The sequence below is a fragment of the Cryptomeria japonica genome, chromosome 2 (assembly GCF_030272615.1).
Source record: "Cryptomeria japonica chromosome 2, Sugi_1.0, whole genome shotgun sequence".
NCBI classification, from domain to species: domain Eukaryota; kingdom Viridiplantae; phylum Streptophyta; class Pinopsida; order Cupressales; family Cupressaceae; genus Cryptomeria; species Cryptomeria japonica.
Genome location: NC_081406.1, coordinates 568,952,013 through 569,240,370, shown reverse-complemented (window position 1 = coordinate 569,240,370; position 288,358 = coordinate 568,952,013). Strand labels below are relative to the sequence as shown.

The 288,358-nt window shown below is 38.0% G+C and overlaps 1 protein-coding gene across 1 annotated transcript; it reads left to right on the top strand.

Moving 5' to 3' along the window:
• The first annotated feature begins 53,178 nt into the window (after positions 1–53,178).
• Positions 53,179–270,098, top strand: LOC131043549 (uncharacterized). Its single transcript, XM_057976765.2, has 10 exons — positions 53,179–53,657; positions 60,620–61,117; positions 84,647–84,712; positions 106,776–106,915; positions 144,866–144,992; positions 195,696–195,847; positions 226,731–226,866; positions 255,590–255,674; positions 255,841–256,136; positions 269,568–270,098. Exons 1-10 carry the CDS (start codon positions 53,583–53,585, stop codon positions 269,727–269,729), a joined length of 1,737 nt encoding a protein of 578 aa, XP_057832748.2. The 5' UTR covers positions 53,179–53,582; the 3' UTR covers positions 269,730–270,098.
• The last annotated feature ends 18,260 nt before the right edge of the window (positions 270,099–288,358 follow it).

The following is a 288,358-nucleotide window of genomic DNA, read 5'->3' as shown; positions in this document are numbered from 1 at the left end:
GGTAAAATCCAGTTCCTCAATAGTGAGCAAATGGTTCAAGTAAAGTTGGTTCTCTAGATCAATCTTAGTAGGCATGCAAGTGCCAACCGAGTGTTCAATCATCTCTTGAAGTTCATATCTTTTAGTTGTTTCAATAAATAATTATTGATAACGTTGAAAGATAATAGATTTAATATGATCAAGATTATCATATTTGTTCCCCTCTTGATCATGAATGGAAAAAATTATTTCCTTGGAGTGTTTTGTCTTGAGATAATTGAAAAAAAATTTGGTTCCTTTGTTTCCTTCTTTTATCCAATGTAGTCTAGCCCTTAGTTGAGCTTCCCAACTTCGATAAAATTTGAATCTTCTAATTTTAGATTCAACAACAACAACAACATGATGTAGAGAGAAATTGGTTGGTGTTGAAATTAGAAGAGTTCTACTCCTTTCCAACTGATGTCTTAATATCTTTTCCATTATAGATCTCTTTTTGGCCATTTTTTTCTCATAAGATCTTAAGTAAGAAGTGCAGCGGGTAATAGCCTCATTCCACCAATGAATCCAACTATCATTTTATGCAGGTCTAGGGGTATCATTCCATATGGAGATTAACGAGGCAACACAATCAGGTTGCTTAAGGTGAGAAATGTTAAGCTTATAGGGAATACTAGAGGGATGGGAAAGGTAAGGAGAAAGACAAAAAGTTAATAAAATGGGGAGATGATTTGAGAGTGAGGCAACAATATATACTTTAATAATAGTGTTTTGAATGTGATTATGGAAAGAGAATCAACTATATAAAATTGATCTAAATGATTGAGCTTTCTTAAGTCACCATCTCTTGAGTTGGATCATGTAAACCAACGGTGAGAGTGAGTATCTCTCTTGCCAACAATGGTGTTAGAAACTCCCATGGTATTTCTAGTTAAGATCCAAGCATCAAATTCCTTTTATGAGAGTTTAAGGGGATTGAACCAGTTGCAATCTTGGTGATTTTCCACCATATTAAAATCACCCACCCAAACCCATTCTTCCCTTGGGAGGTTGTTAGCCATTCAATCCCATAATTTGAATCAAGATGATGAGTTATTAGGGGCATAAATGGAGCAAAAACCAATAGATCTTTCTTGGAAGAGCAATAGACACCAAACACAATTATTAATAGGGTCAATTCTTGAAGCAATAATGAATTTAGTTAGCCAAGTTGCAGTTCCAAGCACAACACCTCCACTTCCTTCACTATGAAGGGTATTTTTGAACCAACCATCTTTCCATAAATATTGAAGGGTAAGTTGGAGGTGTATTTCTCCAATTTTGACTTCCTAGAGGAAAATCACATTTGACTTGTGAATTTGCAAAGCCTTCTTAACATGAACCTTTCTTGAGGGGACAAATAAACCCCTAACATTCCATGACATTATAGAAAACTTCATTATATTTTGGGAAGTGAATCCATGTTATTTGAATCCAACACTTCAAACTGATTCTACCCTAAGGAATCTTGCCACTGAAGTGGGATAATTTCTCTAGAGAGGTCCTCAATAAGGGATCTAGATCTTTGTCTGAGAGGGCCCGGAGAGGGAGATTGAGTTGTAGTAGCAACAAGAATATTTTCAAGGCTTTGTAGATTTGAGCTTTCATTCTTTTTTTTAATCCTCCTCCATCCTTCCTCGAGGATGGCATCCTTATATGAAGCAGGTTTGTTAGAAGGAGAACTAGGTGTAGGGGAGTGCAAAGGGGACTTAGGTGAACTCTCTATAGGAGAGGAACGACCAATTGGGTGAGAGGGGGAGGGCTTAGAAAGAGAATGAGAAGGGGAACAAGAGGGTTGAGTGGGGGGTGAAGAAGGGGAGGTGGGATTAAGAGGGGATTTATCAAGGGAGTGAGATATAGGTTCAATAGATGGAGCAGAAGGTGGAGAGGAGGTGGAGGTTTTTGGTTTGTGAACATGGTGCTCTCTAATTAAATGCCCTTATTTGCAACAATAAAAATAGGCATTGGGTTTGTTTAGGTAAGAAATGAGTTGAGAAAAACTGAAACCCTGTCCAACAAACTAGAGGGAATTTGGAAGGCTTTGATTCAAATCAACTTCAACACAAGCTTTAGGATGAACACAAAGACTTGAGTATCTATTTGTACTGTATTTGCACCATAAAACTCTACCTAGTTGGGCTGCTATATCTTTGAGAAACGGTCTGAAAGCTAAGTTCAAAAAAGGGAATTCTACCCACATAGGGTAACAAGACTTGGAGGTTCTCTCGGGATGGAAGTCAATTTTCCATGCCTGTAAATAACAAATTTGGCCACATATTGTCCAAGAGCCATAATGGAGGGTTACCTAAGCATGCTCAACTAAACAAAATGCGCATGAAATTTAACCTTTTCCAAGACCTTAGATAGATTGTTGGTATTTTGGTATGGTTTTGTAGCGTCCTAAAATTGTGACACTTGCAATTTTGACTGCATTTGGGTCTTCACGATGGTGATGCAACACGGAACCTGAATGGAGACCCCGAAACTTGCTCACGACATCAAAAACTGCATTTTTCCAGCACCCTGGCCTGATCCTCCTTGCACCCTGCTGTCCCGGGAGGTGGGACCAGAGCGCCCAGCACCCTGGTCCTTTAGGACGAGGGCGCCCAGCGCCTTGGTCCCTGGCCCTATTTTGGGCCCGGTCTCCTATGGGACTTCGGGCCTTTTTGTTTGCAAATTGGAAAATAACATTTCCTGGTCGGCCTAAGGTCGGGAAAATCAGTCTTTTAACCCTAATTGACAAGTATATAAACTACATTTCCTCTCCCATTTGAGGAGGTCGAAAAGAGGAAGGACATAGGTGTACAAGACGTGGAAACTCTATTCAAACATTCAAGCATTCAAGCATTCAAGCATTCCTTCAAGCAATTGATCATTCTAAGTCTCCATTCAAAGCTAAGTGTTGCATTCAAGACAAGGATTCAACCATTGAAGAGGAGATCACATACTACAACATACAAACATACAACATACAACAACATCTATACCTTCGCATATAAGGATACAAACATCCTTACAACAAGGTATTAGTACTTGTTTTACATTACATTTACAGCAATTTCTCATTTCTTGGTTAATTCCAAAACTAGGGTTTGACCTAAGGGCAAACCCCTAATCCCTAACCCCCCAATCGTCTTCGCTTTTCTGTGTGTAGGTTGCAGGTACGCGGCTGAAATTGAAGATCTGGAATCCTTGTGCAGAGACGAACATATCCCCCTTCGTTTCGCGGATTTTTCGGAGGACCGTGTGCACGCCGGGCACCATCGTCCCGTCAACTTTTGCTCAAATTTGCAGGACAATGCCATTTCGACATTTTACTGCTAATTCCAGGTCCGCAGCTTCATATCATATCCCTATCTCTATTTATAAGCGAATCTTTCTCACTTTCTATGCATTCATAGTTCAATCTTTCTATCTACATTTCTTTACAAAAGAGGGTATCCTTGATGTCTTAACCCTTGAAACTCATATAGAATCCGATCTTGCATTGCGTGGGATTGGATCTTGTGGGTTTCAACCCCTCTTTTGAATGTAAAGTCCCTCACAAGTGAAAACCATCAACCCTAGTGACTCTCCCTTCTCTCTCCTTGGAGTTGGGGAGGGGAGAACGACTAGGGTTCGATTTTTCCGCTTTACATTTTGGTGAACCCGACGTGAACATCCTTTCTGATTATTCATAGTTAGATCTGAAAATTGGATTCCTTGATTACATTTCCATGTTTGATCTTTTGCAAAATTTTAGAGGTTAATTGCATAAAAACCCTAAATTTTCTTTTTAAGTAATTAAACTTGTGAAATGTTTAATTGTTAATGCTTGTTTCAGATCTACCCTTCTATTGCAAATTGTTAATTCATATTTGTGCTTTAATTCTGAAAATTAAGTGGTTAAGTGTCAAAACCCTAATTTTTGAAACCCTCTTGATTCAACCTTTGTCCGACAATTTCACTGATCAAAACATCTCCAAATCAGCTGTAACTTTGGATTCTGCAATAAAATCATAATATCTTTCATCCCTGAAAATTTGGAAAAAAGTTGCGAGGACCGTGTGCACCCTGAGCGCCATCGTCCCCAAAATTTTTTCCGAAATTTCGGGAGCTAGATCTTACTGTATTTTTCTGCTAAAATCCAGAATTTTCGCTGATTTTATCAACTTTAACACTTTCAAAATTACAGTCAAAGTTGGTCTAGCGATTGCTTGGATTGAGGCTTCTAATCATTCAAAAATTGTTGAAATTGAAATTTGTGTCAAATTTGTGTTTCTTACAGTCCTAAATCTGAAAAGTGTGTTAACATTCATTCGAAATTTCAGTGATTTATTCAAATTTTTGCAATTTGTGACTTTTGAAATTAAGTGTTTAATTGTAACAACTTTGATTTCCACTTTCAAATTCGAATTTTGCATGAAATCGGGTCAACTTTCAAATTTCAAAACTTACATTGCTTTTGGTATTCCCTCTAAAATCATAAAATTCAAAATTTCAGTTTCCCTCTCTTTTTCAAAATTCAAATTTTGCATTTTTTGACAATCTTGGTAGGGTTCAATTTTGAGATTGCAACTTTAATTTGGCCTATCTACAGATCGTAAAATCACTCAATTTTTTCAGGTTAGCTGTAAAATCATCATAACTTTCATCCCTGCAAATTTCGAAAAAAGTTGCGAGGACCGTGTGCACCCCGAGCGCCACGGTCCCGGACATTTTTTCCAAAATTTCGGGAGATTGTCCTGATTGTATTTAACAGCTTAAATCTAGAAGATTGGCTGGTTTTACTGAAATTTGCTACCTCTAAAATTCAAAATCTTCTCTCTCTTTAGTGCATGAGTTTTACAACAATAAGCCCTACTTACACTATTCCCGTTAGACGAAGCCTTAGAATTAAGTCCTTCCAAGGTTTAATTACTGAGGAGATGGAACCTAATTTGAATGGTCTTTTTAACGAGGACATGGGTAATTCCTCTAATCCTCTTAATGATGAAAAATCTCTCCATGAGGTTTCTGTAGAACAACTTTCAAAATTGGATAACCAATTTGATGATTTTCGACAATGGATGTCTCAAGAATACCCCGATAGTCAAGCTCTTTCATTAATTGAGGGTCTAAAACGTATGGTTCAAAGTGATAAGAATGGAATTGATATTTTGCGTGGTATTGCACACATTGTGGATTCGAATGTGATGCCTATGAAGAGTTGTGCCGAAACTTTGGGTTATACACAACCTCCTACTCAAGTCAATCATTCTATTCCTTCGACAACTCCTATTGCTAGTATATCTACTTTTACATCAAACATAATGACTACTTCAATACAAGACATTCCTCCTATGATCACCAGTCATGGGGGAAATCTCTCTTCTTCAATCAACCCTCTTCCTTCATTCAATCCAACTTCTTCATTCATTCCTTCAGTGAGTGTTCCTCTTATATCTCCACAAATGAACATGACGCAAGGGGGCAATTCATTTAACCATTCCATTCCTCCTTGTAGTGTTCCTCTTGTCCAATCATCTCCTATGACTAACTATCATAGTGTCCCACCACCTTACTCTCTACCTTCTTTCAATAACATAACACCTCCATCACAATCTAACACGTCTAATATGAACTCTTCGACTGAAGGGACTATTAACAATCTTGCACAAACTGTCTCTTCTTTACAGCAACAAATTGCCTCTATGAATCAATCTAAGTTTAGTGTGCCCACATTTGACGTTGCGAGCCCACTTTCTCTGGATATTGTTCGAGCTATCCCCCCTAAACATGTTGAAATTCCGCATTTGGAGCTTTATAATGGTAAGGGTGATCCTCTAACACATGTTAAGACCTTTCAAACAATATGTACTGATTTTGCTTATGACCAAAGGTTGCTTGCAAAACTGTTTACTAGAACATTAAGAGACAAAGCCCTACAATGGTATTGCTCATTGCCTTCTTATTCTATTACTTCTTTCGAACAACTTGCAAATGCTTTCATTCAACAATTTCAAAACAATATAAGTCCTAAAGTTACTTTGATTGATTTAATGCATTGTAAACAAGGTGTTAAAGAAAAAGTGACTGATTTCATTGGTAGATATAAGCATTTGTATGCTCAAATTTCCTTTCCAGTGCCTGACAATGATATTCAAAGAATCTTTATTTCTAATTTGCAAAAAGACATTAGAGAAAAACTCCTGTTTTCTGAGTTTACTTCTTTCCAACAGTTGTGCGCAACTCTTCACAATTATCAACTGACTGTGAGTCAAATGGAACAATCACATCCTATGGCTCCGAGTGATAAGGGTGATAGTAGTCAACAACCATTTGGGAAGTTTAAACCGAACAGAGAGTCCATTAAATTCAATGAAAACATCATCAACAACCATGTGAATGCAGCATCAGGTGTGTCTCCTATTTCTAAGTTTTTCAAGAAAGAAAGAAAGTTTACTCCTTTGAATGAATCATTGCATAGTATTATGAATAAGTTATTGGAACAAAATGTGCTTACTCTTCCTCCTATAAGGCAAATTGATCCTGCAAAGATTACTTCACCCTATTTTGATAACAAATCTTTTTGTCAATTTCATCGTCAACCTGGGCATGATACTGAAAAATGTTTTGCTTTAAAATGTAAAATTCAAGATTTGATTGATAATAATACTATCTCTGTTTCTGGAGTGAATGATAAAGGCAACACATCTGTAGCTCCTCCTAACCAAAATCTTCAGATTTTCACTGATCCATTGCCTTCTCATACCTCTAATGTGATTGATACTATTGATTCCTCTGTCTCACCTGATGATCTCATGTCTATGACTCCGAATGTGATTAATTTTGTGGAGCAACAGAAAATCCCTAAAGAACCTTCCATCACATTTGATTCCAGTGAAACTATTAGGGCACCTGATGGTCCTTTATATATAGTTGCAAAAGTCAAGAACACACCTTGCCGTGGGGTGCTTATTGATCCTTCTTGTATGGTTAATGTCATTACTGAAGAATTTCTTTTTACTTTGCAATTGAATCAAGTGATCTATGACAAAACAGATGTGGTTGTGAAACTATTTGATGCATTTTCTTCTCCTGCAATTGGTTCTATTACATTACCTATTGAGGTCCATAACAAATCCCTTGATGTGGACTTTGCTATTATTCCATCATCCGAACAATTTCGTGTGAAGCTAGGCTATCCTTGGCTATCTTCCATGAAAGCTATTGCTTCTCCTATTCACAAGTGCTTGAAATTTCCCCATAATGGTGAAGTTGTTACTGTCAATCATAGTCTCTTTAAACCAGCTCAAAGAACTTCTAGCGTTCCTATTGATTACTTTTGGCCTAAACAATTCCAATCTCTTCCTCCGCGAAGTGATCATCTTTTCAAATCTTATCAAAAGTGGAAAAAAGACATGATCCTATCTCTAAGTGAACCTAGAACACCCAAACTTGACATTCCTATCATTCTTGAGAAGGAAGTTCTTCCTTTGAAAGATAAAACTAATGCCTTTCCTCAAGAAGATTCCCAACCTATTCCTATGGATGTGACTATGCCTATATCTAATAAACCTTCTAAAGGTAGACCTATACCTCCTCGTCATGATGGACTTGGTCTCCTTACTAAACCGAATATTCCTCCCTTATATGGAGCAGTTCCTCCTCCTTCCTCTTATGGAGAGAAGAGACCTTCCTCTTCTCCTATTATTCAACCTAAGAGACCACAACCTAAACACCCAAGTGATAAGGATGAGAACATTCCTCCTCCTCAATCTTCGCAACTTCCTACTAAGACTAGACGAAATCGTTCTGCACGTGAACGCCGATGAAAGCGTCGTCTTAGAGCTTAGGTAGCTGCCTCTCAAACTTTGCAATCCCCCAAAACACCTTCAACAAGCATTATTCCATTTTCTCCTCAGCCGACGATTGAGCCGAAATCTCCTAAACATAAGATGCATGATGATCTTGATCCTGTGCGAGTTAAAGATCCTATTTTTATAAATCTTGATGATGATATAGATGAAAATGTTATTCATGATGAAAATGCTACTTCTCCTGTTCATTCTGATAGTGAATATGAACTTGTTGATATTGATAACCATTTATCTAATGAATTTTCTAAAGCACTTATCCTAGCTCCTAGACAAGAACAACGTGGCTCGGAACATGAACATAGCCCTTGTTTGGATCTTGTGATAGCTCCATCTGCTGTGTTGGATGTTCCTCCTCTAGCGTGTTCCCTACCTTCCCGAAACATTGATCAGCAAGATCGGGGGGTAGATGACGTGCTAGACTAGTTTCATTAGCATAGCAGATTCTCTCCTCCTCTATTTCTTTTGTTACTTCTTCTATATGTTATTCTCATTCTTCTATTTGTTGTCCTTAGTGTTGTCTACTTGAGGACGATGCAAAGCATTGAGATCTCTCGATCTCTCTCATGTTGACTCAAAAGACACATGTGTTCCCTTCTTCTAGGTGACCTTCCTTGATTGGGGAATGAAGAACAATTATGCATACATACATATGATATACATGAATTATCATACAGCATACTGACCCCGAGGAAAGTGAAGTCACCTTGTGCTTTGTGTTTTGTGTCTATTATCCTTGGGCTTATCTCACACTTGGGGGCTAAATCCTTGTGATAACGTGCTCCTTTCTCATTTCTTATATGTATCACTACCTTAAAGCAATCACCCCCGGTGAGGTGTGTGCGATCGCTTTAACGTAGGGGGGCATACATCCCGTTCATATCTTTTCAAGATACTTGAAAATTTCTTGGCAAATTTAGCCTTGCCTTGAAATTTTTTGATATCTTTCTTGCATGACCCATAGTGAGGGAACCTTACTACTGACAGTCATGGTTCTCCCTCGTGATCTTCCCTTTTACTTTGTCAATCGAAGTCGTAAGATCCTTAGTCCACTGGGGGCTTGGTGTATCTTGCCTCCTTGACGTGGTGAAAGTTTTTCAATGTTGTTTCCTTGTACTTTATCGGAAGTATGAGCATACGCTTATACTTCCGCTAAAGTGGGGGCTAAATGTAGCGTCCTAAAATTGTGACACTTGCAATTTTGACTGCATTTGGGTCTTCACGATGGCGATGCAACATGGAACCTGAATGCAGACCCCGAAACTTGCTAACGACATCAAAAACTGCATTTTTCCAGCACCCTGGCCTGATCCTCCTTGCACCCTGCTGTCCCGGGGGGTGGGACCAGAGCGCCCAGCGCCCTGGTCCCTGGCCCTATTTTGGGCCCGATCTCCTATGGGACTTCGGGCCTTTTTGTTTGCAAATTGGAAAATAGCATTTCCTGGTCGGCCTAAGGTCGAGAAAATCAGTCTTTTAACCCTAATTGACAAGTATATAAACTACATTTCCTCTCCCATTTGAGGAGGTCGAAAAGAGGAAGGACATAGGTGTACAAGACGTGGAAACTCTATTCAAACATTCAAGCATTCAAGCATTCAAGCATTCCTTCAAGCAATTGATCATTCTAAGTCTCCATTCAAAGCTAAGTGTTGCATTCAAGACAAGGATTCAACCATTGAAGAGGAGATCACATACTACAACATACAAACATACAACATACAACAACATCTATACCTTCGCATATAAGGATACAAACATCCTTACAACAAGGTATTAGTACTTGTTTTACATTACATTTACAGCAATTTCTCATTTCTTGGTTAATTCCAAAACCGGGGTTTGACCTAAGGGCAAACCCCTAATCCCTAACCCCCCAATCGTCTTTGCTTTTCTATGTGTAGGTTGCAGGTACACGGCTAAAATTGAAGATCTGGAATACTTGTGCAGAGACGAACAGATCCCCCTTCGTTTCGCGGATTTTTCGGAGGATCGTGTGCACGCCGGGCGCCGTCGTCTTGTCAACTTTTGCTCAAATTTGCAGGACAGCGTCGTTTCGACATTTTACTGCTAATTCCAGGTCCGCAGCTTCATATCATATCCCTATCTCTATTTATAAGCGAATCTTTCTCACTTTCTATGCATTCATAGTTCAATCTTTCTATCTACATTTCTTTACAAAAGAGGGCATCCTTGATGTCTTAACCCTTGAAACTCATATAGAATCCTATCTTGCATTGCGTGGGATTGGATCTTGTGGGTTTCAACCCCTCTTTTGAATGTAAAGTCCCTCCCAAGTGAAAACCATCAACCCTAGTGACTCTCCCTTCTCTCTCCTTGGAGTTGGGGAGGGGAGAACGACTAGGGTTCGATTTTTCCGCTTTACAGGTTTTGTCATTGATGTCAACACCTACTTAAAACAAGCACTTTGGAGATTCAGCAACATTCACCGACAAGCAAGTAACTATTGCACAGTTACTGGCATATGGTTCACCGGTAGGATATAATGTTCACCGGTATCTGGAATGATATAGAAGACACTTGGTAATGTCGAAGACATCGTGTGGACACTTTGTTTTGAAGAATTAATCATTAGTATATTCATATTTGCATATTTGCTTTTACCGGCAAATAGGTCCAGGTTATCTAGGGTTACACTGACAGGTTTATCTTTTCCAGATCAGCATGGCACGCTATGGAGATGATTTATTATTGATGTAAATGCATTAAGCCGACATGTTTAATCGATTATTGCATCGGATATTATATTGTTTGTAAAATGATTTTATTGTAATATCTTATAGAACCGACCTACTAAAATTGGTCTTAGGGTATAGCATAAATGTAAGATCTTATTTGTAAGATCAAGTGTGGAATGCGAAAAAGAATTGAGTGAAGGTATATGTGAGATCAAGCAGAGGTATACACGAAGACATCATTTGAAGGTGAAGCTAGGTTTTTGTATAAGCATATCATCATTACACTGGTACTGAATCCAACATATGAAGATGCTATTTTGTAGTACATTCTTATTGGATTTAATCATCCAACTATAGTCAGTGTGACTCCCATTTTGTGATTGAGCAGTGAGCTCTAGGTTGTTGGCCTTTCTGCATGTGCAGACCCCATTTATGTACACTTACTATCTACAGTAGTACCATCTGATTGTGGGTAAGGTTTCCCACCGTGGTTTTTCCCCTTACAGGGTTTCCACGTACAAATATTTGTGTTATGTGTTGTGGATGACTTTATGTTTGTGTTTCATGCATTAATCTTTACCGGTATAGCAATTTATTGTTAACACTATGTACCGGCACACTTAACTGGTTTACCGATATTAAGGATTAAGTTGGTTAATTGGTTTTTGGTTTGAATTTATTAGACAACTGATTCACCCCTCCCCCTCTCAGTTGTCTCCGGGACCTAACAATTGGTATCAGAGCCTAGTTCTCTTTTGCAAAAGTTTAACAACTTGAGGAGATCCAATGTCTACTAATTATTTTAGGAAGGACAGTCCTAAACTTGATGGAACCAACTATGGGATACGGAAGATCAGAATGGAGACACATCTGAATTGTTTGGTAAAGACATCTGGGAAGTTACAAAGAATGGTTATACTGCTGTTGTAGCTGGTCAAACTACTCCAACTACCTTAGCTAAAGATAAAGAAAATGATTGCAAAGCAAGAGAAGCACTTTTGAGAGCATTATCAGATCAACAAATCATGGGATTATCAGATAGGTCTACTACTAAAGCTATTTGGGATCATTTGGAAACACTAAATGAAGGAGATTCCACAGTCAAGATTGCAAAACTTGAAACCTTCCGAGTCAGGTATGAACATCTGAAAATGGAAGAAGATGAAAGGATTTCTGCTTTTATGGAAAGAGTAAATGAAATTGTTTTGGGTATTAAATGTTGTGGAGGAACTCTGAGTGAGGATGAAATTGTTTCAAAAATCTTAAGAGGTTTGCCACCGGAATATAAAATGAAGGTTACTGCTATAAATGAGTTGAGAACAATGCCTAATACATCAGTAACTAGGGATACATTGATTGGAAAACTTTCAGCCTTTGAAATTGAGGAATTTGGTCCTGTTGCTACTATAAAAACTGATTTGGCCTTTAAAGCATCAACATCATCTGCTCCATCATTTGACAAATCAGACTGGAGAGCCTTTTATGCAAGAGAACTTGAAGAATCCAGAAACGAGAATGAAGAGCTTGAAGAACTTGAAGCAATATTTGCAAGAAAAATGACAAAAGGTCCAATTGGAAGTAAGTATGAAGGTAAAGCACCCTTTAAATGTTTTAATTGCAATAAGATTGGTCATATGGCTTCAAGATGCCCTGATAGACATGCTAGACTAAGAGAAGAAGCTAGAAGAACATACAAGCCTAATCCTGAATATCAGAGATACAGATTTAAGAAGAACAAAGAAAAATCTTGTTACATTGTTGATGAAGGTGTGACTAATGATTCTGATGAGGATCCAACAGACAATGGATGGGTTTTTGTTGCTATAACAGAAGATCAACTGGCACCTACTGCTCAACTGGTAGAACAAGCCCTAGCAGCTAAAGTTGAAGCAAAGGATGAATGGATCATTGATTCAGGATGCTCACATCATATGACTCGAGACAAAGGTAAATTCTTAAACTTTCAAGAATTCAATGGAGGTTTAGTAAGATTTGGAGATGACAAAGCCTGTTCAATCAAAGGTAAGGGTTCAATATCTCTTGATGGTAAGCATAACACTGACAATGTCTACTATGTTGAAGGATTAAAGCATAATCTTTTAAGTGTTGGTCAATTAGTTGAGAAGGGATTTCAGTTACAATTTAAAAATGGAAAATGCAAAATCATGAATAGAACTGGTTTGGAAATTGCAACTGGTAATCAGACTAGAGGCAATATCTTTCATTTGAATAATAGTGAAAAGGCATGCTTAATTGCACATATAGATGAAAGTTGGTTATGGCATAAGAGACTATGTCATGTAAACTTTGATTGCATGGTAAAAATCAGTACTTCTAAGGCAGTTAGAGATCTACCTAAAATTGTGAAACCTCAGAATACAATTTGTAAGGAATGTCAATTTGGAAAACAAGTTAGAGCTAGTTTCAAAAGTATTCCAGAAAAATCTAATAATGCTCTTGATTTAATTCACACTGATTTATGTGGTCCAACTAGAACTAGAAGCTTACAAGGTGATAGATATTTCATGCTAATTATTGATGATTATTCTAGAATGTGTTGGGTTACTTTTCTCATAGAGAAATCATAAGCAATTGGGAAGTTCAAATTGTTCAAAGCAATGGTTGAAAATGAAACCGGTAAGAAAATCAAATGTTTAAGATCAGATCAAGGAGGAGAATTTAGATCTAAGGACTTTAATACATTCTGTGAAGTGAATGGAATCAGAAGACAATTATCAGCACCTCGGACACCACGGCAGAATGGAGTTGTTGAAAGGAAAAACATAACTATCTTGGATGCAGCAAGAAGTATGTTATCAGAAGCAAATCTACCACATGTGTATTGGAGAGAGGCAGTTAGCACTACTGTCTATACATTCAACAAAGTTCACATCAAACGTGAAAACGGTAAGACCCCTCATGAACTATGGTTTGGTAATACTCCTACTCTGAAGTATTTCAGAAACTTTGGAAGTAAATGTTATATTAGAAGAGATGAGTATATTGGCAAATTTGATCCTAGAAGTGATGAAGGAATATTTCTTGGTTATTCATCCAAGAGCAAGGCATATAGATGTTTTAATAAGAGATTGCAGAAAATTGTTGAGAGTACAAATGTAAAGATTGATGAACAATTCAGAGGAACTTCAAGATATATAGACTTTGAACCGGCAACAGAAATGAAGATCCAGTTACTCTGGTATCATCAGAGGATTCCACAGTAATTGAAGAACAACAACAAACTAAGACACCCCGGTATGTAAGATTGAATCATTCTGAAGATCAGATAATTGGAAACAAATTTAAAGGAGTTATGACAAGAGGAAGATTGGAAAATGAAGAGGTATGTCTTATTTCTCAAATTGAACCATCATCTATCAATGAGGCATGTGAAGATAAATTTTGGATTAAAGCTATGGAAGAAGAATTAGGACAAATTGAGAAAAATAATACTTGGACATTAGTTCCCCGACCTAAAGATAAAAATGTAATTGGAACCAAATGGGTATTTAGAAACAAACTTAATGAAGATGGTAAGGTTGTCAGAAATAAAACAAGACTAGTGTGTAAGGGATATTCTCAGAAAGAAGGAGTTGATTACAATGAAACCTTTGCACTGGTAGCCAGAATTGAGGCAGTTAGATTATTCCTTGCTTTTGCAGCTCACAAGGACTACAAAGTTTATCAAATGGATATTAAATGTGCATTTTTGAATGGAGATCTTGAAGAAAAAGTATATATTGAACAACTTGATGGATTTTCTTTGACAGATGACAATGATATGGTTTGCAGGCTAAGAAAAGCTCTGTATGGATTAAAACAAGCCCCAAGAGCTTGGTATGCAAGGTTGGATAAGTATCTTTTAAAGATTGGTTTTGCTAAAGGAAATGCAGATAGCAATTTATATTACAAAATGACTAATGATGACATCTTGATTATTGAAGTATTTGTTGATGATATAATCTTTGGAGGAGGAGATGGATTATGTAAGGAATTTTCTATTAAAATGCAGCAAGAATTTGAAATGTCTATGATTGGAGAAATAAAATTCTTTTTAGGTTTGCAGATTTCACACACTGATAAAGGTATATTTTTGAGTCAATCCAAGTACTTGAGAGAATTGCTAAAGAAATTTGGGATGGAGAACTCTAAACCGGTAAGCACACCTATGACTACAAATGACAAATTATCTCAAAGGGATGAATCTACACCTATTAATCCAACTAGATACAAATCTATGATAGGAGGTTTACTGTATTTGACACAAACCAGGCCTGATATTATGAATGCAGTATGTATTGTTTGTAGATTTCAGAGTAATCCTAGGGAAAATCATGAATCAACAGTGAAAAGGATTTTCCGGTACTTACAAGGCACAACAAATCTTGGATTATGGTATCCTAAAGATGAAAATTTTGACCTATGTGCATACACAGATGCAAATTGGGCAGGAGATGTGGATGATAGAAAGAGCACCACTGGAGGAGCATTCTTTCTTGGAAAGAGATTAGTTTCTTGGTTGAGTAAGAAACATAGTTGTACATCTTTATCAACAGCAGAATCAAAATATGTTGCAGCAGCAACTAACTGTACACAGGTATTATGGCTTAAACAAATGTTGAAAGACATAAAGGTAAAATGCAAGGAACTCATTACTATATATTGTGATAACACTACAACAATTGATTTATCTAAGAATCCAGTATTACATTCTAAAACAAAACATGTTTCTATCAAACTGAATTTTTTAGGGAAAAAGTTGAAGAAAAGAAGATAAAACTGGTTTAGGTGAATACTAAAGAACAGCTTGCAGATATTTTTACAAAACCTTTGCCTAAGGAGACTTTTGAATATCTCAGAGATCAGCTTGGAGTCATACCACCAATGGCAAAGACTTAGATAGTTGATGATTGTCATCAACCGACAGAATTAAAAAGACAAATCTTTATTCTGATATTTGATGAGGAAGCTACTTCTCAGGGGGAGTAGTTGGTATTTTGTATGGACTTGAATTTTGTAGCTTTGGCATTTAATGTCAAAGGGGGAGAGATATCTATGGAAAAACACATTATCTTTTGAGGAGAGTTTGGTATTGAAAATAAATCTTTGGATAAACACATGTTGCTCCCAGGGGGAGAAATGGAGATTGTTGGTTTTTGGTATTTGGCATTTCTGTTTTGGCACTTTGATGGTTTTTCCATCTTGTGTTGCCATCAATGCCAAAGGGGGAGATTGTTGGTATTTTGGTATGGTTTTGTCATTGATGTCAACACCTACTGAAAACAAGCACTTTGGAGATCCAGCAACATTCACCGGCAAGCAAGTAACTATTGCACAGTTACTGGTATATGGTTCACCGACAGGATATAATGTTCACCGGTATCTAGAATGATATGGAAGACACTTGGTAATGTCGAAGACATCGTGTGGATACTTTGTTTTGAATAATTAATCATTGGTATATTCATATTTGCATATTTGCTTTTACCGACAAATAGGTCCAGGTTATCTAGGGTTACACCGGCAGGTTTATCTTTTCCAGATCAGCATGGCACGCTATGGAGATGATTTATTATTGATGTAAATGCATTAAGCCGACATGTTTAATCGGTTATTGCATCGGATATTATATTGTTTGTAAAATGATTTTATTGTAATATCTTGTAGAGCTGACCTACTAAAATTGGTCTTAGGGTATGGTATAAATGTAAGATCTTATTTGTAAGATCAAGTGTGGAATGTGAAAAAGAATTGAGTGAAGGTATATGCGAGATCAAGCAGAGGTATACACGAAGACATCATTTGAAGGTGAAGCTAGGTTTTTGTATAAGCATATCAGCATTACACCGGTACTGAATCTAGCATATGAAGATGCTATTTTGTAGTACATTCTTATTGGATTTAACCATCCAACTGTAGTCAGTGTGACTCCCATTTTGTGATTGAGTAGTGAGCTCTAGGTTGTTGGCCTTTCTGCATGTGCAGATCCCATTTATGTACGCTTACTATCTGCAGTAGTACCATCTGATTGTGGGTAAGGTTTCCCACCGTGGTTTTTCCCCTTACAGGGTTTCCACGTACAAATATTTGTGTTATGTGTTGTGGATGACTTTATGTTTGTGTTTCATGCATTAATCTTTACCGGTATAGCAATTTACTATTAACACTGTGTACCGGCACACTTAACTGGTTAACCGATATTAAGGATTAAGTTGGTTAATTGGTTTTTGGTTTGAATTTATTAGAAAACTGATTCACCCCCCCTCTCAGTTTTCTTCGGGACCTAACTTAGATTCTATTGCCCAACCTTTGTTTTCCCAATGTGTTTTTGCCTATTTATAAAATTCTTGTTTTGATGGGACTCCTCAAAGGAAAAACAAAATATTTGATCTTTGTCTACAATCATCACTAATATCAAGAACTTCATCAGGGAAAAAGTACTCCAGAATCTTGCCTCCTTTGTTAGCTTCTTGAGGATGCAGAGGATTGATAGTCATATCTTTATCTTTCAGTTGAATCTCCTCTTCAACAGGTAATTTCTAAGAGTTTGTTGCAGTGATTCTTGTTGGCCATTTAGAGGAAATAATTATGTGTTGCATTGATGTTCTGTCATTGACGTCAACACTAGTTGTTTTGGTTGCTTTACCGGTATGCTTCTGGTCTTAGTAAGTTGTTTGGTTTCCAGTTGGATTATATCATGATGATCCGGTATGCTCCGATATGTTTGGGTTATGGAATTGGCTTATTCATGCTACTCAGATTCATGTTCAGTCAGTTGGTTTTGATATGGTGATCGGATGCTATCATGTATGCTGGCAAGCTTCGTTTGTTGTTCCAGTGAGGGTTTCATTGACAGAGCATTGTTGAATATATTTGATGATACGCATAAGTGGTGTTGGTGCAACTTTTAGTAGAGATTCAAGATGCTAATGGTGATCATTTTCAAGACTTGGCTAATTGGGATCATTGCTTTAGCGTGTGTGGACCTTAATTGGGTCCCGATTTATCTAGTTTATGGACCGACTTAATGTAACATGTGGATTGGACTTCTCAATGTGTTTTTGGGATGTCTTTGTTGGAAATGTGTCTCTAATTCACTTGACCCTTGTTCATATTTATCGGGTTAACTCTAGCTGATGAAACAGTGTGAAGGAAATCTGTGAACTCTATCAGTATAACTTTTGCCGATGAACTTGACATATCAGAGCTCAGAGTAGCAGGTTTGAAGTCATCTCGATGACCCAATGAAGTCATTTTCAGTCATCAGGAGTGCTCTCAGCTATCAGATAGACTTGTTCCATGTTATGTCGATACTCAACGAAGTCATTTTTCAGTCATCAGGGTAGTATTGGTTTATCAGATGGATGAAAGGTTAAAAGGCGTGCAGTTTAGATCCAGATCCAATGGTCATTGCTTTACCTCTATGGAAATATGCACGTATGTTATTTCCTGCAACTTGGCGACCATGGTGGGACTCGACATAAAGAGAAACTCAGACAGTTTAACAGGTGAGCAAGTCAGGGATGATCGGATGATTATCGCTATACCGCTATGGCAAGATGCACGAGGTTTATCCTATGCAACTTGGCGACCAAGGTGGGGCCCAACAAGGAGAGCTTCATTCTGGGTGGTTAGTAAGGTCATGCTGAGGTGGTAGGGAAGGGACCTCGGAGCAAATCAGAGGGTTCCACGTGGTAGAACACAGAAAGAGAGATTGAGTAGATCAGACGATCAGGATAGGTGATAGTTCGTCTTGCCCATGACTCGATGGAATCGCCTTCGGCGATCGGGTTTGTCATCAGCCATTGGAGATGTAGTTTTGAAGTTACGCCAATACCCGATGGAATTTACTCATCTAGACTGGTGTTTTTGAATAAGAACTGGTTCGACTCCTAAATGCATGTGGGATAGTTGTTTTCTCACGAATGCAAACTGACGCAGACAGTTAGATGTCTAACCGATTGGTGCAAACTGATAGTTGAACGGTCGACATGAAATTGTATATGAATCTAAGAGGAAACTAGAACAAGGTTGTTATTCTAATGATAAGTTGTATACTGTGGTGTGTAGCCGAAGTGATCAGAGTGAACATCTGTGCTGTGATAATAGACCTTATTGTAAAGTTTCTTTGCTAAGAATAAAGTGCTCTTGTTGTCGGTGGTGGGTTTTTTCCCGAAAGGGTTTCCCACGTAAATTCATGGTGTTTATCTTTGTGTGTGTTTGAATTCTAACATTGTCTATGTTTCGTATATGCTAATCTTAGTATTCTGTAAAGTTTTAAAACACACTAGTCTTGTTTCCCCTGCAAATTGACATTAGGGAAGCGTTTTGCCGCAATGTGCTTTCCTTACAAGTGGTATCAGAGCCTGGCCAGTTGTGTTATCCTTGTGGGTAGGGTTGGTTTTTTGTGTTAATTTGTTTCAGTGGGAGTCTGTTAGTGTGTCTACTTGTTTACAAATTAAGATGGCAAGCACTTATGGAAGAATGGATATTGAGAAGTTCAATGGCTCCAATTTTGAGTTATGGAAACTTAAAATTGAGGACCTGCTAGTTGACCGAGATTTTTGGATTGCAGTGAGTGGACATAAACCTTCAAGCATGAGGCAAGAATATTGGGACTTAGCAAATTGAAAAGCCAAAGGACTCATAAGACTAAGCCTTGGAGACTCAGTACTATTAAATGTACATGAGGAGAAGACTGCAAATGATTTGTGGAAGAAGTTAGGAGACATCTATCAGGGCAAAACCTTGGTGAATAAACTCTTCCTTAGGAAGAAGTTATATTCTCTGAAAATGGATGCAGGAACACCCTTGGCAGATCATTTGAATGTGTTTAACATAGTTCTCGCTCAGTTGACATCAGTTGGTGTAGCTATTCAAGGAGAAGAACGTTGCATGTTGCTGCTATGCTCATTGCCAGATTCTTGGGAACATTTGGTGATGGCCATTAGGAGTACTACGACCCAGTTCAAGATAGATACTATGGTTAATATGCTTTTGTCAGAAGAAATGAGAAAGAAGTCTTCTAAGATGACAAAAGATGCACTCTCTGTTTGAGACAAACCAAAGGATAAAGACAAAAAGAAAGGGAAGAATTCCAAGTCCAAGTCTCAAGAGAGGTCCAAGTCTCCTGGAAAGAAGTCTAAGGTGAAATACTAGAACTGTGGACAAAAGGGTCATATTCGAAAGGACTGCAAAGAGAAGAAGAAGAGAAAGAACTCTTCTGATAATGAATCTTCTCACGGTGATGCAGACACCTTTGTAGCAGCTCTGACAATGCCTGCTTCTGACAATGTGTGGTTGATTGACTCAGGGGCATCTTTCCATATGACATCTCACAAGGAGTGGTTCTCAAAGTATGAACCGTATGCTGGTGGGAAGGTGTACTTAGAAAGTGATTCAACACTGGAGATTGTTGGGAGAGGAAGAATTAAAATCCAATTTCCTGATGGGAGAATAAAGGGAATCAATGGAGTTCTGCACATACTAGGTTTGGCAAGAAACCTACTTTCCGTAAGCAAGTTGAATGATGTTGGAGTCCAGGTAACATTTGTGTCTGGTGGTTGTAAGATGACTAGAGGGTCTATTAGTTTGGCTAAGGGTGAACGCGTTGGTACATTGTACAAGGTAAATGTTGAACCTGTGTGCTATAATATAGTCGCTAAGCAATCTGATAGAACTATCGAGTTGACATATGGTGTAAATTCTATGGAAGTGAAACTTCCTGCAGAAAAGACAATGCTCTAGAATTATAGACTTGGTCACATTGGTGAAAAAAGTTTGAAAACTTTAAAGAGTAAAAATCTGGTAGAAGGACTTATTGATTGTAACCTTGAGTTTGATTTCTGTGAACATTGCATATATGGAAAACAAAACCGTGTTCAATTTTATTCAAGTCCACATAAATCTTTTGACATTCTAGACTATGTGCATTCTGATGTGTTTGGTCCAGTGGATGTACCTTCTTTGTCTAAATCAAAGTACTATGTATCTTTTGTTGATGATTATTTGAGAAGGACATTTGTTTATTTTATAAACAGTAAGTCAGAAGTGTTCAATCGGTTTAAGGAATTTAAAAACTTGGTTGAAAACCAAACTGGAAGAAGAATAAAATGTTTAAGAACTAATAATGGTGGTGAGTATTGCAATACAAATGTTGACAAGTACTGTGTAGACCATGGAATCAAAAGACATAGAACTACGCCTTATACTCCACAACAAAATGGAGTTGTTGAAAGGTTGAATCGGTCTTTGATGGAGAAAGAAAGAAGCATGTTGAGTAGTGTTGGGCTGGAACATAAGTTTTGGGCAGAAGCAGTTGCTACAGCATGTTACCTGTTGAACCGGTCACCTATAGTAGCGTTAGTAGACAAGACACCTACGGAAGCATGGTCTGGTAAGAAACCTTCTCTAAGACACATTTGTGTGTTTGGTTCAGAGGCTAATGCACATGTGCCTGATGTTAAAAGATCTAAATTGGATAACAAAGTAGTCAAATGTATTTTCATTGGATATGGAGTTGGAGTTAAAGGATACAAGCTTTGGAATCCTGAGACTGGTAAGGTTGTGTACAGCATAAGTGTCATCTTCTGAGAGCTGAAACCTATGTCTATAGATAAACCAATAAAGAAGGAAAAGGAGAAGGGTATGGTTGAATTTCCACTAGGAGAAGAAGTGAAAACTTCAGATGTACTTGAAGATGACAACGAAGAGAGTTCAAGTAGCTATGAAAGTTCAGAAGAAGAACAAAATGAAGCCTCACCACAAGTGTTAAGAAGATCCATATGAGAGAGGTGACAACCTGATAGGTTCACCCCAGATAGGTATAACTTTTCAATGTTGAATGTAAATTGTGCGTATGCTTTACTTGTTGATACTAATGAGCCTAGGACTATAAAAGAAGCCATGGATATGTCAGATTTAGATTCTTGGTTGGAAGCCATGAATGATGAAATGAAATCATTGGACAAGAATGGAACATGGAATCTGGTATCCTTGCCTAAAGGCAGAAAGTCGATGGGCTAAAAATGGGTTTTCAAAAGGAAGTATGGTCTAGATGGCAGCATTGACAAGTACAAGGCCAGATTGCTTGCGAAGGGGTATTCTCAAAAGGAAGGTATTGACTATGGAGAAATCTTCTCTCCTGTAGATAAGATGGCATCTATTAGATTTCTTTTGTCACTTGCAGTTGCATATGATTGGGAAGTCGAGCAAATGGATGTGAAAACAACATTTCTTCATGGGGACCTTGAAGAAGAAATCTATATGTCCCAGCCTGAGCATTTTGTGAAAAAGAGTAAAGAACATCTGGTATGTAAACTAAAGAAGTCTCTTTATGGTTTGAAACAGTCTCCCAAAATGTGGTATCAAAAATATGATACGTTTGTGTTGTCTTTGGGATTTGTGAAATTGAAAGCCAATCATTGTGTGTACTACAAGGTTGAAGATGATAAGATACTTATTATTGCTTTGTATGTTGATGACATGTTGTTCTTTGGAAATAACAAATGTATGATCTCAGACTTGAAGTCCCAATTGTCCTTGAAGTTTGAAATGAAAGATTTGGGGTCAACAAACTACATTCTGGGAATGGAAATCAAGAGGGACAGGTCTAAGAGAAAACTCTGGCTCAACCAGAGAAAGTACATCACTAGTGTTCTTGATAAGTTTAAGATGTCTGACTGTAAGCAACGGGTTGTTCCTATTTTGCAGGGAACCAAATTGTCTGTGCATGATAGTCCAAAATCTCCAGAAGAGATAGATGACATGAAGAGTATACCTTATGCAAGTTCTATTGGTAGCTTGATGTATGCAATGGTTTGTACAAGGCCAGACATTGCCCAACCAGTGGGAGTATTAAGCAGATTTATGTCAAACCCAAGAAGACCGCATTGGGATGTTGTAAAGAGTTTTCAAACATCTGAAGGGTACTTCAGATTTTGCATTATGCTATCATGGTAATCTAAATGATTCAAAGAGAACTCTTAGCATTTGTGGTTATGTAGATTTTGATTGGGCAGGAGACATTGACAGCAGAAGATCCACCAATGGATACATTTTTGTTCTGAATGGTGGAGCAATAAGTTGGATGAGCAAGCGACAGTCTGTAGTCACTTTGTCCACTACAGAGGCAGAATACATGGCAGCCACACATGCTTGTAAAGAAGTTGTTTGGCTCAGGCGTTTGAGTACAAATGTTAGTTTTGATGCAGGACGAGTAGAAGTGCAAAGTGACAGTCAGAGTGCTACATGTTTAGCAAACAATCCTACATACCATGCCATGTCTAAACACATATATGTGCAATTCCATTTTGTGTGTGACATGGTAGAAGATGGTAAGGTTAATCTAAACAAGGTAGACACTCACAAAAATGTTGCGGATGCATTAACAAAACTGGTGAGCACTCACAAGTTTAGGTGGTGTTCTAACTCGATGGGTCTCAATACCCATCCCTCTCTATAATATTTGGAAAAGTGCTCAAGCAGTCCAGTGAATTCCTCGTCAAGTGGGAGTTTGTTGGAAATATGTCCCTAATTCACTTGACCCTTGTTCATACTGATCGGGTTAACTCTGGCCGATGAAACAGTGTGAAGGAAATCTGTGAACTCTATCGGTATAACTTTTGCCGATAAACTAGACATATAGGAGCTCGGAGTAGCAGGTTTGAAGTCATCCTGATGACCCGATGAAGTCATTTTCGATCATCGAGAGTGCTATTGGTTATCAGATAGACTTGTTCTGTGTTATGTCGATACCCGACAAAGTCATTTTTGGTCATCGGGGTAGCATTGGTTATCGGATGGATGAAAGGATAAAAGGCGTGCAGTTTAGATCCAGATCCAACGGTCATCGTTTTACCGCTATGGAAAGATGCACGTATGTTATTTCCTGTGACTTGGTGACCATGGTGGGACCCGACATAAAGAGAAACTCAGACAGTTTAACGGGTGAGCAAGTCCGGGATGATCAGACGATTGTCGCGATACTGCTATGGCAAGATGCACGAGGTTTATCCTATGCGACTTGGTGACCAAGGTGGGGCTCGACAAGGAGAGATTCATTCCGGGCAGTTAGTAGAGTCGCGCTGAGGTGGAAGGGCAAGGACCCCGAAGAAAATCAAAGGGTGCCATGTGGTGGAGCACAGAAAGACAGATCGAGTAGATCGGACGATCGGGATAGGTGATAGGTCGTCTTGTCGATGACCCGATGGAATCGCCTTCGACAATCGGGTTTGTCATCGGCCATCGGAGATGTAGTTTTGAAGTTATGCTGATACCCAATGGAGTTGAATCATCTGGACCGGTGTTTTTGAATACGAACTGGTTTGACTCCTGAATGCATGTGGGATAGTTGTTTTCTCTCGAATGCAGACCGACGCAGACAGTTAGATGTCTAACCGATTGGTGCAAACTGATAGTTGAACGATCGACATGAAATTGTATATGAAGCCAAGAGATAACTCAAACAAGGTTGTTGTTTTGATGATAAGCTATATATTGTGGTGTGTAGCCGAAGTGATTAGAGTGAACATCTGTGTTGTGATAACATACCTTATTGTAAAGTTTCTTTGCTGAGAATAAAGTGCTCTTGTTGTCGGTGGTGGGTTTTTTCCTGAAAGGGTTTCCCACGTAAATTCATGGTGTTTATCTCTATGTGTGTTTGAATTCTGACATTGTCTCTGTTTCATATATGCTAATCTTAGTATTCTGTAAAGTTTTAAAACACACTAGTCTTGTTTCCCCTGCAAATTGACATTAGGGAAGCATTTTTCCGCATTGTGCTTTCCTTACAATCTTGTGGGTTGGATATTATTTGTTTGGTCTCAGGCCGACATGTTTTGTAATTATGTAATTGATTTATTGTCTGGTGGTTGACCTTATTGTTTGTGGTCGAGGGTTTGTATATATATGATGTAAGATCTCATTGTAGATTATATAGGAGTGTGGTATAGGAGCGAACAATGTAATAATCATTCAGGAAGAGGATTTGGTCGATCATTGGTGATCAAGTTGGGTTTATGTAAGAGGATTTAGACCTCTGGTATTGAGCTTAACCGGAATTGTACTCAGGCATAGGAGATGCTATCATTGCAGTTCATTTTTTCCTCCGGATTGTAGTCTGGATTTTTATGTAGTCAGTGTGACTCCTTTTGTGATGAGAAGTGTTTTCTAGGTTGTTGGCCTTCCTACAAGTGCAGGCCCCTCAATTGTATTCACATACTTACTACAGAAGTATTATCTGACTATGGGTAGGCTTCCCACTATGGTTTTTCCCTTTACCGGGTTTTCCACATACAAATCTTGGTGTCATGTGGATGGTATTTGTTCTCTAATTGTTGCTTATGCTTAAATGGTTTATCTGCTATTTCGGTAATTAGTTTATGAATTCCAGTATTGATCTTTTGGGTTTCGGTATTAAAGTTTTAATTGCTCAAGGTTCTGGTAATCTGGTGACAACTGATTCACCCCCCCCCTCTCAGTTGTCTTCCGGTTATTTGAACTGTCTAACAATTGGTATAAGAGCTCTGGTTCTCTCTGCAGAAGCTTAACCGCTTGAGGAAGATCTTATGGCGACTAATAGTTCAAGTTCATCTAGTTCATCAGCTGCTATCTTTCAGAGAGATATTCCTAGGTTGGATGGAACAAATTACAGAGTATGGAAGATTCAGATGGAGACTCATCTGAGATGTCTCGATAAGGAAATTTGGGAAATCACAGAGAATGGTGTTACACCTTATAATCCGGCATCTGGAAATCCTCCTCCGAAAAACTTGGATAAGGAGCTTGAGAATGATTGTAGAGAAAGAGAATCCCTCTTGTGTGCACTTTATGATCATAAATAATGGGATTAACTAACAAATCATCAGCAAAGGCTATATGGGACAATTTGGAGACTCTTAATGAAGGTGACCCAACTATTAAGATTGCTAAACTTGATGGTTATCAGGTGAGATATGAAAACTTGAAGATGGAATAAGATGAAAGGATTACTGCATTCATGGAAAGGGTAAATGAAATTGTTATGGGAATTCAATGTTGTGGTGGAACTCTGAGTGAAGATGAAATAGTTTCTAAAGTACTAAGAGCTTTGTCACCAGCTTATAAGATGAAGGCTATTGCAATTAATTAATTGAGAACAATGGCTAATACTTTTGTCAATAGAGATACCTTGGTTGGGAAATTATCTGCTTTTGAGCTTGAAGAATCTGGACCTTTTGGAGCTGTGAAGTCTGAACCTGCTTTTCATGCATATACATTATCAACCAGCAAGCAAGATTGGAAAGCTTTGTATGCAAAGGAATTGGATGATATGAAGAGATAAGATGAATAATTTGAGCAACTTGAAGCCCTATTTGCTAGAAGAGAACCCAAAGGACCGGTAGGAAGTAAGTATGAAGGGAAAATACCTTTTAAATGTTTTGCATGTAATGAGATAGGTCATTTTCTATCTAGATGTCCTAAACGGAATTCAAGATTTGATGAAAGAGATAGAAGATATTTTAAGCCTAACCATGGATATCAGAACAAGTATAAGTACAGGAAAAACAAAGATAAATCATGCTACATTGTGGATGAGGAAGGTGTGACTGATTCTGATCATGAACCGACACAAGACTCTGCTAGTGGTTTCGACAATGGAAAGGAATGGGTGTTCCTGGCTATCAAGGAAGATGTTCCGGCACTGGAAGAGAATGTACCCAAAGAGAAGGCACTTGATACTAAAATTGAAGATAAGGATGAATGGGTAATTGATAGTGGATGTTCACATCATATGACTGGAGATAAAAGGAAGTTTCTATCTTTGCAAGAATTTGATGGCGGTCCGGTTAGATTTGGAGATGACAAAGCATGTATGATCAAGGGAAAATGAACTATATCATTGGATGGTAAGCACAATACTGATAATTTTTATTATGTTGAAGGTTTAAAGCATAACCTTTTGAGTGTAGGAGAATTGGTGGATAAGGGATTTCAAATATAATTCAAGGATGGAAAATGCAAAATCATTAATAGATTTGGATTGGAGATTGCAACCGGTACTCAGACAAAAGGTAATATATTTCATTTAAATTCTGGTGAGAAGACATGTTTGATTGCACAAATTGATGAGAGTCAACTATGGCATAAAAGGCTATGTCATGTGAATTTTGATTGCATGGTAAAGATCAGTTCAACTAAGGCAGTTAGAGATATACCTAAGATTGTGAAGCCCTATAATCTGGTATGTAAGGAATGTCAAATGGGAAAACAAGTCAGAAACTCTTTTAAGAGTATACAAGACAAATCTAATGATGTTCTTGATCTTATTCACATTGATTTGTGTGGCACTGCTAGAATTAAAAGTTTTCAAGGTGATAGACATTTTATGCTAATCATTGATGATTATTCTAGAATGATGTGGGTTACTTTTCTAACGGAGAAATCTGAGGCTTTTGAAAAGTTTAAAATCTTTAAAGATAAAGTTGAGACAGAAACAGGATTGAAGATTAAGTTTTAAGGTCAAATCATGGTGTAGATTTCACATCCGATGAGTTTAACAACTTTTGTGAGAAGCATGGCATAAGGAGACAAATTTCTGCTTCTCGGACACCTCAACAAAATGGAGTTGTGGAAAGGAAGAACATAACTATCTTGGATGCTGCTAGAACCATGATGATGGAAGATAATCTACCTCATATCTACTGGAGAGAAGCAGTGAGCACATCAGTTTATACATTCAACAGAGTACATATCAAAGGAGAAACCAGTAAGACACCTTATGAATTATGGTTTGGAAATACACCTATAGTTAAGTATTTCAGAATATTTGGTAGAAAATGTTATATCATGAGAGATGATTTCATTGGAAAGTTTGATCCTAGATGTGATGAAGGAATATTTCTTGGTTATTCTAATGAAAGCAAAGCATATAGATGTTATAACAAGAGATTGCAAAGAATTGTGGAGAGCGCTAATGTTAAGGTGGATGAGCTTAATAGAAGTCAAATAAAAGTTTATGAGCAAGAACCGGTAGTGGAAATGATCATAACTAAACCGGTAACACCTTTACCGGAACTGAATGTTGAACTAGTTACTCCGGCAGTATCAAAAAATTCAACAGTAACTAAAGAATCAGAAAGAGGAACAGAGAATCAGAAGACTCCTAGGTATGTAAGGAAGAATCATTCAGAGGATAAGATCATTGGGGATAAGAACAATAGAGTGACAACAAGAAGAAGATTGGCAACTAATGAGGTATATTTAATTTTTCAAGTTGAATCGGTATCAGTAATTAAAGCATGTAAAGATGAATTTTGGATGAAAGCTATGGAAGAAGAATTAGATCAGATAGAGAAGAATAACACATGGACTTTAGCTCCCCGACCTAAAAAACAAGAATGTTATTGGAACTAAATGGGTTTTTAGGAATAAACTAAATGAAGATGGACAAGTTGTAAGGAATAAAGCTAGATTGGTTTGTAAAGGACATTCTTAGAAGGAAGGAATTTCAATTGATTATGGTGAAACTTTTTCACTTGTAGGTAGGATTGAAGCTGTAAGATTATTTCTTGCCTATGTTGCACATAAAAACTACAAGGTTTATCAGATGGATGTTAAGTGTGCCTTTTTGAATGGGGATTTTGATGAGGAAGTATATAATGAGCAACCTGATGGTTTTTCACTTTCAAATGATAAAAACATGGTTTTCAGGTTAAGGAAAGCTTTATATGGATTGAAACAGGCACCTAGAGCTTGGTGTGCAAGGTTAGAAAATTATCTTTTGAAGTTTGGTTTCACTAAAGGTAATGCTGACACTAATTTATATTATAAAGTAACTAATGATGATATATTGATTATTGAAGTTTTTGTTGATGACATTATTTTTGGAGGTGAAGATAAGTTGTGCATGGAATTCTCTAAAAATATGGAGAAAGAATTTGAAATGTCTATGATTGGGGAAATGAAATTTTTCTTAGGTTTGTAGATTACTCATACTGGTAAAGGTATTTTCATCTGTCAAACTAAGTATGCTAGGGAATTGTTGAAGAAATTTGGTATGGTAGACTCTAAACTGGTAAGTACTCCTATGGTTACAAGTGAGAAATTGACAAGGAAAGATGAATCTGCACCAGTAAATCTTACAAGATACAAGTCTATGATTGGAGGTCTATTATATTTAACTCAGACAAGGCTTGACATAATGAATGTTATTTGCATTGAATCAAGATATCAAAGTGATCCTTGAGAAAATCATGAGAGTGCGGTGAAAATAATTTTTAGATACTTGCAAGGTACATTTGAATATGGTTTTTGGTACCCTAAGGATGATGACTTTACTTTATGTGCATATATAGATGCAAATTGGGTAGGTGATGTTGATGATCGGAAAAGTACTACCGGTGGAGCTTTCTTTCTTGGAAAGAAACTTATTTCATGGATCAACATGAAACAATCATATACTTATTTATCTATTGTTGAAGCTGAGTATGTTGTTGTTGCTATTAACTGTACACAAATTCTATGGATGAAGACAATGTTGAAGGACATTAAAATGCATTGCATTAGATCGGTAGTTATTCACTATGATAACTTGGCTGCTATAGACATATCAAAGAATCTGATATTTCACTCTAAGACAAAACACATATCTATCAAGTATAACTTTTTGAAGGAGGTGGAAGAAAATAAGGTTAGACTAGTTTATGTGAACACTAAAGAGTAGATTGCAAACATTTTCACTAAACCTGTGCCTAAAGAATCATTTGAGTACCTCAGAGACAGATTAGGGGTTTCTACCCCTCCGACAGAGAATTGATTGATGCTATTTGGCATCAGTCTAGTATGCATTCTCAAAGATACTATTCATTTCGGATTCATGTGGGGATGCTACTGCTCAGGGGGAGTTGTTAGCCTTGTGATTCAGTGGTTTATGATTTTTGCTTTGATATTTTTGTCAGATATCTGGCATTGATGTCAAGGGGGAGAGATATTTATGTGAAAAACTTAAGGGATATATACATTAGGGGGAGAAATTTGCAGAACTTAATTGTGATATCATTTAGAGGGAGAGTATGGATCAGAACTTCATTGCTATATTCTTTTTGGGAGATTTGTTTGACATTTCTTGACACTTGGATGTTTTTCACATCTAGTGTTGCCATCAATGCCAATGGGGGATATTGTTGGACATTTGGAGGAATTGATTATGTGTTGCATTAATGTGTTTGTCATTGATGTCAACACTAGCTATTTTGGCCACTTTACTGGTATCCTTCTGGTCTCGGTAAATTGTTTGGTTTATGGTTGGATTAGATCATGATGATCTGATATGCTCCAGTATGTTTGTGTTATGGAATTTCCTTATTCGTGCTACTTAGATTCATGTTCAGTTAGTTGGTTTTGATCTGGTGATCGGATGCTATCATGTATGCTGGCAAGATTGGTTTGTTGTTCTAGTGAAGGTTTCACCAACAGAGCATTATTGAAGATCTTTGATGATATGCATAAGTGGTGTTGGTGTGGATTATAGTAGAGATCCAAGATGTTGATGGTGATCATGTTCAAGACTTGGTTGATTGGGATCATTGCTTTAGCCTGTGTGGACCTTAATTGGGTCCTGGTTTATCTAGGTTATGGACCGACTTAATGTAACATGTGGATTGGACTTCTCGATGTGTTTTTGGGATGTCTTATGGGTTGGATATTATTTGTTTGGTCTCATGCCAACATATTTTGTAATTATGTAATTGATTTATTTTCTGGTGGCCAACCTTATTGTTTGTGGTCGAGGGTTTGTATATATATGATGTAAGATCTCATTGTAGATTATATAAGAATGTGGTATAGGAGCGAACAATGTAATAATCATTCAGGCAGATGATTTGGTCTATCATTGGTGATCGAGTTGGGTTTATGTAAGAGGATTTAGTCCTCTGGTATTGAGCTTAACCAAAACTGTACTCAAGCATAGGAGATGCTATCATTGTAGTTCATTCTTTCCTCCAGATTGTAGTCTAGATTTTTATGTAGTCAGTGACTCCTTTTGTGATGAGTAGTGTGCTCTAGGTTGTTGGTCTTCTTGCAAGTGCAGGCCCCTCAATTGTATTCACATACTTACTGCAGAAGTATTATCTAACTGTGGGTAGGCTTCCCACCGTGGTTTTTCCCTTTACCGGGTTTTCCACGTACTAATCTTGGTGTCATGTGGATTGTATTTATTCTCTAATTGTTGCTTATGCTTAATTGGTTAATCTGCTATTTCAGTTATTGGTTTCTGCATTTCAGTATTGATCTTTTGGGTTTCAGTATTAAAGTTTTAATTGCTTAAGTTTCCAGTAATTTGGTGACAACTGATTCACCCCCCCGCTCTTAGTTGTCTTCCGGTTATTTGAATTGTCTAACAATTCCATCGGTAATTTTGCTCTCCTTTGGCCTAGGAAGCACCAAAATAGGGGATGAGAGAGGGCTCATTTCACTTCCCATGGATTTGGAGATATTAGAGTGTTAGAAATCATTTGGGCGTGAATAGAGTTTCTCGCATGCTTTTTTCTTCATTGACATGCTTGAATCTCTGTTATGTAGCACCAATAGTTTCCTTGAAGATTGTTCGCAAGTTGGGAGACACATAAACACTCTTTCTATTTCCTGTTACCAACTCCCATGTTCAATCCGTTAGAATGATTCACAATTCCTTCGCTTTTTTGTCAATTGCAAGTAAAAATATTCAACCATGGAAGAATCCAGTTGTTCTGAGCATTTTACCGTGAATGCAGAGCGTAAAACAATTTATGGTAGAGGTTAAGGTTTCAATCATTGAATTTATGGGTTTGGCTTTAAGTACTTTAACTTATTTATGTATTAAGGTTTATATGTGAAGGTTCGCATTTATAAGTAAGGTTCAAGGTTTACAATTTACCATTTCTCCTTGACCCTCCAATTTGATATATTTTCTTAGCAATACAACAGATGCTAGAAGGAAAAATCACATGTTAAGAAACTATTTAATCAGTCAAACGTTGAAATGGAAATGTTTTATGGATGTTTATTTGTACAACTGTATGATTGCCAAAAAAAATCATTTGTCTTTTCGTATTTTTTTTCGTTATTTATCTTCCATCATTATTATTTTTGGTTGAATTGTGAGGAATGCACCAAGCTACTTTGTACCCTCCAATATGTTATTCAAAATATATTTACTATTGGTGTAACCCTTGCACCTCGTTTTGGTGCAAGTGCTAGTATTTTTTTTTAAACAAATTAATAAATAATATATAATAAAGACATCATTTTTTCTTGATTAAGTGAGGAGTGAATAATATCTGGTGTTACACATCTTTCTAGGCTACTTTGATTGCATATGTTTTCTTTTAATCAAATCTATTATATGGATTTTCCAGTATCGAGGTAAGTAGTACTTTCTACATAGTACTAACTCACTTGTCAAGTTGAGTTGTGCATAGAAAATTGAGCTAAAAATTTGCAATTTTCAACTAGCATCCTTAAATTGATATGGCAAGGGGATGGATTTGACTATAGAGCTTGTTACCTTAAACAATAATTTAACTATTAGATTTTTTATATGTTGATTTGACTAGTATTGTATAAAAACATATTAGTTATTAATTATAATAAATTTTGTCACAAAATATAATATATAATAATAATACTATTATTTAATTTGTAATATATAAAATATATAGTAATTATTAATTATTTATATGACTATTTAATATGTAAGTATATTAAATATTAATTATAATAATTTAGATTCGTATTCAATAATTTTTATTATAGACTATATTATTTAATAATAATATAGCTCATAAAATAATTTGTTATATATATATATATTGATAAGTATAATATATTATATATAAGGTAATTTATATTATATAATAATAATCATATATACTATTGAATTTATATATAATAATTTTAAATATAAAAAAATACAATAAAAATGTATAATAATAACATTCTAATGTGAATGAGAACTTAGGACAAGATTATATAGCCAATATAACTAGGTAACATGTTTAGGAATGAAAACCCATCAAAATCTAGGTCATACACCTGATCAAAATCTATCTTACTCATATCTTACAAATGACATCCAAAGAGATGATACATGATACTTTGCCTATTATTTTGTATATTTCACTTGAGTTGCTACTATATCGTCTCTACAATATTGCTACGTAGACTTTAAATGTGAAGAATGTCATTTTGCTTCCTACAAGTGATGTGTATTAACATCATTTGATTAGATGCATCTAATTCTTGTTAGAATTTAATGTTGATGAAAATTAGTTCTTGCAAGTGTTACCTCTCTCTCTCTCTCTCTCTCTCTCTCTCTCTCTCTCTCTCTCTCTCTCTCTCTCTCTCTCTCTCTCTCTCTCTCTCTCTCTCTCTCTCTCTCTCTCTCTCTCTCTCTCTCTCTCTCTCTCTCTCTCTCTCTCTCTCTCTCTCTCGTATTTCTATCTCTCTATCTATTTGTCTCCCTCTTCCTCTCTTGCTCTATCTTCATCTCTACCTCTATTTCCCTCTTTCCCTCTCTATCTCTAGATATGTCTCCCTCCCTCTACCCATACATATCTTTTTATATCCCTCTTCCTATATCTCTATTTCTACATCTCTTTGCCTCTATATCTCACTCTCTTCATATTTGTTATTCAACCTTTACTTCTATCTAGCTATCTTTTTTATCTCTCTACCCCAATATCTCTCTCTTTACCTTTGTTTATATATCACTTCCTATCTCCATCTTTATCTTTCAGCCAATGAATGTGACTAATATCTCTATGGCATGTTTTCCTCTTTAAATTGAATAAAAAAATAAAGTTAATATTCACTCATTTCAGCATGTCATAAACACAAAATTCATTAGAAGGGTACAACGATGCATGGATGCATATAATATTGAAGAACACGTATAATAATAAATATATTATCTACACAATTATAGGCTTGTATGTGAAAATAAAAAAGTAAAATAGGTACAAGGGTAAAAATAAAACAATGACATAGTGTAACTGAATACCTCCATTGACAAGAAACAAGTGCACCTTCTATCTGTTATCTCTCTCCCCATCTTTCTATTCCTCTCCATATATATATTGTCCTCTATCTATATATCCCTCTCTCGATTTCCCTCTCTATATATTGAGATATCTTACCCTCTCTCTTTCTCCACCTCTCTCTCCCTCTCTCCCTCTCTATATATTGAGATATCTCACCCTCTCTCTCTCTCCACCTCTCTCTCTCCCCCTTTCTCTCTCTCTATCTATCTATCTATCTATCTATCTATCTATTTATCTATCTATATATATATTTCTATATCTCTATCCTCAGACCTCTATATGTATATCTCCTTGCCTCTCTATCTCTACTACCCCATATTTCTTCTTCCATCTATTCCACTATCTCTTTCCTGTATATCTCCATATCTTTACCCACATATATATCTCCCTTTCTCCACATCTCTCAATATAACACTTCCCATCTCTACCTTTATCTTTCTATATCTTCCTCTCACATATATTTATCTCTTCTATATTTATTTATCCCTTTCTTATCTCTCCCTCTCCTTTTCTCCATACCATTCTCCTCCATCTCCATCTCTATTTTTATCACCTTATCTATCTCTATCCCCTTTCTACATCTCCTTGCCACCCTCTCTATTTCTTTCTATCCATATTTTCCTCTACCTCTATCTCCCAGTCTTTGTATCTATTTTCTTATCCTTGTCCATCTCTTTGTAATACCTAAGTCATCTATATCTCTCCCTCTCTCCATCTCTCACTCTACATATTGAGCTACCTCCCCCTCTCCCTGTTCCATGCTTATCTCTTTCTCTCCTTCTCTCCATATTGGTCTATATTTCCATCTCTATCTTTGTCTCTATCTTCCTCTATATCTCTATCTCCTTAAGCCTATCTCTATTTATCTTCCCCCTCTATTTCTCCCTCTTTTTATCCCTATCTTTCCCTCACTGTAATTGTCCCCCTGTTTCTCTACATCTCCATTTCTATCTTTGTCTCTATCTTCCTCTATATCTCCATATCCTTAGGCCTATCTCTATTTATCTTCCCCCTCTATTTCTCCCATATTTTTATCCCTATAGTTTATTTGATGTTATTGCTTCTTGATCAAGACCTTTGTTGTACAAACAACATCATTTTCTACATCGCCTACCAATTGTGTTAGCAACAATCAAGAAGGAAGAATGAAAGGGGGGGGTGAATAAGTCTTCACCGGAATAACAAACTTAACCACCAGAAATAGATCTAATAAATTGTAGCAATAAGACATATAGAAAAATTGAAAGCACAACACACAACACCAAGATTTTGACATGGAAAACCCGGTTAAGGGAAAAACCATGGTGGGAACCTACCCACAGTAAGATGATACTTTGCAATAGTATGTGAAAATATTACAATGGGAAATGCACATGCATTCAAGCACATTTCCTAGAACTAATTGCTCAAATATAATGACCTAGAAGTCGACAACCCTCAGGGAAGTCTCATTGACTTACAATAAGATTCAGACTACAATCCAGAAGAAATGAACTGAAGGAATAGCATCTCCAAATGCTTGATTACAGTTCCAATTAAGCACAGTTGTATGCCCTAGAACACCAATCTCTCCTCAAACTCAACATTGAAGGATAAATCATTTGTTTGCACATAATACTCTCTCTGGTAATGTAGACACAACATCGACACCTAAATTATATGAATATATCTCCTATATATACATTTCATCAACCTTGATAACAAGGTTGGCTAAACCCTCAACCCTCAATTACAATTTTATATCACACGATACAAATATCAACCACCAGACCAATATAATGGTTTACATAGCATAGCATGGTCCTAAATCAAATTCCCAAACGCACAAATCCATCAGAAATCATGCCAAAATCAACTACAACACGCTACACCACCAAAAATACCGCATAACACACACATCAATACCGATTGATGAAAACCATCAAAAACTCACACAACGATCAATGTAGATTGCCAAAATAAATAGGACACGACTAGGAAACACCAACAAGCACGTTAGAGTCATTAGGAATAGCTGCACCAACACCATTTATCAAATCTTCATCGATCAACATTTGAAAGCTCAAGAACACAACCAATCAACAACTCTCACGAAGAATAAATTGCGGAGCACCAAATCATGAACCATCTGAAATGAAGATACACAAGACCATCTCAAATAATATCCCAAAATATCAGCACCATATTTGATCACATTGGAATATACCGGAGGATATACTGAACTCTGCAAAACAGTGATCAACAAAGCAACACTACAAACCGGATCAGAAAATCTTCCCAATCTGCAATCACTGGAACAAATCACATGAATATGTTGACATCAATGACAACAATATATCCTAGCAGCAATAGTGCATGACAATATCCAACAATCTCCCCATTTGAAATTGATGGCAACATATGAATGTGAAAAACAATCAATGCAAAGAAAGAAGATATCTCCAACAAACTCCCCCTAAGATCAATATATATAAAACATTTTTTCACATGATCTCTCTCCCCCTTTGACAATAATGCCAAAGATATCGAAACAGAAAACCAAACTCTCTCTCCCAAATAGAAACATAAATCTCTCCCAAAACACAGACCGTTGGCAATTGACACTTATCCAGTGGTCTCTTGTGATTTTTGGTGGTTTTCGGTGGATGATTATTAGCTTAGGATTGTCATTGATCACAAATATTCATGGAGATCAAATCCGGCAGTCGTAATTTCTCTTATTCGAAAGTAGGTGTTAACCGGTAGCGTGTTGATCAGTATTTCAGATAGAACAAAGCATTTTTGGGTCTGGATGTTTTTGGTGATTGCGGTGCATTGAATCATGTTCATGTTGATCAGGCCAACTTAGATACGTTATTTTGATGATCTACATTTATCTTTTGGATCCGGTCAAGTTGACCTATAACTACACGTTACACCTTCAGGCCGACATGATGTATGATCTATTTTATGGGTATCGGTATATAAGTTTGGCATGGGTGATCTTTTTAGTGTGTGATGTGATTGTATGCGAATGAAAGTGATCAAGAATATGTTTTGGTGCAATTTCACGTGTGCATTCTTGATCCGGTAGCTGACTGAGATAGTTTATAGGGCAAAACAGAGCATAACAGAGAAGGTGATCCAATCAGTATTTTTGCACTTAACTGAAACTCATCCAAGCACAGTAGATGTTATTTCAAAGTTCATACATTGTAATTCATCATTGTAACAACTTTGTAAGTCAGTGAGACTTCCCTGAGGGTTGTAGCCTTTCGGGTTATTGTAATTGAGTGGTGGGCTCTAGGCAGTGTGCTTGAATGCTTGTGCATTCCCATTTTGTAATATTGTTTTGCTACTGGCCATAATGGAATAATATTTTGGGTTCAAATCCCACTGTGGTTTTTCCCATTTGGGTTTCCACGTAAAAATCTGGTGTTATGATCTTGTGGTTGTTCGCTTTGTGTTTTTGCATTTCAGTTTTAAGTGTTTGCTTCCAGTGGTTAAAAGTTAAGTCTAAAAATCTATTAACCGGTAGATCACTGATTCAACCCCCCTCTCAGTGATCCTTGAATCCAATAATTGGTATCAGATCCTAGTTCCTTTGAGGAAGCTTAACCACTTGAGGAAGATCCGGGAGATTGATTCAATGGATTCCGGTTTTCTGAGACAACTCAGTGTGGCACTTGAGGATCCTGATGCAGCTAGAAATGAGATTTGTACCTTGAAGAAGAACCTGAATGTTGATCATGATTTCATTAATGACCTAAAGGATCAAGCTAACATCTCTAGAGAGAAGAGGAAGGAATTAATGGACAAGCTGAAGGATAAAGAAGATCAGATCGTGGAATATCATAATAAAGTTGATGAAGTTAACAAGCTTGAAAGAGTGAATGCTACCCTAAAGAATGAGATGCAATCCATTGAGATAAGGCTGACTAAGGAGATTGAGGACCGAAAGAAAAATAAAGAAAATCTAGCATAATCATTGAAAGAGAGAGCAGATGAATGCTTCGGGCTTACCTATGAGAATGATCAATTAAAGCTTGAGCTGACACAGTCAAGGAATAATGGTTAAGAACTTGAAAGACAGATTGCTACCTTAAGGGATGAACTTGCTACTGCTAATGAATACAAAGACAAACTCAAAGCTAGCTCAGTAAGGCTTGATGAGATGGTGGAAAGTCAGAAGCATGGAAAGTACATGCAAGGACTTGGATTTGAGAAAGGTGAATCCTTTGGATCTGAACAAGGCAATGCAAAACTTGATCAAAAGAAGAGCAAGAATCCTCCGGTAAGACAACCTAATGCTCATAAATTCAGTGGTAGATTATTTACTTGCAACAAGTTTGGTCATATGGCGAATCAATGCATAAGTAGGATGAATAATGGAATGAACAACATGAATAATGTTCCTACCTTTATCAGTTAGTGTTTCATATGCAATAATTTTGGTCACAAGTCAAATGTGTGTAAAGGAGTAATGAATAATGTTTAGAACAAAAGATGTTATGCACGTGGAATGTTTGAACATATCTCTAATCAATGCAAGATAAGACCAAATCAAATGAACTTCAAACCTATGCAGAATAATGTTGTTTGCCAAGCATGCAACAAAACTGATCACATTGCAAAATACTGCAGAATTAAGAACAATGTTTTGATAAACAAGAGTAACTCATATGAGAAAGGAAAAGCGAAAGTAGAAGAGATCAAGGAGAAGCATGAGAAGATGTGGGTAAGAAAGGATGAATCCAGAGCTGACAATGGGTCTGCACCTGAATCTGGTGCAGGATCTTCATTGGACAACTAGGGCTTTATGCCTTAGGGGGAGCATTTTCATGCAGATTCTAAGAACCCCCTCTTTGGTGGTTTGCAATCATTTTTGGAAGGTTGCAGAAGGATTGAATCACATATACATATGATATCCAAAAGTTTCAGAAGGATCTAGTGCTTCGGTATGCAATTTCATGAAAATCATGGTAACCGATTGGTGCATTTATTACAATGGAAAATTAGGTTTTTGAAGGATAAAGGTGCATTTTGAAACTCCATTTGTCACAATGCAATCAAGAAAGTAGATCAGAGAAGAGAGTAAAGAAATTTGGCAATTTCTACAACGATTTCAGCGACTCCAAAGTGAATTTCAACGCTCGGTTGTGTAGCAAGGTATTTATATGTTCAAGCTTTCTATTCCTGGAAAAACTAGCCCATTCGGGAAAGGTGTTCTAAAGTAGAAGGGGAAGCCAAAAAGAACCTATGTTGCAGTATCTTTGGCAGCCTCAGAAACTGAGTCTGAGGAGGAGGCAGGAGAGGCCAAGAAGAAGGGACAATTTGTCAGAATGGTGAGGAAGTCACAATCCGGTGGAGCCCAACAAAGCAAAAAGGCAAAGTAAGATCCTGCTCCTGCCACAAGGCCCAAAAGAGAAAGGAAAGTCAAGACTCAACCTGAGTCTGGTGCTCAAAAAGGTAAATCTAAATTTGTACCCTTGTTGATAGCATATCAGTTAATTGATGAGATAATTGTAGATGGTAATTTGAAGAATATTGGAGTTTGTTATGAAAATTTTGATGAAGGAGATAAGAGAAAAGTTGAGGAAGCAGTTGTACTATACTTGCACAATTTTAGTAAAACGTTAATTGAATTAGAAAATACCATTCCAAAGGATTTGTACAGTTGGATAGATGCTAGAAGAATGACAACAAGCAAGATTGATAGGGAGACGAAGGAGAGAGAATTAATAAATGTTTGCACCTGTGTTTCGCAAAGTGAAGCTAAAATATTGATTGAAGAGGCGAACAAGAAGGAATTTAGAAGTAAAAACGGGATCAATAGATTGATGATTGGAAATGTAGAGGAGGTGAGGAAAGAAATAGAGGAGATATGGAGGAAGGTAATTGAAAATGACCCTCTGTACAAGGATGCATTCAATCCATCTCAACCGGTAGATAAGCAAGGTGTTTTTGGAAGTCATAAGGTTGAGACTTAGACTAAGGATCAACTAAAAGACCAAGATAATACACCACTTAATGCTAAGACCGATGATGCTCCTCCGGTGGTAGATAGCTCTGTAACCCCTAAGATCCAACAGGTTGATACTGCACTAAGTGGCGACATCAATGCAACAAATAAAAGGGACAACAGAGAGAAGAAGATGTTGAGACAATAGAGGCTAAGGTTGATGAGGTTGACAAAGGCAAAAGTATAGCTGATATGACAATTTTCGCTCCTCCGGTTACAGGGACCCCGCCTCAAATTCCCATTAATCTTGATGGTTCAATTGATCTTGGGAAGATGTCTCCTGCTGAAAATCTTATGCTCGCAGTTGCTGTGCAAGCCCAGGCCAGCCAAGATCTGGTGAAATCAGAGACAAGATAAAAAGCTAATTTTGATGTCTATAGATGTTTTGCGGAAGGTGGCCCCTATTGTACATATAGATTCAAATGATAGCCCCTCCGGTAAATTGTTACAATTAATTAAAAATGTAAATACTAGTTTTGATTCTTTGGAGAAGATGACTTCACATAAAGTCTTGGATAAGTTCAAGGATGTTAGGAAACAAACATTCTTGAAAATGATTGAAGATGATAGAGTGAGATTAAATAAGAGATTACAGATAATTTCTGACACATTGTCAGAAGCCAGTAAATTGTATAAATCATGTCTCATTTTGCCTAAGTTCACTGTTGATATTGATAAGCTAATAAGTGTTTGCCAGGGTAAGCTTGCTGGCATTTCTTAGTCCTTTGATCCCAATGCAACTTTAACTAGAAGTATTGAAGGACAAATTATAGCCTTAAATGATCAAATCTCAAGCCTTCAAGCAGATAAGGAGAAAATTTTGAGAAAAGTAGGTGAACTCCAGAACCTGATTGCCACCCAGTTGGACACTATAATAAGTAATAAGGAGGATTGTATGAAGGAGATGGCCCGACCAATATCATTAGATTTAAGAGAGTTAGAAATTCATGCCACTGTATTCAGTGCATTTATCACAGTTTTGAACAACTTGAAGAGTGGGTGGGATACTCACCTAGGATTTTTGAAGATTATTTATGCTGACCTCTTCGAGTATTTATAAAGTGTTTGCCATCTATATATAAATTTTGGACAACATCCCATCTTTGGCATTGTTGTCAAAGGGGGAGAGGAATGGTGAAAAATGTACAGTGTGAATGGAGTGTACAGATTAGATTTCTACAATTTTTTGGGTTTTTGATCTAAGGGGGAGCCTTAAAATTCTTTCATTCTTGATCCGGTGTATAGGTTTCATAGTGCTCAACTCTTACTCATTTTTTCATGAGTTTTACCATCAATGCCAAAGGGGGAGATTGTTGGCAATTGACACTCAATGGGTGGTCTCCAACAATTTCTGGTGGTTTTCGATGGATGATTATTGGCTTAGGGTTGTCATTGATGGCAACTCTTCATGGAGATCCGATTCGACGGTTGTAATTCCTCTTATCTAGAAGTACATGTTAACTGGTAGCATGTTGACTGGTATTTTAGATAGAACGTAGCATTTTTGGGTCCGGATACTTTTCGATGATTACAGTGCATGGAATCATGTTCCTGTTGATTGGGCTGACTTAGATACATTATTTTGATGATTCACATTTATCTTTTTGGATCCGGTCAAGCCGACCTATAACTACACGTTACACCTTCAAGCTGACATGATGTATGATCTATTTTGTGGGTACCGGTATATAAGTTTGGTATGGGCGATCTTTTTGGTGTGTGATGTGATTGTATGCAAGTGAGAGGTGATCAAGAATCCGTTTTGGCGCAGTTTCACATGTGCATTCTTGATCCAGTAGTTGAATGAGACAGTGTACAAGGCAGAATAGAGAAGGTGATCTAGTCAGTGTTTTTGTACTTAACCGGAACTCATCAAAGCATAGTAGATGCTATTTCAGAGTTCATACATTGTAATTCATCACTGTAACAACTTTGTAAGTCAGTGAGACTTCCCTGAGGGTTGTAGCCTTCCGGGTTATTGTAATTGAGTAGTGAGCTCTAGGCAGTGTGCTTGAATGCTTGTGCATTCCCATTTTGTAATATTGTTTTGCTACTGGCCATAGTGGAATAATATTGTGGGTTCAAATCCCAGCGTGGTTTTTCTCATTTGGGTTTCCATGTAAAATTTTGGTGTTACGATCTTGTGGTTGTTTGCTTCATGTTTTTACATTTCAGTTTTAAGTGTTTGATTTTAGTGGTTAAAAGTTAAGTCTGAAAATCTATTAACTGGTAGATCACCGATTCACCCCCCCTCTCAATGATCCCTGAATCCAACACAGACTACTCCAGCAAAGGAGTAGCACCAACACACCAATCCAGATAGAAAGATAAAGATCTGAAATTCACCGGATTGATGCAACTCAACACATCTAGTTCTCATCAGGAGGGGTGTATACCCCTAACTTGTCTCTCAAATAGACAAATATATCTGCAGGCAAAGGCTTAGTAAAAATATCAGCAATTTGATAACTCAATGATGAGCAAATAGTACCAAACCGAGACTGAGAGGGGGGGGTGAATCAGTACATACAAAAAAATTTCTCCTAAACTGGTTTGACAACAAACACTTCAGAAGACTAGCAGACAGTGACACCGGTTTGAAACAGAGAGCAACCATTAAAGCTAAGAATGTCTGAGGCAAGCATTAACCGGTTACTCACTTAGCCTTTCACTCAACTTGAGACTACACTACCAGTTCACTCTTATGCATAAACAGGTAATCTATCATCAGATCATAATAGTAGCTAGTTCAACATGTTTTATTGACAGGCATAAAACACATAACCACCATATGCTTGACAAATAATAGCAAAGCATCACAAGATAAAAACATCACACATGACACACATATTTTTCACGTGGAAACCCAACTGGGAAAAACCAAGGTGGGGATGAATACCCACAAGCTATTTTCAAACTCTTTGGAAGTCCGCTCTGTTAGGAGCCTTGTCCAGTTAAAGACATTACAATAGGTTCTGCTAAGAACCGATCCTGTTAGAGATCACCCGGTTAAGGGATGGCTACAATACCCGATTAAGGGTTAAACCCCGTTAAAGGTTACCTTGTTAGAGGATTTCAAGAACTCAATAGCTAAAGGACTTCAAACTTAGTAGCTTAGAGTTACCCTGTTAAAGGATTTACAACAAGCCGGTTAAGGCTACCCTGTTAAGGGATTTTCCAACTGTTGAGGTGGTTAGAGATCAATAGGTATTACTATGATCTGGTAACAACACTCAGTGCCAATGCAGATCCGCTTAAGCTCCTCTTCTCCTTCTGCACTTATACTTTGCAGGTATCACTCCTCTCCTTTTGGTCTGGCAAGAAACACGTATCCTTTCTCTTGGATACTCACACACAACTTTTGCCAACAATCCCAGAAAAAGTCACAACATCGACCTTATAGAAAACAGTTAAGTCGGAAGCATAAACCCTAAACCCTAAACCTAATAGGTTAAGGAATTCAATCCTGACCGTTGAGCATACTGCATTAATCTCCATCGTTCATTTTTCATCGTTTCCATGGCGGCTGATAACCCATCACACGTTATCGTTGTTTTACAGTCTTCTCATATTCCTGAGGTAGATAGGCAAGATCTTCTTCATGCACGATCCTTCATGTACACAAGGCTTACGAGGCAACACAATCTTGTTCTTTGTTATCATGCTAACTCATCACACAAAGTCACCAGTTGGGCCACACAGGCTTGAAGCACTTCAATCGGAAACCCTAAAGTTGAGACTACGAACCCATGTGTCAGTTCCCATAACCATATGTCCGTTCACCTTTGAACAAGCACACTCACTTTGGCACAAATTTCGGTTCATACCTCTGCAACATATTGACATCAATGACAACATACAATGTCATTATGTCCTCATATCGGTTCACATAATGCCAACACAATTCGTTCCTTTGTAGATACATACTCCAGCTTCACCTTCTCTTCGCTGACTTTCTCTCTCAAGTAATGATATTTGATTGACACATGTTTAGTCTTTGAATGTTGCATCTGATTCTTTGACATGTTAATGGCACTGGAATTATCACAGTAAATAACAATAGGCTCATCATGAATAATTGATATATTTCAACATTTGCTTCATCTAAACTACTTGAGTGCAATTACTAGCAACAACAATGTACTCAGCTTCAACGGTAGATAAGGACACTGAATCTTGTTTCTTGCTAGCCCATGAAACCAACTTCTTACCCAAAAAGAATGCTCCACTGTTAGTTCTCTTCCAGTCATCAACATCACCAACCCAATCAGCATCAGTGTAAGCACAAAACATGAAATCATCATTCCTCGGATATCATAAACCATAATCCACAGTTCCCTTCGAGTACCTGAATATCCTCTTAACAACACTGACATGATTCTCTTTCGGATTAGCTTGATATCTAGCAGCCATGCACACAACATGCATGATGTGTGGTCTAGTCTAAGTAAGATACAACAGTCCACCAACCATAGATCTGTACAAACTTTGATTAGCTTTAGGAGATTCATCATTCTTAGACAATTTACAACCAGTCACCATAGGAGTTCCAACCGGTTTGGAGTCATCTAATCCAAACTTCTTTAGCAATTCCTTCACATATTTAGTTTGAGATATGAATATACCTTTTCCTCTCCATGCAATTTGCAAACCTAAGAAAAATTTCATCTCACCAATCATGGACATCTAAAATTCCTTTTGCATATCACCAACAAACTTCATGCTTAAGTTATCATCACCACCAAAGATAATATCATCAACAAAGACTTCAACAATCAGGATGTTATCATTTTTAATCTTGAAATACAGATTACTATCAGCAACACCTTTAGTAAATCCCAATTTCAACAAGTATTTATCTAGTCTAGCATACCAGGCTCTAGGGGCTTGTTTCAATCCATAAAGATATTTCTTCAACTTACAAATCATGTCTCCATCATCCACCAATGAAAATCCATCGAGCTATTCAATGTAGACTTCTTCTTCAAGATCACCATTCAAAAAGGCAGATTTGACATCCATCTGATACACCTTGAAGTCTTTATAAGCATCATAAGCAAGCAACAATCTAAAAAATTCAAGTATGGCAATTGGGGCAAAAGTCTCCTCATAATCAATTCCTTCTTGTTGTGAATATCCTTTGCAAACCAGTCTTGTTTTATTTTTGACAACTTCACTGGCTTCATTCAGTTTATTTATGAATACCCATTTAGTACTAATGACATTCTTATCCTTAGGTCTAGGCACAAGTTCCCAAGTATTATTCTTTTCAATCTGATCTAGTTCTTCTTCCATAGCTCTCATCCAACTTTCATCTTTACAAGCTTCAACGACATCTTTAAGTTCAACTTTGGAAATCAAGCATACTTCTTCAAAATCTAATCTTCTTCTAGTCATCACACCCTTGTTCTTATCACCAATAATTTGATTTTCAGAATGATTCAGTCTTACATACCTCAGAGTCTTCTGATTGTTCTGATTATCAGGTTCCTACACTCCTTCACCAATAGCAACAACATCCAGGTTAACAGTCTCTACTGAATCATTTTGCTTAGTCTCTTTAGGTTGAATAGGTGTTAAAACAATATGCTGACCCTTATCATAACTACATGCTCTGATCTCTTTCCCAAGGTTCTCATCCACCTTCACATTTTCACTCTTCACTATCTTTCTCAGTCTCTTATTGTAGCACCAGTAGGCTTTTCTCTTTGTAGAGTATCCCAAGAAGATACCTTCTGTTGGCATTTTTGATGATTATGTTGTGATTGTCATTGATGGACACACACTTGCATTGAAACTACTTTTATGTATGAGTTATGCTCAACCGGCAATTGTTCCAACCGGTATGATGCATTATAGTCCTTAGACTATTGGTGTTTTGCAGAAAGTAATTACCGATCTGAAGCGGTATGTTGATCCCAAGTGGTTCGAGGATCTCAAGCGGCACGAAGGATCAAAGTGGCATAACACATATTTCCCAGTCTTCATTTTGTCAAACCGACAACCGACATTTTGCTTGAACTGGTACTTTGTATGAACCGGTAATACTCTGTGATGAGTTACCAACCGACATTTTGTGATGAGTTACCATCCACCGATTGTTTGACGGTGCCGACACTTTAACAGTGCTTTTTGTGTTGTGTTACCAGATACGTCTAGATGCATTGAACCTAGGAAATTGTATTGTAATCCTATTGAACCAACATGAAATCAGATTCCTTTATAAGGACATCATGTCTAGGGTTTTAGGTTGTTGTTGCGGTTAATGTTATTGCTAGGGTTTAAGGTGGTTGAGGAGTCAGAGAGAGTATGAATGTGTAGAAGACTGAAGTAATGCTGGAATGCATTAGGAACGAGCTATCAAGGATCTAACCAAACAATCTGTGCCATTTGCTAGATCACTCACTTGTTGATTACTCACATCTTTGACAAGTCTGTAGCCCTTAACCGGGTAGGCCCAAAAGCCTTTTGTAAATCCTCTAACAAAGTGGTTCACATCTGTGGATCTAAAATCCTCTAGCAAGGTAGTCTTTAATCGGACTTATCTCCTAACAGAGATTGAGATTCCTAACAGGATCTGTTCTGGTAAAGAACATTGTATGACCTTAACCAGTCCGACCTTAATCGGTCTGGTTCCGATTTTGCAGATAGTTACTTGTGAGTTCCATCTCACCGTGGTTTTTCCCATTTGGGTTTCCACATCAAAATCTCTTGTGTTATGGTGTTTGTGCTTCTGTGGGTGAATGCATTATTTGCTATTTGGTTTGCATGTGTGCTAACTGGTTTGTCTACTAAATTGTTTTACCGGTTTACTGTTAGTCTTGCAAAGTGTTTAAGTGCAAAGATTTTTGGTATACTAATTCACCCCCCCCCTCTTAGTATTCATCACCTTCATCACTTCTAGCATCAAACTTTCCTATATCTTCATCTCTCTTGATATAACATTTGCTACCAAATACTTTGAAATATCTCACAGTAGGAACATGACCAAACCATAACTCATAAGGGGTCTTACCGGTATCACCTTTGATGTGAACTTTGTTGAATGTATAAACAACAATGCTAATGGATTCTCTCTAGTAAATATTCAGAACATTTCCTTCAATCAACATAGTCCTTGCAACATCCAAAAAAAATATGTTCTTCCTCTCAACAACTCTGTTCTGCTGAGGGGTTCTAGGAGCAGATATCTGTCTTCTAATTCCATGCTTCTCACATAATGAATTGAACTCACCGAAACAAAATTCTCCACCTCTATCAGATCTCAAGCACTTCGCCTTCAATCTAGACATAGTCTCTACCTTAGCTTTGAATATCTTGAATTTATCAAATGCTTCTGATTTCTCCTTCAAAAGGACAACCCACATCATCCTAGAATAATCATCAATTAGCACCATAAAATATCCATCTCCCCGCACACTTGTAACATTTGTAGGTCCACATAGGTCAGTATGCACAAGATCTAGTAGTCCTTCTGAAGTATACAAGACATCATCAATGTTATGCTTACCATCAAAAGAAATAGAACCTCTCCCACAGATTACACATCCTTTGTCATCTCCAAATCTAACTATTCCACCATCATACCTCTCCAAGCTCACAAATTTTATTTTATCACCGGTCATATGATGTGAACAACCGCTATCAATTACCCATTCATCTTTCTCTTCAACCTTAGCAGTTAAAGCCTTCTCCTCAATGGCACAACATGTGGAATCAACAGGCAAGGGTCCATCTTCATTAATAGCAACAAACACAACTTCATCTCCTTCTAATTCTTCATTTGTAACACCTTCATCAACAACATAATAACAATTCTTATGATTTCTAAACTTCCAGTGAGACTTGTATGGCTTATCATACTTCTCATGCTTGTCATATCTATCATTTCTATCATGCTTATCAAACTTATCATGCCTTTCATACTTAGCCATTCTCTTTGGGCATCTAGAAGCAAAATGTCCTATCTTATTACAAGAGAAACATTTCAAAGGAAACTTTCCATCATACTTACTGATGCCTTTAGGCAATCTCCGGGTAATCAATGCTTCAAGCTCATCTAGCTCTTTTTCTATCTCTTCCATCTCTTCTCTCTCTCTCTCTCTCTCATATCTAGATATTATGCACTCATTAGGATCATATTTCTACTTACTAGATACAAATGTAGATGCTCTAAATGCTGTCTCAAATTTTCCATGTGATTCTCCAAATTCACTCAGTTCAAATGCAACAAGCTTTTCAATCAACACATCTCTTGTCACTGTAGTCACACTCTAGATCTCATCAATAGCAGCAGCCTTATGTTTATAAGCAAGAGGAAAAGATCTCAACACCTTAGCAACAATTTCATCTTCCTCAATGGTTTCACCGGCACATCTGATACCTAAGACAAGGTCATTCACCTTAGCCATGAAAGAGTGTATGTTCTCATCATCTCCCATCTTCAATGTTTCATATTTTCCTTTCGAACTCTGCAATTTAGCAACCTTCACTTGTTTATCACCTTCATACAGGATCTCAAGCTTCTCTGAGATCTCATGTGCGGTCTGAAGTCCCATTACATTTGTCATCTCAGAATCAGTCAAGGCATTAAGCATTGTTTCCTTCGCTCTAATATTGTGTTCAACTTCCTTGATCTCATCAGGACTAGACGGTCCATTATGAGGAATAATATAAGTATTCTTTGTAATCTTCCAATAATCTTCACCAAGACATTCCAAGTGCACTTCCATCCGGTTCTTCCATATAGTATAATTGCTTCCATCAAACCTTAAACTGTCCTTCTTAAAGATAACACCTTGAGCTGCCATCCCAAATCTCCTCAAGCGATTAAGCTTCTACCAGAGGATCCAACTCTGATACCAATTGTTAGCAGCAATCAATAAGGAAGACTGAGAGAGGGGGGGAGGGGTGAATTAGTCTTCACCGAAATAACAAACTTAACCACCAAAAACAGATCTAATAAATTGTAGCAATAAGACAGATAGGCAAATTGAAAGCACAACACACAACACCAAGACTTTGACGTGGAAAACTCGGTTAAGGGAAAAACCACGGTGGGGACCTACCTACAATAAGATGATACTCTGCAGTAGTATGTGAAAATATTACAACGGGGAATGCACATGCATTCAAGCACATTGCCTAGAGCTCACAACTCAAATATAATGACCCAGAAGGCTACAAACCTCAAGGAAGTCTCATTGACTTACAATAAGAACCGAACTACAATCCGAAAGAAATTAACCGAAGGAATAGCATCTCCAAATGCCTAATTACAGTTCTAGTTAAGCACAGTTGTCTACCCTGCAACACCAATCTCTCCTCAAACTCAACGCCGAAGGATAAATCACTTGTTTGCACATTATTCTCTCTCTAATAATGCAGACACAACATTGACACCTAAATTATATAATATATCTCCCATATATACAATTCATCAACCTTGATAACAAGGTCAACTAAACCCTCAATCCTTAATTACAAAATTACACCACATGATACAAAGGTCGACCATCGGACCAATGTAATGGTTTACATAGCATAACATGGTCCTAAATCAAATTCTCAAACACACAAATCCACCAAAAATCACGCCAAGATCAACCACAACACATTACACCATCAAAAATACCGCATAACATGCAAATCAATACTGGTTGATTAAAACCACCAAAAACTCGCACAACGATCAATGCAGATCGTCAAAGTAAATAGGACATGACTACGAAACACCAACAAACATGTTAGAATCATCAGGAATAGTTGCACCAACACCACTTATCAAATCTTCATCGATCAACATTTGAAAGCTCAAGAACACAACCAATCAGCAACTGTCACGAAGAAGAATAACTTGCGGAGCACCAAATCATGAACCATCTGAAATGAAGATACACAAGACCATCTCAAACAATATCCCAAAATCTCAGCACCGGATCTGATCACATCGGAATATACCGGAGGATATACCGAACTCTGCAAAAATAGTGATCAACAAAGCAACACTACAAACCGGATCATAAAATCTTCCCAATCTGCAATCATCGGAACTAATCAAAGGAATATGTTGACATCAATGACAACAATATATCCTAGTAGCAACAATGCATGACAATATCCAACAAATTGATCTCGTGTACTACACAAATGTATGCAAAAAATAGACTAAAATGTTTCCTACTTGACCTTTCACACCTTTTCGACGTACCCATTGCACACCAAAGTGCAATTGTAGTAATTAATTTTATTGTAAACATTATTACGTCGAAGGCGTCTCCTACTATGAAATGCACTGAGCTAAATTTGGGCATCAACGATCCAAACTATTTGAGAGAAGGTGCAACACGATGCAATCCATCTTGACCGTCGATACATCCAAATAGTTGTTGCTTGCAACTTGCCTGCCGAGTCTTTGACAGTACTAGTATCGGCGTCAGATTAAAAGGTTTTCTCATCATCATTTATTTCAATCAACAACTTGTCATGTACGATTTGTAGAAGGCCTATGCTTCCCTACAGATTTGATGATTCCTTCCCATGAAGCACACACAATTTGGAGCCTTTTCTCTTGCCCGTCAGATTGCCAACTCTCACAAACAGGTTTCCAACACCAACATTTTCATTTGCAGTGACCTGTACTGAAATGGTAGCTTTCGAATAAGGTATAGATGTCCATCGTTTCAGTTGGAAGTGCGTTGGTAGACATATATACAAAATGTGGAGCATGGACAAGGCACGTGAAATGTTTGACAAGGTGCCTCACCTCAAAGAAATGTGATCTCGTTTGTTGCTACGATTGCAGGATATGCCCAAAATGTGTTTGTTGATAAGGATTTAGAAACCTTCAATCTAACGTAACTAGGACGTGTTAATCCAGAGGCCGCAATCTCTGCCAGTGTCAAATTGGGAGCTTTAGAATGGGATATGGACTTCCACCACACGATAAAAGAGAGGATTTTGCTAGATGCTATAGACATGTAAGCATAGACAATACACCTGAGCTGTTTGATAGAAAGCCTCTAGGAATTGTTTACAAAATGCCATGATTATAGGATATGCAAAATGCGGGCAACTGAACTGTTTGGCAGAATACCTCAAAACACATTGTTCTAGTGGAATGCGCTGGTTGCAAGATATTAGCAAATTTGGTTTGTCGAAAAGGGTTAAAATACATCCTAAGCCCAGCCACATTGGAATGCGGAGACACTTTTGGAGGGTGATCTCCTTTAACATTTTTGGAAAACCTTTAAGATAAAGCCAACAAACTATTAAGGCATTTAAAATTAAAAAAATAAAATTACAAATTATTTACAAAGTAGAAGGCATCCATATCAAATCACCACCATGAATCACTTGCTTCATCATTGGAAGATATTATTGATGAGTCAAATTCATTGATGAAATATTCATACAAATTCATGTCACCTATTTTATTAGACAAATATATCCTACAATGCAACATAGCTAACAAAAGGTCAGATATGTGTTCCTTTTACCAATCCCAAAACCAATACATCTATTGAACATTATGATTTCAATATTATTCTTCCTTGTGATTTTCTTTGATATCATTAATTTCTAATGAATGCAAATCTTGCATAGCCTAAATAGATAGAATTAATCCTAATAGTTGGAATGCCTTCAACGTGTTTAACAATTGGTACCATACTCATCCAATGCATAGTAGAACATATCCCAAATATAATTTTCACCAAATGAGTTTGATATCGTGCAGGTTATTCACACATGCAATATGACCATACATATTCAATACATTTTGAAGCACAATAGTGATTCTCAAATGTTGGCCAAACATGATTTAAATTATACCATCTAAAAAGGAGAAATCTTAAATATATTGTGCCTTCCAAAGGTTGTTTTTAGAAAAATTCCTTTGTTGAATGAGCAAACATAATTTAAATTGGATTTATATGTTTGACCAAAGTAATTTATTTCTTCTTCCAACAACTATGTTGGTACAACGCATACTTTACCTTATACTACACTACTTTGCATCCAAAACTATGATGTACAATAATGAATATAAATACAACTATAATACAATAATGCATAAACTAAAACCCCATAGACCAAATTGTAGAGTAAAAATATAGTCAAATTCCAATGGGATTCACTTTGTCCACTGAAATCATTGCTTGTTACAAAATTTCATTCGTCAAGTACGAGTGCTTTTGGTGTCTAAGACTTAAACCTTTTCTTATAGTTTTTTATATAAATTTTAATATTATTTAATACAATATTACTTCCATTTTAAAGAAAAAGCACAACCATATTGAAAAGAAAAAATATTATCATATTTTGACTTTAAATTCAACATGATAGTTGTATGAAAGAAGGGTCAATCATGTAATTAATTTTATTCTTTTGCACTATTAGTGATGAATGTTTGTTAATAAATAAATTTATATGATTATTTTTATTTAATTTATTATATCTAAGGTTTTAGGATCTATAATTGATAAGCATTTCTAATCATACAAGAATCTTGAAGATATCTTAATCATCTATGGCTACAAAGTGCATTTAGTTGTCATTGGTCAATGCATAGTGTGATTTTAATATTCATGTTCCATGAGACATTCTCACCAACCAAGATTAAACCACAATTGCACCTTACTATTAAAAACAATTTGATGCAAACTATTGTCACCTAAATACATTTCTCCTCCATCATAAATATATATTCATCTATATCCTTTCCCCTATCCTTTTCTACTCTCTCTATTTATCTCTTCTTCTCCCTCTCTCCCTCTCTCCCCCTCTACCTCTCCCTCTCCCTCTCCATCTATATCTCTATCTTAATATATTCCTCTCTATCTCTCTCCCCTATCTCTATCTCGTTACCTCTCCATATCACTCCATCTTTCTATATCTCTTAAATTATCCTTTATCATCTCTCTACTTTTGTCCTTCTCTCTCACTATATATATTGGCCCTTTCAATCTTTATCTATCCCCTCCCCTCTCTCTCTTTCTCTCTTTCTCTCTCTATCATCTACTTCTCCATCTCCATCTCTATCCCCTATCTCTCGTGCTCGTCCCCTCTCTATATCTATCCCATTATTTCCCCCTTTGTCTGTCCCTTTTTATACATCTATCTCTCCCATTCCCTCTCTCTTTATTGCAAACATTACATGATCTTGTTGCTAATGGAGCTTGATTATCATCCTAATTCAAAGGTTTTGTTTCGGTTATGTTTGGATCCTATTTCCAAACCTTTGTTGCATAGACAACATCATTTGCTAAATTATGTACCATCTGCCCTCATGTACACCACATAATTATATGCAAAAATAGACCATTTTTTTTTTCTAAAATTAATCACCCAAACCTTTTCGGTGTACCCATTGCACACTAAGGTGCAATTGCTAGTTATATATTCTAAAATATTAATAAATAACGTCCCACCCCTGCCCCTTTCTGTCGACAATTTAATACCGTTGTATAAATGTGTTCAATTTCTTTTGGAGAAGAAGATAAGGTCCTCATTTAAAATTCATGAATTAACCCAAGAGAGCTTCAATCAGAAAAGGGATAAAACCAAACCAAAGCAAATCAATGATTGCCCCGATTACCCAAAAGAAAAACTGATATTTTTTTAACGTCACGAGACCAGAGGGAGAAAGCAGCCACTTTCTAGTTAACAAGGGATTGGAGCAAAATAATGGTGGGCTAATGCCGCCCTTGTTCACTGTGGCCATTTATTTTATATTTATGTCGCTGTCATTAAAAATCTCCACATACGGTAAAATCTTGGTGCTGCAGTTGAACGTGGTTCAAAATGGTTGGATTATTAAAGTTGATGATGATAATATCTCTAGAGCTGTGCAGCGAATGTAGTAGTAGAAGAAGATTGGGGGAGGGGAGGTGAGGAAGAGGAAAATCTCATTCTGTATACACAAAGTCCCAAAAATATCCTCACCTCGCCCCTCTTCTTAGAAATCTTCAGTATGGAAAATCACTCTGGCGAACACAAAGATGCAGATACAGCCTTCAATTCTTGCTCTCCGAATCCTAATTCCCAGGTAAATTTTCCTCTATATTTATTTTGGAAATCCGCTTTTTTCTTTGCCTTTAACTTTTTGTAGAAATATTTGGTTAATCCGAGTCGCATAGCATTTGGTGGTGTCAGCTTTATTATATACTCTTTACAGACAAAGGCGTTGTTTCGCAAACCCATATTGCTTCTGAGTTACAGTGTTAACAAACATTCTTGTCTAACCAAAAAGACCCCCTGAGGAATTAGCCTCCGTGCATATGACTTTGTATGGGCATGATGGTGTGAGTAGCATATAAAGGAGCCACAGGTTTGAATATGGAGTGGCGTAGGGGAGGTACGATCCATTGGACAATATACGAGGTAAATGTTAAAAGACTTCTTTGTGAGTTTCCACAAAAAGGAGTCTTATACACCAAGTTGGTGCCTTGCTTGACAATAACCTGAAATATTATCTTTACTTTTTATCTATGAAGGTGGGCTGATTGATGGGATCACTTGGCATTCCAATAATAATCCAGCAAAGTTTAGCCGATTCGATATAAAGACTAGCACTAAGGAAAGTATTTGGAATTATTGAAGACATACAAGGATTGCGGATTGCATTAAAAAATGCTAATAACAAGTAACAATGATTGCATGATGGCAACACGAATCTATGCAAAGAGGGGCACCATCACACTGATTTGTACCCATTTGACTGCGAACTGGACGTCTTAAGTGGGTGCTTACCGTCTCCAATACTTGTAGCCGGCTAAAAGAAGTATTCTATGGAGTCTTTTGTAAGGATCTGTGTTTGAGAATTACAGCTCATGGATGAAAAAGGGCCAGTCATCTCTGATATGAGTATTAAAAGAGAATGGATAGAGATCTGCCTTGGATCCCATAGCAGAGATCTCTATTTTCTAGAAGGGTAGGGATGGAAGATCCTATTGCCTTGTGGAATATGGTGCTCATTCATAACCTATAACTGGTGAGAGCATACCCCCAGCTGGCCAATGGGAATCCTTAAGCCACACAATCAATAATCATGAAGATAGTTAGCGTGAACGATTATGCTACCAATCCATAAGAAATGTATGACATAAAAAGCCAACTTCATTGTAGAGGCTTTTGGACATCCAAGTGTTCGAATGCATTTTCAGTGTATATTCCCTTTGACAACCTTATCGAAAATCTACATCAAGAGAATAGACTAAGATCTGGAAAGTACTTGAATGGAGAAAGAGGAACAATATAGATGACAGTAGTTTGGAGGAGCATACTGTTCTCGGGATACCATAAGTGTTGATGTCTAGTGTCATGCAAAGGGCTATTGTCTCAGAAGAACAAAGTGCCAAACATGGGTACCACTTCGGTTGCCTAAGAATCTGTCTTTGTGAATGTAGAAAGTTAGTTTGAAGATACTCCTAAGACAAAGGAGCTAGGTGGAAAATTGACTTGAACATGGCATTAAGGAGTTGTCCATTTGCAATTAATCACATGCCGAAGCGTGAGGATCCTCTCAATATAAGCATGTGGCGGGTCCCAAACCATGGCCTCAAAATTTCGAATCTATAAAACTGCATGTCTATTGATTGCATAAGAGAGGTGCATTTCCAAAGTGATATCTTGAAAATGTACTTGAAAACACTTACCTTGCTTAGATTGGCTTTTGAGGCAAGCTTCGAACTTAAAGACGGTTTCAAAAACCGAACTTCCAAACAGATATAGGCTGTTTTAATTTCTGCAGGTTCTTTTGTATAGAGATTGTAATCTAGGTAGAGCTTCTCTATAATTGTTGGAGACCATGACTTAACATTTTAGTGTTGCAACCGTTTGGTGAAGCTTGCAAAAATGATCAAGGTATTCCAAATTTTATTGTAAAATATTGGTCATGAGGACAGTATCATTAATAATTTTAAAAGTTAAGTTTGATGAAATGGAAATCATACTTTAAAAGTACATCTCAAGAACTTAAAAATGAAATTTCAAGGAAATGCATGTCATACCCTTACAAAATAGATGTCAATAACTCATTGGTTGTAGACTAGAAAGGTTGAATTCTAGATAGAGTATCTCTGGAGTTGTTGAAGACCATGACATTAATTTCATTAAGTGTTGCAGCAGGTTGGTGAAGCTTCCAAAAATGAGCAAGAGATTCCAAATTTTATTGTATAATATTGTTAGAGTGAGTAAGGAGCAAGAGTTAAGTTTAATGAAATGGAAGTCATACCCTTAAATAGTACATCCCAAGAACTTACAAGCAAAGTTTGGGAAATAGATCTTATACCCCTTTGAAAGTAGATCTCAAGAAACTTGGATTACCAAAAAAAAAAAAAAAAGAGATGAAATGCACAAGAAGAATACTCACATATAGGATTAAGAACTTGGCATTCATATAGTGTTCCCAAGGACGTGTCTTTGGGGATGGAGATGAATGTCGCCCTCTCGTCCCTTGTATTAAAAAACATGTTGGCGTGTTTGAGAGGTGCTAGGGGATGTTTGGACTTCCCTTGACTTTTCTAGGGACGTTAGGGTGTACCCCACATCATACTATTATAAATAATAGGAAAAAAGGGGAGTCTTTGGGGCATAGCAACCTGCTCTGAATGTTTGGGATGGTCTGTGGATGGGGACAGATGCCCCTCTCTTGTACCCCTTCTTAAAAAATGTTGGGGTGTCTTGGAAATGGCTGGGGATGTCTGGATATCTCTTGACTGTCTTGGGGATGTTAGGGTGTTCCCCAAGTCATACTACTATAGAAAATAGGAAAATACCAATTCAAAACCAAAATGGGTGTGAATTAACAACCACCTTAACAAGGGGTCTACCTAGGCTCCTCAACCTTAAAAACTCTTAAAACCCTAGTCTAGCCTACTGCACTTTTGGAACCAGCAAAATAGAAAATAGGAAAAGAGAAGAAGAGGAAGAGGAAAAGAGAGGTAGAGGAAGAGGATAGTCGTCTCTTTTTGCAATTTGTGTTACCAATAAAGCTAAAACAAGGATTGTACATTAACATGAAACCTGATTTTAAATATATTTATCTTTGCAAATGCCAAACTTAAAGGCTGTTAGGTTTTTTTTTTAATTGTATTTCATAGTTGGTTTCGATTCATTCTGATTTTCAACACATTGGAGTTTGAACAATTGGACAATGATTTTTTTCATTGTAAATTGGTTTGATGTGTTAAAATTCATTTTTTTTTCTTATGTGGGTGTTTGTATTTTAAGTGATAGAATTAAAGAAATTGCTGTATTTATGTTTTTATTTTAATTTTGTATTTGTGCTTCAAAAATGCAGATAGAAAGGGCTAAAATATGTTGCTGTTTTGTTTTTGGCAATTGTTGTTTAAGTGTTGTTTTTTATTATATTTTTTGCAATTTGACTTTAAATGGGCTGAACTAGAACACGTTGCTGTTTTTTAGTACATCTTGCTATTTTAAAAAATAAAATCATATTGCTATTTTGTTTTTTTTAACTGCCAACACGAGTCTTGATGATGAGGATTACCAGGTAATGGAGGAGAAGGGGGACAGACAATGCAAACTGAAACTTAAGCTGCAAGTGCCATTGCTGGGAAAGTTGATTTCCTTTCTAAGTTCGTTGGAGGAATGGGCCAAGGGGCCATTTAACAAAAAAATCCCTTAGCAACAGTTTGCTACCATTGTTAATTCAATCAAAGCAATGAATTCAGGGGGACTGGGCTTTGGAAGTGCAATATTTGCTTTCTTAGTTGGCAAGGCAGTTGGTCAATGCACATTTTGTTCATATCACTAGCAAAGGGCTTGGTGTTTGTGAGGATATTCACACTTGATGAGAGGGCTGAATTTATCAAATTGTCTCAGTGAGATTTCTTCACTCCATTTGTAGTTGTACTAACTCCTTCCTTTAGGACTTCCAGGCAGGTTTCTAGTTCTGCACTTTCTACATTTCCATCTTTTGAGGTGAGGGGATGGAGCCTAAGGGGAAAGAATAACTATTTGGAAGCTGAGTGGCATCTGGTTTGTCTTGTTTAAATGGGAAAAAATACCTTCTACTTGTCAATTGTTTGATTGGGCTTGACTGGAATCTATTTTCACACTGAAAAAATCTGTTTTTTAGCCTTGAAAGATTGAGATTTAACTTTTTCCAGAGCAGTAAGTTCATTTTTGAACTGCTACATTTGTTGACCAAATTGACTGAAACCAACAGTATTAATGCTGAGGATCTACGAATAAATGCTGTTTTGAATTTAAGCTTACTGAACCTGGTACTAGTTAATTATCATACATGCTAATTGCAATGCTAGAAATGCTGCTTAAGTTCATTGAATCAATTTCACTCAAGGTGCTTATCTTGTTATTGGGTTTCAGGAAGTTATTGTTGGGAAATATTAGTTATGCAACAGAACCTGAAATTCTCTTTGTTACTTTGTGTTTTAACTCATCATTTGTTGATATTGTGATTATTTAAAGATGTCTGCAAAGTTGCTCTATTAATGGGTGCATGTAAGTCACATTGTGGAGGAGCATTGATTTGGTGATACCTGTGGACAGTCGTGACACTTGTAAATTGTGATACCAGGGTTTGTAAAGATATCGTGTATTTGAAGATGTGTGTAAGCTGTTGTACTGGTTAGTGTTTGTTAATTGCTGTAGGATTGACTATTGATTATGGAATTGGTGATGCCAACTAATGTCTTGCTATCAGGCATGTGGAAGTTATCACATGAAGGATTTGTTCCTAGAAAGTTCCTATAAGTTGCCTCTCAGCCAAGGAGCCTTTAAATGACATCTGAAGGACAAGATGTGCTTTCAATGTGATTATAGATTTTGATATGTGATTGTTTTGGGTTAGACAACAAAAATGGGCTGGTTGGAGTCCCAAATTAGTGATGTTGTATATGTGATGATCAGCTCGAGGTGTCCAGTTTTTAATGTGGCGTAATGATGGTTACCATCCATCCTGCACCTATTGGGTTATGATTATCAATGTTGTGTGGGTTATGTGCAAGCACTCGTGTAGCCAATGTTGTCTTTTTGCCCATAGGCATTCTATAGTGGTAGCAAGGGGTGGAGTGTATTATATTAACAAAAACTCTTACCTTTTATTTTTAATTTGAAAATCATTTACACATCAAAGTATTAACTATGCTCTATAGTAACATCATGTTTAATAAACTTAGAAAACTACAGACATGTATTTTAAAAGAAAAACATAAAACTATATAAAAACTCTTAAAATTAATTTTTTTTTTAATTAGTTATAAAGTAAAATAAAATAACTAAAGTAAATAAAAATAGTTTCTTGTTAAAAATAAAATAAACAATGTAAACAAAATAGGTTTATATTGATATTTCTCTGCATTGTTATTAACTCTTAAATAAATAAAAATAGCTTTTATATGAAAATAAAATAAACAATGCAAATAAAATAATTCTATACTTAGTTGTCTTGGTGTTTTATAATAGATTATTTGAGATATGTATACTAGTTTATTTTGCTTATGTGTGGCTATTCAGGTGGGACAACCTGCAACATATAATTGTATTGGCTAAGTGTTAGGCATTTGCATCACATCCGTTAAAGTCATTAGTTTCATAGTTTGCAAACTCAAACTCAGCTTGGACTCGACTGACCCCAAATTTAAAAACTTGGCAAAACTCAGCAACTTAAAAAATAATTAGGGCAAAAAAATGGAAGGTTTTCACTCTCCAGTTGTGTTTTAGGGTTTGTTTTTTGGTATACGGTCAGTTTTAGGGCACATTTTCAGTCTACAGTCAAATTTTAGGACATATTTGGCTAAAAAGGCATTGTAAGGGCATGTGATAGGGACAGCAGAAATACCAGTTTTTGCAATGTTTTTGGCCATTTTTTACCAAAATTTTCCTGCATTTTAGCAACTTAACCTTGGAAAAACTTGGCAATAGAAATTTTCTATGAGAACTCGGTGACTTGCCAAGTACTCTGCAATTTTGCAAGCTATGGTTTGTATTATATATTTCCCATGGTGAGGAGGGTGTTTGATAATATAAACATAGGTTTGAGTTGAAAATCAGGTTGTATATAATCTTTATTGGTACCTACATGAAAACCATTGTGAATTATGTCACCCACTGCCCCATCACATTCAGAAATTGTCAAGTCCACTGCCCCATCACATTCAGAAATTGTCAAGTTGATCTTTATGGGCAATTTTAATCGAGTCCTGCGATGGGGACTGAGATTGCAATTAAATACTACTTCATGTAGATTCTAGGAGGATGCTTTCTAATGAGAAGAGTTACCATGTTGGGCAGATTCTGAGTTGGTTTTCAGGCATGTTAAGCTTGCTGATTTGCCATCCTTATCTTGTGTTGGTGTGTGTTTTGTTAACTGTCTGTTGGTTGTGATTGTGCTTGTATTTTCCTTTGCATTTATCCATCGTAATAAATCCCAAGCTGTCTTTTGCTAATGCTGTTTCCCTTATTTTAGGTTAGTTGCTGAGTTCCATTGTTATTCACTATACCTTTATCACCCTTTTGAGAATGACAACTCTTTATAAGATGATTACATGAGAAACATAGAGAACATGCATTTAAGATGTTGAGGTGAATGGTCTTTTGGTTATGGATGTGTGCAATCAAGTGCAGGTGAATCTTGAATGGAATACAAATCCGAGAATTAGGCCTCATGAATCACATGCATATCTTATCATCCTTCTTTGCAGCAACTTTTGCTTTTTAGTCATAAAATTCATAATTGGACCAGGGATATCTGTATATTGATCTTTAGTATCCCAAGTTTTAGAATCTCATCTATGCACAATAGATGAGCTTTTAAAGTTGAAGGAAGACAAATTCTCAGCTTTGTTGGAATTTATCATTAATTTGCACACTTGGTGTCTTTTTGTTGAAGGGAAAAGTATGAGCAATCTGTTATAGTATGGGATGCATGAAATTTATTTTGTTTTATTTCAGATACATGATTATGTCTCAACATTTGTTATGACCATTTGGTGTAGAGAATAATTCCTGTCTTTCTTGCAGAATTTTGAGACTTCTAGCTTAGTTGATCCAAGTTATATAATATATCTGATTCGTCAACTTCTGCCAAATGGTGCTGGCATGAAACATGAAGCACAGCAAGATAGAAATGACATTAACTCAGAAAAGGACAGCAATTCTCTGGAGAGGGTACACGATAAGTACTATTTAGATGCAAATGGAAATACAGAAATTACTGACACTGATTCTGCGGTTCCCAGTTCTTGTAATCATCAGGATAATGTTTCTAAAGAAAATTCAACTGGCAGAGAAATTAATCAAAGGAAAACACAAGTTGTGGATGTGTTTGATGCTATGCAAGCAGTAGATAACCACCTTGTAAGTGATGAAAGAAAAAATATTGATTGTAAACTTGAAGTGGCAGAGGCATTAGAAGATGAAAGAGAGGATATAGAACCAAAGGTTCAGGAAGACCCACAAGAAGAGGCTGGATGCGTTTTGTGGGACCTTGCTGCAAATCCTTCTCATGCAGAATTCATGGTAAGTGTTTGTAATCAACTTTTTCTACTTTTGACAATTGACACATAACATCTCATTCCATGTGCATGACATTGACCTTGCCCACTGTAATTCACATTTCAGATTATTGAATCTTTTGTTTGATAATCAATATTTTCTCCCAGAGGAATATGCTATTTCTAGGTTTTCTGTTAACATTTAGTCTTTAGCAATTTGTGATATATTATTGAGAATTCTGATTGACATTCAAATGGCTGTAATAATATAGAAAGAGGCTATTGAACAAGACCTATGAGAAATTATTAAACCATCAATGTTTGGGATTGCATTATGATTATGTGATCCATCATCAGTTTGTTATATTTCTACTACTGTTTTCCATTTGTGTGATTTCTAAATAATGTGGTTGAATATGGCTGTTTGCACTTGGGAAAACAAGTCTTGTTAAGGAATTAGAAAGTGTAAACTATACTATAGAAGTCTGAAGATATTGATATGGGTTACAGGTTAGATATTTCAAGCAAGAGTGGTGCAGGTACATGGTGAACTCTGTACCTTACCTCACTTGAATTGAAATTGCTGTTTCAGATTGAAAGACATCACTTACTGCGTTTATGAGACCAGAGAGATTCTAAGACAGCTAGCTTTATATTTGACTTTGTAACAGAAATGAGTGTTTTATCTATTCCACCTCATGTAGGTTGATGAGAGATCATGTTTGGATTGGCTTCCAAGCAAGGAATGAATTAAAGGCAGGACAAGGACAATAAACCTATGTTATGGTCCACTTCAACAAGCACCAAACTTCATTTGATAAAAATAACAAAGAAAAACGCAAGGACATGGTTGAACAGAACTTTTTAATTTTCAATTCCTACACTAGCAAGTGTGCACTTATGAATAACTGGTAAACTTGTTAGGTTCTGTGATTATCTGCTTTTTTGATGCTTGAGGTAATTGGGTTTTGTATTAATTGAAAATAAAGAGTTACACCATATCAAGTTTCTCATCCAGACAAATTTTGGACTGAACCATACATTATAAACTCCGCTCCTCCCCAGAGACACCAAGACCTTAAAAAAACTACCATCCTATAACATTAAAAAGGGATAATGAAAGAACCTATTTTAACAATATCACCATAAAACTGAAATAGAATCAGCAAGCTCAAGATAGCACATAAAAAACCCTATAAACTACTGGGATCAAAGCTCAGAGATAGAATGGTTTTCAACTTTTCACTATCTCCAAACCCCCAGCTCGTCAAATATGGCAATCCTTATAAGTGCTCTGACTGATTTTCCTGCCCATACTGCACATTTTGGATATTGGAAAGGGGAAGGAATAAAGCCAACCAGGGAAATCAAACTCCCTCAAAGCCACTTCCACTTCGAGAACAAGGGTCTGTAATATTTCCATCTGCCTGGCAAGAGCTAAAAACTTGAGTTCCAATTCTCTGAAAGAGGCAAAGCATACCATAACTTGTACCTGCAATTGGCAACGGCGGCATAGGATATTTGACAGAATAATCCAGTGCTGTTTCCGAGCGTTGTCAAAAATCTTCCCTGATGAAACACTGCCATTTTCTCCACAACTGCTTTATCTCCAACCATGATGAGCAAATTTAAGATGAACATTGAAGCAATTTCTGAATTTACTTGGCTTCTGACATTGGTTTTCAAATAATCCACTCCCATAATCTTCCTGACTGCTTGATTCACAATGCCATCCTGAATAATGGAAACATTTGTTAACCTGCTATCTGAAATAGGACTCTTGAGTGCCATTTCTCTCGTCTCTGCATACAAGTAAAATGTAGGCTCCATTACAAGCAGGCTCACTCCTTTTGAGAGACAAACACCTCAACAAAGAAGATTTCACTGTAATGGCAAATGGAAAATGCCCCCAAAAAATTGTTATAAAACAAAAGCTCCACTATGATGCCCCTGGCTGAACCTTGGTCGATGTTCCTTTTCTGTGCTAGTGGGTATGTACTTGAAAAAGATGGTGGGGCCAGCAGCTATTTGTCTATGAGGGGGTACACTTGTGGTGGCACTCTAGTGCGATGAAAACCTGACCCATAACATTGGTGGATGCCATTCACTAACAATTCAGGCTTTTGGTATGGTGGTCATTTAGCTTGCTGTAATGCCCCCTTAATATTTCTTTTATGGTTTTATACTTTTTGTAGTTTTTAATTTTTTGAAACAAGAAACAAACTGAAAATTGAAAATAATGATGGAAATACTTTTGGTTAAACCCTCAAACATTTCATAAGCCAAATCCAAATCAAATTTTGTCATTTTGATAAATTTGATGGCTGGTACAAACCATAGGTCTCTTCAAATGCTCAGATCAGACTCAAATGTAAATCTAGAAGCCCTCAAAGTTTGATTTTATTGATTTTTGCAATGATTACAAGCTGGAAATTGCTCTAAAACCAAAATCAGATCTGAAGATACAATATTCAACTCACATTGACCTTATTAGAGTGGTATGATGCTCTGATCCAACTAGGTTAAGGCTGATCCAACTAGTTTAAGGCTGTACGAACTGGTACAGCAGCTGTATGGCTGTGGTATGAGATTACAATGATGAAACAAACTATTTTTAACCCTCCTTGCTGCTGATGTAATGCAGATCAGACCTTGGAAACAAATATCAGACCTTAAAGTGTGAAATAAGCATGTATGGATGTCCTCACAGCTGACATCTTCCAAATCAGCAATAAATATCTCAAAATATGGCTCACCACCCTTTAAAAGTAATTTCTGAATTTTTATGCAGCTAGGCTACCTTCAAAAATAGTGCCAATACCCTCCAATGATGCCAACCATAAGCTGGTATGACTGTAACAACTTAGATCCAGCCCTTTAGGATGCCCAAAAATTTGCCAAAAAATATGAAATTCAATACATAATTTCTCAAATATGTGTTGATAAGATGAATTTTGTTTGCCAAAAGTACTGTAGTGGTACTGCAGTGACACTGTAGCAAAATCTAAATCCACCACAAATTAGCACTATTGTGATTCTTGCATGGAATCACTCAAGATTGAAATCAAGGTTTATTGTCCTTGATCCAAAATATAGAATTTAAGAGGGTTTTGTTCTCTCAAACGGCAAACCTTGAACAAACCAACGGTTTTCAGTTTTGGATGCCCTAGATTGAACAAACTGTCGAAATCTGGAAATGGGATGCAAAGGATAACTTAAATGATGATGAAATGAGGAAAAGTTCTCCTTTTATAGTTGACTTTTTTAGGCCCTCCATTTATTTTAATTTTAGTTGTATTTTCCCATCAAGTATAAAAAAATACTTTTATATTTAAGTGTTTTAAAAAGGAACTTTTTTAATTTATTAAAATAAAATTATTTAAGTTGCCCCCAAAATAAAAATTATCTGGCCCAACTTTAAAATATTATTAATTATTTTAATCCGAAAAAAGGGACATGGCAGTCTGCCCTTCCCAAAATTGCTTGCATATAAGCAATTGCAAACCTAGATGATGGATCATACTATAATGCTGAGAGAGTTTAGATTCTATTCTTGTCAGATGACACATCTCTTGCCAAAGAACACTATGGGGTCTATGCAAACTTGGATACTTGAGTATTATTGTGTCAATGTCATGGATCAAATTGCAATGTATTCGAGACAATTCTTGCCAAAGAGTACCGCAAGCTCTACTATCTCCAAAATTCACCTCATCCTTGGACAGCTCATGTAATTTGATCACCTCTTTGTAAAACAACTTGACTTAATGAGGAAAAATAACAAAGAAATGTGCATGACTCACAACAACATAAATGCAAACCTTAAAATTTTTTGTGATGAGATCCAGAAGAATATCTTTCCTATCCCAATTAGTATTAGACAAGGAATGCAAACTCACTTTTAATATGATCCTCTTTGATTTGATGATGCATGAAAGTATCCCTAAATTCCCACAAGGCCAAAGGCTGCCATATGTACTAACCATCGTGTTTTTGCTGTACCTCTTGGTTCTTCCCATGCAATAGAGAATTTGGAACTCTTATTTGCTATGTTAGTGTTTTGTTAGCCATAAACCCAAAATTTGGGTTCCATCTGAACCTGGTTTGGTGCTGCTGGAAGTCGTTCAGGGTGTGAAAAATAGCTATGGGTTTGTCCCGGACAAACCTAGAATGAATTACGATGCATTTTTCTAACATTGCAACAAATTTGGGGGATTTTCTTTATGTTTTGTTTTGCTGACAAAAGGATGTTGCTTCATCCAAGTCTTAGTAGTTATGGCTGACAATTTTAGTGGAAGTAGAGTTGAATCAAAGAATAGACTTGTGTATTGGGCCAATTCGATCGACGTACCCATCAATCTGTGACTTGGCTCCCTCCTTCTCTTGCAAATAAATCTTTATATTCATTTAAGTTATTAATAATTAATGTTAGAAATTGTTATCTAATTTCTATCTAATTAATAATTGTATCTATTTAATATAATTAATTTAAATATGACCAAACTATAAGTTCTAACTATAATGTAACAATTCGTAACATTTCCTCCTTGTATTCATTTTATTATTTTCGATTCGTAAAGGTGGTGCTGTGGGGCCATACCCATATCTATAGATTAATTTCAGAAAAAAATACACTTTTGCTCAACAGGGCTTCAAGACCTTCATAACAGGTTTGCATAGTGAGATTGTTAGAAAATTTGGGCTTGAGGCAGCAAAGCCCATACTACACGACAGACCTATTTAACCAACTATTTGACTAGATATCCGTCGGGTGATAATACAACAAAATGCCCACTAGCCATTAACAAACATAATACCAGTTCTAAATAAGTCTCAGTCAGCCATCACCTCATCGTCTTCATCCTAGTCTGTACCACACGAAGTACCGATAAACTTCTCCAGAGTGGGTGATCCCTACAATTGTCTTTAAGAAATTGATGCCCATCTTTGCCTCAAGCGCTAGGAATTATTATCAAACCCTGTTGCATGAATTATAAATAGGATCCGTAGTCCCTGGCGAACATTGGTGAGAGGAGGCCAAGTTAGTCCGCTCAGATGCAAGCCAATACCAATTACCGCTCTGTCCAAGCAACACTTCATATCTCCACAGCATTTACTAGCTTCCCCATTAGCTTTTTCACACACCCCATTTCTTCCCCACATTCGAGCAATGTATCACAAAACATGGAATCCACATCGGAATTAACATGATATTTGTGAGAAGTACTTACATATCAGTCACCCAGCACCATCTTGATGGTGTGTAACTAATCGAGTATTTAGTCTTGAAAACCTTCTTTTGTCTTGTCTTTGTAATTTCTCTCTTGAGCGCCATTTGTTGAGTCTTTACAAAGAAATAGGTAGATGTGTCCATGCCCGGGTTGCATGACACAATGAATCAAGTGAGACAATTGTATGAGGATTTGTAGGGCGTGGAAATAATTGCTCAACACGTATGCAAAGTTCACATTTTCAATTCCCACGCTTGAAACAAATGTTAATGGATTCACATTAAACATTTATGATGTCATTGTCCTCTTGGCAGTTGGGACAGGTAATCTGCACCAACGCATGTCATGTCCAAAAAGGCATCATTGCTTTGCATGTCAAAAGCCCAATTTGTGAGCTGATCAGCCACTTCATTGGCCTTATGATGCACACAAATGATTTTATAATCTTTTAAGTGGTTTAAGGTTTCATTGATTGTTGATAGCAGCTTATTCAATTTCCAATTTGGAGTGTTTTTTCTGCCAATAGCATTGATGGTGATCATGGAGTCTCCTTCCAATGTAATAAGCTGTTTCTTTAGTCTTAAACGTGTTTGTAAACCTAATAAAGGCTCGTGGACTTCTGCTTTGTTATTTGTCCCTTCTTTGAGCTTTTTTGCTGCAATGGCAAGCACATTGCCTTTCTTATCCTTGATTACACAGCCAACCCTTGATTTTCCTGGATTTCAATGAGAGGTGCCATCAAAGTTTACTTTAATCCATTTTCCATCTAGTGGAACCCATCGTGCATCATCCTTCACTTTGGCTTTTGGATTGGCTTGATAAACCCAAAGAACCCCATGAATGGGGGTTCATATTTATATTTATTAGTTATTAATAATTAATTTTAATTAACTTTTAAATATGTAAATGTTGGTTGAAAATTTTGTACACCTGGGAAGATGTGCAAAATTGTGGTTTCAGCCACAATATGTGAGTATAAAACTCTCCTAATTTAGGGAAGGCTCCCCCTCTACTACTACTAACACTAATCTAATTTGGGTGGGATAACATCTTATTCTCTTTCTTCATAACAGGCGATATTCTTTCTCTTATCTCAAAAAAGAAGTTACAACAACGGCGGTAAATACAGAAATGAAACTTTTTATAGGATTTTTAGAACATAAAGGGAAGCAAAGTTTCCATGAAAGCACAAAGACTTCCATCACTTCCCTGGGACGAGAAAATAGAGATGAAAGCACAAAGTCTTCAACACTCCTACTGCCCTATCAACCTTCTCAAATGATAACAATGTACAACACACAATAACTCAAAGTCTATCTATATGATGCACTTCACCTTACATGCACAAGTCTTAAAAAATAAAAGCAGCACAAAGTCTACAAGTTATCTCCTTACTTGAGCTTTCTACACTAGCTTCAAACGCGATAAGCAGCTCAAAGTCTGCAAGACCAAGTCTGAAAACCAAACCTATAACTCTAAATACAATTAGCAGCTCAAAATCTGTAGGATTGGATTTAAATCCCTCTTGAACAATAGAATAAATATCACAATCAATTCCAAAAAATGTCGTCACATAACAACTTGAATTGGCACAAAGTCTCAACACAATTGCCTCTTTTATTGAAAGCAATTTGATTTACATCTAAGCTCAAAGTCTTAGAGTGCACATACAAACTGGTAGAATTTTGTTGCATTGCCAAAAGATAAAAATTACATAGTGCACCGTCGTCTATATATAGGAGGGTCTGAGAGCAAAATGTGGGAGAAGTCTAACCAACTGAGATTTATTCCACAACAAACTAACTAACTATGACTTATTCAACATTGTAAGTCCTATTGCATTTCGACTTGCAATGTGATTACATGTAATTACAATTTACAACTATGCAAGTGATATGATCTCCTACAATTACAATTTCTGACATTACATGTAATTTGTCAAAATGAAATTACAAATGCATAATTGAAACTAAGTGTCCATGACACGACTCTATTTACATCATCCTTTGTTTGATCTTCATGCTATTATAAGACGCTCTGTGATTGAAGTACTCGGGTTTGGGAATGGCATCTTGAAACGGAATAAGAACTTGTACCCTTGATAGTCTTTGTGTCCTTGGCCAGCGAACTTCAACCTTATCACATGCTTGGGGTAGTACCATTTCTTTTGGAGGGAAATTCTTCTCTTCGTTTTGTTCTTTTTCCATGCTTGATTCACTTTGTCACTGGATGACTTCATGAGGATTATTGACCCTTGGGCTGCCCCATGAATTACTGTTGCATCTATTCTTCTTTTGTTCACTGATGAAGAACCCATAACACCTTATTCAAGATGAAATTGTTATGAAACAATGCCCATGCCTTGATTTGTTGGTTTGATAGATCGTGTGTGCAAACAAGACTGACAAGGGAAGGGATAAATTGATGCAAAAATGAGCTTACAAGTGAATTTCGGGTTTTGAGGATTGCATTACATGTGTGGAAAAACAAGAGCGTTGACTTGCAATTGTGGAGAACAAACATGCAACTTCTTATTTGTAATGGGAAAATACAAGTTTGCACTTGTAATTGGATCCCAGAGACTCATTTTCAAGTGTTTTTGAGTGCATTTTGGACCAATTTCGGGTTTTGGGAGGTGGAATGCGAGTGAAAAGCAGTGAGCTTGAAAAGGTGGAAATGACCAATGCAAATGTAGGGAAAAACTTTTACACTTGCACTTGTAATCGGGTTGATTGCAAGTAAGCATTTTGATTGGGTATAAGCTTGCAAACTTGTGGGAAAGCCTTCATAATCTGTCTTTAGAACATGGGAATTTTGTGGAGGCAAGAAATGTTTTACAACTTTGAAATCACTTGCAATCGGGTCTCAGAGACCTGACTGCAAGTAATGAAAGCCATGGATAATGAATTGCAATCGCCCTTTCGAAACCCGAAATGAAACATGAGGGCATAATAAGGAGAAACATAACAATAGGCATTTGCAGTCTGGTTTTGTAGCAGGCACAATAGATAACAACAACAAGAGACAAAAATTGGGTTTTGTGTTACATGTTGCATAAAACATACACATAAGCCAAATCGGGTTTTAAGAAAGGCATAACATGAAACACTTTTTTGAAAATCGGGATTTGGGAGCTTGTATACAAGTGATGTTTGAATGTTGAAAACCACTTGCAATCGGGTTCTAGAGACCCGACTGCAAGTAGAGATAATTTGCAAGGAAGAAGGCATAAAGAGACTTGCAATCGGGTTCTAGAGACCCGACTGCAAATAATGAAACTTGCAATGAAAACATATACCTTTACACACTTGCAATGATGGCCATAAAACCCGACTTGACATTGACAAAAATACACCAACAAAGAGACTTTAGTTGCAGTCGGGTCTTAAAGACCCGATTGCAAGTGTTATAATACAACTTGTAATGATGCTATAGAAACCCGGCTTGACAAGTAACTTGACAATTAAAACAATAAACCAACTTGTAATCGGGTCTTAGAGGCCCGACTGCAAGTAAGTGGATTTACTTGAAATGTAATCCAAAAGTTCCTACTACTTGCAGTGAGGTCAAAAGTTTCCTACTTGTAGTGTCTTTACTTGCAATGACAGCAAAAGGTTCCTACTTGCAGTGACTGATCTGAAACCCGAAATTGCATAGAAAGCTAGGAAAATGAAGGCAAAAATCAACCAAAACTTGGACAACAATGGCAAATACACCCCCTAATGATTTGGCATTAACAAATATGAGTTTTGCACCTCGTAAAATGTGCCTTAGAGACAAAAACGACACATTTTGAGTAAACATTTGTAGGGGTTGCCTAATTTTTGAAAGTTCAAAATGAGGACAGCAATAAATATAAATCTGAATATAAATATAAATATTTTGAATACTAATATAAGTTGTAATTAAATTAATATTTTGAAAGAGTTGTGTAGGTGCAAGTGTAGTTGGTGTTAAGGTAGGTAAGGTTGGGTAGGTAAGATGAGTATTGGTGGTTGTGCTTCCTTCCCTGCTTGTTTCCATCCCGTTCTTCATTTCCTTCGTTCCCTGCTTCCCTCCCCTTCAAGCCCCAAATTAGTGTCGGGAATGAATGGTGAGATTTTGCAATGACTAGAAAATGAATCTGTAACTCACACGTCTTTCAAATATTTCCAATTATTTACCAGAAAGGGTTATCAACAGCTGCTGTTCCATCTCCAGTTGTAGTCTCAGTTTAATCTCCAGCCCTAGTTCCAACAGCTACTCTACTGCAGTTGAAGGTTAAAGTCTATATGCTATATAAGATCCATTTTGAGATCGATCTAGGTGTATTGTGAAGATCCAGTCATTGTCTACCCAGATCGAGATCTGTTGGAGATACTTTTTTTGAAGATCCAATCGGTTCCCATTTTCTTTAAAAATTATGTTGTCTCGGTCGTTTGAAATAATCTTCGTATCACCATTTTCTAACAAAAATTATGTTGTCCCGGTTGTCCCGGTCGTTTGAAATAATCTTCATATCACCATTTTCTAACAAAAATTATGTTGTCCTGGTTGTCCCGGTCGTTTGAATTAATCTTCATATCACCATTTTCTAACAAAAATTATGTTGTCCCCTTAGGCAGTGTGTTTCGAATAACTGTATATTGTCGATTAGTGAAGGTTAAATCCAGGGGAGGTTACATCTATGGCCGGATATTATATTTATATATTATTTTCATATATAATATATATACAATTATTTTAATATATTTAATTTTTTATTTATATTTATATAAATGGATATTATATATATTTCTTTATGTTACTATATTGGTTTATTATTTATTAAAGAAAACCCTTATATATTTAATTTTTATATATTTTTGTATGGATGAACCCAAAATGAACCCAACCCAATTTTGTTGTTTTGAGTGAACCGGCGAACTGAACTAGCAAACCCGAACCCAAACTGTTACCATAACCGGTGACTTAGCTTATTTGAGCTTCATGATCAAACTTGTAAGCTCCTATGATCTCTTCAAAGAAATTGCAATGTATACCTTCCAAAATAGAGTTCAAATCGAATTGTGTGAGGGTTGGAAATAAATTAGAAGAATCACTCTTCACCTGGAATTTTACCCAATTTGGTACTATGGTTGTTGCAATGATGATTCTTTTCAGCTGAAACCTTTCTTCAACTTATTCCATCAAGGAGATTTCTTTAATTTGTGCCAATTTGCAGCTGTTCATGACTGGGAACAGCTGTACCAGCAACTTACCAATCATATAACAGCAACAAAAATGATATTCATCTCCAGAAACTAAAGGTGTGAACAATGTGGGAGCTGGAAACAACAATATAAATATAATAGCTGAAAATATTCTACTAACAGCCACAACTTCAAAATCAATATTTTCCATGCTTAGAACAGCCATAAAAGAGAGTGCTATGATTCTTCCTTCATCACTTAGTTGTAGTGTACTATGACTCTTCCTTATTGAGTTTGTTTGAAACCCGAATCTGATTTTAAAAGTAATATCCCAAGCCAGGTTCCCTGTTGCATACCTTTGTGAATTCTTGTCATGGTGGCAATTCTTGCATCCTTAAGTAGAGTGATATGTATCTTGTTCAAATCTTGATGAAACCCTTTGCTTGGTAGCAATTTTGAAGGTGCAAGCGCCTGTCCAACTTAGAATTATCATCAACAAGATAAAAGTGTCTTACCCATGGATGGTGTCTTGAATGTCATCAATTGACATTCTATCCATGCAGCCATTACCTCTTTCCCCTTGGGTTTCAACTCCCTAGTAAACTCCCCAATAGGATGTATCCTTGACGTGGCCAATATTATAGCAAACTCTCCTATGACATAGGAGCTGTTGCGTGTTGTGTATCCATCCATTGTGTTGTTAATTCGTTGTGCTTACTTGTTCTTCTCATGTGATGAAGGATCTTGTAATGGACATCCCGGAATGCCCAAAAACCATACCAACTGCTGCTAGGAATTTTATCAAACAGTTTGCATCCAACTCCTTATTTCTCCGTTTAATGTTTTAAATTCCCTTATGGCTCCAGAAATGAAATGTTGGTTTGTTTTACATGGAATTGAAATCACAGAATATGAACAAGAATGAAACTACAATAATATGCAACTGGAAATTGAACTACTACTGATATGATATTATTTTCAGAATTAATCAAATACATAGCAGATTTTTTCAACTCACTAAATACTCCAACAATAATGCTCCATCAAATGTTTTCCAATCTTGCTGCTACAATGACATGAATAGTGCTGCGTGACTAGTGCCGCGTGAATAGTGCCACATGAATAGTGCCCACGTGAATAGTACCACGTGAATAGTGCCCCGTGAATAGTGTTGCGGCCCGTAGCTGGAAATACACCCAAATAGTGTTGCTGCCTGTAGCTGGAAATGCACCCAATCTGCCTGTTAATGAAGCTGAAAGCAATGGATTCCAAAGGCCAAACCCCAAGGGAATGATGTCTAGAATGTCACACGAGAGGATAGACGTCCTCTAATGCCAAGAAAGGATCTGCAACTCACACATCAATTTCTTCTCCAATTCAACATGCTGAATGAAGCCACAAAAGCTTCCTTTTATTCTTTCTCCAAGGGTCGACCCAACTCACTTAAGCAATGTGGGATAAAACATGTGCAATATAAAACATATTAAAATATTCACTTATGTCTCCCTTGGATGCCCCTTTGATTTGCACACATCCCCATAAAATAAATATTAAAGTAACACTTTAATATTTTACAATTAAATTATATGTTACTTTAATAACACTTCAGGTATTAAAATATACTAGCAATCGGACTCCGAATAGCGCGACTGATAACTCGTCGGAAAGCTCTCGCCAAGGAGTATCGAATCCAATCACCAAAACTAGCCTCCGTTGTGTCCTGTTGACTTACTAAAAATAGTAAGTATGCCTGAAACTAAGTAAATCAACTCCGTTTTGGCCTAAACTGGAAATGACTAGGCCAAAACACTCCAGGATCCCTTTAAACCCTTCGTTAGCCTTCGGGACCATGTAGAGCTAGGCTAACGCATATATGCTTGGTCAACTGCTAAAGTGGGGACATTACAGATCCCAAACATCTATTTGAGCTAATGCTACTATGGGTCAATCCCTCCAAAGTATAACATAAATGATAAATCAGTTGGAAATAAATCATAACAACCAAAAATCATTTGGGATCTCTTCCAAATCAAATACTAGGATGGTGTTGATGTGTGTTTTATGCACATAACATTATAGAATAAATTACCAAGATAATTTACCCTCTCTTGAACAAAATCACCTCAGATGCTAAGAATGAGATCAACTAAAATGATTCCAAGGTTTCTACATGTCAGGTCTTGACGAGTGGGTAACTCAATGGTTGATGTGAATTGCTGTGTTTCACTTGGGGACTTACGCAAATGTTTGGATTATCATGAATGATGTGGAATAGGTGTGCTGACAGCTTAAGATTTATCAATATGGCTCTGGATTTACTTCTTACTAAAAAAAGGATAAAAAGAATAGGGTTCAGGAAATCTATTCTAAACCTAAGAATGTAGGAAATGATGAATGGATTCAATGGAATCAAACCAGGCAAGGTCTCACAATCAGGTATTGACACAAGCTTAGTGCAATCGTCTAAGGTATACTTAAAGATTTTCAGGCTATCACCATCAAACGTTGACACCATCCAAGTTGATGCTTGTCAAAGGACGAGTAATAGTTGAAGTTATGCTTACTCAAATTCCAGTTGACCACACAAGGGGCATTTACCAGCGGCAAGAGGCTAGTGGTATGGATTAAGGAGTCCACACAAATAAATTCAACAAATCTTCCACTCAATCTAACATACATGAAAATAAATTCTAATCTAAATTCTAATCTAACTTGGAGGAATTGAGAACCATGAATGCAAATACAACATTTGAAGAGCAAAATCACCAACAATTGAACAATGATTAGGATTCAAATAGCTGTAGCATATACCAACAATTCTACAAAAACTCTCTTACAAATGAGAGACAAGGAGGCATATATAGAGTCTCTTACAAAATGGATGGCCTAGATTGATCCAAGATCAACGACCGAGATCATGCCAACAATACCCTAGAATTGCCCAATTAGGGCTACATAAAAATATACCTAGTCATCAAATAGGGAATCTTCTAGAAGATTCCTCCTTGCATCTCTCTCTCTCCTAGCATACTCCAAGAATCTAGCCAATATTGAATCTAACTCCTCCATGGAAACGCTAGGCAAGGTATTCTGTTGTAAATCAATCATGTCCAGTGAATCCAAGCAAGCATTTAAAGTGTTCTCCCATTCTGGCATGAGCTTCTGCGAACTATGAATATGAATCAACAAAGAGACCAAGTCGTCTATCTGACTCTTCTTCAAAGAGTCCAACTGACAAAAATACATAAATTTTATCTTGTCTCTTAATTCGGCTAAGTGTAAACCACTAGCATCACTAACATCAACACCCAATAATTCCTCAATCGAGGCAAGGATCTTCATCTGAGTGTCCTAAATCAATCCCCCCATCTCCATACAACTCGACTGGGCGTTCTCATAAGTTGATTTCTTCATGGCTAGTGAACAATACCAGCCATGGAAATCGTATCTGTCTCCACTGTGCACAATGTTCTCGCTGACCAAGGTGGAATTAGGAATCTTCTTCAAAGCCTGGAGGCGTGGAATAGTCATCTCTTGGATAGGCCGAAATTCTTCCCAAACTGCCTCCAAATAATGGATTCTGAATATAAGTCCTGTTGTCCTATCATATGCATGGACAAACCGAGTAAGGAAATCATCTGCATGCTTTCTTGTGCTCTCAATCCACTTTTCCACCTCTGAGTGTGTACCTCTCGCTACCTCACAGTGTGAATGTATTCCATGGTCAATTGCAATAGGGGAAATAAGGGTGGGATTTCCACGCCTTGTCCCCGCAATATACTCTCTGAGTCTAATATTCTCTTCTCTATACCTTTCTTTCTCCGCAACCTCTTTGCCTAACCTCGCATCGATTGCCTGGAGGTTTTCACCAATCTCCTGGAATTCTTGCTTTCTGGATGTACGACCAAGGGCAACTGAAGTGATCTGGAAATCGATAGGAGTAGCAATGTTCGCTGTCACGTCTGCAATAGGAACAACAATATGTGCAATCCGCATTCCTGTCTCATCTCTAGCTATGTGCGACAAAATCTCCGCTCTCTTGGGCTCCTTCCCCTTAGCACTCCTAGCTAGGTAGTCATCAATATCATCAATAGGCTGCACCTCTATCATTTGTTTACTTTTCTCCATACTTCTCATCAGCCATTCAGGAATAGCGGCCATCTCCATACCATCATCGAGACATATTTCTCGATCAAGCTCTTTCAATGCCGAGATAACATCATCATCATCATCATCAGGATTATTCTTGGTCCAATCATATACCTCATCTCCCAAGCTAACTTCCAAAAGGATAGTAGGGGATTCCGACTGATCATTATTCTCATCAGGAGGTGCAGATGTTGTTGTGTCATGGAACTCCTGAATATTCTCTGGTAGTATCACTGTGTTGGAACACTGCTGAGTCTCCTTATTCTGTTCTGTTACTTCAATCACTTCGATTGATGAGACATTGGGAGGGGGTGAAGGAATGATAAGTGGAGGAATGATAGTCTTCTGTTTCTTCTTCACCTCCTCAATCTTCTTCCCTCTGGCCTTGACTTCTCTTGGCGTGTTCTTCCTTCTCTTGGGAGCTTGACTCTCTTCATCTGCATGAATCCTGACATCAGTGACAGTCCTCTGATCATCCTCGGAAGTAGACTCTTTCGACTTCATCCTTTCATAAGTGAAGGGAACACCCATGTCAACTAACTTATTCATCTGCATATCCACCCATAGGCGGGAGAAATTCAAGACCTCTCTCATCAATATATTCAGGTCAATCTCTTCTGACTCTGACCAATTAGGCAATAGGATTGGCTTCTTCATTTCACTCTCATACTGTGGATGTGTATGATCTCTATCATCCAATACTTGATCAGGAATGAGGAAAAGTCCACACTTCCTCATGAAATCCACTGACATTCTGGACCACATTCTTCTCTTCACTGCTTGCTCGTTCATCAGGTTAGCCCAATAATCCTCTATGTCAATTTTGTGAGTGAACTTCTCTCCCTTGATCCTTCAGACCTTCTTGTTTGGATCGAATCTTTCTCTCTTCTTATATGTAGCAAATCGATAGAATGCAAGTTCTTCACTCGCAGTGCTGGCGGATTGGCAAACCTCTGATGTCTTCCCAACTGAAATAGGGAATGTCATGCCTGTTCTGTGCTTCTCTCTCTGGATAACATCGAACTCTAGAAGCTGTCTTACCACTTCCAACAATATCATTCTGTCAGTAGGATACCTAGGAAGTCTATAGGGTTCAGATTGAAACCCATGAATCCTCAGGTATGTGAAAGTGGGAAACTGTATATACCACGATCCATATTTTTCTATTAACTCTGTTGCCTCCTTGGACAATCTTCTGTGGATTCCGCCTTGCATCATCCGTGTGGTGTACATAGTGAATGCATCATTCACTCTCTTATAGTCTTCAATTCTATACATGCTCAGTTGGGGGTAGCACTCATGACTCTTGAATTGTCCTTGCCCATTCCCGACTTCACCTTTGCATATTAATCCTCTGTATGAAACAAACTGTGCAAGCAGGTACACCAGGTAAGAAGTCATGGCGAATGACTTGGACCGCTCTACATTCCTCAGCCGAAAATCTAGGTTGTCACTTATAATCTTTGACCAATTTATTAGTGTTCCTCTAAGACAATCCTGGATGAAGTAGAACATCCATCCATCAAATATTGCTCCCTGCGGCATCCCCATCACTCTGTTGAGTAGGAATATCAAATCACTATACTCCTCCTTGAAATCTATGCACATGAGTGTCTTGGGAGCCTTGGAATGATGAGACCTAGGCTCAATCATCCACTCTTTGTTAATTAAATTCTTGCATGCACCCATCTTCTTCGTGTATCTTTTTGCATAATCCTCCTTGGTCACATCCTTCATGTCTGTTCCGCGTGGAATTTCGAACACCTCTGCAATAGCATCCTCAGCAAGGTAGGCGATGACAACGCCCTTGGGAGTCTTAATCATTCTTGTGAGCGGATCGTAACATCGTGCACATTCCAGGATAAGCTCACTGCATTGTATGGACTGTGGAAATCCAACGGCATGGAAAATGCCACTCTTCATAATGTTTGCATAGGCTGGGGAAGGAACTTGATCTTCGACTCCGAACATCGGACGCTGCATTTGGTCGAAGTCTAGGAAATGCATGTTTGTATCAACGATCTCCTTCCATCTGGACAAAATCCTAAGCTTTGGATAAAATCCAGTCTCTAGCATCTTCAATAGTTCTTTTCTTTCCTTATATCCAGACTTTGACATCGCACCTGTTCGAAGCTCGAAGTTAGACTTAGGAAAATGAATAATGCTCGTAATAAAATTTCTGACTTTCTAAGGATTTAGCTAATTTAGAGCATGGAGTCAAGAAAATAATCCATACACTTGGTAAATTTTAACAATTAAGTTCAAAGTGTGACAATACTAAGGCATGGAAGCCTTCCATAAAATTCATTAATATCTCCTTATGCTTAGAAAATATGCAAGCTAAAATGCAAAGGAGTATACCGGATAAATGATGACTAAGGAAAAGTGTGAAAGGTTGTGTTTTCACACAATGAATGTCTGAAGACACCTTTCGCAGTCAACAATGGAGGTCAACAATTCTGAAGACAACCTGAAAATCAGACTTTTAAAACATGTTGTAATCTTCAAAAATGTGCATAAACTCGATAAAAATCAGTTTAAATGATGAAAACAATCATTTTCAGGAATGTAAGTGTGGCTGGTAAACAATTAATTTCTGAGGACAAGTCTGAAAATTGAATACTTCAGACTTACCAGCACCTTGCAAAGTAGTTAAAAATCCCTGAAAATGATGAAAAATGGCTAAGAAATCAGCTCCTAGCAAAATCGCCAAAATGTTTAGGTGGCTAGAAATGAAAATTTCTGAAGACAACCGCCTAACAATGGAGTTTTCAGACCTGCAACAGTGATAAGATGGTTCTGAAAATGCACAGAAAACTCCACAAAACACCTCCAAATGCAAATCGCTTAAGTTGGAATTGGCTGGGCAATAAAAACTTAAGTCTGAAAATTAATGGCAGCCATTAATGGGGGCAAAATCTGAAGCAAACCTCAGATCTGAAGCGATTCGGCAGGCTGGAAATGATGGCAGCCACCAAGCATGAATGAAAATCACCAAAATGTGGCACCAGATCACTCCCAAACTAAAATCGAATTAATGAAGGGCAAAATCTGAAGCAAACCTCAGATTTGAAGCGATTCAGCAGGATGGAAATGATGGCAGCCACCAAGCATGAATGAAAATCACCAAAATGTGGCACCAAATCACTCCCAAACTAAAATCGAATTTTTCCAGCTATGGTGCCAAGATGAAATTTTGAAAAATGTTGTTAATGGCAGCCTTGATTTGCAACAATGGAGGTCTAGACAACAAGCAAATAATGGAGGAAAATATCGCCCAAGTCTCCAAACACAAAATCGCCAACTTTCACCAAAAAAATGCCAAATTTGGAAAAATCGCCAAACTTAGCAAAAATCGAAATTTTGGGACTGGTCTTTAATGGCAGCAAAGGGGAATAGATCAGCAAGCTGGAAAAAATAGAGGAGGAAAGAATCCTCAACCCAACACTTTACTCCAATCACTTGCTAAAATTCACCCAACTTGGAGAAAAAAATCGCTTTCATGGAAACACTTGGCAGATTTAATAATAAAATAATGCTAAGGCTCCTCTCTTATACTTGCTTTCACCTCTTACTTTCACCACACAAGCAATGTGGGATAAAACACTTGCTTAAATACTTGCTTGGTGAAAACCTAACTTGCTTCTAGAAGGTTCAAAATATTAAATGATTATTGCAAGTTATTGAATTTTTTGCTTTTAAAATATTAAATAATCGTTAATCATTATTTAAAAGCAATTAAATGGGGCCTATTTATTAAAATATTGCAATTTAAATCAAAATTAAGCCTCCAGGGGAAAATCGACTTGGGTTGGGATTGAAAAATCCCTTCAAAAATCATTAAAATTGTCAAAAATTCCCCATAAGGGAAAATCGATCCTAGCTTGGATAAAAATCCATGCATAAACTCATAAAAAATGCACACAAAACTCCCCAGGGGAAAATCGATGGCAGTCTGGATTGAAAAAATCCACACTCCAAACTCACTTAATTTGGAAAAAACCTCCCTGGTGGAATTTCGACCTCAGTCTGGATGAAAATCCGGACTCAAAACTCTTCAAAATATTCCCAGTGGAAAATTGATCTCTGTCTGGATGAAAATCCGGACAAAAACCCTTACTTAGTTGTCACAAAAATCTTGGTGGAAAATTGACCCAAGCATGGAATCATCCTTAACATTGTCTGCACTTCAATCCGTACTCCAGTCCGCACTCCTAGTGGAAAATCGATGGCAGTCTGGATAAATCCTGATACTTAGCCAAATTTTAGCACTCCCAGGGGAAAATCGATTTGGGTATGGATAAACAGTGGGGGAAAATAGTAGCCAGTATGGATTTCAGGGGAAACCCATGTGTAGTGTGGATTTTGAGTGGGGGAATGGGTTGGGTAGTCTGGAATGTGAGGGGAAAAGCACCTCTAGCATGGAATTTGACCCTTTAACCCTTAGAATAAGGATTTCCCTTAGGATTTTATCATTTTAACCACTCAAAATCACTTATAAACTTCAAATTTAAATTGGACTTAGGCAAATTTCCCCAAAAAATGAGCGAAACGCTAAGAAAATATTGGAATAAAGTGCGAAATCAATTTAAATAATACCTTAGGAGTGAGAAAACAACTCCAAAAGGTCTTGAAATACCTTGGCACTTTAAAAACACGTATGCGCGTGTTTAAAAACACGTTAACGCTCAATAGGTCTACACTTAGACAAAACTTAGGATCATTAAAATATCAACGTTTGCAACTTTATCCTATAACTTCAAAAACCCTAGATGGCACTAGGCATGATCAAAACTCCGAGACTCGGGCACGGGAAACGCAAAATTGCCCACTAAGCAGCCAAAACCCTAACCTAACAACGCAGAAAGCCGGCAAAGAGGGGGTCCCTGTTAGCAATGGAGCGATGTGTGAAAAGGTCACAACAGACGGCTGGAATGAGTATCCTCCATAACAAAAAGCTTCCACTAACATTATTATGCAAGAAAATCATCTCAAAATGCATCAATCTACTGCTGTCTATGACTGGAAATGTCAAAGCCAACACTATGAGAATGATGTAACAGCTGCAAATATAACAAACTATTGCAAAAATCAGCCATGTGATGAATGTTGAAGCGATGGAAGTCCATACATGGACTTAAAACTCTCCATTAGAAGTTACCCTTTGAAAAATACTCAATCCCATGATTGTGAATCCTTGCAGAACCACTTGTGTGAATGCTACTGAAGTTATGTTGTGGCTGATAGCAATGATGGCAATGGTATTAGGGTGGGAAATTAGGTCCGTAGCTGTCTTGGGAATGCTTCTGTTGTCATATGAGGATAGTGTTGACGTGTCTTTTGGTTTCAATCAACTTAAATGAAGTTAACAATAAATTTTACCTCTCTTGAAAGAAAATTACATTCAGGAATAGAATATCATAATCCCAAGGATTTGAATGTTAGATCTTGATGTGTGTAATTCAGAGGTTTGTTGTGTATGCTATTACACAAGGGGGCTTTATGGTCTTTGAATTTTAAGGTAGGATTCGAGTTATGTAAGATTTGAATATGATTCAACAAAATTGTATCCTCTAAAACATTGATCAAGCAGAACTTAAAAACTGTAAATGATTGCAATGCGATCAACCTTTCAAACATAAACAAAAAAGGAAAATCGAAAAGGGAGAGAAAAGGGAATTAAGAACTTAATTCAGGAAGATTGCACAAATATATACATTAATTGCAAATTGAACATCATAACCAGTCTATACTTCATCAGAATTAATCACAACTACATATATATTGTGCTAACTTCAAAAAAAGTTCCAAATTACGAAAGAGATTCTGTCATGCCTAGAAAATGGCACAATGCTATAATATTTTATAAAAGTGAAATGATTTTACAAGTCACTTGGGATATACAAAATAGATGACTCTATTGATATTACAACTACATCCTCACAGGCATACAAGAACAAAATTCACTGGTCCACATGAAAGAAAAAATGAAAAAAGCAAGATAATAACAATTCTTTATTATTTGCTTCACAAGTATCAACAATTACCAATGTTTCAAATGAAGGATTGATGGACCTTTTATAAACACAAGGCACCAAAATTTGTTACAATTCAACGGTTTGATTAAATCACAAAATGAATGGCTCAAATTCAAAATATAAGAATATTGTCCTTTGACAGCATATTTGGTTTGACTTGTTGGCCGAAAATCTAGCTGGACACAAATGTTCTGCAAAAGAACACCAAAATGCTTACCCAATGGCTTATGCATTCTACTTCTCTTTGCTATCGGTCTCTATTGTTATTTTCCCTTCCCTTACCACTTCTCATCTTCTATAATCCCCGCATGCTTTTGGGGCCTTGTACATTTTGGTTTGATTTTGCTCCTACATAAATTTCCATCTATATGCATAGGTCCTGTAAGTGGCCAAAATCTTTGCATAGATTGCATTTCTTATCCTCACCTGTCTTGTATATTTATCAATTAGAGTCATGCTTTCCATAGCTTTAGTCATGACGACTTCATCCAAATTTTCAGCTTTATTGTCCAGTATGTTGCTGATGATATTAAATTCTGTCTTTATCAGCTCTTCTTCCATAACATCATCCAAGTTAAGGTTTAATCCTGTTAATTTCTCAATTACTATCATCTCCTGGAATTTTAAGTCAATGGTTGACTCTCTTATCTTTTTCATCTTGTCAACGGTTTCTTTCATTAGCTGTTCTTTTCACTTCAGATGTACAATCCATTTTCTTATGTGTGGGATTGTCTTGTTTATCAAGATGTTTTCCTTTAACAGCGCTTGATCATGAAGGCTTCCATGGCTAATAGCCTAGGGAATTCTATCTCATTTTGCTCTTGCCTTTACAAACAGTTTCCTTTTGCCCTTTTACTACTCTAGCAACATGATTCTGTAGCACTCTTGAGGATTTCTTCTCCTTTCAATATTAATTTCCCCATCCATCCCTTTGTTGTGCTGCAAATATTTTTAATCTTATCCACTTGTAACTTGCTTTTTTCTGTTTCATTGAATTTCTTTAGGACACCTGGTTACAAGTGGAGGTTCCCCAATCTGGTTCTGCATTGTAGCAGCAGTAATGTGGAGTAAAGAGCCTAATTAACACCCCTTGAAAGATAGATCTCTGGGACTAGATAGAAAAAGACATGTGGACCATTCAATAGAACTGTTACTCTTACCTTGGCAAAGAGGGGTTTCATAGAAAATATGGTAGTTTTAGCCAAATACAATTAAAACAATATATAAACAAACTCCATATGATTATCTTAAAAAGTGCTTTCAGCAATGTTTTGCACAGCTATTGTGGAGCCCTTCAAGCAGAAATTAGGTTGTCCAGACTCCAGAATGCATCGATCTACCTTTAGAGCAAAGCGCAAAGAATCAATAGGTTTTCAGACTAAGGACTGCTGTATTTCCAGAAAATTTGGCTAAGATGTTCATGGTTAAGGGTGAAAATCAAGCTTCTAACTAGGCCATCCAAAGGCAAAATTCAAAGGATACCCACATTAGTTGAGTCTGTTTTCTATGCATAGTTACATTTATTTCTCTCCACTTTTTATTATCATAATGGGGATTCAATGTTTTTTAAAGTCATAATGGGGATTCAATGTTTTTTAAAGTCCTAATAGGGCTGAAGAACCCCAACGACTGTTCAATAATAAATATTAATCATATATTTCACCAATGTAAAAACTCCTTATTGATATATTCTGTAGGACATTGTTTTTGATTATCTTGGCCACAATTTGTGTCCATACTCCATGCTCCATAGAGTCTGAATAATTTGTGTAAACTCATAATCATCTTCAGGTATGGAATAAAAACAGGGTGGTTTTTCTCCACTTATAGATAAGGAAATCATGTGATTTTTGCAAATTACAAACCTTCTCTTTTGAATAGGATTATTATTCCTAGGTACATGGGAATATTTTTTGCACAACAACCAGTTTGATAAGTTGCTTTTCAAGCAAAGATCAGGGTGCCCATAAGTAATCAAAAGCATCTTCTTTAGGAGTTCAGATTCAAAGAAATGCTTTTTGAAAATCCATGTATAATTTTTTCTTTGGATTCTGAAGTACCAGCTGTGAGAGTTTTTGCTATTGTTTTAGTAATTTTTTATTAAAAGACATTTCAAAAAGCTTCAGGTGTGCTTTGTTTTGACAATCAGAATGCTGTTTAAGTCATTGAAGCTGAAAAGATTTTCCTATCAGCTAAGCATTCATGGCATAGGTTTGAAGTAAGTGTTAAACATTGTTTCTTGATGACATAGCCTGAGTTTGACTTATGTTTAGCAGGAAGTTCGAACATTTTTAGTTGGACTAGGGACCCTGCTGTTGATTTCATGCTACAAAGGGAATTTGGAGTAAATATAACTTAAAGGAGTTGTGTTCTAGTGAAGCTGATTTCCTTATATCATTATTTGGTGGGATTCCAGTTAAGAATTGTATATTGTGGTTTCTTCAGTCAATATTGTTTGTGGGGCATATACAATAGGTTTAACAACTTATAGGTGCTCTCATGATTCATCCACGTTGAGTAACAATTATTGCAAATTTAAGGGTGCTTGAGCCCAAATTTTTCATTGCAGCAATAAAAGGCAAAAGGCTGAAGTTCAAGGAAGAATTTGATCATTAACTGAGTATGGATATTTTTTTTTTTCTAAATTACACTTTGCTGGAATAGTTTTGACTTCCAAATTTCTGTTTATTCTGCCTTAATTAGTTATTGTGTGATAATATTGGTACGAAACCATAATGAAAGGAGAAAATAATTGAAAATTGTGTGATTACATTGTTATAGATAATTAATTGTGGAGTCTTCTTCAGACTCAGATTTAACTGTAAGAATGAATCCAATCTCTAATTACTGTTTGTGATATTTGTATAAATTAAAAAAAATTAACTGTCAACTATACTGAAGTTGCTTATTTAGACGAGCCTTTTGGAAAATCATTTACGAAATTGTCTTTGTTTTTTTGGAACAGGTGGAAAATCACGTGTTGGATGTTCTGGTAGCTATGTTAAGAATTTCGGTACCAGATAGAATGAGGGTAAACATCCAAGTATCTGGTACTTGAATAGTTTTTAGATTGTACATAAAGATTAGGATGATGTGAAAATTACGTGTTTGAGCTTTGAATATATTTCACTATCACCTTGTCTCTTCCTGTCTATCATCTCATAGCATCTGCTGTTGATTCACAATAAGAATAATTTTCTTTTACACATTTTTATGGAAGTTAGATTCATGGAATATATGCAATATAAAAAGTAGGAGCATGCTGTGAATGAAAGAGGTCTGATAATATTTCTTTATCAATAATGTAGTTGCGAGTTCTAGAATGGTCCACTTATGAATAAAAATAATCACAATATGGCAAAAAGCTGAAAAGCTACAAGGAGTGACACTAATTAAGTAATTATAACTAGCATAGTCAAAATCTTGGCAAAAAGGATGATTACAGTTGTAGGATTAAATGAGGATCCAAACACAAGTCTAGATCTAGGTGACTAGAAAAGATTACAAAAGTTAGATGCAAATATGTACATGGTGTAAAATGCACATATCAAGAATATGGAGAGATTAACAGGAATGCGATTATTCAATGGAAGGAAAGAGCTATAATATATAGCTCCATAGTTTCTAAATTGATGAGGATGAGGAAAAGACAGAAAACCAAATATATAGCTCCATAGTTTCTAAATTTGAGAGGATAAGAAAAACAAAATCCCATGAAAGAAGGCAATCTCTTGTAATTATTAATCTTATCCTACTTAAGCAATTAAAAAAACCTACGTAAGTAAACTTAATATGATATGGTGCAATTAAATAATTACACCAACAACCCCCATAAGTGCAGCTTAGGGGAAATGTGAAATATGAAATGGGTCCCATTAAAACAAGCCATGCTTGATACCCATGTACAGTGATAAACTCCTAAAGAGAGAGAATGAAGAAGCATCCCAAAGAGAGAATGAAGAGAGAGACTAGATGGAAGGATGATATAGGAAGCTGAAAAGATACATGTGCATGGAACTGCATTCCTTCCCTTTGGAAGAAGTAAATTGTGCATGTCAAAGTTCTTCCCAATTCAAAAAAGGGAAGAGATGAAAATCTTTGGTAACAGTACTACAATCTCCAAATCGGTGATGAGGTGTGAAGATGGGATCGAGTTTCTCGGGCCTAACTAAGAATGGTGGCAAGTCAAAGCATGTTGGAAACTGAAGTAGCATTGGAGTTAAAGAAGATGTGACAATGACTATAATGGAGTTGTCATCAAGAAGATGTGACAATGACTATAATGGAATTGTCATCAAAGAGGAAAACTCAAGTTCTCAAAGTGTCCTCCAAATCTACAATGTAGGACTCATAAAACAAATACTCAAGATCTGCTAAGTACTTGTCCCAATGAATTACCTTTGGAAAACATATATGTGCTTGCTGAATTGAATTACTAGAAACTCCATTGGAGGCAACACTGCACTTTGAAGAAATACAATATGATGGAGATGAGATCTTTGTGACTACATTGCTCATCCCTAGATGATGTGTCCACACAAGATGTTTGAGTATGAACACATGATGTGTCGACCAATGTTTGAATGCAAGTTTTCTTAGCCTCAAGATGTTTACTTGAGATAAAGAAGAAGACGAGCCCTCTAATTTTGTGGCGAGAGTCATAGAAGTTGAAGTCTCAATTTTTGTAGGTGGAGTATTAGGAGTAGTCTCTATGTCATATCAATGTTCAAACTCTTCCCATTTATCAACACTATAACTCTTTTATTGTCATATGGCCAAAAAACATTAAGAGGTACAAGACAATTTGCAACAAAATCTTTTGGGAATGGGATTTCATTTGAGTCTCCAAACATCTCCCATATTCTCGTCCAAAGGTCACGTGGGCACTCAATGTGAGTGGTTGCCATCATGGTGTCAACATTGACGTCAGATAGAATGAATCACAAGATATACTTAATCTTGCATCCTCATACAAAGTTGTGGCAATAAGATGTGGGTTTGGGAACTATTCCACAGATATAGGGCAAAAGGTGAAGCCACTTGAGATGTGTTAGGATTCCATCTTGCCAAAGTTTATTGTTTTGTCCATCCAATTCAATTACAACAAGATGCCTTTTGAGGTCCATTATTAACTCTTCAAATTCAGCCACACAATAAATCTATCACCCCCTTGCCACACCCACACCCTCCACTTCCCCCGCCACCCTAGCAAATTATTGTGATGGTACTTTATAAGATTACAGTTGCCACTTGCCAAAATAGTGAAGTGGTTTTGATTTCAGTGTGTTACAGATGCTAAATCAAGGTACAGAGTTGAAAGTACAATTTTATGATAGATTATCATTAAAACAATTGGATTGCTTCATTGAGTACACATAAAACTATGTGCTTTCAAAAAAGAATTGCACCCAAAAATGTTACTGTATGAGCTTGAATGAAGCCACAAATGTTCCCAAAATGAAAACTGCTCAACATCACTTGTGAGAATTTGCAATTTCTGGAAAAACTAGAGACCAAATTTAGGAGTTTTTTGTACCACTGTAAGGCTTAGGTAGCAAAACAAAACTGGCAATGGAGAGGGAACGAGATTGAGGGAGAAAGATGCTGATGTTAGTATGATGTCTCCTAACAAAAAATGCCAAAATGATAGAATATGGTTTGTAGATTTCAAACTGCTATTTTCAAGACTCAAACCCACCTCCATATGCATAAACCAACAAATTCAAATTTGAAATAACTGCTATTTGAGACAACACCAGTGGCAAATCATAGGAGGGTAGGAGGTAGATGCTTCACTACTTGAGGGAGTTGTTGGAGGTGGCAGGAAATGAACATTGCCTAAGACTAGTTGCTTGTGGGTGGTGATCGGTAGATATTGGTGGGTTGTTGGGTTTGGTGGCTTTTGGGCTGACAATGGGTAGTAAATATTGCTAGTCAACTTGTGAAGAGCCAGTCCGTGGCTTTACAGGGTTTCTGTAGGAAGGACCTGTTGGTGTCTGTTTTATCATCTACCAAACATTAGGATAGGATACCCGAAGGTATTCTATCCTCTCTTGAAAAATCACTACTGATTCCAAGGTCTATATGTGCGAACAAGCGACTTTAGTGGAATAGCTTCTTGGGTAGTGTATGCTGAAAATCTCAAAGGGGACTTACGTTTAACAACTGTCTTGAACTGCTGGACTTAGATGGATTTAGCAGTTTTAGGCTCTTCTTTTTTTGGGGGTTTTCTGGGATTTAGACTTTCAAAAGAAAAGGAAAAAGGGATAGGGTTTGAGAAGGCTAATCTAATCCTACGAATTCTGGAGACGGTATCAACTGGGTGCTCTCAAGAAACCAAACCTTGCTTCGCCACACTAGGGACAACTACACAAGGCCAGTGCAATCTTCAATGGGTTGTGCTTATGATTGAGATGTTGGGATGCATAGGGGATGGGCTCAAAATAACTTTGCACAGTAAAATGGAAATCATCCATTTACCAAAAGTATGAGCAGAGATGCACCATCAATTGACACTTGTCAAATCTTTCATTCAAATTAACAAGAAGGAAAGCAAATCTAAATTAATTCTAAGTGTCGAGGAAATTGAAACCATGCAAATCATTCAAACAATAGGGATTACAAAGCAATGCACATGCAATATATTATCTGGAAATGACATTAAGCAACAATACATCAAAAACCTCACCCTCTCCAAATGAGAGGAGGCAACCTTATATAGTTTTTCAAAATAAATGAATGGCCGAGATCAAACAGCAATCAAGGGCCAAGATTGAAAGTCCTAAACCCTAATTAGGGTTTCCCAAAATACTATCAGCTCAAATGAATAGGAGAGTGACACGTGGCGCAACTGCTAATTTCACTGAGGCGAGTGTCCACTTTCTTCTTTCAGAGATTCAACGTATCTAGACATAATGAGCTTGACCTCCTCCATGGTGACACTTGGCAAACTGCCAATCTGGAAGTCAATGATGTCCACATCATCGGTACAGGTGGCGAGGATGCCTTCCCACTCAACTGCTTGGGTAAGAAAGTTCTCATCAATGAAGAGGAATTTTGCAATCTTTGAAAGATCGCCTTTGTTAATCGTCCCTGAATCCTTGAAGAAGCTTGCCTGAATCCTGGCTCTCAGGTTCTCCGCTTGTAAATGTTTCTCCCTTATGCTTTCCTTCTTCCAGATCTCTGATGCCACACGGAATACCTTGCCCAGGATCTCTCTAACACTTTCCTTTGTCTCAAAGCACTTGGTCTCGGATTTCCTCAGAACTTCAATCCGAGTGACCAAGGCATAACATGTGCTGAAGTCGTACCTGTCTCCTCTCTGTATGATATCTGCATCCACTAAGCTTCTCTTCGACGTGCCTCGGATAACCTTCAGATGTGGGAGTATTTCATTCTGAATTTCATCCACCTCTTCTCACTTGGTGGCTAGATCCTGGATACGATCGATCAGTAAAGAAGCTGACTCATGTGCCGATACTAAATTCTCTACCAGTGTGTCAGCACGCACCGAAGCGTCTGATCCACTCCTTTGCTTGAGTGTACAAGCCCTTCATATCATCATAGTCTTTCATTGATCCCTGCTGAAGAGGCTGTGGCGGAGTAACCGGGACCTCACGGTTGAGTGGGCTGGTAAGATGGAGAACGTACTTTCTCCACTACTGGTTCTCTTCTTCAACCTTCTTCCTCTTTTCTCTTTCATAAGCTAGACTCGTCTTTAGAACATTGCAAGAGTCGTCAAAATATTGGACCTTTTGGTCCTGGGTGGGTTTACCCAGCTCTATGGTGGTAACCTTGTAATCATCTGCGGTGACATTGTCTCTAGTCTTCCCTTCTTTGGGCACTGCTATCTGGACTGTCCTGAATCCTACACTGTCTCTCTGAATTAGGGAAAACTTCTTGGCGGGTTTGGGTGGTTTAGTTATAGTGGGCTCATTCACCTTCTCCAGAAATGCTGCAGTGACCTCTTCGGAGCGGGCCTCCTTGGGAACCTTGGCCTTTATTCTTTCTCTCAGCCAATCCGGAATGGTTGATTGCTCTACAGTGTTCCAGTCAAACACATCATCTGCCTCTCCTGGGTTTGCTGGTATGCCATCCAAGAAGACTGTAGGTGCTTCAGTTTACTCTCTGTCTGGACTTTGGACGACCTCTTCCACTACTTCCCTAACTGGTTGAGAAAGCACTCTTACTTCATCATCAATCATGCAGATGTTCATCTCTTGCTCCCCAATTGCATTCTGATTGGGCACAATGGAAGCAGCACTTAGGATGGAATGGCCTTCGCTGGAATCTCTTCTCTCACCAACAACCCTTTTCCCTATGACCTTTGTGGAGCTTCTAACCAATCCTTCCTTTTTCGAGACCCAAAACTTTCTGGATTTCGAACATCATTGGCGGAGTTACAAGGATTGATGGACAGAGTATCATCTACTCCCATCAATTCGTAAGTCAAGGTCACACCTTTGGCCTTCAACTTCCTTGTCTTTTCAGACGTCCACCACCTCGAATACTCAACCACCGACCTCATGAGGTCTGCTAGATCTGATTTCTCTCCCTCTGTCCAATCTATTAAAACTAGGGGTTCATTTTTCATCTTTTCAAAGCTCGGTTGCTGAAGTTCCAGGCTTTCTTCTACCTGATCGGCAACTCTGAATACTTCTGTTGCTCTCACCATGCTCAAAGGGATTCTTGACCAGAATCTCTTCCTGATCTCGAAGCTATCGGCTGCATTAGCCCAGTAGTCTTCTAGATCTAGTCTGTGCTCAAACGTTGTTCCTTCAACCTTCTTTATCCTATGGAATGGATTGAAAATCCAACATGCTTTGTATTGATAGAAGGGATACCAGGCTAGCTCTTTGTCAGTGGTCGCAGCAGCTTGTGATGATGGACATGTTTCTAGCCCATTGCCAATTGTAAGTGAGGACGTTCCTACCTTCTTTTGCTTATCCCTTTGAATCACTATATACTCCTCCAATTGTCTCACAACCTCGAGCAACACCACTCGGTTGGTAGGGTAAGCTGGAAGCTTGTATGGAGGCCCGAAGAATCCCTGAATTCAGAGGTAAGTGAACTTTGGATATTGGATGTACCAATACCCGAACCGACCGATGAAGTCCATAGACTCTTGAGAGAGTCTCTGGTGTAGCCCACCTTGAAGTGTCCGAGTAATGTGCATAAGGAAAGTATCATTCACCCTTTTGAAATGGAATTTCTCTTCCATGTGGAGCTGGGGATAGCAATCATACACTGGAAACTGGTTCTCCTTGTTCCCAACTTCTCCTCTACAAGTGAGACCTTTGTACCTGTAGGTCCTGGCCAAGGAATAAAACAGGTAAGAACTCATGAAGAAAGTCCTATTCGTCTCTAGGTTCCTCAATTGGCTGTCTAGGTTGTCGCTGATCATCTTGGCCCAGTCTATCAGTTTTACTCCATTGATTATTTCATTAATGAAATAATACATCTAGGGTTCGAATGGAGCTCCCTGAGGATTTCCCATTATTCTATTGAGCAGGACGATCATGTCTCCGATGTCTTCCTTGAAGTATGCTCGCACTAGGCTCTTCCTCTAAAGTTTGGAGGCACCCTTCCTCGGCTTGTCTAGCTAGGAATGGTTGACTATGGCATCATATTCCTCCAGGTGGTCTTGATACATACTGTCAGCTTCGTCCTTTGTCATATACACTGTGTTGTGATACTCTAGGATCTTGAAGGCCTCTCTGATAGCCTCATCACGATGTTCGCCAACACTCTTCCATCAGGTGCAACAATGTCTTTGCTGATGGGGTTGTAGTGTTTGGCACATTCGACTACTAGTTCATTGCACTGCATGGTGGGGAGGAAGCCAACAACATGCACGATGCCACTCTTCATCATCTTTCGCGCAATGGTGCTAGGCACAAGGTTGTCCAGACCAAACATTTGCTTCTTAAATTCCGTCAAATTGATGTGTCTGAGGTTGGTGTTGCTGACGTTCTTCCATTTTGAAGTCATCCTTGACTCCGGGGGAGCATCTTTATCCACTTGAAATTTCATAATGTCCAGGACCTGCAGATAAACAATGAAATTTTAAGTTCAGAAGATAAATTGCAAAATTTCGAAAATAACGGGGCTGCGAAATGGCTAAGTGTTGGAAAATTTTCATTTTTTTATTCTCATACTTAGCCATAAAAATTGAACTTTCACCTCAAAAACCTTCAATCTTAAGGCTAGTTGTGGTTACCACCAAGTGTCAAAACTTTCGAAAATTTTCATACTTAGCCAAAAAAAAATGATTTCTTTCTCCAAAATTTTCGAAAACAAATCATATATTAAATTCTGAAAATATTCAGAAAATTCATAATAGAATTTTCTCCAAAACACTCAGAAAATTCAGAAAAGTTTAGATAATTCTTCCTCGTACTAGTTGCCTTTCTCCAAAATCCGTGAAACTTTTGTCAAAAAGTTATCCAACTTCCAACAATATCTAAAATTTTCTCTAGATGATCTTCAAACTGAAATACTTTACTAAGCTCTCCTTAGTAACTTCGAACTTCTTGGTGTAATAATGAAGTTGATAGTGAAGTATTTGTAGACAAGGTTAAATCCTCAAGTAGAAACCCTTAAAATCTTCCAACTCATACTTCATAATTTTAACTTCATGTTTCCAAGTTTTTTTTCTCTTTCAAAAAAAACTTTCAATTTTGATTTAAGTTTGAAAATATCTAATAATCTTCCAATATTCTTTTCCAAAAAAACCTTTCCATTTTGGATTTAAGTTTGAAAGTATTCAATAATCCTTAAATATTTTCTTCCAAAAAAAACTTTCTATTTTGGTTTCCAAGTTCGAAATCCTTATGGATTTTGATGGCATCACTGGCATCTTGTTGATTTTGTTTGACTTTCATGTGTAGGCGGACTTTTGGAGGCTTACCTTCTTCATCTTCAAATTTTGGCGAACTTTCCTTACCTCTCCAAGGCATGACGGATTTTAGAGGGTCTTCAACATTAACTTTGCACCTTGGGCGGACTTTGATGACTTCACATGGCCTAGGGCGGAGTTTGGTGGCACCTCCACCATTTGAAGATCTTGGGCGGACTTTGAACACATCCCCCAGGCGGACTTCTAAGACATCTCCAACATTGGCAGACTTTGATGAGATCACCCTCATCTTGCTAGGGTACGACAGAGTTTTGAGAAGGCCTCTACATGGCCTAGGCGAACTTTGGAGTTACCTTTTCCTAGAGCGGACCTTGGTGAACCCTCTAGCCTGGGCGGACTTTTAAGGACTCTCCTCATGTGCGGGGACTTCTAGACCTCTCCATCATTTTGCTAGGGTAGGGCGGACTTTAGAGGTCGCACAAGGATATGGCGGAGTTTAAACTTCCCTCCCCGTAGTCTTCCTAACTTATGGCGGACTTTGGAGGGTGCTCCCACATGGGCGGCCTTTGACGCTTCCTCAACACATGGCGGAGTGTGATGTATGTCTAGGATGGCAGACTTTTGATTGCACCCCTTGGGCGGACTTTTGAGGGTTCTCCTTCTGGCATCCTGCATCATGGCATCATTTGAACCTGCAAGCATACTTTAAAACCTTTGTTAGCCGGACTTAGAAGAATTCTTAGAAAAATTTCAAAATTTCACAGCTTAATCAAATTTAACCGGATTAACTTGAAATTTGAAATCCATGCGTAGGTGGATCATCTGAGGCATCACGCCTCCTAAAATGTAGGGATTTGGCTTTTTAGGTCAAAACTTGGGATTTTTGGATCCCGGTCAAAGCTGGTCAGTGGTGCAAGTGTAAACCCTAGGTTCTCATCCTGAAAAAGCAAAAAGCCTAAAATCTAGGGATTTAGCTTTTTTAGGTCAAAACTTGGAATTTTCGAGTTCCGATCGAAGCTGGTCAGTGGTGCAAGTGTAAACCCTAGGTTCGCATCCCGAAAAAGCAAAAAGCAGGCATCCCTAAAAAATAGGAAAAACTTTCTAAAAATAGCCACACTGGGGATCGGGTTGAAAATGCCAAAAACCAAACTTCCTAAAAAATAGGAAAAAGCAAAAAAGCAAACTTTCTAAAAATGGAAAGTTGTCCAAATTCGTCCAAATCAATTGCGATCTACATCCTTTGGCCTTTCTAAACACTCTGGTGGTGTTCATATTTCAGAATCACATAATTTGCAAAAAACTAACTTTCAATCGTCAGGGCCTGAAATGCTCAAAACTGGACAAGGCTTGGTGAAAGTGTAGCGGAAGGTCATAGGACACTAACAAAACCCTAGAAAGCAGGAAAAGAGAGGATCCCCATTTGCAATGGGGCGATGTGTGAAAAAAGGTCACAACAGGACCTTGCTGGTAACTCAATTTTTTTTAATTTTTTGTTTAAAGCTTTGATTTTGATTTTGATTTTTACTACTACATTTTTTTAAATAAAATATTTTAAAAAGCAAACAATTTAGAAAAAAAATATTTCTATAGATTTGTACCTCCTTGCACAGGTGATTGTGTGATTTGTACAATATGTAGAGGTGTTAGACATTGTTTTACAGGTTTGTCATTGATGCCAAGTAGAAGATTTGCAGATTCGTTATTGTTGTCTAAACTGAAGATATTAATGATATGAACTTTTTATCTGTGAGCAAACTTCTGGAATTGATTGTGTGCGAGTTTTTGAATCAACGTTTCGGATCACACTCCGTTATCCATCATCAGGATGAAAGAGAGCACTAGAAGCAAAAGATTGAGTGTATGCAGACTAGGAGGAGACAAAAAGAAGAGGGAGATAGAGAGAAAAAACCAACAGTACAAAGAGACCAACTAAAAAAACAAAAAACTAAAAATCAATAAGATAAACCAAAATAAGGAAATGAAAGACAAAAAGGAACACCAAAAATTAAAAATAACTACCACTAAAAAAAGCAAACTTTTATATATATATATATAAGCGCAACTACAAAGGCATGCATAAAATCAGGCAAACAAATAAAACATAAAAATAAAATAAAATATGAAAATACAAAAGTAAACACACACACACACATAATGAACAACTACGAAATTTTTGTGTACCTATAAAAGCGTGTGTGCGAGAGATACACATAGATATATACATATATGTATATATATGTATGTATATATATGTATGTATATATCTATGTATATAAATAAGGCAAAATATATATATATATATATATATATATATATATATATATATATATATATATATATATATATATATATATATATATATATATATATATATATATATATATATATATATAAACAAAAAAGCAATCAAATAAATAAAAAATAACAGCGAATTTATTGTGTAGCTATATAGGCGCGTGTGTGAGATACACATAGATAGATACATATATATATGTATGTATATATATGTATGAATATATATATATGTATATAAATAAGGAAATAAATAAATAAATAAATTAATAAAAATATATATATATATATATAAATAAGGAAATAAATAAATTAATAAAAATATATATATATATAAAAGATCGAAAGCAAGCATAAATAAACATAAAAGCAAGCAAATAAATAAAAATAAACTACGAATATATTGTAGCTATATATGCGCGTGTGTGTGAGATACACATACATATATATACATACATTATATATATGTATGTATATATACAAGGCAAATATATATATATATATATATATATATATATATATATATCACACAAAAGATTGATATATATACTTATATATCAATCCAATGAAATAAATATAAAAACTTATATTTAAACGAATATATGTAAATACATGCATGCATATATAAACCCACATATGCATAAACATGTGTGTTAAAAGTACATACCCATACATATGTACAAACATGTATGCATAAATGTACAATATATATATATATATATATAGGAAAAAAGAGTGCAAAACAAAGAAAAGAAAAAGGACAAAAAGGAGAGGAACAAACAAAGGACGACAAACAAACCAAGGAGCCAAGAGAAAGCACCAAGAGAAGCCAAGAAATGCAAGGCCAAGAGTTGAAGGCAAGAACAAGGAGAACGAAGACGGAAAAAGGAAAATGGAGGAGGATAGCGGGGGAAGGGGGGGCGGGCCACAGGAAAGGTCGCTTACTAAGGTTGGAAAGCAAGGGGTGCCAAGCATGACTCAAACTCCAACCATCATCTCTGTTCAAGTTATTAGGATGCTTATGGATCTCAATGGCCTCCAAAAGTTTCCTTTTGAAGTAATTGTCCTCCCTAAACAGGATTTGTGTGTTCTCCAAACAAATATGGTGTTTGGTAGCGGTGGAGTGATTGGCAAGAGCAGATTGGGACACATGGTCATGCCTAATATCCGTGCAATTCTCTTTGATACGAGTTGAGAACGAGCGACCTGTTTCACCAATATAGGGGGTGCCACAGGAGCAAACCACCTTGTAAACACCGGAGTCACAAAGAACATCTCTGGAGTCCTTGAGAGGAGGAAGGCGCCTTTTAATAGCGGTGCCCGGTTTGAAAGCACGGCAAATGCCTTTCCTAAGAAGGATCTTGCTAATTTTGTGGGAGATGCCTTCAATGTAGGGAAGGGATCCATTCAGCTGGAAAGAAGGACGCGAGGGCTTGTGATCCGAATTAAGCCAAAGCCTGACATTGCTGAAGACTCTAAATGAAATAGCAATCAACTCCACCGCTTATTCAGCGGGAGGATTGAAAATGAGATTACAATCACCTCAACCGCTTATTCAGTGGGAGGATAGTGTTACAATAGGTAAGAAGGTGGCAAGCCAGCCTCTTCCACTTATGCAGCGGGCCAAAGAACAACAATCCAAGTATATAGCTATTAGTACTACTAATCAGCTTTACAATGCAAACATGGATTACAAAATTACTAGAATCACTGTCCAAACTAGGCGGCAAGGCCAACCTCTTCCACTTATGCAGTGGGACTAGGAGAGATCAAAGAAATTGCTGTTAGTACTACTACCAGCATTACAATATGAATCATAGAAGATAAGAATGAAGAACCAACAGCTGCAAACAATTACCAAGATCACTTTCGCTCCACACCAAAGAACCCACACACCCAATAACCAACTCCACACAAGAAGACACTCCAAATCAGAAAATCTCTAAATCTGATATACTACTAGCACGCTGAAAACACACAGACCAGCAACACCAAATCCCACTAAACACTCACAAATCGCCCAATTCTTAACCAAATGACATGAAACTGAAAACAAATGATCACTAGGAGGTAGGCGATCAATCCTAGGACAGCAAAACATGGCAAACTGACCAAAACAAATTATGCACGTACTCCAAAGCAATCAGCCACATGGTACAGCCAGCTAAGAGGGGCGATTTGCAAAATAAGATCCAAGACTCCATTTTAGACTCTACAAACTCACAAAATGAAGCGCCCAAACCACAAAAAAAGATAGAAGAAATACCCAGATTGAGAAGAGTGACACATTGAGACTTGCAACCAAGAATCTACTTCAGCACACTCCGCGACCAGCAACAAGAACACTCAGAAATCCACACAAATCTTCACCACATTGAGTCCAATCTGCTCCTCTGGATGAGAAACAGTTATACATTCAGCTAGGCGCTATCTTTCAAGCATGAAACTGAGGCTTTAGGAGGTATGCATTCCTCGAAGTAGGAGTCTGACAATGTTTTGGCAGCACTTTGTTATCAAAGCAATAATGGATACCAAAATGAGAGCCCAAAGCCTGTATTTATAACTTTTTGCCAGCCAAATTCAATTTCAAATGCTCTCCAAATGCGCCCAAACCAAATGCCATTACATTTCACCTTAATTAGGTGTTGCATTTCATTTTATTTCCTTTGCACAAGTTCGCCCAACTCACATTCACCATAAATCGCCATTTTTGATAAATATAAGACTCATAAAATAATAGTGATGAAATTGTACTTTGGCGTCTCAATATGAAGGTGGAATATTTCGCCAAATAGACTTAGGATAAAAATAATATTTCCCTTCTCTAAGTCATCCAAGATCATAGCAGAGTCACCTTATTAAAACTGCCAATAATGTACAAAGTGAGTGCTCAACAATGACTTATAAATAATAATATAACTTAGGCAATCTTACTTAGAAAATCGCAACTTGCCTTAAGCTATAATTTAATTAAAAACACCATGGCGACCCCTTGAAGTCACAACACAAATTACGCTTAGACAATGGAGAATTATAAAGTATTAAAAAATACTTTTGCTTCCAAAAAATTGAATACTGCCAAAATGAGCTTGAGGCCAAGGTATTGAACTGCATTGCAAAAAATAGTCATTCGAGTTCGAACACAAGATCTTGCCAAAAATAACACTGCCAGACATAGCCACTAAGCTGAGCTGCAGAACCCCTGCCAAAAATAGCATTGGTAAAAATAGTACTTACTATAAATAGCATACTGCTAAAAATAGTAAGTGTGTCAAAAGTCATTTTCATCACATTCTGAGCATTAGTCATGACTTACTAAAAATAGTAAATCTGGAAATCATCTCCGAAGAATTTGCATGTCAAACCACGCTGGAGCTCTCAAAAAAGCCAGAAAAATCCTATAAAGCAAACGGCCGTCAACCTGTCACAATTTACTAAAAATAGTAAATTCAGAAATCTTCTCTGATTGGAATGCATGTTATACCATCTTGAAGCTCACGAAAAACCCATAAAGAATTTAGAGAGCAAACTTTAGAACTCCTGCAAACATCTCTCTGAAAACCTTCTTGAAGACAAAAACCCTAATTTAGTCTCTGGTTAGCCTACGGGTATCCAAAATAGGCTAAGACTCCATCCATTAGTCTAGATCTGAGATGGGGACATTACAAATATGTCCCCATGTACCCTTGATAATCATCAATCTATGTCATGGTAGATTGAGCATTAGCAAGAATAGTTTACATGTGTGCAAGGAGCCACCTCACCTAACTGGTTTCACTCTTCAAACTATCCAAAATCCCTGTACTGCTAGTAATGAAGAAGCCTTACTAGAACTGTTGAGAGCCTGCTTTTGTGACCTTTTGTTTCAACAGTTCTCTTATTATTCGTCAAGGATTAGAAGGAAATGTGAACTAATGGACAAACTGAGTAAACAAAGGGAGATTGTAATGTCCCCACTTTGAAATATAATTTAATAATAAAATTAAAATCCAAAAGCATAAAATATAAATATAAAAGAATATAATTAAAGTTAATGAACGGTCAAAAGGCATGAAATGATAATTTGCGACTCCCTCAAACGTGAGATATAAAAGGGAGAAGAGAACCTCATTTGAGGGGGAGAGAATTTGGGAAAAATGAAGTGCAGATCTGATTGTGAAAGGTTGTGTCCCTTTCAAATGGCAGAAATAATGAAGAGTTGCACTCTTTCAAAGGGTGCTAATGGTGAAAGGATGTGTCTCTTGCCAAAGGGCATACATGATGAAGAGGTGTGACCTCTCCCTCACATTGAGAGATATAAAGGAAAGGAATCAAAAGTATTCAGTGACATCATGATGGATCAGAACTATTATTAAGTTACAGGCAGTAACATCCTTGTCCTTGGTAGTATGTATGGGGATGCGTTTAATAAGTATGCTTAATATATGAAGCCCAATAATGTTCGTTAAGTGGCAGATATCGATGATACATATTAATCATCAAGCATCGATGGGGAAGTTAGCGTTAGATTAAGTAATGTCCAAGAAGATGATTGATCGAAGTCATTAAGATAAGAATGATCAGCATTGACAGTGAATGATATTAGATGCCAAATATATTATGAAGATCGAAATATGCTCATAAGCATATCGGCTAAGGCATATATTAATTACATATAAATGGATGACAGTGACTAATATAAACACTGAATAATATCGACGATAGTTAGGCCAATATGCAAATCCGGTTAATTAAGAGTATTGGCTATCAACATCGATTAAGGGAAGGACTTATCAAACAACCAATCGATATCTGAAGAAGCACAATTTCAAGACAGCGATTCATTTTGTTAATGACAGCAATCAATGGTCATGAGGACATCGATTAGTAATAAGACTAATCAGCGGTTATGAGATAACTAATCACGTTTGGAATGGTGCGATTAGTCTAAGGAAAGAAAGCGATCATGTACAAACATGAGTGATGTCCTTTACAACATAACTTATCATTTCGATTGGAAGATATATGGAAGCATTCTTTTCCACTTCAGCAAGAGGGGATGGCATTTTTAATATACGCAGAACTGAATATGATATAAGAAGAGAATTATATGAAGACAATGGAATAAATCAGGCTAAATTAGGTAAATCCCAAAAGGGGACATTACAAAGATCCCCTTGTTTTTATTGCATGGCCACATCTCCTTCAAAGAAGAAACAGCGAGCGCCTCCCCCCCTCTCACCAAGAGATGTGTTGACGTGTTTTTTATGACAGCGTCGAACACAGAATAAAGTTGCTTAACGGTCACTTCACTCTCTCTTGATCAAAGGTAGCGATTGCATGCTAAGATTGCAGAAAGTTCAAACAATCGACTCCAAGGTTCCTTTATGCTACGAACGTGACTCAGCTGGCTGATGTGATTGCTGGTAATCCAAGGGGCCTTGCGTTTGCATCGTTCTTTCACTTCTTTGTTGTGGTTGGAACTCCATCATCCGATATGGCAATTCTGCGATGCTTCTGCTTCGAACGGACTAAAATGAATTGAAAGAAAAGGGAAAGGGTTCAGAAGGATCTAAATCTACTCCTAAGGGCAGTGATAATAATGAATAGTGCTTTGGTGGACAAATTCCAAATAAACCAAGCTCTGCTTCGCCAAAATCAACTACAACTCCGCAAGAACCGGTGCAATCTTCTGGGGATGCTAGAGGATTTTCAAATCGAGAAAGTACATTTGAATACCCAATAACGGCGCAATCCAAACAACCATCCACAATTGAATTTAGCACTAATTTAGGGGGTTCAGGCTAACTTTACACTACAACTTACAATCAGCAAGATGCAAAAAGTATGAACCATGGAAACTCATCAAACACCATTACATTCTCCATTGAAATCAAATGCAAGCTTTAAAAAAAATAACTTAAGTGGACACCATCAGAGAACAATGTTTCACTGTTATTATCTCAAAACTTATTGCAACAATTTCATACAAATCTCCCTCTTACAAATGAAGGGGGTCACCCCTTTATATAGGCCTCAGGCCATGATTACATGCAAAACCCTAATTAGGGTTTTCCCTAAAAGATTCTCCACTCAAGATGCAACAAGGTGGGAATCTCCAATTAATAACCCATCATGGCCATGTACAATTAATTCAAAGTACCCAAAATAGCATCCATTGCGCATTAAATGCACCACCTCCTTCAAATTATTCATCCATGCGTTGATTATTCATCCATGCAAAAATCACCCCATTATGTCATAAATGCTCCATCATTTCCACATGCGACGGCCGCATACAAAATGAATTTGCCATAAATTCAACATGCAATGACCGGGACGCCATTTGGTCAAATAAATGCGCCAGTCTACTGCCACGTGTTCAATAGATCCTCGCCATGCAAGTGGACCCCACCGTCGTATATCCACTCCTGCATATCTGGAATTGTTAGAGAGGGAAAATTCGATTCAGGAAGAATTTTCTTGAAGTCTCCTCAACTTTCCTTTGCTTGAAGAAGGTTTTCCATCAATTTTCACCATCTCCTATTTTTTAGGAAAATTTCCACAATTTTAGGGGTTTTGGTCCAGGAGAGAGAGAATTCTCTTACGTATCCATATCTTCAAAAATTTCTAAATTTGGAGGTCATTTGAGCCCTGAAAATGGATTTTTCAAATTTTTCCTTGGGGGGGAAATTTCTTGTTCAGTTCATCCTTGATTCCTTCCTTGCCTTAGAAATTTTATCTTCAATTCATCCTTGGGTGTGATTTCTTGTTGTGGAGGGATTCTCCTTTGAAATGGAATTTGTTCCTGACCCTGAGGAAGGAAATTCTTCATGCTTTGGCCAATTTTCATGATTTCCAAGAACTATGTCCTGAAGGAAGAAATTTCAAACACTTAGTCAATTTTTTCACTTTCTTGGAATTTCTTCTTCTTGGGCGCAATTTTGACTTGGTGGAGGATTCAGTGAATTTTGTGAATCCTCCATGCCTCCTTGGTTTTGGTGCCTATCCTTCATCTTGGGCGGAATTTTGACTTGGTGGAGGATTCGGTGAATTTTGTGAATCCTTGAGACCCTCATTTTGGCGCCCAAGTCCATAGTTGGGCGGATTTTCACCCCTGTGGAGGATTCATGAAAATTTTTCATTTATCCGTGCCTCCTCCATTCTGACGCCCAATCACTTCCTGGGGCGGAATTTTCACTATGTGAAGGATTCATGGAATTTTTTGTGAATCCTTGAGACCCTCATTTTGGCGCCCAAGTCCACAGTTGGGCGGAATTCTTCATGCATGGAGGATTTTGATGCTTTTCACAAGTTCTAGGCTCTTCGTCAGGATATATATATGAAATATAACATTTAAGTATAAGTTTTTTTCTTATACTTTAAGTTATATTTGATGTATATTGTCAGGATGTTTGAGAGTGGTTTCAGGTCCATAGGAATTATAATGCAAATTCTGGATTTTGGAAGATCTTTAAAGTTTTTAGACTTAGTCAAATTTCAGGCCATTTTCGGATCAAGATGACATTGGTGGATTGATGTGAATTTTTGGACTTGGATGATTTTGCATGCTTTCCTCTTCTGGAATAGGAGTTCCAAACTTGACCATTTTATTTGATCCAACTTGTTTGCTTTCTAACTCTTCCGGATTTAGAAATGGTCTTTAGGAATGTTTAGTCTTCAGCGTCTTTAGAGATATTCAGCTTTCAGTGTTTTCTTGTGAAGATCTTGCCAAAAATAGATTTTCCCAAATAATAAGTGTTTCGAAGTGTTTTTTATGACAGCATCGAACATAGAATAAAGTTGCCTAACAGTCACTTCACTCTCTCTTGATCAAAGTGCGATTGCATGCTAAGATTGCAGAAAGTTCAAACAATCGACTCCAAGGTTCCTTTATGCTACGGACGTGACTCAGTTGGCTGATGTGATTGCTGGTAATCCAAGGGGCCTTGCATGTGCTTCGTTCTTTCACTTCTTTGCTGTGGCTGGAACTCCATCATCCAATATGGCAATTCTGCGATGCTTCTGCTTCGAACGGACTAAAATGAACTGAAAGAAAAGGGAAAGGGTTCAGAAGGATCTAAATCTACTCCTAAGGGCAGTGATAATAATGAATAGTGCTCTGGTGGACAAATTCCAAATAAACCAAGCTCTGCTTCGCCAAGATCAACTACAACTCCGCAAGAACCGGTGCAATCTTCTGGGGATGCTAGAGGATTTTCAAATCGAGAAAGTACATTTGAATACCCAAAAACGATGCAATCCAAACGACCATCCACAATCGAACTTAGCACAAATTTAGGGGGTTCAGGCTAACTTTACACTGCAACTTACAATCAGCAAGATGCAAAAAGTATGAACCACATAAATTCATCAAACACCATTGCATTCTCCATTGGAATCAAAGCACTATACTATTTCTACTCTAAGTGAGGAAGGTGAAACCATGCAAGTCTTGAAAAATAAATTAAGTGGACACCATTATAGAACAATGTTTCACTGTTATTATCTCAAAGCTTATTGCAACAATTTCATACAAAGCTCCCTCCTTTACAAATGAGGAGGGTCACTCCTTTATATAGGCCTCAAGCGTTTGGCTACATGCAAAACCCTAATTAGGGTTTCCCCAAAAGATTCTCCACTCAAGATGCAACAAGGTGGGAATCAACAATAAATGCCCATTATGCTCATATACAATTAATTCCATCCCATTACAATTAATTACATTCCAGAAGTGCCCACTATGCAATGAATGTACCTTAATGCAAAAATCGCCCATGATGCAATAAATGCACCATCATCTTCTGAATGTGACGGTTGCATGCAGAAGGAATTTGTCATAATGCCATAAATGTGACGGCTGCATCTAGAGAGATGCTTCATTAATTCAACGTTCGTTGACTTGGCTGCCACTTGGCGAGAAAACCTTGGAGAGAGAAAACTTCAGGAGAGAAGGGTTTGATCCATGAAGAATTTTTTCTTGAAGTTTCTCGAACTCTCCTTGCTCTGGAGGAGATTTTCAACAATTCTCCACCATCTCCTATTTTTTAGGAATTTCCACAATTTTAGGGTTTTGGTCCAGGAGAGATTGAATTCTCTCACGTATTCATATCTTCAAAAATTTCTAAATTTGGAGGTCATTTGAGCCCTGAAAATGGATTTTTCAAAATTTTCCCTGGGGGAAATTTCTTGTTCAGTTCATCCCTGATTCCTTCCTTGCCTTAGAAATTTTATCTTCAATTCATCCTTGGGTGTGATTTCTTGTTGTGGAGGAATTCTCCTTTGGAAAGGAATTTGTTCCTTACCCTGAGGAAGGAAATTCTTCATGCCTTAGCCAATTTTCATGATTCCCAAGAACTATGTCCTGAAGGAAGAAATTTCAAACACTTAGTCAATTTTTTACCTTTCCTGGAATTCTGTCCTGAAGGAAGGAATTTCCGACACTTAGCCAATTTTTTCACTATCTTGGAATTTCTTCATCTTGGGCGCAATTTTGACTTGGTGGAGGATTCAGTGAATTTTGTGAATCCTTGAGACCCTCATTTTGGCGCCCAAGTCCACAGTTGGGCGGATTTTCACCCCTGTGGAGGATTCATGAAATTTTTTCATTTATCCTTGCCTCCTCCATTCTGGCGCCCAATCACATCCTGGGGCGGAATTTTCACTATGTGAAGGATTCATGGAATTTTTTGTGAATCCTTGAGACCCTCATTTTGGCGCCCAAGTCCACAGTTGGGCGGATTTTCACCCCTGTGGAGGATTCATGAAATTTCAAACATTTCCTGACCCATTTTGGCGCCCAATTGCGTCCTTGGGCGGAATTTTCACTCTGTGGAGGAGTCATGAAATTTGTCCATCCATTCTTGCCTAACCCATTTTGGCGCCCAACTGCATCCTTGGGTGGAATTTTCACTTGTGGAGGCTTCATGAAATTTTTCCATCCATCCTTGCTTGACCCATTTTGGCGCCCAACTGCATCCTTGGGCAGAATTTTCACTTTGTGGAGGATTCATGAAATTTGTCCATCCATCCTTGCCTTCTCCATTTTGGTACCCAAGTCTACATCTGGGCGGATTTTCTCATAGGCCAAGGATTCATGAAATTTGTCCACTTATCCTTTCCTTCTCCATTTTGGCGCCCAAGTGCACATTTGGGCGGATTTTCCCATGGGCCAAGGATTCATGAAATTTGTCCGCTTATCCTTGCCTTCTCCATTTTGGCGCCCAAGTGCACATTTCGGCGGATTTTCCCATGGGCCAAGGATTCATGAAATTTGTCCGCTTATCCTTGCCTTCTCCATTTTGGCGCCCAACTGTATACCTGGGCGCTGTTTTCACTCTGCCATGGATTCATGGAATTTTTCTAGTTCAACTTTCCAGACTTAGGATAATTTGACCCTTTTGCAATTTTGGAATGACTTCCTGAATGCTGGTGAATTCCTGAGCTTTCCATTTTAGGCATAAGCTTCCAGCACTTGATCAATTTCTGGCTTTCCTTGTTTGTTGTCTGACTTTCCGGAATTAGAAATGTCTGTGAACGTCTGGTCCTTGGCGCTTTGTCTTACTGACCTTGCCAGTACTGACTTTCCAAAAATAGAAACCTTCAAAGTGTCAGCGTTAGACCCCTAGACAGGGTGTAGGAATGACTTACTATAAATAGAAACCTACTAAAAATAGTAAGTTTGATTTTTGGCAAAATGATGACATTCCGGGACTCGGAAAAATCCCTAAAAAATAGGGACTTTCTAAAAATAGAAAGTTGCTCCATTTTGGCTCAAATTTTACTGGGAGGTTCCTTGAAGGGTCCTAATTCCAGCCGCATGTTTAGTTTCTTCAAAACCCTAGTAGAAACCCCTCAAATCTAGGACAAAAGGCAGAACCCTTTGAAAAGACAAAACAGGCCCTAGACTTCATCAAATTCGCTCAAACGAAAAAGAAAATTTAATCAATATGACCCCCAAACACTTGCAAAGCAGAGAGACTGACGAGACTGCTGCGAAAAGACCCCAAAAAACAAAGCCAAAAGACCGGAAGGACCTAAAAAGTAGGGGGTCCCTGTTTGCAATGGGGTGATGTGTGAAAACATCACAACAAGATGGCATGCAGGACTGTGTAACATAATAATAATGAGAACGAAAGTAATTGTTCCTAACTGTAAATTGAGGTTCTTCACCCTCCTTGAACTGGAAATACCTTTTATAAGAGCCATAAAGTTACTTTTCAATTCATATTCCACTACTGACTATAGTTGATATTAATAGATTCAAATGCAAGATCAAAGGTGTCTTTCAAACACCTCTCAGCACTAGAGCTTAAGAGGAACTACCATAAATAATGAAGAAATCAAATATCCCTTTTTTCTCATTTCCATGCCATTTTATTTCAACTGATCAACAAAACAAACAAACATGTAATTACAGTTTCAGTCATTTACATAACAAAATGATTATACAACCTGACCAATACCTTGACAACAACTGTGCAGCCTGGGGAGGTCATTATGATAATATCATTAATTTACAATGGATGGTTGTATTTTATGTATTTGTGCATAGAGATAATTGGTGGTAATGTAAATGTAGAAGAAATTGTGTTAATTATTGGTGTTTACTTCTTGATGTACATCCTAAAATATATTACAGAGTTTGCAAGTCAAAAGAGATTAAGATATCATTGTCATAAATAATTAAAATGGTAGATGTTTGTTTGCTCAATTGCTCTCAAAAGTTTGGAACCTGCTATGGTTAAGGGCAAACTGGAGGATGGATATTCTAGTATTAACAAAAAAATATGGAAATTCTCTCTCAAAATTTTTCTACATGCTTAGATTCATATTAACCTAAAAAATGTGTCATAACAGTCAGTCAAGGGATATATTGTAAAGTATCGAATTCATTGAATTTATGGTTCAACTTTAATTGATGTGTGCAAGTAACGGTGTGCTAAAAAACCATGTCTGACCGCAGGAGATATGCTTGGGCATAATGGGGAATTTGGCTTGTCATGCTGTTCCAGAAAGAGCTATGGTCACCACAAATGGGTTGGTGCAGATAGTTGTGCAACAACTGTTTCTTAATGATTCTCCAAGTCTTTCTGAAATTTGCAGGTAATTTACTTAAATAAATTAAAGTTTATACCAGAATATATGCAATTTGGATATTAAGACTGTACTATAGAAGCAATTTGCATAAGATCATACGCTCAAGCTTGCATGTCTCTGAAACTCTTCTATGTTCTTTTCCACTTCACCATGTTATGTTATAAAAAAATTATCCAATAGTTTAGTGTGTAGTGTGTCATTTTTTGAGTATTAGACGTCATATGCTTAATATGTTGTGTAATAATTACTAAGCGGATAAGGGAGTTCTTATGGTGTTTTGCTGAAGCTCAACTTTAGGGTTGTTTGATGATAGGCTTCTGTGAATGTTACCTTTTAGGGTAGAAATGCATTTTTCATCTCTTTATAGTCATCTTGATTCTTGTATTCAGAAATTTTCTCTTTTAAAATATGAAAGCTGCTTGAGTTGGCCATCTCTAAGAGGGCCACATTTCTTTTGTCAAGTTGTTGATTTGAGACCATTTGTATGATAGATGTCCATAAATCCTCACCTTCTTTTTTCTTAACATTTCATTTTTTTTTGTAATTAGCTGTCCTTTGAGAGCCGTAGCATTTATCATACCTACGTTTTTTAATTGTGATGGTGGATTTTATCACACTCTTTGGAGTTATCTTTTCTCAGTACTGGTCTTATAGTCGATATTCTTTGTAAGCATATACCTTCAAAAATTTCTTGTGTTAGTATTTAAAAATGGTATTTTTAAAGTATATATATGAAGATGTGGAAAAATGCATGAAGCCAAAACAACATAAGAAAATGCAAGCAATCAAATGTATACTTCAAATAATCTCCATCCTCCTAGACGAGCTTGAAATATAATGCACCCTAGTCCTATTTGATTTGCTCTAGATTGTGATGTGGATTGCTCAGTATAAAAACCAGCATAACCTTGGTATAGCAATGATAGTATGATAGAAAAATGATAGCATAAGTTTGATTGATTCTCTAGATGTCTTGATGTGTGTTGATAGGGGGTTGATGAGGGACGAGAACCTCTAGTTATAGAATTCTCAATAGGCAAAATCAAGGGCTAGGATAGATTGAGGATGGATGGCTAAGATTGAATGAGGATTAGATTTTGGCTAAAAGTTGTAGTCATGTGACAAGTGTTACATGAGGGATAGGATCTAGGTTTAGGATTAGAATTAGGGCAACATCCTTATGTGAATGGCTAGAATTAAGAGGTTTAGTTTAAAATGGATGGAGTGGATAAAAAGTTACTTTGACTTTTGGGAAGTGTCTAGGTTCAATAAATGTGGACAAGACGTAAACATGTGAATGGGACACCTATGACATGGTGACAATTTTAGATTTTGATCCATGTGAACAAGTTTAAGGGGTAGGATTGAATGGACAAGGATAAGGGTGATTAATGAAATTAATTAAATAAATAATAAATATTTATTCAATTAACAGGATCAAGTGAAGTAGTGAAAACTTTAAGAAAGCTCCCCTCAAAACAAGATATAAAATCTTGGCGAATTTTTATTTATTTTGGACAAAAATAATAATTTTTATTGGTGAATCTCTCATTTTTTAAAAGAAAAATATTAATTTTACTGGCAAATTTTTTTATATAAATTTTTTTTGGTAGAAAATCTTGGTGAATCTTAGAAAATAATACGAGTATGCATTAATCACTATTGCAAATTTAATTTTATTAAAAATATATTTTTTTTATAGAAAAGTAGAGGCCTAAGGTGGAAATCATTAATGCGTTTAAAGGGTAGGCACTACTTAATTTAGTTACTACCGTTAATTTAAATTAATCTAATAGCTCTGTTTGTATTTTGTTAGATATAATGTACTTAAAATTTGCAATACTCATGGGGCCTAAAGTTATTTTTATACCATTGATTTGCATTGAGGTCAACAATTGAAAAGCAACTCAACCCCCATGAGTATTACAACTTTTAGGTATAATTTACCTCATGGAATGCAATGATGGTCATTGGATTACATTTTGAATCAATGGTGGCAACTAAATATTGTTGATAAAACCCTAAAGTAACTAATGATTATGATGTATTATTGGAAAATTAATTAAATTTTTAATAATAAATTCTAAAATTTTGGCGAATCTGATCCAATCATGTATCGAATATTTTGGCGAATCTTTGAGTTCAAAAATTTAATAAAATAAACTCTTTGGCGATTTAAATAAGACTAAAATAAAATTTTGTAAAAATGTGGCGATTTAGGTTACCTTAAAACTTGAACTATTAGCCAAATTTTGATTTCCAAATTTTAAAAAATAGCCAATTGGCGAATATTAGCCACTAAAAAAATCACTGAAGTGAAGGGTAAAATAATTAAATAAATAATAAATATGTTTTAGTTAAAGGCTAGGATAGGAAGGATGGAATTAATTAAATAAATAATAAGTTTATTTAATTAATTGTTTTACAATAGGCTAAAATAGTAAAATTAAGTGTGGTTAGGCATGGGCAATTTTAGGTGTCTACAATACTCATGGATGAAGCTATTTAATTAACTACACAAATCTATCGTAGATTTTGACGTTAATGTCTATATTGCAAATATGCTTCAGCCACAAGGACATTTATGAAACCAACCACTAAGAGTTCCTCTCTAGCATAGTGGTTTAAAAATAACAATATTGAAACTAAATTTTGGAACTGAATTGCCAAGTGCTATAAGTGCTAAAAGCAATGCCATCATTAAGGTATATGAGGATTTGAGAGGTATCTAATTGATAATGGAGGCACCTAAAATTAGCTTGATGAGACATTTATCATAATAAAAAATGTGTATGCAAATTTGTCATGAGAAATTGCATGTCAATATAAAGTAGGGGATCGAATTCATGCATAGTTTAAAATGGGAAAATGTTTGTGCCATGTTACATGGGGATGTGTCTCCATTACTCCAAGTGCTGCTTTGGACATCCTTGGCCATGTAGAAATTGACACCATTGTGCTCAAAAAGTTCTATCTTCTTAGTGAACTATTGTGTAAATGTCCCTTTTTTAATAAAAAGGGGGTATGTCTAGGTATCCTTGGCAACCTACTAAATGGATCAAATTTACTTCTTGTTCGAAAGATGCACATTTGTGTAGTGTTTAGTGTGGATGAATACTTTACCCTCTAGGTGGTGTTTTAGAAGTTCCTTAAATTTTGATGACATGGTGATGGCAAGAAAATTGATGGGCTACTTGGAAATTGACACACAACCGAGGATCTTGTCAACTTACTTTTACCAAGCTCTTTGTTGGGGGTAATTATGTCAATGTTTTTCTTTTTATAGTTCAATGAAGGTTTTATATAGGTTGTCACTCTAAAATTGTATAAGATGAAGCCAAGTTAACATGGGCTTGATTTTTGAATGTCAAATGAAATAAGTTAACCAAAGTCTTTGGGGATCCTATTTTAGCAATACTATCAATCCATAAAACTAACATGCTAAACCAAGCGACAAAGAACGATCAACAACAAGAGAAAGAACATGGAGATAGTAAACATAACTAGGTTCTCCATTTTCTCTTGAGTCTATCCTTGACTAGATTAACTCATAAATCCTTACTCCATCAATGGAAGTCATTTGCATTGACCTTCTCCCTCAATAGATAGGGATGAGGAGGTATTTCGTTGATAACATGATTGCCTTCTTTCACCTCTTTACCTATATGGCTATTGCTACAATATCCTTGCACAACAATATCATAAGTATCATGCCATATGTCTTCCTTATACCACACGAACTAGAAACTAGGGTAGATTTCTTGTGAGAATAGAATTTCCCCTCAAATGCTCAATGTTCTTCACTCTCCAGCCTCTATAGGCTAGATACCACCCTTGCAACAGACTTTGGCTACTCCGTTGCCCCTTCCACAACCTTCTTCCAATTTACCCTTGTGTGCAATGATAGAACTCTCAACAACAACCATCATGGCTTTGACAAAGCCTTACACATATTTTATCCACCTCATGAATGAAATCCTTAGTTTTCTAATGGGTAACTATTTCTTTCACAGCATGTCTTAACCTCTTCTCCAAATTGCTTGTGATTTGTTCAGGTCTAACATCTTGGTTTACTACTTCCTCAAATATTTTCTTTATTTATTTCACAATGAACCCTAAGTAGTCATAGAAACTCTTCTCATTTGATTATCAAAGATGGGGACTTGAAATTTGTCCCTGGACCAATTTTTACTTCCTGCACTAGCTTCTGAGCTTAGGTGGAAACTGTCTTGACCTCTTTGAGGATAGAGAGCATAACATCAAATTAGAAGCAAGATAGGTGAGTACAAGAGTTTTGCGTGGAGGAGAAAGTAGGTTGCAAACTCAACTCTTCTCACAGTTAATGTCTCGTTGATTGCACTCACAAATGAATGAGAATCTATAGATCAATAACTCTACCCACATTTTCTCCCTTTCATCACCGTAGATTAAAAATCTGTACACAAAAGCTTTCCATGAAGGTTGGAGGGAGAAAGTAGGCGATGACTTAACAATCAACACAATTAATGCCTCATTGATTGCACATGCAAATAAATGAGAATTTATAAAGCAATACCTCTACCCACATTTTCTCCCTTCTATCGCCATAGCTTAAAAAATTGAACAACCACTTTGGTCACAATTTTTTTTTGAAAACTATCCCAAAGATTTTGTTATTATTAATGAGCAAGGGTAGTATATTTTATCTTAAAGAACATTGGTCATTTCCATCTCATTAAAGAATTGCCAATCCTACTTTCAAGAATCCCAACATATGGCTCTATGTTACTTGTTCGTCCTTGTTACCTTGTCGGTTTGGGTTTGGATATTGGTCTAATGTGGAAAAGGGTGCAACCGGGGTCTAGGATTTATCCTGTGGGTTGTTCATAGAGAAACCCAGGAAAACTCATGAAGAATTTTGACAATTTTTCACAACCCACGAAGGACAATTTAGTGTTGTGGTTGCCATACTCAGTGAACAAACAAAATGCCCAACTTAGAAATGACACGACATGAAAGGAACTTGAATAAAAGCGCATTGTTAATGCTTGAAGGTTAGATGTATTTATTTGATACGACAATATTGCATAAAGAGGTGACAATCTCATACATTAATAATTAATTTTACTTTTCATTTTTAAATATATTAATACATATATGAAAATGTTATTAGTTATAATTATTAATATTAATATATTGATACGTATATGAAACTATTATAAGTTACAATTATTAATATATTTCATTTTTTTATATTTACATATTAATAATATTTTAAACATATATTAATATGTTTTTATATTATATATATATATATTTACAATCATAATAATATATATATTTTTTAAATTTATACAAATAGATATATCCTATATTTTTATTTTACTATATTTATTAAATAAAAGTCTTATAATATAAGTTTTATACGTTTTTTGTATGGACAAAACCCAAAATGAACCTATTTCCCAATTTCTTTTGATTGAACTTGCGAATGGAATCCTCCAACTTAAACTTGAACCAGTATTGAGACCTATAACTTAGAAGTGGCTTATATTTGATAAGTAGTTCAATCATGGAGGTGGAGTCGATAAGTGTTGAGAACATAGAAACAAGACTTGGACTAGGCAAAGGTGACTTGACTCAGGACTTGGGGCTCAACAAAAAAACTCGAGTGTAGACTTGGAAGGACTCTACAAAGTGAAAAACCCAAGAACGTAGAGATTTTTAAGGATTTAAAACTTGTTTCATGCACCCTTTAATTAAAGAAACGTTTCAGACATAATAACATCATCAAATAGAAGCTAATTTGATCATATACACAAGTATACATTGATCACATTAGTATAAATGCAAATTGTTGTTGAAAGAAATAGCAAACTTAGATATATAAATATTGTCAAATGTATACAAAACTCATGGAATATGAAATCCATGACATCAAATGTTCCACACAAATATCAAAACAACAACTACAAGTCTATGTCTTAGACGAGCTTGCATCCCTCCCACGAAGGCGTCTAAGGTAGGTTCTAGATGATTCAACCACCATAGTCTTTGCCCGTGATTCCATTCCACCCTCACTGACATCGGTTGTGTCTGTGTCTACTCGTGCTCTAACCTCCTTTTCCATGACTACAACCTCAACCTCTCTATCTGCTTGGTCGATCCAATCAAGGTCCTCGTCACTAAAGACAAGATCTGTAGCCTCGGTGATCCACTCAGATTCTGGATCGAGCCCCTCTAGCGTGATCAAGTGGAATCATGGTCCAAAATCTCTTTGTGTAAGACAGAGGTTGTAATGAACAAAGACTAGATCATTCAATCTCTCCACCGGTAGTCTATTTCGCCTCTTGGAGTGAATGTGCTCAAACATACTCCAATTGCACTCACAACCGAAGGCACTGCATGGTTTGCTCAAAATGTGAATGGCTATCCGCTGAAGATTTGGTGTTTTAGGACCAAACATCTGCTACCATCTATTTGAGACGAGAAAAAGAAAAAAAAATCAGTCTCATTTTATAATAAATTGAATAATATAAAATTAAAATTATGCTCTTAAAATATATTTTTACCTGGCTGCATTTTTGTCCGATTGTCTTTGCGAATTTGACGAGAGAAGACCTCCCCTTTTGCATTAGAAAAGGCTTCTATCTCGTGGATTATAGTGCTACTGTCACTAGGCAACATTCGTTCAATCACTGGGTAGAGCCCATTAAGAACCTCCTCATCCGCCTTGAAATCGGGGTAAAAATGGAATATGCCGAATTGAGATAATAAGCGGCTGCATGGAGGGGCTTGTGAAGCTAGACTTGCCATCTCCTATCATTGATATCCCAAATGGGACTATACTTACTTTCATCTCCTCCATAGATGGATTTGATGGCCTCCTTGGCCCTATCCATGCCCTCATGTATGTAGCCCAATGCAGGCTTCTCCTCATTAGCAACTCGTAGGAGAACTACCAAGGGCTCAATGAGCTACAAATATTGTGAAACATTATCAGTTAACTTAAGTGTGAATGAAAATAACTAATAAGCAAATTAAAGAAAAATATGAATAAAATTTAAAATATAATATAGAATTTATAAAAATTTTACCTTCACAATCTCTGCACAATGGGGCCCAAAAGCGTGGCTCATAAAAAATACAATCTACCACATCAATCCTTGTAGTGGTCATATCATAGGATGAGGAAGTCTAGTTCTCACCAACAAGCCTATGCCTCAAAGCTGCCTTACACTGAATTAAGGATTGTAATGTGATGAAATTGGTGGCAAATCTAGTAATTCCAGGATGAGCCAATTCTTTCTGCCCCGTGTATTGCCTCATTAGGCAAAAGACCCATGAATGATTGTATACAAATTTGCAAATATTTTTTGTGTTCTCTACACATGTCCTAATCCATGGAAGCTTGCCGATAGCCTCCAATATGAGGTCAAGGCAATGGGCGGCACATGGAGACCAAAATATAGATGGGTGCCTCTCCATCAAAAGTCTACCCGCAACAACATAATTTGCTGCATTATCGGTCACCACTTGAACTACATTCTCCTCACCCACCTCATGTATGACCTCCTCTATAGCCTCTCATAGGAATGTGACATTTTTTGAATGTACGGAAGCATCAATGGACTTCAAGAATATGGTGCCACCTGAAATTTGAAAATAAAGCAAAATCAATGATAATTCAATAAATCATAAATTATAAATACTAATCACTAAATCAAATTCAAATTATTCAATGCATTGAGGGAAGTAGAATGATCAATCACTTGCGGAAGAAACAAGAAAATTCAGGAGTGTCCTATTTCTCCTATTGGTCCAACCATCGGTCATGATCTTGCTCCATATCTCACACTGGTCTTGTAATGTGGCTTTTACATCAGCCACTGATTCTGTCAAAATTGGGCCACTTAAGTCAAATTCAGAAGGAGCTTTGAACCCCGCCCCACAAATAGTGATGGCTGTTTGCCCACTGGGCGAACAGTTTAATGCATGCGGATGGAATACATAACACAGAACAGTAATGCCATAGGTTTCAGATAAACAGTCATAATGTATTAAGTCACACAATGTATATCAATTGCTATGTAATGTCCCCTAATTAGTTACAATTTAAATTAACCTAAATTTGCCCAAATCTAAAATAGGTGATTAGTTTTATGGGAGTACCTTTGTATACTGTTTTCCTACAACACAGAATTAGAGAACACATATGAAGAAATGCTTATAAATCTGGAACACGTACTAATGAATTGTATTGAATGATATCGGTTCTGCTGTATTAATTACCATTAGAATTACATCTGTTAGATATAATCAGATTATTATGTTTCTTAGATGAAATCAGGTTATTATATTTGAATAAAATCAGATTGTAAGTTAGTTATCAATTTTATTATCCAATTTCCTTAGTACACTAGGGTAGGCTAGTTGGATAGGGTGTCCCAGAATCCTCCCTCCTAGGCCCAAGAGCAGATACCATATCCCTCTTGGCTCCATATGGCAGGTGTTAAGCATCCATCATGGAGTGGCGTACCCAGCGAGGTGTTCTATCGCCGTTCCCCCTCATCCAACCACCTCCTCTCTTAATGCCAAGAGCAGATGCTCCATCCCTCTTGGCTCCATGTGGCAGGGGTTAGGAATCCACCATGGAGTGGTGTACCTAAGAGAGGATCCCATATTAAACAATAATATGCAGTTGATTTGATTAATTAAACAATCTCATATAGATGATAATTTCTATTGTAGAGTTACATCAATTTACTGTTAGTATCCTCATATTTATCACATCCTTATTTATCAGTGATAGCTTAGTTTATTGTGTTATATCAGATTCTGTGATAGTCTTCAGATTACACTTATTTAACAGATTTATGATAAACTAAATTCAATCTGTTATATTATCCCATTTTTTATATTAACAACATTGTAGAATTCATCATCATCACATTCGTATTCCTCATTATGACATTGTATTTGATTATATTTATTAACTGATTTCAGTATTAAATCATATTTACTGATCATTTATCAGATGATTGATTGCATTGTTAAATCCTATTCACTGTGGATGATCATTTACCAGATGATCGTTGCATTATCAGTTTGTAGTGATGGTGGCATTGTGTATATATTTCTGGGTATGTCTAGGGTAATACAGAATCCATACCTTTGCTGAGTTCAGTCTGATGGGGGTAGCTCCTTTATCGATCCCTCTTCTCTTTTCCTTCTTGGCGGTTTGTTTTATATTCCTTGCTGGCAGATACCTTTTTCTTTTTCCCGTGTGACTCCAAATCGGCAGGGTGGGGGGTATATATCCTACCCCATCGTGGTGGAAAGCCACGATTCTCTCTATTTGGTAACGCCCCTTTTTGGAAGGGTCACTACCTTCTCATCTAGTGGGGCTCTCCATAATCTAATTTGGAGTCTACAGAATTATTTCATATAAATTCTTATTGTGTCTTGGGGAATTCGATCGAACAAATAATATATATTTTAATACAATAACATCACTTAATATTATTAAGGTATGTATATTATCTTATTAATGCATCATTTTTAATATAATGTACATTGTTAATAACATCATTCAATATATATAAAATGTAAATTGATAATTGATAATATAATATAATATAATATCATTTTAAAAATCAATGTAAAATAATATAATCTTAATATGATTTTAACATATTATATGATAAAATTTATATTAATTATTTCTACTATAAATGGGGGAACGTGACATGCTAGCCAGCAGAAAAGATACCATTCCATTCATAATTGTAATAATGGCAAGTTCCATCACATGGTATATAAAGGTACTGAGGGGGTGCGAGGGACAACCGTCGCACCCGTAACTACCTACCCTCAGTTACATCACTAAACAAAGTACTTCCTAATTACTTAATTACTTATTATTCCCGTACATACAATATGCCGCCAACATCATCTCCCCCCAAAAACAAGGTCGTCTCCTGACGACTGACAACAAAACGGGAGAATCAAAAGAAAAATCAAGACTGAGAATGGAGCTGAGGAAGTGTCCCTAGTGAGGATGGTGCCGATGCTTGTGGTGTGGCTGCCAGGCGTGCCCGTAACTCGTAGACCTGCTCAATCCTCAATTGCAGGTCCCTCTCTGCAACCATTTGTTGCTCCATAGCTGTCTTCACCATCATCGCGGCTTCCAGGACTTCCTTATCCTTCCTCTCCACCATCTCCAAGGCACTAGCGAGACGGTTCTCCAACATAGCCCTTTCCTCCCGGGCTTCCTCCAACCGTACCCCCAAGGCATCCTTCTCCAACCTCGCCTTTGCCAATTCTGCTTCCAAGGTAGTTCTCTCCACTACCCGCAAGGCCTTCTCCCAAGCCAATTGCTCCCTGTGTGACACCTCCATCTGCTGGAGTCGAGCAGCCAACTCCTCCCTCGTCGACACGGCCTCTTGCCGTTGGTCCTCCGTACCCTGAGCAATATGTCGTGTCCGCCTCAACTCATAGTATGTCTCACGGAAGACCTGCTCTACCCTCCGCAACAAGGATTGTGTGCTAGTCTCTCCAACCTGCTCTCGGAGGCCCCAATCTTCTAGCATCTACAAGGTCTCCGTAGTAGGCCACCCCCTCGATTCAAAACACTTGGCAAAGTGTGCCGTGCAACCGTTCCTCATAAACCCAAGCAGCTGCTCCAATTGTTTGTCTGTCCTGGCATCTCCCTGTGACCGTGTCGAGGCTACAATCCTCCGAGCTCCAGCAACCATGTCAACAATAAACTGCTCCAAATCCATGTCACCATCCACTCTCGAAGATGCGGGGACACCTTTCTCCTGGGCATCTTGGTGAGGACTCTGTAGTAGCTCAACATGAGTGGGGCTCTATATCAACTCTTGCTCCTGTCTGGGACTCAACACCAACTCATGAATGGGTGAGTGGTCTCCCTGCATTGTCCGCGAGTTCTCTGGTGAGCTATCTCCTACCAAGTCTACAATCTCGTGGGGGCTTGGCAACTCACGCTGTGGAGAGAGGACAACTGCTCCAACTGGAGCCATCTTATACCGACTCAGCCAGGCACTCAGATCTACCTGAGAAGGGGTACCATTCCCTCCAAGGTGTTCTGATGCTACTGCAACCTCACTACCAACCATCTCCCCATTGGTCCCTGCCTCCACTGCTGTCGTGGGAATCCTGCCTCCTACCGTTTGGGCCTCAGGTGCCCCTGGTGGGGCCACCAATGCCGTGGCCATGCGTCCCAGGATCATAATTACTGGTGTTCGGGCTCGCCCAAACCCAGGAACTGGCACTGCCAATACTGTTGCTCCAGGTGGTAGAGTCCGAGGGGCTACCGTGGCACTTGATGATGCTGTCTACTGGGGTAACTCACTCCGTGGAGGTGTGGCTGTTGCTGCTTGTGTAACTGTGGGAGGTGTCGCCACGGTCTCCTCCATCTGCTGTCCTCCTCTACCTACCATCCTGAAACTATCCTCCGTGGCCTGTGACGTATCTACGAAGTCCTCTGCACTCTCTTCCTCACTCTGGCCACTAGTCTCGGGCTCCGACTTCGGCTCGGACTCAAACACCACCACTTCCGCTTCAGTTTCTTGCTTGTTTGTATGTCTCCGCTCGGTGCCAAGGTATCTAAATGGAACCAATAGAATATAGGCGGCTGTCCAGGGTGTTCACGACTGTGTGGTACCAAGTGTTGTGTCTGGGGTCGTATCTGAAGATGCACTGCATCCAAGAAGAGTCCAATGGCATGGTACGACATATGGAAAGTTCTGTGTTGCAAGGTCATAAATTCCTCCATCCTATCAATGAGCACAGATGCCCAGTCATATACCACACCATTGCGGATGCCATTCATCAATACAACTTGCGCCATGGCAATGTCCGAAGCCCTACTGGCTCCCATCAAGCGGCTCTTCAACACATCCAAGAGACACCGCCACTCTCCCTCTCGTAAAAAAAACTTATTTAGGCCTCTTCCCTTGCTTGCATGCTGGAGGCTATCGAGCTTGGCCCGTGTGAGGTTGTCCTTGCACATCAACTTCAGGAGTTTATCCTTGAGGTCTGGAGATATCTTTTGGTCCTTATCTACTTTCTTCCCCTGCGTCCCTGGGATACCAAAAATCCTCGTAAACTCTGTGGAAGCCAAAGAGACCATAACCTGGTGGTGCTCATAGTCGAACACCGACTGCCGCGTGCAGCTATCGTATGCACCAATCATAGCCCTCAACACGACCTCGAAATCTTTGATGCAAAATATGGGAATCTGAATGGCTCAATGTACTTGTGCCTGTCGCAGCTGTGCCTTCATGAGATCATCATGTGGGGTCTTGGTCCACCATTTTCTACAATCTGCTTCACTCAAACCCTCAAAAGTAATGGTGTCGACGGTCACATCATCTTTTGCTACCATCCGACTCTGCACTTTAGGTCATACCTTTTTGCCCTTGCCTTTGTTGCTGTCAGCCATGCCGCCTCTTACTTTCACACCTGAAGGCAAAATGCGGATGTCCTTCCTGTTGGCAGAGGGTGACGCCACTGTAGCAGGGAACTGCCGCAACTGTTTTTTCCAACTTTTGCCTCTGCTGGGGTTCATTAATTGTTTTCTGTTTTGTCGTTTATGCAATTAAATATGAAAGGAAAACTAGGGTTAATTAGGGTATCTTGAGTTACATCCTTACTTGCCCTTCATAGGACCCAGGTTCTATGTCTGTCAGCCTACGACCTGTAGCTTTCCGTCCACTAATTGGCTGGCACTAATCCTCTCGTTGTCGACCTACGTCGTGCAAGTCACCGGTATTGCCTTGCCGTCAATCCTCTTGCGTAGCTGCTGGCTGTCGTGTTCCGCCTTGTGTTTTCATGGTGCGGTTCTCCTCCTTCACGGTGGTTGCACAACCCCCCACCCTGCATGGTGTATGCAATGGCTCCTTCACTGTTGTTCTCCACTACCATTTGTATTCCCTTTCCGCACCCATCGCGGGGTTCTTTGATTTCGTGCTGTTTGGAATGGTCGACCAACTGCTATCTTCGCTAATTCCCTCTGTCGACTTTGGTTGCCTCCGTGTTTGGTGAAAATACCCTCCGTTTATGCTTCATGCCATCTCGCACTATATTTAGTTGGCTTGCTTTTTGTTTCTCTACCACTGTCATTGTTGGCATACCCTCGTGCTTGCGTGGTGCATATGGTGGGATTTCCGCGCCTCGGCGTTACCGTGAGGCGAGTGTGGTGTGTGGGGTGGTGTGGCCCACCGTTGCCGTGCCTTGCCACCACCGTACGGGAGCAGGAATGGCTCCACCATATGGTGGATGTCACCATACAAAAGCCAATGAGGAGACTTGTCACAAATAAATTAAATAAGATAAGTATGTTGGATGTCCAATAGAAATTCATTAGACAAGGCAAACTATAAATTTTATAATCAAATAAAAAAGAACTACCTGGTTGCAAAGAATGGAATGGTGCAATAGTACCAAAATTGCCCAATTGCACGTCTAACTGCATCATGTACCTCCTTGTTCCAACCCATGCTTTCAAGTGATGGTTTGGCACCAGGACTAGTGCATGGCTCAAAATATGAATCCATCCTAGATTTTCGAACTCTAGGACCAATGCTAATACTCCCACTACCACTGGTAGAAGCACTAGCACTAGCACTAGGAAGATAAGGAGGCATAGAAGAAGCCTCTCCAACACTACCAATGCTTGCCAACTCCTACTTTTGCCTCTTCTTCATTTCCTTTTGTGCTTCAAATGTTTCTAGTTTTACTTGGCACTCATGTTTAGCCTCAGCAGGTACTAACTTACACGGTTCAACATCATGGGCAAGATGGTATTTCAATCTATTTATGCCTCCATGAAAAATTGTTTCGCAATATTTACACTTGGCCTTGTTGACGTGTTTTTATGACTACGTCGAACACAGAATAAAGTTGCCTAATGGTCACTTCACTCTCTCTTAATCAAAGTACGATTGCATGCTAAGATTGCAAGAAGTTCAAACAATCGACTCCAAGGTTCCTTTATGCTACGGACGTGACTTAGTCGGCTGATGTGATTGCTAGTAATCCAAGGGGCCTTACGTGTGCATCGTTCTTTCACTTCTTTGTTGTGGCTGGAACTCCATCATCGAATATGACAATTCTGCGATGTTGCTGCTTCGAACGGACTACAATGAACTGAAAGAAAAGGGAAAGGGTTAGAAGGATCTAAATCTACTCCTAAGGGCAGTGATAACAATGAATAGTGCTCCGGTGGACAAATTCCAAATAAACCAAGCTCTGCTTTGCCAAGATCAACTACAACTCCGCAAGAACCAGTGCAATCTTTTGAGGATATTGAAGGATTTTCAAATCAAGAAAGTGCATTTGAATACCCGAAACGACGCAATCCAAACGACTGTCCACAACCGAACTTAGCACAAGTTTAGTGGCTCAGGCTAACTTTACACTGCAACTTACAATCAACAAGATACAAAAAGTATGAACCATGGAAATTCATCAGACACCATTACATTCTCCATTGAAATCAAAGCACTTTTCTACTTCTAATCTAAGTGAGTAAGGTGAAACCATGCAAGTTTTGAAAAAATAACTCAAGTGGACACCATCAGAGAACAATGTTTCACTATTATTTTCTCAAAAACTTATCGCAACAATTTCATACAAAGCTCCCCCCTTTACAAATGAGGGGGGGGGGGGGGGGCACCCCTTATATAGGCTTCAAGCCCTGGCTACATGCAAAACCCTAATTAGGGTTTTCCCTAAGAGATTCTCCACTCAAGATGCAACAAGGTGAGAATCTCCAATTAATAACCCATCATGCCCATATACAATTAATTCAAAAGGACCCAAAATAGCATCCATTGCGCATTAAATGCACCACCTCCTTCAAATTCGCCCAACATGCATTGAATATTCATCCATGCAAAAATCACCCCATTATGTCATAAATGCTCCATCATTTCCACATGCGGCGGCTGCATGCAAAAGGAATCTGCCATAAATTCAACATGCAATGACCAGGCTGCCATTTGGTCAAATATTCCGGCAATGAATGCACCACCATATTGCCATGCGTTCAATAGATCCTCGCCATGCAAATGGACTCTGTCGTCGTATATCCGCTCCTGCACATCTGGAATTGTTGGAGAGTGAAAATTCGATTCAGGAAGAATTTTCTTGAAGTCTCCTCAACTTTCCTTGCTTGAAGAAGGTTTTTCATCAATTTTGCACATTTCCTATTTTTTAGGAAAATTTCCAAATTAGGGTTCCACAGTCCAGGAGAGAGAAAATTCTCCTACGAATCCAAATCTGTAAAACTTTTGAAATTTGGATGTGATTTGATGCCCAAGAATGGATTTTTCAAATTTTTCCTGGAGGGGAAATTTCTTGTTCAGTTCATCCCTGATTCCTTCCTTGCCCTAGAAATTTTATGTTCAATTCATCCTTGGGTGTATTTCTTCCTTGCTTGGAATTTTGTCCCGAAGGAAGGAATTTCCAATACTTAGCCAAATTTTCATTTTTCCCAGGAATTTCTTCTTCTTGGGTGCAATTCTTCCTGGATAAAGGAATTCATCTCTTTGTGCACTGTTCATTTTGGTGCCCTCCACAAGGTCGGGGCGGAAATTCCTCCTAAGGAAGGAATTCATTGTTTTGTGAATTGTCCATGTCTCTTTATCAACATCCCTATTTTTTAGGGATCCTCCTAAAATTTAGGAGGCAGGTTCATTGGATGAAGAATTTCACCCCGATTCTGAATCTATAAAATTTTCCATATTTGGTCGGGATTTGGTGTCTAAAAATAGGATAATTGAAAATTCGCCTGAGGGGAATTCTGCTTTTTATTCCTCCTTGACTCCTTGGATTCCGTGCCTTGGGCAAAATTTCAATTTTTAGCTTGGGTGAAATTTTCACCATGCCAAGGATTCATGGATTTCCCTCCTGTGAATGCCTTCTTGAATTCAGCGCCCCAGCCCAGTCTTTGGCGCATTTTAGCCTTGTCCATGGATACATGGAATTTTCCTCCTGTGAATGCATTCTTGGTTTCAGCGCTCCAGCCCAGACTTGGGCGCATTTTCAACATGTCGATGGAGAGGTGGATTTTTCCACTTTTGAATTCATTCTTGGTTTTAGCGCCCCAGCCCTGACTTGGGCGCATTTTCAACATGTCCATGGAGAGGTGGATTTTCCAGTTGTGAATTCATTCTTGGTTTTAGCGCCTCAGCCCTGACTTGGGCACATTTTGGCCATGTCCATGGACACATGGATTTTTTTCACAAGTTCCAGGCTCTTTGTCAGGATATAGATATGAAATATAACATTTAAGTATAAGCTTATACTTTAAGTTATATTTCATATATATTGTCAGGATGTTTGAGAGTGGTTTCAGGTCCATAGGAATCATAATGCAAATTTTGGATTTTGGAAGATCTTCCAAATTTCCAGACTTGGTCAAATTTTAGGCCATTTTTGGATCAGGATGACATTGGTGGATTGATGTGAATTTCTGGACTTGGATGATTTTGCATGCTTTCCTCTTATGGAATATGAGTTCCAAACTTAACCATTTTTGATCCAACTTGTCTGCCTTCTGACTCTTCCGGATTTAGAAATGGTCTTCAGGAACGTTCTGTCTTCAGCGTCTTCAGAGATATTCAGCTTTCAGTGTTTTCTTGTGAAGATCCTGCCAAAAATAGATTTTCCCAAATAGTAAGTGTTTCAAAATGTCAAGGTTTGGGCAAAATAGGTCAGAAAAGCACTTACTAAAAATAGAATTTACTAAAAATAGCAAGTTTAATTTTTGGCAAAATTAGACGAATCCGGGACTCAGTAAAATCCCTAAAAAATAGGAACTTTCTAAAAATAGAAAGTTGCTCCGTTTTGGCTCAAATTTTACTGGGAGGTTCCTTGAAGGGTCCTAATTCCAGTTGTATGTTCAGTTTTTTCCAAAACCCTAACAGAAACCCCTAAAATCTAGGACAGAAGGCAAAAACCCTAAAATTCACAAAACGAGTCCTAGACTTAGCCGAATTCGCTGAAACAAAAAGCAGATTTAATCAATATGACCCCCAAATACTTGCAAAGCAGAGAGATTGACAAGACTGTTGCGAAAAGACCACAAAAATGCAAGCCAAAAAACCGGGAGGTCCTAAAAAGAAGGGGGTCCCCATTTGCAATGGGGCGATGTGTGAAAACGTCACAACATCTAGCCCCCACCCGAATAAATGTTCCTGAACATTTCAAGTTATCAAAGATAAAATCCAATCCACAAGGAAAGTGTTGAAAAACACTTCAGGGCGAGAACCCAACTTAAGCACGTTCATCTGATTATGTGTGTGCATATCCATTAATCCAATCTCACTAGACCATCCAGACTTCTAGAATTAGTCATGGCAAGCTATAGGTATCTATACTTCAAAAGCATCCAGGGCATTGCCTCGCTGCCAGTCAAGCGTCCATAGCTGCGACGAGGTTGTCTCTGGAATTCCATGAATGTTGCTCCACTGCCAGCCAGGCGTCCATAGCCCCGATGGAGTTATTCGCATATTCCGAAAGCCAATATTTTGATATTTCTTTTCATTTTTTCATCTTTTCTTTTCCTTTGATATTTCATTTCATTTCCATCAATTCCTCTGGCTAGTAAGCAATGAAGGCTACTATGGGTTTGGAGATTCCAGTGGCGCTGAAGCAAGATGTAAAGTTTTCACCAACTATAACTTCTCCTAAGAGATCTGAATGACTTAGAGCAATTGATAACATAAGTGGAATACAACATCCTCAATTCTACCCGCAAACAGGAACTCCAAACAATTTAGGCCACTCCAAAACCCTAAACCTAAGCAAAACCACTTGAGCGGACAAGCTCAAGGGAAACCAGCACCAAAGGCTGAAAACCAAAACCGAAACAAAACCGACGGGGAAACAAACAAGAAAGAAAAACAAAACAAAACAAGCCAAAACCCCAAAAACCAACGAGAAAACAAACAAAGCAAACAAAAAGGAAACCTAATCTAATAAGAACAAAATTTTGAACGGACAATACTCACAAGACCTAAATATATACAACTCCTAACATGATTTCTTAAGATGTGCAGGGGCAACATGGCATTAGTCATGGTTCGAAGCCTTGCAAATTCATCTTTAAACTTAGAAAAGTAATCTTTCCCAATACAAATCTCAAACTCAAGCAAGACTTTAGGAAAGATTATCAATTGTGGCAAATCGTCATGACCATGATCAATCCATAAACAAGTTCTTCTTCCTAGATTTCTATAATCAAATTCATAACTTTCAAATTTAGGAGCAAGGAAAGAGACAACCTGCTGGTTTTCGTGTGTGGGCGAGAATTCTGGCATGTCATCCACTGCTTCATTAGGAGGTCGAAGCTGGTGGTGTATCATTCCACTGGCATCCACCATATGCAGATTGGGATCACATTCAATGGCAAGCAAACTGTGGTGTGAGCTGGATTTGAATGGGAACTTGGAAATAGAGGACATTTCTCCAGCTAACTCCTTTTGAATATTTGATAACTATTTGAGCCCCAACCCGAATTGCTCTTCATTCTTCACTTCTATCATGGCAACTTGTTCCTCAATCAGCATCTCACGTATCTCAATTTCTTTTAACAATTCTTCTTGGATCTTGAGTAGAGGTTCAAGCACCGACCCGACCTGCATTTCATAATCTACTTCCATCTCAGCGGCCCACTGACTATCACATATTCCTTCCCGCCTTGAGCTGCTTATCATTTCTTCCATCTGGAGCATGCACGAACAAACTTCTTCATCAAGGAGCATCTCTTCTTGCTTGACTATGGAAACATTGCTTGCATTTGTTTGAATATCTTCCATTTCTTTGTCAACCTCCACTTCAGCAGGTGTTCCTTTCCTGGGCACAAGGTACGCAAATTTTCTCTTGACTAAATTGTGTTGCTTGTCCCACTCAATCGTGCTTTCTTCACTACAAGATGCTGCCGTAATAACTTCTTCATTTGATGCTAAGTCAATTGGTTGAAGGTGAGCATTCCGCCACTTTTCTATAGTGTACATCTTTGCAGATTCTTCCAACTCTGCCTGCATCTTAGCTTGGTGAATAGCTTCCCTGCATGACGGACATGTGACTTCGGAATGAGTGGTATTGTGGATCCTACACCAACATGGGAGCAAGATGCCCTCTACGCACAAGTCTTTCTCAATACTTAAACCTTTCATAACCATCTCCTTGAACCTCATAAAAAATTCACTTTCACCAATTGAAGCCTCGGGTTCTACTTTTACCGGTACAATGGGCTGATGTACTTTTGAAAAAGAAATTTTTCCTTGCAAGGCTAATTCCATCCTTGACAGAAATGTTGAACAATGCATCTCATTGTGTCCACCAGTCCTATGAATTCTACAGCTATTCCTTGATGCAAATTCAAACAAACTCCCAGGATGTAACTGTGCATTTAATCTCCACCAGAGTTGAAGGATATCAACTTCTTACTCCATTGAGAAATCCTTTTTTTTATTTTAAATTTTGTGATTTTTTTGGATTTTTCTAACATATAAGAGATCTAACATATCTCTGATTCTGCACTTGAAAGCTCATGCTAGTTCCAGCCAAATTGAATTTCGCAGTCATCACCTCCCTCTAGCGCCAATTCTGTTGGCTGCGAGAGGAGGGTGAAAAAAAGTCCTTAAGATTACTCCTCGCAAATATGAATTGATATGATTTGGAGTTCAGCTGTTCAGGAATTCATCGTGATTAGGCCCTTCTAGCGCCAATTCTGTTGACGTGTTTTTATGACTACGTCGAACACAGAATAAAGTTGCCTAACGGTCACTTCACTCTCTCTTGATCAAAGTACGATTGCATGCTAAGATTGCAAGAAGTTCAAACAATCGACTCCAAGGTTCCTTTATGCTACGGACGTGACTCAGTCGGTTGATGTGATTGCTGGTAATCCAAGGGGCCTTACGTGTGCATCGTTCTTTCACTTCTTTGTTGTGGCTGGAACTCCATCATCGGATATGACAATTCTGCGATGCTGCTGCTTCGAACGGACTAAAATGAACTGAAAGAAAAGGGAAAGGGTTAGAAGGATCTAAATCTACTCCTAAGGGCAGTGATAACAATGAATAGTGCTCCGGTGGACAAATTCCAAATAAACCAAGCTTTGCTTCACCAAGATCAACTACAACTCCGCAAGAACCCGTGCAATCTTCTGAGGATATTGAAGGATTTTCAAATCAAGAAAGTGCATTTGAATACCCAAAACGGTGCAATCCAAACGACTGTCCACAACCAAACTTAGCACAAGTTTAGTGGCTCACGCTAACTTTACACTGCAACTTACAATCAGCAAGATACAAAAAGTATGAACCATGGAAATTCATCAGACACCATTACATTCTCCATTGAAATCAAAGCACTTTACTACTTCTAATCTAAGTGGGGAAGGTGAAACCATGCAAGTATTGAAAAAATAACTCAAGTGGACACCATTAGAGAACAATGTTTCACTATTATTTTCTCAAAAACTTATCGCAACAATTTCATACAAAGCTCCCCCCTTTACAAATGAGGGGGGGGGCACCCCTTATATAGGCTTCAAGCCCTGGCTACATGCAAAACCCTAATTAGGGTTTTCCCTGAAAGATTCTCCACTCAAGATGCAACAAGGTGAGAATCTCCAATTAATAACCCATCATGCCCATATACAATTAATTCAAAAGGACCCAAAATAGCATCCACTGCGCATTAAATGCACCACCTCCTTCAAATTCGCCCAACATGCGTTGAATATTCATCCATGCAAAAATCACCCCATTATGTCATAAATGCTCCATCATTTCCACATGCGGCGGCTGCATGCAAAAGGAATCTGCCATAAATTCAACATGCAATGACCAGGCTGCCATTTGGTCAAATATTTCGGCAATGAATGCGCCACCATATTGCCATGCGTTCAATAGATCCTCGCCATGCAAATGGACTCTGCCGTCGTATATCCGCTCCTGCACATCTGGAATTGTTGGAGAGAGAAAATTTGATTCAGGAAGAATTTTCTTGAAGTCTCCTCAACTTTCCTTGCTTGAAGAAGGTTTTTCATCAATTCTGCACATTTCCTATTTTTTAGGAAAATTTCCAAATTAGGGTTCCACAGTCTAGGAGAGAGAAAATTCTCCTACGAATCCAAATCTGTTAAACTTTTGAAATTTGGATGTGATTTGATGCCCGAGAATGGATTTTCAAATTTTTCCTGGAGGGGAAATTTCTTGTTCAGTTCATCCTTGATTCATTCCTTACGTTGGAAATTTTATGTTCAATTCATCCTTGGGTGTATTTCTTCCTTGCTTGGAATTTTGTCCCGAAGGAAGGAATTTCCAATACTTAGCCAAATTTTCATCTTTCCCGGGAATTTCTTCTTCTTGGGTGTAATTCTTCCTAGATAAAGGAATTCATCTCTTTGTGCACTGTTCATTCTGGTGCCCTCCACAAGGTCGGGGCGGAAATTCCTCCTGAGGAAGGAATTCATTGTTTTGTGAATTGTCCATGTCTCTTTATCAACATCCCTATTTTTTAGGGATCCTCCTAAAATTTAGGAGGCAGGTTCATTGGATGAAGAATTTCACCCCGATTTTGAATCTATAAAATTTTTCACATTTGGTCGGGATTTGGTGTCTAAAAATAGGATAATCGAAAATTCGCCCAAGGGGAATTTTGCTTTTTATTCCTCCTTGACTCCTTGGATTCTGTGCCTTAGGCTTAGGGACTCAATAGGTTCGAGCTGAGTTGGCGAGTCCCGGGACTCATTGGGACTCGCCCAGGACTCAGACAAGCCCGAGTTCTGAGCCCTTGGGACTCACTAGGACTCGCCCAAGACTCGGACGAGCTCAAGTTTCGGGCCCTTGGGACTCGTCTATGGTCACCTAGCCCGAGAATCATTGAGTCCTACCAAGGTTTGGCGAGTCTCGGAACTCTAGTTGAGAATGATGCATGCCATCTATTGCTTCATTGTGATTATACATCCAAGGTTTGGATGTGATTGCTTCGAAAGGTCAATTGGGTGTGGGCCTGGCCTCAAGGTCGGAGGACTACTATTTCTTTCTGGTTTTTTTTAGTTTCAAAGCACACGTGAGCTGAATTCCATTAGAAGCTGCCCTAAAATTTTTATTTGTGGAGTTTGTATAGAAATAACCAAAGTATTCCAAAATAAAAGTTGCCCCTACAATCCTTATATTTGCAATCAATAGGATTTTAGCTTGGAGTGTCTTCAAATCTATCTTTCCACACTTCACAGATGAGGATTGTATGGGTAAGTTCCTACATAATTCAGCTTACATGCTTGAAACCTAAAAAACTTAGGAAGAAATAGTAGAGTACTCAGGCCTTGAGACTTGACCGACACCTAAATTTGCTTCAAAAGCAACTATGTTAAGACTCTAGAAGTATAATCATAGTGAAGTAGTAGATGACATACATCTTACTCAAATCACACCTTCACTCAAATCACACTTAGAAGGCCTTTGCATTCTTATTTCTGTAAGTCTAAGCTGTGCAAGATCTTGTTTTGGGAAGCCAATCAAATTAATCCATTAACCATTTAGGAGTCCTTTACTAGAGCAATTCTTTAAGTAAGGGCACTCCATGTATATGGATCCACATATTATCAAGTTGTATGCATCTCTAATTGTGTAGTTCCAGACCTATTGGTACTCAAGATAGAGGATAATTTCTCCTTAGAGGAGGGATACAAATAGACTTGAGGGCTTCCATAATAGTGCCATAGTGAGGCATGTACAAAGGTACCTCTTACCATGCTCTCCTGTGGCCTTTGTCAGAGTAAGTGGTAATCAATCAATCTTGCAATCCATTGGCCCAAAGAATCCTTGAAAAAGCATTTGGTCACTCTGATCCCCTTAATTTCACATAGCGTCTTGTTTCCCATTCAAAAGTCTTCATAGAATTCAGGTTGGGAGCTATTCCTTAGCTAACAACTTAATTTCATTTGGTTCAGCTGGAGAGGCTTGAAGAGCATAGAGGGTGCTTCAGCTGGTTTATATAGGTGTATGTGGACCAATGAATATTGTATTGGTCATTGGTGCTTGGTATTTTCTCTTCTTTGTAGATGATTTTAGTAGGAATGTGTGTGTTTTTCCTAAAAGCAAAATTAGAAGTGTTGAAGAAATTTCAAAAGTTCAAGTCATTAGTAGAAAAAGAGTCAAGTTATTCAATAATCACTCTTAGGTTTGATAATGGGGGTGAATTCTGTTTGAATGAATTCATAGACTTTTTCCTATATTGTTACATATTTGTTATAGATTCTTGAAATTATGCCTTATTTTTACATGATACCATACTCTTATGTTTACCCTTATTTATTTTAATTCAACTTGAGATATGTATTAGAATAGTATGTGTTAGTGTAAATAGTGCCATTATCTCACTAGTTAGTTGTTAAGACTTTCTAGATTGATCTATTTACACAAGCTTAAGTTTACTTAGGTATTTTAGAAATTTGTCTCACTTCGTGTAATTGAGATGTGTACTCACTTTGTGAGACACCTCTTTACACATGAAATGCTAATTAAATGTTGTAATTAATTAAGGAGAGGAATACTTCTTATATGGAAAATTACAAGATGATCTTTCCATAATAGAAACGACCGAGAATAGAAACACGAAAGATAGAAAGGAAAATTCCTAAAACTAATTAAAGACGAAAGACATAAACAAAAGTATCTAATTACTAACTAAACGACTAAGATGACCATTTTAACAATATTACAATATTACAATGTTAAAACAATATTTTGACCATCATCATAACCACATGCTCTGATCTCTTTCCCAAGGTTTTCATCCACCTTCACATTTGCACTTTCAACTATCTTTCTCAGTCTCTTATTGTACCATCGGTAGGCCTTGCTCTTTGTTGATTATCCCATGAAAATACCTTCATCACTTCTAGCATCAAACTTTCCTATGTCCTCATCTATTTTGATATAACATTTGCTACTAAATACTCTAAAATATCTCATAGCAGGAACATGACCAAACCAAAGCTCATAAGGGGTCTTACCGGTATCTCCTTTGATGTGAACTCTGTTGAATGTGTAAACAACAATGCTAATGGCTTCTCTCCAGTAAATCTTTAGAACATTTCCTTCAATCAGCATAGTTCTAGCAGCATCCAAAACAGTTCCATTCTTCCTCTCAACGACTCCATTCTGTTGAGAGGTTCTAGGAGCAGATAATTGTCTTCTAATCCCATGTTTCTCACAGAATGAATTGAACTCACCATAACAAAATTCTCCACCTCTATCAGATCTCAGACACTTCACCTTCAATCCAGACTCAGTCTCAACCTTAGCTTTCAATATCTTGAATTTTTCATATGCTTTCGATTTCTCTTTAAAAAAGACAACCCACATCATCCTTGAATAATCATCAATTAGCAGCATAAAATATCTATCACCCTGCACACTTCTAACATTTGTATGTCCACATAGGTTAGTATGCACAAGATCTAGCAGTCCTTCTGATGTATACTGTTTGCTTTTGAAAGAAATTCTTGTTTGCTTACCCAACTGACATTCCTTACATACCAGATTAGTAGTCTTAACAATCTTAGGCAGATCTCTAACAACATGTGTAGAACAGATCTTATTCATTGAATCAAAATTTACATGACACATTCTCTTTTGCCACAACCAACTCTCATCAATCTAAGCAATCGAACAACTTTTCTCACCAGCATTCAAATAAAAAATGTTACCTTCAGTCTTTGTTCCAGATGCAATCTCTGTACCAGAGGCATTCAAGATCTTGCATTTACCATCCTTGAATTGTAGATCATAACCCTTATCAACCATCTGTCCAACACTCAAAAGATTATGCTTCAAACCTTCAACATACAAGACATCATCAGTGTTATGCTTACCATCAAAAGAAATAAAACTTCTCCCACGGATTACACATGCTTTTTCATCTCCAAATCTAAATATTCCACCATCATATCTTTCCATACTCACAAATTTGTTTTTATCACCAATCATATGATGTGAACAACCACTATCAATCACCATTCATCTTTCTCTTCAACCTTAGCAGCTAAAGCTTTTTCCTCAATAGTATAGGTAGTGGAATCAACAAGTATAGGTCCATCTTCCTTAATGGCAAGGAACACAACTTCATCTCCTTCAGATTCTTCATCTGTAATACCTTCATCAATAGCATAATACCAATTCTTTTGATTTCTAAACTTCCGGTTAGCTTGTAAGATTTGTCATACTTGTCATATCTATCATTCCTATCATGCTTATCCAACTTATCATGCCTTTCATACTTAAGCCCTCTCCGGGCATATAGAAGCAAAATGTCCTATCTTATTGTAAGAGAAACATTTCAAAGGCAACTTTCCATCATACTTACTGGCAGCTTTAGGCAATCTTCGGGCAATCAGTGCTTCAAGTTCATCTAGCCCCTTTTCTTGCTTGCTCTTCCATCTCTCTTCTCTCTCTTTCATATCTAGATATTCTGCACTCATCAGGATCATATTTCTGCTTACCGGATACAGATGCAGATGCTCTGAATGTTGTCTGAGACTTTCCATGTGATTCTCCAAATTCATTCAGCTCAAATGTAGCAAGCTTTCCAACCAACATATCTCTTGTCACAGTAGTCACACTCCGGATCTCATCAATAGCAATAACCTTATGCTTATAGGTAGAAGGCTAAGATCTCAACACCTTAGCAACAATTTCATCTTTCTCAATAGTTCCACTGACACATCTGATACGTAGGACAAGATCATTCACCTTAGCCATAAAAGAGTGTATGTTCTCATCATCTCCCATCGTCAATGTCTCATACTTTCCTTTTAAACTCTGCAACTTAGCAACCTTCACTTGTTTATCACCTTCATACAACACGTCAAGCTTCACCCAGATCTCATGTGCGGTCTGAAGTCCCATCACATTAGTCATCTCAGAATCAGTCAGGGCACTAAGCAATGCTTCCTTCGCTCTAATATTATGTTCCGCTTCCTTAACCTCATTAGGAGTAGATGGTCCATTTTGAGGAACAACATAGACATTCTTTGTAATCTTCAACAAGACATTTCAAGTGCACTTCCATTCGGTCCTTCCATATAGCATAGTTACTTCCATCAATTCTCAGACTGTCCTTAAAGATTACACTTTGAGCTGCCATCCCGTATCTCCTTAAGCGGTCAAGTTTCTACTGGAGGATCTGACTCTAATACCAATTGTTAGCAGCAATCAACAAAGAAGATTGAGAGGGGGGGGGGGCGGGGGTGAATCAGTCTTCACCGAAACAACAAACAAAACACAGATCTGATAAACTGCAGCAATAAGACATATAAGCAAATTAACAACACAACACACAACAAGATTTTGACGTGGAAAACTCGGTTAAGGGAAAAACCACGGTGGGAACCTACCCATAGTAAGATGATACTCTACAGTAGTATGTGAAAATATTACAATGGGGAATGCATATGCATTCAGGCACACTGTGTAGAGCTCATTGCTCAAATAATAATGGCCCAGAAGGCTACAACCCTCAGGGAAGTCTCACTGACTTACAATAAGATTCGGACTACAATCCAGAAGAAATGAATTGAAAGAATAACATCTCCAAATGCCTGATTACAGTTCCGGTTAAACATAGATGTCTGCCCTTCAATACCAATCTCACCACAAAGTCAACACCGAATGATAAATCACTTGTTCGCACATAAACCTCTCTCTGATAATGCAGACACACTAATGACACCCAAACTACATGACTATATCACCTATATATACAATTTATCAACCTTGACAACAAGGTCGGCTAAACCCTCAACCCTCAATTTCAAAATTACATCACACGATACAAAGATCGACCACCGGAGCAATGTAATGATTTACATAGCATAACATGGTCCTAAATCAAATTCCCAAACGATCACCTCCACCGGAAATCACGCTAAGATCAACCGCAACATACTACACCACCAGAAATACCGCATAACATGCAAATCATCACCGATTAATAGAAACCACCAAAAACTCGCACAACGATCAATGCGGATCGCCAAGGCAAATAGGACATGATTAGAAAACACCAGCAAGCACATTAGAACCATCCGGAACAGTTGCACCAACACCACTTATCAAATCTTCATCGATCAATATTTGAAAGCTCAAGAACACAACCAATCAGCAACTATCACGAAGAAAAATAACTTGCAGAGTACCAAATCGCGATTCATCTGAAATGAATATACACAAGATCATCCAAAACAATATCCCAAAAGCTCAGCACCGGATCCAATTGGAGGATATACCGAACTCTGCAAAACAATGATCAACAAACCAACACTACAAACCGGATTAGAAAATCTTCCCAATCTGCAATCACCGGATCCATACACAGGGATATGTTGACATCAATTACAACAACATATCCTAGCAGTAGCAGTGCATGACAATATCCAACAGGTCATTCTACTAACTACCTGTTGTGACCATTTCACACATCGCCCCATTAGAATGGGGACCCCCTCTTTTTGCCTTAGGGTTTTGTTTTCTCTTTGCTTTTTGGGTTTTGAGTGAGTGAGTGGTCTGCCTGGGCTGGCTAGATTAGGGCTAAACCTTAGAAGCTCGTTTTAGGGTTTCTTTCAAGGCTAAGTCTAGTCTGGTTTAGGAGGTTGTTAGTCATCTGCCTGAGACTTCAAGATCGCCAGAATGTAACATGCCTTTCAAGGGAGTCAAGTTGGTTAGGTCAGGGGCAGGGTGAATAGGTCTCATGTCAGGTTAGGTCTAGATTGAAAGAGGGTTTTGCTTGTCAGGGTTCTGTTTGTTTACCTATCTAAGTCAGTTGAGCTGAGCTAGTGAGGATAAAGAGTTGGGTTGATCAAGTTAGATGAAGGATGAAGCAAATTAAGGTAATATCTAGCCTGGAAATGTCAAATTCGCTCCTGACCCTTCCAAAGGGTCCAGGGCGAAAATCTTTGTAAACCTCTTTTCTCCTCATTTTTGACTAAGTGGTGATTTCTAAAAGGCATGATTGGAAGTGAATTGATATATTCTTGCCTGGAGAGGGATTTGATTGATTTTGAAGAGCAAGATGATGCCAGAAAGAGGATTTTCGCTCCTGACCCTTCCAAAGGGTCCAGAGCGAATTTCATCCTAAATACTATTTCTTGCTTTGAGTAGACTTATAATCTTGTTCCTAGCCTAGAAAATGATCTAACTTTGCCTGGTGAGATGGTTTCAAACTTGAAAATTGAGCAATTTGGCTTGGAATGGAGATTTCGCTCCTGACCCTTCCAGAGGGTTCAGGGCGAAAATTTTATTTGAGCTTATTTTTCACTGACTTTAGCTAAATTGTGATGTGCAAGGTATCTTGGGGGAAAGATTGGACATCATTTGATACATTTGAAGATTTGGAAGCATGCAAAATGAAGATTTTTGGACAAGAAAGGTGAATTTCGCTCCTGACCCTTCCAGAGGGTCCAGAGCGAAATTCTCAATAGCTCCCATGTTGCAATGAAAAAGGTCAAGTTTTGGGCATGAGTGAAACAAGAACAACTCTCTTTTGCCTCCTGAAGAAGTTTCAACTTTGAAGAATGAAGGATTTTGCTTAAAACCTAATTTTCGCTCCTGACCCTTCCAGAGGGTCCAAGGCGAAAATCTTTATAGGAGACATTTATTGCCTTGTTTGATCAAATTGAGGAGCCTAAGGCATCATGAAAGGAAGAATGAGCAGGATGAAACCCTTAGGTATGTTTGGAAGTCATGAAGAAATGAAGGATTTTGCCCAAAAGAGGGAATTCGCCCCTGACCCTTCCAGAGGGTCCAGGGCGAAAATTTTCAAATCCTTCTATTTTTCTTGCAAAAATCTAGTCAAGCTTGGCATGGATGAAGGAGGAGTAGTGTCTTTTTCTTGAGAGGTAAAATCAACTTGAAATGATGATTGAATTGAGCCTAAATTGAGGAATTCGCTCCTGACCCTTCCAGAGGGTCCAGGGCGAAAAACTTTATAGGAGGCATTTCTTGCTCAACTTGACCAAATTTTGATTCCCAAAGCATGTTGAAAAGAGGAATGGACATGATCTTGCTTTGAGAAGTGTTCGATAGCATTGAGTGATGGAGATTTTAGCCAAGAAAGGCAATTTCGCCCCTGACCCTTCCAGAGGGTCCAGAGCGAAATCCCTTATAAGCTCATTTTTAGCCTTTCTTGGATATGAAATCCTATTCCTAGCACAGTGAAAGGTGAAATCCTGCTTAGCAAAGAAGTTTCAAGGAGGAAAATGAAGGATTTTGGTCAAAATGGTGAAAATCGCTCCTGACCCTTCCAAAGGGTCTAGAGCGAATTTTCTCAAAAGCACTTTTTGCTATCAAATTTTGCTAAGTCAAGTAGGGGATAAGATGAAACATAGAAGGAATTGCCCCTGGGATTAAGTTGAGATTGGTAGAAATCGTCAAAAGGTGAAGGAATTGAGCCCAAAAATGATTTTCGCTCCTAACCCTTCCAGAGGGTCCAGGGCGAAAATCCTAAAACCTATCCTTTCTTCCAAAGATTGGACTAGACCAAGCTTAGACATGGGTTTGAGAAGACTTTTGAATCGCCTTGGAGTCAAATTGGATTGTTAAGAATGAAAATTTTAAAGCCAAGAGGGAAATTCGCTCTTGACCCTTCCAAAGGGTCCAGAGCGAAATTTCCAATTCCTCCTATTTTCCTTGCATTTCAAGATGAAATGTTGGTTTTCAGGACTTGGATGGGAGTAAGACATGATATTCTATCACTTGGAAATGATTTGAAGATGAGGGGATGAAGGAATTGCCTAAAACGAAAAAATCGCTCTTGACCCTTCCAAAGGGTCCAGGGCGAAAATCATAAAACCAACATGTTCCTTTCAAAGTTGTGCTAAGGCAAGGATATACCAAGCAAGAAAAGACCTTTGAGACCACTTGTGAGTAGGTGTTTGTTTCAAAATTTGATGATTCTAGGTCAGAGAAGGAAAATCGCTCCTGACCCTTCCAAAGGGTCCAGGGCGAAAATCCTCCAAATACCTATTTTGTCTTGCAGGAGCAAACCAAGCTTGGATGGAGTGAATGAAGAAGACCATTGCCTAGCCTTGAGGGGTGGATTCAAGACAAAATGATGAAGGAGTAAGCCTAAACAAGAAAAATCGCTCCTGACCCTTCTAGAGGGTTCAGGGCGAAAAACCCTAAATTCACCTTTTTCTCCAAGATTTGAGTGAGACTAAGCCTGGACCTCAGTAAAAGATGCCATTTGGAATGCCTTGGTGAGGTTTTGGACTTACAAAAATGAGGATTTTGAGCTCAGGAGAGAATTTCGCCCCTGACCCTTCCAGAGGGTCCAGAGCGAAATTCTTAAAAATGCAATATTTCCTTCAAAATTTTGATGAGCTAACCCAGTGATGGAGAGAAATGAACCTTGGAGATTGCCTTGGAAGAGGTCAACGATCAAATTAAGGTGAATTTTGACCTAATAAGCAAAAATCGCTCCTGACCCTTCCAGAGGGTCCAGGGCGAAATTCACATTTTCACCTAATTCCTGCATGAAAAACGATATAAATTCAGAATACAAGACTTGGAGTAGGCCAAAGCACGCGTGAACTCACCTTCCGGGAGATTTTGGAGTCAAGAAATGAGAGATTCAGGACCAAATTGAAAAAATCGCTCCTGACCCTTCCAGAGGGTCAGGGCGAAGTCATTAGGAAGCTTCATTAAATCTCAATCAAACCTCCATATTCCTAAAATTTCGCCAAATTTGCCAAATTCAAGACATTTGGGAGGTTGAATTAAATTCGCATGAATTAAAGCATTTGCAATTTAATTAATTAATTTTTAGGCCTTGAAATAATTGAAAAATCCACCTTGGAGGCATTGAAATTAATTTTAAAATTTAAAAAAATAAAGGTGAGCGCTCAAAACATATTTACTTGCCTTTACAAGCAAGTCGGCCTCCTTTTTAATGGTTTTAATTTTATTTTAAGGCTTATTTACTAGGTTGGCCTTATGCTAAATTAGGGTGAGCGCCCTATATAAAGGAGTGTTGTTTCAAAATTCAAATCATTCATTCATTACCTCTTATGCGAATTTTGAGGAGCAGATTAGAGGAGCGAATCCCAGCAGATTGGAGGCTAAATTTCCAGAATTTACTAAGTGTTGGAGGCTAGTGAAGGTGACGTTCTTTTGAAGGGTGATCAAGACATAATTTATCCAAGAAGGCCAGCAATTCAATCCTCATCCAGCAAAGTCTGATCTTCTTTCTTCATTTTTCAAGGTTCATAGTTAAGCATTCAAGGAGAAGGTATGAAGAATCCTTTTGAAGTTTCTATTCAAGACTTATTTTGATCTCATAGCAATCCTTTGAAAAACTAAGTCTTGTGCAATCCGATTTTCACTCATAATTTGAAAATTCATAATTCTTGAGTTATCATGTCATTTTCAAATTAATGTTTTGAACTATTCCCTTGAAAGGTCTTAAGTTCTATACTTTAAGGTATGATGCTTAAAGACTAATTTTAAATTTTTTGTGTAGGCATCAAATGACGACCCCTAAAGCCGGAGGATCTACTAGCCGGCAGGCTCTCATCAAGGAAGATCAAAGAAGCGACGAGTTGGAGACCAGGATCGTGTCCAAGTGGAGTAATATCGGAGACACCAACTTAGGAAACTTCAATATGAAGAAGTTTCGAGAGGTTCCCTACATTGGCAAGCCATCACCTGTTGCAAGGAGGATAATCGAGAGTGGCATCATCAAGGCGGCAGGTTTCCCTCCCGCAGTCAAGTGTCATGAGCTGATGATCGAGTGTGCCCGCCACTATGACTCACAGTCAAGGACGATTGTAACCAAAGAAGGGAACATTCTAGCCTACCTTTCAGAGGAAGCTATAGGCAAAGCTCTTCATCTTCCGGACCATAAAGACATGATTTACAAAAGCTTAGAAGGAGCAAGGTCGATCTATGAAGATGATCCTGAGTCTTGTTTGAACTTCATTAATAAGAATTGGTTGCTCAAAAGTCGGCCTCGTCTGAACAAGATTCCCAATACACCACATAGGATCGACTTTCAGGAGGAATACAGAGACTTGATAACTTTGCTCAATCGAGTTATAGGTGCTTCTCAAGCCTCCTTCTTCGAAAAGTGGATGTTCTTCTTCATACAAGTGATAGTTCAAGGAAAAGGAATGCTTCATAGGGCCAGAATCATTAGCAATTGTCTGGACGTACAGTTAAGAAGGCTAAGACCCACCAAATCATTCCACATGAGCTCATATGTTATATATGCCTTGATCAGGAGTTTCGAATATGAAGGGCTACCTCACAGAGGAGTGATTGGAAGAGGACCCGGAGAAATAAGGGTTTGTGATTCTTATGTTCATCTGCATCATCCACCTAGAAGTGACTACAAGTTAGTCAATGACACCTTCACGATGAACATTACTAGGATATTGCAAGGAGGAATCCACTATCGACTGTCTCTGGATGCACAAGAGCTTTTGAAGAAGTTTGGCGCTTGGTTCATCCAGTTTCAAAAGTTCACATACATCAGAGTTCACGGGTGTCCTTCACCACCTTACATGTTGCCAAGATATCCAACAGACAGGATAGTACTACTTGAGGTGACTAGACAGTTGGTAGCTTATGCGAAGGCATCCAGACACAAGCATGGAAATGGAATTCCCGTGCCCATCATACTAGGGAATTCAGTTGAGGTGTGTCCTAATACTCAAGCCGCGGAAGATGCAGGGAAGGAATTATCTTTATACTCATTCACATCCTTTGCCTCGCGAGAGAATTTTGATCCTCATGGTTATATGGAAGAGACTGTCGGCAGGAAGTACAAGCATGAGTTTCAGGTGGAGGACTTTTGGATGAATCTCCCAGGTGATTTAGAGGTTAAAAGAAAGATGCATTCCAGGCTACCCTTAGATCTCATCAGGAAATGCAAAGTTTATAGAGTAGCTGATCAAGCCCAGGATAATGGTAGATACCTCCAGTCGTCCTATGAGAAAGAAGACAAAGAAGTGAAGATAGATTGGAATGAGCCCAAGGTTTTAGACTTGAGAGCTTTGATGGCTCCCGTTTTATCCTGCACTCACAGATGGGTGGATGTACAACATCAAAAGTTGAAGGAGCAGAATGTATCAATGACATTTACTTTGGAGGCAAGACCAGAAGAAGGAGAAGCAAGTGTGAGTGAGAATACTTCTCATTCCAAAGGCTCAAAGAGGAAAGAAGGACCTGAAAAGAAAGAACCTTCCAAGAAGAAGCATAAAACAAACCCTGATCACCCACCAAGCACAACTTCCAGGCATGAAAAGGAGGCGAGTCAAGGGGAAGATCAGAGGCAGATAGTATATGAAGTTGATGAGTCTATGGAATCCATAGTACAGAATGATAAGCAAGAGAAAGGACAGACACCTCAACATTCATCAAGTCAATCTCCCCAAGTTGATGCTAATGAGAAACACGAAGAAAAGCATGATGATGAAGCAACATCTCCTTTCCGTGAAGATAGGCCACTACCTAAAGAAATACAAGTGAGGGAAACAAGATCTGCCATTCCTGATTGGCTGAAAGAGAGATTGACAAGGGTAGTTGTGGTTGAAGAGGAAGAAGATGTGTTTGACTTGGAAAGCCTTATAGGAAATTCTCATGAGGTAATGGAGAAGAAGAAGGCCACAAAGATGTCTAAGGTAATTAGAGATGAGACAGGATCCAAGAAAGTGCAGGTAGCTACACCAATGGTGGACAAATATGAGGATGAGATTCTTGCAGATGAGTATGACTTAGAAACATTTGAGCTTGGTCCACTTACCTCTGAACAAGCGATGGAAGAAGCAATTGATTCATTTGAAGCACTTAAAGATAAACTCAAAGAAGAAATGGAAAAGAATAAGAGGCTTGAAAGGGAGGTCAGTGCTTGGAGGAACTATTTTAGTCAACTTAATCAGCCCTTGAGACGTCAGGATCCAGCAGTATCTCCTTTACAAGCACTCCCTCTTGAATCAGTAGGCGAGGCAGAAAGGGTGAAGAGCTTGGTTCAGCTTATGAGCTCTTGGATTGATAAATCCCACACGGTAGCCGTTGAATTTGCAACAAGAATGATGAAGACAGTTCATCGAGCTATCCAGGTCCTTGAGATTATCCATAATCTAATGATAACTGTAGCTGCATTCACTCACACTAGAGATGTTATCATTCCTGTCTTACAAGTGATAAGACAAACACCAAGACGGATTCTGGCACAAGAAAAGATAATGGATGGAGGAACCCATAACCTCCTACAGTGGTCAGCTCTGCTCCAGATGAAAGAGGTCCTTGTTGAAGACATCAACACCAGATGCAGTCAAGTTGAAGGTATCATTCATCCAATTCAAGATAAGGTGTTTGAGGTGTTGTGTACCATTCTTGACAAGCGGATCGAGATTGAGACAGATGTGGACATCCAAGAGTTGGAGGAGAGAGTCAAGGTCATCTTTTGCAAAGAGGAGAACATCATCACAGATAAGCAACGAGATCAGATGTACACTACTATGTTCCTGATTGAGAAGACCAAAGAACTTGAACTTGGATGGGAGACAGCTCTTCTCACTGCTTTTGATCAAGTCCTTCACTTGGAAGAACGAATGAAGAATCTTCCTGAGATTCCCATTGCAGAAATTGAGGGAATTGTGTCCAGATTCATTGAATATGCTAAGAAAGAGCATAGGAAAGGGAACAACATTCTAGATGAAAAGTTGTTATAGGATGATGTGGCAGCTTAATTCCTATTGGTCTATGTCTCCTCGGTTTTTGTGCCAATTCTTTATTGGCTATGGATTAGTGATGTTTATTTAAATGGGGACTTTTTTGTAACAAACCCTAATTAGGGTTTAGGTGTCAAAATCTTAGCCGTTGATCTTCTTTTGATCTGGGCCATTCATTGTTTTTGAGGATGCTATATATACCCTCACTCATTTCATTTCAAGAGTTAGAAAAGTTAGAGAAGAGAGAGAGCTTAAAGAGAAGAAAGTTAGAAAGTTATTGTTGTAGCAAGATTGAGTAGTGAAGAAAGAATTTTGAACAATTGTTGTCCTTTTGGCTATGAGATCAATAAAATATTGAAGTTATGGTGTTTTATTGCAATACTTGTGGCTATCTCCATGATTGTTTATTTTCTTGAATCACTCTCAGTCCAAGTAGCAGTTAAGTTTTAAGTTTGAAAGACGAAGTGTTGTGCTTGATCTTTGATAAGATTCATATTCCAAACCACTAGCTTCTTACTGATTGTAAGGACGCCTTGTGTGGTCAACTGGAAACCTTGAGATTGATTAAGAATTCAATCATTCTTGGAAGTAGTGATATGTATCTCTATGATAGTATCTATATCCCTGATGATTTGAAAAACTATTGAGTCCCATTAGAAGATCGCATCAATTCCAGTAGAGTTGTAATTTCTTGGCGAAACTAAAATTGGTAGAATCTTATCAAGTCTGGTCTTCATTGAGTCATTCTTAGGATCAGTTCAAGTATTCCTTCCTTAAAACCCTTATCTTTTGACATTTTTTGAAAATCTGTTAGTATTAGGGAAATCCTCTTCTTGCATTTGGGAAGAAACACGGACAAGCTTTCTCTGAAAGTACATAAAGCCCCTTGAAGAAACAACATATACAACGACCACTGGTGCTTATCCACACGTAGAGATCCTACAACAAAGAACCTTGAAGTCATCCCGATTGATCCTTTTCGCGACATCTTCAGCATTCAGAGACTTTAATCAAGAGAGGATAAGGTACCTTTTAGGTATTTTATTCTGTGTTTGGTCGTGTACAAAATACACATCAACACTACCCTACAGAGGATGTGATATAATCTATAGGTCATTTGGCCACGAATGCATAGAAGGCTGCCTTCTTCTCCTTAGAACGCTTTGTGACATGAGCTTGTTGTTGAGACCCTCTCTGGTTCTACAAAACTTCTGGATATGACGAAGTTTACCGTAATCCTTTTACCACAATCCTTCCGACATGATATTGGGTAACAAAGCCATCCCTCCCTTTATCTAGAGACATCGAGATCAACTTCTCAAAACTCACAAAAAACCCATCAAAAAAATCAGAAAACCCCAAAAACAACACCCTTAATGATTTTTTGTGGAAAAAATTAGAAAACTCTCAAGTAGAGAAAGAACCCACGATTTTTGTGTGAAAAAATCATGCAAAAAAACAAACATAGAAACCACAAGTTTTGAAGAGAAAATCGTGCAAAACCTTGCATGATTTTTTGTGGAGAAAAACCAGAAAACCCATCCACAATTTTTGATGAGAAAATCATACAAAACTCCCTCAGTCTGTTCAAAAACTTTACTTGCGGCAATCGCAAGTAGTAAACAAAAATAAACTCCCTAATTTTTGTGGACAAAATCAAGCAAAACCCTTCCATGATTTTTTGTGGACAAAAATAAAAAAACACAAATATTTTTATGAAAAATATTTGCCAAAAAAAAACTTAAGCTCAGATACCATGAAATGATAATTAAATGTTATAATTAATTAAGGAGAGGAATACTCTCCTTATATAGAAAATTACAAGATGATTTTTCCATAACGGAAACAATTGAGAATAGAAACACGAAAGATAGAAAGGAAACTTCCTAAAACTAACTAAATATGAAAGCCATAAATAGAAGTTTCTAAATACTAACTAAATGACTAAGATGACCATTATATGAATATTACAATATTATTTTAATAACACACACATGCCACTTACTAGAACACTTGTCATGTTTGTTAACAAGTGTCTCATCCTTGGAAGTATAGTCAATCGTTGAGTTTGACTTGCCTACCTCCACTTGCTTCCTATATATGCAAGCTTGTTTTGTACATTTTATTGAAGTCTTAAATAATATCAATTAGGCTTAGTTTGTGAACTCATAGCTTGTGGTTTGGTCTTTGCTTTCTAATTGTGGCTAATCCCAACATTGTATCAAAGCCAAGTTAGGAAAACCCTTCCCAATCCCGCACCTAGCCTAGGCAAGAGTTCCTCATAGAGGCATCATTGCATTTCATATGTTGTTTCAATTGTTTCTGTGAGTGATTTAAATCAATAGTGTTGCATGCATTTGTTTGGTTTGTTTGGCTTATCTACTTGTCTCAAATCTTGTGCTTAGTTTGTGTGTTCATAGCTTGTGGTTTGGTCTTTGCTTTCTAATCTTGGCTAATCCCAACTGTATGCACCATTTTCATGTCACACTTCTTTATATAGCTTTCCTTTTCGGTTTCTTTCACTTTCCTAGAGATGTCTTGATATTTTTATCTCATTTTTCCTTGTGACAGGGGAGTTTCCCATTTTTGGTGTTGTCATGTTCACTCTTATTCCCGAGTCCTGACCATGAACCTCCGTTGTCTTTACCTATTTTAGTCATTTATGGAAATTTACCTATGTTAGTCATTTGTGGAAATTTACTATAATTTCAATTTTCTTAATTGTAGAAGGTTCATCTGCAAGCTTAATTGGTTTTTGATTATGATACTTGATATCCTCATCATTTTCCTGTTAAGGTTGTTATAAAGACTTTTGTGCTATGTTTGGATTTTTAAATATTTAATTGCTCTTCTTGGCAAAGCTAAGTAACTTTACTACTAATCCCTGTGTTGATGCGTTTCAACTTCTTGTAACACATTCAAATCTGGTATGGAGGGTTCTGTGGCTGTGCGATATGGTATTATCACATCAGATTGATGTTTTTTTTCCCACAATAATGATATTTAAGTCACAGAAGTGGTCCCTTCATATCGCTTCTTGTTTTTTAGAGTTTTGTAGATTCAACAATTTCCAATTTTGTTATTCTAAAGGCTTGAATTAAATTTTGCAGAATTGAAGGTTTTACATTAATGTATGTTTCTAATGCTTTTAGTTATGCTGCAATCCTATAATTCTTGCTCAACATTGGAAGCAGGTTGTTGAGTGCAGGACTTCACAGTGAAGAAGCCATAAGCTGGGCAGAGGCTTTAGAGCCTGAGCAGATTTTACAACGTATTATGTGGATTGCAGCTAATACCATGAATTCTCACCTATTAGAAAAGGTACTGAAAAGTGTAGAGCAATGCTTCTATTCCAGATCCAGCAAAATATTTTTTTCCTGCATATGCATGTGGCATGGGTTTTAGTTGGCGATGAATGCCTTTGAAGTGCTTGCGTTGGTTGAACATTTATGGGCAACTTAAACTTCCAAAATAATATAATGCTAGGTCTCAAAATATGTATGCTCATGTTACAGCCATCTTCTCTTTTGGTTTATGTTAGTTTTTTTACTTTTGCAGTTAGTTCCGAATTAGATAGAATATCTAAAATACTGAGAGGTAATTCTTTGATTGAATAAAATGCACTTGAGGTCTGCTGGATGCTGACATTGAGTTGTTTCGTTCTTTATTATTATTGTTGGCACACTCATTATCTACAATTCAATTGTACAGATGGAGTGACCTTTTATTAAGTAAATTGCCATTTTGTAACATATTTCAAAGGGTTTAGTATTACCTTTTTAATGATTGTTGGGTCGGCCTGCCAAAGTTGAATAAAAATATGAACTTTTCTTTACCTATTTATATATTTATTTAAGATTAATACTAGACATTGGACTGAAAAACTATATGAAATGCAAAAATCATTAATTATTGAAAATCCTATCATGTGTCCTCAATACATGCCTTTGTATGTGTTGTGACCATTTCACACATCGCCCCATTAGAATGGGGACCCCCTCTTTTTCGCTTTTGTTTTGCCTGTTCTTCTCTCTGCTTTTAGGGTTTTGGGTGAGTGAGTTGTCTGTCTGGGCTAGGGCTAAACCTTAGGGGTTTGTTTTGGATGTTATTCAAGCTAAGTCTAGTCAAATTTTGAAAGTTGTTAAGTGTCCTCCCGAGGATTGAGATTGTTGAAATGAGGTAAGCCTGTCAGGAGAGTCAGATAGGTCTCAGGCTAAGTCTAGATTGAGGGTTTTCAGGGTAAAATCCAGTTTTGACTAAGTGTTAGCATTTTGAAGGTGAAATTGTGTGTTTTTGCATAGGTGAGTTTTGATCAATTTTTTGAAGTAAGATGATGCCTGAAACACAAAAATCGCTCCTGACCCTTGCTGAGGGTCCAGGGCGAAATTCATCCTGAGTGCAAATTCTTGTTTTGAGAAGGCTTCCTAACTGGTTCGTGGCCTTGAGAATGACCTAACTCTGCCTTGTGAAGTGATTGGAGACTTAAATTTTGAATAATTTAGCCAGAAAGGGTGAAATCGCTCCTGACCCTCTCTCAGGGTCCAGGGCGAAAATGTTATCTAAGGCATATTTGTCACTGACTTTTCTAAATTGTTTGTGCAGGGTCTCTAGGAGGGATGATTGGACGTGGTTTGATGCTTCTGAAGATTTGAAGGCATGAAAAATGGTGAATTTTGAAGGCTAAGGGAAAACTCGCTCCTGTCCCTTGCTGAGGGCCCAGGGCGAAATTTTGATTTCCCTCATCTGGCAGTGAAAGAGGACAAAGTGTTGAACATGAATGGAAAACAAATGACTTTCTCCACCTGCCTGAAGGAGTTTTAACTTGAGATGATGAAGGATCTTATTGGAATCATCAAATTCGCTCCTGTCCCTTGCTGAGGGTCCAGGGTGAAAAAACTTATTAAAGTCATTCCTGACCTTGTTTGGTCAAATTGAGATATCAAAGGCGTGGTGGAAGACAAAATGAGCATGATGAAGCATCCAGACTTGATTGAAGATAATGAAATGATTGAGTTTTGCCTAAGAAGGGTAATTTTGCTCCTGACCCTCTCTCAAGTTCCAGAGCGAAATTCTTTATATGCACATTTTTAGACCTTTCTTGGACATGAACTTTTGTTCATAGCGTGAAACAAGATGAAATCTTCCCTAGCAAAGACATTTCATGATGAAAGGTGAGGCATTTTGGTCTAGAAGGCAAATTTCGCTCCTGACCCTCTCTGAAGGTCCAGAGCGAAATTTTCAAATGGCACAATTTTTTGCAAAGTCAAAGTGATTTTTACAATTGGAATAGATAAAGGCAAGTGTGTTTTACCCATTGAATATAATTTGGACGATCAACAAGGAGGCAATCAAGCCAGGTTTGCAAAGTCGCTCCTGACCCTCTCTAAAGGTCCAGGGCGAATTTCTAAGTTTCTCTCCTTTCTTTGAAGAATTAAGACAAAATCTTGATTGAATGAGTGAGGAAGGGTGTGTTTTGACCGTTGAAGATAATTTGGAGGGCTAGCAAAAGATGGATAAACTTGAATTTGCAAAATCGCTCCTGATCTTCACTGAAGGCCCAGGGCGAAAAACCTAATATCCAACCTTTTCCTCCAAAATTAAATTAAGCTAAGTCTTCACACAAGTTTGAAACGATGTTTGAAATGCCTTGAGGTGGAATTGAGATGCTAAGATTACAAATTTGGATGACAATGGGGAAAATCTCTCCTGACCCTCTCCAAGGGTCCAGGGCGAAATTTCCCAGTATGCCCACTTTCCTTGCATTTCGAGATGATATTTTTGTTTCCAAGACTCAAAAGGGAGTGGAGAATGATGTTCTACGCCTTAAGAGTAATTTGAAGTTGGAATGATCAAGAATTTGTGCAAAAGACTCAAATTCGCTCCTGACCCTCACTGAAGGTCCAGGGCGATTTTTACAAAACCAACAACTTCCCTCCAAGATTACGCTAAGGCAAGGTTGTGCAAAGGTGGAAAAGGTCTTCTAAAGCGTGGTGAACAAAGATTTGACTTCAAAACTTGATAATCCTAGGCTAAAATACAAAAGTCGCCCCTGTCCCTCACTGGAGGCCCAGAGCGAAAATCTTTGGAGCACCTATTTTGCCTTGCAAAAGCAAATTAAGCATGCATGGAACGAGTGAAGGAGATCATCGCTTATCCCACAAGGAGAATTGGCAAATAAAAGGATGAAGGATTGAGAGCAAAAGTGAAAAATCGCTCCTAACCCTCTCTAAGGGTCCAGGGCGAAAAAATCCTAATAGCACTTTCCTCCTAGAGATCAAGTGAAATTAAATTCAAAACTCCAATAAGAAATGCCATTTAAATGCCTAAATGAAGTCTTGGACAAGAAAAATGAGGAATGCAAGGCCTAAATTGAAAGTTCGCTCCTGACCCTTGCCAAGGGTCCAGGGTGAAGTTAGTGGCATTCTTTATTTTTACCATATTTGAGCATTAATATCCTCCAAATTGTATTAAATGCCAAAATTGCTAACTTCGAAGCATTTGAAAAATTAAATTAAATTGGCATTTACTAAATTAATTTTGAGCCTTAAAAAAAAATCGAATTTTTATTGTAAAGGCATTTTAAATTAATTTTTATCAAATTAAAATTAAATATGGAGTGCCTAAGGTCTTATTTTTTATTTATTTTATCAAGTCGGCCCCTCCTTTTTGCAAATTTATTTATTTTTTTAAGCCTATTTTGCCAAGTCGGCCTAGGGGGAGCAAGTGGTAAGCGCTCTATATATTGGAGGTGTTTTTTCATCATTCAAATCATTCACTCATTGCTTCAAGTGCGAATTTGGAGAGCAAGAAGGAGGTGCGAAATCTGGTCTATTTGGAGCGAATTTATCTCAAGTGTTGGAGACTAGAAGGAGGTGGAGTTGATTCTTGTGAAGACTAAAGGAGGCGCATTCTATTCAAGGGAGAGCTTTGATCTACATTTTGCCTAGCAAAATTCACCTATTTTTGCATCATTTCTTAGAATTAGTACTCAAGTGGAGGTATGGCGTAATCACCTTAACACCATTGTTGAAGATTTGAATTTTGAGCTTTGTTTTGAAAATTCTAAGTTTGACGTAGTTAATTAGGAAATGATAACTCAAGATTTATCATGAAGTTTCCTAATTAAAATCCTAAATCTTCTTTTCTACTCTATATTTCTACGCTTCAAGATATATTACTAATTATGAAATGTTGTGTAGGTGTCAAGATGGCGACTCCAAAGGTAGGAGCATCTACTAGTCGTCCAGCTCTCATGAAGGAAGATCAGAAGAACGAAGAATTGGAGACCAGGATCGTGTCTAAGTGGAGCAATATCGGAGATACCAACTTGGGAAACTTCAGTGTGAAGAAGTTTCGAGAGGTCCCTTACATTGGCAAGCCATCGCCTGTCGCAAAGAAGATAATTGAAAGTGGCATCATCAAGGCGGCCGGTTTCCCTCCAGTAGTCCAGTGTCATGAGCTGATGATCGAGTGTGCCTGCCATTATGACTCACAATCAAGATCGATCGTATCCAAGGAAGGAAACACTTTGGCTTACCTGTCAGAAGAGGCTATAAGTGAGGCTCTCCATCTTCCAGAACATAAAGATATGATTTACAAAAGCCTAGAAGGAGCCAGGTCAATGTATGAGGATGATCCCGACACTTGCCTGAATCTCATCAATAAGAATTGGTTACTCAAAAGTCGTCCTCGTTTGAGCAAGATTCCCAACACACCACATAGGATCAACTTCCAGGAGGAGTACAAAGATTTGATAACTTTGCTCAATCGAGTTACAGGGGCTCCTCAAGCCTTCTATTTCGAGAAATGGATGTTCTACTTCATCCAAGTGATAGTCCAAGGAAAAGGAACGATTCATTCGGCTAGAATTATTAGCCATTGTCTGGATGTGCAGTTGAGAAGACTAAAGCCTACTAGATCATTCCACATGAGCTCATATGTCATACATGCCCTGATCAGGAGTTTCGAATATGCTGGGCTACCTCACAGAGGAGTGATTGGAAGAGGACCCGGAGAGATGAGAGTTTGTGACTCTTATGATCATTTGCATCATCCACCTAGAGGTGACTACAAGTTAGTCAATGACACCTTCACGATGAACATCACTAGGATATTGCAAGGTGGGATCCATAATCGACTATCTCTGGATGCATAAGAACTGGTGAAGAAGTATGGTGCATGGTTCATCCAGTTTCAAAAGTTTACATATATCAGAGTTCATGGGTGTCCTTTACCTCCCTACATGTTGCTGAGGTATCCGACAGACAGGATAGTGCTACTTGAGGTGACTAGACAGTTAGCAGCTTATGCAAAGGCATTCAGACACAAGCATGGAAATGGAATTCCCGTGCCCATCATATTGGGGAATTTAGTTGAGGTATGTCCTAATACTCGAGCCTTGGATGATGCAAAGAAGGAATTGGCTTTATATTCATTCACATTCTTTGCCTCGAGGGAGAATTTTGATCCTCACGGTTATATGGAGGAGACAGTTGGTAAGAGGTACAAACACGAATTTCAGGTAGAGGACTTTTGGATGAATCTCTCAAGTGATTTGGAGGTTAAAAGAAAGATGCATTCCAGGCTACCCTTAGATCTTATCAGAAAATGCAAAGTTTATAGGGTAGCAGATCAAGCACAGGATAGCGGCAGACATCTCCAATCATCTTATGACAGAGAAGACAAAGCTGTGAAGATAGATTGGAATGAACCTGAGGTTTTGGACTTGAGGGCTTTGATGGCTCCAGTTTTGTCATGTACTCGCAGATGGGTGGATGCACAACATCAGAAGCTAAGAGAGCAGAACATACCAATGACTTTTACTTTGGAGGAAAGACCAAAAGAAGGAGGAGCGAGCGTAAGTGAAGACAATTCTCATCCTAGAGGCGCAAAGAGGAAAGAAAGACCTGAGAAAAGAGAACCTTCCAAGAAGAAGAAAGAGGCCAATCGAGATCGCTCATCAGGCACATCTTCTCGACATGGAAAGAAGGCAAGTCAAGCTGAAGGACAAGAGAAGACGGTGCCTGAGGTTGATGAATCTATGGAGTCCATGGTACAGAATGATAAACCTAGAAAGGGGCAGACACCTCAGCATTCATCAAGTCAATCTCCCCAAGTTGATGAGCTACATGAGGAGAAGAATGATGATGAAGCGACATCTCCTCTTCGAGAAGATGAACCATTGCCTAAAGAAATACAAGTAAGAGAGACGAGATCTGCCATTCCGGATTGGTTGAAGGAGAGACTGACGAGGGTGATTGTGATTGAAGATGAAGATGATGTAATTGACTTAGAGAGCCTTATAGGAAATTCTCAAGAAGTAACGGAGAGGAAGAAGGCCACCAAGATGTCCAAGGTGATTAGAGATGAGACAGGATCCAGGAAATTGCAGATAGCTACGCCAGTAGTGGACAAATGTGAAGGTGAAATCCTTGCAGATGAGTATGATGTAGAAACATTTGAGCTTGGTCCCCTCATTACTGAACAGGCATTGGATGAGGCAACCGATTCATTTGAAGCACTTAAGGACAAGCTTAAAGAAGAAATGGAAAAGAATAGAAAGCTTGAGAGAGAAGTCGGTGCTTGGAGAGGCTACTTTACCCATCTCAATCAGCCCTTGGGACATCAGGATCCGGCAGTATCTCCTGTGCAAGCACTTCCCCTCGAATCAGTTGGCGAGGCAAAAAGGGTCAAGAGCTTGGTTCAGCTTATGAGCTCTTGGATTGACAAATCCCACACGGTAGCTGTTGAATTTACAACAAGAATGATGAAAACAATCCATCGAGCTATCCAGGTCCTTGAGATCGTCCACAATCTAATGATAACTGTAGCCGCTTTCGCTCACACTAGAGATGTTATCATTCCTGTTCTGCAAGTAATCAGGCAAACACCAAGGAAAATCCTAGCACAAGAAAAGATAATGGATGGAGGAGCTCATAACCTACTTCAGTGGTCAACTCTACTCCAGATGAAGGAGTTTCTTTTCGAGGACATCAGCACCAAATGCAATCAAGTTGAGGGCGTCATCCATCCAATTTAGGATAAGGTGTTTTAAGTGTTATGTACCATTCTTGGAAGGAGGATCGAAGTTGAGACGGATGTGGACCTCCAAGAGTTGGAAGAGAGAGTCAAAGTCATCTTTTGCAAAAATGAGAATGTCATCACAGATGAGCAACGGGATCTAATGTTCACTACTATGCTCCTGATTGAGAAGATCAAAGAACTCGAACCTGGATGGGAAGCTGCCCTTCTCACTGCCTTTGATCAGGTTATCCACTTTGAGGAGCGCATGAAGAATATCCCCGAGATTCCTATTGCTGAGATTGAAGGAATTGTGTCCAGATTCGTTGCATATGCTAAGAAAGAACATTGGAAAGGGAATAAGATTCTAGAAGAAAGGTTGTTATAGAACGATGTGGCATCTTAATTATCATTGGTCTATGTTTCCTCGACTTTTGTGCCAATTAAATATTTGGCTATGCATTTAATAATGTTCATCTAAAAAGGGAACTTTCTGTAACAAATCCTAATTAGGGTTTAGGTGTCAAAATCTCAGCTGTTGATCTTCTTTTGATCTGGGCCGTTCATTGTAATTGAGGATGCTATATATACCCTCACTCATTTTCATTTTGTCATTAGAAATTAGAAGATTAGAGGTTAGGTATTAAGGAGATAGATAGTTAGAGCTTTTGGAGAGAAGAAAGTTATTTTGTAGCAAGATTGAGTAGTGAAGAAAGAATTTCAAACAATTGTTGTCTATTTTGGCTTTGAGATCAATAAAATATTGAAGTTATGGTGTTTTATTGCAATTCTTGTGGCTATCTTCATGGTTGTTTACTTTCTTGAATCATTCTCAGTCGAAGTAGTATTTAAGTTTGAAGGACTAAGTGTTGTGCTTGATCTTTGGTGAGATTCATGTTCCAAACCACTAGCTTCTTACTGATTGTAAGGACGCCTTGCGTGGTCAACTGGAGATATTTAGATTGCTTGAACCTTCAATCATTATTGAACTATTGATATGTATCTTTATGGTAGTATCTATAATTCTTGATGATTTGAAAACCACTAATCACCTTAGAAGATCGCATCAATTTCAGTGGAGTTGTAATTCCTTGGCAATACTGAAATTGGTAGAATCTTACCAAGTCTAGCCTACATTGAGTCATTCTTAGGATTAGATTAGAATTCATCTCTTGCAAACCCTATCTTTTGATCTTTTTTGAGAACCTGTTAGCTTTAGGAAAATCCTGTTCCTGCAGATCGAAAACTTAAGGCCCCTTGAGGAAACAACATTTACAACGACCACTGGTGCTTATCCACACGTAGAGATCCTACAACGAAGAACCTTGAAGTCATCCTGATTGATCCTTTTTCGCGATATCTTCAGCATTCCGAGGCTTTACTCAAGAGAGGATAAGGTACCCTTGGGTATTTTATTCTGTGTTTGATAGTGTGCAAAATACACGTCAATAGTATGTCATATTACTTTGCAATATTCCATCTATCACATCTCCTACAATAGTGCTATTCTGGTGCATAACGTGTTCACGCTCGTGTGCTTCATTCCGCCTTTACATTCTTTCCTGTTTCTCCCCTCTTGACATTCCCTATCTTCCATCATTCATTCTTCTTCTCTGTCTCATGTATTTTTTTCTGTTAGTACACGCTACTCTACAATTCCATTTTGCTATCTTTATTCCTTCCATCGCCAACATGGTGTTTCCACATTGTCTTAATTTTAATTGCAGATGCATCTTATCTCATTGTTTCTTCTTATGTACATTCCATTTTCTTCTACACTGTACAACCACCACACTCATTTTGTCGCCATTACTACATACCCCCTCCAACCTATTTTCCACAATATTTTGCACTTTTTTTGATCAATTCCTCCCAAACATTTCTATTTATATTTCTCCCACTTCATTAGCACACTCTCTCCCTGCACTTTTCTCTTTGCCTTGCATCTCATCTTTTCATCTTCCTAGTCTTTCCATTCTACTGTGATTTTTCTTTACGTATCTTATCCTCCTCTATTTCGCTAGCTATTATCTAGTCCCGATATGTGATGTAGGGTTATGGAGTAGTGTACATATGGCCACACATTGACATCACCTTAGAATGGTCAATAGCAGATTCTAGAATTTCTGATTCAATGTATGTGCAAACATATACTTTTTCATAGAATGAGAGAAGTAACAGAAAGTTTAGTGATGCTACATCAAGCAATTCTAAGTCTTTAGTTTGGCTACATTGAGCTATTGTTAGTACATTTTTTTGTTAAAATATCTGTGAAAGAATTCTGACACAAAATCCTAATGACTGACATAAAACAAACAAGATTAAAGTAAGGATCCAAATTGCTTTGAAAGAAAGATGATGATGATGATGATTACTCTTGGGTGGTTTCCATTGCGGTTGAAGTGAAGCTTAGGAGTCGCTTGGAGTATTTGAATAAGATAGGGAACCAGTAGCGAAACCTTTTATGGACATAGATAACACATAAAGCTATTAGAATAATATCTTTCTCTTAGTGTTATTAATGGTCATTTAAGTTGTTTCTAATTTCGCCTCTAGTTAATGTTTGTTTCTTTTAGAAACATCATCTTTGTAACTCTATTTAAAGGAGCTTTGTCTCCTTGATTAATTGAACAACATCGATTCTTTGAAATCCATATGCTTTTGCATCTGTATTATGGTATCAGAGACTTGGTTATTTTCGAAATAATTTTTCAATTAAGACGAATTTTTAACAGTTTTTTTTTTGAAAAATTTCTTTGTTTATTCGAAATTGCTACTTTGGCAGTTCGTTTTGGCTGCACTACTAGGGTTTTCTCGCTATTTTCTGCCCTCTCCCGCGACCCGTCTCTCCTGCATTTCGCGCAACCACGCGTCGCATTTTTTTTTCCCGCCTGCAATTTTTTTCTACTATTTTTGGACGGAAATCTGCATTTTCAATTAGGGTTTTTACCCTTCAGATCAAGTTGAATTTTTTTTCCGATTGCAAATTCTTGGTGGGTTTTTTGAGATCTCAACTGGGTCGTTGTCAGAATTTTCTGGGTGCCTCGATTTTCGTCCCTTGATTTTCGAGCCAGCGAATCCAGATTCCGACAGTAGATTCCTTCTGGGTTTTTCGCAAGGATTTCTGGGTTGTCTTCATATTTTTTTGGGTCAGCCGAAATTTTTTTCTTGAAATTCGTGTCAGTCGTACTTCATTTTTTGAAGTTTGTACCTGCATTTGCCTCTGTTTCTGCATTGGGATTTGATTTTTTTGAATTCTGTGCCAGCGCCTCTTCTCAATTTTTTCATTTTTCGTGCATTGGGAAACGTGTAAGATGGCGTCATTGACCAACTTGATGCTGGAAGGCAGTCAGGTTTTGTGCACTTGGCATCTTCTTAGTACCTCGTTTTTCATGCCTCGAAAAGCATGAAGAGGGCTTCTGGGCATCGATGTTTGTTTCGGTTTTTAATATTTTTTTACCTAAAAAAAATTCTGATGGGTTTTAATATTTTTTTTCCCTTGAAAAAATCTGTGGGTTTTAATAATTTTGTCCTAAAAAATTATCTGTGGGTTTTTGAATATTTTTTGTCCCTGTAAAAAAAAATCATGGGAGGGTTTATGATTTTTACCTCAAAAATTGTACTTTGCTGCAGTCTATTTTTAGTCGCACCTGGAGTTGTGCGAACATCTGCACTAGTCTCTTGTTTGCAGTCTATTTTCGGGCATCTTGCTCATCTGCAATAGTTTGGAGGGTTTGCCGATTTTTTCTTCAAAATCGTGATAGCTGTTCTTGGTGTGTCTCTGGTTATAGGGAGGGACAGTTCTCCAACATCAGGTTGGACGGTTGGTGTTGTTTTGGGTATCTCCAGAAGTTCTGCAGTTTCTGGGAGGGTTGGTGGCAAACTCATCTCAAGTGGCAGAGTTAGTGGCAAGCTCTTGTCTTCTGTTGCAGCGTGTTCTGAGAAGAAGGGGGCAACCTTCTTTGTTATTTCTCTTGGTAGTTAGAACGATGACCATTAATGGAGGGTATTAGAATAATATCTTTCTCTTTGTGTTATTAATGGTCATTTAAGTTGTTTCTAATTTCGCCTCTAGTTAATGCTTGTTTCTTTTAGAAACATCATCTTTGTAACTCTATTTAAAGGAGCTTTGTCTCCTCGATTAATTGAACAACATCGATTCTTTGAAATCCATATGCTTTTGCATCTGTATTAAAAGTCTGTTAGTTTTAGGAGAACATAGCCTTAAAGAGGCATTGATTTTTTTTTTTTTGATAATTTTGTTGTTCCCAAGCATCAATCTGGGGCTTATGTAAATTACTAAAAATAAATTAAATTAGCACTATTATATATAATATATTTTTTTTGTTGATTGATAAATCTTGTAATTTTTTGGCTGCCCAAGTTAGTTGAGGTCACAAATAGGGTTCCTCATCCCTTGCATTAATGCAACTGGTCCAAACCTGTGAGCCTAATGGCCCAATGTGGGGCACAAAGCTTGTTAGCTCAACAGTCCAGTGGGAGTCTGAACTTGGGTGGCAACAACACCAGTGATAAGTTTTAACCAACACATCATGCCCTTCATATAATGTTAGACTACACTTTGTACACAGGCATTTATTGCTTATGCTAATGATATATCAACACCATAATTTTGATGTCTAAAAAGTAATATATAATATAAGTTACAATCACTAATGTAACTTTCCCATCAAAAAGTAAATACAAGTATACACAGATTGAAGTGTGTGCCATTCAATTGTCTCAAACTTTGTGGATTCAGTTTTCCTACATTTGGTATCAAATTGAGGAAGCCCTAGGAAGGGTATGCTGATTTAAAATTGTTATATATATTAAAACTTTATAAATTTTCAAAACTTACATAAACCTTTTTTTAGAAAACTTTGTAAATATTAAAAGCTTATAAACTTTTACTTCAAGGAAAGTTGACTTTTGTTTTATATGTGTGAGATAATGAAAGAAAACTTTTTTAAAACTTTGTTAAATGTATGAAAAAACTATATAAAGATTGGAATCTTTTTTTAATATACATATGATTAAGAATAGAATCACATGAATCGTAATGAATGAAATATGGTGTAGGCAATAAGTATAAAGTAGAAAAATTGCAAAGATGAATATGATGCCAACAAATTAATCAGAAACGTAATACAGTGGTGGCAATTGGTAGGTAGATAAAACATAACAGAAACAAAATGCAGACGGTAGGAGCAATGACAAAAGGCGTTGGAAATATAGCTTGAAAAGAATAGAGACAGAGACGTTAGATGAGGACGATGCAAACTGGCAAAGGTGTGCAACGAGAGCACAGATAAAGATGATTCTCAGCAGAGAGGTAACGTGAGGCAAAAAGAACTCATAAATTCTCACACAAACTTCAACTTCTGCTTGCACACAGGAGGGCAGGTAATAACAGTAAAATCAGAGAGAAAACGTGACAAACAGAGAATCCACAGAGACTAAATGATAATATATATCAAGAACATGCAGAAACGTTTTTTTTTTAACTGCTAAAAACAACATTAAAGAAACAGATAATATGAATTATAAAGTGCAAAAGTACGATATTGATGAATCGTATTTGGAAAGCCTACAGAGAAACGTTAGAACACTGTAGATTAAAGCAAATAGAAACTTAAAAAAACCTGCAGGCGAATTAGAGATGCAATTTAATAGTGCAAAATGTTATGGCAGCAAGCCTTCCAAAACTGATAAATATAAATTATAAAATGTAGGAAAAGAGGTTAGAAACATAGTTTTGGTGGCAAGCCTTCCAAAACTCAAAACTCAAACTAGAAAGAAGACTTTGGCGGCAAGCCTTCCAAAGCCACAACTTTAAACCATCTAAAGAAGAAACTTTGGCGGCAAGCCTTCCAAAGTTTAAAAAACAAACAAACTAGAATCTAAGAAGATTAAACCTACAGGCAAACAAGTTTGAAAAGAAATTTAAAATCTGAAATAAAAAAAAAACCTGCACGGTAGAAAATATTAGAGAAAGAACTTCTTCTCCTCTCTAGAATAACTCCAAGAAGGTGAACTCCACAGAATGGTAACCTTCATCAATCTCAACTTGAAACAAGGATTCGAACCTGCTCTGATACCATGAAAGGAAATACAAGAGCAAGGAAAGAAAAACAAAATCCAAGTAAGTTTATTGATGAAGTAAATGCTACCAAGAGAAATACAAAAACCTTGGAGCAATCACCCAAATGTGAAGGAGGCACAAAAACTTTTGAAAGGGGAAAAGCAAAGAAAAACCCCTTGTGATATTATGAATGAGGCAATGCCTAAAATGAGAGAGAGAGAGAGAGAGAGAGAGAGAGAGAGAGAGAGAGAGAGCAAGAAGCTCTTTTACAATAACATCATTAAGAAAAAATGAGAGAGGAGACATCTCTTAAATAGAGATGAGGAGAGGAGTTACAAAGTAACTCCCAAATCTATGAATGCCACCATTCATAAAATGTGTGTGCCATGTGTCCACATCCTCTTATGGAGGAAATCTAATATTCCTTAATAAAGGAAAATAAAAGAAATGACTTGTCCTCACCCATGTACTAGAGGACAAATTACATGTAGGAATTCCAACTGTATATCCTAAACTTAATATAAATAAACCTAAGCCAAGTAAAGATTAAATATTCTAACAAGTTTGAAGGCAGAAAGGAGAAATCAGCGTCAGATCTTTGTGCATTTATTCTTTTGACATTTTCTTAGGTGGAAAATTTTGGCAACATGCTCATTTCATTTTCATAACTCAATTGAAACATGTTACTAAGTTTTTGGAACAGTTTTATGTGGTTGATTGTAATCCTTCCATTAGACTTATGGAGGTTGGACTGAAAGTGCCAGTCTTTTATAGTTCACAATCTATTGATGAGTCACTCAACAAACAAGTGGTGAGAAGTTCGATATATTTTACATCCACATGATTAGAATTTATTTTTACTGTTACTTGTCTCCCTCAGTTTTTGGCCCAACCAAAGATTGTTCATTGGCATAAAATGAAATGAGTGTTGTGATATGTCAAAGGTACTCTTGTTTTGGGCATTCTCTATCAATGTGCAGATGATTTCAGGTCAATAGGATATAAGGATTTTGACTGTGCTGGTTAGTTGATGCTTGGAGATAAATACAACTTAAGGCCATGGAAGTTTGCCAATGTCTTCCAGGGCTAAATTGAGACCTTGTGTTGTGGATGACCTCCAAAACATAGTGGGATACTTATCCATGAAAAGTCTTCCAACAACATAAGCAACAACATAGTCTGTAATAAATTGCACCACATAGTGTGGCCTTACCTCAATGATCATCTCATCAAATAAAGTGAAAGTACTTGTACTAATTTTACCCTATTTGACACATCCATGGATTTCAAGAACATTATTCCAGGCTTGATCGTTACAAGGAAAAAATTTCTCCTGTAAGTCCACCAATTTCACATGATAGCGGAACACATCTTTTCCCACTCCGTGCAATATTAAGCAAGGACATTATTCACATGTTGTATTGCATCCCTTAACATGTGAATCCTCAAAGTCTCATAGGAGGGACCTTTGAACTATAGCTTGCATGTATGGAGACCTAGAAACATTGGACGATAGGATAGAATTGTACCAACAATTTTCAATAGCTTTTTTTGGGTATTCATGAGTTGTCGTTTTCTGCCCCACATTCTTTACAGTTGGTTGTGATCTTGTAGTACATGTTGCAAAGAAGGCACTAATATTTCCACCCTTTGTGTTATGTCTTTCTGATGTACAAGGTGTAGATGATTTTTTCATTCACATAATCCTAAAGATCTTCTTTCTATAGCATATTCTTAAATGCAAATATATATAATCTTCAAATGAGATGTTCATAAATAATACATCCTTTCAACTATGCACTCTTTAGTCTTAACAAAGATTAGTTTCCCAACCTTCCCTTCTTAATCTTCTTTTCAAATCTACATACTTCATTTACTCATGGCTTCTCATATATCTAGCATTTATTCTTCTTTTACAAATCTGCCTCCTGATATGTCTTTGTATTCCACACATACCATCATATAGACGTTGCGCTATACTGATTTCAGTAGTTGGACGATTCTTCCTCCAACCGAATTAGATGGCATGGTTGGCCTCATCTTGTCTCATGAGTAGATTTGGTTCAACTATCGAATCAAATTGAGATCCAATGAACAATTTGCTAAAAAAAATGAACTCTCGTATGTAGATCCTGCACACAGGTTAGTAGTACCAAACATGTAATCATATAAATCATAATAATGATAAATGTTAGAAAGATCACTATTGCAATTTGGAGGGACTAGCTTCCTCGAGCCATTTTCCCAACTTGAGAGAGACTAGCTTCCTTGAGCCATCTCTGTCCAACTTAAGAGGAACTAGCTTCCTTGAGCCATTGTCCAACTTGAGAGAGATTGGCTTCCTTGAGCCATCTCTATCCAATCTTGAGAGAGACTGACTTCCTTGAGCCATCTCTGTCTAACTGAAAAGGACTGACTTTCTTTAGGTCATCCTTCTTACTAAGGGTGTTGACTTCCTTGAGCCCTTATTCTTACTTAGGGTGCTGACTTCCTTGAGTCAAGCTGCCCACCTTTGGCTTCCTTGAGCCTTTATTCTTACTTAGGGTGCTGACTTCCTTGAGTCAAGCTGCCCACCTTTGGCTCCCTTGAGCCCTTATTCTTTAGTGAGGAATGACCTTCTTCGTGTCATCCTACTCTACTAGGGTGCTGGCTTCCTTGAGCCTAACCGCCCATTTTTGGCTTCCTTGAGCCTCAATATCAAGAGAGGTGCTGACTTCCTTGAGCCTAGCTATACTCATTGGCTTCCTTGAGCCGTTACACATAGAGAGGATTGACCTTCTTTGTGTCATCCTACTCATTTAGGGAAGGTGCTGTGCCTGATTTATCTTTTTACCCTCCAGGATGGCAGGATCATGCTTTGATACCACTGTAATGTCCCCATTTGAGATTCGCTGCAATTTAGTCCCGAGACAATAATTCCAACTTAATATGAGAGTTGTAATACATTAATAAATATAATTCTATCAAAATTGAATATATTCCATTTTAATATTCGACTTAAAGTTTTAAAGCTAGTTTGGAAACAGTACTTATCTTGGTAGATTCTCTGATTTGAGATATACATTTTTATATTGTAAACATCAGATGGCATTCCTAATTCCTTCCTTTCCTTAACCGACACTTGTGCTTAGACCGGATAATAGAAGATATGCCAAATATCTGCTAATGTTTCAGATTTCCATTCAACCTTGTGTATATGCAGTATGGTATAGGTACGTCAATATGGAATATTACTGTGGGCGATATGTCGCTGTCTCAGATCTTGACCTCTAAGCCTGCAACTCCAACCACGATGTCTAAATATTCCCTTTTATACATGGAATCCTGATATGTACTGCTCCTTGTTGGCAGCTATGTATGACTTACTATTACTATAAGCAGATTGTAACCCCTTATATTACTTCCTGGTGATATATTATCTTCTGACGATATCTTACTATCTACTCACCTCTTTATTGAGGTCTATTAGCATCTATTTATTCTGATCCATAACGATGAATTATCCTCCCTTTGATGAACAGAATTGTCATTTATTTATATCTTCGATCAGTGATATTATTTGGAGACATGTCCATTCATAACAAACCGGTTCTAATCGTATCTCCTTATAACCATCGGTTCTATCCATACTTAATGATTATTTGTTGAGCCTTGACTAATAGCATACATTTGTAGCTGTGTTTTAACACTTCATAATTATAACGATGCAAGTTGAGGAATCGTTGTTTGCCCTTAATCTTTAGGAACTACAGGGGTATTATGTTCTAGTAGATCGTATGCCTTCCTCCTATCGGAATACGAACCTTTGTCATTCTTGCTCAATGTGGTAGACACGCATAGGTTTTGCGAAGGTATGAGGCCCGATAATTATACTTTGAAGGCTACAATTGTCTTGTGGCTCTTTATAACTTATAATAGTTCTGGTTCCATTTGGACGACGATGTTTTGTGTTTGGCTTATCATTAATATCATGCCAAATCATAAGACACTAAGGAGAGGGATGGATACGATAGTCCATAGTTATTACTTATCACTAACTGTTTATTGGTGTTTGCACTAGCTTGGATATCGCTTCCAATCATGAATATAGTAACTTCCATTGCTATCAGTATATGCCAGAACCGAAAATGACCATATTCAATTCTTTGAAGCATTGTTATCCGATTCTTCTTAATCATTCTTTTTAAGTCCTAATTGATCTTCAAATGATTCCAATTAGGTGTCGGTTTGCCTTATTGCCTGAGTCAACATTGTTAAACAGTACCAACCACAATTCCGTCATCATCTATCGCTTGTCTATGTTACGACATCCTTTAGTATGATAGCCTCCCTTAGATTGATACATCTGATTGATCGCATCTGTGATAACCACTCCCCATTTACCATCGATGATGATTATGCTATTATCATTACATTCCAGTATTGATATCAACGCATACCCGATGATCCTCATGTGGATAGAAAATGATGGTGAATGATAATTGAACCTAATGATTAACCATCTGACTAATATAGATGGCTTATATTCTTTTATTGTCATCTAATGATTAGTTTTACATCGATAACTGTTTGTCTTCATGAAGCAGTCACCTGTGAGGAGGGACCTCAAAGAGATCAATCTAGACTGGTCAGCAAGAGTAAACACAACGGAAACACAAAGATATGATGGAGGCAATGCAGAACAGATTGATTAATTGCATGAAATTTGATTACATCCAACCGGTAACAACCGGGTTACAACATATCGACACTTAGGCTTGGTAGAATAGGTCACAACCGGGACCTTGAATCGAAAGATCAATCTTCTATGCACAGTCTAGCTATCCGATTCTCTGCTTGATTCTAATTGATTACATTCTAATGTGCAATTACAAATATATATATTGATCCAAAGGATCCAGTCGGCCCAAAAGGGATCAAAACCCGAAGAACAAGACCTAACATGAAAATAACAAAGGTCGTCCTCCGCCAAGAGATTCCTCCAGAAAATCCAAAGGATGAAACGTAGAAGGTCGGATACACGCCAAGGAACATCGAAATCAACGCCCAAGGCTCCGCAAGCTTCAAAATGAGTTCTGGTAGATCACCAGAATAGGTCTCGGGCAACCGGTAACAAAGGAACAACCGGTAACAAGAAACTGTCATGGAAAACGGTAGCAATATCTTGCCGGAAAGTGATCCAAATGCGATGCGGTCTGAAAGCAAGAAAGATGATCAAGTCTTCAAGTAGAATCCAACTCACAGGATCCGGTGAGTGTAATGGGCACCCCCTGTTCGGTACTAAATTTATGTCCTTTTTACTTAGTGTAATTTTGTCAAACAGTTGGCGTGCAAGCTGACTACTGGATTTTTTGGTTCTTGATTTGCTATAGGATAAATTTGGTAAACTGATATTTATTGTAAAGCTTTCAAAGTTTATTCAATATAAAAATAACCAGACATATCAAATACCAAAAACAAGAGGATTAATGCTGATGGTATTTATTTAATTCCAACTCCAAGCATACAAATCAGATTTGAAGAATATTACAGGCCATATGATAATAAACAAATTCAAACCTGGACTCCACAAGTATAGAACCTGCTGAAAACACTGTTCATGCACTGTAGCTGCACTATTCACGGCACTGTAGCATTTTTACTATTCACGCAGCACTGTAGCAAAACACTATTCACGCGGTACTGTAGCAAAAACACTGTTCACGCGGTACTGTAGCAAATCACTGTTCACGCGGTACTGTAGCAAAAACACTATTCACGCGGTACTGTAGCAAATCACTATTCACGCGGTACTGTAGCAAAACACTATTTTCAAATCTGCACTTTCAAACTCCTGTAAAACATCATGCGAGAGCACCAAATGAAGCCCAATGTGTTTCCTGAATGAAAACACCATTAATCCTCCTGACTGTGTCTTTCAACAGCGAAGAGAATGCTAGCAAAGAGGGATTCCGTCCTCCAAGCCCAATAATCAGATTTCTACGAAATCCAACAGCATAACATTAATTCATCCCAGCATATCCCAAAAGAGAGCTCTCGACCTCCATTTATATCTTCTTCCTGGATGCAAACACTTCATTTCCTCAATGTGGGATAATACATTTTAGAATAAAATATTATTTCCCACAATGTACACATTAAAGGGAACTTTTAATATTTTAAACATTACTTTATATTCCCAACCTTATAATATAACGATAAAGTTAAATATTTAATTTAACTTTACACTTTATCGTTAAATATTAAAACCTTGTTGAAAATCCCTTTAAATCATTGTCGCTTTCAAATATTTTCTACTGATAATTCTGCCAACCAGGGAAACACTAAAAATTCCAAGTCACTGCTTGGAGACTAACTTACTATAAATAGTAAGTGTCTAGAAACCCTGTCAAAGCAGCACCGATTGGCCTGAAACTGAAAACACCTAGGCCAAAACACCTCAGGATCCCACCAATGTCCTTGTTAGCCTTCGGGATCGTGTCAGAATAGGCTAACGACACCCCATATCATGTTGCGCTAAAAAGGGGACATTACAGTGAGCCCAAACCGGGACACACAGAAAGGAAAACTAAAACTGCAAATAGAAAGCAAAATGTTTTTGGTTGATGCAAGATTACTGTGAACCGGGGATGCTCCTGCATCAGACATCTGGGGTTATTGAAAAAGTGAGCCTCTCACTTTGCTGGGGTCAGAGGGAAACCAAGGCGGTCTACCTCTGCCTGAGAAATCCAAGATGAATCTTAAACTGGTCTGCCCTTCCACTTCACAAGATATTCCTTATACTGATTGTTTCAGGTACTACGCCCAATCCTACTGTCCAAAATTTCTTCAATCTGATCCGGTTTCTTCCGGGGCAACTGTTTCTCCAAGTCTGCAATACTATCCTCACTGAATTTTGTTTCATGATACTCATGAAGATCTGCAATGTTAAACACAGGTGAAATACTCAGACTATCTGGTAACTCCACTTTATATGCATTTCTAGAACTCAACTTCCTCAAAATCCTGCAAGGTCCAAACTTTTTCATCTACAACTTATTATAAGTTTCAACCAAGAATCTCTCTTTTCTCAAATATACCATCACTTCATTGCCAACTTCAAATTCCTTATGTCTCCTTTTCTCATCTGCCTTCTCCTTATATTTACTGTTCATGTCTTCCAAATCCTGTTTAACTTGAATATGCAATGCTGCCATGTGATCTGCAAGATCTTCTGCTTCTGAACTCTTCTGGTCTTCACTGCTTATTTCTCTCAATTTTGCTATACCTCTAGGGTGCACTCCGGTAACAATCTCAAAAGGTGTTTTTCCGGTGCTTCTATTCATTGAATTGTTGTAGGCAAACTCTGCTTGTGCAAGGATTAAATCCCAACTTTTGGTTTTATCTCCCACTAAACATCTCAACAAGTTTCCCAAACTCCGGTTAACAACTTCTGTGTGTCCATCAGAGTGTGGATGAAAAGTAGAATTGAACTTCAAATCTGTCTCCATCTTCTTCCAAAGTGTTCACCAAAAATAGCCAACAAACTTAGCGTCTCTGTCTGAAACTATGCTCTTAGGTAATCCATGCAATCTCACCACTTCCTTGAAAAAATAGGTCTGTTACATGCAATGCATCTTATGTCTTCTTGCAAGGTATGAAATGAGCCATCTTCGAAAATCTATCCACTACCACCAATATAGAATCATTCCCTCTCGGTGTCTTAGGCAATCCAAGTACAAAATCCATGCTTATATCCTCCCAAGGTCTTACCGGTATTGTCAAAGGTTTATACAATCCCACATCCTGACTATTACCTTTTGCAACTTGATAAACTCTACAACTCTGGACATATCTCTTAACATCCTTATGAATCTGGGGCCAAAAGTATTGCTCACTCACCAATGCAACTGTTTTGTCAATGCCAAAATGTTCGGCTAAACCTCCACTATGTTTGTCCTTTATCAGGTTCTCTCTCATGGAACGCTTAGGTATGCACAACTGAACTCCCCTGAATAACATCCCATCCTGAATGAAGTAATCCAAGCATTTGCTTCTATCTACCATTACCGGTTCTCTACATGCTTTCCAAGGTTCTGCAAAATCTGGGTCATCATCATACAAGGTCTTCAAATCTTCAAAACCTAATACTATCACTCTCATCTCTGTCAGCAAATTCCTTGTCCTGATCAATGCATCAACAACGTTGTTAGATTTTCCACTTATATGCTTCAACACAAAGGTGTAACTCTACAAGAATTCTACCCATCTCATATGTCTTTGATTCAACTTACTCTGACTGTTCAAATACTGCAAAGCTTGATGATCTGTATACAACACAAACTCCTTAGGCAACAAGTAATGTCTCCATTTCTTCAAGACTTGAACTATGGCATAAAATTCCTGATCAGACACTGAATATCTCTTCCGGGCATCATTCAATTTCTCACTGAAATAGGCTACTGCTCTCCCTTCTTGACTCAAGACTGCTCCTATTGCTGTTCCACTTGCATCACAATCCACTTGAAATACTTTATTGAAATCCGGTAAAGCTAACACATGCTGCTCAGTCACTTTCTGCTTTAACAGTTCAAAAGTTTTGTTTGCTCCGGTGGTCTGGTCCACTTGAATTCCTTCCGATCTCCTCTCATGGTCTCAGTCATAGATGACACACTCGCAGAGTACTCAGCGAGTTTCAAAAACTCGCCGAGTTTTTGAGCTCTGCGAGTTTTTCTGACTTTAACTCGTAGAAAAAACTCGCTGAGTAATCGCCGAGTTTTTTGCAAAAACTCAGTGAGTTTCTTTAAAAACTCGGCTAGACTAAAAAAAAGAGGCCCAATCATGTCAAAAAATTATCAATTTTTGTTTTTTTAGTTTAGTTTCATTCTTTTCAACAGAATATACACATGAAATATAACATTCAAGTATAAGTGGCATTTCAATATGTCTTTTTCCTTTCTTATACTTTATGACACCCGACGCCTTTATGCTCCAAGTCCATATAACAACATAATTAGCATTGAAGAAATCTTGGTATTATACATTTTAGAGTTGAAAGTTTGAAACTATGAGTATGAATGATGAAATTTCAAATATTGCGCGTTTGTAGATCTCCACCAAGATCTAGACCTATCTCTCTACCCCTCTTTTTCTCACCCTCAGACCCCGACGAGGGGTGCTACTTTCAACCTAATTTTAATTTGCAGATGCTTGGTGGCAAAGTTGGGGTGGAAATACCCCAAATCGCTAAAAAATTGCCCTCAGAATCTTATGTCAACCTTGTAGTTCATCCAGTTGTGAGCACAATTAGAGCTTGTTTGAAGCCATCGACACGAAGAAGAGGAGCAAGCCAACTCAAAAACACCTCAATGACCTTGTCTTTGTGCAATATAATCTTCGATTGCGCGTAAGGAAGGTAGAGGAAGTAGCAGGTGGTCCACTTGACTTTTATGATATAGATCCTTACAGTGATTGGACATCACAAGAGCAGCCTCCATTGTTTTCTGAGGATGACAACACTGATTTGGAGAGGCAAGCTATGGAGGAGGGGGGTGGATTTGGTTTCACGCTGGATGACATTGAGGAGGAAGAAGATGAGGATGAGGAGTCATTGCCAATGCCACAAGTAGGGGGAGACATAGCTTCATCCAGGATGGAGGATGAGCCAGCCATACCGAGTGAGGAGGCACAGTCACGCCCACTACAGACTTCTAGGACTAGATCCTCTAGTTTTACCTCTCCTCTAGTTTTACCTAGAGCTGGGAAGAGGAAGTTGTAATTGTAATTTGTAATGATGTATTTACTTTTGGTTTTACAAAAACTATTTACTATTTTGCTTCCAGCCATCAACATTCCTCATGAGGATGCGATTTTGTAGACACTTTGCATTTAAATATATCTAGAATCAGCTTGTTTCTTTTGTGTTATCATTTATTGACTCATTGGATGCATCTTCTCATTAAATTTTGCAAAAAAAATGCATTTTTTATTAAAATTAAGCATGTTTTTATGTTGCCAAGTTTTTCGCCGAGTTTTTCCGAGTTTTCCCCGAGTTTTTTTCCCAGGGGCTTGGTGAGTTGAGCCGAGTCGTGAGTAGTTCAACTATGGTCTTAGTCATAGGGTTACAAACTGAACTGAAATTTCTGATAAACTTGTGGTAAAAACTAGCCAACCCATGAAATGATCTTACCTCTCCAATGCTTTCCGGTGTAGGCCACTCAACAATGGCTTTCACTTCATTAGGGTTCATCTTCAAACCATCCTCAGATATCACAAAGCCCAAATAGACTAACTCATCCTTCATGAAAGTACACTTCTTGATACTGATCAGCAACTTTTCTTCTCTCAACCTCTGCAAAACTTGTCTTAATTGCAACAAATGCTCCTCTTTTGTCTTATTGAAAATTAGAATGTCATCCAAATACACAATAACAAACTTACCCAAGAATTTCTTCAATACCTCATTCATTAGCCTCATGAAAGTACTCGGTGCATTAGTCAATCCAAAAGGCATCACCAACCATTCATATAGTCCTTCGTTTGTCTTAAATGGTGTCTTGCACTCATCTCCTTCTCTGATCCTGATCTGCTGATATGCACTCCTCACATCTATCTTTGTAAAGTATTTTGCTCCACTCAAACAATCCATTATGTCATCCATCCTAGGCAAAGTGTTGATGATTTATAGCTTCAGTCGAATAAAATTAAATGTTAAATTGGCCTCAAGGCCTTCAACATTTAATTATATATATCATTATGTTATTTATTATTATTATTGTTAAATTGATTAGATAATAATAATTATTACTATATTAATAACATTATTATGTAACTTCGTGTTTAGTTAGTGTTTCGATTCTTTAATGAGTCACATAGGTTTATCTAGCCACCTCTTCATGTTAAAGGGACACGGCCCTTAAGGAAGTCCGGAGATATATTAGTGTGTAGATAATTGCGATACACACAACATTACATCGGTGCGAATTCTAGACTGTTGTGCGAATTCTAGACTGCTATGTGAAGACCTTTGTGGTTATATGCTGCGATCAGGGCGATTAGCCTGCCAGGTGTGATCGGGTAAAGGCTGCGAGAGAATTATATATGATGTGTGCAATATATATATCCTGCGATACATATATATATATACTAAGTGCAATATATATACTGCAATATACATATTGTGAGAGCAAGAATAAATAATCAATTTATTTATTGAAGTTATCTAGCACATAAGAAATTAATTGATAACTTAAAGATATTGATATATATATTCAGATATTGCTCTGTATCTCTGTGGTTTTAATTCTGATCCATAAATTTAACACAAAGGAAACCTGTATCTCACTGTGATCTTGTTTATTGCTCTTGAATCGGTACACATCCTCCATTCTCCTTTCTTCTTAGGTGCTAATACTGCTGGTACTGCACAAGGGCTTAGACTCTCCCTGATCAAACCTTTCTTCAACAACTCCTGCACTTGTCTATTTAGTTCTTCATTCTCTGCTGGTGTCAACCGGTGTGCAACTTTGTTAGGCAAACTAGCTTCGGGAACCAAGTCCATGCAATGACTAATACTTCTAACAGGTGGCAATCCATCAGGTACATTATCTGAAATGATGTCCTCATATTTTGTCAGCAAATCTCTTATCTCTTCCGGGTGTTCTCCTTCTGGTTCCGGTCTCTCAGTCTTCTTAGGAATCAAGGCAAAACACACATTCTCATGTCTCAGTCCATCCATGAATTTCCTTCCATCTACTAAATAGATTCTAGCATTCATACAAACTTCATTCTTCAAAGGTTCCTCCAAAGGTAACAAGGTTTGCTTCATCCCATTGGCCACAATAGTGTATGTTTTCTTCCTCCCATCATGTATTGCCTGTCTATCAAATTGCCAAAGTCTACCCAACAAAAGATGACAAATATCCATAGGCATGATATCACACAAAACTTCATCATGATAATTCCCAATTTTTAATTTCACCAAACATTGTTCACTTATTAACAACTTATGTTCATCCTGAATCCATGCTATCTGGTAAGGCTTAGGGTGTTTGAATCTCTCCAATTTCAACTTATGCACCATCTCTTCTGAAACAAGATTATCTGAACTACCACTATCAATAACAACTTTACAACACTTACTGGATACCTTACATCTGGTCTTGAACAGATTCTTCCTCTGCAAGAGCTCTTCATCTCCTCCGATATGATACAAAGCTCTCCTCATCATCAACAGTTCTCCATCTTCTGTTTTATTGTCTGCTCCGGTGGGGTTTTCTTCCACCATTGTTGCTCTTCCGGTAGTCTCTGTCTTCTTACATTCGAATGCACGGTGTCCTTCTTCACACTTAAAGCAAGTTCCTCTGAATGTCCTCTTGTCTTGTCTTCCAAAGTTCTCATTCCGGTAACCATTCGGTTCTCTCATCCGGTAGAAATTTCTATCATCCTTCTGGTATGAATTACCTTCTTTGCTCACTTCCTTGTCCTTGTTCTGATCTGTACTGGTTCCTCTTCCTACGGTGTATCGTCTTCCTCCTTGAAATCTTCCTCCGGTAAACCTTCCACCTCTACCTCTCTGTCTCTGCTCATGTCTTTTGTTCAATTTCTCTTCAGCCTTTAGGGCATACTGGTAAGCCTCTTCAACACTCTCCAATTTGATCATACTGAGTTCATCTTGTATAGACATCTGCAATCCGTTCAAATATCTTGCAATTTGTTCAACTTCATCATCAACATGTCCGGATTTGATGTTCAACTTGTAAAATGCTTCGGTGTACTCCTTCACACTAGATTCCTTTTGTTTCAGATTCTGCAACTTCTGGAACAAATTCACTTGATATTTTGCCGACACAAACTTCGATTTCAACTTAGCAATCATCGGATCCCATGTCTTAATCTTTTCTTTACCTCTTCTCTGTCTGTCAACTTGCAAATGCTCCCACCAAAGAGATGCATGACCTTTCAACCGGGTACATGCATATTTCACTTTCCTCTCTTCTGCAGTGATTTCAAAATCGAAATACTTCTCCATCTCCGAGATGTAATCCATCAATTCATCCGAATCTAACTTCCCATCATATTCTGGTGGGGTAAAATGAGGTTTAGTGTTCGCCCTACTCAAAACCCTTAAAAACCTTTCTTCATCCGGATCAACCACTGGTAGGTTTACTTGTTCTGTTGGGGCTTCTTCTCTTTCATCTTCACTCACATCTTCAATATGTTGACCCCTTCTCTGGGCTGTCTCCACGACCTCTAATGGGCTTGCTATTCCTCGCAACATGTCCATCACAATAGGGTCTGCATTCCCACACGCTCCACCATTCCTAGTTCCTCTTTGTGCCATTGATTCACGCCAGTCCTTTGCAATTGCAGGTCGGATCCGCAATCCGCCACCCTACAACAAGAAATTCAGGACACACAACCTCTAGAACGAAACTTCGCTCTGATACCACTTGATGCAGTCACCGGTGAGGAGGGACATGTTGTGACCTTTTTCACACATCGCCCCATTGCAAATGGGGACCCTCTCTTTTCCTGCTTTCTAGGGTTTTGTTAGTGTCCTATGACCTTCCGCTACAGTTTCACCAAGCCTTGTCCAGTTTTGAGCATTTCAGGCCCTGATGATTGAAAGTTAGTTTTTATAAATTATGTGATTCCGAAATACGAACACCACCAGAGTGCTTAGAAATGCCAAATGATTAAGATCGCAACTGATTTGGACGAATTTGGACCACTTTCTATTTTTAGAAAGTTTGCTTTTTTGCTTTTTCCTATTTTTTTAGGAAGTTTTGTTTCGGGCATTTTCAGCCCGATCCCCAGTGTGGCTATTTTTAGAAAGTTTTTCCTAGATTTTAGGGATCCCTGCTTTTTTGCTTTTACGGGATGCGAACGCAAGGTATTCCGTGTGGCGTCAAAGATCTGGAAGAAGGAAAGCCTAAGGGCGAAACATTTACAAGCGGAGAACCTGAGAGCCAGGATTCAGGCAAGCTTCTTCAAGGATTCAGGGATGATTAACAAAGGCGATCTTTCAAAGATTGCAAACTTCCTCTCCATCGATGAGAACTTCCTTACCCAAGCAGTTGAGTGGGAAGGCATTCTTGCCACATGTACCGATGATGTGGACATCATCGACTTCCAGATTGGCGGTTTGCCAAGTGTCACCATGGAGGAAGGTCAAACTCATTGTGTCCAAATATGTTGAGTCTCTGAAAGAAGAAAGTGGACACTCACCTCAGTGAAATTAGCAGCTGTGCCACGTGTCACTCTTTCATTCATTTGAGCTGATAGTATTTTGGGAAACCCTTTAAGACTTTCAATCTCGGCCCTTGATCGTTGTTTGATCTCAGCCATTCATTTATTTTGAAAAACTATATAAGGTTGCCTCCTCTCATTTGGAGAGTGTGAGGTTTTTGATGTATTGTTGCTTAAGGTCATTTCCAGATAATATATTGCATGTGCATTGCTTTGTAATCCTTATTGTTTGAATGATTTGCATGGTTTCAATTTCCTCAACACTTAGTTAGAATTAATTTAGATTTGCTTTCATTGTTGTTAATTTGAATGAAGGATTTGATAAGTGTTGATTGATGGTGTATCTCTGCTCATACTTTTGGTAAATGGATGATTTCCATCTTATCGTGCAAAGTTAGTCTGAGCCCATCCTCTGTGCATCCCAACATCACGATTATAAGCACAACCCATTGAAGATTGCACCGACTTTGTGTAGTTGTCCCTAGTGTGGCGAAGCAAGGTTTGGTTTCTCGAGAGCACCCAGTTGATACCGTCTTCCGAATTCGTAGGATTAGATTAGCCTTCTCAAACCCTATCCCTTTTTCTCTTTCGTTTGAAAGTCTAAATCCCAGAAAACCCCCCAAAAAAGAAGAGCCTAAAATTGGTAAATCCATCTAAGTCCAGCAGTTCAAGACAGTTGTTAAACGTAAGTCCCCCTTGAGATTTTCAGCATATACTACCCAAGAAGCTATTCCACTAAAGTGGCTTGTTCGCACATATAGACCTTGGAATCAGTAGTGATTTTTCAGGAGAGGATAGAATACCTTCGGGTATCCTATTCTAATGTTTGGTAGATGATAAAACAGACACCAACAAGACCTCAAAGAGATCAATCTGGACCGGTCAACAAGAGTAAACACAATGGAAACACAAAGATATGATGGAGGCAATGCAGAACATATTGATTAATTGCATGAAATTTGATTACATCCAACCGGTAACAACCGGGTTACAACATACCGACACTCAGGCCTGGTAGAATAGGTCAGAACCGGGACCTTGAATCGAAAGATCTATCTTCTATGCACAATCTAGCTATCTGATTCTCTGATTGATTCTAATTGATTACATTCTAATGCGTAATTACAAATATATATATCGATCTAAATGATCTAGTCGGCCCAAAAGGGATGAAAACCCGAAGAACAAGACCTAACATGAAAATAACAAAGGTCGGCCTCCACCAAGAGATTCCTCCGGAAAATCCAAAGGATGAAATGTAGAAGGTCGGCCACACGCCAAGGAACATCAAAATCAACGCCCAAGGCTCCGCAAGCTTTGGAATGGGTTCCGAGAGATCACTAGAATAGGTCTCGGGCAACCGGTAACAAAGGAACAATCGGTAACAAGAAATTGTCATGGAAACCGGTAGCGATATATTGCTGGAAAGTGATCCAAATGCGATGCGGTTTGAAAGCAAGAAAGATGATCAAGTCTTCAAGTAGGATCCAACTCACAGGATCCGGTGAGCCTAAACCGGGACACGCAGAAAGGAAAACTGAAACTGCAAATAGAAAGCAAATCATAAAGGAAAATGTTTTTGGTTGATGCAAGATTACTGTGAATCGGGGATGCTCCTGCATCACTTCAGGTATCAATGATGGACTGAGTTACTCGACTTCTTCCTCATATCACTGCACACATACTCAAACATATCTTTAAGGTTCTTCTCAAACTAGCATCTGTTCGCTGTAATAGGTGGAGTTGACCTGTAATGTCTTTTCACTTGTCATGGATATGATACGCTGTCTCCCAAACTTACTATCGACGTTTGCTATTAATGTTCCATTCCATTATCAACCTTGTTGATATATTCAACAATGGTATATAATATCCTTAATTTGTTTATCATTTAATTTTGAGTGCCACGCACATGTTCATGAACTAATGGTGGGTCTTCCATATCGGCTTCAGCTCTATGATCGACTCTTGTATGCTTGCTCTCTTTAATAATAAGTTTAAATCTTTAATTTAAACTTATTTAATTGTTTGTCTTTTTGGGTCAAAGATGGGGACATGGCACGTAGTGATTGATTTTGCCTTATAATATTTGAATACATTTGTTGTTTTTTCCTTGTTTCAGTTTTTGCATGGGACTCGAGCCACCAAAGGCTAATGTGTGACATCTCTAAGGCATTGTTAGAGGGATTAACATCATGCCTTGGCACCTTTGTCAATTCCATTTCAAGCAATAAATTGCCCTAGAGTACATAGCATGGGAGGCCACAAAAATTGCATTTTGCTTTGAATTAGGGATGGTTGTGCCATATGTCCATCCAAAGTTTGTTTCTCTTTATATGATGATTTGGATTTTGTAAATAAAGGCAAAAACACAGCCATTCAGGTTACGATTAGAACATAGTACTTATAGTTTTATAAGAATTTCCATAATGCTAAGCTTAACCTTACTACATGGTAAAAATTAAAACAATCCTTAATGCTAAGAGTAAACCCAAAAAATAATTAGGGTCTAGGTTAGGTTTATAGTAACATGAGTTATTAAAAAATCTCTAATCCTAATAAATCCTAAAAAATTTATAGTTTATTGTCAGGGTTAGTTGTTACATATTAGAAATTAAAAAGTTCACCAACACTAACCATAAACCCTAAACAATAGGTTTTAGGGTTAGGCTTAGTAGAATATTGAAAATTAAAATAAATCTTAATGCTAATAGAAAACCCTAAAAATGTTTGGGGTTTAGGATTAGTACTTGGTGAAAATTAAAAAACCCTAAATCCTAAACTATTTTTTGGTTTAGGTTTAGGGTTATGGTGTACAAAAATATTAAAAAAGAACTGTTAATGCTAATACTAAACCAAATAAATTAGTTTAGGGTTAGTTGTCATGGTTAGTGTTGTTCTCGCACACACCACCTCGTCTAGCTTGCTGTGAGAGAAAGAAAGGTCTATCAGAGTCATGTTTCTCAGAAGCCCCAAAATGTATCTTGTCTTGTTGTTGGGCTTTCAAAGGTTGATAGAATCCTGAAGAAGATTAACCACACAGTGTTTAGAATCCAACCAAGTATATTTTCGAACAAATTCAACATCACATTTGGAGTTATAAAGTTTGTGATTTCTAGATGAGAAGCCAAAAAATGAATCGTTTTAACCTTGCCTTGCAAACCCAAAAATATATCCACCAGAATCTCGACGCTCAAAGCAGAATGATAGGGTTCGACTTTCTTCTAGGGCGAAATAAGTGTTTCTTCCTTGCTAGACGACTCTGCATTTGCCGATAGAAACCCCTATAAAATATCCCCCAAATCACGATATGAAAGGAGAAGGGGTTGAAACAAAAGAAAGAGCCGTGGCGATTTGTATTTTGCCCCATATTTGTCGACGAATTCTCTCTGCATTTGCCAAAAATATCCCCAATATGGCCAAGGTTAGAAAGTAAGGGAGAAAGTTCAAGCATTTGGGATATCAAATGATTCATGTTTTTTCTTTTTTTATCACCCTTATTTTGTCGAAAGAATTCCTAAGTGCCAAAGAGGGAGGTTCGATAGTTTCCATTATAGGATGTTTTTTTACCTTTTGCCCTTCAACGCTGAAACTTTTCCTTTCAAATACTAACCGAGAGTTAAGTTAAAGACAAAAATGAAGGGGGATTCGATAAGAAAATGTTTTTTCTCTGTTTTTACATTTCTCCCCAATATTACCTAAAGTTCCCTCTTAGAGGCGAAATGTTAAGATTGAGCGAATAAAGGGAGGAGGAATTTGATAAAGGTGTGAACATCAAAGCATAAGTATCACTTTTTCTTGCATACCTTCATTTGCCAAACTTTTCCCTTAAATGGTGCAGTGTTAAGTAAGAAATAGAGAGGGGAGGTGGGCTTGGTGGTTCATATGTTGCAAAGCTTAGGTGTTGTTCTTCCTTTTGTGCGTTTCCTATCACTAGTCGCTGAGCTTTCACCTAAATTAGATCCTCAGAGCAATTTAAAGAAAACTTTGAAGAGTGGTCGTTGAAGTTGGGAACCCCCTGTGATTTCCCCAAACAAGATCCTGTCTAGTATTGTTAAATATTAAGAAAGCTCCTTGTATTATCTTAATAAATAATATTAGTATTCAAAACCCATACAACAAAGGGCAATAATATAGGTGATCGTATAAAGAAAGAATACTGTGCTTATAGATAACTGTGATCGTTTGTTTTCTGTTTTGCAGTTAAAGCATTTCTTTTTGTATTTTCTTGCATTGGCTCACCGGATCTTGCGGAACTGGATTTTGCTCGAGGACATGATCATATTCCTTATTCCTAAACTGTGTAGCATTTGGATCATTTTTCGGCAAGTTATTGATTCCGGATTCCGAGACAGTTTTGTGGCTTTGACACCGGAGCTACTTGGACCTATTTGCTATTGGCGAATCTTGCGGATTCTTTTCGAGGTTGTGAAGTTTCAGTTCGTTGATTCCAATGTTCCTTGGTGTGTGTCCGACCTTCCCTTTGATCTGCACTTCACCCTTTGGATTTTCCAGAGGATTCTCTTTGGCGGAGGCCGACCTGTTGGTTTTACACGTTTGATCTTGTTCTTTGGCATTACATCCCTTTTGGGCCGACTGGATCTTCTTGGATCATATAAATCATTGTAACTGAGCATTAGAATTCATTAGATAGAACATAGAATATAGATCTTAAGATTTAGAAGTCCGGAGTTGATCGACTTTGTAATTGAGCATGTATGTAGCAAGCCAGTGAGCGGAATCTTGTAATCCGGATGTTACTGGTTATTTGTAATCAGTTCTGATGAACTTATTCATTCAGTTCTGCATTGCCTCCATCATATCCTCTTGTTTCCGTTGTGTATACTCTTGCTGCCCGGTCCGGATTGAGCTCTTTGAGGTCCCTCCCAACCGGTGACTGCCCCAAAGACACGATTGTATTGAGACTCCGTGATTATAATCTTATTGTGACTTGGTGGAGTGTGATCATACGCTGATGAGAAACGATAGTAATTAGCGGTATAGATTAATATGGATAGTCAAGCATTGAACAAATAATCCCGTGAAGGAACAATGATTACAGTATGTTAATGACTAAGCCCCAAAAGGAAGTGTGAGCGATAATATGGAAGTAATATCGACTATTAAAAAGCAGTAGTCAAACAACTTATATGACATTAAATAATATTGATTAAAGGAAGAATGTTATCAACTAATCGATATCTAAATAAGCACGATATTAATACAGCGATTTATATTATAAAGAGTATTAATCTCAGCAATCCATTATCCTGAAGACAGTGATAAGTAAGGAGAGTAATCAGAGGTTAAGAAGTGACTAATTACATATGGAAGGATGAGATTAGTTAAGGAAAGAAGGCAGTTATGAATAGACGTAAGTCATGACCTTTACAATGTAACTTATCCTTCCATTTGGAAGATATATGAAGGCATCCACTTGCACTTGCACTTGAACAATCATTGATTTGTGAATTACTATTTTATTTATTTCTAATAAAGTACTCAGGCAGACGAAGTGGGTGATTCCACCAATCAATAAGATCTTCAGTGCATGTTAGAAAGAATCAATAAGCAGAGACAATACCCACACTAATTGCAAGAACTAACCAAGTGAGATCTGTAACAACGATAGCCTATTACGGCAATCATTAGATCATCGCCATTACAAGTTTTGTATCAAATAACGGGATGAGATCTGGTCGATCAACAACAGTGAAACTTACATATGCTCTGAAATAATAAATCGGGAATATTAAATACTCTCAGTTAGTAGCAAATATCATGTGTATATACGTGAAATATTAGCAGGAACAATAGTCAATATATACATACTGGAAAAGTTAAGATCACATTCATAATAAGAGGACCTAAGATAATTTCCATCATTGTTACAAATGCATTAGATAAGTTCTATCTTTTCATTTGTTCGTAGAATTTAAGTTAAATATTGTAATGAAATGTCTTTGGATTTGATAAAATTATATGTTACAATTCTCACCTTAAGTTGGGTTTGTTATCCCATGTGTAAATTAATGGAAACCCCATGTGGGGAAATTACACCACCTTTCATATTCCACCTCATATCGCCGAACTATTCCCTTTGTGGCCTGTGCGCTCCAAAACACAAGAAAGCCTTTCCCTTTTTACTTCAATAAGCCGAAAGTATGCTGAAAAGGGGCCTTTAGTGAAACGAAAAGTGAATGAATAAAAAGAAAAGGCCAAGGTATGTTCTAAATTCCCCCCCTTAACTCGACCTTCTTCATATGTATATATATGATCCGATACAAGACTTTCGATGTTTTGTATGCAGGCTTTAGGCCCAAGTTCATATTAGGCCTTGGATTATACGAATGGGATGAGGTGATTTATAAAGGCAAGTGGTCCTTATACCCAATATTCATCGGGTATCGAATGTAGTTTTGTAGGGGGAGCTTGAAATTCTGATAAAATTTTGGTTATTATCGTGTCGGTTATAACGATCTTTCATTGTCACATGATAATATTGATCTTGCCTTTTTTAGATCAACGCCACTGGAAGTGATTGTTTGCGCAAGATCAAAACAATAAGGTTGAGCTCAAGCAAGAAAGAGCGCGCTGCAGAGCTAAAGACAAAGCACGCAGATACGCACCACAACCGGACATCACGTTGAAGTCCATGAACAAGATTGAAAACAAAAGAACACTTAGAATGCTGGAGAAATATTCAGATTCAGAAATGCACAACAGAGGATTTCAGAAAATAAGTTTGTAAAACTAAATCGTTTTAATGTAAATTGACTACCTGTGGGCGCCTATTAATGAAAATTAAAACAATTGGACACAGGACAGTTATTTCCCAGCGACTTGACCTACAAAATTAATGTCAAATAGTTGCCAGTAGCTAGGAAAGTGGTTGGAAGTGGTAGTTGTGAACTTATGAGAATTACCAGGCATTGGTTAAGGCTGCCAGGGTTCTAGAAGGCAGATTAGAACCACTGGATGGTTTCAATCCTGACCTTTGAATTGAAATTTTAAAAGCTATAAAAGGCCAGGGCCTCTCTCATTGTAAAGGGTTAGCCTTTTTTTAGGGGGTTAGATAATTAGGAGTTAGAAGTAGCTGTAGTTTGCAGATTAGGAGTAAAATAGGATTGCTGGAAGAATTGTTGTAATGGTAGTTAAAATCAATATATGAACATCAAAGTATGGTGTTTGTGACTTTGTTTTCTTCTTTTTGCATCGTTTCCCTTCAGCTGGTTAATTAGAGTTCAGTGATTTTAATGACAAAGTGTGAGGGTATTTGATAAGGATTCCGGTTCATACCATTGGGGGCTTGCTGATTGTAGGTCACCGTATATGGTTAGTCTGAACCTTACTATTGTGCTTAGTTCAACTGTAGGTATTTGTCTTAGGTTGCGCCAAAATTGGGTGCCTGAATGAGTACCTCCAGTCTGAAAATCCTTCATTCCCTTGGAGCTTGCACTATCCCTGTGAAGTTGTGAGTAAATCTCTGGTGAAGCAGGGGTTAGTTTATGGAAATCTGTCTACTTGCGGCACCAACTATTACTACCATCGTACTTACAATCCCTCAACCCTATCTCTTTTGCTTTTATTTTCTGCAGTCTGAGAATCGCAACATCGTCAAATGTTGGCCAGCTTGTTGTAAACGTAAGCCCCCTTGTGTTACTAGCAAAACACATCAAACCGCTGAGTTATCCCGCAGTCAAGACCTGACATTTTGAACCTTGAGGTTGACCCCTTTGATCATTCATAACAGCATTAGGGATTTCCTTATTCAAGAGAGGATAGCATACTTAGCATTCTATTATGTGTTGGTTTGTAATCTACCATTTATTCTCATCTTGATGATGGATAATGGAGTATGATTTTAAACATTGATGCAAAAAACTCGTATATAGTCAAATTTAGAAGCAGTGACCATTATTAGCGAAAGGCCCTTAGAAGGCTTTACCTAGATTGGCTTGATGCAAGTTACCAAGTCTTTAAAGATCCTAATCAATTGTATTTGATGCAGTGTGATGTTGCTTTGTTGAACTCTCAATTTGTCTTCAAATGGATCAAATCTACTAATGAAAAATAGTTTTTTAACGTAAAAATGAGTGTCGAGATGAGCAATCAACTTTCTTATAAATTTGTGATTGAATAGCAAATAAATTGCGATTTTTTCACTTCTTAAAAAACATCCCCGTGTTTGTAAAGATATTAGTGAAGTCAGATCGCTCTATCCAATGAATGGCAATTTGTCATGATTTTTTCTTGATTGCTGCTTCTGTGGTAAGTACTAGTAGCACCCCCTTGGTGGTGCTAGCAAAAACACATTTAAGCAAGAGTATATAGAACTTGAAATAAAATTTTCTTTAAAACAACAAACATATACTTAATATTTGAACCTAAATAAGAATTCTTATTATGTGATTGCATTTGAGGTTTGGACAAACTCTTAAAGAGGACCCTTCTATGCAAGTTTGTTTCACTCACAACATTGGTAAAGTTAATCAATCATTCTTGGAGACCCATGCAACTTGCAATGATTTTCATTTACTTAAAACAAGTATTAGTTGCATGTTGTGAACTTTTCACACATCGCCCCATTGCAAATGGAGACCTCCTCTTTCGTGCTTTCCGCGTTGGTTAGTTTAGGGTTTTGGTAGCATAGTGGGCAATTCTGATTTCTTGTGCCGGAGTCTTGGATTTTTGATCATGCCTATTGTCGTTTAGGGTTTTTTTGAAGTTATAGGATCAAGTATGTAAAGTTGAGATTTTAAATGATCCTAATTTTGTCTAAGTGTAGACCTTTTGAGCGTTAACGTGTTTTTGAACATCCACGTCGGTGATTTTTAAGTGCTAAGGTATTCTAGGACCTTTTGGAGTTGTTTTATCACTCCTAGGAAGTTATTCAAGTTGATTTTGCACTTTATCCCAATAGATTTCCTTGTGTTTCGCTCAAATTTTTGGTGAATTTGCCCAAGTCCAGGTGAGTTTTATTGAATTTTGAAATTTCTTAGTGATTATGAGTGGAAAAATCATCATTTCGGATGAAAATCCATATTCTAAGGGTTAAAAGGTCAGAATTCCACACTAGAGGTGCTTTTCCCCTCATATTCTTGACTACCCATGATTTTCCCCACTCAAAATCCAGACTGGACATGGATTTCCCCTAGAATCCAGACATTTCCTGTTTTTTTACCATTCAAAATCCATACTAGGGGCGATTTTCCACCAGATGACTAAAATTTGTTTAAGTATTGAAGATTTTCTTGACAGCTCATGTTTTTCCACTGGGAGTGTGGATAAAGTTGCGGATGACTTTTATGATGATTCCTGACATGGATCGATTTTTCGCTAGGACTTTTGTGACGAGATTTTGTGGATTTTTATGCGGATATTCATTCCAGACCCTAGGCAAATTTCCACTGGGAATGTTTTGATGATTTTTGTGTTCGGATGACTGTCCACGCAGTGGTCGATTTTCCCCTCAGATGATTTTTTTGTGCTAAGTGATGAATTTTTAGTTGGGATTTTTATCCCAATAGGGGTCGATTTTCCCCTGGACCTAATTGTGCAAAGTTGATGAAGATTTTGATGGGATTTTATCCCTACATAGTGCGATTTTCCCTTGAAGGGGTATTTAATAATTTCTAATTTATTGGGATTTTTGTCCCAACTAAAATCGATTTTCTCCCAGGTGGCCATTTTGATTGAAATTTTGAAATATTTTAAATGAATGGGCCCCAAATTTAATTGTTTTTACGAAGTGCAACGATTATTTAAAAAATAAAAAACAATTAATAAATGATTTGTAATGAGCATTCAATAATTTTCACCTTTTAGAAGCAAATCGATTTTTTGCCAGGCAAGTATAAGTACAAGTGTTTTATCCCACATTGCTTGTGTGATGAAAGTAAAAGGCAAAATCAATTTTAAAGGGAGGAGACCAGCATTATAATATTATTATGTTTGCCAAGTGTGTTCATACTTAGGCGATTTTTTTTCCTCCAACTGGCGAATTTTGTGAAGAAGTTGACAACATTGGAGCTCGAAGTTGGTTTCTTGTTCATTTTTCTTCATTCCCAGCCCTGGGTGATTTTATTTGGCTGCCATTGGAGAGCATTTGTTGCAGATTTTTCAGACTTGGCGATTTTTACCAAGGTGGCACCATTTTTGGAGAAGGCGATTTTTGTTTACAGAGGTTTTTACCTCCATTTTGGGTGATTTTCCTTCTTGGATGGTGGCGCCATTGCTGGGGATTGCTGATAATTGTTTTCAGAGCTGATTCGCACCATTTTTCAGACTTGTACGACCTCCATTGTTGGCTGGAAATTCGATTTTCAGACATACATTTTGTTACCAGCCAAATTCCACCCAAGGCGATTTGTCCAAAGGGCTGATTGGAGTTGTTTTCAGTCAATTTTCAGAGCTTTTTAGAGTTGTTGCAGGTCTGAAACTTCATTGTAGGAGGCTGTCCTCAGAAAGTTTTCATTTCCAGCCACCTAACTAACTTGGCGATTTCATTTGGGAAGCATTTTTGCTTCATTCGGGGGCCATTTTCTGAGTTTAGTGTCATTCCTAAGGGTGCTGGTAAGTCTGAAAACTCCATTTTTAGACTCATCTTCAGACTAAGTTTTCATTTCCAGCCCTACATACATACTCAGATTTTCTTATGTTTGCCTTGGAAAATTGAGTTTGATCAAGTTTGTGCACATTCGGGTAATAGCAACATGTTTTTTAGAGACTAATTTGTGAAGTAGCTGGTTGTCTTCAGACTTGCTGGCAGCCATTGTTGACCTCGGAAGGTGCCTTCAGACATAGTCCTGTGTGAAAACACAACCTTTCACACCTTTCCGTAGTCATTGTTTGATCCGGTATACTCCTTTGCGCTCTATTTTGAATAAATTTCTAAGTATAAGGAGGTGTCTTTAGACTTTCGTCTGAAAATTATTGATTTTAATGGATTTCATGAGGGTTTTATACCCTAACCTTGTCACATTTTGCATTCTATTGTTGAAATCTATTGAGAATGTGGATTATTTTCTTGATTTCCATACCCAAATTTGTCTAAATCATTAGGAAATCAGAATTTTTGTTAGGAATATTTTTTGAAGTTCTAACTTCTAGCTTCGTACAACTACGATGTCGAACTCTGAACTCAAGGAACGGAGAGAACAACAACAGATAGTTGAGACGGGGTTCTATCCAGAATCTAAGATGTCATTCAGATGGAAGGAGATTACAGACACGAACATGAATTTCCTGAACATGAGCCAGATGTGATAGCGTATGTTCAGAATTGGAAGCCAGATTCCTTCCCCAACTTATGTGAACATTATGAAGAGTGGCATTTATCAGGCCGTTGGATTCCCGCAATCCATAAAGTGCAGTGAGCTTATCCTGGAGTGTGCACGTTGTTATGATCCTCGCTCCTGAATGATCAAGACTCCTAAGGGTGCCATCATTGCCTACCTTGCAGAGGATGTGATTGTTGAGGTGTTTGGAATTCCACGTGGAGCAGACATGAAAGATATAACTAAGGATGAATATGAAGATAGAGATAAGAAGAAGATGGATGCGTGCATGACTGTAGTAAACAAGGAGTGGATGATTGATCCTAGGACTCCTCATTCCAAGGCTCCCAAGACACTCATGTGCACAGACTTCAAAGATGAATATAGTGAGTATTCTTGCTTAACTGAGTGATGGGGATGCCGCAGGGCGCAATATACGATGGATGGATGTTCTATTTCATCCAGGATTGTCTGAAAGGAACGTTGATAAATTGGTCTAGAATCATAAGTGACAATTTGGATTTTCAGCTGAGGAACATGGAGCGGTCCATGTCATTCGCCATGACTTCCTATTTGGTGTACCTACTTGCACGATTTGTTACTTACAAGGGATTGATATGCAGGGGTGAAGTCGGGAATGGACAAGGACAATTCAGGAGTTATGAGAGCTATCCACAGTTGAACATGTATCGAATTGAAGATTATAAGAGAGTGAATGATGTATTCACAATGTACATAACGCGAATGTTGGAGAGAAATATGGATCGTGGTACATACAGTTTCCCACTTTCACACACCTAAGGATTCATGGATTTTAATCCAAACCCCACAAGCTTCCTAGGTATCCTTCTGACAGAGTGATTTTGTTGGAAGTGGTGAGATAGCTTCTGGAGTTTGATTCTATTCAGAAGGAAAAGCACAAAACAGGCATGTCATTTCCTATTTCAGCTGGAAAAACATTGGAGGTTTGCCAATCCGCCTTAGCAGCTAGCACAGCAAGTGAAGAGCTTGCATTCTATCGATTTGCAACATATAAGAAAAGAGAAAGGTTTGATCCAGATAAGAAAGTTGGAAGGATTAGGGGAGAAAAGTTCATCCACAAGGTAGAAGTAGAGGATTATTGGGCCAACCTGATGGACGAGCAGGCAGTAAAGAGAAGAATGTGGTACAAAATGTCAGTGGATTTGAGGAAGTGTGGAAATCAACTTATGAAAGCACACAAATAAGTTGTGTAGAGATGGAGGGATCAATTCATGATATTCAGTTGAAGATCCTTGCCTCAATTGAGGAATTATTGGGGGTTGATGTCAGTGAAGCCAGTGGTTTACACTTAGCAGAATTAAGAGACAAAATGAAATTCATGTATTTCAATCAGTTGGACTCTTTGAAGAAGAGTCAGATTGATGATTTGTTCTCTTTGTTGATTCATGTTCATAATTCGCAGAAGCTCATGCCAGATTGGGAGAACGCTTTGGATGCTTTGGACGTGATTGATTTACAGCAGGATACCTTACCCGACATTTCCATGGAGGAGTTAGATTCTCTATTGGCTAGAGTCTTGGAGTATGCTAGGAGAGAGAGAGATGCAGGACAAAATCTTCTAGAAGATTCCCTATTTGATGACTAGGTATCTTTCTATTGGGCCATATGTTGGTGGCACCATTTTTGATGTAAACCCTAATTAGGGCAACTCTAGGGTTTTGTTGGCATGATCTTGGCCCTTGATTTAGTTTTAATCTTGGCCATCCATTTTGTATGAGACTCTATATACACTTCATTGCCTCTCATTTGTAAGAGAGAGTTTTTGTAGAATTGTTGGTATATGTTGCAACTTTTGAATATAAATCATTGTTCGACTTGATGGTGATTTTGTCTTTCAAGTGTTGTCTTGCATTCAAGGTTCTCAATTCCTCGAAGTTAGATTAGAATTCGCTTTCATGTTTGTTAGATTGAATGAAAGAATTGTTGAGTATATTTGTGTGGAATCTATTAATCCACACCACTAGCCTCTTACTGATTGTAAGTGTGCCCTGCATGGTCAACATGAAATTTATGCAAACTTAACTTTTGATTATTACATATCCATTGTTATGCATCAACTTGGATGGTCAAAATGCTTGATGGTAATAATTTTAAAATCTATGAAGTATACCTTAGATGACTGCACTAAGTTCATGTCCAAATCTGTTCGATTTGATGGTGAGACCTTGCCTAGTTTGATTCCACTAAAATTGTTCATCATTTCCTACATTCCTAGGCTTAGAATAGATTTCTTGAACCCTATTCCCTTTTGCCATTTTTTAGTAAGTCTTGTTAGAATTGAGTCAAGAACTACATTGCCAAATCCTAAGTTATCAGCACACCCATTCCACATTCATAATATACAAAGTTAATTCGAATAATTGTGTAAGTCCCCAAGTGAAAACAACAATTCACATCGACCATTGAGTTACCCACTCGTCAAGACTTGACTGTAGAAACCTTGGATTCATTTTAGTTGATCTTGGTCAAGAGAGGGTAAAGTACTTTGGTATTTTATTATGAATGTTATGTGCATAAAACACACATCAACATTGCCAATGTTACACCTTTAGGAATAATATGCTGAAAGACTGAAATATTGAGTTCAACTAGATTAGATTTTTGAATGCTATCTTCTTCACTGTAACTTCACAAACTTTGAAACAACATGTAGTGGTGACCCTAATATCTTACATCTATGTTTCTATTGTTACATTTTATATTTCCTAAATATTTTGTTTTGTATATATAATAAGACAAATATTCACATGGCTGCATATATTTCAAGCATGGGAAACATGCTAGGAAGCTTATAAAAGCCATGAGTAGGCTTTAGAGATGTGTAATTCAGCCTGTGAAGAAGCTGCAAGTAAGATTCTCATGAATCATCGGAAAAGGTTGTCAAACAGCTATTTAATAAAATTCCAGAAGGTTCCAAGAAGGCCTTTAGTTGGTTTCCAAAGCTAATCTCAGTAACGTTTTAGTAGATCTGTGTTAGGTTATAGAAGGTGTAAGTTACATTAGAAAAAATATGCTTGTAGTCTAAATGAGCACATTGTTGTGAGGAAAATACTATTAAACTTCTCAACGCCACTTGAAATGGTAATTGTTAATTGATTAATATAAACAAAGTTGTACATATAGGCAATTACATGTCGATGTTTCTAAACGAAACAATCATAAACAAAGACAAAAATAGAAACTAAGCTAACTAAAATACACTAAGTGACTCTCCCTAAATTTTACAAACTTGTCCAGGCTCAAAGACCTGGTGAGGATGTCTGCAGTTTGATCGTCAATTGGAACATACTGCAACTGAATAGATCCATCTTATACAAGTTGTCAAATGAAGTGACAATGAAGCTCAACATGTTTGGTGCGCTTGTGGAAGACTAGATTCTTGGCAAGTTTCAACACCCCTTGATTGCACATAACAAGGGAGAAGGACTTGCTTGAGAGATTTGCATGTCAGAAAGCATCCTTCAAAGGCAAACCGCCTCACATGTTGCTTTGACAGTTTCCTGATATTCAGCTTTAATCAAGGAAAGAGCTACCACCTGCTCTTTCTTACTAGTCCATGTGACTACACTTGTGCCCAGATTGAAGACATACACAGAAGTAGACTTTCTATCATCAACATAACCTACACAATCTAATTCTGTAAAACCAATCAGCCAAGGATCTTTGCTTCTACTGTACAAAATGCCATAGTCAGGTGTACCCTTCACATATCTCAGTGCATGCTTCGCTGCAACCCAATGTTCTGCCTTGGGGGTTGTGATGAAGCAAGATATGTAGCTCACAACATAACTGAGATCAGGTTTAGTGGCTGTTAGGTAGATCAGATTGCCAACTAGTTGCCTGAAAGCGGATTCATTCACCATAGGTGAATCAGATTTGGCTGATAGTTTTAGGTCTTTCTCTATAGGTGTAGACGAAGGTTTGCAATCATTCATCCTAAACTTATCCAACAAACTCCTGGCATACTTTGATTAAGAAATAAAGATATTGCCACTAGTTTGCCGAACTTCTACACCAATACATTAGTGTAGAAGTTCCAACCTATATGTCAAGAATATTGGTAGTGAGATCATTTAAAAAAAAAATGTGGCTTTCTTCCTTTGCGTTTTTCAGAAAAAATGTGGCTTTTCAAAAAAATATCAGGGAAAACGTGACAGGAATCTGAAGGAATTGTGGATAAATCCTCAAAACAACATTGGAAACCCTGATCATCATCGCACGTCGACAGTGAAAACGACTCGCGGGTTGAGAAGAACACCAAAAATAACTCAATGTGCAAGTTGAGATTTTTGTGAAAAAAATGACGCCTTAAAGACAGTCGCGGCTTTAGAAAATGCGAAAGATAACCCTTCTGCCAGACAAAATCCTCCACGAAAAATCCTTTAAAAAAAAAAAAACTTTGCCAAAAACCCTTGAATTTTTCGAAGTATTGAAAACACAATTTTCAAAACGAAATAACCTTCGCAATTTTTAGGACTGAAGCCTTTCGAAATTTTGTGAACAGAACACGATTCTCTTTTCATAAAAAATTGAAAAAAACTTAAAACAAACCTTTTGAAATATTTTTACGAAATTTATTTTTTAAGAAAAAAGTTCTAAAACTTAACCCACTTTGATGCCATGAAATGGTAATTGCTTATTAATTAATAAAAATGAAGTTGTACATATGGGCAATTATGTGACGATGTTTCTAAACAAAACAATCGTAAACAAAGATAGAATAGAAACTAAGTTAACTAAAATACACTGAATGACCATTAAATAATAATTTAATGCTCTAATAGCACCCATCATGCTTTTGTTGTGAATTCAATTGCAATTGTTAAATCCTAGGTACATTTAATGTGGAAGAAAAATAATTTTTGTACAAATCACTAGACAATTTTTTTCAAGGTTTCAAAACTGGTTTATAGTAAGGGAAATGCACTTCCAGACTCAACATAGAATTGTTGGGCCTTGTTTGGGTCTACTTAGACTTAGAGGACTTGCCAGATACTCACAAATTCCTCAACCTTGGTGCAAATTCTACTCAATACTCTGTACAAGTTTGAGGGAAAATAGTTAAATCTATGAGGTCGTTAAGGACAGGCACCCAATCCAAAGAAATAATATGAAGCTATGTGGCTCACATAATTGAGTGAAGAAATTTCATTGTGGATTAGTGCCCTTATAGATAGTTGGCACTTGAGGCTGCATAATAGTCATATAAACAATAAATACTGAATTGGGTCATAGTACACCATTAGTATCATCATCTAACAACTAAGTTTCCTACTAATTTGACATTCAATATTGTTTGACAATTAGATGGTTAGTCCCTTTAAGTTGTCCTTGAAGTGTGATATCTTGGGGAATATAACAATGAGTATTCAAAAAAATAACAGTTGTTAACAAAGTCAGCGTGAAGCTTTCTTCAATAGATCTTTGAAGCCGGATAGAGGCGGGCATGGTGGGTAACTAGTATATTTAATTGAATGGATAGAGAAATGGGTTGTACCTGTGGCTATAACAAAAGCACATGACAAAATTCAAACTTGTCATAGCATGTCTATGATTAACTTCCATTCAATGAACTTCCTAGTATAGTCTTTGTCATGGTTGATTCCAAGAACTAAAACTAGTTGGTATTCTATTTGTATCCGAAACAAAGCATTCCAATTGTTTCCATAAACTTTATAGTGAATCTTTGCTGTTAATGTATCTAAAATTATATGCTTCGATCTTGTTATATACCTTCTCAAAAAATATTGCAAGTAATTAAGCTTCCTATCCTATTGCTTTAATGTAAGCGATGCCTTCCTAAGCCAAAATAAAGTCACCAAGGATATGATTTCCTTTTACAAAACTTGTTTGTTTTGTTGTCATGTCCATAGTTGTCATTCCTTTGAGCCTTTTATTGATGAATTTGGCAATAACCTTGCAAGCCTCATTTAGTAGAGTAATTGGTCTCAGAGTCCTATAGTATACTTGTAGGCAGTTTGATATTATGGAAACAATCAATTGATTATTCTATTAGTTTGGGCACTAAGGGATTTAGATAAGAGCATCCATACTTTTTCAATCAAATTAGTATGAAATTTATTTGTGGAATTCAAAGTAATTATTATACTAATTTGGGCACTAAGGGATTTAGATAAGAGCATCTTTACTTTTGTAATAAAATTGGTCCTGTAGATGGGTGTTTTATGACCACACCAACACATAATAAAAATGCCGAAGACACTTCATTAAGGCGACTCCAAGGTTTCTACTATGTACATGCAACTTAATGTTGGATTTGAGCTCTTTGGCTGATGTATGCTACTAATCCAATGGGGACTTACGCTTTTGTTGTTCTTCACTTCTTGTGATGCTATAGCTGGAACTTCATCATTCGATATTGCAGGATTGTGATGCTTCCTCCTTAAACGGACTTAATTGGAACTGAAAAAAAGGACAAAAGGGAAAAGGTTAAGAAGTTCTAATCTACTTCTAGGGAAAATGAAGGTAATGGATCATGCTCCAATAGATGAATTCCCAGTAACCAAGTGCTTCTTTGCCATGCCCAGCAGCAACTCCACGAGAACTAGTGCAATTTTCCAGGGATTATGCAAAGAGTTTTCATATCACAATGAACACCATCATAATGAACAATGTACATTCCATGATAGAAGTTAAGCATCCAAATAAAAAAAGTTTAGGCTAACTTTACATTGCAAATAGAAATCATCTAATTGCAAAAAGTATGAACTATTGAAATTCATCAAACATTGTCACATTGTCCATTAACATCAATGCACTTCTAACAACTTGAGAAATCGAAGGAACACCATGCAATGAGTTGAAATAAACATGAATCCACTATATCTTCAATGAAATCAAATTTTATTTCTCCAAGTCTTACAACAATGTCTTCTCCTTTTCCTACTCTACTTCTACTCTAAGGAGCAAGAGCTCTCTACTTCTAATGAACTATCTAATGATTTATAAATGAGAAGGCATGGGCCTTTTATATAGATTCTTCCACAAATGAACGACCAAGATTGATTTGCAATCAAGGGCCGAGATTACAAGATGGAACCCTTATTAGGGTTTTACTAACAATAGCTTCAGTGGCACATAAAAGTGGGGTCAAGTCGACCAATGAGAAAATTACATTTGGGGACACTTGTCCTTCTTTCGAATATAAACCAATAATAAAATATTATTAGCACCTTCTAGAATCTCTCTTGGATAAGTTGGGTTCATTGAATCTGGTCACGTCAACTTGGAGACATTTAATTGGTCGGAGAAAGTGACGAGTCGCCACCTTAGCATGTTGGACGCCATGTGGATTTGGTAACTCATCACAAAGAATATTCCATTTTGATTGATTGTGATGGAGTATATTCCCAAATTGCATCATTTGGACCAAGGTTTTAACTCTGATCAATTTTTTTTGGAATTATCCTTGATCATTTTCTTCTTTCCATGTACTTGCTTGGGAATTCACCTTTTCGAAATGAATTGGAGTCCCTTGTCGACGATCCTGCCATTCTTGAAGTCTTTCACACTTGAATTTCCTAACCTTTGATATTGGTTTGCCGGAGGAAATTCTTTCTTATACATTTGTACTCGAACTTTGATCTTTGAGGTCTGCAACCTTGAATGCCTTGAACTAGATTGATGAATCTTTGATGCCCCTTTTTGCCCTTTGGCTTGCCAAATGCCATATTTTATCAAAGGCATTAAATCCCATGCTTCATGTCATTTCTCCACCTTGGGCATATATGAGACAAGTGGAAGGATTATGAGTTTGGGCACCAATTTTCATGATGGACTCTCTTTCCTAGAGTGCACATGAGATGAGTAGGAGGATTTTCTCCTTAGTTAAATTTCCATGTCTTGAGTGCTTGAGCGCATATTAGGCCTGGAGGAGGATTTCTTCCATACTTTGCCACATTTGTTCATTCCATGTCAGCCTGAAGTTGGGCGCATATGGGACCTGGAGAAGGAATTTTCCCATACTTAGTGAAATTTCTATCATTCCTTGCCATCCTAAAGTTGGGCGCATATGAGACCTGGAGAAGGATTTCTCCCATACTTAGTGAAATTTCTATCATTCCTTGCCATCTTGAAGTTGGGCGCATTCCAGAGGGATAGGAGGAATTCCCGATGCCTTAGCCAAGTTTCATCATTCCCATGTTTGCAGAATCCTTGAGCGCACTTGGAGAGGGAAGTAGGAATTTTAGGAATTTTGGAAAATTCGTTCTTGGAGGAGAATTTGCACTCCTAGGTGCACTTTGATGCTTGTGGAGGATTTTTGCTCTCATGGAAAATTTCTCCTCGGAGTGGATTTTCCACTCTTGGGTGCACTTTTGCTAGGCAGAAGGATTTTTGTCCTCGTGGAAAATTTCTCCTCGGAGTGGATTTTCCACTCTTGAGCTCACTTTTTCTAGGGAGAAGGATTTTTGTCCTCGTGGAAAATTCCCCCTCGGAGTTGATTTTCCACTTTTGGGCACACTTTTGGCTTGGAGGAGGATTTTTTTCATTTCGCCAAATTCCTCCTTCGATGAGAATTTGCACCCTTGGGTGCACTTTTGGCTTGGAGGAGGATTTTTTCTTCTGCACTTATTCCTTTGACATTCTGCACTTAATCTTTGTACTATTGGACTTGAATCTGGATACTTGCTCCACTTACAATCAACGCTCACATTTTGCTAGAAATAGCAACTGCTAAAAATAGAAAGTTTTGTCCAAATGCAAAATTAGGTCAATCGGGGCCATAGTGAAACTTACTAAAAATAGACTTTCAAAAAATAGACATTGTTAAAAATATACATTGCTAAAAATAGAAAGTTTCCAGAAAACTCTCAAATTTCACTGGTGGCTTCCTTGAAGGATTCTCTTTCTATTCTTAGCTTCAAATTCCACTATGCTCAAGGTTACAGACTTCTTTTTGAAGTCTAGAGGATAAAAACCCTAAAAAAGACAATACATGCTTCTAGACAGCCAAAATTTTGGTTGATTCTCTTTCATTTCCTCATATCAGTTCTCAGGGTTATCTTGACACTTAGCCAAATGTCCATCATTCCATTCCTCCGACTATTCATTCTTTGTTCTATTATTGCAATCTCTTCCTTGGACAATGATATCACCCACTCAATGATGTCCTCCCCTCTCAACATCCAAAGTGTTGCTCCCTGTAATGTACTTGAAGAAAGACAAGGAAACATTGTGAAGTACGAGTATCAATCAAGCTCATAGTTAGCAAAATGCAAAGTTTGAAGGATAAAGCAATAAGCACAATGCATTTCTCAATACATTAAAACCTTAATTCTCAACTTGATGACAATATTAAGATTGTATCCTTTCTAGGCTGTATATTCCTTAAGAATCCATTCCCTACTTAGTCACTTCATTACTTTCAAAGATCAAAATCCAGATCGACAAGACCTTACAACTCATTCCTTAGGGTCCAAAGATGACACTGACCACAAAAGACTTGGTTTAGTCAGCAAAAATAGGGGGTCCCCATTTACAATGGGGCGATGTGTGAAAATGTCACAACAAGTCCCTAATTCATTTGTGGAATTCAAACTAACTACAAAGCACACTTAAGCAAAACAGTGCATCGAAAACATTGATTCTATGGGTGCTAACCATTATACAAGCTGCCAACAACCTGTTAGACATAGAGTTGCCATTGATGTCAAAGGTGTCAAACATTATTAGTCATTGATGTCCTATTGCAGTTGTTACAGAACTGAAAGTGTGTTCACAAAAGGAGAGATTGGTGTTTGTAGCATTATTGCAAATATTGTTAATACTTGTCATGCAAAGTTGTTAGGGTTAGTTCTAATCATCATTGAGGGTGAATCCTCTATCTCATTTGCAAGAACAAGGTTATAGAGACGTTTGGCATGATTTTGCAGAAGTCGTGATGCACTTAGTTTGGATGAATCAATCATCTTTGTTCTTGGATCTATTTTCTTATGTTCTTTGGCTTGGTTAGGGTTTACATAATTTGCATATTTCAAAAACCCTAGGTTTCTGTTTTGGGCGTATGCACTTTATTCTATTTGTTTGTTGATCGGATAGCGCTTGTTGCTGTTAGCTTAAGTCATAACTTAAGCCCATTTAGTCGTTGCGGTTATTGACCCCTTTGTGTAGTACTCTATTGACTTACCGAAAGCAATAGATCTTAATATTTCCTAAGTCAAGGAGTTAGTTTAATGTTTGGATTGGATCAACGACCATGATGCAGTTTTTAGAGATTTGACAGTGATCGATGATCACACGCTTGTGCGAGGTAGTGTGTGGGACCTTATTTGTCAACCCGCGAGGTTGCAAAATTTTGACACGTGTACAAGTCTCTCATTTTACAAAAACTATGAACTACACTTATGAGCTCCCACGAGCAAGAAAAGTTGGAAACGCTGCTACATGGCAGAGAGTTGGCTAAATAATTTGTTTTTGCCAGAGCTTGTGTTGTTTGGGACATCTTAGGGGTTCTAGCGAGTGGGTGAAATGACTATGTGGACAATGTGGCTGAAGTTTGTCTTCACGCTAGAACTAAGTCTTTCGGTAGAACACTTAAACAGCTTCAGTTGGAATACAAAAACAAAAGTGCAGATGACGTGTAAGACATGATGGACTGCCTTTTAAGTGTGGGCCCGTCACCAAAATAAAATTTGGATTGTCTATTTTGCCGTGAAGAAAGGAAATTGACGACTCAAATTATATCTGGAGTAAATGACTAGTTTATGAATTCAAGTAAACTTATGTTTGGTGTGACTTGTCGCGTAATGGAAGAAAAACATAGTATGGGCCGACATGAATCTATAATGGTTAAGAATTTGTTAATAGGCCGACATTATTGACAAATTAGGTTTTAGGAAAAACCGCAGCCAACATTAAAATGGTGCAGAGACATGTATATAATAAGATCAGCCTGTTATGTAATGGTGGTGTGTATGAGGTAGAGAAAGAACAATTAGTGCATCGTGGTATAGGAAGGTTGTTAGTAAGTTCAAAATCATGCTATATCATTCAATATAGTAATAAAAGGAGTGTAGAATGAGGCGTTACATGCAAAGAATTTGTCAGTGATAGGGAGAGTTATTGTTGGTTAGAGATCATGCTCCACAATATAATGCAGAGGTGAAAGCGGTAACTGTTGTAGAAGATTGAAACAGAGTAGAGAAGAACGTGTGAACTGGAGGTCTGTAAAAAGAAAAGCAGAATAATAAAGGTTCATTCTGATACTTATTTCATTGAGTCTCAGACAGAGTTATGTTTGGTCTAGTTGAGGTTGTTGCCTCTTGATTTCTGTAAGGTTGTAGTCTTCTGATGTATATTGGGTTGGTGCCCTATTTGTTATAAGGGAATTGGTGTTCTCTTTGGGTTGGTGCCCTAAATAGATTCATTGGTAAAGGGGATTGGTGTCACCTGAAGGTTGGTGCCTTCAAACTGATTGTAAACATTTGTTTTATTTGTGAGGCTGGATTTGGACAGTAGATCCAAGCAGCTTGCTCACTGTGGTTTTTCCCTTCTAGGGTTTTCCATATAATTTGGTGTTATGATTTTTGTGTGTATGCCTTCATCATTTGCTTAGGTCAAAATTAATGTTAATGTTTTTTAAGTCTTTGTGCTGGATGCAAAATTATAAAAGGGCAAATTTGATGATATACTGATTCACCCCCCACCCTCCACTGCCACCCCCCTCTCAATATATTGGTGTGTCCAACACAGCCAACGTTGGGACAACTGGACTGAGTAGCATTTCCCATCTCTTTTCTCCTCAAAGTTGTCAGGGAGATCAATATTTTCGATTGTTTAGAAATTATTAGAATGAGCAGCACTACATGCTTTCTGACTTGAAAACTGAATCTTCGTTTTACAACAAATTTACAGTGCTTTTCTGAAGGCCCAAAACAACCAGTTAAAGAGACTGGAGGGTTCTTGCCATATTCACTTCTGTTATTTAATCACTATATTTCTTTTCAAGAATGCATTGTGGTTTAATTTCTTGAACAAGTCTTATTGTTTTCCCTTGGAAATTTGGTTGCACCATTTACACTCTTAGGACCAATTTTATATGTGTATCTTTCTGTAAATGTTCTTAGAACTTTGCTAAGTCATGGATGGGAACGCATTCTCTAAGACTGTAATTAATAGCTCCTTGGTCAATTTTTTTGTGTCTAGTGATGCATTTAGACAGTTGTTTATTTAGTACAGTCAGATAGTTGAAGATGGATTGAAAGGAAACAATGTTTTGAATTTTCATTTGTACATGGAGCATTCCATAATTAAGTTTTTTTGTTTGTCTGACTGTTGAAACTTTAAAAAGCAGTGTGCGATTTATTTTGGTTATATCAAAATTCTAACCTTAATCCCTTTTGTGGTCAGAGCACAGAGTTACTACTAGCTATGGTGGACAGCCCGAAAGAGGCATCAACATCTCTGATTCCGCCTCTGGTGCGCTTAGGACTTCCTGAACTCCTTACAGACCTTTTGACTTGTGAGATCACAGCAATTACTGAGGGAACACCTGCTCACGGGTATGATGGATCAATTCAGACATCTGTTGCTGTATAATCTTGTCTACTGTTGCTTTAATGGATTTCTAAACTATGGCATTCTGAAGATGTTATTTATGTTTTGAGTTTAAGCTGTACTAGAACAAAATCAAAAGTATATTCCACGTTAGTAAATATAAGATTATTGTTTTTGTGTGACAAAACAAATTGCATTGTATTTAGTCTGGCATGTTTCAGACCAGTTACCAGTGTAATGTTCATTACTTAATAGTTTCGTTTTCACCTTTTTATGCTTTTGTTAGTTGGTTTAAAATTATTGTCCTGTTTGTTGAGCTATCCTCAAGTGGAGGGAGCTTTTACACTATCATAATATGTCATGGTATTAAAATATGGTTAATGCAAATTAGCATGCTAAATGTGATGAAAAGGGCAGTCACTAGGGAACCCATGTTCAAAGACTGGGGATTTAATTTTCGTAATCTCATCTCCTAGTCATTATATTCAAATGTAGTTTAGCTCTTACCCATATTTGTATTTTTTCATATCCTATCTCAAAATGAGATCCTGATTGCTGTCCTTGTACTTCCATCACAAATCTCCTATTTGACCATTAAGGCTTAATTCAAATAATCTCTCAAAGTCTTCAAAATTGTTGAGATGACTTAAGTTAGCTAGGGAGTTGAAAGTTTTTGTTCCCATGGTGGAGTGGGACTTCAATTTTTTTCTCTGAATGTAATTATAAAATTAAAATAGTTAAATAAAAAAAAATCTTGGAAAACCCTTGAGGTTATTATGTCTCACTAACTTGAAATAAGGAATATTGAAAACTTAAAAACCTTTGATACTTTTGGGTTTATTTTAGTTTGGCTTTGGTTTGTAGTTTAGACATGTTAACTAGGTTCGTGGGCATGTTTTTGGTTGCATTGTAGGAGAAGATGGATGCAAGGATGAAGAGATCAATTTTGCTTTACACACATAGATGGTCAAACTGAAATAATGAATAAAACATTTTTGCTTCCCTTTAGGGTGTACAATTTGAAACATTCTAATACTTGGGTTGAAAATTTGGCAAATATTTTGAACTCTTACAATAGAGCAAATTGATTCTTTTACAAATAGATCTCCATTTGAGACATGTTTTGGTTACTAATTTCTAGTCATTTTGATATAGTGATGGGACGATCATAAAGAGAGAAATAAAAAGTAAATTAAAAAATCCATGAAATTGAGCTCTTCATTGATAAGATAAGAGAAATATATCTCCCAAAGGAAGAGAGTTTAGCACAATTTCAAGCTTACTACAAGTTTGAAGTTGGGGATCCTGATGTGTTTTTTTATGAGACCTCAAACACAGAATAAAATACTATCTTATCCTCTCTTGAATAAGGAAACCTTATATGCTAAATGATGTGATCAAGTAAGGCTACCCCAAGGTTTCTATAGTCAGGTCTTGACATGCAATTTGGATAGACTCAATTGAAATGATGTGATTTGTTTGTATCGCAAAGGGACTTACACAACTGTTCAATGATTTTATCATTTCTTTCACAAGGAAAACTCTAGCAATTCCAAGTTCTAAGACTTGAATAACTTATGATTTTGCAATTAAGTTCTTGAAACTAATCCTAACAAAGACTTTGAAATAAAATGCAAAAGGGATGAGGGTTTAGAAATCTACTCTACTTCTAATGATGCAAGAGATTGCTATTGACTTAGTGAAACCAAACCACACTTTGCTTTGCCATGAGATAACAACTACAAAGCCTATACACATTAACACCATAATCATGTGAATCTATGAGTATAAAGCAATTTGTTGTTAAACTTTTGAATTAAGTTCAAACTAACCATACCCTGCAATTTGCAATCAACAAACCACAAATGGTATGAACATAAGAGGTTTCACCATAAATTAACAACAATGTCTTCCATTCAACTAAAGAACTCTATTAAAACTGATCTAAATTTACTTGAGAAGTAGGAAACCATGCTAACATTCAAAACAACACATGCTCACCAATCTTCAATGAGTTTGTAGTTATTTTGGCAATATCTTCGCAACAATTTCACAAACATTCCCCCTTACAAATGAAATGAGCAAGCGTTATATAGAGCTCTACCAAGGACTCAGATTGATTCAAAATTAACGGCCAAGATTAAAGAAACATAACCCTAAAGTAGGGTAGTTACAACTACCACCTTACCTACTAAGCTGACCAATGAGATAAAAGATATCCCCTACAACGGATACTATGAGGAATAAGAGCAAATAAGAAAATCCCACCTTGACTAGGATTACAACAAGTTATCATTTAGGATACCATGCTCCTTATCTCTTTCTTTGAAAGCAAATTCAATGAACCTGGACCTTGATAATTTCGAGCACATCCATTGGTGCACTTGGTGTATTCTCCACTTTATACTCAATGATTGCCAAGTCAGCAGTACACATGGCAATAATCTTTTCTCATTCTGGTCCTAGTTCATGGATACCATTCATGAAAATCAGGAATGAAGTAGCATCTTCCAGATGATCCTCCAAAATGGAACTTGTAGCATTGAAGTAAACATTTTGCATTTTGCCCTTCAGGTCCTTTACATTCATGCTTCCATCATCATTCATTTCTTGATCAAACATTGCTCCCACTGAAACAAGGATTCTATCTTGGATATTCTTGACGATCTTCTTTATTTGAATGTAGTCATTCTCTGCCCTTTCAAGGATCTCCTTTGTCATAACCAATGCACAATACCAATGGTGGAAGTCACATGCTTGGTTTGTCTCCATCACATTTCCATCAACTAAAGTCTACTTAGAAATGTTCATTAACACATGCAAATGTGGAATAGTCTTTTCTTGGTCAACATGTAATTCTTGACATGAGGCAACTATGGCTTGAATTCTATCCAAGAGAGTGACAACTCTCCCATACACCTGAACCAATTCTTGCATAAATTCATCTGCTCTATCTGAAACACTTCCATTCAATCCTTTTTCTGCTTGAGCTGTTGACTTAATTCCCTCCAAGTCCTCAATTGATTCCTTTGGAAGTGCCGTAGGAGGTACAAATGTTCCTTAAGCTTGCTGGACTGGATTCATCAAATGCTGTATGTAGCTTCTCAATTCCCTGTTTTCTGCCTTCAAGTGATTCTTCTTTTCTTCCTCTTTTCTCAATCTTTCTTTAATGGCCATTACAGAATCCTCCAATTCCTTAGCTTCTTGCTCCTTTGTTGTTGGTCCCAGATCAACTATCATAACATCATATTCCTCTGGAGTGATATCTTCCTTTGCCTTATCAACCTTTGCAACTGCAATCTGCATTTTGCAAGACCCAAAACTTTCTTTTGTAATCTTGGGAGTATTTATTTGATTTCTTCTTTTCCACAGTCTTACCTATCTAGCTTAAGAAAATCCTCCAATTCATCAGCTAGATCACTTTCTATTATAGATTTCTTCTTCATTCGCTCCCTCAACTATTCAGGAATTGTCGACTGTTCCTCATCCTCATCTAGCCCTTCCTATTGATGAACTCCTCCCAATGCTGATATCATTCTTTCATTGAAATCTTCATTTGGAAATCCCATGTCTGGATTTTTTAAGATTTCTTCAATTGGCATTTTTGCTTGATCCATCGGTTGATTATCAGGAGGAACCTCCATGCCTTGAGAAGAACTTCTTAGTTCTTTCTTGACCCTTTTGTCAAATGGACTCCAATGACTCATTTACACTTCGTCTATCCTGCACACTTGGAGTCAATTCCACTTCCTTTTATAGCGCTCATTCCCCGGAATAAACGTTGCATTCTTGTCCATAAAAAGATTGACCTCTTGCACTAAAGAAGTATTGACTGATGAATAGGTTGTTCTTGACTTTTGTCTTTTCTTTTTTGATTCTTCACTTGGAACTTCTTGCCTTTTTATCTTCTTGGATTGTGAACTCTCAGCCATGTTCTTTCCTTTCTCATGACTTCTATCCTATTGCCCATTTCTATCTTCTTCAATTTTGACCTCTTATGATTCTTCAGTCATCTCAACATTGGAGGATTGTGACTCCAAGTCCCCCATCAAATTGTAGGTTAAATGAACATCTTGCTCTTTCAACTTGTTCACCTGTTGGTTTATCCATCTCCTTGTATTTGCCATAACTGGTTCCATCAACACATCAAGATTTGTTATCTCCTGCTTAGCCCAATTAACTGTGGGAAAAGGCTTATCTTTTTCTTCTTCAAAATAACATTGAACATGATTTCCATCATCCTCAACTTGATTCTGTATGAGAAGTATTTGGCCAACAGTAATCATCTCCAATGATAGCCTAGAACACATTCTCTTCTTGATTTCAAAATCATCTACTGCATCTGCCAATGATCCTGAAGATGTACCTTGTGCCTATATTATCTTCCACTAACCACCCTGATATTATGAAAGGGATCAAAGTTTGCTCTTGATGTATGGGTCACAAGGTTGTAGAATTGTAATTCCTCTTCTAATTTCTCCACTGTTTGCATTGATGGATATACTTCAATTGAAGTCATTCTTCATTTGAGCTTGTCTTGAGGTGCCTCCAGCTCTAGCACCCGACATTTACCTGAAAATAAAACACCTCAAGTTACAAGATGAAAGGATGCTAAACTGATTTCAAAGTACTTCAATTAAAAAATGCAAGAAATAGTTATGATAAGAGCTTGGAAACTTTAACAAATTTTTGCACTTGGAACACATGTAGAAGAATTATCCCATAATAATTGTCAGTTAATTTCATAAAATCCTTCACCTCCTTGTCTAAAATCTGGAGATGCATGAAAATCTGCTTCTAAATCACCACCTTCAGACCTGGAAAGTATTAAAAATGAGAAGAATTTCAATCAGATCTTTGTGCAAAATAGCCTGCAACACAATCTAAATGCAAATGCACCAATCCAATTCGCACCCTTTCTGATTTGAATTCTGATTTTGATGAGTATTCTGTTCCAAATTCACACTTGATCAGCCTTCAATTTGCTTTTACTCTTCTCAAATTCGCACTTATTCCTCTTTTTCAATATTCGAATTGCAGTTGAATTGCTCCTAATTCACACTTGAGTTGTCTTGTGAATGATGAAAATGACTTAAAGTTTAACCTCTTATATATACATGTGCATCTAAATTTCCCAATCAAATTGGCCTTGTTCCCTTTCATTGGTATTTTAAATTGTTTCCCTTTGTCTTCTATAAGGCGGACTTGTGCCTTTCATCTTCATCATATGCATTATTCCTCAAGAAGGCCAACTTGTTTATGATGTTTAAAACTTCTTGAATACCTCTCTCATGAAGCCGACTTGCCAATCTTTATTTGAAACGTTGTTTATGCACCTTGGTGAGCGCAAACATGATGGTGAGAGGGAATTCTTCCATGGGTGCGATTTGATGTCTCTCAAGGAATGATGGGTGCGATTTCACCTTGTAGGAAGAATAAGGGAGCGCATTTCCACATGAAGCAAGGATCAAAGGATTAATAAGGCGTGATTTCACCATGGAGAGGAAATTTGTAATATTTCCATGTGGTTGAGAGGCAATTCCTTGAGTGCTATTTTGACTAGGAGGTAGATTTTGTTGCGTTTCCATGTGATGAAAAAGGAATTTCTTGTATTCCACAACTTGGAAATTGAATTGCTAACTTCTCCCATATTGGAGTGTTGATGTATAGCCTCGGTCAATATCCTTCTATGGGCTGACAGAGCAAACCAAATGTCTAAGTGGCTTATTCGGCCTTAGATGTTTTATGGTATCGATCCATATTTGGACATGTATACCGATTTAATATTGGTATTAAATAAATGCAAAACAAACAATTAAAAATGTCAATTAGGCAACACGATTTGTTAAGTATAATTAACACATATTAAATCGACTTAGATCTCCGCCATCCTTGATGAATGAATACAATGTACAATAAGAAGATGTGTTCATTCTTGAAGAAATCCGACCCTTGGAGAAGGGCTTCATTGGCGGGTATAAAGAGAGAGTATATCGCCCTTCCTTGGCAATTAATTGACACATACAACAAGCAGATCAAAGTAGATATAACCTTCAGCTGTTCCCATTACTCTCTCAGCAGTCCATTGATTATCATCTACAGCAGATCGTGTATCCCTCTTCAGCAAAACGTGTGTTACCTTTTGCATATCGGGTTCTTCATCAGCAAGTTGGAATCTCACATAAAGGCAGATCTAACCTGTATCATTCTTTGGAAGTCTGGACTGCATCTATTAATATTCTAGCTTCAAAGTGTGAAGCATTATTTGTAAAGACATATTACTATTTTGTCTAATATAATACAAGACTTTAGTTGCTGGTTTTTTCACCTTCAAGAGGAAGGTTTTCCTAGGGCATACACTGTGGAATTGTATTGAATTATTGTCTATCTAATCTGATCACCAAATTTAATATGGTATCAGAGCAGGCTTAAGAAAAGATAAGATCAGATTCATAGAAGCAGGGTTATCCTCCATTATTGCCTTCAAGTTTGATTACATCTATCAACATCAAGGTGGTGAACGGACTTAAAGTTGAAGACAAACTTGAGGGTGCATCAAACTTCGTCTCTTGGAAGGTTAGAGTGATGCTTGCCTTGGAGGAAAACGAATTAGACAATTTCGTGGAGAAAGCGGTGCCAAAACCAACCGAAGAGGATGCAAAGCTTCAATGGAAGAGAAAGAACATCAAAGCACAAAAAATGTTGGTTGACTTTGTGAAAGATCACATTGTGCCAATCATCTCCAAGTTGACGACGTCATGTGACATGTTCAAAACATTAGAGGAGATGTATGAGATCAACAACAAGAGTTGAGCTCTTGCATTAAAACAACAACTTCACCACATCAAGATGACAAAAGGAGAATCCATCATCTCATACTTCATGAGGATTACTGAATTAAGAGATCAACTCTCTACCATTGGATACACTATAGATAACAAAGAATTAACCATGTTGGCACTTAATGGTCTACCTTCATCATGGGAGTCATTCATACAAAGGATAAGTGCAAGATCAAAACTCCCTAAGTTTGATAGATTGAAGACAAACTGCATTCAAGAAGAGTCAAGATTGGCTACAAGAGGCATTGGTCAAAGCTCTACAAATGAAGATATTCATGTTCTTGCTTCTCACTCCTCAAAGAAGAAGGGTAAGAAAGGCTATTTCAAAAGGAAGAAAGATAAGGAATACAATGATGCTCCTTCATTCAAAAGAAGGAAGGATCTTTCAAAGGGCCAATGCTTTAGATGTGACAAATATGGTCACTATGCAAAGAAATGTCCAACTAGGCCTATGCCTCAAGCTTCCATTGCAGATGTTGGTGAGACTCCTCCACAAAAGGATTCAGATGGATTCATATTCTATTCAGCCCTTTCAAGTAATGTGCCTATGGATCACAACACTTGGATAATTGCCAATAGTGCATCATGCCACATTACCGGATTTAGAGGAGATCTAAATGATTTGGTGGAGAGAAATTCAAATGAACAAGTAATCAGTGGAGATGATACTAGTTACTCCGTGAAAGGAGTTGGGACCTCCTCTCTTCACTTAAATTCAGGCATCTCCTTGCAATTGAATGATGTACTATTCCTTCCGAGAATTAAGCGAAATCTTGTCTCCATATCAGCCTTGGAAGACAAGGGATATCGAATTGCATTTGTAGATGGCAAAGTCCTTGCATGGCCAAAAAAAATCAAACATCAAGACGGCTCAAGTCATTGGAGTTCGTCATGGATGTCTTTATAGACTTTGCACTCATCTTCCTCAAGCCTTACTTCATGACTCATCAAGTACTTGTGAGATTTGGCATAGAAGATTAGGTCACCTTCACTTTCGTGCACTACCGACAGTGGAGAAGATGGTTACAGGCCTTCCAAAACTCAACCAGGAGCATGAAGGCACTTGCAAAGGTTGTGCATTGGGTAAGAATACTAAAGGTATATTTCATAGTAGTGAAAGTAGATCCAAATGTATTTTAGAACTCATTCATTCAGATTTATGTGGTCCTATGTCTCTTGCGTCCTTGAGTGGTTTCTTGTATATGTTATATTTATTCATGACTACCTGAGAAAGACTTGGATCTATTTCTTTAAGAGTAAAGAATCTGAGGAGGTACTTATGAGATTTAAGGAATTCAAAGCTCAAGTAGAGAACATATCCGGGAAGAGGATCAAAGTCTTGAGATTCGATAATGGAGGAGTACACCTCCGGTAACTTTCGTAATTTTTGCATTGAAGCTGAGATTAAGAGGGAGTTTTGTGTTCGTTATAATCCTCAACAGAATGGTGTGGTGGAAAGGAAAAATAGAACTATTGTGGAAGCAGCCAAAGCCATGATCCATGATCAAAATCTTCAAACCTCCTTCTGGGCTGAGGCTTCTAGAACTGCTGTCTATGTTCAAAATAGATGCCCTCACCGTATTTTGGAGACTGGACACCTGAAGAAGCATTCACAGGAGTGAAGCCGGATGTAAGTCATTTGAGGATCTTTTGTTGTCCAGTGTACATACATATACCCAAAGATAAAAGGACAAAGTTGGAACCTTCTGGCAAGAAGGGAATATTTGTAGGCTATAGTGAAACATCAAAAGCCTATAGAATCTACATTCCAGGGTAGAAATTGATTGAGTTAAGTAGGGATGTGACATTTGAAGAGGATGTTGCATTCAGAAAATCCAAGGGCTTCCATGAGATAGACAGTGAAGATCAAGAGCCTCCTCAAAATATGGAAGAGCATACTCCTGAGATTCAGAGGGAGACTCATGAACATGAAGAAGATGATCAGTGCTGTTTGCCCTCTCGGGTAAACGGTTAAATGCAGAAAGTAAATGTATAGAACATAATGGAAATATATTAAATAACCAGCCTCTGTATTAATTCCACAGTCCATGTACAATAAGTGCTTATAACATTACATCTGACATGACCAACATGATCCTTTCGAAGAAAAGTTACACAATATATAATACCCGAAGGGGTGCGACACAACCGTCGCGACTCCAACTACCTGCCCGTCGGCTAACTAACTGACTGCTGTAACTCATTATTACCGATGACAACATAAACATAATATAACAACATAACATAATGATTATTCCCGTCAACATCATCCCCCCCAAGAAAAGAAGTCGACTCCGATGACTTAATACAAAATAGAGATGAACGACAGGGACTCCTGACGCCAGTCGGGCCCGGATCTTATACACTTGCTGCGTCCTCGCCTGAAAACCCTTTTCTGCTACCATCCGATGCTCAAGTGCGGATTTCACCAATATTGCTTCCTTTCCCATCACAGTCCTCCTGTGCCTAACCCAAACTTGGCTGCAAAACACGTTTTTCAGTCTCAGCTTCCACCAACTGCTACTCAAATGATACTGTCTCCCTAGCCAATTTGTCCTCGATAGCCACCTGTGCTGCTCTCCCGACATCCAACTCCCGGGTACGCTGAACTAAGTCTCACGCGACTATTGCCTCCAACCTGGTGGTCAGCTCCTCCCGAGCCCTCTGTGCATCCACCAAGGCAACCTCACGTCCAGCCGAGACATACTCCGAGTTCCTCAAAGCGTACCAGTCATGCTTGGAGGTGGCCACAATCCGCTGGCACAAATGCTAGGAGACACCTCAAATCCTCCATCACACTCCCCAAAGGCTAAAAACTGAACTGAATAACTCCCTGGTGTCATACAACTGCGCAGACCTGCAATGCCTTCCCTCAAACTCTGTTTGTTCCCAACCTCCAAATCCGTCTCCCTCTACGGCTTATGGCTTCCTCGCCAATGCTTAGCTACAGGGTTCTTTCTCACAATATGGACAACCACAACACTTCCCGTGGCCTTCTGTAGCTCAAAAATAAACTGGGGGTCTGGGGGCAACACCCCCAGCGGGGTCGAGGGGCAGCGCCCCTCGCGGGGTCTGGGGCAGCGCCCCAGCGGGGTCGAGGGGCAGCACCAATTTACAACCCTCAGAACCATACGAAAGTCCATGGCGCACAACATTTCTGTGATATTTTAAGATGCCAAAAACCCTTCTTTCCCACTCTGAATTTCCAGTGTCCTGGCTTCAAACTCCAGCGAATCATTTTAAATCTGGCTGTCGTCGTTTTTTTTTGGCACTGAAATGTCCCCGATGGCACCCCGGCCATACAACCTCCCTGTACGGTCAACAACAGCATTGGCACCTCCGATCGTGCGGCCACCTTCCCGTGTCGTCAACACCCCTCCACCGTATGACGGACCACTGATGACGGAGCGGCTGCGTGGTTGTGCGTCTTAATCTTTGCGTGCGTTTTTGGCCTTTTCGCACGACGATGGTTACCACTGCCGGTGGTGTCCACCGTACGGTGGTCCCATCGTCGGTGTTACCACCGCCAGTGGTCCACCGCACAATGGTCACCGTCGGTGTCACCACCGCACGGTGGTCACCACCGCCCGTGGCCCACCGCACTGTGATCACCGTCGGTGTCACCACCGTCGGTGGTCCACTGTACGGTGGTCACCGTCGGTGTCGCCACCGCCGGTGGTCCCACCGTGGCGCTTTTGTTTTCTTTTCTCTTTTTTTTTTGATTTTATATAACTTTTTCAGCCGTACGGTCAAGTGCCGTACGGATCCGTACGGCCATATGGTACTCTTTTTTTTTTTTTTTTTTCCGATTTCCTAATTTAGTTGTCTAGAGAGTCTTCGGCTCGGGTCCCCTGTCTCTGGGATCGCCCTTCATCCTTCTCGGTTTGCCTCGCTCGAGAGTCTCCCGTTTTGGTCTTGTGCCTGGCGAGTCGCCTGCCCGGCCTCTCGGGTCCCCTTCCATCCTCTCGGGTCCCCCTCCGGACTCCCGGGTGTCCTTCCGGCCTCTCGGGTCCCCTACGCGCTTCTCGTGGTAGGGTTTCAATTTGAACCTATTGGTGGCAAGTTTATTTTCCATGGCCATCCGAAGACCTGGAACCACAAATTCTACAGGGACCACGGTCTCCTTCCCGTACATAAGAAGAAGAAGAATAATAAAGATTTTGAAGACTGCGGTCTTCCATATAGAGTTCCAATCGTTGCCAACACTCTCCGGATTATCTACGTCGCTAGGGTTTGGGGCATCTCCCTTCCAATATTCTTTGTATTCCGGTAGGTACACCTCTGTTGGTTGCTCTGGTTCCTCTACTTCGAGCCTGTAGCTTTGGAACATTTTGTAATCCTCTATTTGCTAGTGGAAGAGCCCGTTAAGTGAGCATACCTCATCTTCAGAACATCCCTCCAATTCGAGCACCCCTTCACTGTTCGGCTCCATTGCGTTCTTGCCCTTGCTTTCATCGGGACCCCCTTCCCCTTTATTAGAGTCCTCTGAGTCCGAGTCTGAAGAGGCAAGCTCTTCGCCGACATCTTGGGTGTGTAGGTCAATGGTATATTTCCGCCCTCCCTTCTCCATGGAAAGTGTATTTTTCTTCCAGTTGTGGTTTACCCTCGCGTTGATCAACCACGCTCTCCCCAGGATGGCGTCATAGCCTTTCTTCTTCGAGGGAATAACCACGAAATCTAACAAGAATGGTTGTGTACCAATTGTCATTTGCTGGGCCATCAACAGGCCGAGTGGCTTAATGCCGTGTTGGTCCGCTCCCACCAGGTTGAATGTGGGTGGCCATAGGGTGGGCTTCCCCAGCCGCTTCCATGTTTCTTCTGGTAGTACATTCACCCCAGATCCCCCGTCCACAATGGTGTCCTTCAGAATGGTCCCACGGATACCCATTTCTACCACAGCTGGGTGTCTACCACTGCTCAAGGCTAGTAACATCGGGTCAGTCAAAGGGCTGACGGAAACCTCCACCTGTGGTGTACTCTTCGATGCGGTGGCGGGAACCTGTACCTGTGGTGCACTCGACGATGCGGTGGCGGGAACCCGTACCTGTGGTGCACTCGACGATGCGGTGGCGGGAACCCGTACCTGTGGTGCACTCGACGATGCGGTGCTTTGCACATTGGTGAGGATGGCAGTCCTTAATTGTGGCATAGAGTCTAGAAGGTCTTTTACCTTTATTGGCACCTCTATCTGCAAGATTTGCCCAATGATGTTATTTTCCGCTTCCGTACGGGATGATGTACTCGCCACCTCGTTGTCCCGTCGTTCGGTTGTCATCTCACGTTCAATATTGGCCTTTGCCTCCCGTAATCTCTCCTTCTCCGTACGGGGGTCGACATAAGTGGCTTTTTTCGTCTGGGCACGGGTGATCGCCAGTACTTCTTTCTCACCAGTCTTCTCAGCCTTCTCAATGTTGAGGAGATTAACCCCTGCCTGCGGGCAATTTGCGTCCTCATGGTCGCCTGGCCCACACCAACGACAGAGGTGCTGAGGGGTGGCTTCCTTCGTGCAATCACGGGCGAAGTGCCCCCACTGATTACAGGCCCTACATTGGATAATTGGCCGGCCCTTGGCATCATACTGGATATGGCTTCCGTTATTGTTATTGTTGCTATTCCTTCCGCCCCCGCGGCTGTTGTCCCGGTATCCTCCAGATGATGCTGTTGTGTTAGTATGTTGGCCGGTACCCGCTGGTGCGGATGTTGTGGCCTGCTCCGTGAACAACACCTGGTTCATTTGCGTACTTCGGGTTTTCATGTTGTATGGGCACTCTTTGGTGGAGTGTCCCATCACTTGGCAAATCTCGCAGAATGCCTTCTTTTGGCAAGTACCCTTTGTGTGCCCTTCCTCTTTGCACTCAGTGCACCATATGTCCCCTTCGTTCCGACCAGTGCTTCTCATTATTTTGAATTCTTTTCTCATTCGCTCCATGTCTTTCTGGAGTGCTTGCACCCGTTTGCCAGCCTCGTCATCGCTGCTGCTTTCCTGTGAAGAGTCATCATCCTCGGATGAGGATTTATTACTTTTCTTCTTCTTTGATGTTTTGTGTTCGCTCTCCAGGTCCATCGCCCTATTATAAGCGTCGTCATATGACGTCGGGGGTACAATTTTCATCTTCCTCCGTAGGGAGGATTTCAACCCTTCAACGAACCATCATTTCTTCAATCCATCAGCGGGTTGGCTTTCCATTTTACCCAAGAGTTCTTTCAGCCTCCGACTGTATTGCCGTACTGTCTCCCTGGTACCTTGTTTGGTATTGTATATCTCCGTTACAATTTCTTTGTCATCACGGAGCAACCGAAACTCCCCCGTGAATTCCTTCTGTAGATTGGCCCACGTGGCCACTTTTTGCTTGTCCACATCGGAGTACCAATCTATGGCAACTCCTCGTAACGTGGCTGGGAACTGCTGTACCCAGTCATCCTGGTCTGTTACTCCGTTGGCGGACCAAATGGTTTCACATGTACGGCAGTGCCGTAAGGGGTCTTCCTTGCCCTCCCCTGTGAACTTTGGCAATTTTTGTTTACTTGCCATCCCACCGCTGGGTCTCGCTCCTCTAATTCCTTGTGTGCTTGTACCTGGCGATCCTCCGCCTCTTGCAACTGAACCTCCACTCGTGGGTCCTCCGGAAAAAATTGCTGACATCGAACCAAACAAATTGCCTCCCGTACGGTACCCTTGTGCTCCCTCGGCACCTTCGGTCGTACCGTCACCTTCCGTTGTCTCCCTCCGGTTGTCCTCTGAAATGGACAAATTCTTTAGCAAGTCTCTGGTAGCGTCGATCAGGTTTAGACTTTGCCTTGTTTGTTCCACCAACTCTTCGCGGCTTCTTACCCTACGGTGGTATTCTGGCGAACTGTAGAGTTCTCCTTCGGCACCCTCCGTGACTCCTTCTGGCAGGCCTACAACAGTGTAGACAATGTAGTTCTCTCCGTCTATCTCTGCCTCCGCAACCTCCGTGACACCTCCTGGGTTCCCTTCGGGCAACCCCTCGGTCGGTCGTCCCTCGGCAAGCCGCCTTAGCCTACGCCTTCGTTCTATCTGCTGTCTGAGATTCAATGCGGTTTGTGCCACTTCCCATTTGTCACTCTGTATCTTTTTATTTTTGTCCTTATTTAGTCTATTGGGCATAAGTCACTTCCATACACAGCAACCACACGCCATGTACACAAAAAAACTTTTATTATTTTAATTTTTTTTTTTGCCTTTCGGCCACAATTTATATCAGCAGTGTGTCGGGATTATTACAAGGTTCAATTTCCTCCTGGCCTGGCGCTATCTCGTTCCGTTTCCCATCGGCTATTCTCTTCGTAGAGTTGTAGGATTTGTTGTCGTCGCTCTTCCTGGGCAATCTCCTCCAGGCGGGCCTCTTGTGCCAGCGATGCCTGTGCAAGCAACCGGGGGAGGTGGTTCATCAACCGGTTTACTGTCGGGCTAACCTCCAGCACTGTCCACACGGCACTTGGTGGGATTTCTGCCTCCGCCGCTTCTCGTCGGACGTAGGTCTGAATGGCTACCTGGAGCAAAATTGAAAATTCTCGTGTTGCCGTGTCTTCTCCTGTGTAAAGTTCTGTTCGGGCATCGTCGGCCTTTGGGTTTATTTCACCAACGGGTAGGCCCATTGTGTCTGTGCGCCATCCGTGTCTTCCGTTCCCGAGTACGTCTAGGCAGCGGCACCAAATGTTTGCCCTCTCGGGTAAACGGTTAAATGCAGAAAGTAAATGTATAGAACATAATGGAAATATATTAAATAACCAGCCTCTGTATTAATTCCACAGTCCATGTACAATAAGTGCTTATAACATTACATCTGACATGACCAACATGATCCTTTCGAAGAAAAGTTACACAATATATAATACCTGAAGGGGTGCGACACAACCGTCGCGACTCCAACTACCTACCCGTCGGCTAACTAACTGACTGCCGTAACTCATTATTACCGACGACAACATAAACATAATATAACAACATAACATAATGATTATTCCCGTCAACAAGTGCGAATTGTATCTTCATCATATGCATTATTCCTTAAGAAGGCCAACTTGTTTATGATGTTTAAAACTTCTTGAATACCTCTCTCATGAAGCCGACTTGCCAATCTTTATTTGAAACATTGTTTATGCACCTTGGTGAGCGCAAACATGATGGTGAGAGGGAATTCTTCCAAGGGTGCAATTTGATGTCTCTCAAGGAATGATGGGTGCGATTTCATCTTGTAGGAAGAATAAGGGAGCACATTTCCACATGGAGCAAGGATAAAAGGATTAATAAGGCACGATTTCACCATGGAGAGGAAGTTTGTAATATTCCCATGTGGTTGAGAGGCAATTCCTTGAGTGCTATTTTGATTAGGAGGTAGATTTTGTTGTGTTTTCATGTGATGAAAAGGGAATTTCTTGTCTTCCACAACTTGGAAGTGGAATTGCTAACTTTTCCCATATTGGAGAAGGATTTGTCAAGGATTTTCCAACATTTTCTTGCCTTGGAGAAAAATTGTAAGGCGCATCTATAACTTGGACAAGGAATTTGCTGCAATTTTATGACTTAGAGGTGGATAAACTTGCAATTTGTATGTTGGAAGAGGAATTTATGGGCACAAATCCACCCGTGACAAGGAATTTTTGCTAATTTGTGACTTGGAGAAGGAATTACTTACTTTCTCACAACTTGACCAAGGAATATAGAGCATGAAAATGACTTAATCAAGAATTTTGTAACCTTTCCATGACTTGATGAAGGATTTTATTGCAAATTTCCATGTCGGAGACGAAACTCGAAGTGGAATTCCATGATGAAGATGAACTTTACAAAGTTCTTTCTCAGATTTTTGAAGGGGGGTTGTGATCTAGGTGGATTTCCTAAGGGAAATCCACTTCAACACGTATTTTACCTTCTGAAACTTTCTCTTCATTCTTCACTTCATCTTTAAGATTTCTTCCTTCATCCTTATCCAAGTGTTGGAATTCCCAACTCGACTCTCTTATTCCTGACTTGACTTGACCATTCCAAGGATGAATTTCACACCCTCTTCATGGATTAACCTATACATTCATTCAAATTGACAAGACATCACTTTCCTTATCAAAGATAGGAGACAAAATTCATTGTGATGGTACACAAAACTAAACAAAACCCAAAACCCTAAAGAAAAACGACTAATGAAAGCAAACACAAGGGGGGCCTCATTTGCAATGGGGTGATGTGTGAAAACATCACAACAGGGACAAAGTTTGGTTGTACTTGAGAAAGGGAAGATTACAAGGTAAAATACGATTGTTGAATAGCTTAGCTGCGGTCCATTTGATAAACTTGAAAAAGTGAGCAAAAGTGAATATAGATTAGATCTGCCCGTATACATGAATTTATATTCCACTGTGAAGTTTCAAAACTTATGTATCATTAAGCTGTCTATGCTAGATGATGAATGAAAGTTATTTCTACTGCCTTACTTTCAAGAAGGGTTAGACAAGAATGTTGTATTGCAAAAGAAGGTGAGGACATCAAGGAGGGTGTTAACTCTCAAAACTGTGGTTCCTCAATCTTGGAATAAAACATCTCAGTTCAAGCCTAGGGAAGGTCAACTCAAGAAAACGGTGTACTCATGATAAGACCAAGGAAGCCATGGGCCAATGCATGAGAGTGGATGAAGTCTCCTGCTTTGAGGTTCTACAAGGCTAAGGGGTTTTTTTCTTGGGTTCTTCACATAAGAGGACAAAAGCACTACAAATTAGGTCTTGAACAACCACATCCAAGGCACTATGGTCTCCAAAACGTGTCACTAAGTCCATATAGTGCTGGCTGCTAACAGATAAGACCTCTATCAAACAAATAAAGTTCACTCTTACATATGCACCCAATGTTTTAAAAGTTTGGTTTCCTACATGTGAATTCCCTATTGGTTGTTTACATAAATGCAATGTGAAGACTATACTTTCATGGCTCTCCAAATAGATAACAATTCTAGCTAGATTATATCTATCACAGGTGTCATAGCAAATGAACAAAAAGAGCAAGTAAAACTACTCTAACCCATCAAATGAACCAGGTGTTAGTTTTAGGATCAGATTAATAGCAAAAACAAAATTCAACACAATGAACAGTATGAACATCAAGATACCCTGGGAAAACCTTCCTCTTGAAGGTGAAAAACCCAACCACACAAATCTCTAATTGTATTTATTAGATCTGAGTATAATCTTACAAAGTAGCTTCACTCCTTGAAGCACCATGCACACATCAACGCACCTTACAAGGTGATATATAATATTCGAATTATAAAATTCAGATATGAATTCAAATATATGAATCTCGAACTGTCAAGATCAAATATGTATTCGATCTGCTGTAGGTATACAATCTGCTGTGTGCATACAATCTACTGAATGTATCTTCAATCTCCCTAGTTTATATGATGTGATTGAATTCGCTGTGTATACCTCCGATCTGCTTATGTATATTCAGAATTTGCTGTGTGTTGTATCGATCTGCTTGAGTACGCATTGTGCCCTGTCACGATAATGAGGAATACCAGTCTCCTTCTGTGTATGTGAGGTTCAAACTTCTTGCTGAGTACATATTTGAATGTCTTTGATCTGCTTGCATATATCTCCGTTCTGCTGTGTCATATTATTTTCCACGATATGTAATTCGTACCTTAGTCACCGATGAAGGAAAGCATGTATTATATTCGCCGATAGGAGATGACCTTCAAGAGTCGTCTCTCCTTAGAGAGATACGACTGCTCATAAAGTAACGCACCCTTCCAATACGGGGTGGTGGACTTTCATGAGTTGGTCATAAACAAACATTAATAATGATAGTCTAATCGATTATACACATATCGATTAACAATAACATTACTTGCATATTCATTTTCTTATAAGGTGACGGCTCAAGTAATTGTCTAAGGCCGAAGGCCACTAAGACAATTAAGTTAACTCTGTCGGCCCAGAAGGAGTCTGACCAAAGCTACCATATCATCAACACCAGGCAATTAAATGAATGATTATTCAACGAATGCTGGCTTCTCGCTATAAGAGTGATGCCTACTCCATTGGGCAATTGAGTTCAGACCTGCAAAGAACATAAAAGGAAACTGCAAACCAAGCATGGAACAAGATATGCAAATCCAAAGATTAGAGACCTTACACTAAGGACATACACAATAATCCATCTCAAAATCAGTCATATTCTATATGCCAAGAAATAAGATCATTGCAAAAACCTCTGGAATGAATTAAAATGCCGTCACATTTGTCTAATTTCTATTATATTTAAGCCATCAAGTTTGGCAAGGAATAAACAGTAGGTAGGCTCAAAGTTTACCCTAGAAAATGGCAGCCTGCCATGGAGACATCCTCATGAGGACATAAAATTCTACTTGATTAATCATTCCTATGGATTACAAGAAAGAGCTCTCAGCCTTAAGAGAGCTAGAGATACAAGAGTTAATGTCCTACTCTATCCTAAGGCTACTTTGTGTAGATGGTTCAAAGACTAACCCCTATTGCAAAAGAAAATAAAGCATATATAGAGCATGTAAGCAACAAAGGATTCACAGGATCCGACCATCTGTCCTGATCCCCTTCTCCCAGCTATCACCATCAGAATTAGTTCTGTTTGAAAACATTCCTTCCATTTGTAACAATGGGGTAACAAAACAAAAATCTCATTCAGTGAATGGAGACTTTCGATTTGATTGGACTATTAACTGCATAGGAGCCTTCAACAATCAAAAAAATATCCCTGGGATTGCATCAACAATTAATCCCTACCTAGCCACTCGGGAAAGGGTTCAATTTAAATAGAAACATTGGTCTAGGGGACAAATCAACATGCATGTTCCTAGCTGCCATCAGTGAAGTAAAATGTTATAGAATGTAACCCATGCTGCAGCAGCATATGAGCTGAAGAAAATCATTAAAAACTGCCTTGAATCTGACCTCATCAATAAAATCATATGCCACAAACCAACCACAAGACAAAATGCCTGTACACACAACATAAGCATTGAATGAAGACATTTGGTCAGTTAGGCATAAATGTGCTGCAGGTGGATAAGATTGTCTACTAGAATATGAAATAAAATCTGCCCCTTACAAAGAATTAATGCTGAATACCAACTTGGGAAAGGATTCAATTTAAATAGAAACAGTGGCCTAGGTGACAAATCAACATGCATGTTCCTAGCTGCCAGCAGTGGAGGAAAATGTTATAGAATAAAACCCTTACTGCAGCAGCATATGAGCTGAAGAAAATCATTAAAAACTGCCTTGAATCCACCCTCATCATTAAAGTCATATGCCACAAACCAACCACAAGACAAAGTGCCTGTACACACAAGATAAGCATTGAAAGAAGACATTTGGTCAGTTAGGCATAAATGTGCTGCAGGTGGATAAGATTGCCTACTAGAATATCAAATAAAATCTGCCACTTACAAAGAATTAATGCTGAATACCAACTCCTTACAGCTACCCTCCATGAATATTCACTACCATACTAATCTACTGGGGGAAAAAGATAAAAGGCGAGGCATATTATATCAACCCTAAATATATCTTTTGATACGTGGACTCTTAACATTCTTCATGTTCCACATAAGCAAATGACATTTAGTATCTATCCTTTTCTTTTGGTATGCTGGATGTAAGGCAAATCGTATGGCACAGTTTTATGAAAATTTGGGCTCATAAATGAAGATGATGTTAGGCCTTTTTTTTCACGTTGAAAAATTCACCTCATATCCAGGTGCCACATAACCAAACTTTGGCTTCTATAAATATTTAAAAAACTTTGCACAGAATCTATAAAACTTGCATTGAGATTCCTCCACATGGTAAAATTCTTATCTGCACACCTAAACTTTATCAATAGAAGGTTGAAATCCCTCATCTTCCTCACTCATATCATCCTCCTTAGTAGTGGAGTCAGAAATGATAGCATGGATATGCTTAATCATATGAACATCATCCTTCTTCTTGTTACCTTTTCTTTTAGTATCACCAACAACAAAAGCTTTGGCTAAAGCTGTAGACCTCCTCTCACTCTTACCAGCCCAGGCATACACTTCGTCTAGGGTATCATTTTCCTTAGGGACAAAGGGTTCCAACTTAGCTTCAATATTAAAATTAGCATCCACTGATTTAATCTTCACATTCTCTTTACCAGTAACAGAAGAACCTAAAACTCCCTCAGTCTTTTTGAGAGACAAGAATTTGTTTTAGAGAGGACTCAAAAAACCTTAACACCTTTACCCCTCTTTTGTTGGTAGAAAATGTTGGAACTAAAACTCTTGTTCGGCTAAACATTGGCTACTAAGATTGTCTTTGATTTTCCAATGTATATTATTATGGGCTTCCTTGTTCCATGAAATTTTGACTTTTTTTGATAGTTTGGTATATATGGACTTGCGAAGTGGTAAAAACTACAAGACTACACTGGTGCAAGCCCTCATACTATAGAAATAGTTGATAAGTGCAAAGGAAGAAGTGGCACATCCTCTTCCATATAGTCATCATGGGCACCTCAGACTTCCACACTTACGATCCCATCATCCACCACTACTCTAGCCTCTTTAGCGCCATCAACAAAGTAAAATTTGAGATAACTAATTTTTTGAAAATATTGGGAGTTGCGATAAACAATAGTTTATAATACTTTATATCATTCTAGAGTTCATGAAATCCTTGCCCATTGAAAAGAATGGACCAAAAAGTACTTTTGTATGACAAAGATATGACCTTCCAAAGTTGCCCTTCAAATCTGAAAAGTGCATGGAGAGGAGGTTTGTTGGTTTGATGGTGGGCAAGTGATGGACTGATGTTTCTGCTTGCGGAGCTGGTGTTTGGTAGAACTCAAGCTATGCATTGGTTGTGATCAAATGATGAACTAGTAAAGGGATAGTAGTTTTGTTTGGGTGATGGCATGATGGCCAGATAGTGTAGCGCATTTGGAGAGAGTTGGCATTATGTGAGTGGTGGGATGGCAGTGTTGGGTTATGAGATGGCCAGTTAGAGGTGGCTTCACAATGGAGAGGCAATAGTGCTGGTGTTCTTTGAATTGTTGGTTTTGTTTCCCCTGATGTTTCTCTTGCTAGCTGGTGCTAGGGGGGGAGGCAAGGCTTGACCAACCTTGCCACCACATGCTTATGGACATAATCTTCATTTTCCATTTGTATTTCTCTTTTTTTGATTTTTGGAAAAAAAGAATTCAAAGAACAAATGCATAGTAAACAAATATTTTTTTAAGAATTGTACTTACCTATTTCAAACTTGCACATGCAAGTCATATAGCTAAAAAAATTGCATTTTCTACTATTTGTTTTCAATTAGACAAATTTTATATTGATTTGGAGGTTTTTGCATTCTTCAAACACAACACAGGTTTTTGTGTGCTTCAAACACAACACTGAGGTCCCTTTGGTGCCAAAGTGCTTCAAAAATCAAGCTACTTGCAGAAAGCAAATTCAAATTCTATATTTAAATCTATTTTAGATTGACTTATGGTGCTCCATGAGGATGAAACAAAAACCTGTTATAGCTAATTTGACCCTTTTGAATGTGATGATGTTGATACATAATAGCTTCGGCAAGATAAATGATTGCATGGGAGATAAATGAAGTCTCCCATTCAATCATCTATCTCATCAATAGATAAATTCAGATCTCACTGATTATTCCTTTATCTGTAATTGCCCTCCTTATTCTGTTACATCATTTATCAATTATGTTACTCATGCAAACTGATGATTAAATTGAGTGCAAACTATTAAACTGATAAACCGATAATGATTGGGTCTTATTCTAACCCTTCCGATTCATTATCGGGTTACCACTTAGTAGCCACGGAATTTACAATGATTGGGCTTAATGCATTCTACTGACTAACTAATGTTATCGGGGTAAATTAATTGATAACCGACTAACTTAAGTTATCGGGTTTAAACCGCTTTAATTGCCACCGATTACCATTGGACTAGTTATATTGATAACCGAAATGATATCGGTTCATTTGTATATGTGATGACACCGATTAAGCAATCGGTTATGGAGGGACACGACCAAGGGGTATCTTGGTCGGTCATGTCCAAAGGACATGATCGATCAAGGTACCACTTGATCGGTCCCCTCCATAATATATATACACCAATAAAGTGTTGTGGAGATAACATAGAAAACATTAATGCTCTCTCTCCACCTGCAACAAAGAAAAGAAATCAGATTTATTATATTGTGAAATAATGTATACTTGAAAGGAAAATTACTTTGAATATAACTTGCACCTTGAATTGAAAATTGAAATACATTTACATGGTATCAGAGCTATAGTTAAATCGAACATGAGGCTATTCAATTTTGTGGAAAATTCAAGACAAGCATATATCCAACATCACATTTCTCCAAATGGCCAGCACTATCAGATTCGAAGATAGACTCGGAGGAGGCGATGATTTCTTAGCATGGAAGTTCAGAATTAAGATGATTCTAAGAGAAAATAAAGTTGAATCATTTGTAAAAGCTGAAACTACAGAACTTGAGACTGAACCTGACAAAGCGACTTGGATAGAGGGAAATGAAAAAGCCATCAAAATCATAGTTGATGGGGTGAGGGATAATATTATGCCCATCATAAGGAAACATGAAACGGCCTACAACATGTTCAAAGCACTTGAAGATGCATTTGAGATATCCAATGGAAGTAGAACCTTGTCTTTAAAGAGAGAAATAAATCATATAGCTATGATCAAAGGGGAGTCGGTCAATGCCTACTTCATGCGGATATCAGCCCTAAGGGATGAGCTAACAACCCTTGGATATGAGATCCAAAGCAAAGAATTAACACTCATTGCTCTAGATGGGTTGCCTAGTATATGGGAAACGTTCGTCCAAGGCATCAGTGCAAGGGCTAAATATCCAAAGTTTGAAAGGCTAAGGGCAGACTGTCTCCAAGAAGAATCAAGGTTAAATAAGAAAGGGATCAAACAAAAGAATATAGATGAAGATCTTCGAGTCCTAAATACAAACTCTAATAAGAAAAGCAAGTAGAAACAATTTAGGAAGAGGAAAGGTCGTCATGGCAAGAACACCTCCAAGAAGGATCTTTCACATATTCAATGTTACAGGTGTGACAAATTCGGACACTATGTTGCCAAATGTCCGGAAAGAACCAAACAACGAGCCACATTTGCCAAAGAAGGAAAATCTAAAAGGGAAGACGACTCCGAGAAGTATGTACTATACTCAACACTTACAAACCAAGCATCAAACAAGGTTAACTCCTGGGTGATCGACAGTGGCTCATCCAGACACATTACAGGGTTTAGAGAAGTGCTAGACTCCATGATAGAGGAGAATGATGAGGAAGTGACTATCGGAGATGACTCCACACATCTAGTCAGAGGAGTTGGAACCCGCACCATCAAACTGAAGTCAGGTGTATCATTGCAACTTAAAGCTGTACTATATGTCGCAGGCATCAAGAGAAATCTAGTCTCTATATCAGCAGTAGAGGATAATGGGTACAGAGTGACCTTCATGGACAACAGAGTGTTGGCTTGGCCAAGGAATTCATCTATCAAGAAAGTTAAAACCATTGGTCAAAGACAAGGCTACTTGTATGAGCTGTGCACAGAGCCCAACCTAGCTCCAATCCATGAAGCTACAGATGTTAATGGAATTTGGCATAGAAGACTAGGTCACCTGAATTTTAGAGCTTTTCCATTAATGGGAAACCTTGTCACAGGTCTACCTAAGTTAAAGCAATATCATTCAGGGGCATGCAAGGGATGTGCCCTAGGTAAAAATACTAAGGGTGTTTTTCAAAATAGTATTAGGAAAACAAGCAAAGTTTTAGAGTTAGTTCATTCTGATGTTTGTGGACCTATGTCTGTACCTTCTTTAGGGGGATTTTTGTATTATGTAATATTTGTTGATGACTACTCTAGGAAAACTTGGATCTACTTTTTGAAATGTAAAATATCATAAGAGATCCTTAATAGGTTTAAGGAATTTAAATCACTAACATAAAACTACTCTGGAAATAAAATTAAAACCTTAAGAACTGACAATGGGGGGGAATACACCTCAGATTTGTTTAAGGATTTTTGTAAAAATACTGGGATTAAGGGGGAGCTTGCTATACCTTATAACCCTCACCAAAATGGGGTAGCTAAGAGGAAAAATATGACAATTGTAGAAGCTGCCAAAGCCATGATTCTTGATCAGAATCTAAATACCAATCTTTGGGCAGAAGCAACCAACACTGCTGTATATATACAAAATAGATGTCCTCACTCTCATTTTGAAGATAAAACCCCTAAGGAAGTCTTTACGAAAACAAAGCCAGATATCAGCCACCTTAGGATATTTGGGTGCCTTGTCTATATTCATGTACCTAAGGAGAAAATATTAAAATTAGAGCCTTCTGGAAAAAGGGGAATACTTGTAGGATATAGTGAAAACTCCAAGGCCTACATAATCTATATACCTGGTTAGAGGAATATTGAACTGAGTAGGGATGTAATCTTTGAAGAAGACTTAGCCTTCAAAAGAGCCCAAAGCTGAATAGAACCTAAAGCCTATATCCCTACCCCTAGCATAGATGAAGACCCTCCTCCTGAGCTTCAGAGGGAGAATCTTGAGGAAATTGAAGATGAAACTCAAAACTCACTTAGAGAAAATCTCAAGAAAAGACCACTATGGGCCACCAAAACTGCAGAAGAAGCTCAGAAGTATGCTACTCCTTTAGGAACCTTCAAAGAAAGCAAATGGCCTAACAAATTCATTAGCTATGTTGCCCTTATGAATGATCTTTCAAAAGCTGAACCTAACAGTGTATCAGATGCACTTAAACATCAAATATGGAAGGATGCCATGTCTGAGGAATATCAGTCCATAATGAAGAATGATGTTTGGGAAATTGTTTCTAGGCCAACTAGAAAATCTGTTGTTTCTTCCAAATGGCTTTTTAAGATCAAACATGCTGCAGATGGTAGTATTGAAAAACACAAGTCCAGATTTGTAGCCAGAGGGTTCTCTCAAAAGGAAGGAATTGATTATGAAGAAACATTTGCACCTGTAGCCATATACACTTCAGTAAGAGCCGTCTTAGCCATTGCAGCAACAAAGGGATGGAAAGCGCATCAGATGGATGTTCAGACAACATTCCTTAATGGTGAGATCTCAAAAGAAGTATACCTAGAGCAACCTGAAGGGTTTGAGATTCATGATGCAGAGTCTCATGTGTGTAGACTCAAGAAAGCTCTCTATGGGCTTAAACAGGCTCCCAGGGCCTGGTATGAAAGAATTGATACTTACCTCTCAGAACTAGACTTCTCTAAGAATGATGCAGATCCTAATCTCTACTATAAGCAAAACAAAGGTGATATGCTAATATTGATTTTATATGTTGATGATTTATTAATCACAGGAGAAGATCACCTTATAGATCAATGCAAGAAAGATCTTTCTAAAGAATTTGACATGAAGGACTTGGGACTCCTTCATTACTTCCTAGGCTTGGAAGTATGGCAAAATTCTGATAGCATTATACTAAACCAAGGAAAGTATACCTTGGACATTTTGAAGAGATTTGGAATGATAAACTGCAGACCCATGACCTCTCCAATGGAAACAAATCTTCATAAACTTAGGGAAGTAGCAACAGAGTCACAACCCAGTGATCCTACTCACTATAGGCAAATGATTGGGTCTCTGATGTATCTGGTAAATACAAGACCAGATATCTGTTATGCAATTAATGCTTTGAGTCAGTTTATGTGTGAGCCAAATGAGATACACCTGATAGTAGTAAAACACATTATGAAATATCTACAAGGTACTCTAAACCTTGGTCTCAAATATGAGAGAGTTGATCTAGATCTACACGGATTCACAGATTCAGATTGGGCTGGAAGTGTGATTGACAGGAAAGGCACCTCAGGATGTTGTTTCAATTTAGGTTCAGCCATGATATCTTGGATCAGCAGAAAGCAGTCTTCAGTAGCACAGAGTTCCACTGAGGCCGAATACATTGCAGCTTCCATGGCTACCCGAGAAGCAGTATGGCTCAGGAAGTTGCTTGTAGGATTATTCAGTGAACCAATGAAACCTACTGTTATCCATTGTGACAACCAGAGCTGCATAAAACTTTTAGTAAATCCAGTGTTCCATGACAGATCCAAGCACATTGAGATTTCATACCATTATGTGCGAGATATGGTAGACAAGAATGTGATTCAGCTGGAATATATTTGTACAGGAGATCAGACAACATATATTCTTACCAAACCACTTTCCAGAGTAAAGGTTGAACACTTCAGAAAAGGCTTGGGTATGATAGAAAGGTAATTTGCTTTGTAATCTGTACTTACATATCAATAAGATGTTTAATGTGTAAACTTCTTTGTTGTGTTAGGACTTTTATGGGTTCAACCCCCTGTGTTCATTTCTAAGAGGTGACGATCTCTCAGATAATGAACACTTGTATATAGACATTATAAGGTGACGATCTTATAATGATCAAACCAGTTATCATGTGTGATTTCTGATATGTCATGGATGTGCCATTATTATGTTGTGGTAAAATATTTGGAAAGATGTTAGTGCACATACCACAATGTGGATCAGTTGAGAATTTAATTATTCTCATGTGTTAATCCTTAGTATTGCTTGTTTTGCAATACTGATATCACGTGCTTAGGTGATATCATATCATCACAAGGTGATGAATTTCTTGTATCACGTGTTTAGGTGATACTCCATGTCATGTGCTTAGGTGATATGGTTACTTGTATCATATGGTTTGATGATACTTCATGTCATGTGTTCAGATGATATGAATCCTTGGAGAATGAGATTATAAACTATATAAGGAATATTGGTCATCAAGAGAAATGTGATGCTAGACACTTTGTCTGTTATTCATCTTCCCAAGCTAAGAGGGAGTGTTGATACATAATAGCTTCGGTAAGATAAATGATTGCATGGGAGATAAATGAAGTCTCCCATTCAATCATCTATCTCATCGATAGATAAATTCAGATCTCACTGATTATTCCTTTATCTATAATTGCTCTCCTTAGTCTGTTACAGCATTTATCAATTATGTTACTCATGCAAACTGATGATTAAATTGAGTGCAAACTATTAAACTGATAAACCGATAATGATCAGGTCTTATTCTAACCCTTCTGATTCATTATCGGGTTACCACTTTAATAGCCACCGAATTTACAATGATCGGGCTTAATGCATTCCATCGACTAACTAATGTTATCGGGGTAAATTAATTGATAACCGACTAACTAAAGTTATCGGGTTTAAACCGCTTTAATTGCCGCTGATTAATATTGCCACCGATTACCATTGGACTAGTTATATTGATAACTGAAATGATATCGGTTCATTTGTATATGTGATGACACCGATTAAGCAATTGGTAATGGAGGGACACGACCAAGGGGTATCTTGGTCGGTCATGTCCAAAGGACATGATCGATCAAGGTACCACTTGATTGGTCTCCTCCATAATATATATACACCAATAAAATGTTGTGGAGATTGTAAATGTATTCTAAATTTCCAATTTAATGGACAGGTTATATGCAAGCTGTTGTATTTTAATTTAATATTATGTCAATGATACTAATATTGTAATCTTTCACTTTTACTGCAGGTAAGGAGAATGAACATTTATTGATTTTGATATCATCTCCTTTGATCGGAATGATGTATAAGTATTAGGGTGGCCACGATCAAGTGGCACCTTGATCGGACATGTCTTTTAGACATGTCCGACCAAGATGTCACTTGGTCATGACCCCTGCTAATAACAGCCGATTCATAACTAATTGGTGCTTCATACATACCCGATAATGAATCGGTATCTTTAATAATAACTGCGTTTATACTATGCCCGATAATGAATCAGCATCATTAATCATAACATCGTTTATATCATGCCCGATAATGAACCGGTATCATTGCTGATGATAATAGTGCTTAATCATATCCGATCGGTATGTTATGTTAATTGTTAATTGTTACAGATAAAACATACCCGATTATGAATCGGTATCAAGGCATATGAATTATAAACAATAACAATGTATGCTATTGGGTTAATAACCCGATAGCATATTAATGCTGATATGGATCGACATTAATATGCTATCGGGTTAATAGCCCGATAGCATTATAGATTGACGCTTAACATAGTTAAGCAGGTCGTCAATCTAATCCAATATTAATATCATGATTGTGATCAAAACATAAAGCATGAAATGAGTAAACAGAATATAGGAGATTACTGAGTTAGAAGATTCTTATCTTGCAGAGGCTACTAATGCATTAACAGAGATAACATAGAAAACATTAATGCTCTCTCTCCACCTGCAACAAATAAAAGAAATCAGATTTATTATATTGTGAAATAACGTATACTTGAAAGGAAAACTACTTTGAATATAACTTGCACCTTGAATTGAAAATTGAAATACATTTACAGATGAGACAGTCTAAAATTATTCTTTAGAGTCCTACAATGAGTGATCTGAAAAAATACTCAATTTGCAAACCTATTAAGTTTTTAACCCTAGGTAGAGAAAGCTAAGACAATATGCTAGATTGAACTAAATTGCACCTATATTGTGCCTAATACTACATTTTCCCTTAAAAATAGTTTTGTCTTGCAATTTATTGTGCAGTTGTAGATTTTTGAACTTTACTCCTAACTTTCACAAACAAACTTGGATTTGAGCTTTACAAAGTGGATATTTTTCCGAGCACTGCATAACCGTGCTGGCTATTTGTTCTTATGCTGTCATTTGACTGCACTTTCAGCTTTATGGTCCACATTGAACATTGTGGAACTCTAAAAAATTAGCTACAGCGTTGTAATTGCACTAATATGTCAAGTGCCAATCGTTGTAACTTGCTAAGGGTGTCATAATTGAAGTCTTTTTGGAGGGAGGTGGGTATTAATGCAAATACTCTCAACTTATAAAATGCTATCACACATGTACTTGTCTTTTGGGGGCTAATACATTGGCATTTTGTAATAATGAACTGAAGTAACTTTTCATTCTGAGGAGGCTTAATCTATGGGCTTCTAGTGTTTCAGCACAGCAAGACATATTGTGGGATGAGGGATGTAGTCACATAACATGCACTGTGATTCCACCTCTATCTATTGATGAAAGCTCACATAGAGTTGCATTGTTTTGCATCCACTTGTTCCCTTTCTACCATATCATGCTTATGACTTGACATATCCGGATTCACATGTCAAATTGAGAGCTATTTATCTATGGTAAATTTTTTTAGATCTTGCATTGGACTTGCAAAAATTCACATCTCAAATCAAGAGCCATTCACTATGGTCAATGTTCTTGAATCTTCATAGTACTTGATCCATTTGATAATTTCAGTTACAATTCGAAATCGACATTGAGGTACTTGAGTAATTGCTTCATTCTTCTTTTGGTGAGGCAAATTCTTTTTGTACATTGGGATTCTTTTGGATTTTACATGGGTACCTAATATGGTGTGTCTCGCTAGGACCTTTTGCACCTTATATTAATTTTACTTAGATAATTAATGTTATTTACTTGGGTAAATTAGGAAATAAGAGCACATGTCAACTTTTATCAAGTTCCTTGATTGATGGTAGTTAGGTGCCACATCTCCCTCATCAAGATGAGTGCACTTGACACCTCTGCTTTTATAGTTGGGCTAACCCTCTAGTTTACTGCTCTCCTCTGGGACACTTGTTACCTTAACTTTTGCATGCTTGGAGTCTATATATTGCAGTCCATTTCCTTGTTTTACATACTCTTTAATATAGATATCGAAACCCTTTTATTCTCGTTTGCTTTTGAATTATTGTCATTGTTGTTTTGATCTTAGGGAGATTTAATATTTGCTTAATCTTTATTAAATCTAACAGATTCCAATTCTATCCCTTTTAGTTGTGAAGGATGGCGGTTCTCTTTTATTAGGGGATAGATGCTACATTGTATGTCCTTAAATAGAATGGATTATAAATTTCTCAAAAGGACTCTCTTTGTATTGATGTGGAGCAATGAGTTGTGTTTAGGACCTGTATCAGTTAAATGGGTTTGTTTTAATTTTGTGTGCTTGGGTAGCTTCAAGTTAAATCATAGTTGCAGAGTTCTTTAAAAAAATGCTATCTATTCTGAGGTTTCAATGCCATTTTTTGCATTTTTTTAGCATTAATTGGTCAAACCTTTTTTGACTTTTTTTGACCAAAAAATCACATTTAAATGTTTATATATTGAATTCTGGGTCCTTTTTTTTCATGTCTGCAGTGATTTTTTCAGAGCAACTCTAGGCAAAGTTTTGCCTAACCCTATTCCTAACTTGATATATTCTGATTAAACCTTGTTTAATTGAAAAAATCATTTTTTGGTTTGCTGACTTATTCCCAAGAATTGTTTTTGCTACTATAGTCAGTTTTCAACCATTGCACCTCTACCCATTCACTCCTAGGCTGTATCTATCATGAGCATTGCTCCTAACCGTTGTATCATTATAGAATATCATAGGTCATGAAAGGTTTTCTTGTGATAATATATGTTATGAACAGAGTATGGAGATTGTACCTATTTGAAGAAATTGCACTCGAAGTGATGTAAATACAGTGATTGGGTTTGCAGCATACATTTTTTGTGTGAGATTTATCTCCTTTTTTCTATGTGGATGGAATAGATTGTGCATATTAAGAACATTTTCCTTCAATTTTCTCTTAGGAAGCTGAGAAACTATGGACACTTATTGAATGCAGGAAAAGGGTAACAAAATCATGGGATACTCAAGCAATAATGATTAATTTCTTCACTCCCCATGCTGTTCCTGTACCCCTCCATTTCCACCCGCCACCCTCTCCCTAAATTTCTTAAATTTTATATTATACAAATACAGATGATCTCTCATTGTATCTTTGTTGCAATTTTATTTTGCCAGTTTTGTTTGTTTGTTTATAAATTGGAATGTGACATTATATATGTATTTCTATATGCAGCAATGTAGTTTTGGACACAATTCTTCAAATAGGTGAAGCTCTTTCACTTGCTGACGGGCATTCAGCAGAGCTGGCCTCCAATAAGAAGCTCTTTGATATTGCTTGTAAAGTGATAAAACTTTCTGGAAAAGATGAGGTACACAGATGCTAAATTTTCTTGTAATTATTGTCTTACAATTATAAACTCTACCAGATTTATATTATCTTACAAATTGTAAGATTCCACTTGCCATATGCTAGCTGGATATTTACCTAAAAGGCCATTATTACTGACATTGTAAATGGCTATTCCATGTCCTCTCTAAAGTGTTAAGTGCATTGAATAGAAAAGGGACCAGTGATTCTCGGCTATCTCTGAACTTGTAATTTATTTACACTCGTGCAACAGCAAACCTGTATTTTTCTAAAGAAAGCAGCTGTAACAACAAACCATTGGAAATTCACTTGAGCTGTATGAAGCTTTCAATGGCCCAATCTTCATTCATTTGGATCAGTTGGTTTAGAATTTCTCGAACTTCCATTGCACCATTGCATTAAAGAGTGTTATATTATTGAACTATATAGGAAGATATTTCACATTTGAACCTTTTGTTGGTGTTCATTATTAATCGTGTTGGTGTAATTAAGATATTTTACTTTGGTTAATTCTCACCTAGGTCCTAATTACACTTTACTTAGCTTACTTAGGAAATTACATAGGAGTAGTTGGAGCATTTCCGCTTTAGGTGGAATTATCATGTTATTACATTATCATATTCACTTTTTGTGGTTGCACTTTTCCACCTTAGGTGGGTGATCCACCTTTAGTGGTGTTATCACACTATCACTTCTCCATTTTAGGCGGGATGGTAGCTTTTCATTTTTCGTCTCATGTCATAAGATTATGAAACTTGTCACAATCTTATGCACTCCTATGTTATCACCTTGGCTTATAACCAAGCGGTCTCTTATGTATTATTCAATCCAGTTGATCCATGTTGTATTGCATCATGTTGAGAATACAATTTATTCTTGTCACATTTTTACTCTCTTGTTCATATGCTTTCCATTAGGCCTCTAGATCTTGGGTGTCTACCGTCATAGCCAAATATTACATGGTATTAGAGCCATTTGGGTGCCTTTGGATAGTAATTTTTTTGTGAGTTTTTGGTGCAATTTGGGGTTTTGGATCGTGGCTTTTTTGTTGCAGGTCAAAATTGGAACTATATTGGGTCATATTTGAGGCCACCATTGAATTTAAGAGGTTTGAGAAAGTTAGAATCATCTTTTGTTTTGTCTAAATCCAATTTCGGAGGCCAAATTTAGAGCCATTTGAAGTTTGGAGGTGCGGCGGCGATTCATGCATCATAATTATGCAAACGATTTTCAAATAGCGATATCTGAGTCATCCAAACTCCTTTTTTCAAGCAATTTTTTTTGATTTGGGGTAGATTTTTGTACTCTTCATAGTGGTGCAAGAGTTTTCTTATAAATGTACACAAATTTTTTTGAAAATTGCGAAATCCCTATTTTTACAACTTTTGGGGCATCGCTTGGGCTCATATGGACTCCTTTTAAGATGCAATTTTTTTTCAAAGTGCATGATTTTTTCTATATTTTATAGTGGTGCTATCAGTTTGTAGTCATTGTGATTAGAAATTTCACTTTCAGAACATGGCCTTACTTGGCTTATTTTTAGTTTGGTCTTTTGCATTAGTGATTTGTGTCTGATGTAGCCTGATTGAGGTAGTTGTAGACAATGAAATCAAAAGTCCACTTTGCCTTGTTTTGCAAGTGGCCATTTGTTAAGCACACAGCTATACTGAGAGGGGGGGAGTGAATCAGTATAACAATCAACTTTTCAAATTTAAACTTTACTAATCAAATATAGCAACAACCTAAATGCAATGAACACAAGGACACAATATATATGTGGAAACCCTAAATAGAGAGAAAACCGCGACTATAAAATTGATTTATATGAACAATAGTTTCTTTACAACTTGTAGAGGCATCAACCCCTCATTCAGTTTGTGAGCACCAACTTGTTGTTGTAGTTCTTTCATATTGCCATCATATATTATTCCTTTTCTCAATTAATTATTACCCTTGAATGAGATCACATATCTCATAAAATATATATGCAAGAGGTGCCCCTTTCACCAAGGGACACCACTCTTATTAATTAATATAATATAATGTTAACTATCAATATATTATTATATTATCAATAATTATAAGTATAATTATATTCTCACAACTATAATATAATTATATCATCTCATAATAATGATAATATAATATATTATCTCACAATAATAATATAATAATTATATTATCAATCACAATATAATCACAACCTTTGTGTTATGTAGGCTTGTGGATTCCGACCACAGCTACAATAAAATCAACACTCTCTCTTAGATAGGAAGGAATCCTACTTGACATCTTCTGGTTCGTCATCTTGATGTTATCTTCAACACTCCCTTTCAGCTAGGGAGGATACTTCCAGCTGCACAAGACATATCACCTCATTGTGATGTCAACCACAATGACTACACCCATATGAGGAAAGTAAAGATATCACCTCACCGTGATATCAATCATCATGGCTCCTCCATAGATATCACCTCACATGATATCAACCATTATGGCATATCCATAGACATCACCTCACGTGACATCCACCATTATGGTTTTGTTGTGACCATTTCACACATCGCCCCATCGCAAATGGGGACCCCCTCTTTTTGCTTGTTTTCCCCTCGTTTTTCGCCTTCGTTTTTAGGATTTTGTTAGTCAGTTAGTTGTCTGGATTTAGGGTCAAGCCTTAGGGTTTTTATTTTTGTCTTTTCAGGCCAAAATCCAGTCGTTTTTGAGAGCTTTTGAGCTTCCTTTTCTAGGATGCAAATTTTGAATGCAATGAATTCGCCAGAATGGTCTAATGTTCAATTGGAATGTTGATGCAGAGCTTAAATTTGTCTAAGTGTTGAGAGAAGTGTGAATTTTTGTCCGATTGAATATTTTGACTAAATTTTGACTTTTTTGATTTTTGATCTTGGGCATTGGAAATGATTTGTTTTCGCCTTGTAAAGTGTTAAATTGTGAAAAATCATGTTATTTTGGCCTGTAGGAGCAAAATCGCTCCTGTCCATCAGTGAAGGACGGGAGCTCATTTTCAAATATCTCACTACTCCTGCAGAGTCCAGACAAATTTCGAATTGGAAGTGATGGAGAACGGCGAGACCTTTCCATTGAATATAAATTGAAGATTTTCATGAGCACAGAAATGCCTCCAGGAGGAAAATCGCTCCTGTCCCTCAGTGAAGGACCGGAGCTACAAATCAAATTTTGCCTTGTCCTTGCGAGATTTCGTGGACTTGATGATTTGAAGAGGTCCAAAGGGAGATGCTTTACCAAATGAATATAATTTAAGATGCAAGTGCAAAGGAGAATGGTCCAGAATGCAAAGTTCGCTCCTGTCCCTCTCCAAGGGACCAGGGTGAAGTACCTTATAGCTCCCGTCCCTCTCCTAGGGACCAGAGCGATGTCCTTCATTGAGCAAAATCCAGGCAAAAATCAAGATAAGTTTACGTTCAAAGGCAAGGAAGACGGTGAGATGAACTCATTGAATATAAATTGAATATTTTAAAACGTCCACAGGGGTCCCAAAAGGCCTAGTTCGCTCCTGTCCCTCAGGAAGGGACCAGAGCGATTTTTGTTATAATTGATTTTCTGGCCAAGTTACAAGCAATGTCAAGGCATGGATGAATGGAGTAGAGCATGACGAATCCATTGAATATAAATTTGGAACCGGACAAAGTGAAATAAGAGCCACAAAAGGAGGATCGCTCCTGTCCCTCTCCAAGGGACCAGGGCGATACAATGATTATTTTGCTCCTCACTCAAGTTAAAACCGATCTAAGTCAAGACAAAGGGTGGCAAGGACATTTCAAGACATCTTCATCGAGCACAAGCACTTAAAGGTCATCACAATGAAGAGATTTACACTCTAAGACCCAGATCGCTCCTGTCCCTTGGGAAGGGACCAGAGCGATATCTCTATAATGGCGTAAATTTCAAAAGGCAAACAAGTTTCGAGCAACCAAGAGGGTCAAAAGGACATCATTTCACGTAATGAAGATGATTGCAAGTTGGTACAAACAAGAACAAGCACATAATGATGGACTTCGCTCCTGTCCCTCGGGAAGGGACCAGAGCGATGTTGGATATATTGGCCACTTCATGCAAGATTTACGTAGGGTCAAAGTTTTGCAAGGTCTTAGAAGGTCCATGGTATGATAGGAAGGTGATACACGAAGATTTCAAACGTAAAATAATCACCAAAATGAACATAGGGACCATATCGCTCCTGTCCCTCTCCAAGGGACCAGGGCGATTTGCCTTGGACTCTCCATTTTGTTTCAAATGCGTGCCAAGTCAAATACTCCACAAGATCATACAAGGTTCGAGACATCATTTGAAGATCACATGCAAGTGTTTTGAACGTCCAAACATTGTTAAATATGCTAAAGAGCTCATATCGCTCCTGTCCTTTGGACAAGGACCAAGGCGATCCCATCAAAAACACTCATATTCCTTCAAAGTCGAGGCAAGGCAAGGATGGGCATGGTAAAGGACGGCGTTTGGAAGACATCACAACGAAGATCAAAGTTTAAAGTTACCAAGTTAAGGAGAAAAACATGGATCGCTCCTGTCCCTCTCCAAGGGACAAGGGCGATGATCCCTCTAAACATCCAAACACTTCATACAGGCAAAAGGAACAAGCATGGAAGGAACGAGCAAAGATGTTATTCGCTCTACAATGAAAGATCGAAGGTCGAAGATGCATAGTGAACGTGAAAATCATAGATCGCTCCTGTCCCTCTCCAAGGGACCAGGGCGATAAACATCCAAAAGGCACCTATGAACGCACACAAGGCAATCAAATTCGAAGGACTCATCAATGATCAATATTGAACGTGGAAAGGAAGGAGATGAACGTTAAAAATGCAAAAATCTAGACAAAATCATGGATCGCTCCTGTCTCTCTCCAAGGGACCAGGGCGATGAGGTACGTCCCTTTCATTTTCATAATATTGGCGCCAAATAGACAATTCGAATTTCCTTAAAATGCTAAGTTCGATAAAATTGAAAATCTAATTTAAACTAGCATTTAATATGGCGTTGATCCTTTATTAATTATTTTGCCTTTATTAAAATCGAAATTTGCAAATTAAAAAACGTAAGGCATTTAATAATTAATTAATTAATTAATAAAAATCGCATGGAGCACTCATTTAAGGGAGGTCGGCCTTTTTGTTTTATTTAAATCATTTAAAATCATTAAAAAATCATTTCATATCCTCAAGTCGGCCTAAGGAATGAATGCAATGTAAGCGCTATATATGGAGGGTGAGAACTATTATTGTCATATCATTATTTTTATCCTTCATGCGAATTAAGGAGAAGCGAAGATAGTGCGAAGTATTTCATGTATGGTGCGAATTCAAACCAAAGGTGGCGCTAGTCTATCAAAGGGTGGTGCGATATTTGAAGACTTCATTGGAGCGAATTTGCCAAGGATTGAAGACCACGTCAAAGGGGCGAAACTTGGAAGATTTGTTTGGGCGAACTTGAAGATCCATTTGAGCGAATTGTCAAAGGTGCAATTGAAGATCGCGTTTGATCCAAAGGTGGCGAAGTCGATCTTTTGAGGAGATAACATTGAAGATCATTTTTACCTCAATTTTGCCTAGGCGATCTTTTCCTTTTTGCATTCTAGAGTTAGCTCTCTATTGAGGTATGGCGACCTCGAAGGCGGGAGCATCCACCAGTCGCTCAGCTCTCATGAAAGAAGATCAGAAGACCGAAGAAGTGGAGACCAAGATCGTGTCGAAGTGGAGCAACATTGGAGATACCAACTTGGGGAACTTTAGCACGAAGAAGTTTCGAGAGGTCCCTTACATTGGCAAGCCATCACCTGTCGCCCGGAGAATAATAGAGAGTGGCATCATCAAGGCGGCCGGTTTTTCTCCAGCTATTCAGTGCCACGAGTTGATGATTGAGTGTGCCCGTCACTACAATCCACAGTCCAGGACAATTGTGTCCAATGAGGGAAACACTTTGGCGTACCTTTCAGAGGAAGCTATAAGTGAAGCTTTCCATCTTCCAGAGCACAGGGACATGATATACAAGAGCATTGAAGGAGCCAGATCAGTGTACGATGATGATCCAGATGCTTGCCTAAGCATAATCAATAAGAACTGGCTACTTAAGAGTCGTCCCCGTCTAAGCAAGGTACCGAACACACCGCATCGGATTGATTTCCAGGAGGAGTACAGAGATTTGATTACTATGCTCAACAGAGTTACAGGAGCACCTCATGCCTTCTATTTTGAGAAGTGGATGTTTTACTTCATCCAGGTGATTGTTCAAGGAAAGGGTACGATACATTGGGCTAGGATAATTAGCCATTGCTTAGACGTACAGTTGAGGAGACTCAGGGCTACTAAGTCTTTCCACATGAGTTCATACGTCATCTATGCTTTGATCAGGAGTGTTGAGTACGCAGGACTACCTCACAGAGGAGTGATTGGAAGAGGACCCGGTGAGGTCAGAGCTTGTGAATCCTATACCTACTTGCATCATCCGCCAGGGAAAAACTACAAGTTAGTTAATGATACTTTCACGATGAACATCACAAGGACGTTGCAAGGTGGGATTCACAACAGATTATCTCAGGATGCCCAGGAATTCATCAAAAGGTACGGTGCTTGGTTCATTCAGTTTCCCAAATTCACTTACATTAGAGTGCATGGATGTCCTTTACCTCCATACATGTTGCCGAGGTATCCGACAGACAGAATTGTGTTACTTGAGGTAACAAGGCAGTTGGCAGCATATGTGAAGGCATTCAGACACAGACATCAGAATGGAGTCCAAGTACCTATTATTTTGGGTAATTTAGTTGAGGTATGTCCTAATGTCTTAGCCATGGATGACGCAGAGAAGGAGTTAGCCTTGTATTCTTTTTCTTCTTTTGCTTGGAGAAATAGCTTTGATCCACATGGACATTTGGAAGAGACGGTCGGTAGAAGATTTAGACATGAGCACCAGATTGAAGATTTTATGATGAACCTCCTGGATGATCTTGAAGTGAAACGAAAGATACATTCTAGATTGCCTTTGGATTTCATCAGGAAATGCAGGATTTACAGAGTGGCCGACCAAGCTCAGGACAATGGCAGGCACGTCCAGTCTTCCTATGATAGAGAAAGCAAAACAGTAAGGTTGGATTGGAATGAGCCTGAGGTCGTGGATTTAGATGCTTTGATGGCACCAGTCTTGTCTTGTACTCGCAGATGGGTAGACGTTCAGCATCAGAAGTTGAGAGAACAAGGCGTAGCTATGTCTTTTACTTTGGAAGAGAAATCAGCCGAAGGTGGAGCCAGTGTGAGTGAAGGCAATCCCAATCCTAGGAATTCAGGTGAAGGTAACCTTCGATGTGCCAGTGAGGGCAATCTCCATCCGAGAGGTTCAAAGAGAAAGGAAAGATCAGGAAAGAAAGAGTCTTCCAAGAAAAAGCAGGGTGCCAACAAAGATCAAGTGCCAGGTACTTCTTCTAGATCAGAGAATAGAACAATTCAAGTAGAAGAGTCCATGGAGTCTATGGTACAGAATGACAGACAGGAGGAAGGACAGGCACAGCATGTTTCGTCAGATGGATCTCTCCAAGACTATGAGTTGGATGAAGACAAAGAAGACAATGAAATGACATCTCCTCCCAGACAAGAAGAAATAGTGCATAAAGAGATTCAAGTTCAAGAGACAAGATCGAATATCCCAGATTGGTTGAAGGAAAGATTGACTAAGGTGATCGCAGTAGAGGACGAGGACAATGCAATTGATTTAGAGAGCCTTGTTGGACGCTCACATGAAGTAACAGAAAGGAAGAAGGCTACCAAGATGTCCAAGATGATTCGAGATGAGACTGGATCCAGAAAACTGCAGATAGCTACACCGGCAACAGACAAATATGAGGGTGAGATCCTAGCAGAGGAATATGATATACAGACTTTTGAGTTAGGACCATCCACAGCAGAGCAGACTTTAGATGATGCCACCGACACATTTGAGGCATTGAAGGACAAGCTTAGAGAAGAAGTTGAAAAGAATAGAAAGCTTGAGAGAGAGGTCGGTGCATGGAGGACATATTTCAGTCACATCAATGAACCTTTGGGACGTCAGGATCCAGTTAGATCACCAGTGCAGGCATTGCCCCTTCAATCGATCAATGAAGCAGAAAGATTCAGGAACCTGGTCCAGCGTACATGTAGTTGGATGGATAGATCTCATACAGTGGCCATAGATTTTGTTTCAAGGATGACGAAGATTATTCATCAGGCTATCCAAGTTCTTGAGATAATCCACAGATTGATGGTAACAGTAGCTGCATTTGCCCATACTAAGGACGTTATCATCCCTGTCTTGAAAGTAATAAGACATACATCCAGAAGAATTTTAGCGCAGGAGAGGATCTTGGAAGGTGATTCTCACAGTTTATTTCAGTGGTCAACCTTACTCCATATAAAGAGTGTTCTCTTCGAGGACATCAGTGTTAGATGTGGTCAAGTTGAGGAGGTGATCAATCCGATCTAGGACAGAGTATTTGAGGTACTTCGTACCATTCTTGGCAGAAGGATCGAGGTCGAGACAGATGTGGATATACAAGAATTTGAGGATAGAATCAAGGTCATCTTTCGCAAGGACGCAGATGTTACAGATGAACAGTATGATCAGATGTACGCCACCATGCTCCTGATTGATAGAACGAAGGAACTTGAACCTACTTGGGACGCAGCTCTTCTAGATGCATTCGATCAGATCATCCACTTAGAAGAGAGTATCAAGAATCTTCCCGAGATTCCAATCACAGAAATCGAAGGAATCGTGACAAAATTCATTGCATATGCTAAGAAAGAGAATTGGAAAGGGAATAAGATTCTAGATGAAAGGTTGTTACAGATGACATGACATCTTATTTCTCATTGGTTGATACCTCCTAGGTTTTTGTGCCGAATTTAATATTTGGCTATGTATTTAATATTGTTCAGTAAAAAGGAGGTCATTTGTAACAAACCCTAATTAGGGTTTAGGTGTCATGATCTTGTCCGTTGATTTACTTTCAATCTGGACCTTTCATTGTAACTGGGGATGCTATTTATACCCCCATTTTTCATTTCATTTGGTAATAGTTAATAGTGTAATAGAGAGTTAATAGTTGATTAGAGTTATAAGCAATTTTATTTTGTAGCAAGATTGAGTCTTGAAGAGAGAAATTCAAGCAATTGTTGTACATGATGATTTGGAAATCAATAAAATATTGAAGTTATGGTGTTTTGTTGCAAATTTCTTGAGTTATCTTCATGGTTGTTTGATACACTTGAATCGTGCTCAATCGAAGTAGTTGGTTAATTTGAAAGACTAAGTGTGAGATTTGATATTTGGTAGGATTCGTAATCCAAACCACTAGCTTCTTGCTGATTGTAGGAATGCCTTGTGTGGTCGACTGGAGAACACTTTGAGTCCTTAATCTTCAATTATCATTGTGTCTTGGATATGTACCTTCGTAGTAGTGTCCTTGATCTTTGATGCATTGAATACCATTATATTACCTTAGAAGATCGCACTAATTTCAATTGAGTTGTTATCTTATGGCAAAATTGAAGTTGGTTGAGTCTTGCCAAATCTCGTCCATACTAAGTCATTCATAGGGTTAGGCTAGATTAGACCTCTTTAAACCCTATCTTTTTGCTATTTTTTGAAAGTTCCTTTTAGTTTAGTAAAATCTTCGAGCTTTAGAATGCGTAAGACCCCTTGGAGGAAACAGCAAATCACATCATACCACTAAAAAGCTTGTCCACACGTAGAGACCCTACTAAAAGAACCTTGGAGTCTACCTAACTGATCCATTACGCGAATCTTCAGCAGTTAGAGACTATTTTCTCAAGAGAGGATAAGATGCCTATTGGTATTTTATTCTGTGTATGATGGTGTACAAAATACACGTCAACAGGTTTATACATAGATATCACCTCACGTGATATCAACCATTATGGCATATCCACAGATATCACCTCACGTGATATCCAACATTATGGTTTATCTAAAGATATTACTACGTGGCATGTCCACGGATTTCACGTCACATGAAATCCACCATGAATATCTCTTTATGTAATATCCACCATATGGCTTATCCATGGATATCACATCTCATGATATCCACCATTATGGCATATCCATAGATATTACTATTAGAGATATAAACCATTATGACATATCCATAGATATCATGTCCCATGATATCCATCATAATGGTATGATCAATCAATATCATAAGATTGTCACCTTACGATAATGATCAGATGTACAAGTGTTCACTATTGAGAAATCGTCACCTCACAATAATGTTCACAGGGGCTCATCAAGCACTGAACCAAAATTGTCATGGAGTCACACACATGATACTAATCATGAACCATATCATGATACTTGAACTCCACATGCTTTGACCTTTCATGAAATACAAGGTTAGAGCCTGTATTACTCTTGGTGTATTCCAAGCTCACCAAATATCCATCTATCCAGGAATATCATGACCTAGGAATTAGCATAAAGGCCTTCCAGCCTACATATATGGGACTCCATCCCATGAATCATGATCCTCTGACTGATCACTAGAGAAACCATCTCTGACATCCTCTTAACTGCTCCCTCTGTCACGGAAGCATACCATGCTCACATGGTTCCAATCATGGAAGATACCTTGCTCCAAGAGACTCTCATCATCTGGTATGATCTACATACGGCTGAAAGTGCAAGATCCAAGACCACCTTGGACCTCCTGTCATAAGATCGAGCCCTAGACCAGATAGGAATATGACCTTCCTAAGATTAGAACAAGATCCCCTTGCAGTCTGCTCCCTCTCACTAGGAGAGCCCTCTTGTCTCAACTTTGCTACCTTCAGTGTTGTAGCGATCAAAAAGTATATTGGAAATGTATTATTGCATAGCGTTGCCCAGTGCTATCATTATAACACAACATTTATTTTATTTCCATTGGCATACATATAATGAACAACTTTTCATGTCCAACAACCTGTAAATCTCCTAAGTGTGGCGTTCCAAAAGAAGGGATGGAGAGTTCCATGGTTTGGGAAAGGGATCACATTTACCACATAAGCTTCAGCAACAATAATAATCATCTCCCACCAATATTACGCATGCACTACAACAATATTATTCATCTTCCTAATCAACGTTGCAATAAAACATTAGCGGCCCGCAGTTTTAATATTTCCTTCTTTCGTTTAACCTCTGTGACTCAAAATAATTGTAGAGATTATTCATGGCAACCATAAATCTCTTATTCATCCACATGTAGTTTCCAGCAGAGATTACTATATCGCACCATGAAGTGAAGCGATATGAAATGCAATTACTAGGAAAGCTAATAAATATTAACTTTGATATATCGATCTTATTATAAAGAAAGAGATCCTTGTCTGAGCCAGCCTCTCTAATTACTTTTGGCAAATATTAATATTTACGCCAATATTAATATTTGTCTTTATGTAAATCTTAATTAGTCAACTAGAATAATATCCTTTTGATGTATTAAACAAATGACAATGCTTTGAGAACAGATTATTAATCCTCTTTGGATAATCGCACCTCCTTTAACACGTTCCCCTTTTAATACAAATCACATCTCTTCTAAATAGAGGTTCACTGCATCATTGTTCATGCTGCATTTCCTTTTCACATTACCATGCTAGTCGATTGCTTTGGTTTACTTGTGCAAAGCTTCATTATTCATAACCATATTCTGTAGTATAATGTCCGCACTGCTTCATTGTTATATACACGACTATATATATATCTTGATCTCTGACTATAATGCATGCACCGTTGTTGAATATCTATGCACCCCTGTTATATGCCTTGCTATATTATTTGCTCCGTTCTATTCACACACTGCTGTATATAATCCACGCACATTTGGTTATATGTTTTGTTGTGTAGTATTCATGCAGACTTGGTGATATACTTCGCTGTATAATATTCACGCCGTTCTTCTCTAATATATTTTTGAATATAATATATGCACCGAATGTTCTTCTACTTATTCATAGAACTGTTTAGTATGTGTTCAATATCCCCGTTCACAACTTTGGTTATTATAAGATTGTTGCCTTTTTGTCTTTTGAATCATTTGTATATTTAAGACGGATCACACTTAACAAATTATATATTACCAATATAAGGATCGGGCCTTTCTTCTTGCCAAGTGTTCCCGATTCCAATACGCAAGACACCATTCGTGAAATATCCAATGCTATTTCTTTGCTTCATGGTAATAATGTCACTGATATTATAATTTCTTATTTTCTCACTTTATGAATTGTCCGTATTGTTTATGAAGTCTCCCCTGCACATAAATATTCCAAAGTTGCTGTTCAAAGACTCCTATACTTCACAAGTAGAATTCCATGCTGGTAATATGAAAGGCTTGATTCTGTTCTGCAGTCATGTATTTCATCTATTTATATTACTGCCGCTAGTCTCATGAATCATTCGTTTATTTATAGATTTGCTTGCACCCTTGTATATATATTTCTGCCTTAGGTATCGCTTACTTTGTATATCTCAAACATTGCTCTTTGTAATTAAAATCCATGATCGCTGCTATCTTATCCGTATACACTGTTCTTATTGCACCATAGTCGCTATCTCTTGAACCGCTGTTAAGATCAGTATTATATAGAGATTTAAGCACTTAAAACAAAACTTATTTGGAGATAATCACTGTTTATCCATATAAGACGTATTATTTGTTGTATCTAAAACCTCACAGGCCTGGTAGAGAACCTGCTCTGATACCATGTTGTTGTAGTTCTTTCATATTGCCATCGTATATTATTCCTTTTTTCAATTAATTATCACCCTTGAATGAGATCACATATCTCATAAAATATATATGCAAGAGGTGCCCCTTTCACCAAGGGACACCACTCTTATTAATTAATATAATATAATGTTAACTACCAATATATTATTATATTATCAATAATTATACTATAATTATAATATAATTATATCATCTCATAATAATGATAATATAATAATTATATATATTATCGCACAATAATAATATAATAATTATATTATCAATCACAATATAATCACAACCTTTGTATTATGTAGGCTTGTGGATTCCGACCACAGTTACAATAAAATCAACACAACTCACTAGAGGCATTGTAAATATTATTGACTAAACTGATTCATTACAAAAGGAGATGAAAGACTCCTTAAATAAAGAATACAAGGCAATCTTTCCATAAAGGAAAAGATCGAGAATAGAAACACAAAAGATAAAAACATAAGTTTCTAAAAATGACTAACGACGATGATTATTATATAATATTACATTTTTATTTTAATACCCTCCCTTAATGGTCATCCTAATTACTACCCTACAAAAGATATAATCTGTAGGTCATTTGGCCATGCATGCATAAAAGGCTGCCCCCTTCTCCTCAGAACGCTCTACGACATGAGATGCCAAGATCCTCCTTGGTTCTGTAGAACTTCTAAATATGAACAACTTTACCATAATCCTTCCAACATGATGTTGGGGAACAAAGCTATCCTTCCCTTTATTGAGATCAACTTCTCAAAAAACTTCGATTTTTGTTGACAAAATAATCAGTCAAAAACTATAACCACAATTTTGTGGAAAAATCGGCAAATCCTCCACTGCGTCTGAAAAACAACCACGATTTTGTCAAAAGATTGTCAAATTTTTTTGTAGATGAGCACTGTTCGCCTTAGCAACTCTAGGTGCAACCCAAAACAAATTGCAAGAAACCTCGATTTTTATGAAAAAAATCGTCAAACCCTTGATGTGATGCTGAGATCAACCACGAACAAAAAAAAGGCCAAACTTCATTGCATGGTAAAACAAAAAACACGTCACGCAAAACAACCCAATGAGGGTTGACGTCCTCAAATGCTTGAAAAATAACTCCAAAGATAATCTCTAGGAAACACAAACTCCAAGATTCACAATTTCCAAGATGCCATTAATGCTCAACAAACTTCCTTATATAACTCCATTTGGGCACAAACCCAATGCACAAAGAATGTGGGATTAAAGAATGCTATAATAAAATAACATTATCTCGTTATAAGTGGACTTTTAATACTTTCTTTCCCAACATTAGTCCAAGCATAAAATAAACACTTAAGTTAGATATTTAAATTTAACTTTAGAAACCTCTAATTTAATTGCCCAAATAGTTAACGGCTCATTAAATTTGCAAACTTGATGACAAATAATGAACACCATAAATACTGGCATTATAAAATGCATCAAATAATCCCAGCCATTGAGCCATTGCTGACTTACTATAAATAGTAAGTATCTGGAAACCCTGCCAAAACACCTCCGATTGGCCTGAAATTGAAATCGCCTAGCCCAGTTCCCTTATTGATCCCTGTAAAGTCCTAGTTAGCCCTCTTGACCAAGGCAAAATGGGCTAACAATAGATCACCAAATGGCTGACGAAAAGGGGGACATTACAGTCCGCCCCTCTTGAAATTGCTTGTCCTCAAGCAATCTCAACTTTGAATGCTGCAAAACATTCTCGCCCTCACAAGTAGCATCCTCTAACGACAAATTCTTCCATTTTACCAAATACTCTCTGATGGCCTGTCTCCGTAAAGTATGCTCCCTAGTATCAAGGATGGCCTCAAGGACCAAAATAAGTTTCCCCTCATTATCCAATGGAGGTAACTCTGTTGAAGGTACCACATTATGACCCAATGCCTTTTTGAGGCGAGATACATGAAACACGTTATGTACCCTATTGTCTGCCGACAACTCTAGCTCATAAGCCACCTCACCAACCCTCTTGGTAACTTTGAAAGGCCCATTGTAATGTGGCTTCAACTTCTCTACACCACTTCTCTTGAGAGTGGATTGTCAGTAAGGCTGCAGCATAAGATAAATCATGTCACCAACCTCAAAAGATCGCTCCACTTTGCGCTGGTCTGCATATTGTTTCCATTGGTTCTGAGCTTTCTACATGTTTTCCTTCAAGGTCCTCATTATATTTTGAATCTCCTGTAAAACGTCCTTTGCCTTAGGTACACGGTTATCGCCAAATAACAAATCCAAAAAGCTCAGAGCCTCATAGCCATAAAGTGCCATAAACGATGACATCTGGATAAACATATGATAAGTGGTGTTATAGCAATATTCTTCTAAATGTAACCACTTCACCCATGCCTTCTGCTGCCCTGCAATATAATTACGAAGGTATCCTTCCACCCACTTCTTCGCAATCTTTGTCCCCCCATTTGTTTGCAGGTGATAACTAGTGCTCGAGGTAAGCTTTGTCCCACACAACCTGAAGAGCTCCTACCAAAAATTACTTATGAATCTGCTGTCTCTGTCACTAACAATGCTCTGCGGCAACCCATGCAACTTGAATACCTCTCGAAAAAATAACTCAGTTGTCTGAACCGCTGTATAGGTGGATGAAATAGGGAAGAAGTGTGCAAACTTTGTCAACCGATCCACCACAACATAAATGCAATCCCTGCCTTGGACCTTAGTAGGCCCGTAATGAGATCCATTGACACACTGTTCGACTTTCTCTCGAGAATGGGTAGGGGCTGCAATAGTCCTCTTGGGAAAGAGTGCTCATGCTTATTCTGCTGACACACAGGGCACTCCCTCACATACTGTAACACTTCTGTCTTAAGCCCTTTCCATGTAAAGAGCTCTCTCACTTGCTTGTAAGTTTTGAAATAACTTGTGTGACCTGCTAACGGTGAGTCGTGGAAAGCTCTCAAGGTCTTCTGCTTCATAGCAGATCCCAACACTAAGAAAATCCTCTCCTTGTAAATGATCAAGTCATTTACCACTATGTACCTGTCATCCTGTATAGTGCCATCAATAATGCTAGTTGCCCACTTGTCTTTAGCATACTTTGCCAAAATCATCTCTCTCCAATCATCTACTAACACTCCCAAAGCACACAATTGAGGTGTCCTGGATAAGGCGTTAGCAACTATATTTTCTTACCTCTGACAAAGACTATGTCAAAGTCATAGGCCTGCAACTTGCTGACCCACTTCTAATGCCTATCGTTCAAGTCCTTCTGCCCAAGGAAATGCTTCAAATTATCATGATTCGTCTTGACTGTGAACTTGCTACCCACCAGTTACTGTTTGAATTTAGCCAAGGTGTGTATCATTACCAACATCTCCTTGTCATAAATGTTGCAAATCCTCTCAATACCCCTCAACTTCCTGCTCTCAAATGCAATGGGGTGCCTATCTTGCATCAATACCGTACCTATGCCTTCCCCTGAGGCATCACAATGCAACTCAAAAGGTCTACTGAAATTAGGAATGGCCAAAACTGGGCAAGTGCTCATCGATTCCTTAAACTTGTCAAAACATTGTTGAGCTCTATCTGACCACTCAAATGCATCCTTCTGAGTCAAATCTGTAATGGGAGCAGCAGTTTGAGAAAAATCCCTCACAAAGCAGCGGTAGAATCCACACAACTCGAGAAATCCCTTAAGCTGTGAAATGTTCTTGGGTGGCGGCCAATCTATAATAGATTGGATTTTATCTAGATCCACACGAACTCCCTTAGCACTGATGATGTGCCCCAAATATAACAACTCTGTCATCCCAAATGCACACTTAGACATCTTAGCATACAGGGACTCTCGCTCAAGAATGCTTAGCACAATATCAATATGTTTCAAATGCTCCTCCCAAGTCTTACTGTAAATAAGTATATCATCAAAAAATTTTAGTACAAATCTCCTCAACTGATCTTTGAATATCCTGTTCATGCAGGACTCGAAGGTAGCCGGTGCATTAGTCAAACCAAAGGGCATGACTAAGAACTCAAAGTGCCCAAAATGACACATGAAAGCTGTCTTCTCCACATCATCTTCCTTGACTCGAATCTGATGGTAGCTAGATCCCAAATCAATCTTAGAGAAGCAACAAGCTCCATGCAACTCGTTTATGAGTTCATCAATGTGGGGAATGGGGTATCTGTTCTTAATTGTTTTTTATTCAATTTCCTATAATCAGTGCACATCCTGAAAGTCCCATCCTTCTTTTTAACCAACACAATTGAAGAAATAAGTGGCCTCTTACTAGGCCTAATGTGCCCCATCTCAAGAAGCTCTTTGATAGCCTTTTAATCTCATCGTTATACCTCTTCGGATGCCTATAGGGAGTAGTAATAACAGGTTTAGCCCCCTGCTCTAATTCTATCACATGTTCAAATCCCCTGTCAGGAGGTCTACCTAGCGGTATATCACCAAACATTTTGGAGTGTTTGGTCAACAATGATTGCACTTGTGAAGGATACTCTCGCTTCTGCTGACCTGTTACCTTTGGCATCACCAAAATCTTAGCAGCCCACTAAACCTGATCATGATGTATCAAATGCTCCATCCTTCTAAGTGATACCACTGTAAGTCCCCCATCTGATAAGCCTCAGAGTACCACCTTCCTACCTTGATGCTCAAACTTCATTTCCACCTTCACCAAATAAAATGTGAACTCGACCAATGATGCCATCCAAGTCATGCCTAATATCACATCATAGTCCCCCATATCAACCACATAAAAATCATCCACTAACTCATAATCACCTATTTGCATATGGAAGTTAGTAATTTCCTGCATGCAATGGATTTTGTGTCCACTAGCCACCATGACTCTAAACCCATCATGCTCCTTTGTATGTGGGCCTCGTTTCTCCACCAACTGAGCATCAATGAAATTATGTGTGGTCCCAGTGTCAATCAAAGATATCACACGCTGCCCCTGTAAAACTCCACTAACCTTGAAGGTGATTGCCTTTTGGTTACCTGTCCAACGTGCTAAAACCCTGTCATCACTGGAATTCCCTCTAGTTGCTGATCCACCATCACTGTTCCTAGAAGCTGATGAATTTTCTGAACTCTCTAAAGCTGTATCCTCTGCTGAAAAGTATTCAATCTTCTTGGTCTTGGCCTTAAGATGACACTTATGGAAAGGATCCCATGGCTCCCTGCAATGAAAACACAATTTTTTCCTCCTAAGTTCATTCAACTGATCATTATCCAATTTCTTATCTCCCTCACGTGGCTGTTGTGAGTCCTTTTGAGGTGGTTTCTTATCTGTCTTTCCTATAATGGGAGTCCTTAGGCTGAAATTTACTTTTATAGGATGAAGGTGCTGAGTCTCTAGCCTTTTTAATAGCCTCCTTTAAAGTCAAAGGATCATGACCCTTGACCCTGTTGAGTTTAATTAAATTCTGTGATCAAGAGGCTAGAACAGATGAAAGGTATAGTCTGGAATTTACTTCGAACTGCAGTAGTGTGAATGAAGGAAGCACAACACCTATAAATTTTCGGTATTGTCCTCCTCCCCATTGTATGCATGTTATATATCTAACTAAATGAGAGGGTATGTAGGGAAGAGATATGTCTTCCCATGGGGGAAGACACATCTCTCCCTACGTACCACTCAACACGTTAACAAACATATTGCAATTTATTATAAATTGTTTAACCCAGCCCGTTATCATTAAGGAGTGTAACTGGTGGCATAAATAATATCTCCAGCCCGATAACACAAAGGGGTGTGACCAGTGGCAATCACCACAATATATTCGATTTATTTATTGTTTATTGTTAACATGTAAACTAATATGTTAACAAGTAAGCATCGAAATTTTGAAGTTGTTCGACCGACGTTACTAGAATTAACACTCCCTCTTAACTAGGGAGGACACATTTAGAGAAAAAATCACAATTCATCCATTGATTGTGAAGAGAAGAGATATCACACCATAGTGATATCCAGAGATATGGTTCAACAATGAATATCAAGTCTCATGATACTCACCATAACTCATAGTTATCAAGTAAGGTATGTGCACTGGCATTAAGTCGCATGATGCCTACCATACTGATCACGATTTATGGCATGTCCACGAATATTATGTCCATAATATTCACCATGAAGATCTCTATCATAATTATGGTTTATTTAATGATACCAACCAATTGATATCTACCATAATGTTTCAGAGGTATATGCTATAATGACATGTCCACAGATATCAAGTCACATGATATCCATCAAGATGGATAAATTGATAATTGTAAAATTGTCACCTTACAATATCAATTTGAAACAAGTGTTCATTATTGAAAAGTCGTCACCCTTCAATAATGTTCACAGGAGGGCCCATGAAGTCACAGAGTCACACACATGACAAATAAAAGAGTTTACACATTAAACATCTTAAATATATTAGTATATCAGAATAAATGAGACTCTATCTCAAAATTAAATAACATTTTCAACCATACCAAGTTTATCTCTAAAGTGTTCAATCTTGATCCTGGAGAGAGGCTTGGTAAGAATGTCTGCAATCTGATCACCTGTACTAATATAATTCAGTCGGATCACATTCCTTTCCACCATATCTCGAACATAGTGATAAGGAATTTCAATGTGTTTAGACCTGTCATGAAATACTGGATTCATTGAAAGCTTGATGCAACTCTGATTGTCGCAATAGATGACAGTAGGATTTAAGGGCTGATCAAACAGTCCTACAAGTAGTTTCCGGAGCCATATTTCTTCTCTTGCTCCCATGGAGGCTGCAATGTATTCAGCTTCTGTAGAACTCTGAGCAACTGAAGACTGTTTTCTACATATCCATGAGATCATTCCTGATCCTAAACTGAAGCAACACCCTGATGTGCTTTTCCTGTCAACTATGCTTCCAGCCCAATCAGAATCAGTGAATCCATGTAGGTCAAGGCCTACATGTTTATATTTCAGACCAAAACCAATAGTTCCTTGAAGATATTTCAAAATATGTTTTGCAGCAACAAGATGTATTTCCCTAGGTTCACACATGAACTGACTTAGTGCATTAACAACATAACATATATCAAGTCTTGTGTTTACCAAATACATCAGAGATCCAATAATTTGTCTGTAGAGGGTAGGATCTGCAAACTCTGATTCTACAACTGCTTCCTTTAGCTTGTACAGATTTGTCTCCATAGGTGTGGTCATGAATCTACAATCCATCATTCCAAATCTCTTGAGTATATCAATGGTGTATTTTCCTTGATTAAGGATTATACCATCTGCTTGCTGCCAAACTTCCAATCCAAGGAAGTAGTGAAGAATTCCTAAATCCTTCATATCAAATTTAGAGGCTAATTCTTTCTTACACCGAGAAATACGATTATCCTCTCCTGTGATTAGTAGATCATCAACATAAAGAATAAGAATTAATAATTCACCATTGATTACTTTGTAGTAGAGATTTGGATCTGCTTCATTCTTGGAAAACCCTAATTCCAAGAGATAGTGATCAATTCTTTCATACCATGCTCTGGGGGCCTGTTTCGGTCCATATAGGGCTTTCTTTAATCTGCAAACATGTGATTCAGCCTTATGAATCACAAAAACTTCAAGTTGCTTCAAATAAACTTCTTCTTCAATCTTACCATTCAGAAAAGCAGTCTTAACATCCATTTGATGGACTTTCCATCCTTTAGATGCAGCAATAGCCAAAACTGCTCGGACAGAAGTGTATCTGGCAACAGGAGCGAATGTCTCTTCATAGTCAATACCTTTTTTTTGTGAGAAACCTTTGGCAACAAACCTTGCTTTGTGCTTCTCAATGCTGCCATCTGCTGCATGTTTGATTTTGAAGAGCCATTTAGAAGATACCACAGATTTGCCTTTAGGCCTAAGCACAATATCCTAGACATCATTTTTGAGAATTGACTGATACTCTTTTGACATAGCATCTTTCCAAACTTGATGCTTGAGAGCATCTCCAACATAGGAAGGTTTTGCATCAATGGTCTCACTCATCAAGGCAACATAACTGGAAAATAGGTTAGGTCTCTTACTTTCTCTGAAGGTCCCCTTTGGAGCAGCATAATTTTCAGCTTCTTGAAGCTTCTTTTTAGCCCAAAATGGTCTCTTCCTAGTTTCGGGATAATGTTCCTCTAAAGGTAATTCTTGAACTTCATGCTTAGCATTTTCAGGGGTCTCCCTCTGAATCTCAGGGGTGGGATCCTCATCCATGCTTGTAGGAGGATCTTGGTGTTCTAATTCATTAGAGCTTTTGGACCTCCTGAATGCTATGTCTTCTTCAAAGATGACATCTCTGCTTAGTTCAATTTGCCTTTGTCCAAGTATGTATACTTTGTAAGCCTTAGAGGTTTCATTGTACCCAACAAATACCCCTTTCTTTCCAGAAGGTTCTAATTTTGATCTCTTTTCTTTGGGAACATGAATATAGATTGGACACCCAAAGATCTGGAGATGACTTATGTCAGGTATGTTAACAGTAAAGGCTTCTTCAGGGGTTTTATTATCAAGAAGAGAATGAGGACATCTATTTTGAATGTACACAGCTGTCCTCAATGCTTCGACCCAAAATGAGGTTTCTATATTTTGGTCAAACAACATAGCCCTAGTAGCTTCTACTATAGTCCTATTCTTTCTTTCAGCTACCCCATTTTGTTATGGGTTATAAGGTACAATTAACTCCCTCTTAATCCCAACATTTATGCAATAATCTTTAAACATATCAGAAGTGTATTCCCCCCCATTGTCTATTCTTAAGGTTATGATTTTCTTACCTGTCATTTTTTTTGCAAGAGCTTTGAATTCCTTAAATTTAGAAAGGATTTCTTCAGACTCTTTGTACCTCATAAAATATATCCAGGTCTTCCTAGAATAATCATCTACAAATATTACATAATATAAAAATCCTCCTAAGGAGGGTACAAACATGGGTCCACATAGATCAGAATGAAGTAATTCTAATACATTTTTGGATTTACTGTTGCTAGAATTGAAAGACCCTTTAGTATTCTTTCCCAAGGCACACCCCTTGCAAGCTCCTTCAGAACCATGACTTAGCTTGGGTAGGTCAATCACCATCTTCTCTATTTTAGGTAGGGCATGGAAAGAAGGTGCCCTAATCTTCTGTGCCAAAGTTCATTCGAATCTGGAGTCTCATGAATCAGGGCTTGAGGTGGAGTGGTGCAAAGTCTGTAGAGGCTCTCTTGTCTTACTCCAATGGTGTGGGCTTTCTTGATGGTGGAGTTCTTTGGCCAAGCAAGTACCTTTCCTTCCATAAAGGTTAATCTGTAACCCTTATCTTCAAGTGCAGAAACTGAGACAAGGTTTCTCTTTATACCAGGCACAAATTGAACTCCAGTCAGCTGTAGGGATATGCCTGACTTTAGGTTGATATTGCAGGTTCCTATTCCCATAAGTGGATAATTTGAGTCATCACCAATTGTCACTTCTTCATTTGAATTTTCCACAAGTGTATCTAGGTGCTCACGAAATCTAGTGATGTGTCGAGATGCTCCGCTGTCAATCACCCATGTGTTGGAACTGGAGGTGACTTGACTAGAGAGGGCTGAGTAGAAGACTAGTCTCTCGGAATCACTCCCTTTCTTAACTTCTACCATTGAAGCCCGTTGTTTGATCCTGTCTGGACACTTCATTGCATAGTGCACATATTGGTCACATCTGAAACATTGTACTTCAGAAATGTCTCTCTTCTTCTTTGAAGACCTCTTTCCATTTGAGCCGTTGTCCCTTTTTCTCTTAAAGTTCTTCTTCTTTCCTTTCTTGTGGGAATTTGAGTTTAGAACTTGAATGTCCTCATTGCCATTGTTTTGTTTTATTCCTCTTGTGACAAGCCGAGATTCCTCTTGAATGCAATCGGTTTTCAATCTATCAAACTTAGGAAATTTAGAATGAGCACTGATTCCTTGAATGAACGATTCCCATGAGGTAGGGAGTCCATTTAGGACTATCATAGCAAGTTCTTTGTTGTCTGCTAGATGTCCAATAGTGGATAGTTGATCCCTAAGATCAGTGTTCCTCAAGAAATAGGATGTAACTGTCTCTCCTTTATTCATCTTTATATGGTGTAGTTGATTCTTCAAGGTGAGAGCCCTACTAGTGTTTTGATTTCATAAATGTCAGCTAGGGCTTTGAACATCTGAAAGGCCATCTCATATTTAGAAATAACTGGCACAATATGGTCTCTCACTGAATCCACAATTATCTTAAGAGCCTTCTCACTGTCCTTGCTCCACTGAATTTCCTCCGTATCATCAGAGGGTTCAGGAATTTCACTTTTGACATGGGAGTCAATTTTATTTTCTTTCAAGACAAGCATGATCCTGAATTTCCAGGATACAAAATTTGATGCTCCATCTATTCGATCTTCAAACCTAACTCCGGTTGCCATTAGGATTATAGGAGTGTGATCTACTAAGAGCGGGGTGAATGTCTATTTGATTGTTACAGAATTTAATTTGATCTTCCTTAACTTAGCTCTAATACCATGTTGAGAAATGGACCAGCTAGGACTCGAACCTAGGACCTTCCATACGTTGCTGGAGTGCTCTACCATTGAGCTACTGGCCCCTCTTGGACCAGTCCATCGTCGGTCCAGGTGTGGCTTATTTCCAACACGAACACCCCCCCTTAAGCCACACCTCTCGTGTGCTTGGGGCTCCTAGCCTGGACTGGGCTCTGATACCATGTTGAGTTTAATTAAATTCTGTGATCAAGAGGCTAGAAGAGATGAAAGGTATAGTCTGGAATTTACTTCGAACTGCAGTAGTGTGAATGAAGGAAGTACAACACTAATAAATTTTCGGTATTGTCCTCCTCCCCATTGTATGCGTGTTATATATCTAAGTGAATGAGAGGGTATGTAGGGAAGAGATATGTCTTCCCACGTGGGAAGACACATCTCTCCCTACGTACCACTCAACACATTAACAAACATATCGCGATTTATTACAAATCTTTTAACCCAACCCGTTATCATTAAGGAGTGTAACCGGTGGCATAAATAATATCCCTAGCCTAATGACATAAAGGGGTGTGACCGGTGGCAATCACCACAATAAATTCAATTTATTTATTGTTTATTGTTAACGTGTAAACTAATATGTTAACAAGTAAGCATCGGAATTTTGAAGTTGTTCGACCGACGTTACCAACCTCGTAAAGGATTTGATAGACCATCCATAAATAAGACAACCAGTCTCCTCTTTGAAATATCAGTCACCAACACTGCTAACCTCTGAAAGTCAGCAACATATGTATCAATTGGTCCCCATTGTCTAAGTTGTGCCAGCTCCTTAAAATGCAACTTAGGGTCCTTAGTGTCAAATCTCTCAATAAGCTTCTCCGTAAACTCTGCGTAAGTGACAATTTGCGCATGTCCCAAGGTCACCATACCATGGTGCCACCACTCATGAGCGCTGCCATCTAAGTGTAAAGCTGCATATTTGATGGCATCTTCTTCCGGCATTGGGTTAAGATGAAAATATGTGTCAAGTTTTTGAACCCAAGCCCTTGCTGTAGTCTTTCATGTACCATCAAAGAAAGGTATTGTGAGCTGTCCTATTTTCTTCTTAAGGTCATAATGTTGTTGCCTGTTGCCCCTCATAGGTAAATGTCTCATTCTAACATCCATGTAATCTCTGAATGACATTTCAGCCTGAAAATCTAACCCAGAGTTCCTCCAATCATTTAAATCTGATCCTGTACCTCCTGTTGAGTGGGTTCATTGTGTTGATCATTCTGTCTTGGTGGAAAGTGAGGCATAAGAGGCCTAGTGCTTGCTGATCTTGATGTATTCTACTGTCTTGCACCCCCATTATTTACCGAGCCAGCATCATTGCCATTGTTCCCATCATTCCCTTGTCCACCTGGGTTAAAATTACCTTGATTCTGGTTGTTTCCATTGTTCATTAATGCTGAATGCTGATTCATAAGAGCTGCCATCCGCTACAAAGATATCTGAAGTTCTCGCTGTCCTCTAGCCAAATCATTAAGCATATCCCTGGTACTTGGTTCTGCTCTTTCATTATCCCTATCACCCATACTTTCTACTGAGAATGGGTCTCCTTGGTGTGAAGTTGAACCTCAATTGATGCCCAAAATACCACACACAGTTTCACCTTCAGGAATTGGTGGTGGTTTCCACGCTTTTCTCAACTCACACTGATAATACCTTCTTTCACTATCACTCATTAACCCTCACAGGATGGCAGGACTTGTAGCTCTGATACCACTGTAATAGGCTGCCCCATTTCTAAAATCAAGTGACTTTTTCTTGTGTGACCCCGTGGTTTGGTTGAACCTGGTGCATTTTCCATGTTTGTAGGTTTCATAAAGACATAATATGAACATCACAGGAAATTCTGAGTTCACTATGAATTATAACAAACAGTTGGTGCACATTCATTAATGGACATATAAAATTCTTTCATTTGTAACAGCTATGCATAGCATTATTCAATCCGTAGATGGTCACAGCTTCAAGTTTATTCACAAATTTATTGTTTGTAGTAATGCAGAGAACATTATAAAAATGTCATTCAATATCCATGGTCTATGCCAAACAAGAACATCAACATTTAAGGAACCTGTTTACTTGCAGGAGTTTTGAATATCCATGTAATGGCTGTGACTATAGACTTGCTGTGTAAAGCGTCCAGCCGTCGCTCACACTCCCACGTCCAGCTCTGAGAACTGTATATTGCCGAGCTCACTGCTGGGCATCTTTAAACCCAGCTACGTCCACCTTATTAACTTTCTCCAGCATTGCGATATGTCAAACATGAAACTCGTGACAGATTCTAAGTCATACGGCCAACGCAATACCATAACCCTGCGACAAGGAGGATTTGTATACAGCTATAATGACTGCGTTCCTTGCTGTGTCTATATGCTGTGTCCAGTTTTATCCTTTCTGCTGCCTTCTAACTACTGATTTAATACTTCCAACGCAAGAATGGTATGTTCGCCAGTCACTAGTAACCCTTGCGATTTCTACAGCTGAGCATTCATTATCCAAAGGATAGCCAATATAAATAGTTGAAGTCACATTAATTTATCTCCCAGGCTTGGTAATTTCACAGGTGTAGGAGATGTCACAAATGAGGGTTGACGTCCTCAAATGCCTGTAAATAACTCCAGAGATAATCTCCAGGAAACACAAACTCCAAGATTCACAATTTCCAAGATGCCATTAATGCTCAACAAGTTTCCTTATATAACTCCATTTGGGCACAAATCCCAATGCACCAAGAATGTGGGATTAAAGAATGTTATAATAAAATAACATTATCTCCTTATGTCTCCCATTTAAAGGGGACTTTTAATATTTTCTTTCCCAACATTAGTCCTAGCATTAAATGAACACTTGAGTTAAATATTTAAATTCAACTTTAGAAACTTCTAATTTAATTGCCCAAATAATTAACGGCTCATTAAACTTGCAAACTTGATGACCAATAATGAACACCATAAATACTGGCATTACAAAATGTATCAAATAATCCTAGCCATTGAGCCACTACTGACTTACTATAAATAGTAAGTATCTGGAAACCTTGCCAAAACACCTCCAATTGGCTTGAAATTGAAATCGCCTAGGATAATTCCCTCATTGATCCTTGTAAAGTCCTAGATGGCATTCATGAACCCCACCTTGACCTCAACATCTTGTATTGGAGTAATTTTGTCTAGCCTTAGCACATACCACTTCGGGTTCAATGCATAGGAAACCATGTGGAAGGGAGTGTTGAGCTTCTCCCATTGACAATGAATGATTGGTTGAATATGCCTGTTGTAGAACTCTAACGTGGTGTCTTACCTGTTACAATGGCCTTCATTTGGCCAGCATATTGTCAATGCACTCATATATCTCTCCAAGGTTAGGTGCATTTGCTTCTCCATATCTAATAACTTTGGAATCTGGAGTAATTATGGAAACATTGTATTTTGCATCAGCCCAAAAAGTATCACTCTTCACCTCCTCCTTTACCCTCCAACATTGCTCTAACTTAGAATTGGACCATTGATTTGACTTCTATGTCATGATCGTTAGTTGCAATGCCTCTTGCAACTCAAGTGTCTTCTCTAAGAGAATGAAGTATGATGCATTTCTAGTCTCCACATGTTTCACAAACTCCTTAGAGAATGTCCTAAAGAGTGCATATGAAGTATGGTGGTTGTAGATAAACATCTGCACATCTCTAGCATCATTACCCACACCTCTTTGATCCATGTCAATTTTTGTTTGTAAGCTTATATCGTCACGAGTTGCACTGACATCAAAAGTATTGACTTTGGTCAAAGCTCCATTCCTGCTCCTAAGTTGTCATTGTTCAATGCAGGAGTGAACTGTCAATTCGGTGAGACAATAATGAGGCTCTAATGCTTATGTCTCTATGTATTAAATGGGGATATTTTAAGCTTGAAATGGCACTAGTGGGCCTACTCAGCAGTACATTGCTTTTTAGCTCTCAGTATGCCAAGTTATTAAGAGAGAACATCGGCATATTTATCTTCAAAAATCAAAGTATATGAAAACTTATAAAAAACAGTGTATTGATGAGTTCATAAATAGAAAGAGCTGATGCCATCTACTCCATAGAATTGTTCCTCAGATTTTCATGTTGTATCTTTGCTCCTAGGCTAGTGTTTTAGTAGTTTAAATATGCAACTGATGGCTTCTCTTTGTAATTAAAGCTAATTTGGGGCTGTAACAAATAAGCATAGGTGTAGCAAGAAAAGCTATAACCATAGATTAATAACTAAGAAATCAGAACAATGGTATATTCAAATCTCTGTTTACTATCAAGACTGTGTTGACTCAGGATAGACTATTTGCGGAAATGTTTTCTTGCCCTGCTTTATATACTTTCATGGGTTTATATTTGCCAAATCTTCAAGAGCATCTATATTGTCTACTTGAAAGTACTATGGTAGAAGAGTGTAGGAATTATTTACAGTCCTGCAGCATATTTCAATGTCACCTAACATACTGCTTCCAAGTTTTTGATGGTGTGAATGGCTGGTAATAATTCTTGGTAAGGAGATCTCGAATTTTCATGTTGCATCATTGGTCCTACTCCGGCTTCTCTTTGTGGTGACTGCCTAAAGGATGTAACAAATAAGAGCTGGTTTAACAAGAAAAGATATACTCAGACTTAAGTACTAAAACAAAATTTTGTCAAAGACATGAAACTAGTATGAGGATGGAGATCAAGAGAGAGAGAGAGAGAGAGACTTTTCTTAAGTATCCATGGTAGTAAGAGTCTGAAGAATCATCAACAGCTGGATAATTGCCAATTCAATGTCTACTCTGTCCTATCCTACCATCTCAAGCCAAAAATATCCTCAAGGAGGCCAGAAAAGTGATAATACTAGCCAATCAATGTGATTTGCATTGAATGTGAATGATATACTTGTCTGTATGCGCCTGCCATGGATTATTATGTTCCAGGTTTGCCTTTGAAGAGTATAAAATTATAAATTATGTTGGCGGTCTTGTCTCCCATTATCTCCATCATTATTTTTTGTATGTCATTCTAGCATTCTCTCTTTTCTAATGATTACCTTTGTTGCTACATTGTTCTGATTAGAATGGAGTTTTATTTACCAGGCCAGTTTCAGCCGAAATTTTTTTATACTTGAAATGATGTGTACATATACTGGCAGTAATGTGGCTTTAACACAGGTTAATTATTCAAAACAAAATAAATGAAATCATTAATGATCCAGATAAATGTTTATTTCCCTTTCTGACATGCTGTAGGAAAGAGTGATTGGAGTTGCTACTTCTTCTGTTCCTTTTCCATACATTTGTGTTATATCCTGACTTTGCAGTTTTTGAGTTAATTGGACAGGTTGGTCCTCCGGGAATCACTGCTGCTGTTTTGGTGGCAAATCTTTTAGCAGAACAAGAGAAGCTTATTGATGAAATTTTGAATGGTAATTTTATTCAGTTTATTCATGACAAAAATGAATATTATATCCTTATTGCAGAAATTAATATATTTGAATTTACAATTTTAGTAATGTGATATGTGCTTGGGGATATAACATGTACTTATCCTTATTAAATTTCTGTTGTAAAGTTAATTTTGAATTTATGCAGATCCGAATTTTTTACAGAATCTTTTGGAACTACTGCCTTCTGTTTCGGATGACCCTGGAGCTCGAAATGCATTATGGAGCATACTAGGAAGATTATTTGATAATATTGCATTGTCTCAAGAAATGCAATCTATCAAAAAAGAATTAGTCTTAGTGTTGGTCAGCCAGTCAGATTTGATTGCAGAAGATTTGGATGACCATCGAGAAGAAGACACTGGCGAAGATGATAAAACACCGTTTACTGAGCAAGCTGAAATTGCCACTTTCAACAAGGGATTCAAAGCTAAGATTGCAACCGTATCCTTAACCCTGCACTGAAAAAAATGAACTTTAATACTGGCTTGCATGTAGTTTCTGGATGTTAAATACAGAATGTGCTAACTTGCATTTATATAACTGTAGATGGTCATTGAAGAGTGTGATATATATCTATGCAAACTTGTGTTGATTCAGGAACGACTGCGCATAACCCTAGAGAATCTTATAGTTGAATACTGAGTGGAAGATTGTCTAGATCAAGAAAATTTCATAGTTCCATGGAGTTTCAGAATAGGGGGATGGGGGCACTATGGACCCAAATTTGGGGATGCTAAAGGGATAGTGGTGCAAGTATACTATAGTAATTGAAAAATTAGTTATAAAAAAATGTATAAGAATAACAATTTATCCAAGTATTTAAGTTTTATGTAAAGTTTAAAGTAAAACTATAAATTACTAAACAAAATGCATTGAAATGTTGAATATCAATATATTATTATATTCAAAATTTCAATATGATGATTAAATTAAACTACAATGGCCAATGTCTTAGTGGTCTAATCATCCTCCCCAAACCTCATGTCAAACTCCCTATCGCTAGAATTGTTGGATCCATGTAGTTGAAGCTCCTTCAAATGGAAACCACCCAACTTTGCTTGTGCCTAATCCTCATCAATATGTGTTGGCTCCTTTGGGTCTACATCCCATCATGTTGTTGGGCTCTTCTTGTGCATAAGTGTTTTATGGTCCACGACACACGAGACCCTATATACTACTACAAGCTTTTTGGCTCTCCTAGAGGTAAGCTTGCTCCTCTTGATAGAGCGGCTGAAATTGTTTGTAGACTTGTTCCTTTCAACAACAGAAGAACTATAAACTTTAGGCAAGAATGAATGGCTAGTATGGTTGTCAATGAATGAGGCCCAAGCACAGTCCACCATAGACTTGGGTCATTATGCAACATAGTCTCTTTATCCAACTTTGTCTCTTTTGGACATCTCCCAAGTGTGGCGAATTCGGTTAACTCATGACAAATGGTGGTGGCCTTGTCAACACTATAAATCTACAAAATTGCCAATTGCCTTCATGAAGCCTCTTGTCATCTCAACATTTGCCATATGGACAATTTTGTTAGGTCTTTGCATTTAGCACTTCTGGTTGAATGCATAAGGAACCATGTGTTATGGGGTGCCAAGTTTCTTCCACCTCTGCTAAATGATAGGCCAGATGTGTATACTAGATGAGGGATTGTAGGTAGGGTCATTCTTTTGTACTATTGCCTTCATTTGGCTAAACATGCTATCGATGGACTCATGCACCTCTCCAAGATTTGGAGAATTCGAGTACCTATGTCTGATCATTGTGAGAACTAGAGATATGTCTTCAACCTAAAAAATGTTTCTCTTCACCACTCTTTTCACCCTCTTTTGTTTCGATTGGACTCGACTCACTAATTCCTCGGGTCATGAATATTAGTTGCAATGGCTCTTGTAGCTCAATTATCTTCTCTAAGAGAATGAAGTATGGGGCACATCTAGTCTCAATAAGTTTAAGAATTTCCTTCTTGGAGAAGGTTTAGAAAAGTGCATGCAATGTGTGATGATTTCAGATAAACATTTGCACATCTCTCGTATCAAGTGCTACTTATTTCATCCACTCTATCTTGCTCATTTCCTTTAGTGCATTGTTCTTGGCTCATGCGCATGATAAGGAGTCCAATATATGTTTGCACACCACTTCAACTAACTTCCCCATTGTTTTGTCTGTGTAGGTAGCATCTGTCACAATCTGCATCACATTCTTATGGCCAACCTCCTTAATGACATCTTTGAGGATGTGAAACTGAAACTCAACATCTTTGTGGTACCCAAAATGGTTAATAACCCTAAGTAAGTAATGTTCCTTTGTACATGTCACCATGATATTGATGAGTGGATGACACCTAATGTTTGCCCATCCATCCTTGATAAAGTTTATCTTGAAATTGTTTTTATTGAAGGTAGTGATCCTCAATTTCATCTCCCTCGGTGACACATAGGAAGTCATTGCTCTTACAATCTTAGCCATGGCCTGCTATTAAGCAAACAACATGGAATTGAATGCCATCAGAAAAGTATAATTTTCCACTGGTAGCATCTATCTCATCTCTCATCTATACATTAAACAACTCTACTATTGAATTAGGAGATGAACTTGTCACCACATTTTTCCTCTTAGGATCTGATGCTCTATACAAAAGGGAGGAACTTTTGGATGTTGAGAAGTGCTAGCAGCCCTTGGTGTCATAGGAGCAAATGGCATGTCGAGGTCATCACTGCCACCAAAAAATCTTAATATCTTTGCCCTCAATTTCAATGTCAAAGATTCACATGCCCCAACACCTTTGTCAGAGATGTGAAGAGATGTACATTAACTTTAGTAATGCTGTCATAGAATTCAACGGCACAAAATTGCATTTCTATAGAGCACCCCTTTAATTGGTAGTTTTGTTTTTTTGTTTTTATCTTGTTTTTATCTTGGTAGCATATTGTTTTAAAGGAGTTATCTTATTGAAGGGGTCCTTGGCGAATGATTAAGGATACATTCTAATCAACTAATTTGTCAAATTAAGATTTCACTTTTGTTTTCCTTAGTTTAGGTCACATGAAGTGCAGAAACAAAGGATACAAAAGATGCAACCCTAATTTTATATAAGGATTTTGTATATTCATTTATTTCTATTTTTCTTATTTCAGATCACACAAGGTAACAGAGAGGGTACACAACAAATGAACATTGAAAATCAGCTATTAGATAGTTAATCATTATGCACATAAACGTTTAAAAAAAATAAATTTAAATCCTAAAAATGGTATTCAAAACCCTAAAGCAGCAGTTCTCAAACCCTGGAAACAACATTTAATAATTAAAAAGCCCTAATAATAAGTTGCATTTATAAATATAAATTTGAAACCTTGAGAAAAAACAGCATTTTAAAACTCTAAATTTGATTTAGAAAAAAAATACAGCGATTCATTATTTGACATCTAGAATTTGTTTATTTGAATCTTGAACAATGAAATATTGACATTCTTACTGTGATGCTAAAAACAAAAAAGATAAAAAAAAACAGAACTCAAACAAAGATTTGAGTGTGGATCTTGAACTTAAAAGCTTGATGTATGATTTGAATGATTGATTTATAAGGATGATTAAAGTCTTCCTCATGCATGCTAATGGCAAATTATTGAGGGTGGGCTAGCATATTTTTAGTTTATGGGGGTGTAGGGTGTTTGTGGGCCCAATTTGCACTTTAGGGTTAAAACTAGTGTTCAGATTTTTTAAAACTGGTTTTTAACTTTTTTGTCTTCGTTTGGTATAGATATTCTTTGGCATCTGTGAGATGGTCAAGGGATGCCCAGGTGTCCCCTAGTCATCTTGGGGATGTTAGTGTGTTCCCCCACCATCCCTTTTAGAGGGGGGATCACGAGGGCTGTCCTCACCTATAGATGGCAATGGGTGGGGGTGCGAGTGCGGCAGTGGCATTTCATATGTCTCCAGATCTCGAGGACATCCCTATCTTTGAAACCAGCCCTTTGTTTTGGGGCCGGGGTTGGGCTGCGAGTGGAGGAACTCATCCTCCTGGAACATTGGAAAACTCAGTCAATCCTTTATTCGTTGTGGGACTATATATATTATAATAACATAAACCAAATGAAAATGCCTTTCGGAAATGAAAGGAGGTGGAAAAGGAAATGTTTAGTGACAACTTCTTAGGGCTGATAATAAATATTTGGTAGCCTTGTGTTAAAATTTTAAAAATAAATTATTTACTTGTTATGCTGAGAGTCATTCTATTGTGGGAGCCAGGGAAAGGGTAAAGGCTCTAATGGTGTTGTTCACTGAGGTGGAAAAACATTTTCCACGTGGAGAAATCAAAATGTTTTTAGCTTAATTTTTATTTAAGTGGAGCATATTATTATTAGTATTATTAATAATCTTTTACTACAATTGTGCATTCAACAAAAATAACCATAAATAACCTCGAATTATTGCCATAAACAAAAAAAAATTCAAATTCAAATAGCCTTTCTGCTTATGACCAAAAATATAAATGACAACTTTCATACAAAAGATAAAATTAAGTATGGTAGGTAAGTAAATAAGTAATTACAGTGAGTGAAACAACAGCAAAATAATTGATTTTCAAATTTCTCTTTAAACCATATGTACATAATACAGGTGGGACATGGTTCATACCTCATGGCATTTAACAGATATATGTATTTAAGATATCTGTAATGACCCCTTCTCAAACCTGATCCTTTCTGCAACCGTTGGTCTCTTTCTAGGAAGCTCGGAGGCCAGTCGGAGGGTAAAATTAGGGTTTCCTATTTTTGAGGAGGTCTTTTTGGATGGGTTCATCGTCGGCTTTTTCTGATGGTTCAGAGGGCTTCGCAACGATGTCTTCATCTCAGTTTTTGGAGCAGTTTTCAGAATTTACTATTTTTAGTAAGTTCTATTTTTGGCAGGGCTCGCGTGGCATCGGGCAATCTCTACATCCTGTTCAGTTAACTCCAGGAGCATGGTCAGGTTCTAGCTTCAGATTTTGGAGTTGTGTGGTCAAGTAACTTTATTTTAATTAAATAATCATTATAATTATAAAGTTGCTTATCCCCCCTTGGCCTAGTTCAACAACTTAGAAACATCACTTAAAAGGGGGACTTTATGGGTGGCGCCCTCATGGAGGATTTATTTAATATTTTATCCTTGGCCAAAGTCAAAACATGGCGAAAACTTACCAAGGTGATATTTTTATATTATTTCATTTGACTTTTTGGCTAGGTGTGATGGCGCCATGTTGAGGAGGGGATTAGGGTTTGCCTTGGAAATCGAATTAGGGTTTTGAGGAGGCAAGTGAAGCTATTTATTGGAGTCTTGGGAGGATTGAATGGATCTTTTGGCAGAATTTGTATTTGGGCAGCCGTTTGGCTCTGGACATGCTTCAAGGAATGGAAGCCTTCTAGCATAGGCATCTCTTCTTGCTTGAAAAATAGCAACTAGGGTGATTATATTCTCTATGTAATTGCATTTAGCCGTAGTTTATCATCAGAGTTTTCATTGTAATCATTTAGGCTTATAGTTCATTCAGTTTTCTGCATCTAGAATTCCCGCGACTAATTTCATGTTTTGTTCACAACCAGAAAATACAAAAAAATTGCATTGTGGGTATTAGTTCTTTGTATTTGCCTCACCTAGGCGTTGCATTTCCTAGGGTTTCAGCAAGTTTGGTTCATGCATTTATTTTTAATGACAAATCGTATTTTGCAGCCAGCCGTACCATTTTAAATGCATTGGAAATCGTGCCATTTTTCATTGTGAGGGTTTTGCAGTGTTGTTTGAGTCTTTCGCAGGTTTCCACGTCACCAAGGCATTTTGCAATTAGTTTCCGGAGGAAAGAAGATTGTACGAGGACGAAATGAGCTGTTGGCAGTGATCCATGGGTTCGCGGCTGAAAGTGCAGATTTATGTTGAATCAGAAACTCTCTTCTAAAAGGGGAGTTGTGAAAGAATGTCTTTTGATTGTACTCTGACCAGTAGTACTGGCAGTCTTGAACTGTGATCTTGATTATAATTGTCAAGCTAACCAAACTTATCTTATCTACCTCCATCCTATGGTAGCTCCTCTCCCTGTTGGGATTGAAAGCACATCTTGGATGTCGAGTGTCTTTTCAGTTTCTGCAATCAATTAAATTCAAGCATTTAAGTTTCACTCCGTCATATGGTAGCCCCTATCCGTCTGGAGTGGGTAGCACATACTTGGCGTTGAGTTCCTTCCAGTTCTAGATTTCAGGGACCCTTTGACCAATGCTCGGCATCCCGGCGCCATACTGGTTAGAGTTCTTTGCATAAGCAACTAAGACCCTCTGACCAATGCTCGCCATCCCGGCGCCATACTGGTTAGAGTTCTTTTCATAAGCTCCTAAGATCCTCTGACCAATGCTCATCCACACGGTGCCATTCTGGTTAGGGTTGCTTCAGCAAATCAAATACCTTTTCTCAGAACTAATTGATCACTCATATAGTTGTTGTAATTAAGTTGATCAAAAATTTCAAAAAAATTGGCTAGGGATATTTCAGTGGTATCAGAGCCAAGATCCTGCCATCCTGTGAGCAAGTCTGTATATGAGTGACAGAGAAAAAAGATACTGGGCAAGAGAAGATAAGAAGGTTGGGAAACAATTCCAGTTTCATCAACCTCCTGAGGGTCAGACAGCCTCAGAAGTCTTAAGGGCTCACTGGGAATCTTCCGGGGAATCTAACATGGCTGAAGGAGAAAGGTCAATCGGGGGAAATGAGGGGTTCACTCGCAACAGAGAGGATAGTGGAAAGGAAAGAGAAGGATCTTTGAGTCCTGGGAAGAGATTTGAAAGGAAGATGGATGCTTTAATGGACATGGTATCCCTCATGATGGGAAGAGTGGGTCAGAACACCACTCCTCAGAATAACTCAGGCCATAGAGGAGAATATAGTGCCTCCAAACCCCAAGATGAACATGCAGGCCGGGTAGTACCTAATAATACCAACATATCTTCCAGGCCCTTTAAACCCACTTTCCTGGCACCTACAATCAATCAGCCAGATCCTGAGGAGAATGCTTCATTTGTGGAGCAGTTGAGACTCGGTAGAGCAGAGTATGATTCTCTGCCTGATGACATCAAAATGGATATGTCCTATAATGATTTTATGGATCATAAAAGGAAAAACAAAGGACAAGGGAGGTATTATGACCAAAGGAGATCATTCAATCAAGGGGATTTGTACCAAGCTGTCAACAAAGTTATCCTTCCACACTTTGACGGAAGTGAGACTAATTCAGCCCGAGCTTGGATTCAGAAGCTGGATAACTATCTAGCTCTTAGGCCAATGGCAGAAGAAGAAGCGATTAAGTTCGCTACGCTGCACCTGGACGGAGTAGCGCACGAGTGGTGGTACCATGGCCTCATTACTCTTGGTCATCGATCTATCACAACGTATGATGAGTTCACCACTAGGCTCATCGAGAGGTTTGAGAAGAAGGATCCTGAAATCCATTTCAGAGAGCTTGCTCAACTGAGACAATATAGTACGGTCGAAGCTTACATTGCAGAGTTTCAAAGGCTCTCAGTCATGGTGACTGGAATCACGGAAAGGAGACTGGTGATTTTGTTTAGTGAAGGGTTGACAGAACCTCTCAAAGGTTGGATCAAAGCCTTTGACCCTCCATCACTGCAAGAAGCCATGAAAAAGGCAAGGAACATGGAGTGGGCTGCTCCTAAGGCCAAGTTTCAGTCAAATTCCCCCTCTCAGAAAAGGGATAAGGGAAAAAGGCCTCAGCATAGACCACCCTTGAGACCTCAACACCAAGAGTTCAAGAACCGCAATCCAAATGTTACCAGGTTGGATCCAGAAACCCTGAATGAACTCAGAAGGAAAGGGTTATGTTTTCGGTGTAGAGAAAAATGGTCTCAAGATCATGTTTGCCAAAAGGGGGTTAAGTTCAATCAGATTGAATATTATTCTGCTGGTGAAAGTGGGTCTGATTTATCCGACCAGCAATCTGATTATGAAGAAAGTGAAGGTGATAGAGCCCCAGAAGAATCTGGAGATGAAAAGGAGTGTGGTGGAGTCTTGGCCCAGCTCTCTAGTTTTCAAAGAAACGAATCATTCAAGGTTCGTGGGATGATCAAAGGGCAGCGAATTGTTGCCTTGATCGACACCGGAGCAACACATAACTTCATTGATGAAGTTGTAGTAGCCAAGAAGGGGCTGCAAACTGAAGAGTTTGAAGGGTTCAAGGTCATGGTTGCAGATGGATTTCATATCTCTTGCACCAAGAAGATTTCAAACATGACCATGCAGTTGGGAAACTACGAAGTCAAGGATGACTTCTACGTAGTACACATTGGGGATACTGATGCTGTCTTAGGTATTCAATGGCTGCGATCTCTTGGAGAGATCTCCTTGAATCTGCAAACTATGGAGTTAAAGTTTCAATCAGATGGGAAGAGAGTAGTTCTAAGAGGCATGTCTAATGGAGGTCCGCGAGTGGTGTCATTCAAAAGAATGGCAAGACTGATCCGTCATGATCAAGTTGAATGGGTTGCCGAATGTATGATCCTCCCTGCAAGTCCCATTGAGGCTAAGCGTGATCAACCTCCTGATATCCAGTCTCTGCTTGCAAAGAAGAGTGCAGTTTTTGCCGACTTGCCTCCTCAACCTCCCCCTGAACGGGGTTCAGAACACATTATAGAGCTCAAGGAAGGAGCTAAACCAGTGATCACAATTCCATACCGGTATCCAAAGAGGCAGAAGGATGAAATAGAAAGGAATATTCAAGAACTCCTGGAGATGGGTTTCATTCGCCCAAGCAAGAGTCCCTTTGCTTCAGCAGTAGTGCTTGTTAAGAAAAAAGATGGGACCATGCGCATGTGCGTGGACTATCGTGCTTTGAATCAAAGCACCATCAAAAATAGATACCCGATTCCCAGAATTGATGAACTCATTGATGAGTTACATGGGGCCAAGTTCTTTTCGAAGATCGATCTGAGGTCGGGCTACCACCAGATTCGGATGAGGGGATCTGACGTGGAAAAGACAGCCTTCAGATGCCACTATGGCCATTTTGAATTCCTAGTCATGCCCTTTGGGTTGACTAATGCTCCAGCCACCTTCCAGTCTTGCATGAACCGTGTCTTTCAGAATCAGTTAAGGAAATTTGTGCTGATATTTTTTGATGACATCCTGATTTACAGCAAGACTTGGGATGAGCACCTTAAACATTTGGAGGTAGTGCTTAGTACCCTAGAGTCAGAAAGTTTGTTTGCAAAAGCTTCCAAATGTGAATTTGGAATGGAGGAGTTATTGTACTTGGGTCACATAATCAGTGCTGGGGGAGTAAAGGTGGATCCGGAGAAAATAAAAGTAGTAATGGATTGGCCACCTCCCGAAAACTTGACTCAATTAAAAGGATTTCTAGGTCTATGTGGTTTTTATCGGAGGTTTGTTAAGGGGTATTCCCAGAATGCTGCTCCTCTTACTGATCTCACCAAAAAGGGGGCCTTTGTTTGGTCCGAAAGAGCTCAAGAGGTGTTTGATAAATTTAAGAAAATCATGAGCTCGTGTCCAGTTCTAGCCATTCCAGACTTTTCCAAACCATTTGAGTTGCAGTGTGACGCATCAGGTGAAGGAGTTGGCGCTGTCCTGATGCAAGACAAACACCCTATCGTGTTTGAGAGCAGAAAATTGAGGGGTGTGGAGAGATCCTATTCAATTTATGACAAAGAAATGCTTGCCATTATGCATGCATTAGCCAAGTTCAGGCAGTACTTGGTGGGAAACAAGTTCGTGGTAAAAACAGACCACAATAGCCTCAAGCATTTTATGCACCAGAAGGATTTAAATGAGAGGCAACAGAAATGGGTGAGTAAGCTGCAAGCTTACGACTTTGACATTGAATATGTCAAAGGGAAAAATAATGTCGTGGCCGATGCTCTCTCCCGACGGCCTCATCTTAGCTCATTGTGTGAGCTTACTGCAGATTGGAGAGACATGTTGCTTGCTGATTATGCCAAAAATCAGTTTGCAACCAGCATTTTAGAAGGTACTTTCCATGATGAGAAGTATCAGGTGGTTGAGGGATTGATTCACTATAAGGAAAGAATCTTTTTGGTGGCTGATTCTAAGCTCAAAAGAAAGATCCTTGTGAATTTTCATGACATCCCAGTTGCTGGCCATCAAGGTTTTTTCAAGACCTATAGGCAGATCCGTGAAAGGTTTTCTTGGAAGGGTCTGAAGAAGGAGGTGCAACGCTATATTCAGGAATGTCCTGTTTGTCAAGCGAATAAGAATGAGCATACATTGCCCGCCGGATTGCTGCAACCACTTCCCATTCCCAATCAAAAATGGGAAAGCATTTCAATGGATTTCATCACTGGGTTGCCCAAGGCCCAAGGGAGGGATTGCATTTACGTGGTGGTTGACAGATTAACCAAGTTTGCTCATTTCTTTGCCATTACCAGTACTTTTTCTGCAGCCCAAGTTGCAGATTTATTTTTTCGAGAAGTGTTTAGGCTTCATGGATTGCCAAAGAATATTGTAAGTGATAGGGACAGTAAGTTCCTAAGTACATTTTGGCAGGAAGTCTTTAGAATGAGTGGTACTGTGCTGACTCCAAGCACAAGTTATCACCCCCAAACTGATGGGCAAACTGAAGTTGTGAACAAGTGGCTGGAAGGCTACTTGAGAAATTATGTGTCAGAGCAGCAGAAAGCTTGGGTTAAGTGGCTGCATATAGGCGAGTACTGCTACAATTCTACCTATCATATGTCAATCAAAATGTCTCCCTTCTTGGCACTTTATGGGTATGAAGCACCCAGCTTTGCAGATTTGGTGTTTGGGGATAGCAAAGCCCCTTTAGCCAAGGATTTATTGCAGCAGAGTCAAGACATAATGAGGTCCTTAAAGGATAATTTGCAGATTGCACAGAATCAGCAGAAGTTATATGCTGATCAGAGACGGGTAGAGCGTTCTTTTGAGGTTGGGGACATGGTCTACCTCCGGTTACAACCTTATAGACAGTCTACTCTCAAGAAGAGTGGAGCTGAGAAGCTGAAACCGCGCTTCTATGGACCATTTAGGGTCATCAGGAAGATTGGGGCTGTAGCTTATGAATTAGAGCTACCTTCAGATAGCAGAGTGCATAACGTCTTCCACGTGTCTCGCCTCAAGAAGGCACTTGGACACAATGTGGTTGCTTCTTCACAGTTGCCACCGTTGGACGAAGAAGGACTATTGATTTTAGTTCCCGAGGATATACTTGATGTCAGAGAACGTTCTTTGAGGAATAGAACTATCAGAGAATATTTAGTGAAGTGGAAGAACCTACCTTTGGAGGATGCAACATGGGAAAATGATGAGATATTGCAGCATCCTGGGTTGCGATTGCTTGAGGGCAAGCAATCTTGGGGAGGGCGGACTGTAATGACCCCTTCTCAAACCTGATCCTTTCTGCAACCGTTGGTCTCTTTCTAGGAAGCTCGGAGGCCAGTCGGAGGGTAAAATTAGGGTTTCCTATTTTTGAGGAGGTCTTTTTGGATGGGTTCATCGTCGGCTTTTTCTGATGGTTCAGAGGGCTTCGCAACGATGTCTTCATCTCAGTTTTTGGAGCAGTTTTCAGAATTTACTATTTTTAGTAAGTTCTATTTTTGGCAGGGCTCGCGTGGCATCGGGCAATCTCTACATCCTGTTCAGTTAACTCCAGGAGCATGGTCAGGTTCTAGCTTCAGATTTTGGAGTTGTGTGGTCAAGTAACTTTATTTTAATTAAATAATCATTATAATTATAAAGTTGCTTATCCCCCCTTGGCCTAGTTCAACAACTTAGAAACATCACTTAAAAGGGGGACTTTATGGGTGGCGCCCTCATGGAGGATTTATTTAATATTTTATCCTTGGCCAAAGTCAAAACATGGCGAAAACTTACCAAGGTGATATTTTTATATTATTTCATTTGACTTTTTGGCTAGGTGTGATGGCGCCATGTTGAGGAGGGGATTAGGGTTTGCCTTGGAAATCGAATTAGGGTTTTGAGGAGGCAAGTGAAGCTATTTATTGGAGTCTTGGGAGGATTGAATGGATCTTTTGGCAGAATTTGTATTTGGGCAGCCGTCTGGCTCTGGACATGCTTCAAGGAATGGAAGCCTTCTAGCATAGGCATCTCTTCTTGCTTGAAAAATAGCAACTAGGGTGATTATATTCTCTATGTAATTGCATTTAGCCGTAGTTTATCATCAGAGTTTTCATTGTAATCATTTAGGCTTATAGTTCATTCAGTTTTCTGCATCTAGAATTCCCGCGACTAATTTCATGTTTTGTTCACAACCAGAAAATACAAAAAAATTGCATTGTGGGTATTAGTTCTTTGTATTTGCCTCACCTAGGCGTTGCATTTCCTAGGGTTTCAGCAAGTTTGGTTCATGCATTTATTTTTAATGACAAATCGTATTTTGCAGCCAGCCGTACCATTTTAAATGCATTGGAAATCGTGCCATTTTTCATTGTGAGGGTTTTGCAGTGTTGTTTGAGTCTTTCGCAGGTTTCCACGTCACCAAGGCATTTTGCAATTAGTTTCCGGAGGAAAGAAGATTGTACGAGGACGAAATGAGCTGTTGGCAGTGATCCATGGGTTCGCGGCTGAAAGTGCAGATTTATGTTGAATCAGAAACTCTCTTCTAAAAGGGGAGTTGTGAAAGAATTTCTTTTGATTGTACTCTGACCAGTAGTACTGGCAGTCTTGAACTGTGATCTTGATTATAATTGTCAAGCTAACCAAACTTATCTTATCTACCTCCATCCTATGGTAGCTCCTCTCCCTGTTGGGATTGAAAGCACATCCTGGATGTCGAGTGTCTTTTCAGTTTCTGCAATCAATTAAATTCAAGCATTTAAGTTTCACTCCGTCATATGGTAGCCCCTATCCGTCTGGAGTGGGTAGCACATACTTGGCGTTGAGTTCCTTCCAGTTCTAGATTTCAGGGACCCTCTGACCAATGCTCGCCATCCCGGCGCCATACTGGTTAGAGTTCTTTGCATAAGCAACTAAGACCCTCTGACCAATGCTCGCCATCCCGGCGCCATACTGGTTAGAGTTCTTTTCATAAGCTCCTAAGATCCTCTGACCAATGCTCATCCACACGGTGCCATTCTGGTTAGGGTTGCTTCAGCAAATCAAATACTTTTTCTCAGAACTAATTGATCACTCATATAGTTGTTGTAATTAAGTTGATCAAAAATTTCAAAAAAATTGGCTAGGGATATTTCAATATCTGAGCTAATTTTGTACTTATCTAGATCTTCTTGGTTTTCCTCAATTAAGCGTTCCTTTGTCAATTTATTGTCAGGTTGCTCTCCCTGAAAGCACACACAATGATTTGGCAAAATTTACTTTCCTAGATCTTCTTGGTTTTCCTCAATTAAGTGTTCCTTTGTCAAGTTAGAGTGTCAATATGTTGTCAGGTTGCTCTCCCAAAAAGCACACACAATGATTTGGCAAAATGTACAGATCAGTGTAAGAAGCATATAAAATACTAATATTTTTTTATAGCCGAGCATGTTATATTTCCTTACATGTGCAGGAAGGTGACCTTAGCATGTTGATTGATAATAGAGGACAAACTACCAGATTCTGTTTTCAGTGTGTTGAGAAGTATTCCAGATTTCTAGATATGTTGCTAAAGAGTGTAAAGCAAAGTGAAATGATTGTCCTTTTGAATAATTCCAAACCATGCCATTTTGCTTAAAAATTTTGAGATTGTATTTGTCTTTCATCCTCACAAATCATACTAGTAATTCTGTATTCATTATCAAGAATCTTGTCCTCTTTTTGGTAGGTGGTCTGATTGAGAAACATTTTTTGATGATCTATGTAACATCCTTGACTGACAGATTTCAGGTTAACAAGATGGTAGATATACTTGATGATTGGATTAAAACAGAAGAAGAAAGTTCAGTTCAAGAGTTGTCCCGGTCAGTGAAATCAGCCTCCAAACTACTGAAATCTACATTAGCTGATAAATCCTATGTGGACGATAGGAAATCAGAAAAGCATTCATGACAATTTTCAGTTATGCACCTTCATTGCAATTTCTACAGAATGTGTTACATGACAAGAAAAAAATCATTACTGATTGGCCAGTTGTCAAAAAGAATGTAGGATCAGTTGTCATTTGCTCTTGAAAAGGTTCTAACAATGTATTCAACCCATAGACACCAAAGCTGGTACTTATTTTTTGAAGCCATACTGACATTGTCCTTGAATCTCACCTTTCCAAGAAAGGTTGAGACACTCAAAAGTGGACAAAAAAGTTGATTGTAATATGGTTTAAAGACGTTTATATGAAAGAACTAATAGCTGCTTTGTCCCAAAGTGATACCTCGGATGTCCAATCAAAATGGCTTTCAATTTAGTCTTTATTACCTTTTACCAAGAATATCTGATTTTGAAAGGCAGATAAATTAGAGATAATAAACAGTTGCTGTTTTCTCATTTTGTTTCCAATGTAATCATGATTCCTGATTTTACTATCGTTTTTTTCAACAGTATGTCTTATTTTTTGCTTTACTGATTTTGAATGTGTTTAAACTTTATACATAAACTTTCTGTAAAATATGGTGAAAATATTATATATAATTTGCAATCTTGCTTTAACAATCTTTATGAGTGCTAGATAAGCTTTTTCTCTCATTCTAAGACTGCTTCGCTGCTTCCAGATTTTGACCTAACAGTAATTAATATTTCCATATCATCAATGCAAGCTTCCTTGAAAATCATGTAAGATTAAGAATGTGACAAAAACGAATTGAATGTGAAGGGAGACACCAACTGCTTGCATCTTGGAAGCATTATTTGCTGGTGCTGCAAAAATTTTAAGCTTTTTATTCATCTCTGATAGATTTAGATCTACGTTACTGGGTTCTGCAGGTGGACTCCCCGGGTCCTGGTCTGGTTCCCCCTGGATCCTGGTCCTGGTCTTGTTCCCTCTGGGTTCGGACAGGGTCCTGCCCACAGCCTGTAGGTTTGGCCCTGTGAACGCAGGAAGAACCCGGGCAGAATTTTTGAGAATTTCAAGGAACTTGCAAGGAATTTGGCACTGAAGTCAATTTTTTTGACTTTTTTAAAGTGTTTTTTTTGGCCCAAAAGGTCTGATATGTTAAATTCAGTTGATGCTATGAATTGTACGACACCCCCTAAGGTCATTCATGCTTCAAGGTATGCATCCCAAAGTCTCCAATATGCAGCAAGGACTGAGTTACAAGTCTGCAATAAGTTTTTGAACGCACAGCGTTGAAGGAATGGACAGCTATAGACCAATAAAGGATAGGAAACACTCTATATCAGGTAGGAAAGCAAGTAAGCTCACCCAGCTAATTTCCAAATTCATCAACAAACACTCTAGAAAGCCTCAACCTGTACCAGCACCTTGAATATTAGCTCCAACTCATACCAAGACTCATTGAAGGATTGAAAATATGCAGTTTGCTGCACTAAACAACCACCTATGGGTCTGCTTATGATTTGCTGCTGAAGTAACATGCCTGGAACTGTATGGCACATCAAAACATGGTGTTTTCTTGAGTTTCCCCAAACAAAACCCATCAATGCTCCACCTGCAGGTCAAGGCTCCACAAGATGAAGTGAATAACATCCCCAAGAGGCAGCAAGTAGGCTACCATGTTCACACATCAGCACCCATCAGTTTGGTATATACATCATGACAATCGAGTTTTTACTATTAATATGGTGGTGTATTTTGCTATGTTTTTTGACTATTAGCAGAGTGGTGTATTTTGAACTTAACTACTGTTGCATATATGTATATATGTTTCATTTTTATATGTTTTTGTACTAATGAACCCAAAACCCTAAAAACAAGCTGGCCAAACTTGCTAACCCGAATCTCGAGCCCGAACCCGAGCCCGAGCCCGAGGCGGAACCGGCAACTTAGATTTAGATCTAAGACTAATTAATTTTGCCATATCAACCATGCAACCTTCTTTTAACATTATGTTAGATAAGTACTAAGAACATTACAAGGATGAACTGCTGAATGTGAAGGGGGTACTTACTTTATTGCATCTTTAAACAATCTTTATTCATATCGGAAGCACCAGAATGACTTATAATAATAGCAGCACAATAATTTGAGTACAAGAACAATAGCATCAGACTAAGAAATACAAGTAACTGAGAGTCAAGGGTATCACAGGTCTTGAGTAGCTTTCCTGTTTTGATCCTTACTCGTAACAATCCATCTGTGGCTGATGGAGCATTTTGCTGTTGAAATACACCATAAGATACACCTTATTTATGAGTTAGTCGTACATTCTCAAACAAAATTTCTTGTCATTTATGTGTACTTCCAATTCATTTTGTATAAATTCATATAATTTTTCGTTGTGATCCTCAAGAAAATTGCTGTGATGTTGTCATGAAAGCACCTATTACCAACATTTTTTTATGCTTATTTCGCCAAAAGGCAATCTACAATGACAGCAAGAGCCTTTGTAACAAAAAACTCTGCAAATGAAATTTGACGTTCTCTCACATGTCCTCTGATGTGTCATATTGGTGTGAGATGATTGGCTAGTTTTCTTTTTGGCCACTGCCATTTGGTCAGCTGTATAACCAGGAAATTAAAATGTCACGGGGGTTGCCAGTGAGGAAAAGAAACTATCATTACCATGTGGTGGGTGAGGTAAATGTTGGTGAGGATATATTTAGCATGTAAGTGGTGTGGAAATTGCCAGGCTTTCTGGAGAATGAAGTTGCTGACAACCATGCTGCTATTTAACAGACTGTCAAAAATAGCCAATGCATATGCAGGTATCTAAAACTTTTTATAACCGACGTGAGTGGACTCATTCATAGATTTTAAATCTACATGATTCGCTGAGGGAGATTGAGGGCAATATAATGTTGCCATTTTGTGCTCTTTTTGGCTGTGTTTCTATCCAACTATTTTCTCAACTTGCCATTCGGAGTAGCAAGGCATGAGAGTTTTCTTTGCCGAGGGTTGCAGATTGAAGAATATTATAGAGGCTCCAACACCATTCTGATACATTTTGCTTTATAATTTTTGTATTTTATGTGTAATATGGCACAAAAGTATTGTCATTTTATGGCGACCGATGCCAATGAGTGTAAAACTGGTTCTATCACCTGCTTTGCCTATACTTATATTATTTGCAAGCATTCTATAATACAATTCACACCTTATATTGCATGCATTCTATAATACAGTTCACCCACCTTATATTTACATCCACAAATATCTAGGCAATGCCTGTCCTGCTTGGTAATATCTTCAGCTAAAATTGTAGGTACTCTAGCTGCTGCAATATCTGGTAGCATGAGCTTAAATAAGATGATTTTACTCCCATTTGCCAGCAATATATTCTTGGGTTAGATCTGAGACATAGATAAGCATGATGTAAATTCCTATCAAATGTAAAATTAGAGCGCTGCAAGAAGTAAATAAACTTAGAAATAAAAAAGAAATGTTCTGCTCAGCTGCTCTTTTGTCCACTGATGTCTGTCTGTTGTTTTGCTAAACCCAATCTTCTTGATGCTGCAAAAACACATTTTCCTTTTTCATCTCAAATTATATAACCTACCCAGCCGGCCCACCTCTTTTCTTAATTTTGTTTTATCCTTTAGAGGGCCTCTAGGCCTTTTTATATCACCCCACTATCTTTGTAGATCTTCATCCCGATTAGTAAAAGTAGTACCAGATTCAATCTGGGCTGTGGCATTCAGAGCTTCACATATCCCTTCCTTAATTTTCTGAATGATATATTTTACATCCAAATTTGTGTCCTTGAAGATCATTCGGTTTCTCTCCTTCCACACATGACATACAACCATATAAGGAGAAACTATCCACAAGTTTATCCATAATGCTTTCTTCTTTCTTACCATCCAGCTGGTAATGAACTCCTTCAGATCTTCTTGTCTAGATCTTGCCCATCCTATAGTTGCTTGGATCCAGTTCCAAACTTTGCTTGCATACTCGCACCCGAGCATGAGATGGTTAACTGATTCATTTTTATTGTAACACATAAGACACCTGTTAGGGCCTTGAATTCCCATCTTTTGCAATCTATCAGCTATTAGAATTCTCTTATGGGGAGCCATGCATAAGGAAGCACCAGCTTTCAGTAACACCCACAGAGTTCCAACACAAAGCCATTGGCCATGTTTTATCCTCTTGTATAATGTTTTGTATTTGGTATCCTATCTTTACTGGGTATTCCCCCATTTTTGGTCCACAGCACACCACTTCGTCCTCTTGTTCTGTTTTTACAACTTGTCTTGAGCCAAGTTCCTCTTTCAAAATCATTTTCATGTCCTCTGGTATTGGTAAAGAGATAACATCGATCCAATTGCATAATCCCCTTGTTGTCCTTGACTAACTTCTAAATATAGTTTTGAACCTTAGCTCCTACCAAATTTGTTATGGCTTCTACGTACTCTCTTAATCTTTCTACTTCCAACAATGGCCTGTAAACATTCCATGAATTTCTCGAGAAGTGAGCACTTCTTCCATCCTTAATCTGCCATATTAGATGGTTTGTTATTAAATGTTTGTTGTTCCATAGAAATCTCCAGATTGGTGATCTTCCCACTGAATGACTAGTAGTCAAAATTCTTCTAGGCTCAAGGCTGTCCAAATATTTGTATTGGAATATTTTGCACCATAACCTATCAGGCATTCTATACATTCTCCATGATAGTTTTGCTCGCAAAGCTATGTTTTTCATATTCATTTTTCCAAAACTAGCACCCCCTACCATGTTAGGCATACTTGTTGTATCCCAATGAACTTGAGGGATTTTCTTTTCTTCCTTTGAGCCTTCCATAGAAATTTATTCGTAAGGCTCTCCAACTTGTCTTCAATTTTGTGTAGTAGGAAAACAAGAAATAACATAGATGGGAACTGCAACAAGTATCGACTTGATCATAAACATTCTTCCTGCCAATGATAGCCACCTATTTTTCCACTGAGTTGTTTTGTTTGTACACTTGTTAGAATCTCTTCCCAATGTTGCAATCTGCACGTTCTAGATATGAGTGGTGCCCTAAGATGTTTGGAAGGAATTTGAGATATGAGCGGTGCCCCAAAAGCTAAATTCAATCACCTACACACAAAGATGATACAACTTTGTTTGGTGAAACAAATTGGAGAGAAGCAAAAGAAATAAAAAATACATTGGAGGAATATACCATCTTGTCAATGTGATTAATCAATAAAGATAATTCTTCAATTATGTTTTTCAATACAAAGAAGACAATTCAATCTAGAACGTGCCATTCGATCTCAAATAGCATAGACAACCACCATTGCCACTGGAAGTTGCCCTCTTTAGTCATTTTGCACGAAATGGGAATGAAACATTGGTAATTATTCCCCCCTACAATGTGAAATTTCCACTTATTCACACAACCAAGAACACTGAAAAGTGAATCATATCAGACTGCATACTACTGTCTGGATCTTGCTGTCTAGATCTTGCTGCACATGATCACTATTGCCAATGAACGTATTCATTGAACGATCATCTTCCAATGAAGTATGACAGTCAGAGGATCACGACAGTCAGAGGATCTCTACAATCATCTGCTCTCCAATACAATCATTTTTCAGCATTCACACACCATTCTAAAAAGTTGAAAGAAAAAACACACTGCATATTGTACATTTGTCACCATATCAAGCATGCAACCCCGTCACTGATGACTGACGAGGTCGTTGATCGACCTCCAACCTCTGATACCTCCATCCTTCAATTATTTGTTGCTAGCTTAGCTAAATTTGACTGTGAGACTCATATATGCAAACCTTAATTGAATGTCGGTCACTACCAAAAATGCATTGGTAAGGTAATTTTTTATTTTTTTTGAATTTTGATGACACAATGATAATGACAATTTTTACAAACAATATGAAATGAATCAAAGTTTATAAACTAAAATTTCAGGCAACAACAACACCCTCACTTTGCGGGTAGCTCTTAGATTTCTTCACACTACACTAGGTCTTTCAAACCAACTTTGAAATGCACAAAAGTGAAAAAATTATTGGAACTAAATATATAATATTATTCTTGTATTCCATACCTTTTTAATGTTACAAATTAGAAATATATAATATGAATTATATAACTCCTATAACAATTCCACTAACATCTCACACTAAATCTAGGTGGGTTGTTCAACCACCTTTATTCTCTCCCTCCTATTCTCACTCCTAAATCTCTACGTGAGTTTTATTAACAACTCACATTTTTGTGCTCACAATAATATAATATTTCTTCACACTCCATATAATATGAATTATATACATATATAGGAGTTTTCATATCCTATATAATAGGAAGGTTGTTCTACCTCCTATAACCACTCCCCTATATTTGTGAGTTGTTTTATCAACTCACAAACAAACACTTATTATACTTTAATATCAATTTGTTTCTCAACAACTTAATATTAATGTACATAATTCTATATTATTAACCATATTGATAGTGCTATCTATGTGAACACTATTAATACAATAATACAATTTCCAACATTGCAATTATTCTACTATTTACTTCTTCCATTTCCTTTTCTAATCTCTTTCTCCTAAAAGATATTTTTGAATACCTCCTTGTTCCAATCTTTAAGTTTGGCTTTGGTATATTGCAGTTTTTTTCCCAAAAACGTAACTCACCGTGCCTTCCATTTTAAAATATTTCAACCATTTCTCAATGCTGACACTAGAGATTCCTCTTGCCATCACATGATCTTGAATGTGAAGTATGAATTAGCTAGTCTTTCACTCTCTCTGATTTCCAATCTAACTGAAAAATGATCTGAAGCTGATATTGGTAAAATGTTACTTTATGCCAAACTCCCCTCCAATGTTGTGATACTAAAAACCTGTCAAGTCTTTCTAGTATATTCATGAATCCAAACCTCTTATTATTCCATGTATAAAGTCTATTTGAGGTTGCACAATCCATTGCTTTTATGTTTCCCACAAAATCCTTGAAATCCATTATTGTGCTATTGATTCTATTAAGACCCCCACTTTTTTCATTTAGATCTAGGATTGCATTAAAGTCTTCTCCCATTATGAAATTCATCTCTCCTAGCTCCTTGATTCCATCACTTACTTCTGTCCATAACTTCTTATGTTCGATTTTTACTAGGCCATTCAAATTATAAAGCACAAAGCTCTTTCTTAGATTGGACATCTTAACCTAACATTCCATAAAAATTGTTTTGGAATTGGTTACTCTGATTGTGATATTCCTCTTTTTCCAAAGTATTGTTGAACCTCCAACCAAACCTTCTATTGGGTTTAAACAACCTTCCCACATCTTGCAATACTTTATAAATTTCCCTGCTTCTATTAAATTCATTTTGGTCTTTTGCGCAATGATGATATCTGATGACATTCTATCCAAATGATGCTTAACCAAGCGTCTATTGTCAAGGTCATTTAAATCCCTAACATTTCATGTAGAGAACTTCATTCTTCCTCAAGGGAGATCCCAACTCCCTTGATAGTTAAAAATTTAGAAATATTGATTAAGCCTTTTTCTTTAGCCTCCTCTTCTCTCCTTTACTTGTTTTTTTTTTTTTTCCCCGTCCTTTCTTAGCTTTCCCCATTACTTGACTACCAATTGGCTAATACATCTAATATCTACAATTCTAATCTCATCTTCTTCAAATTCATCATCCACTATATCTACATCAATGCCCATCTCTTCCTTGGTCTTCACCTTTAGGCTTTATGTTACTATGTCTTCCTCTATCACATTGTTCAATTGCATAACTCCTCCCTTTTCAACTATAATATGTTCCTTCTTATTTATTAATAGAAATTCCCTTCTGGGAGAAGATAATCTTCCTCCCGTTGAAGTTTCATTTATAGTTATTTGTCTTCCATTCTTTCCACAATTTTCTTAGGTTGATCCTTTTCAACTACCTAGGGCATTGATCCCAACCGCTATTTTGTCCTATTTTTTTGGGACCCATTTGTGAGTCACTTTGAGTTTCTTTTTGAAGTCAACTTCCTTATGATCTCTCTCACCACATTGCATATAGTACTTTTTTATCTTCCTCAACGTCTATCTACTGAATCCAATGTATCCCTTTTACACATAGTCGTATTTCTTTAGGCATCTGTCGGATCAATGCAATCTTTAACCTAGCATAAATATATGAATCTCCATTCACCAAATCTGCATCAATATCAATCAAAGCACCTAAAGATCGACTGTTTTTTTCCAGGCATCTCTCTGTCCAATATTGGACACTAGGAGATTATACATCGTGATCCACAACAATCTATCATAAGGGGTTAAGTTTGATCAGATTAAAGTTGGGAATCCACCTCTGTATATATAATATGGATTCCCGCATACTCTATAAGCCTTTGTTTAATACTTTGTCCCTTTCTTCTGAAGATATAAAAATGGCTATAAAAAACCTTTAGACATGAATTTATAATTTCCTGTGTTTTCCAATTGGCTTCCACCCATTTCATAATTTTCCCCTTATTCGTCTACGGCCAATAAACCAAAATATAATTGCTAATTCTGAAAGAAGCTCCACATCTTTGGTAGATTCTAAGAACACATCAATTGTCTAAAACCCCTCATGCTCCCTTGTATTGCAAGTATTCATTCCTTCTTCCTTTAAATCGTTTTGTGGGTTCTGTGAATGTGTATGATCACTATTTTCATCTATCATTTTAGTATCCCTTTTTAGATCTACCATTTTGTGTTTTCAATGTATGTGAAAATGCATTTTTAATTCTTAGTAAGAATGTAATGTCTATACAAAAAAATGTTAGAAGACTTGCAAACACCAAGTAGATAATATTTATGTAAAAAATTGGGAAAAAGAAAGACCTTGCAAATCCTACAAAAAATAATAATTTGAAACCTATTAAAACTAATAGTCAAATTCTACTTCTAAAAAAGAAAACAATAAGGAAGAAGAATTGAAAGAGGCTTTAAAAAATCCTCTTTGTGGATTGAGAATTCAAATGTGCAAATTGCAAATGTTGATTGTCGATTCATTGAAGAGCATTTGGTTGTGCAAATAATCTGTTTACGGAGCAAAGCCCTTATCTATTAATAAATTATTATTATTATTAATTTTTTTAATAAGTAAATAGCTGCAGAGGGGCAACACCCTTGTATTAATAAAAAAAAGAGAATACAAGGCCTGATTCAGTGAGAGCGGTAGGGGGAAAGAACTAGGAAGAAAACCCCCTACCTTAGCTCTATTCCTTAAACAAAGAAAAACCAGCACTGAAGGCTAGATGAGTACAAGACATCAAATACCAACCTCTTAGAAGTAGATAACAGAGGCTTTAAAAACAAAAACATACACTAACAAAATCAGAGAAACTGGAGAGAAAAATGACAATCGGACTCAAATGGAGTATTCAGAAACACCATCCACAGGAGCATGAGCCGCATCCAGGACAATAGGACATTCAGTGCCACAGTTCAAGTGAGTCGTCAATTCTGCCTTCTCCCTAGGGAGTCGGTAGTCGTTTGGGAACCACTCCTCACCAAGCCCAAACTCCCAAACATTACCATCCACCAAGTCTCCATTCTCCAGAATCCCAAAATCATCAGCACCTGCTAGCTCTTCATCACGAAGAAATTTTGTCCTCCACAATGTGAAGTCGTTTTGGATGCCAGCTATTTTAAGCAAAAATTCAGTGTTCCTAGTAATGAAAGGCCAAGTTGCTTGAAGAGCATCAAAGTCCAAGGAGTTCACAATCACAAGCTTCCTCACCTCCGCTCTGTTGCCTAAGGACATATAGTAATTTTGGGGAAGCGGTATTCTCAGATTGACATCAATATTGTTCAGTACAACATCAATCTCCCCCAACAGGCGATGTTTAAACATCATTTGAGTCAACAACTTTGCTCTCTACTTGCTAGTACCCATGTATATCACCATTGCAAGGAAAAACATCTGGATATCGACATTGGCTCTGTACTTGTGAAAAGCCATAAGGAATTCCTTTCCCATAATCCTCTTAAGGTTGTGAATAATAAGAGGACCTGTTGCAGACGTTTGTCCGTGATTTCGCCTAGGAAAGCCATTTGTCGACAAGTAGCTTCAAGGAGAATTGGGGTCTCCATAGCAAGTCATCGAGAAAAGAAAGCAACTGATTGATGGAAAAATGAGGGCATTCCATTGTTAAATAGCAAGACATCAAACCAGAGAATACGACACCTGACAAGTAGTTCATGCTAATTGAATACACACACGTGTGAGATGCTAGTGTCCAAACAAAATCTGAGCCAAAGCTCATCAACTTAATGTCGACCGACTTTAACCATCAGGTGATTATAAGAATAAATTATTATTATTATTAATATAATAATAATATATTATTTTTAGTTAATTATATTACAATATTATATAAAAATTATGTCATATTCTTTTTAATATATTATAGTTTGTCTTTAATGTCTTTAATGTGTGTGTGTGTGTTAGGATTGAGGTGCCATCTCCTTGTAAATCCTATGGCATGGTTCCAACATCTTTTGAAAGTGTCCTAAGACACTTAAGATGTATCGGGAAAATAATTTGTAATATTTAATTCTTACCATTGTTTGTAAAACATTCATAAGGGGTGATGGGTACCATTAGTAGTGGTAAAAGTGGGTTGTGAACCCAATTATTTAATATTATTTTTTTGATTTATGGGTGTCCATAATAAGATATTTAATGACTTAGGAAATGGACAAATGAGTGACCTTTGCCCTTCGCTAAGTGGGAGCATGGACAAGGCAACAAGTGTCTCTTGGTGTCTCATAATTTATTGCATTTAGTGTAATGTTTATCTTGTAAGAATGGACACCTAAGTTGAAGGCAAAGTATTGAAGCCAAAACCAATGTCTTTTTGAGTTTAGTAGAGGAATTCTAAGGGTTGTGGTCTTGAGGAATGCAGAGGCTTCTTTGGGCATCTTTATTGGTGGTTTTGGAGCTCTTGTCATTCTATAAACTCAATGTTTTTGGTGTAAAATTGGGTGTAATAGTTGAAGGTAGATTTCTCTGCAGGAACAATAGACAGGTGAGAGGCATAAGGAAGTTGTTCACATGTGCATAGGTGCTACTACAGTGGAGGCAAAGAGGAAAATGAAAGTGTTTGTATTGTAAGCACATTTATCGTTGATAATGCAAGGGTTTTCTCTATATAAATCTTGTGTTATGTGTTGATCTTTTGTTATTGGTTTATGTCTTAATGCTGCTATCTTATGTTGATGTTAATTATTATTTATTGTCGTTATAAGTTCACATAAGATAGGTTGATTAAGCATAATAAATGGGCTAATTTTGGCATCATTAAGAAGAAGGATTAAATCTTGGTTTTCCACATTAAGACAACTTAATTTTTAGATTTGCATGAGTTTTAATTTTTCATGTTGCAACTATCCAAGCCTTGTATTTCATCCTTTGATTGATTTATTGGATAGAGATTGATCTTGACAATCTTTTCTATTGGCCTTGTTTATTTCCCAATATTTGGTATTATAGTTGAAGGTTACTGGTTTTGGGTTTTTTCTCTATTTTTGGTTTCTAAGCTTGTCAAACTTACGTGAATCTATTAGAAGGAATTAAAGGTTGTTGAAAGGATTATGGGGCTGGAATGAATGTTCTATGAGTTAAATTTTTTTTGCAAATTTGTGAGATTGGAAACCATGGATATTGTCATTGTGATCTATGTTGGGAATTGGAAGCTCATGATTGTGGATCTTCATGAATTTGGTTATGGTTTGGTAACCTAGAGATGTTGTTTGATAATTATATGTATCATATTGTTTGGTGGTTTTTTCCCCTTTACCTTGTGATCATGTGGTGGTGTTCATGTTGAATGGATATTGATATCTTGGTCACATGTAAATACACTAGTTATTTGGACTACGTAATAGAGTACTTATGTTGGGTTCATGGTGTTAGCCCATGGTTACATGAAAGAACTAAAAGATAAGTCACTAACCTCTTTGTGAGTTGTGGAGCTGATATGTTTCACATGACTTTGTTTGATATTGTTGTTGCTAGGATATGTTGTTGTCATTGATGTCAACATATTCCTGTGTTCTGGTGTTGCAGAGAATTGTCTGGTGTTCCGGTGATTGCATTGAGTTGATATGGTTGGTTTATCTATTTGGGATGCTAGAATACTTCATTCCTTATTAGTTTCAGTGATCCAGAAGTTTACTTGATCATATTATTTGATCCGGTTTGGAGTTTAATCTTTTTGTTCAGTGGTTGGCAAAGTTTGGTATTTGATCCGGTGGGCTCCGGTATGATCATATCTTTGATTGCGGATTTGGGAGAATGTTTTTGATGTTCATGTGTATCTAAATTTAAGATGGTTCATGATTTGGTGCTCTGCAAGTCATCTTTCTAGTCCGAATTGCTGTTGTATGGTATTCCTAAGAGTTAGCGTGTTGATCTATGAATATTTGATTAAGTGGTGTTGGTGCAGCTATTGTAGATGATTCTAATGTGCTTGTTGGTGTTTCCTGATCATGTCCTATTTTTTTGGTGGCCCGCATTGATCCTTGTGCGTGTTCTTGGTGATTTTGTTGATCCAGTGATATTCTTCGTGTTATGTGGTATTTTTGGTGGTGTAGCATGTTGCAGTTTATCTTGGCGAGATTTTTGGTGGTGATGCATGTTTGGAGATTTGATTTAGGTCCATGCTATGTCTTCTATCACATTGTATTGGTCCAGTGGTTTATTTATGTATCATGTGATGTAATTTTGTAATTGTGGTTTGAGGGTTTGGCCGACCTTGTAGTCAAGATTGATGAATTGTATAAATAGGTGTTAGATTCATGTAATTTGGGTATCGGTGTTGTGTCTTTATTATTAGAGAGCGGTGTATGTGTGCATAAGAGAATTTATCTTTCGGTATGGAGTATTGAGTAGAGATTGTTGCACGACAGACAAAAGAGCTTAACCGAAACTGTCATCAAGCATTAGCAGATGTTATTTGGTGCAGGGGCACCCCTTCAACATGATCATTCAGGCTCAGAGGAGGAAAGATAAGACCTTAAACATGTCTTAGGATTTTTTCCTTGTGTTTTCGATCATGCATTTTGTGTTTGTAATAAAGGACCCCATCTTGTGAGCCAAACTCCTATTTTGGCATCTTGATAAGCCAATTAGGACTTTTGGACAAAAAGGGGACTAAGTATGCTTAGGATAGGTTTGTCCTAGTGGTTTTAGTTTTTTTATGTGTTTCTAGGGTGTTTAGTGGTGTTAGTCATGACCCAAGTCATTCGGGTGCAAGAAATGACATTTTTGACAACTTTGTCAAAAGTTGTCATGAGCAACTTTTGTGCAACTTTTTGAATTTTTGTTGGTTTAACTCCTCCAATGGTTCTAACCTCTTTTTTTTGGTTGGGAGAAGTTGTAGAGGGGTATAAACACCTTGTGGACACAATTCCTAAGGAGAGACTGTACAAAGATAGTTTTTATGATTGCAAGCAATAAGAAATTCTGAGTTTTTCCTGCAAACTGAGGTTTTGGCGCAGGGTACAGAGTCATACGAATTGGGACCAATCCCCAATGTTGTGATTTTGTTAGTGCATTGAGTTACCAATAATTTGGTCTTGATTTTAGGACTTGATCGTTTGTTTTGCTCCAGATATTTAAGTTTTGTTATAGGTTCCTAGAAAACTAGGGTTTTGCCTTCCCATGGCCATAACTTGCAATCTGTTCATCTAAAACTCATGGAAGTAGGTGGGATGCAAGTATGGCCTATGTATTCTATGTTTCCAAAATAATTTTGCAGGAGGAGCAAGGGAGATGTGTGTTTGATCAGTCCCTAGGTAGACATCTCTACGTGGCTACCTAACCCTTAGACTGCAACAATTACCCTAGAAGACAATTTGCGATGATTCCAGGCATGCAACCATAGAATCTATAATGGTTTATGGTTCCCCACATTTCCATGGGGTTGTGGTTGTAAGGTGTTTCCATTTTGATATAGTTGCTTCACAAATGGAGGCCTAATTAGCCCTTTAGGACAGTTGGTCATCACCAGGTTCAGACCTTTCCTTGCCAGATCTTGACCTCTCCTTTTGGAGGATTGTGTAAGACCATAAAGGGTACCTGAATCTATGATTTATTTTCTAGGGTGTTTGGAAAAATTTGGACTTAAGGTCCCATTACCCGTCTCCAAGGGCTACAAGCAAATAGGCCTAATTGTGAAGGTGTCAAAGGGAACTGGGTTGAATCCTTGAAAACAACATTTGGTTTTGTCCATGTGAGTGTTGTATTATCCAAAATAGGTGTTGTGAAGGTCGGGAACCTTAGGAGGTTTCATGATGCATGATGGAGCAAGTTACCCAATTTGAGTAGTATGAATCTTGGAGTGAGATGAGGAATTGGAATTAAGATTGTAGAGTCTTGCTCTATAGGATCCTATTGGTGTTTTGAGGGGGCAGTGTCATACATCTTGGAGTGTTTGACAAGATACAAGGAGGGCTCTACATCAAGTGGTATCAGAGCTAGTAACGACTTTGGTAAAGAGATAGTGATTTTGAGAAAATGGCAGAGGGAGAGGAAGAAGTTCCTAGGGGACCAATCACCAACATGGAATTGGAAAAGATTGTGAGAGAGAAGGACAATGCTTACAAGGCCATGTAGAAGGAGATATAGAGGTTGAGGGGCAGAGTAGATGTGAAGGAAGATGGAGGCACTGGTAGCGGTGAAGAAGGGGATGAAGATGAGATCCCTATGCCAGAGGAAGAGGCGATTCCTCCTGACCAAAGGTACTTCCTTAATGCCCTCAAGTCCATGGAGAGAAGAACCATGGAGCAGAAGATTGATTTTCCAACTTTCACTAGGAAGATGGAACTAGATGTAGTGGTCGATTGGATAGACTCCCTGTCCAGTTTCTTTGAATGTGAAGCAATTCTAGGGCACCAGAAGGTGAAGATTTCTAAATCCAAGTTGAAGGGAGCCACCCTAACTTGGTGGAACTTTGTCCAGGAAGAGAGAGAAAAGGACAACAAACCCAAGATTGTTTCTTGGAAAAAGATGGTTGCTTTAGTAAAGGAGGCTTATGTACCCAAGGATTATGAAGTTCAACTCCACAAGAGGAGGCAAAATCTCAAGTAGAAGGAGATGGATGCGAACTCTTACACTGAGGAGTTCCAAAGGCTATGTATGAAGACTAATACAAAGGAGGAGGAGAGTGAAAAGGTTTCCCGGTACCTAAATGGATTAAGGTACAACATCCAAGAAGAACTAAACCTCCTTAGCCTGGATACAGTTGGTAAATTCCATCAAGGTGGAAGAGAAAATCAAAAGGAGACAAGATCATAACAATAAAGGAAGAGGAAGACAACAAAGGGGTGGACAAATTTTTTTTAGAGGTAAGGGAAATAGTTTTGGAAACCAAGGTGAAACAAATCAAGAAGGCACTAAAGGAGAAAGTAGTCACAATAGCAATGGAGGATACAATCAGAGGGGTAATTTCAGAGGAAGAAGACCACCATTTAGGGGAAGATCTCAAGGTAGAGGTCCAATCAAATGCTATAACTACAATCAAGAAGGGCACGTGGCCAATAGGTGTCCTAACAAGCCTACTAGTTCCATGGGGGAACAAAGAAGTAACTTGATCCAAGAATCTGATTGCCAAAGTGTGGCAAGTGCAAATATATACCAGAGTGTCAATACCCATGATAGCCATGGTTACCCTGAAAGAGGTGAAGCACACATTAATGCCCTATGATGTGTTAAAGCACACATCAACACATCATGATGCCCTATGATGTGTTAAAGAACACATCAACACTCGTCCCTCCCTTTTACAACTCATTTATGTGTCCGATACATTTTATATTTCCTATTTCAAGAGTCCAAACTTTCAGAGGCCATAACTTGTGAACCGTGTGTCCGATTGACGAACCGTTTGATGCACCAGAAAGCTTGCAAAGTGCTCTATCACCTTGCAAATTTTTATGTGATTTATTACCACTTAGGAAATTTCAAAGGGTCTAAAGTCACCAAAATCAAGTTTAAACCTTTCATGTGTTGGCAATATGCTGGTTTTGGTTAAGTGTTGTCATTGATGTCAACATTGTATCTCGATTGGAGACTATCCCGGTTAGTCTTGGTGATCTTCTTGGTTTCATCTATAAATTTTGATCCGGTATGATCAGATCTCAGGAATCGATCTTGGATGCTTATTCTAGATGGTTACATGCTTTCTATATTCTATTGGTTCATGATTTGGTGCTTTGGCTATTATCGCTTTCGATATTTGCCTTTATCGGCTTGCCTCTGCTATCCTGGTTAGCTTTACTTCTATGCATTATTTGATGACTTAGTCAGTGGATTTTGGGTCTGGCTTATGCAATCAATTTCTTTCATGTTGAAGGTGTTTTGTGATCGTATCTTGAGCTTTTGGTGACTTTGCATTGGATGGCGTGTTGTTATGATGGACCTATTTGGATCCAGTTAAACTTTTTGTTATTTCACTTAGGGTTTCTACTGGTTGGTGAAGTGTTTTGGATTTTGGTCTTAGAGGAATCTCCGATGGATATAATTGTTTGAATACTTGATTGAGGTCCATGCTATGTAATATAAATCATAATATTGGTTTGGTGGTATCGTGTGATGTAATTATTGTAATTATGGGTTTATGGGTGTAGGGTTTAGCCAACCTTGTCAATAAGGTTGATGATCTGTATTTATAGGTGACTTATTCATGTAATTTGAGAATCGATGGTTATGGGAGGTTATGTCTGCATTATCAGTGAGAGGATTATAATCTAATAGAGTCATATCATTCCAGTGAAGGTTGGAAAGGTTTTGTGTTGCCGAGCAGACATCAATGCTTAATTGGAACTGTATCAGGCATTAGTAGATGCTACTTTCACAGTTCATTTCTTTCCGGATTGTAGTCCGATGTTTATGTAAGTTAGTGAGACTTCCCTTTGTGATGAGAAGCGCACTCTGAGCTATTGGCCTTTCTGCAAGTGCATACCCCATTGTAATTATTCATAATACTACTGCAGAGTATTCATCTAATTGTGGGTAGGGTTTCCCACCATGGTTTTTCCCTTTCTGTGTTTTCCACATCAAAATATCGGTGTTATGTGTGTTGTGCTTTCATGTTATATCCTTCATTGTGTTGCACTATGGTATAAGGTTTATAACTACATTAATTGTTGTACTCGTGAGTAAACTGATTCACCCCCCCCGCCTCAGTTTACTACTGGTATCAGAGCGAGGTCCTTTTTACAGAAGCTTAACCGCTTGAGGAGATCCGATGGCAACTGCATTAAGTTCCACATTTAATCCTTACTAGAAGGAGAGTCCCATATTTGATGGTACTAATTACGAAATATGGAAGGAGCGAATGAAGATTCATCTCAGATGTCTTGGAGCTGAAGTTTGGGAGATAGTGGAGAAAGGGTATATACCTCATGATCCTAATTTTGGAACATTGACACCTATTGATGAATAGAAGAGAGTTGAAAATGATGTGAGAGCAAAAGAAGCACTGTTAAGCAACCTATTTGATGAAAAGCTATTGAATTCCATAGAGTTAGAGAATACGAAGATGATCTAGACAAAGCTTGAAACTCTTGATGAAGGTGACCAGTCTGTGAAAATTGCAAAACTTGAAGGCTTCCTGGTAAGATATGAAACTTTGAAAGTGGAAGAAGATGAGAAGATAAGTTATTTCATGGATAGAGTCAATGAGATCGTCATGGATATCAAATGTTGCGGTGGATCGGTTAGTGAGGATGAGATAGTGTCAAAAGTTCTGAGAGTTCTACCTTCGGATTACAAGATGAAGGCTACTGCTATCAATGAACTCCGGACAATGTCAAGTACCCCTCTGACCAGAGATACATTACTTGGGAAATTGATTTCTTTTGAACTTGAAGAACTTGGAGACAGAGTGCTACTAAAGTTGAGACTGCATTTAAAGCATCTGCCTTCGGTAAGAAGAAGATAGATTGGAAAGAAATGTATGCTAAGGATATGGAGGAAATTGAGAAAGAAGAAAGAGAACTTGAAGAGCTGGAAGCCTTGATTGCTAGAAGAATTCCTAAAGGACTAGATGGAAGTATGTATGAAGGAAAAGTCCCTTTTAAATATTTTTCATGCAATAAAATTGGTCATTTTGCATCTGGCTGTCTTGAAAGAGCCGCTAAGAATCATAAAAGATTTGTGAGGAATTATAAGCCTAATCCTGAATATCAGAGTAGACCTAGATTCAGAAGAAATAAGGATAAACCATGTTATTATGCTGATGGTGATGATTTCGGTATTGCATCACATGACTGGTGACAAAAGAAAGTTTTTATCATTTTAAGAATTTGATGGTGGATTGGTTAGATTTGGAGGCAACAAGGCATGTAGGATCGAAGGCAAAGGGACAATATCATTGGATGATAAGACTAGTACTGATAATGTTTATTATATTGAAGGCTTAAAGCATAATCTCTTAAGTGCAGGTCAGATGGTGGATAGAGGATTTCATTTGCAATTCAAGGATGGAAAATGTAAGATCATCAATAGATCTAGATTGGAGATTGCCTCCCGAACTCAGACCAATGGAAATATCTTTCATTTAAACTCCAGTGAGAAGGATTGGTTGATTGCTCATATTGACGAAAGTTGGT

Excerpts from the sequence above, each read along its gene's own strand:
- LOC131043549 (XM_057976765.2), top strand. The coding sequence starts at position 53,583 with ATGGAAAATCACTCTGGCGAACACAAAGATGCAGATACAGCCTTCAAT. Across the intron at positions 195,848-226,730 it reads GAGGGAACACCTGCTCACGG|CAATGTAGTTTTGGACACAA; the intron begins GTATGATGGATC and ends TTCTATATGCAG. Across the intron at positions 226,867-255,589 it reads AACTTTCTGGAAAAGATGAG|GTTGGTCCTCCGGGAATCAC; the intron begins GTACACAGATGC and ends TTAATTGGACAG.